We start from the raw sequence: 269219 nt of genomic DNA, 5'->3' as shown, positions 1-269219 counted from the left end.
AAAAGTAAAAGATCCCATTTAAATCACTTTTGGCACTTCAGTCATATACACTGTTCTTGATACATTGGACGGCAACTGGTTTGTTTGAAATGTTTCCTTATAACGTTTTATTTCAGGGGCTTCTGGGTGGTTCAGCCGGTTAAGCGTCCCACTCTTGATTTGGGTCAGGTCAGGATCTCATGGTCCTGAGGTCAGTCCCCACGTCAGGCCTGCAGATTGCTGAAGTTTGTCATTCTACCCCTTCCCTGCTCACTCTCTCTTAAAAACAAGAAAAAAAACCCCAAAACCAAACAAACAAAAAAAAACCCTTGCCTTAAAAAAAAAAAAACAAAAAAAAAACCCTAAAATTTTATTTCAGTTTAAGACCCTAGATATGGCACCTGGGGATTTTATTTAACTATTTTTCATTTAGCATTTTTTCCAGTACATTTGTGGGTTCTTTAATTTGTAAAGTATAGATGCTCGTTTTTCAGTGCTAAGTTTAGTCAAAACAGAATTTCTTTGGTAAAACAATGTTTTTAAATTTTTTCAAAATAGGAATGTGAAACTCTTGGCTCACATGTTGGCTCTTTATGAAGTGTTTTGTATATCAGTTGACTGTTGGTTAAAAGAGTTATATTGTCTAAATTTATCTTGTCCTTACCAAGTTTATTAGTCTGAAAAAGCTAGCTAGCAAAAATGTCCCCAGAGTTACCACATTGTCATTGACCCAAATCTTGGTGTTTCTGAAAAAAAAAATGCTAATGTGAATGGTTTTTTATACATTTATGCTATACAGACTTCTAGGCAAATGATACTAGATCTGTAGAGCACACATGTGAAGTTGTTATTCCAGTAATGGTTTATCACTAAAGGGTTCTATGGTGGCATAAGCATGAAATATATAGTAAAGAGACCCAGGTTACAGTCCCAGTTTTTTGTTACTTTAGACAGGTCAGTCTCTGAACCTCATTTCCTCAACCAGAAATGGAAATATTATATAACTTATAGGATTCAAAGTCAAATGAGACTGTATATTAAAAGCACTTTTAACATGATGAATTAATATAGATGTTAGTATTCATTATTATAATCTTTATCAGGTCTGGGGAATCTTCAACCAACAATAAACCATACATAATACAGCTGGAGAGAAAATTTAATTAAATATAAATAGTGTGAGGGGTGTCTGGGTGGCTCAGTTGGTTAAGCACCTGACTTTTGATTTCATCTCAGGTCACGATCCATGGTTCGTGAATTCTAGCCCCACATTGGGCTCCACACTGACAGTGCAGAGCCTGCTTAGGATTCTCTCTCTCTCTCTCTCTCTCTCTCTCTCTCTCTCTCTTTGCCCCTTCACCCCCACCCCTCAAAAATAAATAAATTTAAATACATATAGTGTGAGATTTTATGAAATATGCTAACCTGGATCCTATATTTAAATTTTTATTTATAATACAGTATATCTCTGGTGTAAGTAGGCTTTTGAAAACAAAGATAACATCTCCATAATAAGCTTAAGAGTTTTAGAGAGAGTGCATATATATGAAACATTATTTTTTTCATGGTATCCCAAGATTCATGATATTAAAAAAACAATATAGGGGTGCCTGGGTGGCTCAGTCGGTTAAGCATCCAACTTCAGCTCAGGTCATGATCTCACAGTTTGTGAGTTCAAGCCCCGCATCAGGCTCTGTGCTATCAGTTCAGAGCCTGCAGCTTGCTTCGGATTCTGTCTCCCTCTTTCTCTGCCTCTGCCTCTCTCTCTCTCTCTCTCTCTCTCTCTCTCTATCTCTCTCTCTTTCTCTCAAAAAGTAAATAAACGTTAAAAAATAAAATATATATTAAAAAAACAATATAGCTATTATAATAAGGTAGGCTAACGCTATAGTGGTTAAGATAACTTCTTAAAATGTGTGAATTCATAGCTGCCCAAGTTTTCAGCTAAAATTACTGGCAAAAATCTATAGCATTTGTAATTTGACGCTTAACATTGAAAAAAGCAAATAACACTCTTCATTATGTTCATTTGTCACTGTTAACACACCAATTGCTAATTCATGATAATACAAATTTAAAAAATAACATCTAGGATACACATCTTACTTAGCACTGTGCTAAGTGCTTTTACCTGTATTTAACCTAAGCACTCTTACCTGTATTATCTCATTTAATCCTCAGAGCATTTTTTATTTGATAGATACTGTTTTAATCTACATTTTTCAGATAAGGAAAGTGAAGCTTGGAGAAGATAGATTACTTTCCTGAAGTCCTGTGTAGCAGTTAAGATAGGCAAGATTATGTTGCAAGAACAAGTAACTCCCAAATCTCAAAAGGTTTATTTCTTGCTTACGTTATGGGTTCATCATGGGTCAGCAAAAGGATTGAACACATAGTAATCACTCCAGAATCCTCTGGAGCTGTTGGGAAGAAGTAATAGCAGAGTCTTGAAATATAGGCTTTTGACAGGTGGAGAGAAAGGGAAGAAGTATGTGTATTCAAAATAACAGGGTTGTAGAAGCAGAAATTGTTCTAGAACCATTGAAGAGATTGCTTTCATTGAATTAAAGTGTTTGTGTTCTACACTAGTGAGAGAGAAGTGAGACAGCCAAATACATAAGGCAGCAGAAGTTATGAAGTAAGAAGAGCAAGAGAAGCAAGAAGAGTTTAGAGCCTCAAATACTCATGTCAGAGAGCCCAACAAAATAAATGGCTTGTTAGAGTGTTGGTGTATTCTGCTTTCAAAATAGACAGGAGGCTTCTGTGAAACAGTTTCCTGTGCTTCTTTATTTTCTTTATATCTTCATAATCCTTTTTTTTTTCCTACTCAACTTCTAAAACTCCTATGTTTTTGTTCTACTCAATTTGAAAAAGCCCAACTCATTCAAGGACTTTGGTTTCAGATCTGGGTTTGGTCCCCACTTTGCCACTTAATTAACTGTAACTTGTGCAGGGTATTTAAGCTGTGTTTTGATTTTTCTCATCTATAGAATAAGAATGCACAGGGGTTTTTAAATATCAAATGACATAATGTATGCAAAGTCTTTAGCCCAGAACTGCAGTGCTCTCTCGCTGGTAAATGGTGGCAGTTGTTAAAAAATAATCATCATTAGGGGCGCCTGGTTAGCTCAGTTGGTTAAGCATCTTGATCTCAACCCAGGTCTCGATCACAGGGTCGTGTGTTCAAGCCCTGTGTTGAACCCTGCGCTGGGTGTGAAGCCTACTTAAAAAAAAAAAAAAAAATCATCATTACAACTGAAAGAATGGAATAATGGGATTGAAAAGAAAAGTGATTCCAAGAACTATTTCACAGGAAGAGCTGGGAGAGCCTGATATTTTGGTTCCTAGATAGTCAAGGAAACATTAGTCAAATACAGTTATAAGTTTAGAGTGGTCTCAACATTTTAACTAAGCTTTGAAGAACTGAGCATGTCCTCCTGATGAAGCAGAAACTGTTTACTCATTGATCCATTTACATTACAGTGCAGTGTATGAATTGGGAAAATCAAGTAGACTGTTTAATAGGGTTAGTAAAGAGGTAGACTGAGATGTGCTGCAGGAAAAGTAAGCTAGGCCCAAAAGATAACAAATCAGTGCCTGTTATGAATTATACACAACCAGAAGTTTTCAGATTCCCTGTTCCATTTAATTTTCAGATACCCATACAAAAGGATGCTTTGACAGTAAAACAGCTTTAGAGAGGTTTACTGATTTGTTCAGAAATCTCACAGATAATAAGTAACAGAGCTGGGATTTGAAAGCAGATTGTTGTTTAGTTCTGAAGCTTAGGCCATTTTCAATATGGTGACTGTCTCTAAATTAAAAAGAAGAAAAAAAAAAACCTATTCACTCTAGCACTTAAAAAATATAAAGCACTTTCATACGTATTTGGTTTTATCTTATAGACGGGAAAATCAAAATGCAGCTAAGTTATTCAAGGTCACAGAGTGAGTAAATGGCAGATTGGAAATGTAACCCAAGCTTTCTGACTGCAAGGCCTCAGGTCTTTCCAATATCCTTTTAAGGAGTCTAGAGTTTTTTCTGCAGGCAGTGGAAAGAGCCAGTGAGCATTTTGAGTAGGGGGATGACATAAATATTTTAAAAGATTGGTTAGGGATACCATGTGGGATGGACCAAAATGGAGAGAGACAGGACACTAGTTACTAGGCTATTTCAAAAATAAGCTAATAATGATGTGGACCTGAACAAGAGATTCAGTGAGAATAAGATAGAGGAAACAAAACAGAGGCATTTGGAAAAAGAATATATAGGATTGCATCTGCAGTGATGTAGGACAAGTAAATACTGCAGAGTCAGTGAGTATCTGATTTGTTCATTTCTGCATCCCCAGGGCAAACATAGTTCCCAGCACATGTTAGGCACTTAATAAATATTTGTTAACTCTAGAAGAAGATAAAGACCTTTAAGGATGGTAGAGTAAAAAAGAAGTCCAAAACCAAGAAACCTAAAGAAGAAAATGTCTCATACTCTTGATAGAAATTGAAAAAAGCATAGTGCAAAAGAAACCATGAAGTGGGGACACCCTGGGTGGCTCAATCGGTTAAGCGTCCAACTCTTGATTTCGGCTCACGTCATGAGCTTGTGGTTCATGGGTTCGGGCACCATGATGGGCTCCATGCTGACAGTGCAGAGCCTGCTTTGGAGTCTCCCTCTCTGCCCCTCTCCCACTTGCACATGTGTGCACACACACACTCTCAAAAAACAAAAACAAAAACAAAAAACATGCAGGAAGAGTTGCAAGAGTGTGAGATGCCACAGAGAGGCATTGTTGGAAGGGGATCAAAGGTAGTGGTGTCACTGAAAAAAAGGCCAATAGGGGAAAGCAGAAGTCAACATGCAAACAGTTAAAGAGAGGAATGAAAGGAAGAATTGGAGGCAGGGAACATAGAACACACTTCCTAAGTTTGTTGATAAAGGGAAATAAGGCAGTGGGATGACAGCTTGAGGGAGAAGCAGAGTCAAGGAAGAATTGCAAAGACCAGAAGACAGGTGAGGTTCAAGGGAGAAGAGCCAGTGGAGAGGGGTAGATGGGAAATACAAGCAAAATAAGGTCTTAAGGAAACGGATGAGCTTGAAAAACACAGGTGAAGTGGTCAGGATTAGATATACAGCTCTGGGTATACTTCACAGAGAAGAGACGTTGAAGACAAGATTCTAGGCGAGTGATTATAGACAGTGATTGCAAAAGGAGATGAGCAGAAGACTAAGGAAATCTTTAGAGAATGATCAAGAGGAGTGGTCAGAAAAATAGCAAGAAAGTTGTATAAATTCACTGTTCCATAAACTAATACACAACTGACTGAATTTGAGAAAAGTAAGAAGTAGCCAAAAGTGTCTATTGTTGCAGAGTTAGGAATGAGGACTGGGAATAGATGGTGTTCGTCCAGTGATATTTGTACAAGCAGTTCATGAACAAAAACCTTGGAAGTCCTTCTTTATTCAGTTAAAGCTGATAAATTTTCATGGCTCAACTTTGCAACTAACTCAAAATTTCTAGGGAGAATAACAAATCCCTTTGTCTATAAGTGATAAATTTAAAACATGATGCAAATAAATTTTTCTTTCAAATGATGTGAATTTTGAATCTAATTTAATCATGATAATTCAGTTTAAAAAGCATATGAAGCAAGGGTCACTTGGGTGGCTCAGTCAGTTAAGGGTCTGACTCTTGATTTTGGCTCAGGTCATGATCTCACCATCACTGGAGCCTGCTTTAGATTCAATAAATAAATACATAAATGCATACATACATACACACATACATACATAGTTATTAAACGCATTTGAGGGGCACCTGGGTGGCTCACTTGGTTAAGTGGCCCCCTTTAGCTCAGGTCATAATCTCATGGTTCCTGGGTTTGAGCCCCATGTCGGGCTCTGTGCTGACAGCTCAGAGCCTGGAGCCTGCTTTGGATTCTGTGTCTCCCTCTCTCTCTCTGCCCTTCCCCGCTCAAGCTCTGGTCTCTTTCTCTCTCAAAAAGAAATAAACATTGGGGCACCTGGGTGGCTCAGTTGGTTGAGCATCCGACTTCAGCTCAGGTCATGATCTTATGGTTTGTGAATTTGAGCCCTGCATCGGGCTCTGTGCTGACAGCTCGGAGCCAGCAGCCTGCTTCGGATTCTGTGTCTCCTTCTCTCTCTGCCCATCCCCTGCTTGTGCTCTGTCACTCTGTCTCTCAAAAATAAATACATAAATGTAAAGAAAAAAAAGTTTTTAATAAATATTTTTAAAAAAGGATTTGAAGCAAGTAAAACTAGGAAGCCTACTTCTGTAAATCCCATTTGTTCATTCACACATTGCTTTCATCCAACAATTGTTTATTAGGTGTCTACCATATACTTTGCTAAGTACTGGGAACCTGAAAAATAAACAAGAAAGACACCACCTGGCCTTCATACCAAAATAAATAATACCAAAAAAAGAAAAAAAGCTGCATTATGTCCCGTTGTTGATAACAACAAAAATAAATAAATAAAAGTAAACTTAAATAATAGAGAAATGATTAATTATGGTATAACCATTTGAAGAGCCATTATGTAGCCATTAAAATAATCATATATGAATGTGGTACTTTTTTCTAATATTGACACAAAATACAGCATTATTGTTATTAGAACTATGTGAAAATACATATGCATGTGGGTAAGAGCTGAATAAAAACATGTAAAAATTAACAGACGTGTGTTGGAATAGAGAAGTTATTGGTGATTTTACTCTCGATTTTCCTTCAAAGTATTTTAAAATTGTTAGTTTGTTTTTGTTTTGAGAGAGAGAGAGGGCACACGTGAGCGAGGGCGGAGAGAGAGAATCCCAAAAGCGGCAGAGAGAGAGACAGAGACAGAAGCAGGGCTCGCCCGAAGCAGGGCTCAAGCTCACCCAAAGTGGGACTCGAACTCACAAACCATGAGATCATGACCTGAGCCAAAGTCAGGTGCTTAACTGACTGAGCCACCCAAGTGCCCTTAAATTAGTTTTTAACATGTCTTATAGCAAGCAGTGAGAAATTTTATTTCTACTAATTTATAAACATATTCATTCTTCACACTCACAGTGGAACTTGTAAAAGCAGTCCTTGGAATTTAAATCTCTCGTTTAGCTAGGAAAGCTCTAAAGATGGTGATCCCAGGTGAAATTTAACTCACAGATATTGTACCAGTTACGTATTACCACAAAAATGCTGCCTAACAAGCCACCCTAAAGGTCAGTAGATTAAATAAAAGCCATTTATTATTTCTTAGGAGTCAATGTGTTGTTAGTTGGGCAGTTTTTCTGGAATTAGGTGGGTTCACTCATTTTCTGAGTCAGCTGTGGGTCGTGTAGGTGGATCTACTAATTTTGGCTGAATGCTCATGTTTGGGGCCAACTGTCTGTCCTTAGGTCTACAAAGGCCTTGGCTCTTTTCCATCATCTCTCACATTCTTCCAGTAGGTAAGCCTGAGCATGTTCTCATGATGAAGCAGAAACTGTTTAGTCATTTATCCATTTACTTACTGGGTCTCCCTTGTGTCAGGCACTATATAAAGGAACCAAAGAAATAAAGTCAAATGAGAAGTTGCACCTTCTGTCAAGGAGCTTGCCATCTTATGGGAGAGACAGGAAAGTAAACCAGCAACTACAGTGTGCTATGGTAAGTGCTATGATTGTGGCATGACAGGCCCCGTGGGCACAGTGGAGGACCTTCCAAACAGAACAGTTAAGTATGGAGTAATGATTGAAAGTGTCACAGAGGAGGTAATCCTTGAGCAGGTTTTCAGGGGAACAGGAAAAGCTCAGTGAGATAGAACATTGTGGTATTCTTGGAGGAATGAAAACTTGAAGGAATAGGATGAAAGAAAACTATTCAGGGAAGTATAGTAGTTAAGGTTCCTCTGATTGCAAATAACAAATCCAGTTTGTTAAGTTGACTTTTCCAGAAGGATATTGGGGTATCTCACAGACATTTGGGAATTGTATAACCAGGGAAATTCAGTAATAGGAATCCAGAAATTCCTCTCGGAGGGCTGTACACAACTCCCTGTCTCCTTGCACCTCAGTTCAAAATTCCAGTTTTGCAGGAAAGCAGGTCTGTTTGGTCAGTTTGGGTCAGATTTCTACCCTTCTATCACTCAGCAGCGACTAGATTGCAAGTTATGTGTGTGGATGTTTGTGTTTGCTCCACCCCTGTGCTGGGGAAGGAGGTGTCACTGTGAGCTGTTGTGGCTGGCCTAAGGGACAGCTGTTGTGTTCCATTATTTATTTGCCTTTCCCCACATGTGCAATGACAAAATGCCTCCAGCCTATATGAGCTAGCCATTCTAGGAGTGCCTGGGTGGTTCCATCAGTTGAGTGTCCAACTCTTGATTTTGGCTCAGATCATGATCCCAGAGTCGTGGGATCGAGCCCCATGTTGGGCTCCTCACTGAGTGTGGAGCCTGCTTGAGATTCTCTCTCTCTCTTTCTCTCTCTTTCCCTCTGCCCCTCTCCCCTGCTCACACATGCTCTCTCACTCTGTCTCTAAAATAAAAATAAATAAATAAAATATGATCTAGCCATTCTAGTACAAAAGCATCTGCACTTGTTTTCTTTCCAAGCCCAGAGATACCTCCAACTGGTGAAAGGAATGTCTTGGGGTTATTGCTTTCCTTGTCCTGATCTCTGGGTGTAAAATGCCCATTCTTTCAGTTTTGGCACAGTCTCATCTAGGTGTGGTTCTTCATGGTCTTGCAATACAAGGACTAAATAAATGGTTAGTATAATTATACCACTACACCCTGTAAATAATTGTTTGGGGACAGGGATGGAAATGGTTGCTACAGAAAGAAAAGGAGGAGAAGAAAACAATGGTAGTTCTTCATTTAAAAGGGGAAAAATTGAGTAATTTTTAAATTTTAGGCATTGCAGCAGTACATATGCAGACTACTCATTCCTGCTACTGTTAATGAGAGTATAACTGGCCCATTGCAAGTTTCCTTGTTTGCAACTAATATCTCAGCTGACTAAGACTTTCACCCACTAGGGTGGTTTAAACCTTCATTTCTAGAGGTCTAAGCCCTTGATGATCATCAGCATCAATTGTGTCAAAGTAAACAAAGACAATGCAGCAGATTGAAGACAACTCTGAGGTGGAATGACAGGAAACCAAGGAATATTTGTTCAATAAATAGTCTCCATTTTACAGATGATGAAACTGAATTTAGATGAACTCTCAAGTGACAAAGCCGTGCTGTCTGGCCCTAAAACAACCCTTCTACATAGTTACATTATACTGCCTCCACGCTCAGTGTGGGGATGGAGTCTGGGCTCTGAACCTTTTTTTTTTTTATAAAAAAATTTTTTTAATGTTTATTTCTGAGGGAGACAAAGAGAGAGACAGAGAGTGAGTGGTGGAGGGGCAGAGAGAGAGGGAGACAGAACCTGAAGCAGGCTCCAAGCTCTCAGCTGTCAGCACGGAGCACGCCGCTGGGCTCAAACTCGTAAACTTACAGATACGAGTGGAAGTCAGGTGCCCAGCCAACTGAGCCACCCGGGCTCCCTGATGGGCTCCAAGCCTTTTATACCAAGGATTAAGGCAGGTCGTGGCTCTTCAACTTTAGCTAGCCTTGTGACCAAGAACAAGTTGCTTAATTTTTCCAAGTTTTAGCCTTTTCATCTATAAAATGGAGATAGCTTTGTGCATGGCACAATACCTATCATTTGCTAAGTAATTTATAAAATGGTGGCCATTATTATTAATTCAATAAAAATGTGTTAAGCACACCATGGTAGGTAGGCACTGCATGTACAGTGGTGCACAAAGTGGGCATAATTCCTGTGTTCCTGGATCTTTCAATACAAAGCATTTAACTAAGCCATTAAATGGAAATAGCAATCTGTGGACCACACATCTGGCTCTCTCGCCTTGGATTATGAACACCAGGAGTGACATAGGGAAACATAATGAAGATTGTGAACTGAAGAGGACAAGTCAGGAAAGATTGTTCCATGCTTGGAACAATCAAAAATAAAGGGAGAAAGACAAGAAACAAGAGTGAAATCAGGAAATTCCCAAGGGAAAGAATCATCACCTACTTTTCTTAAGCCTAACAGATATGTCTGGATTTTACAAGAAAAGTGGAGGGAGTTGATCAAGAGATTCTTGTCACGGAACAGAAAGTTAGAGTAGGTAAAACAGAAGTGATCTGTGAGAGGTGGTAGATATTCTTAATATTCCATAGAGAGCATGATTAAAGGGAAGGAAGTGAGAAATATTCATTAAAACAAAATTATCCTCAAGTCCTGATTTGGAGAACAGCCACAATTTGTAATATGAGCCAAGAGATAAAATCTAATTTGTCTCTCAGGGGGCCAAAATAAGCCTTTTTCAGGCTAAATTCCCCTGGTACCTAGCTTGTTTTCTTCACTGTAAATGAACTACTGGGAAAAGAATAGGCTTTAGAGATTCTGCCCAAGCAATTCACAGGCATTTTCTTGGTAATCGCTATGTAGCTCTTTTTTCAGTCAGGTTCACACACAGGATTTAATCTTGGTGTTTGATAGCAAGTATTATTTTTAACATTTATCAAACGTCCCAAAATATCTCTAAAAGTGCCTTAGAATGTAGGTAAGGGAAGAAAAAGTATATGTATACTTTTCAGGTATATATATATATATATATATATATATATATGTGTGTGTGTGTACATATATATATACATTTGAAGTGACCTAATATAAAATTCTGCAGATTTATCCTTATGACTGTTGTTATGTAATATGACCTAAATCACTGTCGCGATTAAGGCCAACATTTCCCACAATGAGTTGCTACATGGATTAATTGACTGATTATAGTATTTTCAGGAGTACCTAGTAGTAACATACTTCATTGTGGCTAAATTACAGGCAAAGTGGTTGAGAAAGTCATTGCTCCAAGTAAATCCCAGTTTACAGTGTTTGCCATCAAACCTGTCATCTTTACCAAAACTAAAAGTAGGTTTATTGTTTCAATCAGAAATATGTATTGTTGTGGTGTGTGTGTGTATGTGTGTGTTTTTTGTTTAGACCAAAGGAACATCTAAAGTGCAAAGATCAATCCAACTTTTACACAGATGCTTCTCTATGTGTTTGCAGCTTCAGTTTAAAGGATAGCAACATTGGGGCACCTAGGTGGTTCAGTCAGTTAAATGTCTGACTTGAACTCAGCTCAGGTCATGATCTCACAGTTCATGGGTTCAAGCCCCACTTCGGGCTCTGCACTGACAGTGTAAAGCCTGCTTAGAATTCTGTCTCTCCCTCTCTCTGCCCCTCCTTCTGCCTCTCAAAATAAATAAACTTTAAAAAATAAATAAAAAATAAAGGATAGCAAGTTGATTTCAATTTCTGTGGTATAATTATGTTGGTTGTATTGGAAAAACATGAACTAATACACTTAAATCTATGAACTGCTTACAGAAAGTTACCCATGTATGTGAAATTTGTTGAGCATTTGAAATTCATAAATAATATTTAGCTTCAGAATAATGATGATAAATATATACATTTATCCACATATTACACATAATACGTTAAGAATATCTTATTGACATATTGAGCAAAGTATGATAATAAAATGTCATTAATGTCATTACAGCCAGATACATAGCAATAAAAATTTAAGGTATTTAGGGGCGCCTGGGTGGCGCAGTCGGTTAAGCGTCCGACTTCAGCCAGGTCACGATCTCGCGGTCCGTGAGTTTGAGCCCCGCGTCGGGCTCTGGGCTGATGGCTCGGAGCCTGGAGCCTGTTTCCGATTCTGTGTCTCCCTCTCTCTCTGCCCCTCCCCCGTTCATGCTCTGTCTCTCTCTGTCCCAAAAAAAAAAAAAAAAAAAAGTTTAAAAAAAAAAATTTAAGGTATTTAGTAAGTTTTTAGATAAGACATTTAGTTTTTTTAAAAAGACATTTAGATTAAAATATTCAACAACACGGAGAGCCTGGGTGGCTCAGTCTGTTGAGCATCTGACTTGGGCTCAGGTCATTATCTTGCAGTTCATGGGTTCAAGCCCTGCATTGAGCTCTGTGCTGACAGCTCAGAGCCTGGATCCTACCTCATATTCTGTGTCTCCCTCTCTCTCTCTCTCTCTCTCTCTCTCTCTCTGACCCTCCCCCGTTTGCACTCTGTCTCTGTCTCTGTCTCTCTCTCAAAAATAATAAACATTAAAAAAAATTCAACAACACAAGTCTATTTTAGCAATGATATAATTATAAAATATTTATGATGTTCTCTGATTAAAAAAAAAAAAAAGCTAGAGATTCATCCAGTATCTTTCTGTCATTCAAACGGACATCTCTTCATCTTCCACACAATTGCTGATTGAGAAAGAAAATGGTTAGCTCTGTCAAGAAGCTATATATTTTCACATTAAAATTCAAAGTTATTCAGACCCAAGCAGATAGATAATAAAAGTGTCATTCCTAATCAACAAGGAAAGTATAAATTATGCAGTAAGTTAGGGAGCTAGTGACCAATTGCTTAGAGGGGAAAAAAATACACTTTGTACCAAAATAAATTCCTGTTGGATTAAAGATATTAATATAAAAATAAAATAATATTACTAAAAGAAAATATAGAAAAACACATATAATCTTGGGAGTGGGAATTATATTGCATATCTTTTTAAAAGATATGAAAAACTAAATATTATTTCAGAAATGACCAACAAATAGGGGCACCTGGGTGGCTCAGTTTATTTAGCATCTGACTCTTGATTTTGGCTCAGGTCATGATCCCATACTCAGCATGATTCTCTCTCTCTCTCTCTCTCTCAGAATAAAAAATACATTTAAAAATTAAAAATTAAAAAAAAAAAGAAATCACCAACAAATAAAAGAAAAAATCCTAAACTGGAAGAGGGAAACAATTAAAGGACAAATGCCAAACTAAAAGGGGAAAAAAGGTGGGGTGTCTGGTGGTCTCAGTTGGTAGAGACCACAACTCTTGATCTTGGGGTCATGAGTTCGAGCCCCACATTGTGGGGTGAGATTACATTTACAAAGGTGGGGGGTGGGATGACAAAGGGCTAAGAAGTCTTACAAATCAATGAGAATGAGATAAATAGAAAAATGGGTAAAGGACTTCTACAGGTAAGACAGAAAAGAATGAAAAGGGTCGCTAAAGGTGAGTAGTTTTCCTTCTCATCAGTAATAAAAAATGCATATTAAAATACCATCTTTGCCTATCTAATTGATAAGGATTATTTTAAATTTTTTTTTCAACGTTTATTTATTTTTGGGACAGAGAGACACAGAGCATGAAAGGGGGAGGGGGAGGGGCAGAGAGAGAGGGAGACACAGAATCTGAAAGAGGCTCCAGGCTCTGAGCCATCAGCCCAGAGCCTGACACGGGGCTCGAACTCACGGACCGCGAGATCGTGACCTGGCTGAAGTCGGACGCTTAACCGACTGCGCCACCCAGGCGCCCCGATAAGGATTATTTTAAAAGATAATATCCAGTGTTACAAACTGTACAAATCTGTTCTCAATTGTTCTTTGACAAAATGTCTGCAAAGTGCATACCTTAAAACCTGCAATTCCAATTCAAAATAATGCTAAGAAAATATATGCTCAGGAAGTAATTAATGATGTGTGCCACAAGGTGTTTATTGCAGTTTCCTTCCTTGCCTCCCCTCTCCCTCCATCCTCTCCTGTCTCTCTCTTTCTATCTCCTTTTTCTTTTGGGCTTATGTTTGATATTGGTGAGAAAGTAAAAAATTAAAATGTCCAACAAAAGGTGTACTGGTTAAATAAAATATGGTAAATTCATTTAACAAAGCATCTATGCTGGTCAACGAATAAAAACGACACTGTAGTCAATGCAGTTGACCCTTGAACAATGGGGAAATTAGGGGTGCCAACCTCCATGCAGTCAAAATGTATAATGTATAACTTGTTATAATGTATAACTTTTGATTCCCCCCCAAACTTAACAACTAATAGCCTACTGTTGACCAAAAGCCTTACCGATAACATAGTCAATCAAATAACACATATTTTGTATTATATACTATATTCTTACAATAAAGTAAGCCAGAGAAAGGGAAATGTTATTAAAATTGCAAGGAAGAGAAAATACATTTACAGTACTGTAGTGTATTTATTGAAGAAAATCCACATGTAAGTGGACTCTCACTGTTCAAACCTGTCTTGCTCAAAGGCCAATTTATATTTGAAAAATGTTCATACTATATTGGGTTTTTTTTTGCTTTTATAATTTTTAAATTTTAATTCCAGTTTAGTTAACATACAGTGTTATATTAGTTTCAGATGTACAATGTAATGATTCCACAGTTCCATACCACAATTTGTTGTTAAATTGAAAACATTGGGATACAGGGCAAAATGTATTGGCTTAAGGGTGGATGGTGTGTCTTTCTATGTCTCTTTCTCTGTCCTTCTCTCTCTACCACCACCACACCCACAGATACATTTAATGGAAAAGTATTGGAAAGACATAATAAGCTATGCGGAAGGGAGATTATTAGATTAGTGAATGTTCTTCTTTTTGCCTGCGATTATTTTCTAATTTAACTACAAAGAGCAGGAATTATTTTTTATAAGAAAACATATTTCAAATTAAACATATAATGGTACTTAGCAGTTACCTTTTCAAACTATGTAAGAATCATCAGTTAGCCAGTTAGTTAAGTATAGTTTAATTCCAACATCTTGGTAATTGTGATGCAAAATTGAGAAAAAAAAATGAATCTTAAAATACTGTTGAATTGGCAGGGTATTTTTCATTTTATAATGTATCATTTATAATCACTATTTTTATTGTTGCTAGGCAAATGTTTTATACACAACAATGCTGAGGTAAGGAATTTGTGTTCTGAAAAGCATCAGAACATCACCATCTAAAGTAAATAATGATTTCCTCCTTCAAATATAACAAAGATGTGGGAAGAAGTAGTAGGCAAGAAGGCTCTGTGTTACCATGGGCATGATTAAGATATCTGTAGTGCAAACCACCCCCACTGTTGCTTCAGGGTCAGTGACTCACTAGTGCAGAGAAAAGTCAACAAATACATAAAGGCATACCTGCTGTCTGCACAAAGGGATTTTCATTACCCGGAGAAATGCTGTAAAATATTATTCTGAGAAATTAAGGAAAACCAATCTAAATTAGTGTTTTTAAAATTCGAATTGGGAGGTATTTAAGATGGATGAGAAGACAAATTCTTAACCCAGGTCACTCTAAAACAGATTAAAAATTGATGTGCACACTTATTAAAATCATTAAAGCAAAATCACAAAACGCTTCTATTTGTACTTCAATTATTTTTTTAACATTTGTTTATTTTTGAGAGAGAGAAAGAGAGAGAGAGACAGAGTGCGAGGCGGGGAGGGACAGAGAGAGAGGGAGACACAGAATCTGAAGCGGGCTCCAGGCTCCGAGCTGTCAGCACAGAGCCCAATGTGAAGCTGAGCTCACCAGGCATGAGATCATGACCTGAGCCAAAGTCAGACGCTTAACTGACTGAGCCACCGAGGGGCCCCTTTAATTTTTTTTAATGTTTATTTATTTTTGAGAGAGAGAGCATGTGTGAGGTAGAGGAGGGGCAGAGAGAGGGAGACAGTGGATCTCAAGCAGACTCTGCACTCTGCACTGACAGCAGAGAGCTGGATGCAGGGCTTGATTTCATGAACTTTGAGATCATGACCCAAGCCAGAATCAAACACTTAACGGACTGAGCCACCCAGGTGCCCTCAATTATTTTTTTAAAAAACAGCATTTATTAAGGGGCACCTGAATGGTTCAGTTGGTTAAGCATCGGACTTTTGATTTTGGCTTAGGTCATGATCTCAGGGTTCAAGAGATTGAACCCCATATCAGGCTCCATGCTGAGTGTGGAGCCTGCTTTGGATTCTCTTCTCTCTCTCTCTCTCTCTCTCTCTCTGCCCCTCCCCCACTTGTGCTTGTGTGCACACACACTCTCTCTCTCTCTCAAAATAAATAAATAAACATTAAAAAAAAAAATAGTATTCAGGGGCACCTGGGTGGCTCAGTTGGTTGAGTCCGTCTTCTGCTCAGGTCATGATATCAAAGTTTGTGAGTTTGAGCCCCACCTCCAGCTCTGTGCTGATAGCTCAGAGTCTGGAGCCTGCTTCAGAATCTGTGTCTCCCTGTCTCTCTGCCCCTCCCCAGCTCATACTCTGTCTCTCAAAAGTAAATAAACATTAAAAATTTTTTAAAAGAAACATTATTTATTAAAACATTCCCCAGGCTAGCCTTTGTGATTTATCAATTTCTAGGATTTATGTTAAACTCTGGGGCCAATCAAGAGAGTCAACAGTCTGTCTGGGGACCCAAGATAGCCATTCATCAATTCATTTGTTCAGTAAAATTTATTGAGAACCTACTATGTGCCAAGCAATGTGCGGGCCATTAAGCATTAAAAAATACCTAAAACTTGCCTCCTACCCTCAAAAGGTCACCTTTAGAGGAGAGAGACTTATAAATAAATCACCACTACAGGCCAATGCCAGTGACTGTCATATTGACTGCTCCTTTGTGCAGAACTTTTGCCATGGCTCCTGATGAATAAAGTGCTGGGTGGCCATGTTCTGCACAGAGTGACCAGTCCACTTCTCTTTTTCACCAGCTTTACCTACCATTGCTAGGAAAAGGCGTTGGTCCAAAAAATTCCCCCAGAATGAGGGGGAGTAATGATCATATGATTTCTTTAAGAGTTTCAGTGTGAAATAGAGGGCAAATTAGTAGTTGGTAGGGGGAGCTGAAGTTGGAGCAGAAAAGATTCTTAGAGAGAGACCATTATAAGCCTTCAGAAGACCAAAGTTATGAGAAGCAGGGCAGAGGAGAAGAGCATTAGAGGCAGCAACAGATGAAGGAGGAGAAAGGAAAAATGGAAAGAATGGTTACCTTCATGGTGAAGGATCAGTGATCCACAACAAGGAAGGGCCAATGATATAACCTAGTTCTAGGACCATCTTGATTCCTGAATGTTTATTTAATATAAGACAATCCTCATCATATGGCACTAAGGTAGAAAAAGAAGATTCAAAATTTCACAATGGTATTTGATTTGGCTATGACAGAATAATGGATTTACCTTCTCACAGTAAATAACCATAACACTGGATAAAATAAGTGAAGCAAATGTTTTCAGACATTGGGCAGTAGCCAGCACAGACCAGTGATCCTTGAGAGAAAGGAAACAAAGAAGGGGGTAATCACAGACCAATTTAACATTTATGTAACGGGCAAAGATAATATTAAGCATCTATTTAGGAATAGTTTGTATGAATCCCCGTAATACTCACTTTATTTCTAGAATCATCCATACATAATCTAGAAGCTCTCATATGCAATCCAACAAATGTATGATGATAGAGCATCAGCGTAATATATTACAAGCTTCCACAAGCTTTCATAAGAGAGAAGTAGTTAACATCAGGCCCAGTGCAATAGTTAAGGGAGTTACTTTCATAAAAGTTAGACTGTGGTCATAACAGTCTATAGTGGAGTGTACAACTAATGTAACTCTCTAGAAATCTGACCTGTAGTCCTACGAAATATTTGTGGATGATCAACTGTGAGTTCATACTTGGAAATAAAGAACTCCACAGTATATGCTTAAATCTGTTTCGGTCAATTATATACTTGAAATTCAGTAGCTCCCTGTAAAGAAAGACACACTATGCATTAACACTGAAGAAATCTTTGTGAAAACAAAGGGTAGAGTGATTGGCACTAAAACCTGTTGCACTTTTATAATAACGGAAATTTTTCTTAAAGCAGACAGAAAGAACCATTATTTAGAAAGGAAATACTGAAACATGTAAATGGAAGCTACATCATTTGGGCTATTATGGATAATACAAACAGCCATTGTTTGTATTAAACAAACCTGCTAATTGAATAAAATTAATTAGCACTCTAACATGTCTTACTATTATTAATAAACATGTATTAATCCTACTATGCTATTAAGATACAGGCCGAGTTGTAGCAAAGAGACATTAATGTAACAGGTTGGAGGTGAACGCTTTAGGCTATTGAAGGGTGGGTTTCTGCTCCATGAACTCATTCAGGGTCCCAAGGTCCTTCAATCCTTTTTCTCCACCATTCCCTAAAGCGTAGTCCTCATTTACATGTCTAAAATGGGATTGAGTTTTAGCTTGGGGGAAGGGAGAAAGAGAAGCACTGGAGGGCAAGCAGTTTCCTTTTAAGTAAATAAAAGGGAAGTTGCAAATCTCTTGATCTGATCTGATCAGATCTTGATCTGATGCTAAGATTAGTTTCATGGCCACACTGGTGGCAAGGGGAGCTGGGAAATGTACTCAGCCTGGGCAGCCACATACTCTGCTAAAACTCAATTAGTATGGAAGAAAGGGAGATTGGATATGGGGCACAATTAGTTGTCTACTACACTGATATGTAGGCATACACTGCTGGTGGAGGTGTAACTAGGTTCAGTTTTTTTGGAAGGAATTTTGGCAATCTGCATCAAGAACCAGAACAACATACCTGTGCTTTCTCTTAAGAGCAATTTATTCTAAGAAAATAAAATATGTGCCTGAAGATTTAGTTGTGAGGATGCTCATCACAAAGTAATGTTAATATCAGAAAGAGTGAGAGGCACCTGGGTGGCTCAGTCAGTTGAGTGCCCAACTCTTGGTCTCGGCTCAGGTCATGATCCCAGGTTGTATGATTGAGCCCCGTATCTGCCAATGTGGAGACTGTTTGGGATTCTCTCTCTTTCTCTCTCTCTCTCCCTTTCTCTGCCCTTCCGTGAAGAGAGATGTTCGTTCTCTCTTTCTCTCTCTCTCTCTCAAAATAGACAAATAAAACTTAAAAAAAAGTTTTTTTTCTAACCGACACATGAAAAAATCTCAACATCACTCATCATCAGGGAAATACAAATCAAAACCACAATGAGATACCACCTCACACCTGTCAGAATGGCTAACGTGAACAACCCAGGTAACAACAGATGTTGGCGAGGATGTGGAGAAAGAGGATCTCTTTTACACTGCTGGTGGGAATGCAAACTGGTGCAGCCACTTTGGAGAACACTATGGAGGTTCCTCAAAAAACTAAAAATAGAACTACCCCACGACCCAGCAATTGCACTACTAGGTATATATCCAAGGGATACAGGTATGCTGTTTTGAAGGGACACACACACCCCAATGTTTATAGCAGCGCTATTAACAATAGCCAAAGTATGGAAAGAGCCCAATGTCCATCAATGGATGAATGGATAAAGATTTGGTATATATGGGGCACCTGGGTGGCTCAGTCGGTTGGGCGGCCGACTTCAGCTCAGGTCATGATCTCGCGGTCTGTGGGTTCGAGCCCCGCGTCAGGCTCTGTGCTGACAGCTCAGAGCCTGGAGCCTGTTTCGGATTCTGTGTCTCCCTCTCTCTGACCCTCCCCCGTTCATGCTCTGTCTCTCTCTGTCTCAAAAATAAATAAACGTTAAAAAAAATGGTACATTTCTTTAAAAAAAAAGATATATATATATATATTTTATATATATATATACATATACACACACACACACACACACACACACACACACACACAATGGAGTATTACTCAGCAGTCAAAAGAATGAAATCTTGCCATTTGCAACTATGTGGATGGAACTGGAGGGTATTATGCTAAGTGAAATTAGTCAATCAGAGAAAGACAAATATCATATGACTTCACTCATATGAGGACTTTAAGATACAAAACAGATGAACATAAGGGAAGGGAAGCAAAAATAATATAAAAACAGGGAGGGAGACAAAAGATAAGAGACTCTTAAATATGGAGGACAAACAGAGGGTGACTGGAGGGATTGTGAGAGGGGGGATGGGCTAAATGGGTAAGGGGCATTGAGGAATCTACTCCTGAAGGTGGTGGGAGGGGAAAGAAGAAGAAGAAGAAGAAGAAGAAGAAGAAGAAGAAGAAGAAGGAGGAGGAGGAATCTACTCCTGAAATCATTGTTGCACTATATGCTAACTTAGATGTAAATTAAAAAAAAAATAAAAATAAAGTGAGAAAAAAATAAAACATTAAAAAAATATTTAATCAGAAACTTGAAAGCCATCTCATTGCTTACTGTGGAGGAGCACCTTATATGTGTCCCTGGATACCAAGTGACAGTACTGCCTCAGCTCCTGGGCCAAGAAGCATAGTTTATAGGTCGCCATTCCATGTTTTATCTGTAGCCATTAGATGCTGAGTGCCTACTGTGTTCTTACCCTGTTCTAGAATTTTTACATACATTGTTTCATTTAATCAGCCCTGCAAAGCAGGTGTTAATAAACAGTTAAATGGAAGTTCAGAGGGCTTAAGGGCTTATAAAATCCAATAGCGAATAAATGATGTGGTTAGATCTGAATTCATTTCTGTCTAGTTCTTCCCACTCTGTTTCATGCATATTTTCCCATTTGACTTGCTCAATAGGATTCATAAGGAGCTAAGGAAAGAGCAGTGTGACCAGCACAGGATGCCTGGAGGAACAACTGTCTCACCAGGGGGGTTTGTGGGGACAGAACACCCAGCCCTCAGGACTCCTCAGGACTTTTTTTTTTAAAGATATTATGTTTAAGTACTCTCTACACCCAATGTGGGATTCAAACTTACAACCCCAAGATCGAGTTGCATGCTCCACAGCTGAGCCAACCAGGTGCCACATGACTCCTTCAGGATGTTTATGTTTCCAAATAGTAGAAACCAACTTGAACTATCCTAAGCAGAAAAAGGGGAAATTATAAGAAAGTAGGGGTGTCACTGAGCCAAAGAATATAAGCAGCCAGGCGTCAAGACTGGAAATGGAACGGGAAGGTCAGCAGAACTCAGAGAACTCACTGTTTCACACTTCATTGTTTTCCTCAGCATCTGGCTTTCTCAGTTATTTGAGCCATATGGCAGCTGGCAGATGGCAGCCATGGCTCCCAAATTTACTTTTATGGATCCAGCCACATGGAAAGACTCATTCTCTCTTTCCCATCCCCACTTCCAATTCCCTGGGAAGGGGGTCTGATCAGCCTGAGTCAGTGGCCTAGTCCCGGTCCAGTTAGTGTGGCCAGGGGTTGGGTAATGAACACACTCTGCTGCAGGTGAGGGACAAGTTAAAGGTTCATTATGAGTCACCAAGATGTTCCAAAATATGTCCACTACACAAGGGCACTGCTATAGATCTTATGGACCCCGGCAGAACTGATCTCCTACCTTGGGGAAAGCAAATGAGCTGAGGGGCAGCCAGGGGTGTTATACCGATGCCTTCTTGATGCATGTCTTGACCTTGAAGTTCAGACTAAAAGAGAATTGAGAGAGGTATTGGTAATTTTTTTTTTTTGTCTGTGACATTTCCTAAAAAAAAAAAAGGTTGACTTTTTCTATAGATGACAGAGATTAAGTTTATTCAAAAGAATTGATTTCACCAGCTTAACATCTTACCCAACTGATTTGGTGGTTAGCAAGTTTGAATGCTTGTAAATGGGCTGATTGAAATAATCTATTCACTGACAAACATAGAAGAAGTATATTCTGGTATTTTTAGTCCCACTTATTGAGATGTAACAATGGTTGGTTTGCTTGTTTACCCCAGAAATGGCTGGCATTCTTACACTGCACATTAGTCAGAAATAGCCCTGAAGACAGAGAAGGACAGAAGAGGCTCAGGCAGGGAAAAATCTGGGAGAGCATTTCTAATATATATATGTATATGTTCATATGTTCATATTTCTCCTCAATGAGAAGCCAGTAAAGCTAGGGACTCATCTCTAGTCTACTCTAATATGGTATCTTCTTTTCTTGCATTAATCAAATCGGATTCAATTAATCCTCTTCTGTGTAATCCCTTCTGTTTTTATCTCAAGACATCCCAAATTAAGATGTGTACTTGTTGAATCTGAATCTTTACAACCATCTACAAAAAATGCTCACTATCTACTTCATTTTCATTTACAATAACTTTTGTCTTTCATTCAACAAATCTTTGTCATCCGGACCATGATATGGCCAGACCATGTCTAGGGCCATGATATGGCCCTAGAGATGCAAAGTAAATCGATAAAAAATTGGTCTCTGCCCTTATAGAGTTTTCTCTCTTAAATAAGCAGTTACAGTGAATTGTCCTGGGTGCTTAAAAAAGAAAAGAAGAAATCCAGAGTTGTCAGGTAAAATACAGATGTTCAGTTACGTTTGAATTTCAGATAAGTAACAATGTATAAGTGTATCCCATGAAACCTGCAACTCTGTGGCAGTTCAGAAGTTTTTAACCTAGTCTAAAGGGATGAGAAAAAGCTTCCTGAAAAGGGACATTTATTTTTTTTTAAATATATGAAATTTATTGTCAAATTGGTTTCCATACAACACCCAGTGTTCATCCCAAAAGATGCCGAAAAGGGACATTTAACTGAAACCTAAGTTGTACTCTATGTACCAAATCCTTATCAGTGATATTGTGAAGTAGGGTCCAATTCTTTGCACAAAATGCCTTGCCAATTCTTTTTTTTTTTTTTTTTTAATTTTTTTTTTTTCAACGTTTATTTATTTTTGGGACAGAGAGAGACAGAGCATGAACGGGGGAGGGGCAGAGAGAGAGGGAGACACAGCATCGGAAACAGGCTCCAGGCTCCGAGCCATCAGCCCAGAGCCCGACGCGGGGCTCGAACTCACGGACCGCGAGATCGTGACCTGGCTGAAGTCGGACGCTTAACCGACTGCGCCACCCAGGCGCCCCCCTTGCCAATTCTTAAGGTATCTCCATTGTCTCTTTCTCCAAAGTATTTTTCCCATAGTGTGATGGGGGGAAGGTCCTTTAAACTCTTCTCTTTTATGTAAGAAGAATAACTTTCAAATTGGACCCTAAGTTGAAAATCCTCTGTTGTAGTTTGACAGAAAACGGCTGCTGTGTAACTTCCCATGCAATAGTATCAAGTACTCTTCTGGGTTACAGTAGCTCAAGGTTTTAAGGTTTTATCCTCATGCCCATACTCAGTCCCTAGCTTTACTGGCTTCTCATTGAGGAGAAATACGAATCCTCCACTGAATATTAATTATGGCTTATTGACGTATTCTGGAATTTTGCTGAAATTAACTGTCTAGTGAACTACTTATAGTTTTCACTTCTAGTGGGGACTCACCCTTCTTCAGCTATTTCTGGTCATTGTGGTTATAATAAAAGGCCCTCCTGATAGTGTGAAACATGAAAACAGGTGGCTCAATCAGATCCCTAAATGACTGTTGTAGTCAAGATTCACAGCTAAGTCAGAAGACCTGGGGAGACCTCCATTAAGCCTCTTTAATTCAGTGTGGTATGCCACACATTTCACTTGCAGGAGGAGAGTGCCAGGCTGTTTCTCAGCTTTCTGGGTGGACACTGGAGCCAAATGAATGGCTTGTGATTCCCAGAAGATTTTTTTAGTATATTTACAATCATGTAATTCCAAGCACTCAAACTTTGTTCATGCTATTCACTCCCCCTAAACAAAACATATCTTTCATCTGTGGTTAAACTCAACTCTGACTACTGCAAGCCAGCATCCCCCAGCTGCACATATATTGTGCTGGCTAGACCCACTTTATTTATTTATTTTTTTAAATTTTTTGATGCTCATTTATTTTTGAGAGCGAGAGGGACAGAGCACAAGTGGGGGAGGGGCACAGAGACAGGGAGACACAGAATCCAAAGTAGGCTCCGGGCTCTGAACTGTCAGCACAGAGCCTGACACGGAGCTCAAACCCACAGCACAGACGGCGAGATTGTGATCTGAGACGAAATCAGAAGCTTACCTGACTGAGCCACCCAGGCGCCCCTAGGCCCACTTTAAATGTATATCCCTTAATGCTGCCCACAGCCATATTACCTTTCCTTAATGCATTCACTCTCCCACTGCTTCCGTGCCTTCTCTCTTCTGACCTCTGACACCTCCTCCGCATCCTCATTCTCAGCTGATGATATTGCTTCCTGCTCTCTGTAAAAGGAGAAGCCATCAGAAGAAAATTGGCATGAAAAGGAAAACACATAATGTTTGGGGGACCTAATTCCTGAACCTCTTTACTCATTTCCCTTCCAACCCAGCTCTTACCAGATTCCTGGCCATTTTGGCCATAGTATGCCAGGCCAAAATTATTCTGATATAGGATTACGGAATAAGAGTAATGAAGAACTAATAATGAAGATTATAATGAATAATGTATTTGTTGTATTTATAGTTTACTTCAAAAAGCTGATGTGGTCCCTGTGTTTCTATGACATTTTGTTCTGTTTCCAGGCTATGAAGTAGTGTTTTCATTTAAAAGTATGGCAGAATTGGGGTGCCTGGGTGGCTCAGTTAAGTGTCTGACTTTGGCTCAGGTCATGATCTCATGGGTCATGAATTCGAGCCCCACACTGGGCTCTGTGCTGACAATGATAGGGGAAAATCTGTTATAAGATGGCCGACAGGACTGATAGGGAAATTCCAGTCCCAACCGAAGATTCCCCTTCCAGATTCTTCTTCCCACCCCGCTTGCGGCACACACACCAAATTACTACTAATATGGAAGGTGGAAGTACCAGACTATAAATTGTTCCCTCTGCTTATGCTCAGGACTCAGACCTCTGGAGCCATCCAGTGTAAAATAAACCTTCTGCCTTCCAAGATCTCCGAGTGCCGCGTGGTTCTTCCACCGGGTGATCCAGACCAGGTTCTGTAACAATATCTCAGAGCCAGGAGCCCACTTTGGGTTCTGTGTCTCCCTCTCTCTCTGCCCCTCTCCTGCTCATACTCTGTCTCTCTCTTTCAAAAATAAACATTAAACAATTTTTTTAAGCATGGCAGAATTATCCTTCTCATCCACCTCAATCCTGAACAGCCTCAGAGCTCTGGCTGAAAACGGCCCAGGAGGTCAACCTAAACACCATCCCAGGACTGCCAGATAACTTCCTTTCTACTGTAAGACACTGAGTGTTCATTTCAGCAGTGGCCTTCAGACCTTGCTGCTGCTGCTGCTGTTGTTGTTTATTTCCCACTTAGTAAAATACTAAAATGTATTTTAGTTCAAAACATAGTACACACACTTATACGTAGTCACGTATGTGATTGAAACCACAGTTTCTCTAGACAGGACTTATCTTTACAATATGCAATGAATGTGCTCTTGTTCTTTTCCATTTTTCAAGTGCTGGTTATGATGCAATAAATAGATTTCATTACTCAGTAATGAGTCTGAGCCCATGGTTTGGAAAAACTTTATTAAGCGCTAATTAGAGATATTAATAGACAAAATCCTTTTGAGATTGGTGAACAACTAAATGACAATTAATCTAAAACTCATTCAACTATAACAACCTCCCCCTCCAAAGGAGTGGCCACATGGTTAGATGTTTAGCTAAGAATAAATGACTCATATGACTATTTGTCTATGTGGTAAAAAGCAAAGCTGATGTCAGAACAAGTAAGGTAAAATCAATTAGGGAGAGAGAAACAGCTCCTCCCTATTGAGTTTTGTTTTTTTGTTTTTTGTTTTTTTTGTTTTTTGTTCTCAACCAGCATAAATAAACTCTGCATTAGATAGAGCTGAAAATAAAGCCCTGGATGATTAGGATAAGGGACTACATGGATGACTTCTAAGTTATTTTCTAATCCTAAAACTTCATTGCTTCAACAAGTCTTTACTAATTGCCTGGTTTTTATTTATGCCAGTCACTACACCAGGAGACAGGGACCTACCCGTGAGTAAGACAACGTTGGTGCTGTTAGAAGCCAACCTTCAGCTGAGGAAACATAACAAACATATAGAAAGTCATGAAGGACAAAAGAGTCAAGAAGGAAATAAAGGTCAATGCAGAGAATAATAGGGGCTATTCTATTCTTTTTATCTATTGTCAGTGTTAATTATGCTACTACTACTGTGACTTTAGAAGTGGTAGCAATTTGACAATAAATTTCATATAATAAAAAAAGTAAAATAAAATAAAATTCGGATTACAAATAAAAAAAAAAAAAGAAGTGGTAGCAATTTAATACTTAGCCAGTAAGGTCAGGGAATGGCTCTCTGGGAAGGTGACATTTAATCTGAAACCTAAAGAATAAGGAGCCAGCTATGGACTGAGCCAGGAAAATAGCTTTTCCAGGCAGTGGAGGAGCAAGTACAAGGTCCTAATTCAGGAAAGAGCTTGTTGGGGTCCTAGCAACTGACAGAGGACTGGTGTGATGGGAGCACAGGAGGGGGATGGTGGGGGGCGGGGGGAGCACAGGAGGTGAGTTTGGAGACATAGGCCGATCAGGGCTCTGGAAGCTAGAGTATGGAGTTTGGATTCTATTCTATGTCAAACAGGCAGCCATGAAAGAGATTTAAAAAGGAAGTGACATGATCTGATTTTAAAGGAACACCGGATATTGTGTGGAGAATGTGTGAGAGGTGGGGAAGAGCAGAAGTAGGGAAATTGTTTTCGGAGTCCAGGCGAGAGATGATGGGGGCTTATATTATGGCGGAGGAAAACGCTAAGATCCTGTTTTGTTTGCAGTTAGTAGACAATAGGAAAGTAGTTTTGAACATTGACTTGAAAGTGTTGCCTAGGGGCGCCTGGGTGGCGCAGTCGGTTGAGCGTCCGACTTCAGCCAGGTCACGATCTCGCGGTCCGTGAGTTCGAGCCCCGCGTCGGGCTCTGGGCTGATGGCTCGGAGCCTGGAGCCTGTTTCCGATTCTGTGTCTCCCTCTCTCTCTGCCCCTCCCCCGTTCATGCTCTGTCTCTCTCTGTCCCAAAAATAAATAAAAACGTTGGAAAAAAAAAAAAATTAAAAAAAAAAAAAAAGAAAGTGTTGCCTATTTCGTCTCCAAAGCAAACATGGAAACATTTTTCCATTTTTGGAATAATTTAAATCCAAGAGGTCAAAACTTGTGTGTGTGTGTGTGTGTGTGTGTGTGTGCGTTCAGTGAAGTGGTGGTAGCTCTTTTTAACATCCCAGAGCTTTGTAATCACAATATGTAGGAATTGGTTGGAAGGTGGAAGTGTTACAGCAAATACTCGGCGCCCAGGAAGAGACAAGCCCTGGGAGGATCAGAAAAGACTGTTCATTTCACACCGTTGCCGGCCCAGTGGAGTCACCTCCAAAGCTGAGCATCCGGCTGGGGTTTTGCTGGTCTTTTATACATACGTGCTTCTGGGATGGGTGGGACTAGTTCAGTCAAGCTTCTAGTTCCTGGCTACAGGCTGATCCAAGAGGCAAGCAAGATCTGAAGAAGCCAAAAGCATGCAAGAGGAGTATCTGTCCTCAGACATCTGGCTGCCCCTTTTTATCTGCTTTTTTTTTTTTTTTTTTAACCAGCTCTTCTTCTCAGAAGGACTGGAGTAAGTTGGGACTAGTGGAAAGGAGAGGCCGTTTCAGGGAACTGCTGTGCAGAATAAGGCAGAGACATACAGTGCAGCTCCCAGGGTACTCCATCACACTTGGGTAAGTGTTGGAGATGTTGCATAGACAAGGCCTACCTTGGTCAAATGTGGGAAAGAAAGATGTATAAATTATAAGTTCACTTGGGAAAGGCTAAGATATCAGAGTGAGAGAATATTGTTTGCATGAGGGTCTCAAAGCCTCAAAACCTCCTGGAGGAAATGATATAAGAATTTGGAACTGATGGCCAATCCCCAAAATATCACGATTATATTTCCGAAACCAAATAAGAAAACTTGTCTAACAGTTTTTTGGGGAAGGGATGGGGCTGCTTTGGAGGGCAGGAAATTCTTATGATTCATCAGAAAAACCAAGAGATGTAGCTGTCTGCCTGTGAATTGCTTATTACAACACGGATTAATGCTTTTCTGGCCTACTCTCTGAGAAAACTTTTTTGAAATACTTAAGGAAAAGAACAATCAGTGAAGATGAAAAAAAGGCTGCCTCTTAGGGGCTTAAATTGCTTTAGCCTGAGGGCAAGTTTACTGCTGAAAGATCTGTATTAATTACCAGAAGGAAGTGGGTAGGAGTCCCCACCCCTCCCCCATCAGTTCTGAGCAGGCCTAGGCAGGGGTAGGAAAGTCCAAGGCAGATTACTGGCTGTAGCCTTGGCAGGAGGCTGATTCTGGAGCAGCAAATAAAAAGTCCCAGGGCCCGTGAGACCACTTGAGGCCCATGAAAATAAGAGGAAGTTGGGTGTCCTTGTAAGAAAACCAGAGTGGAAATTTAGAACCATATACCACCCATCTTGTCATCGAAACACTTAAGACCTTGGGACAATGAAGGTCGCATTTGGTAGTTTGGAATAAGAATTGCCTCATTCTAAAGGAAGCCATGGAATCTTCTTTGGAGACTCACAAGAATTAATTAAACTATTATTTATTTAGTCTAGGAATAGTTTACATCCAGATCTGCTTGGAGGTAAGGAAATAGACCAGGGAAAGTCCCAGCCCCTGCTTGCTGTTCAACAAGAGGAAACAATCACAGACACACATTCAGAGTGATACTGTGTTCTTTTCTCCTGCACATATGGTTGACCAAATGTGGACAATTCCAAAAATAAGCTCCCTAATCAAGATTCCAGATCAGGCGCAGGCTAAAAGAGGTTTGAGCAATGTTTAATTTCTTAAAGCTCTCTGTGTATAGACACACACATGAGTAGAGGCTTGCTCTTAAAAGCCCTTGTCTGGGCTAGGTATGAGCACCCTACAGTTCACCCAGCTGCTGACTGCTTAGTGTTGCACGGCGGTGTCCACTCTGGTGCGTTATCCACGCTTGCAAATGACAAAAGGGCAAGTCAAAAACCCCAGTGAAGTTATTGACGTGAGATATCACCTGGAACACATTTGGCTTTCTGAAAACGTCTCAGAAATGAATCCCATGTGTTATTTTCCACTTTTGGAATAGACTAGAACTAGTTCAGCATGTCCAGCAGGTTGATCTGGTTTCCAAAAGCTGTACTGCTGTATGTAGATGTGCATTTCTCTAAGACAAATAATTCACAGCGCTTTCATCTGTCAGAAGTAGCTCTTTGTTTAATTGCTCTTCTCATCACGTTCATAAATTCACTTCTAGTTCACAGCAACATTCTAGATGAGGGGTGTATGTGAGCCAATAAAAACGAACTCCTCAAAAAGTGTCATAAGAGCCATTTTAAGAAAGCATCATTAAAAAGTTGAGTAAGAAAATAAATTTTGCATCCCTGATCTACCTTGAATGGAACTTTATGTTCAAATATGGAAAATGACACACATGTATTTAATTCTTGAAAAACAGCTAGACTTTATTGATGGGAAACAAAGATAGAAGTGTGGGTATGGGCACATGAAAGGAATCACTTAAGGCCATACTGAAAGGCAATAAGGAAAGAAAGCATTGATATTGTGCTTTTCTGAGTTTGGTCTTAAGTTGTCAGAGCCAGATGTAAAAGATCCTTTAAAGAAAGGAAGGGAAACAAAAACAAAAGCTAGTAAAACAAAAACAATGGATGAAGGGAAATCAGTTCTAGGCCAGAATTATAACAGATGTGGGATTGGTGTTTTTGACAGCCAATGCTACCTTAAAAGGTCAAAAAATCAAATTATTTTTTTCATAAAATTACTATTTAAGAAGCTTTCATTAGAATTGAAACAAACTTTCAACCACTCATTTTAAAAAACCCACAACATTTGAACAGTGAGAGAATAGTCTAAAATGATTCATTACCCTTCTGAAAACCCTCTCCCATCTGTTTCTAACAGCCAAATATTTTATGTACCATATCACAGGAGAGAGTTTTCCTCTCTCCACTTCTCTCAACCTGCTTGCAGAATAAAAATAATCAATTTAAATGAACATTTATTGTGTATCTATTTTGTGGCCTACAGTGTTCTCAGTACTGGAAAATCAGCTGTGGGAATAAAACAGACAGTAATAGCTCCCCCTATTTATGTTTCCAGTTTATGTTTTAGTGAGGGAGGATAGGCAATAAACATATAAAGAAGAAATGAGTAAGAACTTCAGGCACTGGCAAGTGTTATGAAGAAGCAACAATAGAACCCTGAGATGAAGATGACTGGGGAGATGTGGTACTAATTTGACTACAGTGGTCAGGGAATGCCTCTCTGAGAAAGTGACATTTGAGTTATTTATTACCACCTAACTGATAAACAGGAGGAACCACATGAAGATCCACAGGAGCTCTCCAAGCAAAGTGAGCAACAGGTGGGAAGGCCTGAGCCAGGAACAAGCTTTGGGTGTTCATGGAAACAAAAGAAGATCAACATGAACAAGGGAGCAGAGGAGAATGGAACAAGATTTGAGGGGCCTCTTGGATCCTGATGAGTTTATGGGTTGTCCTGATTGCATTGGGAAGTCTTTAGAGGGTTTTGAAGAGGGAAATTGTATTATGGTTGACCCTTGACCAACATGGGTTTGAATTGCATGGGTCCACTTGTATGTGAATTTTTTTCACACCAAGTACTGTAAATGTATTTTTTCTTACGATCTTCTTAATAACACTTTCTTCTCTCTGGTGTATTTATTATAAGAATACAGTATATACTACACAAAATTTACAAAATATGTATTAGTTGTGTATGTTGTAAGGTTTATGGTCAACAATAGGCTATTAACATTTAAGTTTTGGGGGAGTCAAAAATCATATGTAGATTTTCAACTGCACAGTGGGTCAGCACCCCTGACTCCTGTGTCACTCAAGGGTCAACTATGTTTGGTTTACACTTTTTAGAGATTACTCTGAGTGCTATGTGGATGGAGAAAGGACAATGGGGGATCAAAAGTACAGCAGAGAGACCAGTGAAAGGTATTGATGACATTGACTTAGACAAGAAGAGTGGAGATGAAGAGAAGTAGTTGGGTTCAGGATATATCTTGGAAGTCGAAGCCAATAGGACCTGTTTTTAGTAGATACTGATGGAATGAGTATCCTGTGTAAGGAAAAGAGAAGAGCTGAGTAGGACTCTTAAGTATGTGTCCTGAGCAACTTAGTGTATATTTGTATTATCTATTAGGATGAGGAAGACTGGGGGAAGCAGACTTGGAGTAGAAATCAATAGCTTTGTTTTGGCCATGTTAAATTTGAGGTATTTATTACACATCATAGTGGTTATGTTGAGTAAGTAGTTGGATATACACGTCTGGACTCAGGCAACAGTTCTGGGTCTAGAGGTATAAACTTGAAAGTTACCAGTATACAAAGGTCTTTGAAGCAACAAGACTACATCACCCAGGGACCCAGTATGTAGAGAGAGCTGAGGACAGAGCTCTGGATACTCCAACATTTAGAAGTCCAGTAGAGGGGTCTCTCTTCACATCCAAGGCAAGTCTTTTATGTGTTCTCTGATTTTATCCAACTCACTCCTCTCATAGCAGATTAAAAATGACTATCAATTCTTTGACACTCTTCTCACCAAAAGGTGCAGTCTAATTCCCCTCCTTTGATTCTGGGCTGAGTCTCTAAGGATAGTAACTTGTTTGACTGGTAGAATTCATCAGAAGTGACCCTAGCACTTAAGAGACTAGATCATAAGAAGTCATGAAGCTTCTGTTCAAGACATTTGGAATATTCTTTTTGGAAGCCTGAGCCATCACATAAGAAGGCCAATCATCCTGAGACTGCTCTGAGAAATGCCACTGCTCTGAAAACCAGGTGCTCTGGTTGACATTCTCAGTCGAGTCCATCCTTCTAGACACTCTTTCCAAGGCATCTGACATGTGAATGAAGCCATCTTGGATCTTTCAGACTAACCCATCCACCAGCAGATCTGGCAAATAACCTCATACAACATTATTCAGGGCAAAAGAATTGCCCAGCTGAGCTATGCCTAAATCCCTGGCCCCCAAATCACGAGATATAATAAAATAGTTGGAAGGGGCACCTGGGTGGCCCAGTCGGTTGAGCATCTGACTTTGGCTCAGGTCATGATCTTGCAGTTTGTGAGTTCAAGCCCTGCATTGGGCTTGCAGCTGTCAGCGTATCAGCACGGAGCCTGCTTTGGGTCCTCTGTCCCCCCACCTCTCTGCCCCTGCTCATGCACGCTCTCTCTCTCAAACAATAAATAAAAAGCATTAAAAAAATAATAAAATAGTTGGGATAATTTGTTTTGTAGCAATAGAAACCTGTAACACTTTCCCTCTTTCTCTGGGATCTTATTTTATAATCAATTCCCATCCCTTCTGGATCACCCTTCTCAACACACATTATTTTGCTAACTTTTTCTTCCTTACTGGTTCTTTCTCCTCCACCTACAAGATGCTTAGTCTTTCCCATCTTGATAAAACTTCTTTAAACTTCAGCTCCCATTTTTCAACCTACTGCAAAATCTGGCTTTTGCTTTCACCACACCCCTGATAGTGATCTCACTGAATTCACTAATGTCAACTCCTAATTGACAAAGCCATCATATACTTTTCTGTCCTTAAACTGGACTGTATTTAAACACTCTCATCATGAATTTTTAAGGATGAGGAGAATTGATGTGGCTGGCCTGAGAAATAAGATGGGAATCAGAATCAGTCTGCAGAGTGAAGGACTTTAAGTTTTCAAAGGCATGAGTTTCTTCAGATGGAATATGAGAAGCAACTCAAAATCAGGAAGGATCCTGAAGATGAGGTGGATCCAGTGTGAGTGAGCCAGGTAGAACAGAGTTGGATAGAGGAGAGGAAAATGCCAACCTTGAGAAATTATTTGATCTAGAATTCTGGTCCAGCATTTGAGAAACAGCATGATCAAATTCCTGAGAGTAGAGCAAGAGATTGTTAAAAAAAAAAAAAAAAAAAAGGTAAGCTTAGAACAGTGTGGAGAACAGGCAAGAGAAAGTCTTTAAGCGGATTCTTAGACTTCATTGTGTCTGTGAATCAACTGGAGAAGTGTCATTAAAGATGCTGATTCCCCTGTCTTGCCCAAGAGATTCTGGGATTGAATCAAAAATTTCCCTTTCAAATAAACACCCCACGTTATTCTGATAATACAGGTGGGCTTCAGGCCAGGCTCTGAGTAACACTCCCTAAAGCAAAAGGAAAGTCTTGGCTAGGGTATTCCAGGATGAGGCAATTTTGTTATTTCTTCTTTATCTAATTAGTTAACTCATCAATTTTCTCATTATTGCATAATCAATTCTGGGGTCAGCTGAGACAGCTGAGCTGGTTTCTTTATCTTTTGATGTATTTTCGGGGCCTCTTCCTTTCTACATGGCCTTTCTGTATCACTTCTTTCCATGTGGTCTCTGCAGCAAGGTAGCCAGACTTCTTCCATGGTGGTTCAAGACTCCCAATAGCCAAAATGGATGCTGGGGGGCCTCCTTTAAGTTGAGGCCTGGACCAGACACAGTGTCACTTTTACTACATGGTATTGGTTGAAACAAGTCACATATTTAGTCCAGATGTGAGGGAAAGGGGCTATACATGTGTGTGAGCACTGGAAGATGTGGTGCACTAAGGGCCATGATGTAACAGATTAACATGGAAAAAGGATGAAAAAATAAGATAAAGGTGGGCTGTTTGGAGCAGAGATGTGTAAGGTCAGGATATAATATGCATATCACAAGGCATGCTCACCTTCTAAGGTGAATTACAAAGTGGGCTTTTGAGTATCCCAGCAGCAGACAAGACCAGTTGGGATTTAATGAGTTAATAAAGAATTCTTGGAGCACCTGGGTGGCTCAGTCGGTTAAGCGTCCCATCTCACCTCAGGTCATGATCTCACCGCTCGTGAGTTCGAACCCCACATCGGGCTCTGTGCTCACAGCTGAGAGCCTGGATCCTGATTCCAATTCTGTGTCTCCCTCTTTCTGCCCCTCTCCCCACTCACGCTCTGTCTCTTTCTCCCAAAAATAAATAAAGTTAAAAAAAATGTTTTTAAAGAATTCTAAGCAGCACTGACATACAATAAGTTATTCTTATTAATATAATAAATCACAATTATTATTATTGTTGTTGTGATAATCTAAGTGATAATGGAAATAGAAATAATATACATGGGAATAAGATACCAAAAATGCAGAGGCAGATTTGGCTTTTAATTAGATATGGAAATAAAGAGAGAATTATCATTAATTTTATTAGGTATAGAATGGCATTGGAATTTTGTAGAAATCTGTCCTTATCTTTTTAGACATGTATACTGAAGCATGAGGGATTAGCCATCATAGTATCTACAATTTACTTGAAATGCTTTAGCATAAAATGTAGAACAAATACTGGACTTCAAGCTGTATTACAAAGCTGTAATCATCAAGACAGTATGATACCGGCACAAGAACAGACACTCAGATCAATGGAACAGAATAGAGGACCCAGAAATGGACCCACAAACGTATGGCCAACTAATCTTTGACAGAGCAGGAAAGAATATCCAATGGAATAAAGACAGCCTCTTCAGCAAGTGGTGTTGGGAAAACTGGACAGCGACATGCAGAAAAATGAACCTGGACCACTTTGTTACACCATACACAAAAATAAACTCAAAATGGATGAAAGACCTAAATGTAAGATAGGAAGCCATCAAAATCCTTGAGGAGAAAGCAGGCAAAAACTTCTTTGGCCACAGCAACTTCTTACTCAACATGTCCCCGAGGCAAGGGAAACAAAAGCAAAAAGGAACTATTGGGACCTCATCAAAATAAAAATCTTCTGCACAGTGAAGGAAACAATCAGCAAAACTAAAAGGCAGCCAATGGAATGGAAGACGATATTTGCAAACGACATACCAGATAAAGGGTTAGTATCCAAAATCTGTAAAGAACTTACCAAACTCCACACCCAAAAAACAAAAAATCCAGTGAAGAAATGGGCAAAAGACATGAATAGACACTTCTCCAAAGAAGCCATCCAAATGGCCAACCGACATCAGGAAAATACAAATCAAAACCACAATGAGATACCACCTCATACCTGTCAGAATGACTAACATGAACAACTCAGGCAACAACAGATGTTGGCAAGGATGCAGAGAAAGAGGATCTCTTTTGCATTGTTGGTGGGAATGCAAGCTGGTACAGCCACTCTGGAAAACAGTATGGAGTTTCCTCAAAAAGTTAAAAATAGAGCTACCCTATGACCCAGCAATTGCACTACTAGGTATTTATTCAAGGGATATAGGTGTGCTGTTTTGAAGGAGCACATGCACCCCAATGTTTATAGCAGCACTATCAACAATAGCCAAAGTATGGAAAGAGCCCAAATGTCCACTGATGGATGAATAGATAAAGAAGATGAGGTATATATATATATATGTATATATATATATATATATATATAATGAAGTATTACTCAGCAATCAAAAAGAATGAAATCTTGCTATTTGCAACTACGTGGATGAAACTGGAGGGTATTATTGTAAGTGAAATTAGTCAGAGAAAGACAAGTATCATATGACTTCACTCATATGAGGACTTTAAGAGACAAAACAGATGAACATAAGGGAAGGGAACCAAAAATGATAGAAAAACAGGGAGGGGGACAAAAACATAAGAGACTCTTAAATATGGAGAACAAAAAGAGGGTTGCTGGAGGGGTTGTGGGAGGGGGGATGGGCTAAATGGGTAAGGGGCATTAAGGAATCTACTCCTGAAATCATTGTTGCACTATCTGCTAACTAATTTGGATGTAAACTTTAAAAAATAAATTAAAAAAATAAGTAAAACATTAAAAAATTTTTAAAAAGATAGAACAAATAAATATAGTAAAATACCAATAATTACTAAATTCAAATGATTGATAACTGTTGGTTTATTATACCGTCTTCTCTGCTTTTCTGATGTTTGAAGTGCTTACTCATAAAAAGGGAAACAAACAAATCCAAAATTTATGATTTGTCTTCTACATTCTAGGTTATGTTTTATGGGCTTGTGAACATCATACCAAACTATCCCTGATACACTGCTATCAGGGAATTTATACTAGAGCAGAGGGAGACAGACAATAAGTAAACACAATAAATAAGAACACCATGTATGTAAGAGGTGCTAAGTGCTATGGACTAACAGAGCAGGGTTAGGAAGACTCGAAGTGCAGAGATGGAAAGCATAGTGGTCAAGGTCAGCCTCATCAAAGAGACACTTGAACAAAGACTTGAAGGATATGAGGGTTCTTTTCCATATGTATATCTGCAAAGAGCATTTGAGGCAGAGGAAACGGAAGAGCGGAGGCATGAGTTTATCTGGTGTGTTCACATTCTGTGAAAGGCAAGGAGGCCAATGTGACTGAAGCAGAGCGAACCAGGCTGGGAGCAGTGATGATACTCAGGAAAATAATAAAGGGGCCAGGTCACACAGGGCCTGCTGGGCCCCTGCAAGGAGTTTGGGTTTCACTGTGAATAAAGTGGGGAGTCACCAGGGTTTTTGATGAGAGGAATGACATGATCTGAATGATGTTTTTATTTTATTTTATTTTTTTAAAAAAATTTATGTTTATGGGGCGCCTGGGTGGCGCAGTCGGTTAAGCGTCCGACTTCAGCCAGGTCACGATCTCGCGGTCTGTGAGTTCGAGCCCCGCGTCAGGCTCTGGGCTGATGGCTCAGAGCCTGGAGCCTGTTTCCGATTCTGTGCCTCCCTCTCTCTCTCTGCCCCTCCCCCGTTCGTGCTCTGTCTCTCTCTGTCCCAAAAATAAAAAAAATAAAAAACGTTGAAAAAAAAATTATGTTTATTTATTTATTTATTCATTTATTTTTGAGAGAGAGAGAGAGAGAGAGAGGGAGCGAGCCAGGGAGGGGCAGAGAGAGAGGGAGAGAATCCCAAACAGGTTCTGGGCTATCAGCGCAGAGCCCGACATGGGGCTTGAACTCACAAACTGTGAGATCATGACCTGAGCTGAAGTCAGAGGCTTAACCAGCTGAGCCACCTAGGTGCCCCTCTAAAATACCAAATTCTTAGCATGAGAAAATCATGTTCATGAGTTCAAGAGTAAGGTGCTCAACCAACTGAGCCACCTGGTGCCCCCTGAATGATGTTTTTTCTTTAATATTTTTAGGAGTGCCTGGGTGGCTCAGTCAGTTAAGCGTCCGACTTTGGCTCAGGTCATGATCTCGCGGTCCATGAGTTTGAGCCCCGCGTCCGGCTCTGTGCTGACCGCTCAGAGCCTGGAGCCTGTTTCAGATTCTGTGTCTCCCTCTCTCTCTGACCCTCCCCTGTTCATGCTCTGTCTCTCTCTGTCTCAAAAATAAATAAATATTAAAAAAAAAATTTATATCTTATTTTATATTTGAGAGACAGAGAGTGAGCAGAGCAGGGGCAGAGAGGTGGAGACATAATCTGAAGCAGGCTCTGAGCTGTCAGCACAGAGACTGATGCAGGGCTCAAACCCATAGCAGTGAGATCATGACACGAGCTGAAGTCAGACACCTAACCGGCTGAGCCATTCAGGTGCCCCACCTACATGATGTTTTTAAAGGGTCACTATGGCTGTTGTGTTGGGAAGGGGCAGCAGGGATGCAAGGAGGGAAGCAAGGAGACAAGACACAACTGCCGTTCTCTGAGTGACTGACAGTGGCCTTCTCAGTCAGCATTGTAAAACTGAATATGAAAACTAAAACTGTAAACATTCGAAGAGAAAACATAGGGACGAAACTTCACTGCCTTAGCATAAGCAAAGCTTTCTTATGCAGGACATAAAAGTAATGACAAATAGATGAAAAATCTGACAAATTGTACTTCATCAAAATTTAAAATTTCATCTCATCAAAATATTCAAAAACTGGAAGAAACTATTCACAGTACATATATCTGATGAAGGATTCACAGAGCCTTCAAGTCAACAATAAGTCAAACAAAACTATAATTACAGGCAAAAAAACTTAAACCATTATTTCATGAAGAAGATATTCGAATGGCCAGTAAACTTACGAAAGTGTGCTTGCTCAACATCATTTGTCATCAGAAAAATTAAAATTAAAACCACAATGGGATACCAATATGTACCCACCAGAATGACTCATATTTAAAAGACTGACTCCACCATTTGCTTTTCAAGTTGTCCAGGCTTTCAGTTCAGGAGTTTACAAAGGGGACTGAAGGGAGCTGAGGGTACAAGCTGGTAGAGCAGAAGGAAGGCCTGACCTTGGTCCACTGATAAGTATTGACAAGAATGTGGAGCGATCGGAACCACCACACGATGTTGAGGGGTCAACTGCTTTGGAAAATTGGCAGTTTTTATAAAGTTAGACACACACCTACCTTAGTACCCATCCATTCCACTCCCAGATATATAGCCCAAGAGAAATGTGTATGTCCACAAAAAGGCAAATGTTAATAGTACACTTATTATCGTAGTTTTATTCATTGTAGCCCATGTCAGGAAACAACCTCCTCACCAACAGAATGAGTCAACAACTATGGTGTATTCATAGAGTGGCAATAAAAAAGAACAAACTCCTTATATATGTAATGACATGACTGAATCCAAAAACCATGCAGGTGAAAGAAACACATGACAATGAGAATACATACTGTACTATTCCCTTTGTATGAAATTCAAGAAGAGGCAAAACTAATCTTTGATGAGGGAAAGTAGGAAATTGGTTGCCTTTGGGTTGGGGTGAGTGGAAAGGGGCACAAAAGAACTTTCTGGGATGATATATCTTGATCTGAGTGTTAGTTACACTGGTATATGCACTCGTCGAAATCAGGTTTGTGCATTTTTCTATTTATAAATTATACCTTAATTAAGTACTGTAAGCATAAAAAGAAATGATTCTGTAATTCTCTTTTAAACTTGTTCAGCACTTCAATCAGGTGGATTGCTTGTACCTGTTTGACCTGGCACAGCAGCCTTAGGGAAGTTGGGGGACAGCCTACTCCATTTAGGAAAGAAAACCAAGAGGGTGTAATATCTCTGAACCCAAGTGAAGAGAACATTTCAGGGAGGTAGGAGTGAGCAACTTTGCAACGCTGCAAATATGTGAGGTAGAGAAGGACTAAGGACTATTGGTTTTAACAATGGATAGGGCGGTAACTGGTGACCTGGACAAAAACAGTGTCAGAGGGGTAGTGGAGATCAAAAGCCTAGAGTAGGTTTATAAGAGAATGGGAGGAGAGGAATTCGATAGGGTGAACACAGACAAGTCTTCTCGATTGTCTGACTGTTCAGTGCTGTGTTCTCAGTGCCTAGCATAATTCCTAGCATGTATTTAAGAGATGTTAAAAAATATTTGATCTTGAATGGTTTGCTTACCCTGAGTAACTCTGAATCCACTCTAATTAGTTTAAAATATCACTTTCACATATATAATTTACTTATTGATAGTAATAATTTCCTAATGACACACCTCATAAGTATTTTTAACATTCACTAAAATGTTTGTGTAGTCACGACTTCCATAGGTAGTGACACCATGATCCTAGCTATTAGTGCTGGACCCCAAATATTTGTCTTATTAGAACCTTGCTAAGAAAATTAAGGATTGAGTGAGATAATTAATAGGTTAAGGAAGAGAATTCCGTAGATAAGATTACATGGGTCAGTCTGGTGATCCCCTACAAAAAAAAAAAAAAAAAAAAAAGGCTTTATATTTGTTTCTCCTGCTCTTAAGAATGTTTTTGGTTTTCTGATAAGCAGGAAAGATGTGCCTTCTTGCAGTACAGACACAGAGTAACTCTTCCTTTCACCCTTGACCCAGTGTTCACAGAATGCTCAAGGAAGAAGTCTGCAAAAATTTCAGGAAAAGGTAAAGTCCCATGAATGAAGATTGAGGTAGAGAACAAAACCAGTAAAACATAAGAGACAGTCCTGGTCACAAATGAAGACAATAAGCTCTATCAGGAGAGAGACTGTTTATTTCATTTTCCAATGTATCCTTAGTAACTATCTCAAAGCCTCGTACTCAAAAGAAAACATGGTAAGTACTGAAAAAAAAAAAAAAACCCTATGAAACAAAATGGTTAGAAGTTTGGTCAGATGGAATGATAAGGCTGAGAAATCTTTTTAGAAGGATTTAAGACATAATCAATGGGAAGTTGAGATGAACCTTGGTTTAGGTGACTTATGGGCAGAGGTCAGGGCCCTGGTAAGGTAGAATCTGTCTTTAGGCCTCAGAGCACCAGAGTTAGCTCCCAGTGGGTCTTGCTGCTCAGACTCTAGCCCTTTTATTTAAAGATGCTCAGACCTGCCCCTGTGGGACTAGATGGGATCAAACAGTTTGTATTAGCCCCAATAACTCACGCTTTTAATGGAGGGTCGAATCAAGTGTAGGATGATGATTCCTTTTAGCCTCTTAAGTTTCCTTATTGAAATGGTCCTAAAATATGTGCCAGTGATCAAATTTTGACACTTCATTAGGGTATTCCCAACAAACACTGATAAAAGATGTTCTCAGATGCCAAATTCAGGAACAGGATTTAATTTTTTTTTAATGTTTATTTATTTTTGAGAGAGAGAGGGAGAGACAGAGTGTGAGCAGGGGAGGAGCAGATAGAGAGGGAAACACAGAATCGAAAGCAGGCTCCAGGCTCTGAGCTGTCAGCACAGACCCGATGCAGGGCTCGAAATTGTAAACTGCAAGATCATGACCTGAGTTGAAGCCAGATGCCTAACTGACAAAGCCACCGAGGTCCCCCTGTGAGGCAGTATGCCTCTTCATGCCTACTCCACCCATAGCTCCTGCTTATTGGTGCTAGATCATGTGACCTCTTAACTTTCATCTCTGCCATTATTGATTGGATCTAAGTCATCACCTATACTAAGCTGAGCCCATCAGGAATATGGGCTGAGCCCTCTCCCAGGAATATGGAATTGGTAGTGGGAAAATCTCTAAGTACAAGGGACAAACTGAATGCACTATATTTGGGGATAAGAAGTGTTCTTTTTTTTTTTAAGTTAATTAATTAGTTAATTTTTGAGAGAGAGAGAGAGAGAGAGAGAGAGCAAGCATGAGTTGGGGAGGAGCAGAGAAAGAGGGAGACATAGAATCTGAAGCAGGCTCCAGGCTCTGGCATGTCGGCACAGAGCCTGATGCAGTGCTTGAACCCATAAACTGTGAGATCATGACCTGAGCCAAAGTCGGATCTCAACCAACTGAGCTGCCCAGGTGTCCTGGGAAAAGACATGTTCTAAGCACTTTATAGAAGCTGGTCGATGATTTCCCATCTAAGATGAAATGTTTTTTAACATCATATATTGACATAGATCTAGGATACTTACAGGTTATGCTTCAGTTCTTTAGATAATTGTCACAACTGTGAAATCTAATAAATGCCATTTTTTGTGGTTTAGTTGAGCTATAGAAAGATGAATGAAAATATTATCTTCCTTTGGGATAAAACAGGACATTCCCAAGAGGAGGAGGATTCTTTAAGAAAGGCATTCTCAAGCCTTTTTGACCATCACTCACAGTGAGAAATATATTTTATACTGTAACACATACACACACAATTGAGACAAATGTTTCACAAAATTATATTAATCCTTCACATGTATAATACACTCTGATATTTTCAATTCTATTTTCTGTTTTAAAAATACTGGTAACAACCCATAAATTGTTTTCACATCTCACTAATGAGTTGTGTCCTAGAGTTTAAATGACACTGTTCTAGGTATATGTCTTAGTCCGTATGGGCAGCTATAACAAAATAGCACTAATTGAGTAGTTTATAAACAATAGAAATTTATTTCTCACAATTCTGGAAGCTAAGAAGCCCAAGATCAAGCTGCTGGCAGATTTAGTCTGGTAAGAGCCCACTTTCCATAGATGGCCATCTTTTCACTGTAACTTTACATGGCAGAAGGAGCAAAGGGTCTTTCTTGGAGGAGCACTAATCCCATTCATGAGGGCTAATCACCTCCCAAAGCCCCCACCTTCTAATACCATCACCTTGAGGGTTTGGATTTCGACATATAAATTTGTGGGACATAAACATTCAGTCTATTGTAATGTAATAGTCAGGATAGAATAGTTTAGTAGATCTGTCCCAACAAAACACTAAACAAAATGAAAGAACTTAACCCAGTTTCAATGAAAAAAATGTTGCAGCTCCAAAGAGGAGTAACAAAGCAATAGGTACCTGTAGAAAACATTGCAACAAGGGAAACTAAGAAACCCCCAAATCACAGACAGATAAGATTAGAGGGATCGTGTCTATTTTGAAAGAGATAAATGTCATATTGAAAGCCATCAAAGACTATGATAACAAGGCTGAGACATTCCTGTAAGTGGTGAAGGAACTAAAAATAGTAGTGAAAACTACCCAGTATTTAACAAGACTCATGGAATCCATGATGCCAGTAAAGTTAAAGTATAGTGGAGGTGAAACAAGACCTTGAATACTCCTCCACCCACCCATAGAGCAGGAGACCAGAGGCTCCACTGGACATGTCCTGGGTTAGAAGTGGGGTTTTGGCTTCTGAGAGCCACAGTTTGTGACTATGCGCAAGGGTTTTGAAGGGAGCTGGTTCCACCACCTACTAGCCCTGTGACTTTCATAAAATCTCTAAACATCTGTTTCTTCATGTGAAAAATAAGGATAATATTTACTGCATCATGACTCATTGTGGTTGTCACAATTAAATGAGATAATGCATTAAAAGGTTTAGCAAAGTTCCTAGCATTAAAAACAAACAAACAAACAAACAACTAACAACCTAGCTCTGTTATTTCTGAATCAGTCACAAAACAGACAGAGAGGGATCTGGTGCCCAAACAAAAGTGTGATGGGAAAAGAAGAGCCAAGTTAGGAAAGCAAGAGGATTCAGCACTTAGGGAGTCAATGCCTAAGAGATGGCAGCTTTCATGAGAATCAGTTTGAGGGGGAATTTTCTAGAATAGAGGCTGCTGTTCTGGAAAGACAAAACAAAAAAATGTCTGCAATACCAAAGAAGAAACAAACACAGTAATTAAATCCGTGTTACTATGATTCTAAAGCTTGTGTTCTTAATTACTATGTTATTCCATCTTAAGATTTTAATTGGGACATTACAATCAGTAAAATTGAACATACACAATAAAGTGTGTGAACAGAAATAAAAAAATGTGAAAGAATTCCTTAATTAAATACTGTATGTATTTATGTTTCAAAGAGTCTTCAGTCTCACAAAACTCAGCTTCTAGTAGGGCCTTTATAAAAACAATAAGAAAACTCATGTCCCATTCTTTCACCTGCTCTGTTAGTCTCCCTTCAAAAGAAACTGCATTATATTCACCTCAGAATCCACAGGCATAGTAGAGGCTCAATAAATGTTTATTTAGTAAACCCAAAATGCCTTCCAGAAAACCTTATTTCTGGATATAATATCTCAAAATGCACTTTGCACAGAAAGAGATAACCAAATTATAATATAATCATAGAATCAAGTACTACTTTAGCAATAAAAAGGAAAGACCAGGGGCACCTGGGTGACTCAGTCAGTTAAGCTTCCGACTCCAGCTTAGGTCACGATCTCACAGTTCATGAGTTAGAGCCCTGCGTCCGGCTGTATGCTGACAGCTCAGAGCCTGGAGCTGCTTCGGATTCTGTGTCTCCCTTTCTCTCTGCACCTCCCCTGCTCACACTCTGTCTCTCTCTCTCAAAAATAAATAATAAACATTAAAAAAAATTTTAAAAAAAAAAAAAAAAAAAAAAAAGGAAAGACCACTCAGGCATGTGACATGAATGAGTCTCAAAAACATTACCAAAAAATCATTATGATTCCATTCTGGATAAGGCAAAATTATACTGTCAGAATAAGTGGTAGACAAGGGGTGGAAGAAGATTAATTACAAAGAGGCATGAGGAAACTTTGGGATGATAGAAATAATCTCTATATATTTTTAATTAAGTTTTAAATTTTAATTTCATTATAGTTAACACACAGTGTTATATTAGTTTCAAGTGTATAATGTAGTGATTCATCAATTCTATAAATTATTCAGTGCTCATCATGGGAAGTGTACTCTTTAATCCCCATCATCTATTTTACCCAGTCACCCTCAGCCCCTCCCCTCTGGTAACCATCAATTTGTTTCTATAGTTAAAAGTCTGTTTCTTGTTCTCTCTTTCTCTCTCTCTGGAAGTGTTCTATATCTTGATTGTGGTGGTGGTTACATGACTATATACTTTTGTCAAAATTCATAGAACTGTATATGTAAAATGTATATGTATATGTATATGTGAATTTTACTTTATATAAATTTTGCCTCAATAAACCTGATATAAAAATTTAGAAAGAAAAAACACAATAAAACAAGACACATATATATGCTACCTGCAAGAGACTCACTTGAGATGTAAGGACACACACAGACTGGAAGTGAAGAGGTGGAAAAAGCTACTTCATGTATATGGAAACCAAAAGAAAGCTGGAGCATCTATACTTAGGTCAGCCCAAATAGACTTTATTTATTTTTTATTTTTTTAATGTTTATTTATTTATTTGTGGGGGAGGGCCAGAGAGAGAGGGAGACAGAGGTAGGCTCCGCACTGTCAGCACAGAGCCCGACATGGGGCTCAAACTCACAAACCATGAGATCATGACTTGAGCTGAAACTAAGAATCAGATGCTTAACCAATTGAGCCACCCAGGCTCCCAACAGAATAGACTTTAAAACAAAGACTGTAAAAAGAGGCAAAAAGACATTACAGAGTGATAAAAGTGTCAATCCAACAAAAGGATATAACATTTGTAAATGTGTATGCACCCAGTACAGAAGCCCTAAATATATAAAGGAAATATTAACAGACCTAAATGAAGAAATAGATAGCAATACAATAATAGTAAGGTACTTAATACCCCATCATTATCAATGGATAGATCATCCAGACAGAAAATCAATAATGAAACACTGGCTCTAAATGACACATTAGACCAGATGGACTTAATAGATATATACAGAACATCCCACCCAAAAGCAGCAAAATACACATTCCTCTCAAGTGCACATGGAACATTCTCTAGAACAGATCATATGCTAGGCCACAAAACAAGTTTTAACACATTTTAGAAGATTGGAATAATATCAAGTATCTTTTCTGACCACAGTGGTATGAAACTAGAAGTCAACTACAAAAAGAAAACTGGAAAATTCACAATTATGTGGAGATTAAACAACATGCTACTGAACACCAATGGGTCAATGAAGATATCAAAAGAGAAATTTGAAAAATACTTCAAGACAAATGGAAATGGAAATACAGCACACCAAAATATACGAGATGCAACAAAAGCAGCTCTAAGAGGGAACTTCATAGAAAAATCTAAAAAAAAAACAAACCAAAAAACCAAAAACAACCTGATTTGCTACTCAAGGAAAAAGAACAAATAAATCCCAAAGTTAGTAGGAGGAAAGAAATAACAAAGATAAGAGCAGAAATAAATGAAATAGAGACTAAAAAAACAATGGAACAGATCAATGAAACAAGGAGCTGGCTCTTTGAAAAGACAAATAAAATTAACAAACTTTTAGCTAGAGTCACCAAAAAAAAAAAAAAAAAAAGGACTCAAATGAAATCAATATGAAAGAAAAAGAGAAGATGTTACAACAGGTACAAAGGATCAAAAGGATCATAAGAGGACCAAAATATCAAAGTAATGAACGATTTTACACCAACAAATTAGACAACCTAGAAGAAATAGATAAATTGATAGAAATATACAACCTTCCAATATTGAATCATGAAGCAATAGAAAATCTGAACAGACTGATTATCAATAATGAGATTGAATCAATAATCAAAAACCTCCCAACAAAGAAAAGTTCAGGACCAGAAAGCTTCACTGGTGAATTCTACCAAACAATGAAAAAGAAGAACTAATATTAATTTTTCTCAAAGTTTTCCAAATAATAGAAGAGGAAGAAACACTTCCAAACTCATGTTATGAAGCCAGCATTACCCTGCCACTAAAACCAGATGAGGAGGACACCACAAGACAAGAAAATTACAGGCCATCAGGGGGCACCTGGGTGGCGTAGTCAGTTAAGCGTCTGACTTCAGCTCAGGTCATGATTTCACAGTTCCTGAGTTTGAGCCCTGCATTGAGCTCTGTGCTGACAGCTCAGCCTGTTTCAGATTCTGTGTCTCTCTCTCTCTCTCTGCCCCTTCCCTGTTTGTACTCTCTCTCTCTCTCTCTCTAAAAAATAAATAATAAACATTTGGGGCGCGTGGGTGGTTCAGGCAGTTGAGCGCCCAGCTTCCGCTCAGGTCATGATCTCGCGGTCTGTGAGTTTGAGCCCCGCATCCGGCTCTGTGCTGACAGCTCAGAACCTGGAGCCTGCTTTGGATTCCGTGTCTCCCTCTCTCTGCCCCTCCCCCACTCATGCTCTGTCTCTCTCTCTCTGTCAAAAATAAATAAAACATTAAAAAGAAAAGAAAATTACAGGCCATCAGAAAAAGATAAATACCATTTTACTCCTATGTGGAATTTAAGAAACAAAACAAACAAGCAAAAAAAAAAAAAAAGAGAGAGAGAGATAAACCAAACAACAGACTCTTAATTAGAGAACAAGCTGATGGTTACCTGGAGGGAGTGGGTGGGGAGATGAACTAAATAGATGTTGGGGATTAAGAAGTACACTTGTGTTGATAAGCACCAGGGGATGAATGGAATTGTTAGATCACTATATGTACACCTGAAATTAATATAACACTGTATGTTAGCTAACTGGAATTAAAATAAAAACTTCAAAAAAAAGAAAATTACAGGTCAATATCCCTGATGAACATAGGTGCAAAAATCGTCAACAAAATATTAGTAAGCCAAATTCAAGAATACATTAAAAGGATCATCCATTGCGGTGCCTGGGTGGCTCAGTTGGTTAAGTGTCAGACTTGGGCTCAGATCAAGATCTTGGGGTTGGTGGGTTCAAGCTCCGCATCTGGCTCTCTGCTGTCAGCACGGAGCCTGCTTTGGATCCTTTGTTTCATGTGCCACCCACCCCTGCTCTCTGCCTCTCCCCTGTTTGTACTCTCTTTTAAAAAAATAAACATTTAAAAATTAAAAAATAAAAATAAATATAAAAATTTTAAAGGATCATATATCATAATCATAATCAAGGGGGATTCATTCCAGAGATTCAAGGGTGGCTCAACATCAACAAATCTATCAGTGTGGCACACCACATTAACAAAATGAAGGATTAAAAATCATGTGATCATGGGGTGTCTGGGTGGCTCAGTCTGTTGAGAGTCCGACTTCCGCTCAGGTCACAATCTCACAGTTCATGAGTTCAAGCCCCACATCGGGCTCTGTGCTGACAGCTTGGAGCCTGGAGTCTGTTTCAGATTCTGTGTCTCCCTCTCTCTCTGCCCTTCCCCCACTTGCACTCTGTCTCTCTCTTGCTGTCAAAATGGATAAACATTAAAAAAAAAATCATGTGATCATCTCAATAGTTGAAGAAACAGCATTTGACAAAATTCAACATCCATTTATGGTAAAAAAAAAAAAATTCAACCAAGTAGATCTAGAGGGAATGTACCTCAACATAATAAAGATTATATATGACAAGCCCACAGCTAACATCATATTCAGTGGCAAAAAGTTGAAAGCTTTTTCTCCAAGATCACAAATAAGACAAGGATGCCCACTCTTGCCAGTTTTGGAAGTCCTACCCACAGCAATTAGGCAAGAAAAAGAAATAAAAGTTATTTAAACTGGAAAGGAAGAAGTACAATTGTCATTATCTGAAGATGACATATTATAGATAGAAAACCATGAAGAATTTACCAAAAACCTGTTAGAACTAGTAGATAAATTCAGTAAATTTGCAGGATGAAAAATCAGCATACAGAAACCTGTTGCATTTTCATACATGGATAATGAATTATCAGAAAGAGAAAATAAGAAAAGAGTCTCATTTACAATTGACTCCAACACATTAAAATTCCTAGGAAAAAATTTAACCAAGGAGGTAAAAGACCTGTACACTGAAAACTATAAGACATTAATGATAGAAATTGAAGACACAAATAAATGGAAAGATATTCCATGCTCAAAGATGGGAAGAATTAATACTGTTAAAATGTCCACACTACCTAAATCAATTCACACATTCAACTCAATACCCATCAATTTTCCAATGGTATTTTTCACGTAAATAGAATAATCTTAAAACTTGTATGGAACCACAAAAGACTCCAAATAGCCAAGGCAATCTTGAGAAAGAAGAACAAAGCATCATGCTCCCTGATTTCAAACTGTATTACAAAGCTATAGTAATCAAAACAGTATTGTATTGGCATAAAACCAAACAAGATCAAAAGAACAGAATAGAGAACCCAGAAATAAATCCACACATATATGATCAATTAACTTTTTTAATGTTTATTTATCTTTGAGAGAGAAAGAGGCAGAGCATGAGCAGCGAAGGGGCAGAGAGAGAGAGGGAGACACAGAATCTGAAGCAGGCTCCAGGCTCTGAGCTCCAAGCTGTCAGTCCAGATTCCAACATGGGACTTGAACTCATGAACTGTGATATCGTGACCTGAGCCGAAGTTGGATGTTTAACTGACTAAGCCACCCAGGTGTCCCTGTAAATTAATTTTTTTTAATGTTTATTTATTTTCAAGAGAGAGACAGAGCACAAGCTGGGGAGGGGCAGAGAGAGAGAGGGAGACACAGAATCCGAAACAGGCTCCGGGCTCTGAGCTGTCAAGACAGAGCCTGACGCAGGGCTTGAACCCACAAACCCTGAGATCATGACCTGAGCTGAAGTTGGACACTTAGCCAACTGAGCCACCCAGGCTCGCCTGGTCAATTAATTTGTGTGTGTGTGTGTGTGTGTGTGTGTGTGTGTTTTATTTTTTAATTTAATTTTTTATTTTTTTAAAATTTATACCCAAATTAGTTAACATATAGTGCAACAATGATTTCAGGAGTAGATTCCTTAGTGCCCCTTACCCATTTAACCCATCCCCCCTCTCACAACCCCTCCAGTAACCCTCTGTTTGTTCTCCATATTTATGAATCTCTTATGTTTTGTCCCCCTCCCTGTTTTTATATTATTTTTGCTTCCCTTCACTTCCCTTATGTTCATATGTTTTGTCTCTTAAAGTTCTCATATGATATTTGTCTTTCTCTGAATAACTTCACTTAGCATAATACCCTCCAGTTCCATCCATGTAGTTGAAAATGGCAAGATTTCATTCTTTTTGATTGCCGAGTAATACTCCAATTTATATATATACCACCTCTTCTTCATCCATTCATCCATCGATGGACATTTGGGCTCTTTCCATACTTTGGCTATTGTTGATGGTGCTTCTATAAACATGGGGGTGCATGTGTCCCTTCGAAACAGCACACCTGTATCCCCTGGATAAATACCTAGTAGTGCAATTGTTGGGTCGTAGGGTACCTCTATTTTTAGTTTTTTGAGGAAACTCTATACTGTTTTCCAGAGTGGCTGCACCAGTTTGCATTCCCAACAATTAATTTTTTTTTATTATATGAAATTTATTGTCAAATTAGTTTCCATACAACACCCAGTGCTCATCCCGAAAGATGCCCTCTTCAATGCCCATCACCTACCTTACCCTCCCTCCCACCCCCCATCAACCCTCAGTTTGTTCTCAGTTTTTAAAAGTCTCTTATGCTTTGTCTCTCTCCCACTCTAACCTAGCTCTCTCTTTTTTTTTTTTTTCCCTTCCCCTCCCCCTTGGGTTCCTGTTAAGTTTCTCAGGATCCACATAAGAGTGAAAACATATGGTATCTGTCTTTCTCTGTATGGCTTATTTCACTTAGCATCACACTTTCCAGTTCCGTCCACGTTGCTACAAAGGGCCATATTTCATTCTTTCTCATTGCCACATAGTACTCCATTGTGTATACAAACCACAATTTCTTTACCCATTCATCAGTTGATGGACATTTAGGCTCTTTCCACAATTTGGCTATCGTTGAGAGTGCTGCTATAAAGATTGGGGTACAAGTGCCCCTATGCATCAGTACTCCTGTATCCCTTGGGTAAATTCCTAGCAGTGCTACTGCTGGGTCATAGGGTAGGTCTATTTTTAATTTTCTGAGGAACCTCCACACTGTTTTCCAGAGTGGCTGCACCAGTTTGCTTTCCCACCAACAGTGCAAGAGGGTTCCCGTTTCCTCACATCCTCTCCAGCATCTATAGTCTCCTGATGTGTTCATTTTGGCCACTCTGACTAGCGTGAGGTGATTATCTGAGTGTGGTTTTGATTTGTATTTCCCTGATGAGGAGCAACGTTGAGCATCTTTTCATGTGCCTGTTGGCCATCCGGATGTCTTTTTTTTTTTTTTTTTTTTTTTTTAATTTTTTTTTCAACGTTTATTTATTTTTGGGACAGAGAGAGACAGAGCATGAATGGGCGAGGGGCAGAGAGAGAGGGAGACACAGAATCCGAAACAGGCTCCAGGCTCTGAGCCATCAGCCCAGAGCCTGACGCGGGGCTCGAACTCACAGACCGCGAGATCGTGACCTGGCTGAAGTCGGACGCTTAACCGACTGCGCCACCCAGGCGCCCCTCTCTTTTCTGATTCTTACCTTCGGTCACTCTTCAAACATTATTTCAGAGCCTACAATGTGCCAGGCACTGTGCTAGGATATAAGTATGAACGTGACATTGTCCCTGACTCTCCACATTATGTCACATCTCCTTTCTCCTTAAATCTCTAATACTTCATTTTCTCTTATTGTCAACTGGTGATCTCACTTTACACTTCGTTGAAGGAAGAGAAGCCAACAGGCACTAATTACATCGCCTCACCATCCAATCTATCAACCCACCTAACTCTGAACACATGTAGTCTCTCTTTTCACAAGGAAAACGCATACCCTCTCCTCTCCAGGGCTCTGGATTGCATGCCTGCCACGTTTTACTCGGGCCATTATCTGCTCTTTTCTGCAAAATGCCTTTGTGTTTTCAATAAGTAAACTCTAAGGTCCACACCCTCGACGGCTTCTGCCCTGACTCTGCATCCTTTCACAGTGAAACTCATCAACAATTGCCTGTGTTTGCTCTTCACTTTCTCACTTCTCCATCTCCTCCAACCCACTTCAATTATATGTTCATTGAATTTGCTGAAATAACCTTCATCAAATCTGTCACCAGTGACTTCACCTTGTCGAATACAATGCCAGTGTTCAGCGCTCTCTAATTTGACCACACTTCAGGATTTGGCAGAGATGACCATTTCCTCTTACTTAGAACACATTCCAGGGGCGCCTGGGTGGCGCAGTCGGTTAAGCGTCCGACTTCAGCCAGGTCACGATCTCGCGGACCGTGAGTTCCAGCCCCGCGTCGGGCTCTGGGCTGATGGCTCAGAGCCTGGAGCCCGTTTCCGATTCTGTGTCTCCCTCTCTCTCTGCCCCTCCCCCGTTCATGCTCTGTCTCTCTCTGTCCCAAAAATAAATAAACGTTGAAAAAAAATAAAAAAAAAAAAAAGAACACATTCCATTGTTGGCTTCTATTACCATATACTGTCAATTTTCCCTCCTACATCACTGGAATTTCTTCTGGGTCACCTCTTCCTTTACTCTGCCTGTATATATTAAGTGCCCTAGGTGTCTATTTTAGGACCTCTTTTCTTCTGCAGTTAATGTCACGTCATAGGTGATTATATCCAGTCTCATTGCTTTAAATACAATCTATATGTTGAAGAGTTATAAAATTATGTGTCCAACTCTGATATCTCCCCTGATCTACACACTTAAATATTTATCTGCCTTCTTACATCTCTACTTGCATCCCTTAGTGCATCTTAAATATAACAAGACAAAATCAGAATGTTTTCCTGAAAATGCTTTCCTTTTCCAGGAAAGACTTGAGTAAAAGGATCCCCACTCACCCAGCGATTCCTCTTGCCACCACATCCAATTCATCAATGAGTCTTCTCAGCCCTACTGCAAACTGGAACCTAATCAAACCTCTGCTCACCACCATAAGTACTATGACCTTCGTCCAAACCACCCTCACCTCTTGCCCGGATGGCAGCAATGGCAATATGAACATTATCTATGTTTATCTTCTTGCCTACCACTCAAGAAGCCAGAGAAACTTTTCAAAAGAAAATCACATGACTGCCCTACTTAAAACCCTCTGATAGCTTCCTCTTGCCATTAGAGTAAAACTGCAGCTCCTGTCCAAGTCCCCCGAGACCCGCATAGCTTTCTGACCTCATCAGCTACCACTCTCCTCCTGTTCATTGAGCACAGGGCCGGCCTTACAGCCCTCATTTAATGCCAAATGCATTTCTGCCTTAGGATTTGCTCTTACTGTTCCCTATTCTAGAAATACTCTTCCCACAGATCTCTTCCCTGGGTAGACTCCTTCCCTTCATTCACTTCCTGGAGCTGCCAGTGCAAATGCTGGCTCCTCAGATCCCCTCACCATTTTGTCCAAAGTGTCCTCCCACCCACCGCCCACCTCCAAAGTCATTCTATTCCCCATTACTCTGTTTTATTTTTTCATAAGACTTACTACTACCTGAAAGTATTTACTTGTTGACATTATTTTGTCTTCCTCCTCACTAGAATATTAAGGCAAAGGGCACGGCTCTCATGGCTCAACCCTATGTCCCCAGTGTCCGGCAGACAGATGTTCAGTAAACATTTATTAAATAAATAAATAATTGAATGAATGAATGAGTGGGAAGACATGAAAGACAGCATAATGATAACCCTCAGAGATACAAACTGTGACAGAGATAACCAACCAAGGAAATGGTCCTTGAAGAGAAGCAGTATCATAAGATAATCCAATTGCTCGATAATTCTTTTTGCTTTGAAAATGTAAGATTACATTTTTATCATTCAGATCTTAAATATTTAAAGATAGTTAAACTAAACACCTTTCATATAGGAAATCTCACTTTGCACCCCTTTCCACTTTGCAGGTCCAGATGGGTCTTCCTAATTAAGGCCCATATCTCATTTCTCACTACCTTTTCAGGCTTCTATAACATGTTCTTCACAAAAACAAGAGCAAATTAATAGACTAGAACAGCTATCTGTATTTTTGAGATGCTATAGTTACTTGAAATCTTAGACTTTGCTAAGAGCAGGACAATTGCTTTTGAGATTTCTGTGAAATACTATGATAGTCAAAATTAATAGGTGTATTTGAAATAAATTATCAAAGAGTGTCATACATTTTGATCTTTAGGTCTTTATTTTTTTGTATTTTTTTTTTTATTTTTTTTCAACGTTTATTTATTTTTGGGACAGAGAGAGACAGAGCATGAACGGGGGAGGGGCAGAGAGAGAGGGAGACACAGAATCGGAAACGGGCTCCAGGCTCTGAGCCATCAGCCCAGAGCCCGACGCGGGGCTGGAACTCACGGTCCGCGAGATCGTGACCTGGCTGAAGTCGGACGCTTAACCGACTGCGCCACCCAGGCGCCCCTGGAATGTGTTCTAAGTAAGAGGAAATGGTCATCTCTGCCAAATCCTGAAGTGTGGTCAAATTAGAGAGCGCTGAACACTGGCATTGTATTCGACAAGGTGAAGTCACTGGTGACAGATTTGATGAAGGTTATTTCAGCAAATTCAATGAACATATAATTGAAGTGGGTTGGAGGAGATGGAGAAGTGAGAAAGTGAAGAGCAAACACAGGCAATTGTTGATGAGTTTCACTGTGAAAGGATGCAGAGTCAGGGCAGAAGCCGTCGAGGGTGTGGACCTTAGAGTTTACTTATTGAAAACACAAAGGCATTTTGCAGAAAAGAGCAGATAATGGCCCGAGTAAAACGTGGCAGGCATGCAATCCAGAGCCCTGGAGAGGAGAGGGTATGCGTTTTCCTTGTGAAAAGAGAGACTACATGTGTTCAGAGTTAGGTGGGTTGATAGATTGGATGGTGAGGCGATGTAATTAGTGCCTGTTGGCTTCTCTTCCTTCAACGAAGTGTAAAGTGAGATCACCAGTTGACAATAAGAGAAAATGAAGTATTAGAGATTTAAGGAGAAAGGAGATGTGACATAATGTGGAGAGTCAGGGACAATGTCACGTTCATACTTATATCCTAGCACAGTGCCTGGCACATTGTAGGCTCTGAAATAATGTTTGAAGAGTGACCGAAGGTAAGAATCAGAAAAGAGAGGGGCGCCTGGGTGGCGCAGTCGGTTAAGCGTCCGACTTCAGCCAGGTCACGATCTCGCGGTGTGTGAGTTCGAGCCCCGCGTCAGGCTCTGGGCTGATGGCTCAGAGCCTGGAGCCTGTTTCGGATTCTGTGTCTCCCTCTCTCTCTGCCCCTCCCCCGTTCATGCTCTGTCTCTCTCTGTCCCAAAAATAAATAAACGTTGAAAAAAAATTAAAAAAAAAAAAGAATCAGAAAAGAGGAAAAGACCTCTCTGACCTCAGCCGTAGCAATTTCTTACTTGACACATCCCCAAAGGCAAGGGAATTAAAAGCAAAAATGAACTATTGGGACCTCATGAAGATAAAAAGCTTCTGCACAGCAAAGGAAACAATCAACAAAACTAAAAGGCAACCAATGGAATGGGAAAAGATATTTGCAAATGACTTATCGGACAAAGGGCTGGTATCCAAAATCTATAAAGAGCTCACCAAACTCCACACCCGAAAACCAAATAATCCAGTGAAGAAATGGGCAGAAAACATGAATAGACACTTCTCTAAAGAAGACATCCGGATGGCCAACAGGCACATGAAAAGATGCTCAACGTTGCTCCTCATCAGGGAAATACAAATCAAAACCACACTCAGATAATCACCTCACGCTAGTCAGAGTGGCCAAATGAACACATCAGGAGACTATAGATGCTGGAGAGGATGTGAGGAAACGGGAACCCTCTTGCACTGTTGGTGGGAAAGCAAACTGGTGCAGCCACTCTGGAAAACAGTGTGGAGGTTCCTCAGAAAATTAAAAATAGACCTACCCTATGACCCAGCAGTAGCACTGCTAGGAATTTACCCAAGGGATACAGGAGTACTGATGCATAGGGGCACTTGTACCCCAATCTTTATAGCAGCACTCTCAACGATAGCCAAATTGTGGAAAGAGCCTAAATGTCCATCAACTGATGAATGGGTAAAGAAATTGTGGTTTGTATACACAATGGAGTACTATGTGGCAATGAGAAAGAATGAAATATGGCCCTTTTTTTTTTTTTATATATGAAATTTATTGACAAATTGGTTTCCATTCAACACCCAGTGCTCATCCCAAAAGGTGCCCTACTCAATACCCATCACCCACCCTCCCCTCCCTCCCACCCCCCATCAACCCTCAGTTTGTTCTCAGTTTTTAACAGTCTCTTATGCTTTGGCTCTCTCCCACTCTAACGTCCTTTTTTTTTTTTTTTTCCTTCCCCTCCCCCATGAAAGGCCATGAAATATGGCCCTTTGTAGCAACGTGGACGGAACTGGAAAGTGTGATGCTAAGTGAAATAAGCCATACAGAGAAAGACAGATACCATATGTTTTCACTCTTATGTGGATCCTGAGAAACTTAACAGGAACCCAAGGGGGAGGGGAAGGGAAAAAAAAAAAAAAAGAGAGAGCTAGGTTAGAGTGGGAGAGAGCCAAAGCATAAGAGACTTTTAAAAACTGAGAACAAACTGAGGGTTGATGGGGGTGGGAGGGAGGGTAGGATAGGTGATGGGCATTGAAGAGGGCATCTTTCGGGATGAGCACTGGGTGTTGTATGGAAACCAATTTGACAATAAATTTCATATATTTAAAAAAAAGACTTTGAAAAGAAAGAACTGTGATATGCATTAAAAACTTATATCTTTTTTTTTTAAGTTTATTGAGAGAGAGAGAGAGAATGAGAGGCAGAGAGAGAAAACGAGAGACACAGAGAGAGAGAGAGAACAAGTGGGGGAAGGGTGGGGAGTGGGGGGGTGGGCAGAAGATTCAAAGCAGGGTCCATGCTGACAGCAGAGAGTCCAATGTAGGCCTCAAACTCAAAAATCATGAGATCATGACCCAAGCTGAAGTCAGATGCTTAACTGACTGAGCCATTCAGGCACCCCTAAAAACATACAACTTAATAACAACAGTGATATATTTGTAGAGTTCTTTGATTTACAAATGGTATAGAGTCAGGCACCTGGGGGGCTCAGTCTGTTGAGCAACCACATCTTGATTTTGGCTCAGGTCATGATCCCAGGGTTGTGAGATAGAGCCCCTTATAGGGCTCCATAGTGAGCTTGAGATTCTCTCTCTCTCTCTCTCTCTCTCTCTCTCTCTCTCCTTCTGCTCCTCCCCCAAGTGCACTCTGTAAAAGTAAAAATAATAATTTTAAAAATGGTGTATCATCTACTTGAATTTATTCAATAAATTCTAGAATACTAGAGGAAGGAGGCACCCTTGAGAGAGATAATTAAGACAAGGTTACTGGGGCACCTGGGTGGCTCAGTCAAGCAGCTGACTTCAGCTCAGGTCAAGATCTCACGGTTCATGGGCTCGAGCCCCATATCGGGCTGGATGGCTTTTGGCTCAGTTCGTGATCTCATGGTTTGTAGGTTTGAGCCCTGTGTGGGGCTCTGCTCTGGTAGTGCAGAACCTGGTTGGGATTCTCTCTCTCCCTCTCTCTCTGCCGCTCCCTCCTCTCCAAAATAAATAAATACACAAACATTAGGGGGGTGCCTGGGTGGTTTGGTCGGGTAAGCATCTGACTTAGGCTCAGATCATGATCTCATGGCTCATGAGTTCGAGCCCTGCCTTCAACTCTGTGCTGACAGCTCAGAGCCTGGAACCCACTTCAGATTCTGTGCCCTCCTCTCTCTATGCCCCTCCCCCACTTGCACTCTGTCTGTCTCTCAAAAATAAATAAATGTTAAAAATAATAAATAAATAAACATTAAAAAACAAGTAAATGACTATAAACATGAGGAGCTTCTAGTCTCAAGGGGATTTGCTGGCTGAAATAGAAGAGTTGCCAAAAGAATTTAAATACTACACAGACGAAAAACTGTAGTGGATTGATTATAAAGACAAACAGATGCTTTTAGGGACATTTTGAGAAAGTCACAATATATGATTATATATTCCCACAAAATTTTCTTTGTAATGTTATTTCAAGAATAAAAATTATATAAAAAATTTTTCAGTTTATTTGTATTTATTTTTTGAGAGACAGATAGCAAGCGAGGGAGGGCAGAGAGACAGGGAGACAGAATCCCAAGCAGGTTTTGTGCTGCCAGCACAGAGCCAGATATGGGGCTCGAACTCACAAACTATAAGATCATGACCTGAGCCGAAGTCAAGAGTCAGAAGCTTAACCAACTGAGCCATCCAAGTGCCCCAGAATAAAAAATGATATAAATAGATTTTTGTTCTCACCAGTACAGCCACTCTTATATTTGCTTGAGTTTACAGACTCTTTTATCTTTTCTCTATAATAATAACAACAGATTTTGTCTTGTTCAGCTAACACTATGCATTGTTGTGAACTACATTCCTAGATGCTCCAGAACCACCCGTTTTGCTGACTCTCCTCCTCTAGAAAGACTCAGAGAGATGTCTTTTCTGTCTGGCTGATGAAGCACCACATTCACCTGCACCTGTTGTGGAAGACCAGCCCCAGGGAGGGATGGACCAAAGCACACAGATCCTGGCTGCACTTGACCTCTATGCTAGGCTTTTCTTACTTAGAGTTTTGTATACAGCATGGCCTCCCCATTTCTTGTAACATCGCTTTCAGGAGTCAAATATTTGGATGAAAAAAAAGGAATAGATGAAAAAATGCTTGGGAATATATGAGGGAAGGAGATGGAAGACAACAAAACAGAAACAGAAAGGAGAGGGGAGAAGAGAAATCTGATTACTTTAAAGTCAGTTAATATAATTACAGCCATAAAGTTGAGCAATACAAGAATATGACAAACTTCAGAACTGATTTTAAAACATGGCAGGGGGGCAAGGAAAGAAAAGTTGAGAAAGAAGATCACAGGAACTGTTTTTCTGATGGGAAGAAAATATGTGTGGCCCGAGTTATCTGTGGTTTCATGTGTATATATCACAACAAATCACAAGGGAGAGAGAATATAAACTATTTACTAAGGCTTTTACTAAGAACACCTGGCCTTTCTGATTTAGAAATAGTTCATAGAAAGAAAGAAAGAAAGAAAGAAAGAAAGAAAGAAAGAAAGAAAGAAAGAAAGAAAGAAAGAAAGAAAAAAAATTCAGGAGAAGGGGAAAGATGGGGAAATGGTTACTACTCATCGTTGTGTAAGTGGTTGGCGCCCTCTAGTGGCGACATGGATTCCTTGCATGTGGATCCTAAATTGCACTTCTGAAAAAAGACCTTTGGGGAAAAAAAAATAACTGAAATTTTTTAGAGACGGGGAAAAAAAAACTACTCAAGTTTTAGTGTCCTGATATAGAGAGCTTTCTTGCCCCTTGTGTTCTCTGGCAGCAAAGCTAAATTTTTTAGCTTGGGGAAAATACAATATTTGTTTGTAACATAATTATTTAAAAATAAGCTGTCTTTGGGGGCATCTGGCTGGCTCAGTCAATAGAGCATGCGACTTTTCATCTTGGTGCTGTGAGTTCGAGCCACACGCTGGGTGTAGAGATGACTTGAAAATAAAATTAAAAAAAATAATAAGCTGTCTTTGACAAAATGGCAGTGAAAGAGACAATAACAATTATTCCATCAAGGAAAGCTTTCTCCTACCCATTTGCCAATATCTTCATCCAACTCTAGAGAATTTGCACAAGGGGATTTAACTCTGCAAATGTCTCAATATGATGCTATTAATTACTATTTACATATCACTGAGTTTACCTGTAAAAACATTACTCAACTAGCATTCTTTTCCTTATAGTTTTTATATGTAAACTCTATCCTTTTATTTATGCTAAGGTAGTTCTTTGCAGAGCTTGATATAAATTTTTTGTGTGAATTTGCAGCTTAATCCAGTGTTAAAAATGATATAAAAACCTTCATTTTTATTCTTTGTCATATTTTCAGTGAACAGCAAAGTGTGGTATGTTTGATACAGCTGTAACAATCATGAGCTAACTGTGTCATAAGTTGGTTGCAAATCTAATTTCTGGCATCATTTGACAGGCAAAAGCAAGCTGTGGTATTGACAAAATTCTTTCATACATAGATTATGCTCTTGGCACTGAAGAAGATGGACCAGATCAGGGAGAGTAAAAAGGAGACCAGTTCTTCTTTTTTTTTTCCCTGAAGTTTTTATTTAAATTCCAGTTAGTTAACATACAGTATAAATTTAGTTTCAGGTGTACAATTTAGTGATTCATCATTTACATACAACACCCAGTGCTCATCACAAGTGCCCTTCTTAATCCTCATCACCTATTTAACCCATTCCCCTATCTACCTCCCCTCTGGTAACCGTAAGTTTCTTCTCTATAGTTAAGAGTCTGTTTCTTGGTTTGCATATCTCCCCCCTCTCCATTTTCATATTTGTATTTCCATATTTTATCAGATGTATCATTTTCAAGTATATTCTCCTATTCCATAGGTTGCTTTTTAGTTTTGTTGATTGTTTCCTTTGCTGTGCAGAAGTTTTTATTTTGAAGAAGTTCCAATAGTTTATTTTTGCTTTTGTTTCCCTTACCTCAGAAGACATATCTAGTAAGAAGTTGCTGCAGCCACAGCCGATGTCAAAGAGGTTACTGCCTGTGTTGTCCTCTAGGATTTTGATGGTTTCCTGTCTCACATTTAGGTCTTTCATCCATTTTGAATTTATTTTTGTGTATGGTGTAAAAAGGTAGTCCAGGTTCATTTTTTTTTCATGTTGCTGTCCAGTTTTCCTAACACCATTTGTTGAAGAAACTCTTTTATGCATTGGATAGTCTTTCTTGTTTTGTTGAGGATTAATTGACCATATAGTTGTGGATTCATTTCTGGGCTTTCTATTCTGTTCTCTTGATCTATGTGTCTATTTTTGTGCCAATACCATACTGTCTCGATGACTACAGCTTTGTAATATAACCTGAAGCCCAGAACTCTGATGCCTCCAGCTTTGCTTTGCTTTTTCAATGTTGCTTTGGCTATTCAGGGTCTTTTGTGGTTCCACACAAATTTCAGGGTTATTTGTTTGAGTTCTGTGAAAAATGCTCTTGGTATTTTGATAGGTATTGCATTAAATGTGTAGATTACTTTGGGTAATATAGACATTTTAACAATATTTATTCTTTCAGTCCATGAGCATGGGATATTTTTCCATTTCTTTGTGTCTTCTTTCATAAGTGTTCAATAGTTTTCAGAGTACAGATCTTTTACCTCTTTGGGTAGGTTTATTCCTAGGATCTTATGAGTTTTGGTGTGATTGTAATTGGGGTTGATTCCTTGATTCCTCTTTCTGCTGCTTCATTATTGGTATATAGAAATGCAACAGATTTCTGTATGTTGATTTTGTATCCTGCAACTTTGCTGAATTATGTATTAGTTCTAGCAATTTTTTGGTGGAGTTTTTCAGATTTTCTATATAGAGTATCATGTCATCTGCAAATAGTGAAAATTTGACTTTGTTCTTGCCAATTTGGATGCCTTTTATTTCTGTGTGTTGTCCAATTGCTGAGGCTAGGACTTCCAGTACTATGTTATGTAAATAACGGTGGTGACAGTGGACATCCCTGTCTTGTAACTGACCACAGAGGAAAAGGTCTCAGTTTTTGGCCAGTGAGGATATTAGGTGTGGGTCTTTCATGTATGGACTTTATGTATGGCCTGTATGATGTTCCCTCTAAATCTACTTTGATGAGGGTTTTTATCAAGAATGGATGCTGTACTTTGTCAAATGCTTTTAAAAAAATTTTTTTTTATTATTTTGAAAGAGACAGAGACAGCACAAGTGGGGGAGGGCAGAGAGAGAGGGAGACACAGATCCCAAGCAGGCTCTATCCCACAAGCTGTGAGATAGTGACCTGAGCCAAAACCAAGAGTTGGACGCTTAACCAACTGAGCCACTCAGGCACCTCTGTCAAGTGCTTTTCTGCATCTATTGAGAGGATAATATAGTTCTTAATACTTGTTTTTTAATTAATGTGGTATATCATGTTGATTAATTTGTGAATATTGAACTACCCTTGCAGCACACGAATAAATCCCACTTGATTATGGTTAATGATTCTTTTAATGTTCTGTTGGATTCAATTTGCTAGTATTTTATTGAGAATTTTGCATTCATGTACATCAGGGATGTTGGCCAAATTCCAATGAATTTGGAAGTTTTCCTTCTATTTTTTGGAATAGTTTGAGAAGAATACGTATTAACTCTTTAAATATTTGGTAGAATTCACCTGTGAAGCCATCTGGCCCTGGACTTTTGCTTGTTGGGAGATTACTGATTCAATTTCTTTGCTGGTTATCAGTCTGTTCAATTCTCTATTTCTTCCTGTTTCAGTTTTGGTAGTTCATGTTTCTAGGAATTTAACCATTTCTTACAGGTTGTCCAAATTGTTGAAATACAGTTTTTTCATAATATTAATTTATAATTGTTTGTATTTCTGTGGTGTTAGTTGTTATTTCTCCTCTCTCATTTGTGATTTTATTTATTGGGTCCTTCTCTTTTCTTTTGATAAGTCTGTTAGGGGTTCATCAATTTTATTATTTTCAAAGAACCAGTTCCTGATTTCATTGATCTGTTCTATTGTTTTTTTAGTTTCAATATCAAAATTATTTCTGCTCTAATCTTTATTATTTCCCTTCTTCTGCTGGCTTTAGGCTTGTTTGTTGTTTCTTTTTCTAGCTCCTTTAGGTGTAAGGTTAGGTTGTTTGAGATTTTTCTTGCTTCTTGAGGTATACCTGTATTGCTATATACTTCCCTCTTAGGACCACTTTTGCTGCATCCCAAAGGTTTTGGACAATTGTGGTTTCATTTCCATTTGTTTCCATGTATTTGAAATTTTTCTTCTTTGAGTTCTTGGTTGACCCGTTAATTGTTTAGTAGCATGTTCTTTAACTCTATGTATTTGTGTGGTCTTTCCAAATTTTTTTCGTGTAATTGACTTTCAGTTTCATAGCATTGCCGGTCATAAACATGCATGATATGATCTCAGTCTTTTGTACTTGTTGAGGCCTTAGTTGTGACCTAGTATGTGATCTATTCTGGAGAATGTCTCATGTGCACTCAAAAAGAATGTGTATTCTGATGCATAGGAGGAAATGTTATGAATATATCTGTTAGGTCCATCTGGTCCAGTGTAACATTCAAAGCCACTGTTTCCTTGTTGATTTTCTGTTTTGATGATCTGTCTATTGATATAAATGGGGTGTTAAGTCTCCTTCTATTATTGTATTATTATCAATGAGTTCCTTTCGTTTTTTATTAATTGTTTTTATATATTTGGGGTCTTCCAAGTTGGAAGCATAAATATTTATAATTGTTATATCTTCTTGGATAGTCCCCTTTATTGTGATATAGCGTCCTTCTTCATCTCTTGTTACAGTCTTAGGTTTAAAATCTAGTTTGTCTGATAGAAGCATTGCTACTCTGGCTTTCTTTTGTTGTCCATTTGCATGATAAATTTTTCTCCATCCCCTCACTTTCAATCTGTAGGTGTCTTTAGGTCTAAAATGAGTCATTGTAGGCAGCATATAGATGGGTCTTGTTTTTTGTCCATTATGACACCTTATGTCTAATTGGAGGATTTAGTCCACTTACATTCAGAGTAATTATTGATAGGTATGTATTTTATTGCCATTTTATTTCTTGTTTGTTGTTTCTAGAGATTTCCCTCTGTTCCTTTCTTGTCTTTGTCACTTTTGGTCTTTCCTTTCCCCTTTAATATTGTTGCAGGTCTGGTTTAGAGGTCATGGACCCTCTTTTAGTTTTTGTTTGTCTGGGAACTCTTTATCTCTCCTTCTATCTGATTGATAGCCTTGCTGGTTACAGTATTCTGGTGCATATTTTCCATTCAACACATTGAATATATTATGCCGCTACCTCTGGCTTGCCAAGTTCTGTTGAGAGAGTTGCAGCTTAGCCTTATGGGTCTTCCCTTGTAAGTTGAGGACCTCTTTGTCTTACTGATTTTAGGATTTTTCTTTATCACTATATTTTTGCAAATTTAAATATAATATGTCTTGCTGTTGGCCTGCATTGGTTGATTTTGATGGGAGTCCTCTGGGCTGAAAGGAGGTCAATTCTGAGGCTGTTTGGGAAGTCCAAGTGAAGATGATGCAAGCCTTTTAAACTAGGGCAAAGCAGAGATGATGGAAAAGATGGGCTAGATTGAAGATTTTTTTGAAAGAGAACATGAGAGGGGTAAAGACAGAGGAATTAAGAATAATTGAGATTTCCAGCTTGGGAAAAAGGATGGATGGCAATACCATCCACTAAGAACAGGAATCTAGAAAGAGGACCAGTGTTTTGGGTATGTAGGTAGGTAATAAGCAATAATAAAAAAAAATGTTTTGTATATCCAGGTAGACGGTCCAGAATACAGATAAAAAATACAACTCTGGAATTCAAAATTAAGGTTGGCATTTAAGAATAGATTGAGAGTTAATGTCTATAAATGAAAAATAAGAATAGTTGAGGACATCAGGTAAGCGCACCAGAGAGAAAAGAAGTTCAAGAGAAATCACAACAGCTAAGGCAGTGAGAGAACCCAGGATAAGATTATCAGAGAGTTAGGAGGACCTCAGACAGTGGTATTTGAGAAGATCAGAGAGGAGAGACCATGAATCCATGGTACTGGACAGTGTTAAATGGGACAGAGAAGTCAAGTAGACTGTATTTTAAAAACCAGCCATTGGGCAATGAATTCAACCATTCAAAAACAGGCAAACAAGCATACTGATCAGTGTCATACAAAATAAGCCAAAATGAATCTGAAGAGCTTGTCAAAATTCTTTTATTGAACTAGAATTTAGATATATCAGATATTGTTTTCATGGGCTCATGACAGTAACATATACTTCTCTAGTTACAGAATTTGATCTGTATTCTCGTTGAACAGCTTTTATTTCAACAGGAGGAAATGACTTATTGAGCTCTCTATTCAAGGGAAAATGATGTAAACTAAAAGCTTTCTGTCTTCCTAACTACACAGAGTGACTGTTGTAAAATGCTGAGGCTATTAACTTCACAAATGAATCACAATATATGAAGATGTCCAAACTTAATAGGGTAAGTGGATTGTGGCTAGACTATACAAATATTATTTAGAAATACTTTTAAATCACTAAACATTTAGCTGATTTTGGTTATTAGGCTAAAGTGTAGATGTCTGGGGCCCCTTAATGCAGTCAGTGCAAATGCGGACTGACTTTGGCCATTTTAAAGTTGTTTCCTCAATAAAGACTGTCAAGCCTGTGCAGGTGGTTGGGGATAGGCCTCACCCGCCCAAGACCAGCTGATTTCATTTGTACCACGCATGTGCTACACAGGTCAGGTTAGCTTAGAGCCTGTGATAGGAAAAGTGTCAGGAGAAGCCTGGTCACAGGAGTGAGCTGCTGGGAGTACCTGGCATTTGCCTAATTCCAAGCCCGAATCTATATAATGCACATATTCCCCCTAAAGGCAGAGCTAGAGGAAACTGCCCGTGTGGGGCCAGGCCTAATAGCCTGGGTATGCTGCAGTTAGAAACACCTGAGTTCCTTGATTACTAGGCTCCACAGGCTAGCAGGCTTCCACCTGCCCAAGATGGGCTGGAGGGTACATACTGCACATGCGCGAGACGTGCAGCTCAGGGTAGCCAAGAACCTGGAACTGGGCGAGTGTGTGGAGAGGTCAGATTATGACAGTGAGCTGTTGTGGGTGTATGTAATGCATCTACCCAGCCTACACGAATGCAGATATTCCTCTTGAAGTCAAAGCTAGAGGAGACAGGACTGCTTTGTCAGGACGGAGTATCCTTCACTAAGAGACACCTGGGAGCCTTGATTACTGGTAAGCTGGGGACCCCAGGAGGCAGCCAAATAGAGACTGACACCACTGAAAGCTGCCCCCTCAGAAAGACTTTTTTGGGGGGTGTGCTCCCTCCAACCCTGGAGGCTATGCATGTGGTTGGAACCAAACTGAACTCCACCAGCCTGGAGGGCCTGGACTGCCCCTGGAGGGCTGGCTTGTGTACAGGCCAGTAGCCAGGAGCCAGGAACAGGGCAAGTGTCTGGGGAGGCCAAGTCATGGAAGTGGTTCAGAGCATAAGGCTTCTGCCTAATTCTGAGCCCTAACCTACACCAATTTGCATGTTCCCCCTGAAGGCAGAGCTGGGGAAAGAGGGCACTTCCTTGCCAGAGTTGGGCCCCAGGCAACCTGCTGGAATATCTTCCAATCAGATGCCTGGAGCCTTGATTGCTAGGGAACCCTCTTCAGGCAGCCAGTCCAAATGAGGACTGTCACCAGTTTAAAGCTGCCACCTCAGAATTTTCAGGGGTAGCATTGCTCTAAGAGTGTATCTATGGAAGTAGCTGGGGGCAGGCCAGTTCGCAGGCTTAGAAGGCCCCGGCTGCCCTAAGTGGGCTGGTGGGTTGCATACTGCATATGTGCAAGGTATGTATATAGCCAGGGCTCTGGAACAGGGCAAATGTTTGGAGAGGACTGGTCATGGGATCAGGCTGGAGGGGGTGCAAGGTATCTGCATAATTCCAAACCCTAAACTACATCAGTGTGCATATTCTCCTTGAAGGTAAGGCTTTAGGAATCTGGACCTTATTGTGGGGACAGGGCCTGGCCATCTGCTGGGTTATATTTTACTGAAAGAAACTTGGGAGCCTTGATTACTGGGAATCCCAGGACCCCATTAGGCAGACAGCCAAATGGGGACTGACTTATTGCAGTTTAAAGGTGCCTCCTTAGAAGGATTTTCAGAGGAGGGCTCTGTCCACCAAAGAGTTTGCAGGTGGTTTGGGACTGACCCCAGCTCAGCGGGCCTGGAGAGCCTTAGCTGTCCTCACTAGGCTGATGGAATTTGTTCTGCGCATTTGCAAGCAGAGTATGTCAGGGTAGCCAGGGCCCTGGAGTAGGAGCCAGTTGAGAGAGCAGGTTGTGGGGGGTACTAGGCATTCACGTATCTCTAGGTGCTAACCTACACAAATGCACTTACACCTCCCGAAGGCAGAGCTGGAGGAATCTGGACTGCCTTGCCGGGGAGGGTCTTCTCAGGATCCTCCTTGTACCCTCCATAAGAGACACCTGGGAGCCTTGATTTCTGGAAAAGCCGGGATACCATCAGGCAGCCAGTCCGAATGGGGGCTGATAGTCCCAGGTTTAAAATGGAGCCTCACGGGGCGCCTGGGTGGCTTGGTCGGTTAAGCGTCCGACTTCAGCTCCGGTCATGATCTCACGGTTCCGTGAGTTCAAGCCCCGCGTCAGGCTCTGTGCTGACAGCTCAGAGCCTGGAGCTGTTTCAGATTCTGTGTCTCCCTCTCTCTCTGCCCCTCCCCTGTTCATGCTCTGTCTCTCTCTGTCTCAAAAATAAATAAAAAACGTTAAAAAAAAATATAAAAAAAAATGGAGCCTCAGAAATATTTTCATGGTGTGGTGGGCTCCCTGCACCCCGAAGCCTTTGAGGTGGTTGAGGTCTTGCCAGAGCTCCATGGGCCTGGAGTGCCCCCTGCAGCCCTAGGCCAGCTGACAATGTGTCTGCTGCCCACACATTGGCAGCACAGGTCAGGGTAGCCAGAGTCCTAACGCTGGACAGTGTTGCAGGAGGTCAGTTGACAGGAAGAGGCCATTGAGGGTACCTGGCATCTGACTAATTTCAAGTCTTAACCCACACAAATGCACATGTTCCCCCTGAAGACACAAATGGGGAAATCCAGACTTCCTTGCCAGGGTGGGTGGCACAGGATGATGGCTGGGGTACCCACCAATACCAGACACGTGGGAATCTTGATGGCTAGAGAAGCCAGGGACTGTCACCACTTTAAAGCTGTTGCCTCAAGACTTTTGGGGACCAGGCACTCTTCACCCCAGAGGCAATGCAGGTTTTGGAGACCGGCCTGAGCTCTATAGGCCTGCAGGGCCTTAACAGTTAGAGGCCAGTTGACAGAGTGCAGACTGTGCATGTGCCAGGGGCACAGGTCAGGGGAACCAGAGACCTGAAACAGGGCAGCTGTAGGGAAAGGCCAGGTCACAGAAGCAGGCTACTGGGGGTAGCTGGCATCTGCCTAATTCCGAGTCCTAACCTAAACAAATGTGCATATTCCCCCTAAATCTACTGTGGGCAGACAAATGACTCTCAGACTGATTTTTGTCTCTGTCAACAATGTATTTAACACTAGTTCACTGCCTGAATTTCACAAGCCAATAGTATACAGGATAATGCCTTTTAATTTACCAATAGAGAAATAGCATACTCCAAACCAATCTTAAGTTAATCACACTGTTGTTCCGGTCAAGGGGAGATGAAAGGACTAAATCTCAAATTTAGTTGACGGGTAACTTTATTAGGAGCTGATACTCAGGTGAAACAGCTTAGCCACCTGCCAGCGCAAAAGTCAAAGCCCAGTGTTTCTGGAGTGTGTTGCTAGGGCAGGAGGGCCCTGGTGTTGATGGGCAAGAGCATCTTCTTCAAGGGGCCACGGCAGTAAAGAGTTTTCTTTACCCTGGCAGGAGCGAATTGCTCCAAGGTCTTTGGAGAGCTATTGTCTTTTCTTTCTTTCTTTCTTTCTTTCTTTCTTTCTTTCTTTCTTTCTTTCTTTCTTTCTCTCTTTTGTTTAAGTTTATTTCTTTATTTGAGAGAGACAGAGACAGTGCAGGTGGGGCAGGGGCAGAGGGAAAGGAGAGAGGATGTAGGGCTCAAACCCATGAAACCATGAAATCATGACCTGAGCTGAAACCAAGAGTCAGATGCTTAACTGACAGTAACAAACTGAGCCACAAAGGTGCCCCTGGAGAGCTATTTTGGATTAGCAAAGAGTAGCCTTGTCTAGACCAAACACGCTTGGGTAGTAATCACAGAATCTCTTTATTCATAGTCAAAATGTCCCCTTGTTATATGGTTGCTCCTTCATATGTGTGTATTGATAAACCCCCAGAAGGGCCCCTTAGACACTAAGCCAGTAAGTTCTCGTGGGTGTGTACAGATAAGATGATGACATCCTGATACAACTTAATTCTTATATGAGAACTTAATTCTTATATGAAAATTCTTTACTACTAAAAAAAAACAACAACTGTTTTTGTCTTGGCTATAAGCAAGTGGATTTGAAACCATATCAAACCAAAACAAAATAATCCAACCTGTGATTTCAAATCACTCACACACTAATTAATACTAAGGGCCTAATGCTCTGTACAAACCTAAGTTCACAAAAATGTCAAAGCACCCTGTGATTCTACATCACTTACAGTCTTAATCATAACTATCATATTTTACAAGTATTTTTCCTTTGCACATTCTTTTATGCCATAGTTTAATGACCAGTTTAAGCAACCATATTTCTAATATTCCCAAGGTAAACACAACAAAGAACTCTTTAACATGGTACCATAGCCAATCACCAAGTGGCCAAAAGTTAAGCTTCTTAACTGTCAGAAGATAAACCAAATGGTTTATGTTTCCAAATAAAAATCCTTTCTTTTTTTTTTAAGATTTTATTTTTTTAAGTAATTTCCATACTCAACTTGGGGCTCAAACTCACAACCCTAAGATCAAGAGTCACATGCTCCCTTGACTAAGCCAACCAGGTGCACCTCCAAGTAAAGATCTTTTCTGTAAAGCTCCATGGAGTATGGCTGGCACACCACTGTCAAGCACATGTTCAGTTGCCATACATCAGAATTCAAGGCTGTCATTATTTTAGGAAATGGATGTTTTGGTTCTCTTCTCAATTCCTGCAAATATTTTGACTTTTTTAGTCACATCTTTCAAATGTTCCTTTACTTAAGTTTTTAATGCATGATTTACATTTATTAATTTTAGGACGTTCAATGTGAAACATTTCTCTGGTTATTTTAATAGTTCTTTCATCTTCTATTAAGCTCAAATAATACCTTTTTTCTTCTACTGCCACATTCATTACCTGTTCTAGTTTTACACATCCCATCATGTTGTGTTCCTTATTTTTCCCTTGACTTAAATAGGTTAGGGTGAGTTTGGCTTTCAAGCATGCTATCATGGTCCAATTTCCTATATTAACTAGTAGAGGAGGCATCAAGGCTCTAGTCATAGGTATACATACTATAGGCATAGTCAAAAGTCTAGCAGTAATAAAGGTATTTGGGTTCAATTCCACCAACATATCCTTAGGAACATCTTTTCCTTCTATCATAAGATGCCTGTAGGCTTCACTCTAAGTTTTAATATTGGGAAACTGCAAAAGTGTGGTAAACCAACGTGATGTTTCCTCCTGGAAATGCCAATAATCTAATTTCACAGTTGCCCAAGGAATCACAGCCATTAGGATGTGTGGCACCTATTTGACTTCTGGTTGGGTTTACTGTTATCTCAGGTAGCCAGTATTGTCTCAAGAGTATTGCTGTTCCACGAGTATTCCACATACCAACCAATCTTAACTGCAACAATTGACAATCTACAGGCAGAGAAACATCTTTTATGTTCTTTTTGAAAGTATTTTGATATTTTTTAGCATTCCTTCCAACTTAATGTCAAATTTTCATTCCTTGGGTTGCCTGGGTGGCTCAATCAGTTGAGCGTCTGACTCTGGTTTCAGCTCAGGTCATAATCCCAGGGTTGTGAGGTGGAGCCCCACGTGGGGTTGAGCATGGGACCTGCTTAAGAGTGTCTCTCTCTCTCTCTCTCTCTCTCTCCCTCCCTCTCCCTCTCCCCCTCCCTCCCTCCCCCTCTTTCCATTTGTCCCTCTCCCCTTCTCACGCACATTCTCTGTTTAAAAAAACAATAATAATAATCAAATTTTCATTGCTCTATTTACTTCCTGATGAAATTAATTGATGTTTTGTAATATACTGCTAATTTTACTCATCTGAGTACCCAACCTTGACAAAGTTGCCATGGTACATATATTAAATTGTGATTGTTGGTTTCAAAAATTTTTTAATTTCATGTGATTTCATTGATTTGGAATAAGAAAATCAGCTGCCATTTTTCCTCCAATTAAGCCTCCTACCAGCCCAACAAAGAACTGTAAGCCTCTTCTTTCTTTAGCAAATCTGTTTTGGGCATAGATTATAAAGTTGGCATAAATTAAGATGGATAAAACTGAGCAAAATTTGGGGATCTATATGTGGCTTGAAAATGCTGTATATGGGGCACCTGGGTGGCTCAGTCGGTTGGGCATCCGACTTCGGCTCAGGTCATGATCTTGCGGTCCATGAGTTCGAGCCCCACGTTGGGCTCTGTGCTGACAGCTCAGAGCCTGGAGCCTGTTTCAGATTCTGTGTCTCCCTCTCTCTCTCTGACCTTCCCCCATTCATGCTGTGTCTCTCTCTGTCTCAAAAAAGAATAAACATTAAAAAAATTTAAAAAAAAAAAGAAAATGCTGTATATTAAATTTCAAGGTATAGGCTACTGTTTTAGGTTCTAATATGAGCATGAGAGGTTTTATTATCAAAAGGTCCCATATTATTGGGTAGAAATCTCTGGTGTGAGGCAAAACCCAGAGGTATATCACCAAGGATAATATGTGTTATATGCTAAGTTTTCTATGTGCCCTCTATACACCTTAGGAGGTGTCCCTCTTTCTTAATGACTGGACACAATGTCCAGAGATCTATTGTAATTTTCTAATAGATGAATATGGATTTAAACAATGTAAAGTGGAGTGTAGCAAATAATCTTTGGGTTTTTTCTTCTATTAAAGATATAATTGCCCATTGTGAATACTCAGGAGCTGCTGTTTTACAATGAAATGCTAGCACACAAAGTAAGTCAGGAATTAAAGTGTGGTTACTTTGTACAGTCTCTGCCTTGTGCGCAATGCTGCACTCAATTCAGTAAGATAAGGGAGAAGTACAGACACCAGTACTTCGTTATCATATGCTCTGGGTTGTAATACCAAGAGCCAGTTGACAGTTCAGGCCAATCTTCATCCTTCAAGTCAATGATCCTCATTGATTCTTGTGAAGATTGAAGTGGAGGTTTTCATTGCTTCATCAGCTACCCTAAGTGTTCAGTTTCTCGAAACATTGACAGGTTTCCCAGTTAGTAGATCATGCTGATAGTGAAAGATGGGGTCTGGTTCAGCTAGGTGATGCTGGTGACTCTCAGTTGTAATAATGTCACAGCCAGGGAAGTTGTATCTGGACCAAAAGTTGGTATTCCAGTTCAGAATGGTGGTACAACTGTTGCTGGAGCTATTGGAAGACTATCCATAGCTGCAACGAGAGTGCTATTCATTAGCAAGCAATAGGCAAAATTGTATGGCCAGCTGGCAGCACGCTGCACTAACCCACTTAGTAACACAGATAGGGTTAAAGATGCATACCAGATTCATTCCTGCAAATAAAGATAGTATCCTACAAATTTTTAGTTTGTTGTTGTTGTTGTTGTTGCCACACAAGGAAATCTATAGTTATTACGGCCATTATTGCAAGGATTGCCTCAAGCATAATTGCCCTGCCTCATGTTAGGCTAAATGCTAGGCATCTAGCATTGACAAAATAAAAGATGGTGTTGTTCATGCCTGAAATTTTGGTAGAGGCATCATATTATTTTTAAAATTTTGAGGTAATATGTCTTTTCCTTCAGTCACACAATAGGTTTTATTGGTGGCAGGTGCTATAATTTCCCCAGTTCTATATATATCATTATGTTTTTAAATCAACACTTTTCCAGGGCTCCTGGGTGGCTCAGTCGGTTAAGCATCTGCCTTCAGCTCAGGTCATGATCTCACGGTTCATGAGTTCAAGCCCTATGTCAGGCTCTGTGCTGACAGCTGAGAGCCTGCTGTCTGCTTCGGAATCTGTGACTCCCCCTCTCTCCGCCCCTCCCCCTCTCATGTTCTGTCTCTGTCTCTCAAAAAATAAATAAATGTTTAAAGAAAAAATTTTTTTAAATTAACACTTTTCCTTTTAATTTAGATTCTGGGGTGTTGCTAGTGCTAATTCTGATTTCTGTTGGTGCCTGCAATATTAATTCACTAGGAGTTTTTCCAACGTTTCTGTATCTATGGGTTAGAGATCTTGCCAACTCCCAGATTGTTTTAGTCCAAGCTTTCAATAAATGGTTGTTAGTAAACAACCTAGTTTTTCCTTGAGCAAGCTATTATACCTTTCAGAGGTAATTGAGTTGTAGGGTAGGTGGAAGTTCCACACTATGCCTTTTTCCTTAGCCCATTCTTGTATTAGCTTTCCTGTGAAGTGGGTTCCCTAACCTAATTGTAAGATGATTGGGATACCACTCCATGCAATCCAGATTACTAATGCTCTGATGGTGGATTTTTAATAAAATTTCCTGCAAGGAGAGGGTGATCCTATTCCTGACCATGTGTCTACAATGATGCATGCATATAGTTTATTCTCTGATGTAGGCAAGGATCCTATATAGTCAATTTGTATAATTTGGAAGGGTCTGTTGGGTTTGATCTTATCTGAAGTATTCATTAATGACCTTCAAACTTTAAACTTTCAGCAATTCTCACATATCTTAATTTGAAATGGAGCTATTTGGTATATACATATATACATATATAGACAGATATGTATATATATATATATATATATATATATATATATATACGTTTCTTTTCTATGACTATGTTCTAGTCATGTGTGCCATCATGACCTGTTTGGTGATGTGTCCATGTAATAATCCTATCAAACTGGCACGTCGTCTGTGTATTCAGATTTCATGTTCCACTGTCTTTCTTATAAAAAATTTAAAAAATGATTCATGGCTAAGGAGGAAATCAATTAAGGTTATGGTTTTAATTGATTTCCTCCTTAGCCATGAATCATTTAAAAAAAATTTTATTTTTAACATTTATTTTTAATTTATTTTGAGAGAGAGAGAGAGAGAGAGATGGAAAACATACATGAGCGGGGGAGGGGCAGATAGAGGGGTGTGAGAGAGAGAATCCAAGCGGCTTCATGCTGACAGATCTCTGTGGGTTAGAGATCTGGGCTGGGGGCTTGATCTCACGAACCATGATCTCGGTTTCAGCTGAGCCAAAATCAAGAGTTGGACACTTAACCAGCTGAGCTACCCAGACACCACCAATCTTTTTTTTTTTTTTTTTAAAGATACATTTTAGGAATCTTTGCCTCATTAGTTTTCTTGGTGAGTTTGTCTACCTGGTTATGAAATTTGATTATTTCAGAGTTGTCCTTCTGATGTTCAGAGACCCATGTGATGAATATGGATATGTCAGTCAGTAATATTTTCTGCCATATGCCTTTACCCTGTATGTTCTTATTTCCTAATTTTCCAGTCATTTTTCTGCCATGTTCTTGATAAAGAGCTACTCAATTCATTAACTATCGCCCATGAGTCTGAGAAAAGATATACCTCATTCTGATTTTTCTTAATTGATTGTTCATGGTCAATTTTATGGCTATTAGTTCAGCTTATTGTGCTTCTTCTCCTGAGCCTGATTCTGCCAGGATTAGACCATCATTACTCCTCAAAGCCACAGTCTGCCAGCATACTCCAGATGGTGCCATGGAGACTGATTCATCTGTAAGCCATGCATTGTTGAGTGTTGTGGACCAGGATGGTCCCCATTGCCCAACTGCTCAAGTTTGGCTAGGTTCAATCTTTGGAAATTCTGTAAAGTTCGCTATTGGCATTACTGAGATTTCCTCAGTTAATGCAGAGGGTTGACTCTCCATCCATATGTCCTGCTTAGAAATACACCATTTCAGGGGCATCTGGGTGGCTCAGTTGGTTAAGCGTCCGACTTTGACTCAGGTCATGATCTCACAGTTCATGAGTTCGAGCCCTGTGTCAGGCTCTGTGCTGACAGTTCAGAGCCTAGAGCCTGCTTCAGATTCTGTGTCTCCCTCTCTCTCTTCCTCTTCTCTGCTTGTGCTCTGTACCCACCCCACCCCCCAAATAAATAAGCATTAAAAAATTAGAATATACCATTTCCATGTTAGGACTTTTTGGGGCAGGAATAGTTCCTCTCTGTTTGTCAGGGGTTTGCTCTACCTACTCCAGAATAGCTATTGGAGTTAAGTATAATTAGTTTATTTTCTGTTAGTGGCTCTGTATCCTGTGGGGCCTCAGAGGGTGCCTTGATGAGCCTTTCATTTGGTTGGTTTCTGTTCTTGACCATGAGAAATTTTTAGTCCAGAATCCAGTTAGGTACAATTTGGGGTCCTGCAGTGGTTTAGTCCACAGTGACTATGTTGCAAACATAGGTACATATGGATATAGGTACTCTAAATATAACATATTTAGAGTTCTCATTAGCTGGTTCCAATATATTAAAAATTCTGATAGCATTTTTCAAATAAGTAAAAGCTACCTCCTGAGTCTCTGTTCATATAAATTCCATATTCTTTCTAGTTATTTCATAAATGTGTTTTACTATATCCCCATATGTGTGATGTCTCTTTCCAGTATCCAAACAGTCCTATCAGTTTCTGAGCTTTTCCTTTTGTGGTAGGAATTGGCATGCAATCTATTTAGTTTATGACTTGTTGTGGTATTTTTCTACCTTCAGAGGACCAAATTATGCCTAGGAATTTTACAGTAGTGTGGGGGTCCTTGGACCTTACTTGAGTTGACTGTCTACCCTCTGAGTGTAAAGAATTTAATTAACTCTATTTTTGATGCTAGTCTGTTCTTCCAAGTTATCACCAGAATAAGAGTGTCATCAATACAGGAAATACTGGTTTGCTGTAGGTTGAGTTTTCTTGAAAAGCCTAGATGTCTTGTGTTAGAATGTTGTGGGCTATTACTAGTCTGCTTAAGTATCCTTGTGGTAACCTAGTAAACTGATGCTGTCTGCCTTCCCATGTAAATGCAATCATAGGTTGTCTCCCTTCATCGGTTGGATAGCAAAGAACATGTCGGATAAGTCTGTCACCATGTAATAAGTTTTGGATCCAGTGGTGATATTGTTTATAATAGCATCTGTATCAGGGAGGTGCTCTCTCAACTTAGAGAGAATGTTTGTTTAAATTCCTATAATTGTCTTTTTTGGAGCCAGATCAGGTTATTATATGGTGAAACAGTAGGCACAATAATTATTTCCTTTAGAAGTTCCTGAAATTTTTCCCTTAATTTGAAAATGTCCTGTGACATTTATTTCAAGCATTCGACCTATAAAACATTTAGCCTTAATGCGTGGCCTATCATCAATCTAGGTACTCAAATGCCTTAGGTTAATTTTTCTCCAAATCCTTCAGTTCCCTTTTGTTGTTAGTTTTCTAAATACTAGGAAATCCTTGTATCATTGTTACTTGGGACTCTGTATCTAACAACATAGTGATATATGTAGTATTTTTATATACAAAGGGGTTTCTATTAATATGGTTAGTGTAACCTATGGGCAGTTGTCTTTGGCTTGGGCCAAGGGTTTATAACGAAGTTCTTTTTGGGTGCCTGGGTGGCTCAGTTGGTTAAGTGTCTGACTTCAGCTCAGGTCATGATCTCCTGGTTTGTGAGTTTGAGCCCCATGTCGGGCTCTCTGCTGTCAGCACAGAGCCAGCTTCGGATCCGCTGTTTCCCTCTTTCTCTGCCCCTCCCCTACTTATATTCTCCCTCTCTCTCAAAAATAAAGAAAACATTAAAAAATTGTTTCTAAGTTACTATTTATAGTAAGTGGGTTAGTGGGTCTACATATGGGTTTCTTTTCTGTAGGTCTATTTACTCTAAAAGGTTGGTTATTTTTGGGGCGCCTGGGTGGTGCAGTCGGTTAAGCGTCCGACTTCAGCCAGGTCACGATCTCGCGGTCCGTGAGTTCCAGCCCCGCGTCCGGCTCTGGGCTGATGGCTCGGAGCCTGGAGCCTGTTTCCAATTCTGTGTCTCCCTCTCTCTCTGCCCCTCCCCCGTTCATGCTCTGTCTCTCTCTGTCCCAAAATAAATAAAAAATGTTGAAAAAAAAAAAAAGTTGGTTATTTTTGTTTTTCTGCCACTATAAGTAGTTTCTGGGGTTTCTATTTTTATTTGTTTATATTAAAACAAATATGTAGTGGCCTAAATAGTTGTAGGTTTAGTCTCATGTCCATTTTGATTGGGTCTATTTTACATTAGATAAAGGCCTGTTTTATCCATATACATGAGTGTTAAAGCTATAGCTGTTATCTTACTTTCTCAGCTGTTCTTATCAAGTCAATCAGTTCTTCTGTGTTTCTAGCACCAGAAAATACCTTTAATAATGTTCTGTCCTGTGCAGTATGGCTTTAAGAATGACCTTTTAATTTAATTTTATTTTATTTAGGGGTGCCTGGGTAGCTCAGTTGGTTGAGTGTCTGACCAGCTTAGGTCATGATCTCCTGGTTCATGGGTTTGAGCCCCACATTGGACTTGCTGCTGTCAGCACGAGCCTGCTTTGGATCCTTTGGCCCCCATCTCGCTGCCCCTAGCCTGCTTGCGCACACGTGCGCACACGCATGAGCTCGCTCTCTCTCTCAAAAATAAATATACTTTTAATTTAATTTTATTTAAGTTTTAATTTAAATTCCAGTTAACATGTAGTGTAATATTAGTTTCAGGTATACAATATAGTGATTCAACAGTTGCATATATCACCTAGTGCTCATCATGACAAGTGCACTCCTCAATCCCCATCACCTATTTCATCCATGCCCTTACCTACCTCCCCTCTGGGAACCATCAGTTCTCTATTGTTAACAGTCTATTTCTTGGTTTGCCTCTTTTTCCCCTTTGCTAGGTTGTTTGTTTTTAAGTTCTACATATGAGTGAAATCATACGTCATTTATCTTTCTCTGACTGATTTATTTTGCTTAGTATAATACTCTTTAGCTCCATCCACATCATTGCAGAGGGCAGAATTACCTTTTTAATTTGTTCTGTCACTTTAGTATGGTGAAGGTTTCTGTCCCCTATCATGAGTCATAGCTAATAGTCCTAATTTCATTATTATATTAGTAGCTTCCCAGATATTTTCCGTGGAGATGTCTTAAGGGAAATGTTAGGGACATATTAGGTATAAGCCATCTTAATCTCTAGGTTGTTGTTTTTCTGTGAACAAAGATCTTTGTAAATTAGTACTATTTCTTCTCCAAATGCCCTAAGATGATTATATTTAACATCTGTGGTAATGGGTCCAAGTTGTGCAATCTTTATTCCTGTGAGGATCAAGTTAGTCCTACCTTGGACTATAAATCTAATAGGCACTGGGTTTTTGTGTCCAAATCAATCTGTTGGAATTCCATTATAATTTTGTCATTTATTGTCTGAAATAGGGTCTCCTTCCAGTGACTCTGGTTGTAGTGTTTGTCTATTTTCATGGCCCTAACTTCTAGTAAGTTAAAGTTGCCAGGACCAAAAGGGTTAAAAAATCCTCAGTGTATGGATTCGTGTCTTTAGGTAGCAAAAGGCTCTGGGTTTCCTCCTACTCTGGAGATCACTTTTTGTGCTAGTACTTTTCCTTTCTTCTTATCAGTGTCTATGTTGCTTAAATGTAACATAGTTGCATTAACAGAAGACCATAGGGGAAGGAAAGGAAAAATAAGTTGCAAATAGAGAGGGAGGCAAATCACAAAGACCTCTTAAAATACAGAGAACAAAATGAGTTTGGAAGTTTTCCTTCCATTTCTATGTTTTGGCACAGCTTCAAGAGAATAGGTATTACTCTTCTTTAAATGTTTGGTAGAATTCCTCTGGAAAGCCATCTGCCCCTGGACTCTTGTTTTTGGGAGATCATTGATTACTAATTCAATTTCTTTAGTGTTTATGGGTCTGTCCAAATTTTCTATATTCTCCTGTTTCAGTTGTGGTAGTTTATATTTTTCTAGGAATTTGTCCATTTCTTCCAGATTGCCCATTGTTATTGGTGTATACTAGCTCTTATATTCTCTTATTATTTTTTGCATTTCTGCTGTATTGGTTGTGATCTCTCCTCTTTAATTCTTGATTTTATTTATTTGGGTTTTCCCAAATAAATAAACAATAAACAATATATAAATAAACAATATTTATATATTGTTTTCCTTTTTCTTTTTGATCAAACTGACTAGGAGTTTATCAATTTGTTAATTCTTTCAAAGAACCAGTTCCTGGTTTTATTGATCTGTTTCTGTTTTTGGTTTGATAGCATTGATTTCTGCTCTAATCTTTATTATTTCCTGTTTTCCTGCTGGTTGGGGTTTATTTGCTGTCCTTTTTCCAGCTCTTTAAGGTGTAAGGTTAGGTTGTGTATCTGAGATCTTTCTTCCTTTTTTAGGAAGGCCTGGATTGCTATATACTTACTTCCCTCTTATGACTGCCTTTGCTGCGTACCAGAGGTTTTGGGCTGTGGTCTTATCATTTTCATTGGCTTTCGTGTACTTTTTAGTTTCCTCTTTAATTTCTTGGTTAGCCCATTCATTCTTTAGTAGGATGTCTTTAGTCTCCAAGTATTTATCTTTCCACAGTTTTTCTTGTGGTTGATTTCAAGTTTCATAACATTATAGTCTGAAAATATGCACGGTATGATCTCAATCTTTTGTACTTGTTGAGGGCTGATTTGCATCCCAGTATGTGATCTTTTCTGGAGAATGTCCCATTTGCACTGGAGAAAAAATGTGTATTCTGTTGCTTTAGGATGAAATGTTCTGAATATACCTGTTAAGTCTATCCGGTCCAGTGTGTCCATTCAAAGCCAATGTTACATTGTTGATTTTCTGTTTGAGATTATCTGTCCATTGGTGTAAGTGGGGTGTTGAAGTCCCCTACTATTATGATATTACTATCAATAAGTTTATGTTTGTGATCAATTGATTTATATATTTGAGTGCCTCCACATTTAGAGCATAAATGTTTACAATTTTTACATCTTCTTGGTGGATAGACCCCTTAATTATCATAGAATGCCCATCTTCATCTCTTGTTACAGTCTTTATTTTAAAATCTCAATTGTCTGATATATGTATGGCTACTCTGGCTTTCTTTTGTTGGCCACTAGCATGATAGATGGTTCTCCATCCCCTTACTTTCAATATGAAGGTGTCTTTAGGTCTAAAGTGGGTCTCTTGTAAACAGCATATAGATGGATCTTGTTTTCTTGTCTATTGTTACCCTATGTCTTTTGATTGTAGCTTTTAGTCCATTGACATTTAGAGTGAGTACTGAAAGATATGAATAAATTGCCATTATGTTGCCTATAGAGTTAGAGTTTCTGATGGTGTTCTCTGTTCCTTTCTAGTCTTTGTTGCTTTTGATCTATTTTTTTTCATCGTTTCTCCCCTCAGAGTCCCCCGAAAATTTCTTGCAGAGCTGGTTTAGTGGTCATGAACTCCTTTAATTTTTGTTTGTCTGAGAAACTTTTTACCTCTCCTTCTATTTTGAATGACAGCCTGCTGGATAGAGAATTATTGGCTGCATATTTTTCCAATTCAGAACATTGAATCCTGCCACTCTTTTCTGGCCTGCCAAGCTTCTGTGGATAGGTCTGCTGCAAACCTGATCTTTCTTCTCTTACAGGTGAAGGGCTTTTTTTCCTTTGCTGCTTTCATGATTGTTTCCTTGACTGAGTATTTTGTGAATTTGACTATGATATGCCTTGTTGATGGTCTGTTTTTGTTGAATCTAATGGGAGTCATCTGTGGATTTTGATGTTGGTATCTTTCCCCAGGTTAGGAAAGTTTTCTGCTATGATTTGTTCACATAATCCTTCTTCCCCTTTTTCTCTCTCTTCATCTTCTGGGACCCCTATGATTCTGATGTTGTTCCTTTTAATGAGTCACTGATTTCTCTAATTCTTAAACCGTGCTCTTTTGCCTTAGTGTCCCTCCTTTTTTCTGCTTCATTGTTTTCCATAAATTTTCCCTCTATATTACTGATTTGCTGCTCTGCCTCACCCATCCTTGCCGCCGTGGCATTCATTTGAGATTGCAGCTCAGTTATAGCATTTTTTATGTCATCCAGACCAGCCCTTACCTCCACAGAAAGGGATTCTAGTCTGTTTTCAACTCCAGCTAGTATTCTTATTATTGTGATTCTAAATTCTGCTTCAGACATCTTGCTTGTATATGTTAAGTCCCTGGCTGTCATTCCTTTCTGTTCTTTCTTTTGTGGTAATTCCTTCATTTTGTCATTTTGAAGGAAGAAAAGGAATTAATAAAGTAAAAAAAAAAAACAATTAAAAAATTAAAAACAACACAAAAAAGATCAAATAAAGGATGCTAGATCCTAGGTGTGTTCTGGCCTGGTTGTTGAAAGAAGCTTGATGGATTAGAGAAAAAAAGGGAAAGATTAAAAGAGGGAAAAGGAAAATGTTTGAAACTTTGAACAGGAATCATGCGATCGACTAATCCCTGGCGTCCACCCCATTGCATTTGACCCCTTTCTCCCCCCTCCCCGTCTCGCCACCTTCCTGCCCCTATTTTATAGCCCTGCACCCCACCTTCACCTACCCACTCCCCCCTTTTTCTCTTTCTGTCTTCCCGAATCGGCCCGCCAAACATTTGCATCTGTGTGCCCCCACCGCACTGACAGTACAATTGACAATACATCGGTTTCCCCTAAAGTCGAACTATGAAGCACCTTATAGTCAGTAACCTAAGCGGGGGGGACTTGTGTTGTTCCAGAAGAGCCAGGTTGGCCCAGTTGGGTGGGACTTAGTGTAAGAGCTCCGTTCTCCACTAGATGGCGCTGCTTAACTTACTGTGGTGGATTGTTGTGGTACCTGTAGGTGTGTATGTGCATGCAAGGGATGGGTGAAAATAGTGGCACCCAGCTACCCAGTCTCTAGTATCAGAACTCTGTGCTCTCCACAACTGGCAGTCAAGCACCCCTCCTTTGTCTCTCGCTTCTGTCCACTCCCCACTTTCACACTCTTTATGACCAAGCCATCAGTCTGCGAGGCAGCACCTCCCTCCTGAGTTTTATCTCAGATGGGGGTGTGTTTCCCAACCCCTCATATCTGAGGGACTGTGGCCTTGACCCGCTCAGACTTTCTCGGGGAGGGTCTCACCGAGTGATGAGTGGGTGCCATCCCAATCCCCAGGAACATCCTGGAGACCGTGCTGCTGCTGATGCCAGAGACCGGCTGGGTGCCAGCACACCTCAGAAAAAGTTTTCACAATCCTGTAGTGGCATTGTTTCAGGGATTGTGGAAAATCACAACACACATCTGGTGCCAGGCTTCCCCCTTAACATCCTTGTTCCAGCACCAGTGAATGTGGTTGTTCTCCAGGGTCCACTGGGATCTTTGCCTGTGGGAGACCACACAGTGTCTACCAAATGTCTTCCCGTCAGGGGAAACGCCTCTCCCCATGTGGTCTGAGGACCCTGAGGACCTCTCTCTCTGCTTCTGGGGATTTGCCCTTCCCACTAGAGCACTGCCAGGTATCAAGCTGTGGAGTTTCAGACTCTGCACTCCCCGTTTATAGAATCTTGATGGAATTTAAACCCTCTCTCCTTTCTCCATTTTTTGTTTAGTCCCTTGCATACTCTTTCTTTTCTCTCCAGCTTTCAGGCAGGGGGGATGCTTTCTGTACTCTCCCCGTCTCTTTCCTCTCTCCACAAGCAAAAACAGCTCCCTGTCCTCCGTGGCTTTCTCCCCCAGTTCACTTCTCTGCACCCCGTACCTGCTGAATTCTATGTTTCAGTTTGTGCAGATTGTTGTGTTAATACTCAAATCAGTTTTCTAGTTGTGCAGGATGGTTTAGTGTTGATCTGGCTGTATTTCAAGGGAGGAGAGATGCAAAAAAAACTTTCATGCTGTTCTGTCATCTTGGCTCCTCCCCCCTCTTGCATAGCTTTTTAAAAGTAAATATTTACACTGCCAGTTTTGCCTCTCTGGCTAAGACAACAACTGAAAAACGGTGGATTTATAGGATATTAAGTATTCTTTGGGAATTCTGGGATATGACTGGGAAAGAGAACTACCCAAAAAAGTGGATTTCTTGCAGGTATACACATGACAAGGAGGGGAAATCAAATGGAAACAGCTAGTTTAATGAACTCTTTCAAGAATATGGGCCATTTAAATGTATGACAAGATGGGTAGGTAGACTGGAGATATGAGATTGAGGGGAAGATTTGTCTAACGTTGATGGGGGAAATGTCTAACGTTGGATATGTCTAACGTTGATGGGGGAAAGTGGGACACAGGTAAGATTGATCACTTGGATAAAAGGAAATAACTGATAATGGGAAGTCCCTAAGGAGACAGAAAGGGATCCAAAATACAGGTAGACAGATTACCAAGAGGGAAATCTAGCTGTCACTGACTGAGATGACTGAGGTAAACTGAGTGCAGATTTAGATTAAGTTTTTATTTTCATTTATTTTTTTAGGGTGACATCACAAATTTGATTTCCTTTATTATCCCTTCCTATTATTTAATCTTTCCCCTTCCTTCCTTCCTCTTTTTCTTTCTGTTCTTTTCCTCTTTCTCTTTCTTTCTTTCTTCTTTCTTTTCTCTTTCTTTCTTTTCTTTCTTTCTTTCTTTCTGTTTGTTTCTGTTTCTTTCTTTCTCTGTCTTCTTCCCTCCCTCCCTCCCCCCCCTCCTTCCCTCCCTCTTCTTTCCTGCCTTCCTTCCCTTTCCTTTCCTTTCCTCCCTCCTTTCTTTTCTTTTCTCCCTTCCTTCCTCCCTCCCTCCCTCTCTCTTTTTAAAAATAATTATCAAGCTAGTTAACATACAGTGTATAGTGTATTCTTGACTTTGGGAGTAGATTCCCATGATTCATCACTCACGTACAGTACCCAGTGCTCATCCCAAAAAGTACCCTTCTCAATGCCCATCCCCATTTTCCCCATCCCCCCCAACCCTGCACCCTCATTAACCCTCATTTTGTTCTCTGTATTTAAGAGTCTTTTGTGATTTGCCTCCCTATTTGCAACTTATTTTTCCTTTCCTTCCCCTATGGTCTTCTGTTAAGTTTCTCAAACTCCACATATGAGTGAAAACATATGATAGCTGTCTTTTTCTGACTGACTTCTTTCACTTAGGATAATACCCTCCAGTTCTATCCATGTAGTTGCAAATGGAAAGATTTCATTATTTTTCATCACTGAGTAATATTCCATTGTATACATACCACATCTTTATCCTTTCATCAGTTGATGGACATTTGGGCTCTTTACGTACTTTGGCTATTGTTGATAGCACTGCTGTAAACATTGGGGTACATGTGCCCCTATGAATCAGCACGCCTGTATCCTTTGGATAAATTCATAGTTGTGCTATTGCTGGGTTGTAGGGTAGTTCTATTTTTCATTTTTTGAGGAACCTCCACACTGTTTTCAAGAGCTGCCACACAGGTTTGCATTCCCACCAACAGTGCAGGAGGGTTCCCCTTTCTCCATATCCTCGCCAGCTTCTGTTGTTTCCTGAGTTGTTAATTTTAGCCACTCTGACTGGTGTGAGGTGGTATCTCAATGTGTTTTTTTTTTTTAATGTTTATTTATTTTTGACACAGAGAGACAGAGCATGAGTGGGGGAAAGGCAGAGAGAGAGGGAGACACAGAATCCGAAGCAGGTTCCAGGCTCTGCGCTGCCAGCACAGAGCCCGACGCGGGGCTCGAACTCACAGACTGTGAGATCATGACCCAAGCCGAAGTTGGAAGCTCAACCTACTGAGCCACCCAGGCGCCCCAATGTGGTTTTGATTTGTATTTCCCTAGTGAGGAGTGACATTGAGCATCTTTTCATGTGTCTTTGGGCCATCTAGATGTCTTCTTTAGAAAATTGTCTATTCATGTCTTCTGCCCATTTCTTCACTGGATTATTTGTTTTTTGGATGTGGAGGTTGGTAAGTTCTTTATAGATTTTGGATACTAACCTTTTATCTGATATGTCATTTGCATATTCCGATGATTGCCTTTCCTATTCCGATGATTGCCTTTTTGTTTTGTTGATAGTTTCCTTTGCTGTGCTGAAGCTTTTTATCTTAATGAAGTTGTAATACTTCATTTTTGCTTTCACTTCCCTTGCCTTTGGAGACATGTCAAGAAGTTGTTGCAGCCAAGGTCGAAGAGGTTGTTGCCTGTTTTTTTCTCTAGGATTTTGATGGTTTCCTGTCTCACCTGTAGGTGTTTCATCCATTTTGAATTTATTTTTGTGTATGGTGTAAGAAAGTGGTCCAGTTTCATTCTTCTGCATGTTGCTGTCCAGTTCTCCCAGCACCATTTGCTAAAGAGACTCTGTTTTTTTCCATTGGATGCTCTTTCCTGCTTTGTCAAAGATTAGTTGGCCATACATTTGTGGGTCCAATTCTGGATTCTCTATTCCACTGGTCTATATGTCTGTTTTTGTGCCAATACCATACTGTCTTGATGATTACAACTTTGTAGTAGAGTAGAGGCTAACGTCTGGGATTGTGATGCCTCCCGCTTTGGTTTTCTTTTTCAATATTACTTTGGCTATTCTGGGTCTTTTGTGGTTCCATGCAAATTTTAGGATTGTTAGTTCTAGCTTTGAGAAGAATGCCAGTGCAATTTTGATTGGGATTGCATTGAATGTGTAGATGGTTCTGGGTAGTATTGACATTTTAACAGTATTTGTTCTTCTAATCCATGAGTGTGGAATGTTTTTCCATTTCTTTGTGTCTTCTTCAGTTTCTTTCATAAGTTTACAATAGTTTTCAGCATACAGATCTTTTACCTCTTGGGTTAGTTTATTCCAAGGTGTCTTATGGTTCTTGGTGCAATTGTAAATGGGAATGATTCCTTCATAACTATTTCTGCTGCTTCATCATTGGTGTGTAGAAATGCAACTGATTTCTGTACATTGCTTTTGTATCCTGTATCTTTGCTGAATTCACGTGTCCATTCTAGCTTGTTTTTTTTTTGTTTTTTGGTTTTTGGTTTTTTTTGGTGGAGCTTTTGTGTTTTTCATGTACAGCATCATGTCATCTGTGAAAAATGGAAGTTTGACTCTTTGCCAATTTGTATGCCTTTTATTTCATTTTGTTGTCTGATTCCTGAGGCTAGGACTTCCAATACTATGTTGAATAACAGTGGTGAAAGTGGACATTACTCTCATGTTCTGATCTCAGGAAAAACCTCTCAGTTTTTCCCCATTGAGGATGATTTTAGCCCTGAACTTTTCATATGTGACTTTTATGATGTTAAAGTATGTTCCTTCTATCCCGACTTTCTTGAGGGTTTTTATTAAGAAAGGATTCTGTTTTTTGTCAAATGCTTTTTCTGCATCTATTGACAGGATTGTATGGTTCTTATCCTTTCTTCTACTAATGTGATGTATCATGTTGATTGATTTACAAATATTGAATCAGCCCTGTAGCCCAGGAATGAATCCGACTTGATCATGGTGAATAATTCTTTTAATATACTGTTGAATTCAATTTGCTAGTATCTTGTTGAGAATTTTTGCATCCATGTTCATTAGGGACATTGGCCTATAATTCCCTTTTTTAGTGGGGTCTTTGTCTGGTTTGGGAATCAAGGTAATGCTGGCTTCATAGAATGACTCCAGAAGCTTTCCTTCCATTTCTATTTTTTGGAATAACTTGAGAAGAATAGGTATTAATTATGTTAATACCTATAATCAGAAGCATTATAGAAGCCATCTGGCCCAGGACTCTTATTTGTTGGGAGATTTTGGATAACCGTTCAACTTCTTCATTGGTTATGGGTTTGTTCAAATTTTCTATTTCTTCCCATTTGAGTTTTGGTAGTGTGTGGGTGTCTAGGAATTTTTCCATTTTCTTCTAGATTGTCCAGTTTATTGGCATATAATTTTTCATAGTATTCTCTAATAATTGTATTTCTGTGGTGTTGGTTGTGATGTCTTCTCTTTCATTGATGATTTTATCTATTTGGGTCCTCTCTCTTCTTTTTGAGAAGTCTGGCTAGGGGGTTATCAATTTTGTTTATTCTTTCAAAAAACCAGCACTTAGATTCATTGATCTGTTTTGTTTGTTTGCTTTGTTTTCTATGTTATTTCTGCTCTAATCTTTATTATTTCTCTTCTTCTGCTGATTTTGGGCTTTCTTTGCCACTGTCTTTCTAGTTCCTTTAGGTGTGAGGTTAGGTTCTGTATTTGGGGTCTTTCTTGCTTTATGAGATAGGCCTGGATTGCAGTGTATTTCCTCTTAGGACTGCCTTTGCTGCTTCCTATAGGGTTTTGACCGTCATGTTTTCATTTTCATTTGCTTTCATATATTTTTAAATCTCTTCTTTAATTTCCTGGTTGACCCATTCATTTTTTAGTAGGATGTTCTTTAACCTCCGGGTACTTGGAAGCTTTCTAAATTTTTTCTTGTTGTTGATTTCAAGTTTCATAGTGTTGTGATCTGAAAATATGCATGGTATGATCTCAATCCTTTTATATTTGTTGAGGGCTGTTTTGTGACCCAGTATGTGATCTAGTTTGGAGAATGTTCCACGTGCACTCAAGAAGAACGTGTATTCAGTGCTTTTGGATGAAAAGTTCTGAATATATGTTAAGTCCATCTGGTGCAGTGTCATTCAAGGCCATTGTTTCCTTATTTATTTCCTGCCTAGATCATTTGTCCATTGCTGTAAGTGAAAATATTAAAGTCACCTACAAATACGATATTATTATAAGTAAGTTTGCTTATGTTTGCGATTAATTGATTTATATTTGGGTGCTTTCATGTTGAAGGCATAAACATTTATAATTGTTAGCTCTTCCTGATGGATAGACCCCTTATTGATATAATGCCCTTCTTCATCTCTTGTTACAGCCTTTGTTTTAAAATCTAGTTTGTCTGACATAAGTATGGCTACTCCAGTTTTCTTCTGACATCCAGTAGCATTATAGATCATTCTGCATCCCCACTTTCAATCTGCAGGTGTCTTTAGGTCTAAAATTTCTCTTGTAGGCAGCATATTGATGGATCTTGGTTTTTTATCCATTCTGATACCCTGTCTTTTGACTGGGGCATTTAGTCCATTTACATTCAGAGTGATTACTGAAAGATATGGATTTAGTGTCATTGTGTTTTCTGTAGGTTTTGTGCTTGTGGTGATGTCTCTGGTCATTTGTAGTCTTTGCTGCTTTCCACTCAGAATCCTCCTTTGTATCTCCTGCATAGCTGGTTTAGTCATCATAAACTCCTTCAGTTTTCGTTTTTCTGGGAAAGCCTTTATCTCTCTTTCTATTCTGAATGACAACCTTGCTGGGTAAAGGATTCTTGGCCGTGTATTTTTCCTATTCCGCACATGGAATATTTCCTGCCACTAGATTGAGTTTTTAAATGCATGGGCAGGGAATTGTAGAAGTTCTTTTCTGTTGGCAGCCATTCTCTAAGTTTTCATTTTAATTCCAGTTAGTTAGCATACAGTGTTATATTGTTGTAGACTTTGACTCTGGAGTTCTCTCTTGTCCAGCAAGAGAGTGGATGCAGAATTGAATATGAGAGAGGCTAATGTCTGGGAGGAGACAAGAACCCCAAGCAAGTGTCTTTTCTCCATATTTATTAGGATCAGAAGGCTTACATATGTGATGGATGTGCAGAAAGAGACAATAAGACAGTGATCATTAACTCATGTGTGTGAGAGAAAAGAGGTTTCAATGCAGTGTTAGGGGTTAGGGTCAAGACAAATCAAAATCTCAGTGCCAGCAGTTGGGGTTTACTGCAGGCACCAGGCACCATGTCTGTTGATCTTAACTTTTCTAGGTGCTAAGACAGAGTATGCTACCTCAGGGTTAACAAGGCATATTTCTTGCTAATTAGCTCTGGGTGCTTTCACCCTGTAGAAGCTGTTTTGTTTTACTTAATGATTAATCTTGGGTGCTTTTGCCCTGTTGTGGCGGCTTTCTGCCTCTACCTATTCTCAGATGCTTTCATCCTGTGTAAGTGGCTTTCTACTCTATGCTTCGTCTATCCTGGGTGCTTTCACCCTATGGCGGCTTTCTGCCCTAAACCTTGTTAACCCTTGGTGCAAGCTCAGAGAATTCTTAAATTTATTCCCCACATTATATTATGTCATAGGTTCTGGGTCTGGAGTTCCCTCTTGTCCAGCAAGAGAGTGGACACAGGATTAAAATGCAAGAGAGGCTAATGTTCGGGAGGAGACAAAAGCTCTGAGTAAGGGTCCTTGCTCAGTTTTTATTAGGATCAGAAGGCTTACAAGCGTGATGGACATGCACACAGAAACAATGAAACCATGAACATTAACTCATGGGTGTGGGGGAAAGGGGGTTTTTGAAGATACACAGTGTTAGGGATTTGGGTCAGTACAAAACTAAATCCTGGTACTAGGCAGATGGTTGTTTATAGCAGGCATGAGGTACCACCTCTGTTTACCTAAACTTGTCTAGGGGACAAGAAAGACAGAGCATACTACCTCAGGGTCAACAACGTACTTTTCTTTTGCTAATTAGCTCTACTCCAGGCAACTTGGTGCGGTCTATAGCGCTGTTTACCTGTTTACCTATTTTGGTCCTTCCTGTGAAAGCAGCTTTCTGCTATTGTACTAAGTTAGGGGGCGCTTCCGCCTTGAATACCTAATCTTGTAAGTTTTCATCCTAAGATTTCCTATTCCTATACCTTTGTCCTATACTGGGGACCTTTGCCCTGTTTACCTAATCTTGGATGCATTCATCCTGTGGCTATTTCTTTATTCCTTGTTAACCCATTGGTGCAAGCTTAGGGAATTCCTAAGCTTATTCCCCACAATACTAGTTTCAGGTGTACAATATAGTGATTCAACACTTCTATGCAACATCCAGTGCTCAACACAAATGCTCTCCTTATTCCTCATCACCTGTTTAACCCATCATCCTACCCACCTCCCCTCTGCTAACCATCACTTCTCTATAATTAAGTCTGTTTATTGATTTTTTTCCCTCTATTTGTCCCTTTGCTGCTTTGTTTCTCAAATTCCACATATATCTGAAATCACGGTATTTGTCTTTCTCTGACTTATTTTGCTTACCATTGTACTCTCTAGTTCCATTCATGTCATTGCAAATGGCAAAATTTCATTCTTTTTTTTTTAACGTTTATTTATTTTTGAGACAGAGAGAGACAGAGCATGAACGGGGGGGGCAGAGAGAGAAGGAGACACAGAATCGGAAGCAGGCTCCAGGCTCTGAGCCATCAGCCCAGAGCCCGACGCGGGGCTCGAACTCACGGACTGCGAGATTGTGACCTGAGCTGAAGTCGGACGCTTAACCGACTGAGCCAACCAGGCGCCCCGAAATTTCATTCTTTTAAATGGTTGAATAATATTCCATTGTATATATGTACACATCAACTTTATCCATTCACCAATTGATGGACACTTGGCAGTCATTCTCTTTGAAGCATGAGGTGAAATCATATGCTCACTGTGTGTATCTGTGTGTGGGTGTTTTAACGGACTTATGAGAAGTAGTGAAGATTTGACCCAGGTAGAAATAAATATTAATACCAAGAAGGATTTTTATGCAATGGTGTACAATCACAAATGTGTATGTTAAGATATTTTACAAAGAGATGTTCAAAATTCTGTGGGTTAAATAGAATTTTATTTTTCTCTCATGTAATAGCCAAGGAGAATGCTCCAGATCACTTAGACACCTATGTTGCTTCTATTATTTTTGTTTTTGTTTTTGTTTTTGTTTTTGCTATTCCCAATGGTATTTTCTTCACATGCATGGTTGAAGTTGGGATGCAGGCAATTTTGGCTGTAGGGAAAGGGAAAGACCTTGGAAGAGCACATATGTAATACTTAAGTGTTCAAGACTGAAGTGGTACACATCATTTTGCTTGTATTCTTCTGGTGAGAACTTACTCATTGGAGATACTGGGAAATACAGTGACTGCCCATGGGCCCAGCTAAAACTCTGTAATTACAGGAAAAGGAAAATAATTTATTTTAGTGAAGAACCAGTAGTCCTCACCGCAACATGGTTGTATGCTTTTCTCTAACAATATATGACTTAAGTATAAGGAGAAAAAGGGCAGTTAATAAATTCAGTAGTTTTTCCATGTAACTAAAAGACCAAAAACTTCAGGATATTGGCAATGGAGTGATTTGAAGTGATACTCCATCATATCTAAGCTGAAGAAGAAAATGAATAATCACAGCAGCCAACAGTTAGCATTTACTGAGCACTTACTCTGTGCCAGGTATTATTCTAATGTACTGACTTGTTTAATACTCATAACGATTTGAGGTAGGTAACATTATTCTACTTTATAATTGAGGAAACAAATACACAGAGAGATTAAGTAATTTGCCTCAAGTGACAAAGTGAATTGGGAACAGAGCCAGGCTCTGAATGGCTGTTAAAAGCTATTTCTGCATCTTTTGAGACAAGTGTGGTTTTTTCCCTTTATTTTGCTTATCCTATGAATTACATTATTTTTAAGTAAGCCGGTCCAGACTTACTGGCGTAAGAGTCATTCGGTAATTATGTAACCTTCTTATATCTCTGGGTTTTGCTTGCTAATATTTCATTGAGAATTTCTGTGTCTATGTCAGAGGTCCACAAACTTTAAAGGCCAAATAGTAAATATTTTAGACTTTGTGGCCTATCATATAGTCTTTGTCACAACTATTTAGTTCTGCCTCTATAATGTAAAAGAAGCCATAGGCAATATATAATTAAACTGTTTTCAATCACAGGGACAGGAAAGCCACATTTGGTTTGAGGGCTTATAATTTTCTGACCTACAGTCTATATTCACAAGGGTATCTTCTTTTCATGTACTGTTCTTGTTAAATTTTGGTATCATTGTTATGGTGGCCTCACAAAGTAATCTGCAAATTTTTCTCCCCTCCATTGTCAGAGTTTCAGGGGTTCTTAAGATTCCTTAATCATATTTTAAAATGTCTGTAGGATCTATTGTCATATTCAGCCCCTCTTTCATTCATTCAAAATATTGGTTATTTCTATTCTGTCTTGATAAGCCTTCCTAGATCAATGAATTTTATTATTATTTTCAATGAATCAACTTTTAGCTGTATTTTCTCTTTTTTCCATATTACTGATTTTTGTTCATTTTTTCCCCTTCTATTTACTTTAGGTTTAATTTGCTCTTTTTTGTCCTCTAGCTTCTTGAGGTGGTAATTTAGACCACTGATTTTAAACCCTTTTTCTTTACAGATTATTTATAAATTAATTACAAAGTGTTTAAAGCTATAAATTTCCCTCTAATTAAGCTGCTTTAGCTGCATCTCACAAATTTTAACTTTTGTGTCTTTATTACCAAAGAGAATACCTAAATTCTCTTTTTATACATTCTTTGACCCAAGAATTATGGGCAAGATTAATTTCCACATAATTTTCTAGATTTTCTAGATATGTTGTTATGGAAATTTAAGAACACTGTGGTCAGAGAACATACTCTGTAGAATTTCAGTCTTCTGAAATTTATTGAGACCTAAGTTGTGGCCCAGCATATGATCTGTCAACATTTCATGTACACTTGAAAGGAATGTGTAATTTGCAGCCGCTAGGAGTGGTATTCTTTAAATTCAGTTAAGTTAGTTGATGGTTTTGTTCAAGTATGTATCATTTTTTTTTTGTCTCTTATTCTTTAAGTTATTGGAAAATGGAGGTTAAACTCCCACTGTGATTGTAGATTTTTCTGTTTCTCCCTTTAGTTTTGTTAGTTTTTACTACATGTGTTCTGAAGATTATTTGGTGTGCATTTAGGAGTATGTCTTCCTACTGAAAGGGTCCTTTTACCATTATGAAACATCATTCTTTATCTTCACCAATACTTTTTTTTTTGAAGTCTGTCAGAAATTGCCTGCTGTTTGCCTGGTGCTTTTTTTTTTTTAAATCCTTTTTACTTTCAATCAGTATCGTCTTTATATTTAAAGTGTGTCTCACTGTTTCTGGTCAGAAATCAGTCTTCTTTTGGATCTTTGCTTCTTAGACTTTTTTCTGTGTTTGCTTTTAAGATTTTCTTTGTTTCTTTAGTGTTCAGGAGTTTTCACTACTGTATACCTAAGTATGATATTCTTTGTATTTATTCTGCTTAGGGTTTGCTGAACTTAGAGGGCCCGTAGGTTGTCCATTTATTTTTCCACACCAAATTTGATATATTTTTTCATACTTTTCTAAAATTTTTTCCTGTCCTGTTTGCTCTTTACTTCTTTTTTAAAATGTATATTTATTGTAGAGAGAACATGAGCAGGGGAGAGGGGCAGAGAGGGAGAGACAGAGAATCCCAAGCAGGCTCCACACTCAGTGTGGAGAAGGATGCAGGGCTCAATCCCACAACCTTAGGATCATGACCTGAGCTGAAATCAAGAGTTAGATGCTCAAATGACTGAGCCACTCAGATGCCCATCTTTCTTTTCTTCTTAATAATGACTCACATTGTCTTGGTTGTTCTGTTCATACTTATTCAACCATGTTTCTCTGTTAGAGTTGACATTTTCTATTAATATGGTTTCAAGCTGATTTTCATTTCCAATAAACTGTTACAATTGTGGAGGACATGAGGGCAAGACCAATACCAATTATTCTATCATGGCTGGATGTATAAGATTCCTACTCAAAGTCCACATTCTCAACCACATTAGTAAATTACCTCTATGAGAGGATTCCATATTATAGAAAAAAATGTTAAATGGAAATATGTTCTTAATGTGGAAAAATATCAACAGGTATTAGAGAATGAGAGAGCTGAAAGAGATTGTTGTTAGAGAGTGGGAGGTGGAACACATGATAACAAGATCCTACAGGTATGGATGGCTGAAACAGAATAGTCTAGTAATAGTCTATATTTTGTAGAAAGGGAAAAGAATGACCTGATAGCCACCAGGTCATCTTTGATGGCAAGAACTAGGTGAATGATGATGGAAAATAAGCAAACACCTAACAAAAAAAGGAAAACAGGAAAGCAGAACAGGTAAATTTTGAGAAACTATCATGAGTTTGGTTTTGGATAAATTTAAGATTTTCTAAAAAATTTTTTTGATGTTTTATTTCTTTCTTTATTTTTTGAGAGTGAGAGACAGAGCATGAGCAGAGGAGGGACAGAAAGGGAGACACAGAATCCAAATCAGGCTACAGGCTCTGAGCTTCAGCACAGAGCCTGACACAGGGCTCAAACCCACAAGCTGTGTGTGATCATGACCTGAGCTGAAGTTGGATGCTCAACTGACTGAGCTACCCAGGCGGCCCTAAAGTTTTGTTAGAAAAAAAAAAAAAAACTCTATAGGATATCCAGGGAACTGTCTGAATAGGCAATTGAAAATACAGATCTGTTGCAAGGAAAAGATGGAGATACAGATCTGGAAGTTATTACCATAAAGATTATTATTGAAGCAATAGTACTGGATGAACTAATCTAAGAAGAATACCTGTAGAAGAGAGATCTAAGGTAGAAACTAACCTAGGGAATCCCAATATGTTATAGGTAGGCAGACAAGAATACTAAGAATGGATGTTCAAAGAAGTAAAAGGCAATATAAAGAGGCAATGTGCTTTAGCAGTTAAGGGCATGGACTCTTGAGTCAGTTCAAATCCCAGCTGTTATACTTATAAAGCTACATGACCATGAGAAAAATTATTTAACCCATCCGTGCCTGTTTTCTATAAAATACAGTGATAAATACTGGCACCTTCCTAATGAGAAATGATCACAATAGCTCTAGAGGCTCATTCTGCCTCCAATCTCCTGTCCTCTCAAACTTTTAGTAGCAGAAAAGGCAGCTGGATCAACAAATTTGAGCTAGCTTAAGAGAGGAACAGAAAGGTTCCCCCTAACAAGGCTACTCCATCTACAAATAAGTTTCCATTAGTGCACAGCTACATAAATATTCCCTATCTCAGCCCAATAATAAATATGTAGACTCTTATGGAGGCAGGGTTCCTTTCCACTGGAACTTTGAACACAGTATATGCAGACTATGCCTAAGCTGTGTAGGATCGGAGAGTTTGAGGGATTGTGTGCCCTCTACTACTGCCCTCTCTGTAAACTTTTCCTCAATAAACTATCTTACATCTATCTCATGTGGTACTACGGTATTGTGTTGCATGACCTCCTTGAAAGATATTTCCTCATAGGTTGTTGCTATCCTTGTTCCTCTTTACAAATATAATAATACTTGTAAAGTGTCTACAACATTGCCTGGCATATGCATAATAGTATGTATTATGTAAAGATCAGCTATTTGTTTCTAAAAGGAGAATCAGGAAAGACTGGCAGTGTTCTGGAGTCAAAGAGATAACAATACAAAATATCAAAATAAAGAATGAAAATAGGACACTGGGTATGGCAACAGAGTAGTAAAAGCCAGATTGTATTAGTTTAAGGATTGGGTTGGAAGTAAAGAGTAAAACAGTGAATACAAACTATTTTTTCTAAGAAATTTGGTGGCAAAAAAAAAAAAAAAAAAAAAGATAAAGTACATTGGTTAGCACTTTTTTGCTTGCAAGCGACAGGAATCCAATTTGAACTAGCTTTATAAAAGGACTTACTATAAGAATATTGTGATGTCTCAATAATGTGGCTGAGTCTCAAAATCATGTGAAACCAAGATCTTCAGTTATTCTTTTTCTTGTTCCTTTTGGTAGGTTTGTTTCATTTTTACTCCTCTTTTCTCCAGGCTAGTTGCATTGCTGCTTTGGCCCACGTGGTAGGAAAGATGGCTATAAAGAGCTCGGGAGTCTTGTATTTTATCGTTCAGGCATGCAGTGGAATTTGTTTGCAGTTTCAGCTTCAAAATTCTTTTTTTTTTTAAGTTTAATTTATTTATTTTGAGAGAGAGAGAGAGAGAGACAGACGGACAGACAGTGATCAGGGGAGGGGCAGAGAGAGAAAGGAGACAGAGACTCCCAAGCAGGCTCTGTACTGTTAGAGCAGAGCCCATTGTGGGGCTCGATCTCACAAAGTGTGAGATCATGACCTAAGACGAAATCAAGATTCAGAGGCTTAACCAAATGAGCCACCTAGGTGTTCCTCAGCTTCAAAATTCTTAAGGAAGGACCCTGACCCTGCTTAAACTAAGTAGCCAGGGATGAATGAATCAATAGTATCCAGGGATACATAAAGGAAATTGAGGGAGATTGGACCTGATGATCTCCTATGAAATAAGTGGCTAACTTATTTCTTTAGAGTATAGGAGATGTAGTAAAGGGGGTAGTTGAAAATATAAATATTAATATACCTGTCAAGAGAAGAGAAGGAAGGTAGGAGGAAAAAGGTTAAAGTTTGTCAAAAAATAAGAGTCCAGCTCAGACGGAAACTAAAAATTAATGAAGGTGCGATGTACAACGTGACTACACAGTAATGCTCACTAGTCCATGAACAAGAGTTATACGGCACATGGTAGAAACGTGGGGGAAAGGGAAATAAGGGTCTGGCTAAAAGACTGAATTAGTAATTTAACTCTTAGAGTCAAATCACTAGTAGGTAGAAGTAAAAAGGATAAACTTTATTCGATTCCTGACAAGTAAGTTACAATTCTCATTAGTGTTATTCAAGTGTACTGTCAACGTTAATGGCTTTAATGTTACCTTTAGAAAAAATTAACTCCATATTCTTTTCTAAGGACACATTCTAACATTCTAAGGATAAAATATTTGGCAATCTTGAGAGGTTTTTAAATTTGAGGGTTTAAAATATGTCATCTTAATTTTGCTCCATTATTTTTATTCTACCAAAAGCTGGCCAGGTATACAATAGGGGTCACTAACCCCAACCCATCTCACGAGACTTAGAAAATCAGTTTATTTGGAACACATTCTTGTGTCATTATGTTAAATAATTCCACTTGTAAACAGGAATAATAGTAGATACCATCATAAAATAAGATTATGTGATTTAATGATTTGACAAATAGGAAGTGCCTAGAATAGTGGACTATAAATGGCAAACACTCAACAAAAGCCAGCCTTATTAGTACAATTATGAACCTGTGGCGAGGACGTTTTATTCATATTACTTATTGAAAAATAAAGTTGATTAAGAGTCCCAACTCTTGATCTCAGGGTCATTGATCTCAGGTCTTGATCTCAGGGTCTTAGTTCAAGCCCACACTGGGCTCCACACTGGATGTGGAGCCTATTAAATAAACAAATAAATAATAAAAACAAAAATAAGTATTACTAGAACAATAAGCAAATATATGTAATCTAAATTGAAAAGATAATGATTAATGTACTTATTCAGCATTTTAGCAGTGATTTTTACATAAAAACAAAGACAAGGAAAGTACAAGTGTAAACCAAAAATGATTAATGAGTAAATTAACTAATTCCGCAAAAGAAAAAGACTTTCGGAAGAACTTTCTTTAAATATACTGAAATATAAATTTATTCAAAAGCATAAATACAGCTTCTATGAAGTATGAGCTACATGTATAACTACAGTACCAAAAATCTCATTTTTCATCATATCACATCTTCTTTTAATTACACTTTTCTCCCTGGAATATTAAAAAAAAGATTAGTTTTTGAAATATTATTATATTAATTTAGTAGTAATGTCCAATATAATAATCAGAAACATAATTTAAAAGCAAGAGGGGAAATGCTTACTCATTAAACATGAATCAGAAAAAGTAAAAATGGACCACATGAAATGTAAAAAAACAATAATTCTGGTTGGGGGTGGCATTGGAGGGAGGCAAAGTTTAATTGATTTAAAAAACAAAAACAGAGGACACATAAAAATAAAATATTTAGACACTGGTGTCACATTATGTTTGAGGGGCACAGTAAGGAAGATAGAGGAAGGACTACATGAAAAAAGGTCAGTGAAAAGAGGGAAGAGAAAAAAAAGCAAAAAGGAAAATGACAAAGAAATATTTGCATCAAAAAAGAGCACAACATACAGAGTAGAAAAATACTGGGAAAAGGCCCAGAAGATCTAAAATACAAGTCAATACTCTTGTCACACCTTGTCGTTACTTAGGCCAGGGATTTGAAAATGTTATTATGTCTCTGGTATTGCCTGTAATCGTCCTATCCATCCCTGTTTTCCCTATAGCTGACGTTTCTCAATTTTTGTTTTTCATCTATTGCATGGCAGATGGACCATATTTGCAAATGACTTTTCCTTTTTGGAAATAAGATGATTATAAACAGATACGTCTTACAACTTCATAATAAGCTGTGAAGTACCTATTAATCATAGTCACAGCACTGTATTCCCTGTTCAGATCTAAAACAGGAGTTTTAACTTGGGTATCTGTGAACTCCTTGATAATATGTTCAAAATTTTGTGTAGGTGTAATTTTTTGTGTGACTTATGAAGGTTTTGTCACCAGAAAACTGCTGTGTTAGAGGCTTTATGGTGAATGAACTGCCAACATAGGTAACTGTTAGGAAAATCAGTATTTGGGCTACAACATAAGTAAAAGAGATAACTAACACTTATTAAGTACTTCTCACATAGTCATTTCTAGTTTTTTCTGCTGTATCAATGGACTTTAAAACTGCACTCTCTGGAGCACAGCTGGATTAAGCCAACTGATGCCCTCAACACAACCCAACAATGATGGCCCCCTCTCACCTTTCCATTGCTTAAAATAAAGAGCTTAAGGATGCTTCACACAAATCAGAGCATACTTAATGCCAGCTGGTGTTACTCTCTACAAAAGTGAAACTCACACCATAAGTCAGAAACAAATGTAATTTCTTGATGACACCTTCAAACCAAATTTAAACCTAAGGCACTCACTATACCAAAGAAAAAGATAGTTAAATTTTTTTTTCAACGTTTATTTATTTTTGGGCAGAGAGAGACAGAGCATGAACGGGAGGGCAGAGAGAGAGGGAGACACAGAATCCGAACAGGCTCCAGGCTCTGAGCCATCAGCCCAGAGCCCGACGCGGGGCTCGAACTCACGGACCGCGAGATCGTGACCTGGCTGAAGTCGGACGCTTAACCGACTGCGCCACCCAGGCGCCCCAAGAAAAAAGATAGTTTAACAGTGCACACACATTAAACTGCAACATGGCAGATAAAGACAATTACAAACAATCTACTACACTCAAGTGTGGCAGTGAAAGAGTTAAGGGCATGATCCTAGGGCAAAACACTGTGGTACTCCCTTTCCCTTGGTGCCCTAATCTCAGGCTTATGTTCCTTAAAGATTATCCAGGCCTGCTCTGAACTCTTTGCACAAGCAGACATGTAAGAGGGTGAGCAAGTAACTGGGCAAAGGTCAGCCACAATCCACTTTTAATCAGATAAATTAGCTTTGTATCTGATTGACATATTTGGGTTTCTTTATAACATTCCTGTTTAAATAACAGTTTCGTTGGCTTAAAAAAGGTTAAAATTTCTGCTTTTATACCAGAGACAAATGCAGTGTTATACTTTAGTGTGGGTGAGGTGAGCTAAGGACAAGAAATGGCCTGTAGATCAAGGTTCTACAACCCAATTTAAAATATGTCAAGTTTTACAAATTTTACACTTATTAACGCAATGTACATGTAAATGATCATGAAGTTAGACAATAAAACCATAGTAAGTCAAAGTTTCTTTCAATAGTAGCAGTCCTTGCTCTGAATTTTCTCACCTTCCATTAAAAGAAAAAAAAAAAAAAGGAGTCCCTACAGAGAAAGTATTGGGAAGATGTCTTCAGGTACCTTTCCCTTAAGTTTAAGGTATAACGGCAAGTGATGGCCATCTAAGAACTGAGTAAAACCCACAGATGAGCATTTGTCAAGCATTTGTCCCAGCATAGGTCCCACAGAAGTACAGAATAGAGTTCTGAGCAACCCAAAGAACCAGCCCCTTCTTTTCAAGACAAAATTAAACCAACACAGGTAATGCAATTGAGTCTCATGAGCTATGAGACCCAGGTGAGATTATGTTAAGGCTACCGACTATGGTTAATGCATTTAAAACTCAGTAAGAGCATCACTAGCAATGAACAAAGCTACAATGTGAACAGAATTTAACTTTGGCTGATTTTCTTAAAAAACTGGCTATAGTATTTTGCATATTTTATTTTATTAGTATTTTGCATGTTTTTATTATTTTTTTATTTTTTTTATTTTTTTTCAACGTTTATTTATTTTTGGGACAGAGAGAGACAGAGCATGAACGGGGGAGGGGCAGAGAGAGAGGGAGACACAGAATCGGAAACAGGCTCCAGGCTCTGAGCCATCAGCCCAGAGCCCGACGCGGGGCTCGAACTCACGGACCGCGAGATCGTGACCTGGCTGAAGTCGGACGCTTAACCGACTGCGCCACCCAGGCGCCCCAGTATTTTGCATGTTTTAATTTGGCTCTGAGCTTCCATTAAAACAGAATAGGTAAAATGATTATTCAAATGCATCTATTATTCCAATGACCTATAGACTAGATATTCTATCAATCAGTTGTGTAGTAACTTTTAAGTCCTAACCTCTTAATCTCTAATTTACTAAGCAGTTGCAAGACCAAACTATGTAATTAAACAGTACTGAAGACAATAGAACACAACTATGAAATTAGTATATCAACAGTGGTTAAGAACAAGCCTCATCTATATAATGGGGATAATAATAGTACCCCCTAGCACCTAGCCACCAATTGGGTGGCTCAATTGATTAAGAGATTCTTGATTTTGGCTCAGCTGATGATCTCACAGTTCTGGAGTTTGAGCCCCATGTCCAGCATTGGGCTCCACACTGACAGTGTGGAGCCTGCTTGGGATTCTCTCTCTCCCTCTCTGCCCGTTCCCCCCACTCTCTCTCTCAAAATAAATAAATTTTTTTTAAAAATTAAAAAAATAGTACCCCCTACAATAGAAGAAGTATTTGGTACTATTTGGGTAATAATAGTACCAATCAATAAAGATTAAATGAGCAAATTTATGTAAAGCAAATAGTGCCTGCATATAGTACTAATGCTTGTGTATTACTATGATTACAATTTGTCACTGTACTAATCAAGTTTATTCTAAATAAATCAAGGTCTATTTGACCAGAAATAGACTGTTGCACATCTAGGACTTGAAGGGCCACTGGAGTGGAGCAGAGTTCTTAAAAAAGGAAGCAATGTTTCCCACTAGGGAACATTATGAAAACTCATGACAGTTCTTTTTGGTTGTCACTATGATGGGAAGAAAGGGACATTGTCTTGCTGGCATGTAATAAGGACAAAGATGCCAGATATACTTACTTGCAGGGCTATTTCAACCAACAAAACCATCTGCCTGGTAATCCTGCTAGACTTCCCTAGTCCGTTTATATTTCCCATTCTCCAAGATAAACTATTTCATATACCTTTCCTGTTCTTAAACCTCCAATACCTTACCCTGCCATAGCTCATAACCTCATTAGAAAACCTTCACTAAGAAAATACAGGCAATCAATCAATAAAGAAATTGCTCCCTTCTCACCAAATCTTCCATGTGTTTTCTGTACGCATATATTTTGCTTTCTTTCCCACTACAGTGGATGAACTCTTATCCAAGGCCAATTCTTCTCTGCTGAAGTCTATCTCCTTCAGCCTACCTTAAGAATTTTACTCCTTCCACTCTGTGTCTTGAATTATCAGCTTCCCTGTCTACCAGATCATTCCCACCAGTCAAATGCTGTTTATCTCGTATTCTAAAAGCAAACAAACAAAACAAAAAACTTTCTTATTTCCCTCATTTCTTTACATCAAAAGAGTTGCCTGTTTTTGGTGTTTGCATTTCTTTCCTATTCTCTGCTGATCACACTCTAATCAGGTTTTATCCCACTATTACACATGAAGCTGTTTCTCATAAATGTCATCAACAGCCTGCATTTTACCAAATATATCAACTATTATTCCTCACTTTATTTAGCAACGTTTGATATCACTCTCTTTCTGAAACATGTGATATTATGTTTTCCTTATTTTTTCTCCTGTCTCACTGTTAAATCTCAGCTTTATTGGATACTCAACTTCTTGAATGCTAAAAGTAACTTAGCTTTACTAAATTAGGCTTAATTTCGGGGCTTCTTTTTTCTACTCCCACTCATTCCCTTGACTAACAAGCATTATGGCTTTAACAACCATCTACATGCTGAGCTAAAAATTTAACTTTAGTCTCATTAGCCCAGTCATTCATTTGTCACCTTCAGTTCGACATCTAATAGAAATCTCAAATTTAATATATCTAAAGTCAAACTTTTGATCTAAGAGGCTTCCAAATCTGCTCATCAACTAGTATTCGCCAACTCAGTGAAAGCTCACTTACTCTGGCCAAAATCTTTGCAGCCTTCTGGACTCTTATTTCACTCAAAACCTACATTAAATCCTGTTGGCTCTACCTTCAGAATATATCCAGATATGGAACCATTCGCAACACTTCCACATCTATCCTCCTGCCTACCCCAAATTGTCTCTTGCCTGGATTATTACAAGATCCACCTACAGATACAAGACTATCCACCTAGATAGTCTCTGCTCTTGTTCCTTTATCATCCACTCTTCATAAAACAGCCAGAGTGACCCTTTAAAAACATACATCAGATAACTGCCATTTCCCTATGCAGAACCCTCCAATGGTTTCCCATCACACTTCAAATAAAATCCAAAGTTCTTGCAGGAGCTACAAGACTATTAGAGCACCCTCACCCCCCACCTTACAACCCAACCCCTAACTAACATCATCTATCTCCTACTACTTTGCCTTTTGTTTACACCAAACCAGCAATATCCGTCCTAGCTGGTTTTTGTACATGCCAGACACACTACCACCTCAGGACTTTAGTACCTGTTGTTCCCTTTCCTCCACTGCCCTTCCTCCACATATTGGGATTTCTTACTTCCTACTTATTATAGGACTCTGATTAAATGTCATTTAAAAAAAAAAAAAAAGCTTATTTATTTTGAGAGAGTGAGTGAGCACGCAAGCGAGGAAGGGACAGAGGAGAGAGCGAGAATCCCAAGTAGGCTCCACGCCATCAGCACAGAACCCGTAGTGGGGCTCAAATTCACGAACTGTGAGATCATGACCTGAGCCGAAATTAAGAGGTGGATGGTTAATCAACTGAGCCACCCAGGCGCCCCCAAATGTCACCTTCTTGAGAGGCCTTCCCTGACCACCTTATCTAAAACAGTACTCCCATCACATTGTATGCTATTTCCACCTAGCATTAGAGCATATATCTATTTACTTGTTTACTGAAAGTTTCCCCACAAAAATGTAAACTCTGTTTGGCCAGTTGGCCAGTTTTGCTTATTTCTATAATTCCAGTGCCTGGTATATAGTAGATGCTCAATAAATAATCAAATGGCTGAATAAAGGATATAAAGTAAACACAAATGTAGTTTTAAAAGGCTAGACGAAAACTAATTTCATCAGGCATTATACACAATTGCCTTGTTTACTATACCATCTGACTTGCTATATACTTGAGGTTTCATGTGAAAATTTTATTTTACCAATAAGAATATTATTTATATCGCTTTCTGCTTATAAGTAGTAAATTAAGCTCCTTTCAAAGTAGAGAAATGAAAAGAAGCTCTAATAGTTTTTGTCTTAGATCCATTCTAAAAATGCTTTAAAAAATTTTTAGGCCACCAATTCTATTTTGAAAGTGAAGCCAATGGGCATTTGAAAAAAGCTGGATTTCTCTGGAAGAGATTCTTTATTTCTATATGCAAGTTATGGATCAAATGCTTATAAAAATGTTGAGTGTCTGCAGGGTCTGTGTAGTAGGGATATAATTACCTATTCAGTATGATATACACAGAATAATGGAAGTAGATAAGTTATGTAAATGAGATACTCTGCCACTGTGGAAGTCTATGACTAAAACAAAGGTCCCCTTAATAATTTTTACTAGAATGTTTCCAGAAGTCTAGAAACACAACTAATTTTAGAACTCCAAAAACATTTTCTAGTATTGCTGACCCTTGAATAACATGGGCTGACCTTTGAATAACACAGGTTTGAAATGCATAGGTCCACTTATATGGCTAATTTTTTTCAATAAATATATTGAAAAATTTTTTGGAGACATGCAACAATTTGAAAAAAACTTATGGAAGAGCCTCACAGCCTAGAAATATCAAAAAATTAAGAGAAAGGTATGTCATAAATGCATAAAACATATGAAGACACTAGTCTATTTTTCATTTACTACCATAACATACACACAAATCTATTATAAAAAGTTAAGGTTTATCAAAACGTATGCACACACAGATTGTATATGGTGCCATTTGCAGTTGAAATGTAAACAAATGTAAAGATGTGGTATTAAATAACTGTATAAAATTAAATGTAGTACTGTAATAATTTCGTAGCCACCACCTGTGGCTATTGTGGTGAGTTCAAGTGTTGTATTGCTTAAAACACTGTGTGACGTTTATCATCTCCATGTGAGCAGTTCATCTCTCCACTAAATTGTTTATCACAATAAAAAAGTGACTTCTTGCAGTTCTCACATATTTTTCATGGTGTTTAGTGCAATACCATACACTTTGAATAACATCACGGAACCCATATGAGGTGCAGCGAGTGATGTTGGAAGAGCTCCCAAGAAGCAGAGAAAAGTCATGACATTACAAGATAAAATTGAACTGCTTGGTATGTACTGTAGACTGAAGTCTGCAGCTGTGGCTGCCTGCCATTTCAAGATAAATGAATCCAGTGTAAGGACCATTGTGAAAAAAGAAAAGGAAATTTGTGAAGCCATAGCTGCAGTTATGCTAGCAGGTATGAAAACCTTGTACTTTTTATCTTGTGTTTTTGAAAATGCAACTTTTATGTGACTGTAAGATTGCTCTAAGAAAGACATGCCTATAGACTCTACTATGATTTGAGAAAAAGCAAAGTCATTATATGACAACATAGGACAAAGGAAAGATAAGGATCTAAAGCTGGAGAATTTGTCAGCAAAGGATGGTCTGTTAATTTTAGAAATAGGTTTTGCTGAAAAAATGTTGAAGTACAGCCACAGCAATTTCTTACTTGACACATCTCCAAAGGCAAGGGAATTAAAAGCAAAAATGAACTATTGAAACCTCACCAAGATAAAAAGCATCTGTGCTGCAAAGGAAACAATCAACAAAACTAAAAGGCAACCGATGGAATGGGAAAAGATATTTGCAAATGACATACTGGATAAAGGCTTAGTATCCAAAACCTATAAAGAACTCACCAAACTCCACACCCAAAAAAACCCAAATAATCCAGTGAAGAAATGGGCAGAAGACACGAATAGACACTTTTCTAAAGAAGACATCCAGATGGCCCAAAGACGCATGAAAAGATGCTCAATGTCACTCCTCATCAGGGAAATACAAATCAAAGCCACACTGAGATACCACCTCATGCCGGCCAGAGTGGCCAAAATGAACACATCAGGAGACTATAGATGCTGGAGAGGATGTGGAGAAAAGGGAACCCTCTTGCACTGTTGGTGGGAATGCCAACTGGTGCAGCAGCTCTGGAAAGCAGTGTGGAGGTTCCCCAAAAAATTAAAAATAGAACTACCCTATGACCCAGAATTAGGACTGCTAGGAATTTGCCCAAGGGATACAGGAGTGCTGATGCATAGGGGCACTTGTACCCCAATGTTTATAGCAGTGCTTTCAACAATAGCCAAATTATGGAAAGAGCCCAAATGTCCATCAACTGACGAATGGATAAAGAAGATGTGTTTTATCTATACAATGGACTACTACTTAGAAATGAGAAAGAATGAAATCTGGCCATTTGCAGCAATGTGGATGGAACTGGAGGGTATTATGCTAAGTGAAATAAGTCAGGCAGAGAAAGATAGCGTATGTTTTCACTCATATGTGGATCTTGGGAAACAACAGAAGACCATGGCAGAGGAGAAGGGGGGGGAAGAAAAAGTTACAGAAAGGGAGGGAGGCAGGCAAACCATAAGAGATTCTTGGATACTGAGAACAAACTGAGGGTTGATGGGGGGGTGGGGGAGAGGGGAAAGTGGGTGATGGGCATTGAGGAGGGCACTTGTTGGGATGAGCACTGGGTGTTGTATGAAAACCAACTTGACAATTATACTAAAAAAATTTTTTTAATTTGCAATTCAAGAAAATCATAATTTAAACTCTATGGTAAACCTGTAACATCAACTATTAAAGAGTACATTGTTTAAAAAAAAAAAATGTTGGGCTAACAGAGAAGCAGCTTCTGCTGACCAAGAAACAGCAGACAGTTCCCAGACACTATTATGAAAATCACTGAGGAGAAAGGGTATCTGCCTGAATGGGTTTTTAATACAGACAAAAATGCCTCCAAAGACATTTAGTTTTATGACATGGACCTTCTAGGGTATGGACACTGAAACTAAAGCAAATGGTTGAAGAACAATTGGTATTGTCTAAAATATTTTGAAAGAAATGCAAAAGCAAAAAAAAATAAAATAAAAAAAAATCACCCAGAAATGCTGATGTATTTTCATGAAGTTACACAAAATGTGGCTGCCTCTCCTGCCTCCCCTTCCACCTCCTCCACCCCTCTGCCTCTGCCATCCTTCAGACAGCAATAATAATAATGGCTGTATAATTAATAAATCGAACTGTTGTGTATGTGTATTTTCATGTTAAATAATAATGTATGACAAGAACTGTAAGAGATGTTTCTATGTCATCATCAGCATCATCTAAGTACTGAGCATGTAGAACATCATGTGCAAGATGTATATGGAAGTAGGCAGACTATCCTTACATAGGTATAAGGTAAGTAGTATTTAATATAAACTTAATAATGTGTTAGTTTTCTGTTTTATAACTTTGCTTTCAAATAACATTACCATAGGGTGTGTCCCTCTCTCTAGTAAATGAAGAAGGTTGCAGAGCAGCCCATCATCACAGGTAAGTAGTTTTTTAAAAAAATAGAACACTGTTTCCAACAGTATATAATGAATATGGCTAGAATGAAATTTTATAATGATTCATTAGTGTAGAGGCTAGGCTACCATAAAGCATTCATATTGCTGCTGCTTCCTTATCAATGTATGAATTATTAACCTATAAATAAATATGAATTTTTTTCATATTATCTTTTCATTTTTTATATTTAGTGTTAGTTATACATATATAACACCAACAGTGTTTTGTATAAGACAATATTGATGTGGGTACTGACAGATAATTCATCTTGTAAAACATGATATAACTTACATTATCAGTAAATACAATACAGTACTATAAATGTATTTTCCCTTATGATTTTCTTAACATTTTCTCTAGCTTTATTGTATACATATAACATACAAAATATGTGTTAAACTGTTAGGTTATGAGTAAGGCTTCCAGTAAACCAGCTATTACCAGTTAAGTTTGGGGGGAGTCAAAAGTTATATATGAATTTTTAGCTGCACTGGGGTGTCAGTGCCCCTAACCCCTGCACTGTTCAAGGGTCAAGTTTATTCTAGAGTTCAAAATACTTTCCTAATATGAAATAGACTTAGTACTTTAATGAAATATAAAGATTATATTTAATCATATGTATAGGCTATTTTAATCAAAATTAATTTTCAATGCTAAATTTTCAACCCTACTTATAATGGAATTTTTTGAACTTTCAGTATTTATGTATCACTTAATGGCATGCTTCATTTAAATACATGGATTTTTTTTTTTACAAACAATAAAATGATATTCATTGGAGACAAATTATTATAACTTCTAATGAAAGACATACATACCTGAGGTATACCAGCGCCTGTTTGCATAGAAGACTTTTTTAATAGTCTCACTTCTTTGTTTATATATCTTAGCATTCCACTAAGAGTACTGAAGTCATTACTTTCAGAACTATCATCTTCCATGTCATATGTGAGAGGTTTAAATGAGACTGGCTGGGTATAAATCAGATCCTTCTGGCTTTCTTCTAATGTTGACGACTGTTCTAATTGCATTTTTTTTAAGTCTTGTAGTAATTCTTCAGAAAGATCTTCATTACTACCAGTTTTGACACTAAGGTCACTGGCACTAATTGAGCGACGTAGTTTTCTACACTTGAAAAAAGCTGCATGAGAATGTTTAGCAAATTTTGGATCTTGAATGGCAGGCATAATTTCTGTTGCAGATGTAAGCAGGGCTGGTAGAAACTTGATGTCTTCTGCCCTTTCACGTCCAGAAATTTTGGCTTGTAATCTGGTTAATTCTGATTCCTGTAGAAACATATGTACACAGTAGGTGTTCAATATATTTTCGTTAAATGAATAAATTACTTAAATGATCTCTAAGAATCTATGATTTTTTAAGTCAAGCTTCTGCCCAGAACACAAATTCCTTTCATAACAAACCATGAGAGTTTTCCAAACTCTGTTTAAACCCTTCATTTTGGGAAAATTACCTATGTTCACTTGAAATATGTTAAAACTACACTAAGAAACTCCATGAAAACTAGATTTTCCTTATACAAATGTTACAGTAACAGTATAGGGAACACACAGTAACAGATAGGGAAAACATAATGAAAAAGGAATCCAATTGTATCACTAAAGAAAGCAGCAAACTGTGAGAAGAGAGGGACAGAAAAGAACTACAATAACAAAATGGTGCTAAGTACATACTTATCAATAATTACTTTGAATGTAAATGGAATAAATGCTCCAATCAAAAGCCAGAGTGAAGACTGACACAGAATGGATAAAAAAGCAAGACCTATCTGTATAAGCTGCCTAAAAGATACTCATTTCAGACCAAACAACACATAAAGGTTGAAAGTGAAGGGAGGGAAAAGCATTTATAATGCAAATATAAAAGAAAAGAAAGCCAGGGGAGCAATACTTCTATGGGATAAAACAGACTGTAAAACAATGACTATAACAAGAGACAAAAAAAGGACACTACATAATCATAAAGGGAACAATCCAACAAGAAAATATTAACAATTGTAAGTATTTATGTACCCAATGTGATAGCACCCAAATCCATAAAGTAGTTACTAACAAGCATAAAGGTAGTAACTGATAGTAATGTAGTAATAGAAAACTGAAATTTTTTTTTTAATGTTTTATTTATTTTTGAGAGAGAGAAACAGTGCGAGTGGGGGAGGGGGCAGGGAGAGAGGGAGACAGAATCGGAAGCAGGCTTCAGGCTCTGAACTGGCAGCACAGAGCCCAAAATGGGGCTCGAACCCAAAAATGGTGAGATCATGACCTGAGCCGAAGTCAGACACTCAACCAACTGAGCCACCCAGGCACCCCAGTAGAGGACTTTAATACCCACTTACATCAATGGATAGATCATTCAAACAGAAAATCAACAAGGATGCTAGTTTTGAATGATACACTGGACCAGGTGGATCTAAGATATATTCAGAACACCCCATTCTAAAATAGGATACACATTTTTTTTAAATTTTTTAATGTTTATTTATTTTTGAGAGAGAGAGAGAGACAGAGCATGAGTGGGGAGGGGCAGAGAGAGAGGAGACACAGAATCTAAAGCAGGCTCCAGGCTCTGAGCTGTCATTACAGAGCTTGATGTGGGGCTCGAACCCATGAACCATGAGATTATGACCTGAGCCGACATAGACACTTAACTGACTGAGCCACCCAGGTGCTCCAGGATGCATTCTTTTAGGTGCACAGGGAGCATTCTCCAGAATAGATCACATTAGGCCACAAAACAAGTCTCAAAAGATTGAAAATGATTGAAGTCATACCATGCATCTTTTCTGAACACAATGCTATGAAACTAGAAATCAAACCATAAGAAAATCTGGAAAGAACACAAATACATGGAGGTTAAATAACATGCTATTAAACAATGAATGGGGGAACCAAGAAATCCAGAAGAAATTCTAAAAAAAAATGGGGAAAAATGAAAACGAAAACACAGTGGTCCAAAATCTTTGGGATACAGCAAAGCAGTTCTCAAAATGAAGTTATAGCAATAAGCGCCTACCTCAAGAAGCAAGAAAAATCTCAAATAAACAATCTGCTTACATCTAAAGGAGCTAGAAAAAAAAAGAACAAAACCCAAAGCCAACAGAAGGAAGAAAATAATAAAGATTAAAGCAGAAATAAATAGAAACAAAAAAAAATTGGAAGTGATCAATGAAACAGGAGCTGGTTCTTTGAAAAGATCAACAAAATTGATAAACCTTTCAACAGACCAATAAAAAAAAAATTGAGAGGGAGAGAGAGGATTCAAATAAACATCAGAAATGAAAGAGAAGAAAGAACAGCTGACACCATAGAAATACAAAGGATTATAAGAGAATATTATGAAAAATCATATGCCAACAAACTGGGCAACCTAGAAGAAATGGAGAACTTCCTAGAAACACATAATCTCCAAAAACTCAATCTATAAGAAATAGAAAATTTGAGCAGACTGATTCCCAGTAATCCAATAACTCCAAAAGTCCAGGACAAGATGGCTTCACAGGTGAATTCCACCAAACATTTAAAGAAGAGTTAACACCTCTTCTTTTCAAACTATTCCGAAAAATACAAAAGGAAGGAAAACTTCCAAATTCATTCTATGAAGCCAGCACTACCCTGATACCAAAACCAGACAAAGACACTACAACAAAAGAGAAATACAGGTCCATATCACTGATGAACTTAAGATGCAAAAATCCTCAACAAAATATTAAATACAAACTGAATCTAACAATACATTAAAAAAAAGCATTCACCACGATAAAGTTGGATTTATTCCAGGGATGCAAGGGTGGTTTGTTATTCACAAATAAATGTGATACATATCAACTCTAGAAAGGATAAGAACCATATGATCATTTCAAGAGACAAGGAAAAAGCATTTGACAAAGTACAACATCCATTCATGATAGAAACTCTTAACAAAGTAGGTTTAGAGGGAACATAGCTCAACATAATAAGGGCGATACACCAAAAACTCAAAGCTAACATCATACTCCATGGTGAAAAACTGACAGTGTGTCCCCTAAGACCAGGAACAAGACAAGATGTCCATTCTCAACACCTTTATTCAACACAGTATTGGAAGTCATAGTCATAGTAATGAGATGAGGAATAAAAGTCATCCAAATTAGTAAGAAAGATGTAACTTTAACTATTTGCACATAACAAGATACTATATATAGAAAACGTTAAAGACCATGAAAAACCTACTAAAATTGCTAAATGAATTCAGTAAGGTCATAGAATACAAAAGTCAATATTCAGGAATCCACTGCATTGCTATACACTAATAAAGTAGCAGAAAGAGAAATTAAGAGAACAGTTCCACTTAGAATTGTATGAAAAATAATAAAATGCCTAGGAATAAACTTATCCAAGGAGGTAAAAGACCTGGACTCTGAAAACTATAAATACTGATGAAAGAAAATGAAAATGACGCAAAGAAATGGAAATATAATCCATACTCATGGATTAAAAGAATAACTATTGCTAAAATGTCCACACAATCCAAAGATATCTACAGATTTTATGCAATACTATGAAAATATCAATAGCATTTTTCACTGAACTACAACAAATAATCCTAAAATTTGTATGGAATCAGTAAAGACCCTGAAGAGCCAAAGAAATATGGAAAAAGAACAATAAAACTGGAGGTCTCATAATCTCAGATTTCAAGACATACTACAAAGCTGTAGTATTCAAAACAAGTATGGTACTGGCACACACACACACACACACAAAAACCAAACCCATAGATCAAGTGAACAGAACAGAGAGCCCAGAAATAGATCCAAGGTGCCTGGGTAGCTCAGTTGGTTAAGTATCCGATTCTTGGTTTCAGCTCAGGTCATGATCTCGTGGTTCGTGGGCTTGAGCCCAGCTTCGGGCTCCATGCTGGGCATGGAGCCTGCTTTGGGGATTCTCACTCTCCCAATCTCTCTACTCCTCCCCTGCTCACACTGTCTCTGGAAGGAAGGAAAGCAGGAAGGCAGGCAGAAATATACCCACAATCATATGGTCAATTAATCTTCAGATGAAAGAGGCAATGGGAAAAAGACAGTCTCTTCAACACACAGTGCTGGGATAACTGGACAGCTACATGCAGAAGAATGAAACTGGACTACTTTATAATACCATACACAAATATAAACTCAAAATGGATTAAAGACCTAAATGTGAAACCATAAAAATTCTAGAGGAGAGCACAGGCAGTAATCTTATGACATCAGTTGTGGCACTATTTTTCTAGATATGTCTCCTGAGGCAAGGGAAACAAAAGCAAAAATAAACTATTGGGACCTCATCAAAATAAAAAGCTTCTGCACAGTTAAGGAAACAATCAACAAAACTAAAGGGCAACCTATGAAATGGGAGAAGATACTTACAATGATATATATATCTGACCAAGGGTTAGTATCCAAAATATATAAAGAACTTATACAACACCAAAAAAACAAATAATCCAATTTAAAAATGGGTGGAAGACATTAACAGACATTTCTCCGAAGAGGACATAGAGATGGCTAACAGACACATTGAAAGATGCTCAACATAAATAACCATCAGGGAAATGCAAATCAAAACCACAATGCAGTATCACCTCACAATTATGAGAGTGGCTAAAATCAACAGCACAGTAAACAAGTGTTGGCAAGGATGTGGAGAAAAAGGAACCCTCTTACATTGTTTTTAGGAATGCAAACCAGTGCAGCCACTGTGGAAACAATATGGAGGTTCCTCAAAAAGCCAAAAATAGAACTACACTATGATCCAGCAATTGCACTACTGGGTATTTATCCAAAAATACAAAAACATTAATTCAAAGGGATATATGAACCCCTCTGTTTATTGGAGCATTATTTAAAATAGCCAAAATAAGGAAGCAGCCCAAATGTCCATTGACAGATTAATGGATAAAGAAGATGTGGTATATATTTACAATGGAATACTATTCAGCCATAAATAAGAATGAGATCTTGCCATTTGCAGTGACATAAATGGAGCTAAAGAGTATAATGCTAAGTGAAATAAGTCAGTTAGACAAAGATAAATACCATATGATTACACTCATGTGGAATTTAAGAAACAAATAAACAAGGGGTGCCTGGGTGGCTCAGTTAGTTAAGTGTCCGACTCTTGATTTTGACTCCGGTCATGATCTCGTGCTTTGTAAGATCGAGTCCCCATCTGCTGACAGTGCAGAGCCTGCTTGGGATTCTCTCTCTCCCTCTCTCTTTGCACCTGCCCCCCACTCATGCATGTGCAAGCTCTTTCTCTCTCAAAATAAGTAAACATTTTTTAAAAAAAGAAACTAACAAACAAATAAAATGAGCAAAGGAAAAAAAACAGGAGAGAGATAAACCCAGAAAGACTCTTAACTACACAGAACAAACTGATGGTTATCAGAGGGGAGGTGGGTGGGTAGATAGGTAAAATAGGTGATGGTGATTAAACATGCTCATCACTTGTAATGAGCACAGGGTAATGAATGGAAGTGTTGAATCACTATATTGTATACCTGAAACTAATATGACACTGTATGTTAACTATACTGGAATTTAAAATAAAATTAAAAAAAACATTAAAAATAAATAATATAAAAATATATATATTCCATGTAAATGGATATCAAAATCGTGGAGTAGCTCTACTCACATCAGAAAAAAACAATATTTAAGCCAAAACTGTAACAAGAGACAAAGAATGTCATTATGTAATGATAAAAGGGTCAATCTGAAAGAATATATTACATAAATATTTATGGTCCTAAAAAACATAGAAGCACCTAAATATATAAAGCTAATATTGACAGACCTGAAGGGAGAAAAAGACAGAAATATAATAATAGTAGAAGACTTAAATACCCCATTGTCATCAATGGATAGATAGATCAAGGCAGAAAAATCAATAAGGAAAAACGACTTGAACTACACATAACACCAAATGGACTTAACAGACATTTGTAGAACATTCCATACAAGGCCTATACACATTCTTCTCAGACAAGGAACATTCTCCAAGGGAGACCATGTGGTAGGCCACAATACAAGTCTTACAAGAAAATTGACAATTTACAATTATGTCAGGATTAAAAAAATATGCTACTGAATAGCCAAGAGGCCAGAAAAATTAGAAAAAATTATGTTGAGACAAATGAAAATGGAAATACAACATACCAAAAATTATGGGATACAAAATATGGTATCCCATATGGGATACAGAAAAAATATTTTTAAGAGGTAAGTTAATAGTAATAAACATCTACATTAGGAAACAAGAAAGATCTCAAATAACCTAACTTCATACTTTAAGGAACTAGAAAAATAACAAAGCCCAAAATTAAGAAAAGGGGAAATAATAAAGATCAGAGCAGAAATAGAAACTAAAAAGACAACAGAAAAGATCAATGAAACTGAAAATAGAGGGCTTTTAAAGTGGTAAAAAATATATATACAAATCTTTAGCTAGATTTACCAAGAAAAAAAGGCCCAAATTAATAAAATTTGAAATGAAAGAGGAGACATTTCAACTGCTACCAGAGAAACACAAAGGATCATTAGAGACTGATACAAAGACTTATATACCAACAAACTGGACAACCTAGAAGAAACAAATTCTACCAAGACAATATGAAGAGAATATCTGAACAAACCAATTAATAGTAAGGAAATTGGATCAGTAATCAAAAACTTCCAAAGAAACAAAAGTCCAGGACCAGATGACTTCACTGGCAGATTCTATCAAACATTAAGGAAGAATTAATTCCAACCCTTCTTAAACTCTTCTAAAAAACAGAAGAGGGAACCCTTCCAAACTCATTTTATGAAGCCAGTGTTACCCTGATGGGAAGCCACAAGAAAAGTGGCCAGTATGCTTGATGAACATAGATACAAAATTCCTCAACAAAATAGCAGAAAAGCCAAATTCCACAATACATTATTAAAAGGATCATACACCATGATCACATGGGATTAATTCCATAGATGCAAGGATGGTTCACTATCTACAAAAAAAACAAAATAAAAATAAAAATCAGTGTGATACACCACATTAACAAAATGAAGGATAAAAATCTTTAAATCATCTCAGTAGATGCAGAGAAAGCATCTGACACAATTCAACATCCTGTAAGACCAGCAGCAAGAAAAGAATACCCACTCACCACTTTTATTCAACACAGTACTGGAAGTCCTACCCAGAGCAATTAATCAAGAAAAAGACATAAAAGTATCCAAGTTGGAAAGAAGTAAAGCTGTCTATATTTGCAGATGACATAATATATATAGAAAACACTAAAAACTATCAAAAAATTGTTAGAATGAATGAATTCACTGAAGTTGCAGGATACAAAATAAATATACTACCCAAAGCAATCTACAGATTCAATTCAATCCCCATTAAAATTCCATCAAAAAGGCATTATTCAAAGAAATATCAACAAACAATCCTAAAATCTGTATGAAAACGAAAAAGACCTCAAATATCTAAAGTAATCTTCAGAAAAAAGAAGGAAGCTGGAAGCATCACATTATCTCATTACAAACTACAGTAATAAAAACAATGTGGTACTGGTACAGAAATGGACACATAGATCAAGGAACAGACCAGATAGTCCAGGAATAAGTCCATGCATATATAGCAAATTAATTTGTGACAAAGAAGCCAAGAATATACAATAAAGGATAGTATCTGTATAAACAGTGCTGGGAAAACTGGACAGATAGAAAATGATGAAACTGTATCACTATCTTATACCATACACAAAAATCAACTCTACATGGATGAAAGACTTAAATTTATGATCTGAAACCATAAATCTTCCAGAAGAAAACAGAGGGCTAAGGTACCTGACATCAAGTTGGCAATAAATTTTTGGATATGACATAAAAGCAAGGGCACTGAAATCAAATATAAGCAACTAAAAAGCTTCTGCACAGCAGTGTAAACTATCAATAAAATGAAAAGGCAGCCTACAGAATGGGAGAAAATATTTGCAAATCATGTATGTGATAAGGGGTGAATGCCTGAGATATATAAAGAACTCATATAACTCAAACCCAAACAATCCAAATTAAAAATCGGCAGAGAAACTGAACACATATTTTTCCAAATAACACATACAGATAGGCAAAGGGTATGTGAAAAGGTGCTCAACATCACTAGTCATCAGGGAAATGCAAATCGAAACCACAATGAGATATTACATCATACTTGTCTGAATGGCTAGTATCAAAACAAAACAAAACAAACCCAAGAGATAACAAGTATTGGTGTGGGTGTGCAGATAGGGAACCCTTGTCCACTGTTGGTGGAATGTAAATTGCACAGCCACTATGGAAAACAGTATGGAGGTTCCTCAAAAATTAAAAACAGAAATACCACATGATCCTGCAACACCAGTTTGGGGTATATACTCAAAAGGAATTAATACAGGATATCAAGGGGCGCCTGGGTGGCGCAGTCGGTTAAGCGTCCGACTTCAGCCAGGTCACGATCTCGCGGTCCGCGAGTTCGAGCCCCGCGTCCGGCTCTGGGCTGATGGCTCAGAGCCTGGAGCCTGTTTCCGATTCTGTGTCTCCCTCTCTCTCTGCCCCTCCCCCGTTCATGCTCTGTCTCTCTCTGTCCCAAAAATAAATAAACGTTGAAAAAAAAAATTAAAAAAAAAAATACAGGATATCAAAAAGATACATGTATTCCCAAGTTCAGTGATGGCATTATTTCCAACAGCCAAGATAAGCAAAAAACCAAAGTGTTTATCAATAGATAAATGTATAAAGAAGATATGGTATCTATATACATACAATGAATATTATTCAGCCATGAGAAAGGACATCTTGCTATTTGTGACAACATGAAAAGACCCTGAGAGCATTATGTTAAGTGAAATAAAACAGAAAAGACAAATAGTTCATGGAATCATTTTATATGTACTGTTAAAAAAAAAAGTCAAATTCATAAAAACAGCAGGTAGAAAAGGGTTTGCTGGGCAGTGAGGGAAAGAGAGGTTAGTAAAACAGTAAAACCTTTTAGCTAAAAGACAATAAGGTTTGAAGATATAATGCATAACATGGTGACTACAGTTGGTAATACTGTATTATATGACTGAAATTTGCTAGGAGAGTAGAACATAAATGTTCTTACCAAAAAAAATAGAAATAAATTTTTAAAAATTTAAGTTTGTGTTTGAACATTTATAAATTATTTCTCCTATAGTAATCTGATAATCATCATATTCATAATCCCTACATCCAATGTCTTCTAAATAAAATGCTTTTTATTCAAACTGGTCAACATTTGGTCATATTTTCCTTTATAAACTACAAGGATGGGAAAAATAAGTCATAAATTCACTTTTTCATTTATGTGTTTTATGTACTTTTATATGTTTACTTACTTTAATAAGTAATGCTTCATTTGTAGCTTCAATTACTTCATTCCTGTCTTGGACTTGTTGATGCAAATTGCTTACAGTATCCTGAGCTTCTTCTAATTCCAGTTTTGCCTTCTCTAACTGTTCATTTAGTTGCTGAACAGAAGTCTTTTGAGAGTCAGCAGAAATCTTCCACTTTGCATGGTTCTCTTGATGTGAAATCATCTACACAGCCCCAAAATTGAAAAAGAAAAGAATTAAGTAGGGTGGAGTTGGTTTCAAAAACATTCTAATACTTTCCACTTCCACTTAAACTAAAGTAAATTCTGTTTATAGGAACAAACATCTGATTTCTCAACAAATAACCCATGAGAGGAAAAAAGGGGGAGAAGAAACCTATAGTCTTAAATTTACCTAAGAACAGTGAACCAAAGACCATGGTCTGTTTTTTGATCCTGATTTGAACCAATTAACTATATAGACATTTTTGAGACAACTGGGAAAATCCGAACAATGAGCGGGTATTTGATAATATTAACGGATGATTGTCAATTTTTAGGTGTGATAATAGTATTGTGGCTAGGTTTCTTAAAAATAGACCTTATCTTTTAGAGACACCTATTGAAATGTTTATTGATGAAATAATGATGTCTGGGATTTGCTTCAAAAGAGAATGAGATGTGGAGGAAAGGGAGTGAGGTTAAAGATACAGTGATCATATTTCCCAGTTTGCTTAGGACTGACTGAGTTTTATGCCTGGTGTCCTGGTGTAGTTGCACCCCTTTTCATTCTCAAAAGTGTTCCCTTTTAAAAAGAAATGGTCAATATACTTATAGATGAAATCGCATTAGCCACAAGTTGATAATTGCTAAAGTTGAATAATAAATATAGGAGGATTTATACCATTCTTTCAAAATTTTCCAAAATAAAAACTTAAAAAAAATCTAATTCTTATCAAAAATATCAGGGGTTTTGCAATTAAATGACTTGTGACAATTCTGAAACCTGTAATTTTTTAAATGCTGTTAAAAATTATTGATCCTTTATACTGGTACTTTAATGACATACTCCTTCATTTTTATAATCAAACAACATATATGCTTTAAAAATAAATCTCTGTCAAGTGTCAAAGAGAATAAAAACATTACAAATTCTTATTTTTATATCATACGTATAAAACATTAGTAGCAAATACTAAATAGCAATAGTAGAACCAATTTTTACAATTCATTTTTTGTATTCCCTGCTTATAATTAATTTCAGAGGGCTTACAAAACTTAAAGTAAAAAACTGGATAATAAATAAAAGTAGAACAGAGACCACATAATAAAAGTGTAAAGAGTAGTTGCTGGTAAACAGTTGAGCTGGACTAGTTATTACCGAAGGTCACTTAGTTGAGTAACTAATATTTATTAAATAATTATACTGAATCCAACAGGATTCCATTTGTCTCTAAAGACCAAGGGTTGGAATCCCTTAGCCTGGGACTAGATTCAGTTTGCAAATGTGTTTTGTTTGGCAGACACCATGTTTTTAAAGAGATCTGAATCTAAACCCTTTAAGCAAGGCGTGGCGACTTCAAGCTCCACCAATCCCTCACAAAGATGGTCCCAAACTCCTCTGAAAGGAGTTTAATATGAACGTATTTGTAATCCTTGTTATATAGAAAAATGCTTTACTAGAACTCTGTAAGTTATTTAGGTCTAAAATACACATTTTGTATATCCTCAAATGTAGTTTTTAAATAGATAAGAAATGCTATTCTAATTGATAACAGTGCTCATTTGTATAAAGGTTCAGGACATACTCGTAGATAAAAAGTATGAGGTTCTAATTTTGCCTTTCTAACTTACTATCACAACAAATGTTGGACATTGCAAAGCATTACAGATTCATATCACATGAAACTGCTTATGTTGTTTACTAAATACCTCCAGTTTGCTTTTTCCAGTTAGTTTTGGCAAGTGCTATATTATGACTGATTATGATGAAGATGATGATGAGACAGGCTCTGGTCTCAGAACTTTATATTCATTTAATCTTCAACACAGTTCTATGAGGTACATTACATTATTATACCCATTTCAGACAGAGAGGTTAATTACTCAAGGTCACGTAAGTGCTAAGTGATGAGCTAAGATTTGGAACCAGGCTGCCTGCCTAAAGAATTTAAGCTCTTAACTCCACAGTGTATGTGAAGTTATATTAAGCTACCAGAAATGAAGACCACAATGAATTATTCTATAATGAATACTCAGAAGTTAGACTTCTACTTTTGTTCAGATAGGTCAACCCACTTTAGCAGACAGTACTAGAACGAATTACATCTTCTTTACCTCCAGATGATAAGCTTCTTTGAGAGATTCTACTTCTGCTGACAATTTCTTGATTTCTGCTTGCATTCTTGCTTCTAAATGAGCTTCACGTACTTGAGAAGCCCCTAATTCTTCAGCTAAATGGTTTCCATGAGCTTCCTTAAAAATTACATATTAAGGAAAAGTTATTTCACTTGTTTATTTGGTTATTAAAACTAAACCAATAGTGTGTACCTGTGGAAGTACTTCACTCTTTTATAATACTATATAAACACTCATATACAAAGTTAACATTAAATGGTATACTTTAAAATCTAGACATTTAAGAGACTATGAATGGGACTGTATTAGTGTATTGTTTATCATAATGTAATAGAAGTTCACTAACCAATGTATTCTGTAAAGCAAATTAATAACCACAGCATGCTGAACTTTGGCAGGTAACAGTTTACTCTAAGGTCTGCCTATGCATTTTGTTCACCAGATGCACTGTTTGCTTATCAAGAGTCAGTTGTGTATTTATCCAAACCTATTTATGCTAGTTTTGCTTAGGATTCTAATTATGCAATTTTAATATATATTATGTATGAACACTGAGGAAATACACAAGCAAAAAGAAAGTTTTTATTTAAAAGAAAGTTCTATGCTTTGAGACAGGTCAGTGAATGAGTCACAAACATTTTTTACCCAATTAGAAGCAGTCAAAATAGTTGTAAAATATTATGGGAAACTCCACGTAAAATATAAGAGATGTTATACTCTAACTGATTTACAAATGTCTTTTAATTCTTCTTCTCCTTTAAATAAACCAAAATTGGAAACAATAGATGATCAAACAGGAATATAGTTAATGAAAAATGGCTAGGTGGAATTCTAAGCAAAGACCCTGCCCACACATAAAAAAAACAAGATTTTGTCCTAACTTAAAAGATCTACAATATCTAAAAGAATATATATTTAGAGTTCTGAGTTGAAGTATTTTAAACTGTCAATTTAACAAATCAAAACTACAATGAGATATCACCTCACACCTGTCAGAATGGCTAAAACTGACAACACAGGAAACAACAGATGTTCGGGAGGATACAGAGTAAAGGGAAACCCTCTTGTACTGTTGATGGGAATGCAAACTGGTACAGCCACTCTGGAAAACAGTATGGAGGTTCCTTAAAAAGTTAAAAATAGAACTACCCTATGATCCAGCAATTGCACTACTAGGTATTTATCCAAAGGATAAAAAAATATTTCAAAAAAAATTTTTTAATGTTTATATATGAGAGAGAGTGAGCGAGCACAAGAGGCAGAGTGGCAGAGAGAGGGAGACACAGAATCCAAAGCAGGTTCCAGGCTCCGAGCTGTCAGCACAGAGCCTGATGCAGGGCTCAAATCCAACAACAGTGAGATCATGACCTGAGCCAAAGTCGGATGCTCAACCGACTGAGCCACCCAGGAGCCCCTAAAAATATTAATTCAAATGGATACATGCACCCTGATGTTTATAGCAGCATTATCAACAATAGGTAAATTATGGGAAGAGCCCAAATGTCCATCAACTGATGAATTGATTAAAAAAGAAGTGGCATATCGGGTGCCTGCGTGGCTCAGTCATTTAAGCATCTGACTCTTGGTTTTGGCTCAAGTCATGATTTCACAGTTTGTGGGTTCGAGCCCCACATTAGGCTTTGCATCGGCCATGTGGAGCCTGCTTGGGATTTTCTCCCTCTCTCTTTGCCCCTCCCCTGCTCTGTCTCTGTCTCTCTCAAATTAAGTAAATAGAAACTTTTAAAAAAGTGGTGGTACACACACACAAACACACACACACACACACACACACACACACACACACACACAGTGGAATATTACTCAGCCATCAGAAAGAATGAAATCTTGCCACTTGCAGTGATGTGGATGGAGCTAGAAAGCATCATGCTAAGTAAGTCACAGAAAGACAAATACCATATGATTTCACTCAAATGTGGAATTTAAGTAATAAACAAATACGGGAGGGAAAAAAGAGAAGCAAACCAAGAAACAGACTCTTAACTATAGAGAAGAAACTGATGGCTACCAGAGGGAAGACAGGCAGGAGAATGGGTGAAAAAGGTGATGGGGATGAAGGAGGGCACTTGTGATGAGCACTGGGTGTTGTATGTAAGTGATGAGTCACTAAATTCTACACCTGAGACTAATATTACACTGTATGTTAACTAGCTGGAATTAAAAAAAAAAAACTTGAAAAATAAAATAAAAACTTGAAAAGAAACTGTCATTTTAAATAATTCCCCACTTTCATTCACTTTTTTGATTAACTGAGCTTACTTTATCACATCAAATCAATTGTACTATAGATACTACAGATAAAGACAAAGATGAGATAAAAGTAGAGAGCTCCCCTTTTCCTAGGAGTCTCCCAAATGCCCAACATATTCTAATAAAAATTCCTTATATATTCTTTATTAGTCCAAGCAGAAATGTGAATAAAAACATTAAGTTTACCAAAATTAAATGTAAAGATACTTTAATGTAATTCCTGTATTAGTAACCATAATAAAAAGCATAAAACAGGAACATTACTGAAATACCAATAAACACATTTTTCTCAAAGTCCAAGTAATTAACCCAAGCATAACAATCCAAGTATTAAAAAAAAAATTTTTTTTTAATGTTTGTTTATTTTTGAGAGAGAGACAGAGTGTGAGTGGGGGAGGGGCGAGAGAGAGGAAGACACAGAATCCGAAGCAGGCTCCAGGCTCTGAGCTGTCAGCACAGAGTCCGTTGCAGGGCTCAAACTCACCTACTGTGAGATCATGACCTGAGCTGAAGTTGGACACTTAACTGAATGAGCCACCCAGGCGCCCTCCAAGTATTTTTAAGCAAAGTTATTAACCTTCTACCAAATACAATTTATATTATAGTTCTTGTTATTAAAAGCACTTTCTCTCCATAAGGATTCTGAACTATAGGTTTCATAACAGTTATAAATTTAGATTGTCAGTTTCACTTATAAGAGTGGCTACAAATGTAAAAATTTTACTCAAAAAAGATTAGCTTTATTATTTTTTCAAATGACAGCTTAAACTCACTTGAAAATCTAAAAATACTTTGTAACTCAATTTATTGAAAACTAGTTTGGCTAAAACTCAGTTCTGAAGGACTTCCTAGTTAGTTATATTACAAAGCTATGCTAAATATAACATTTTCCTTAAAATATTAGTAAAATATACATAACATAAAATTTATCACTTTAACCAGTTTTAAGTGTCAAATTCAGTAGCATTAAGTACATTCAGTGTGTGCAACACAGTTACTATAATCTACAACTTAGAAAAAAGTAAATGTTAAAACTTTTTAAGATTTTTAGTAAGGTAAAATTATTTAGAATAGGGATTACTTTTTCTTTAGAGAGTTGCTTTACTTCCTCCAATTCACTTGAGAGCCTTTCTACTTCTCTCTGTGCTTGGACTTGTTGACGACGAGCCTCCACCAATTCTGTATGAGAATTCTGCATCTGCTCCCGAGTTAACCTCAATTCTTGCTCCAAATCTATGGCATCCTTGTACTGAGTTGCAATATACTGTTCCTGCTCTTTCATAACCTGAAATACACAAGATATTTGTAGCTTTCAAAATGAAATGATATAGATAACCTATTTCTTACTCTGATTTCTCTTTTAATAAGTGATTTCCCCATCCCAACTTGATCTCTATAAAATTTAACACACAATGAATATCAGTTTCTATGAAATTGATACTTAGAAAATGTTTTTCTTCCTTTTTATTTTTTTAAAAAATTGTTTATTTATTTATTTTTGAGAGAGACAGAGATAGCGCGAGTGGGGGAGAGGCAGATAGAGAGGGAGAGAGAGAATCCCAAGCAGACTCCACATCAGCCTGACAATGGGGGGCTTAAACCCACGAAACCATGAGATCATGACCTGAGCCGAATCTAAGAGTCAGATGCTTAACTGACTTAGCCACCCAGGTGCCTCTTCCTTTTTAATGATAAGAAAATGACAAAATACTATTAATAAATCTGGGATAAATGGTATATTTTGCATGACTAATATGTAAGCTGTATAATCCTTAATCATTATGAATATAACATGGCAGAATACACAATAATATAAAGTAAAAAAACAAACTAATATGTGATATCCATTTCACAGATGGAGAATATATTGGCATGAATAACCAAAACCCACCATTAATCTACATGGGTTAAGGTCTTTTCTGTAAAAGTATCTGTCTGCACACAGATAAACACAATGAAGATCTATATATGAAGTTTTAAAGTTGAGTATACTATTTAAAGGCAAAAAAAAGTAACACCCATGAGAGCTCTTAGAAGCAAATTCAGTTTTGGGATGCCTGGGTGGCTTAGTCAGCTGAGTGTCTGACTTTGACTCAGGTCGTGATTTCATGGTTGGTGAGTTTGAGCCCTGCACCAAACTTGCTGCTGTCAGCACAGAGTCACTTTGGATCCTCTGTCCACTCTCCACCCCTCTCCCATCCATGCGCACGCTCTTTCTCTCAAAAATAAACAAACATTTAAAAAACAAACAAATTAAAAGAAGCAAATTCACTTTTTAAAAAGGCAAGTGGGTGGAATTCCCCATTCAGCACACATGCAAACTGATAATATGAAGTCATCAAATTTCACCTGGCAACTAACTCAATGTGTTTAGTCTCAATAATGTACAGTTATTATCTGTTCATTCATTCGCTGGATGGAATTCATCAAGGATAAATGAGTGTATCTTGATATCTGTATCTCCAGCTCTACTACACAGTAGGTTCTCAATAAATATTTGTTGACCAAGTGAACACATACTGTGAATTCATTATGTGAGAGATACTATGACAATGCCTATAGGCAATATAAATAGGATGATGCCCTTGCCTATAATTGGAACATCAGAATAAATATTTAAAAAAGATCAAAGAAACTAGTATCTGACACAAATAATTAGCCCCAAAATACTTATGGCACAGCTTCTATATATTAAAACCAACCAGTTTAAAACATTAAGATTTATATCGCTCTTCAGATAATATTAGTATGTTTCTTAGGAAGAGATAATTTGCTTACACTTTCCATTTCTTTCATCTTTTGTTGTGTTCGTTCATTTTCTTTTTTCAGTTGACTTATCTCCTGTTCATTTTGTAGTGTTATAAACTCTTTTTCTCGAAGCTGTTCTTTGGCATTTTGCAATTTTTCATTCAAACTTTCTATCTGAATTTTAAAAAGAGTAATGTTAATGTAACTAAGGAAAAATAATTTTTAAATCATAATTGCAATCCAAGTAAGTCAAGCTTTAAACACATAAATCCAAAGTAGCCAATATAAAAATGTGTTTTTCTTAATGCCATTATAACTTAGACATTAACATCAGGATTCTTGTGCTTAATAAGAAGCTTCTTTGTATACCTGAAACACACAAGAGATGGAAGTCTCAATCACATTTGTGTAAGAAAGGAAAATTAGGGTACATTAAAGCAACAAGTGTTATATGGTCTTACAAATAGTTTTATAGCTAATATGTTTAAGAGGTAAAAAAACTCTAGTTAGTGAAAATAAAATCCCCTTCCCACTGTGTTCCTTCCTTAAAGGTAACCAAAGAAGAGAATTACTTGCAAATCCTTCCAGAGATATTTTATACATATTCAAACACGCACACGTGAGGATAAATACGTGGACATACTGATATGAGAAAACCTATATTTGAAATAACATTAAGAGGGTCATCGGGCAAGGGAGTGAGGAAAATGAGGAAATGTTGGTCAAAGTGTACAAGATTTCAGTCATGCAGGATGAGTAAGTTCTGTAAATCTAATGTACAGCACAGTGATTATAATTAGTAATACTGTATTTGTATACTTGAAAGTTGCCAAGAGAATAGATATTGAGCGTTCTCAACAAAAATAAATAATTATAATAACTGAGGTGATGGACATGTTAATTATTACACAGAGTATATGTATAGGAAAACATGTTGTATACCGCAAATATATGCAATTTTTGTCATATGTCAATAAAGCTGGAGAAAAAGTTAAAATGAGAAAAATGAATTAAAGTAGTATGTACAAGATAATTAAAATTATGTAGTATTTTTATTGTATGTATTCTACTTAAAAGCCACATTATGTGAACAACAGATGCTTACAGTTATGGAGTTATTTTTTAAAACAATTTAAAATATGTAATTTTAACTAATTTACCTGTTTGTTGCATTCTTTAAGTTCCAATTCTGATTTCTCAAGAGTACCCTCTAATTTAATTATTTTCTGCTCCATTTCTCCCCTGTGCTCACGAATAGTCATATCCAAATGTGTAACCTAAATACAAAAGTAGCCTGCATCAATAATTTATTTGTTTTTATTGCTAAGTAGCATTCTATGGTATTCCATGGTGGTACCATCATTTAACCATTCACTTACTGATGGGCATTTCAATTATTTTCTATTTTGGGCTGTTACTAATAAATGCACTGTGAACATTTGTGTATATAGGTTTTTTGTGAACACATGTTTTCATTTCTCTGAGACAAATGCCTAAGAATGTAACTGTTGGGTTGTAAGGTAAGAACATGTTTAGTACTGTAAAAAAACCTGCTATCTAGACTCTATCCAGAGAGGCTGTACCATTTTACATTACAACCAGCAATGAATAAGTAATCCAGTTTCTCTTCATCGTCACCAGCTTGGTGTTATCCCTACTTTTTATTTTAGCCATTTGGCAAAGAGTGTGGCAATATCACATTGTGATTTCAACAAAATGGACATCAATGTCTTTTCATGTCTTTGGCTTATTGTTTTTAAAATTTTTATGCTTATTTATTTCTTTTTTGAGAGAGGGAGGGGCAGAGAGAATCCCAAGCAGGTTCTGCACTGTCAGCGCAGAAACAGATGTAGGGCTCAGACTCATGAAACCTGAGATCATGAGCTGAGCTGAAACCAAGAGTCGGACATTCAACTGACACCACCCAGGCACCGCAGGGTTATTTTTTTTAATTGGATTGTTTACTTTTTTACCACTGAGCTTTGAGATGAGAGTATATATCCTATGTATGAGTCCTTTGTCAGATATGTGATTTACAAATATTTTTTCCTGTCTATTCCTTATCACCCTCTTAACAAGGTCTTCTGCAGAATAAATTTTTAATTTTGAAAAAAAAACCATTAAACTATTACTCAATTATTCTAATGTGAAAAATTGTGTGCTTGGAATGTGTTTTAAAATTGTTTACAGTGTGGGGGGCACGTGGGTGGTTCAGTTAATTAAGCAACCAACTTTGGCTCAGGTCACGATCTCATGGTTTGTGAGATCGTGCCACATATCAGGCTCTTTGCTGATGGCTCAAAGCCTGGAGCCTGCTTCAGATTCTGTGTCTCCCACTCTCTTTATCCCTCCCCTGCCCATGCTCTCTCTCAAAATTAAATAAACATTAAAAAAATTTTTTTAACTCTTTATAGTGGGTGTAACTGAAACATAAACTCAGCTCAAATTATTTTTAAAAATGAGAAAAACATTCATTGCTTATGAATACTGAATCTTGAGTTTCATATATATTATACAAACTTAAAAAATTCAACTATGTTCATAAATGACAAATAAAATGATTTAGACTTCATTTTATGCGAGATAAAAGCTGCTAAATACAACATAACAAAAATTGTGGAATGCAGCAAAAGAAGTACTTGGAGGAAAATGTAGAGCACTGAATGCATATATTAGAAAAGAAGAAAGATCTAAAATCAATCATTTAAGTTTCCAATTTGGGAAACTAGGAAAAGCAGAGCAAATTAAATCCAAAGTAAGCAGAAGAAAAGAAATAATAAAAATTAAAGCAGACATCAGTAAAATTAGAATTAGGAAATCAACAGAGAAAATCAACAAAACCAAAAGCTGAGTTGTGAAAAGATCAATAAAATCAATATGCCTCCAGCCAGGATAACTAAGAAAAAAAGAAAGATGACACAAATTACTAATATCACAAATGAAAGAGAACACATTACAGTAACTCTCATGGACATTAAAAGGATAATAAGGAATATTACAACAACTCTCTGACCACAAATTTAATAAAACTAGATGAAACAGACCAATTACTTGGAAGACAGAATCTGCCAAAACTCAAACAAGAAGAGATAATCTGAATAAGCCTATATCTATTAAAGAAATTAATGATAAATAACTTTCCCATACAGAAAGCAGCAGGTCCTGGTGGGTTCACTGGTGAATTCTACTGAACATCTAAGAAAGAAATTATACCAATTTTCTACAGTCCAATTCAGAAGACAGAAGCAGAGGAAATAATTCTGAACTCATTCTATGAGGCCAGTATTACCCTAATACCCAAACCAGACAAAGACATTTTAACACACATTCAACACATGGTAAAAACCCTCAGTGAACTAGAAATGAAGGAAAATTTCATTAACTTAATAAAGAATATCTACAGAAAAACAACAGCTAGAATCATACTTAATGGTGAGAAATTCAAAGCCTTCCCACTAAGATCAGATACAAGGCGAGGATATTCATTCTCACTAATGCTTTTCACTATTGTTCTAGCAGTCCTAGCTAATGCAGTAAGATAAGAAAAAGAAATAAAAGATTTATATATATTAGCAAGGAATATAAAACTGTGTTTGTTTATAGACGACATAATCATCTAGGGAGAAAATCTGAAAGATTTGACAAAAAAATTCCTAGAACCAATAAGTGATTATAGCAGGGTTGTAGGATATAAGGAATACACAAAAGTCAATCACTTTCCTATTTGCTAGCAATGAACAAGAGGAATGTGAAACTAAAAACATAATATGATTTACATTAACACCCCCAAAAATAAAATACTTAGGTATAAATCTAGCAAAATATATACAAGGTCTATTAAGAGAAAACTACAAAACTCCAATGAAAGAAATCAAAGAATTAAATAAATAGACAGTCCATGTTCATGGATAGGAAGACTCAATATTGTCAAGATTCAAGATGTCAGTTCTTCGCAACTAAATCTATATATTCAGGGCAATTCCAATAAAAATTCTACCAAGTTATTTTGAAGATACTGACAAACTGATTCTAAAGCTTACATGGAGAGTAAACAGATCCCAAATATCCAACATAATATCAAAGAAGAACAAAGCTGGAAGACTGACATTACCTGACTTCACGACACTATAAATAAACAGTCTGTGGTACTAGCAAAAAAACAAGTGAATAGATAATCATACAGAATAAAGTCCAGAAACTAACTCACATAAATATGTTAACTGATCTTTGACAAAGGAGCAAAGCCAATACAATGGAGAAAAGATAGTCTTTTCAACAAATGGTGCTGGAATAACTGGACAACCACATGGAAAAAATAAATAAATCTAGACCACACCATTCACAAAAATTAATTCAAAATGGATCACAGACCTAAATGTAATCTGCAAAACTATAAAAATTCTAAAAGATAACATAGGGGAAAACCTAGATGACCTTGGGTTTGGTGATGATTTTTAATATATGAAATCAATGGCACAATTCATGAATGAAGCAATTAATCAGCTGGACTTCACTAAAATTTAAAAGTTCTGCTGTGAAAACCAATGCAAAAGATTGTGAACAAAAGCCACAATTATCAAGGACTAATATTCAAAATATACAAAGAACTCTTAAAATTCAACAATAAGAGAACTCAATTAAAAAATGGGACAAAGACCATAACAGACACCTCACCAAAGAAGATATACAAATAGAAAATAAGCACAGGAAAATATCCTCTACATCATATGTCATCTGAGAAATCTAAATTAATAAGGAGATACCACCACACACCTATTAGAATGGCCAAAATCCAAAACACTGACACAAAATGCTAGCAACAGGAATTGACGTTCATTGCTGATAACAATGCAAAATGGTACAAGCCACTTCAGAGCACAGTTTGGAAGTGTCTTATAAAACTAAACACACTCACCATATGGTCCATCAATCACACCCCTTGGTAATTACCAAAAGGAGTTGAAAACTTATGTCCATACAAAAACCTGCACACAGATGTTTATGGCAGCTTTATTTGTAATTGTCAAAACTTGAAAGCAACCATGTCTTTCAGTAGGAAAGACATTCAGTGAATGGATAAGTAAACTATAGTACATATCTAGACAATGGAATATTATTCAGTGCTAAAAGCAATGAGCTATCAAGCAATGAAAAGCTGTGGAGGAACCTTAAATATTACTAGGTGAAAGAAGCCAATATGAAAAGACTATGTACTCTATGATTTCAACTATATGACTGGAAAAGGCAAAATGATGGAGACAATAAAAAGATCAGTGGCTGCTAGGGTCAGGGGAAGAGTAGGAAAGATGACTAGAGCACAGAGGATTTTTAGGGCAGTGAAAATATGCTGGATGATACCATAATGATGGATACATGTCATTAAACATTTGTACAAACCCATAGAATGTACAACACCAATAGTGAACTCTAATATAAATTATGGAGCTTGGGTAATTATAACGTGTATGTTCATCAACTATAACAAATGTACCATTCAGGTGGGGAATGTTGATAATGGGGAAGGCTGTGAATTTATGGAAGCAAGGGATATATGGGAAATCTCTGTGCCTTCTGCTCAATTTTCATTGTGAACCTGTAACTGTTCTAAGAAACAAAGTCTTAAAAAAAGATGTTAAATAATGCCCTTTGAATATTTTTGTTTCTCCAACAAACACTAGCTGAGCAAGTAACTCCTTTAATCACATGTTCTTCTGATATGCAGCAATGTAAGAGATCAAAAGGTTTGGATACTAAGCTAATCCTCATTCTCAAAAAACTACTTCTATAAAAAAAGCAAGATGAAGAAAGAAGGATGACATTTTCCAATTTTAAAAATATTAATGTGCATAGAAAAACATATACGCTTAAAAATGTCTATTTTACCAAAAAGTGGTAACCTCTGAAACCCTGTGTGATTGTACTGTAACAGAAAATTTCATCAAATATAATTAAGAAAACCAACTTGAGCTGCTCTTTGCTTTAGTTCCCAATTTCTCTCCTTAAGTGCCTGGTCCATTTCAAGGAGTTCTTGCTTTTTATCTTCAATCTCCATCTTGCATTCTCTGCAATTTATCAAAGGAAAAAGATCAAAGCAAATAGTAGGAATATTATAGTTTTAAAAAATTAAGTCAATTGGGTTAACATTTCCTCTAAGTGACAAGTAATAAAATATATGCAATTATTTCTGATTGAAAGGGCTCAAATTAAAGAAATAATGTATAAAGAAAATGGTTGATATCAATACAATTACTTTTATTTTATTTTATTTTTTTTTAATTTTTTTTTCAACGTTTATTTATTTTTGGGACAGAGAGAGACAGAGCATGAATGGGGGAGGGGCAGAGAGAGAGGGAGACACAGAATCGGAAACAGGCTCCAGGCTCTGAGCCATCAGCCCAAAGCCTGACGCGGGGCTCGAACTCACGGACCGCGAGATCGTGACCTGGCTGAAGTCGGACGCTCAACCGACTGCGCCACCCAGGCGCCCCTCAATACAATTACTTTTAATAGAGTATCCTCAAAAGGCAAAAGTTAACTAAAATACTACTATTGTAGACAAATGAAGCTAAATGTTAAAGTACTCCCAGGGTGCAAGACTGAATCGGTATTAAGAATTTTAAAAATATGTCCATATTTTTCATTTATAGATCAAGGGAGCATTTGAAAGTCTTTTCTATATAATAGCTGTGAGTTTATTACAATTGAATGAGGCATTTATCTTGTGGTTGGTATCTCTGATATCCACAACTCAGTTTAGAAATACTTTTAATAAATTCTACCTCTCCTAAAACCTTATTTTTAATTTTATATTATAAATACTTACTACTGATACAACTTTAAGACTGCTACCACTCAGATCAGAGAATGCGAAGAATTTCTTTTTAATTTTTTTTAACATTTATTTATTTTTGAGAGAGAGAGAGAGAGAGTGAGCAGGGGAGGGGCAGAGACAGAGGGAGACAGAGAAACCGAAGCAGGCTCTAGGCTCTGTCAGCACAGAGCCCAATGCAGGGCTTGAACTCACAAACCCTGAGATCATGACCCGAGCCAAAGTCGGAGGCCCAACTGACTGAGCCACCCAGGTGCCCCAAAGAATTTTAATCTGGAACTCTATGTTCTGATAGGACAAAAGCTAAAAATGTTGATCTTGAAAATCATCATATGGTTTTCCAGTCTTAAATATAAACAATACTGAATAAAAGTACTGATTTTAAAAGCAGATTCAAAACTTCTTTAATGAGCCATTTACTATTCTCTTAAAAGTCTCAAGAGTTATGAAATATAAGGCTACATTAAGTTATTATGAAATAAATTCTAAAGATAATGCTGTTGTGTAAGTGAATAGGTGAGCTTCCAAAAATTCAGCTATTCGTTAAAATTTAAGATTTCATGGGGCACATGGGTGGCTTAGTTGGTTAAGCGTCCAACTCTTGGTTTCAGCTCAGGTCATGATCTCATGATTTGTGGGTTCGAGTCCTGTGTTGGGCTCTGCACTGGCAGAGTGCAGCCTGCTTGGGTTTCTGTGTCTCCCTCTTTCTCTGCCTCTCTCCTGCCTGTACACATACTCACTCTCTCTCTCTCCCTCTCAAAATAAATAAATAAAACTTAAAAAAAAAAGAGAGATTTCATTTTTACTTTTTTAATTCATTTATTCATGTTACCATTTAGCAAATATTTACAGGAAGCTTCCTATGTATCAAGGCTCTATGTACGGTGAATTTAATAGTCAACAAGGTAGATGTCCTTCATCACATGGAGTATACATACTAATAGGTCAGGAAAGAAGACAGAGTATAAATAATGAACAACAAGAAAAATGTAAAGTGCTATGTCAGAGCACTAAATACAGTGATGTGATAGTGACTGGGTGGCTACTTGAGAGTAAGTGGTCAGAGAAGGGCCCTCTGAGGTAATGTGAAGGGCAAGAAGTTGGCCATTCAACCATTATTTCAGGCCAAAGAAACAGCTACAGCAAAGTCATAAGGTAGGAAATATGTACCATTTTAAGTACAACAAGAAGGCCAGGAGCAAGGGGAACAGTATGAAATGAGGCCAGAGAAATAGGCAAGAACCTTATCATGTAGGGCTTTGTATTCCATGATAAGGAGCTTGGATTTTTTTGTTTAAACTGTTGTAAAATACATATAAGATTTACCATTTTAAAATACAGCATCCCTTCTTGATAAAAACCCTCAAGAAAGCAGGGATAGAGGATCACACCTCAAGATCATAAAAGCCATATGTGAAAGACCCGCTGCTAATATCATCCTCAATGGGCAAAAGCTGAGAGTTTTCCCCCTAATGTCAGGAACAGGACAGGGATGTCCATTCTCATCACTGTTATTCAACGTAGTATCGGAAGTCTTAGCCTCAGCAATCAGACAACACAAAGATATAAAAGGCATCCAAACGGGCCAGGAGGAGGTCAAACTTTCACTCTTCGCAGATGACATGATACTCTTTATGGAAAACTGAAAAGATTCCACCAAAAAACTGCTAGAACTGATCCACGAATTCAGCAAAGTGGTAAGATATAAAATCAATGTACAGTAATTGGTTACATTCCTATATACCAATAATTAATGAAGTAACAAAAAGAGAAATCAAGGAATTGATCCCATTTATAACCGCACCAAAAAGTATAAAATACCTAGGAATAAACATAACCAAAGAGGTTAAAAATCTATTCACTGAAAACTATAGAAAGCTTATGAAAGAAATTGAAGAAGACACAAAAAAATGAAAAAATATTCCATGCTCACGGATTGGAAGAACAAACATTGTTAAAATGTCGATACTACCCAAAGCAATCTAGTTATTCAATGCAATCCCTATCAAAATAACACCAGCATTCTTCACAGAACGAGAACAAACAACCCTGAAATTTATATGGAACCAGAAAAGACCTCGAATAGCCAAAGCAATCTTGAAAAAGAAAACCAAAGCTGGAGGCATCACAATCTCGGACTTCAAGACGTATTACAAAGCTGTAATCATCAAGACAGTTTGGTACTGGCACAAAACCAGACAGTCAGATCAATGGAACAGAACAGAGAACCCAGAAATGGACCCACAAACATATGGCCAACTAATCTTTAACAAAGCAGGAAAGAATATCCAGTGGAATAAAGACAGTCTCTTCAGCAAGCGGTGCTGGGAAAACTGGATAGCGACATGCAGAAAAATGAACCTGGACCACTTTCTTACACCATACACAAAAATAAACTCAAAATGGATGAAAGACCTAAATGTAAGACAGGAAGCCATCAAAATCCTCAAGAAGAAAGCAGGCAAAAACTTCTTTGACCTTGGACGCAGCAACTTCTTACTCAATACATCTCCGGAGGCAAGGGAGACAAAAGCAAAAATGAACTATTGGGACCTCATCAAAATAAAAAGCTTCTGCATAGTGAAGGAAACAATCAGCAAAACTAAAAGGCAACCGAATGAATGGGAGAAGATATTTGCAAACAACATATCAGATAAAGGATTAGCATCCAAAATCTATAAAGAACTTATCTAACTCAACACCCAAAAAACAAATAATCCAGTAAAGAAATGGGCAAAAGACATGAATAGACACTTCTTCAAAGAAGACATCTAGGGGCGCCTGGGTGGCGCAGTCGGTTAAGCGTCCGACTTCAGCCAGGTCACGATCTCGCGGTCCGTGAGTTCGAGCCCCGCGTCGGGCTCTGGGCTGATGGCTCAGAGCCTGGAGCCTGTTTCCGATTCTGTGTCTCCCTCTCTCTCTGCCCCTCCCTCGTTCATGCTCTGTCTCTCTCTGTCCCAAAAATAAATAAATGTTGAAAAAAAAAATTAAAAAAAAAAAAAAAAAAGAAGACATCTAGATGGCTAACCGACACATGAAAAAATCCTCAATATCACTCATCATCAGGGAAATACAAATCAAAACCACGAGACAGCACCTCACACCTGTCAGAATGGCTAAAATTAACAACTCAGGCAACAACAGATATTGGCGAGGATGCTGAAAAAGAGCATCTCTTTTGCACTGCTGATGGGAATGCAAAGTGGTGCAGCCACTCTGGAAAACACTATGGAGGCTCCTCAAAATTTAAAAATAGAACTACCCTACGACCCAGCAATTGCACTACTAGGTCTCTACCCAAGGGATTCAGGTGTGCTGTTTCAAAGGGGAACATGCACCCTAATGTTTATAGTAGTACTATCGACAATAGCCAAAGCATAGAAAGAGCCCAAATGCCCATCAACAGATGAATGGATAAAGAAGATGTGGTATATGTATACAATGGAGTATTACTTGGCAATCAAAAAGAATGAAATCTTGCCATTTGCAGCTACGTGGGTGGAACTAGAGGGTATTATGCCAAGCAAAATTAGAGAAAGACAAATATCATATGACTTCACTCATATGAGGACTTTAAGATACCAAACAGATGAACATAAGGGAAGGGAAGCAAAAATAATATAAAAACATGGAGGGGGACAAAACATAAAAGACTCTTAAATATAGAGAACAGACAGAGGGTTGCTGGAAGGGTTGTGGGAGGGGGGATGGGCTAAATGGGTAAGGGGTATTAAGGAATCTACTCCTGAAATCATTGTTGCACTATATGCTAACTAACTGGGATGTAAATTAAACAATAAATAAATTAATTTAAAAAAAGATTTACTATTTTAGCCACTTTAAAGTGTATAGTTCAGTTATACTAAGTAAATTCACAATGTTGTGTAACCATCACCACTGTCTATTTCCAGTACTTGTTCATCACTCCAAATGCAAATCTAATACTCATCTGCAGTTACTTACCAGTGTCCTACCCCTAGTTCTAACAACCATTAATCTGCTTTCTATCCTTAGGGATTTTCTAATTCTGGATATTCCATATAAATGGAATTAGACAACATGTGTCTGGTTTATTTCAAGGTTCAAGATGAACCTGTTTTCAAGGTTCATCTCTGTTGTAACACACATCAGTACTTTATTCCCTTTCATGGCTGAATAATATTCCCTATATGGATATATCTATCACATTATTCATCCATTCAACTACTGAAGGATATTTGGGTTATTTCCACTTAGCAGCTATTGTGAATAGAGCTTCTATGAACATTGGTGCACAATTATTTTGAACATCTGTTTTTAATTCTTTTGGGGTATAACTAGGAGTGGGATTAATGATTTATATGGTAATTCTATGTTCAACTTATTGTGGAATTGCCAAATTGTTCTCCACAGGCACTGTACCATTTTAGTTTCCAACAGCAATGTATGAGGTTCCAATTTCTCTAAATACTTGCTAAGTAACACTTATTATGTTCGGTTTTGTTTTGTTTTTGTTTGTTTTTATCATGGTCATTAGAGTGGGTGTGAAGCAGCATCTCACTGTAGTTTTGATTTACATTTCCCAAGGAGCATGGATTTTATTCTGAATATGTTGGGAAGCCATTAGAAATATTTAAATAGGGAAAGCAATTTAGTTGAGAAGCAATATAATCTGATTTATGTTTTAAATAATAAACTTAAATCCATTTCTATTGTTTTAAATCATAAACTTAAATGGATTGGGGGAGTGTCAGGAATTTAAGTTGGGAGACCATCAGGGAAGCCACAGCAACAGACCAGGTGAGAGATGATAGTTTGTGCTAAGGTGGTAACAGAAAAGAGGCCAAGAAATCAATGGATTTCAAAATATGTTTTAGAAATAAAGTTGATATGAATTCCTAATAGACTGCATGGGGAAAAAAATAGAGGCAAAGAGAGAGGAATAATCTTACAGATTTCTTACTTGAGCAATTGCTTGATTCTTAGATGGAAGATGAACAGAGTTATGAAGAAAAAAAGAGTTCTGTTTTGGCCAAGTTTACGATGCCCCTTAAAAAAACATTTGAGTGGAGGTAACAAGTCATAGATATTTAAATCTAGAGTTTAGGGAAGAGATCAGCACTAGGGTTTGGAAGTCTGACACACAGTATTTAAAGCTGTATGAAATTTCCTAAGAGTGATTTTGTGGATAGAAAAGAAAAGGGGGCCCTGCACTGAGTAACAGGATACATCTAAGTTCCTAGGTCATCTTGCTGCTCTCTATCCTGTCATCCCACTTTTCACAATGTGATTTGTAATTCTATTTTCCTTTCCAGAATCTATTTCCCACACCTTGGTTCTGGTTTGGTTCTCCACTCCCACTCACCATAGATGTGTGCTGGAACAGTATTTTATGCTACTACTGTTAATCCAAGAACCCAGATTTTAGAGTTGGTCAGACTTGTGTTTAACACCCTTTTCTGGAACTCATTATCCAGACTGTATTTTACTTAATTCTCCCAAGCCTCAGTTTTCTCAAGTGCAAATAGGTGGTAATATGTGTATAATAAGTTTGTTGTAAAGAAATGAGTAAGGTCATAAAAGAAGTCCCTTGCATGATTCTGGCACAAAATAAGGGCTTAATACAAATAAAACATTGTTTTGTTTTTCCTTAATTTTTTTTAACGTTTATTTATTTTTGAGATAGGGAGAGAGACAGAGCGTGAGCAGGGGAGGGGCAGAGAGACAGAGATGAAGACACAGAATCTGAAGCAGGCTCCAGGCTCTGAGCTGTTAAGCACAGAGTCCAACGTGGGGCTTGAACTCACGAGCTATGAGATCATGACTTGAACTGAAGTTGGATGCTTAACCAACTGAGCCACCCAGGTGCCCCCAAAGAAAATATTGTTATTAATATTATTTTGCTACTAACCACTGCTGTACACTGGTCCAATAATTTTTTACCACTATTTAATATAGGAGAGGGTCAGAACAAAATGGTCCAAAGACCAAGGATGGAAATACTAGTCAAGAGGAATGGCTGAATTACTTAGATGGAGCATGGGACAGGCTGAATAGGATGAGCCAAAGGCAGGTGAGAACTTTAGACATTTATAATTAAACAAACTTTACTGTATGATGCAAGGAGTTAGAGTAACAAAGTGAAACACTTGTAATTGTGCTATCATTTCTTACTATTTAACTCACCGAAGTTCAGCTGTGAGATCCTTTATAGTAGTGTATTTCTCCTCTAATGATAATTGAGCCTTCTGTAGTACATCTCTCAATTCCTGAAGTTGTCTTAAAGTGCTTTTTAATTCTCCATGAGCATTTTGTAGTTCAGACTCTAATGCTTCCCGTTTCTGCAAAGCCTCTGTTAGTTCAGTTTCAGTGTGGTGCTGTAATTTTTCTAACTCCTTCACTGTTAAGAGGAAAGACAAATTTTAGAACTATATATAAGCCATTTGTTATAAAAATTTGTAAATAATTACAATTAAGAATATACAATTTTAGGGGCGCCTGGGTGGCGCAGTCGGTTAAGCGTCCGACTTCAGCCAGGTCACGATCTCGCGGTCCGTGAGTTCGAGCCCCGCGTCGGGCTCTGGGCTGATGGCTCAGAGCCTGGAGCCTGTTTCTGATTCTGTGTCTCCCTCTCTCTCTGCCCCTCCCCCGTTCATGCTCTGTCTCTCTCTGTCCCAAAAATAAATAAACGTTGAAAAAAAAAAATTAAAAAAAAAAAGAATATACAATTTTATTCATCTACAAGAGGCAGAATACTGACCACTCATTGTTCCTTCCAGTCCCACTATCCCAAATTTTCACTTTATTCCACTTCTTTAAATATAAACAAACAGGCAGCTAAGCTCAGCTAACCTGTTGCTTACCTGAATTTGTCTTCTTATCTAGTTCTGTCTTTGTCTGTTCTAAGATCATGTCTAACTGAGAGAGGTGCATTGCTTTATTTTCTCCATCTCGTTTTAGGTACATTATTTCTTTTTCCATTTTAGATAGTTCTTCTTTGTACTGATCCATCTCAAGTTTTACTTGCCTAATTAAAAACAAAAAATGAAACAAGTAATAAATGATCATTTGGAAAGCTGCATAACTGAAACCAATTGACTTGTCTCTGACTGAACAAAATCTTCAAGTTATATAAGGACAAATATCAGCAAAACATCTATCTAGTCACAATCTTAGGTCACATATTACTAAAAATGCTCCAACTAGAAATTTGTAATTCTGCCCCAGTTATGTACCACTAAATACGACTGTATTACCTGGTACTATTTAGCAAGACAAGGCTTCTTTCCAATCTAACTACAGTTAGCTTGTGTAACGCTCTGTATATGCTGAGAACCTCCATGGATAGGTGTCTCATTCATCTGGAATTTTTGTTACTGCAACACAGAAAATAAGGAAGCCAACCCATCAAAATATTCACCATAATGACCATATTAGTCATAGGAGAACCAAGTCACTCACTTTTATTCAGAGTTTTATTATTTTATGTTATCTTTTTTAGGGACTAGAGATTCTCAGACTAATACAACATTCTTGCTTTACAGATGAGGAAACTGGAAGGTTAGTGAATTGTCTGGGATAAGACAAATAGTTATTAATAGTGAGAGAATCAGGTTTACTAACTTTCCGTCAGTCCTGAGCTTATTCCAACATGGAAGCTCTTCTACCTACAGACAAATCAACACAGTGAGAAAAATTTTTAAGTCCATATTTTGCTCATTCTAAAATGATATTCACTCATTAAAAAACTGTTGATGCCGTCCTCAATGGTGGGCAGAACTGACGCTCCTTTAATCAACATTTTTTGTTGGGTGTTTAGGTCTTTGATATTTTGTAAATTGAGTTTGCAAACAAGAACATTTCTTTTGTAAATGCAACTTAGACAAATTTGGATTTGTTCAAAGGGTTTTTAGCCTGATGTCTGTGAGTAAACTTAAGGAAAACTATAAAACTCCTGAAACAATATGTAAAATTACATATACATATGTTTATCTGTATATAGAAAATAATTCATAGCTTTATCATATCCTCAAATATGTCCATGGTCCAAAAAGTTAAGGAGCTGATTAGATAAGTGCATAATTACCCGTTTTCATATCTAAAATTTCAGGTAAGTGATATTTAGCTCAACTAATTCATTTCTTATATTAGAGGAGATATAAAACATAATTAGAAAATAATAATTGAAAGAGGTTGGCATATAGTACCAAGAGTGAGAGCTTGTCAGCAAAGAAGTTGGGGGAAAATTATATTAAAAAAATACAAGAACTCGGGGCGCCTGGGTGGCTCAGTCGGTTGAGCGACCGACTGCAGCTCAGGTCATATCTCACGGTTTGTGAGTTCGAGCCCCGCGTCTGGCTCTGTGCTGACAGCTCGGAGCCCGGAACCTGCTTCGGATTCTGTGTCTCCCTCTCTCTCTGCCCCTCCCCGACTCACGCTCTGTCTCTCTCTGTCTCAGAAATAAATAAACATTAAAAAAAAAAAATACAAGAACCCAAAAAGCACAGTAGTCTATAGACATTTAGTAAGAAACAGAACTCTATATTCTTCAAGATTTTGTTGAGGTGCTACTATATTTCAGCATGGTATAATAATTGATGTATGCAACAATAACCCTGAGATACCCAGAGAAGTTAAAAATGACAAGAAAATATATATTTTGGAAAATTTCTACCAAAAAGTGTTTTTTGTTTTGTTTTAAAGTTTCAGTAGTTGGTGAAGATAAATTCCACTCCTATTTATTTATCAACACCTACTCATTCTTCCTTGATGCTAGGTGAATGAGGGATTAGTATAATATAATAAATATTTAAGGGTTAAAAAATTTTAATTATAGGGGCGCCTGAGTGGCTCAGTCAGTTAAGCATCCAACTTTGGCTCAGCTCATGATCTCACAGTCTGTGAGTTCGAGCACCACATCAGGCTGTCTGCATGCAGCTTGCTTAGGATCCTGTGTCCCCCACTCAGTCTGCCCCTCCCCTGCTTGTGCTCTCTCACTCTTTCTCTCTCAAATATAAAAACATTAAAAATTTTTAATTATAAATAATCCAATACTAAAAAGTTTTCTCTTTCAAAATTTTACAACAGGCTTTGAAATCTACCAGTTTTTCCAGAAATACTTCACCTTCTTGATTGAAAGCAATCAAGTCTGAGACTGGAAATAGACTTTGTATATTAAATTTTTTTTTTCAACGTTTATTTATTTTTGGGACAGAGAGAGACAGAGCATGAACGGGAGAGGGGCAGAGAGAGAAGGAGACACAGAATCGGAAACAGGCTCCAGGCTCTGAGCCATCAGCCCAGAGCCTGATGCGGGGCTCGAACTCCCGGACTGCGAGATCGTGACCTGGTTGAAGTCGGACGCTTAACCGACTGCGCCACCCAGGCGCCCCTAGACTTTGTATATTAAAGTTCTATAAATTGTAGCTCCAGAAGTGAAAGAAACAAGTGGTACCAGAGAAAACAAAACCCTAAACCCTTCTCTTCCATGAGAAGAAGATATCATGGAGCTAGGGTATTTCTTTCTTATAAAGTTTAATCATTTTGCTCATAAGTTTCCTATGAGTATTTAGGATTTACTTTTCTTACTAAATGTGCCTATTAGCTATAATCAAGAGGTTTTGTCTAAAAGCCAAAGGGTGAGGGTAAGAATAGGAACAAGAAATTGCTTCAATTTTCTCATTGAAAGAGAAAGCAAGATCATCAGTGAGGGCAGGGATTGGTAAGGGGTTGTTGAGAATTTTGAAAGAAAATAACTAAGTGTGTTCTACAAAGTCAGTAATGTTTTGATTGCCAGGCAGCATGTCCCTTGAAATTATGAATTTAAAGTAAGATTGGTCAGCGTGCTTATATTTTTCTCCAGTTTCTGTAAAGATGCAAGCATGGAGTAGTGTGAGTTGGAACAACTTAACGGTATATAGACAAAGGAGTGAGAGGTAAGAGTTGCAAGCAGATGCAAATCATTGATTCTAATGACCTAACTTGAATTTAAGCTGGGTAGAGAAAGGAGAGGACATCAGGGAATGAGACAGTGGTGGAACTGATGAATTAGAGATCTTGTGTAGATCAAAGAATCATTGAATTTGGGGTATTAAAGGGAATGAGGTGATAATATAGGTATAGATGCCTAATATCCCAATCATGGAAAAACTGCAGATAATGGAAATGACAAGATCTAGAGTAAATCATGTGAGCGAGTGGCTGAGGTATGATAGAGCTCAAGATCATTAGAGGAGAGGAATTTTTAAAATGAGATGCTAATGTGTCAGAAGGATCAGCTAATAGATATTGAAATCATCAAGAATAATGACACAATTGGTGTTGGAGGGAGCAACAATACATCAGGTGGCCTATAGGTGTCAGCGACAGTGAGGGATAATATCGTCTGGTGACCAGAGGTTTACAGAGTTGGTATACTATTCCATATCTCAACCCTGTGGTATAGGAACTGTAGGAACTATTGGAACTTTAGAGGGTTGCAGGACAAGAAACAAGGTCCTCAGGGAAGAGTCATATTTCTGTTAAAGCAAAGAAATGGGAAATACAGAGAATGTTTTTCAGGATGGACTGTGAGTTTCAGAGGACAAGGAGAAGTCTCTCAGAAATTGGGATAAGTTGAGAGAAGGAAACAGTATACATGGTGAAGTTTTGGGAATTAGTATGAGATGACTGTTGACCTGGAAATACACAGCTTCTTGTGGTGTGTAGCATAAGCAAGGATAAAGTTATGATGTAACTATTCAAGTAGACGCTGGTGGTGAGGCTATTTTGTGGGTAGACACCAATCAATGGAAGAAAGAAAGTCTGAAACTGTGATCTTAGTCTTAAACAAAGGGCAATTCTCTTGACCCTGCTGAGAGAGTTGACATCTAGAAAAGCAAGTTGCAGGGCGCCTGGATGGCTCAGTTGGTTGAGTGTCTGACTTAGCTCAGGTCATGATCTTGCAGTCTGTGAGTTCGAGCCCCGCGTTGGGCTCTGTGCTGACAGCTTGGAGCCTGGAGCCTGCTTCTGATTCTGTGTCTCCCTCTCTCTCTGCCCCACCCCTGCTCACTCTGTCTCCTTCTGCCTCAGAAATAAACATTTAAAAAAAAATTGAAAGAAAGAAAGAAAGAAAGAAAGAAAGAAAGAAAGAAAGAAAGAAAAGAAAGAAAGAAAAGCAAGTTGCTGCTCAATGCACAAAGGCCTGATCTTTACTTCTGTCAGTGGGGGAGAGGGAACCTGGGGACATGGCGTTTTAGTTCAAGTGGCTAAGTTAATTCTTGAGTCCTGTTGGTAGCATGGCAGGTTAATTATGAGTGTATTATTGATTATGTAAACTCTTATTGACAAAGTAGAAGAGGTCTGGGGAAGCTGGGGAATGCTTTCAGCTCATGGGTCCCTTTCTTAATCAATTAACTATTGATTCCTAGGCCTGGTTCAGCCAAATTAAATCGGAATCCTTAGAGGTGAGACGTAGGCATCAGTACTTTTTAAAGCTCCTCAGATAATTTTAAAGTTCAGTCAAGGTTCAGAACTACTGTTGTATTTACTGTGTCCCAGAAACAATTAGATCCTGTGAAAGTTTTCAGTGAGTACATCTTTGCCTACAACTTTCAATAGTATTCACAATTTAATACAACACAACAGTTGTTGAGTGCCTATGAGATGTACTGAACTATGCTAATTGCTGTAGGGATGACCCTGAAATAAACCAGAAATTATCCAGTCCTTAAGGAACTTATAATACAACAGGAGGATAAAGAATAGTAAACTGTGGTACAAAAGAAGCATAAAGAAGGATATAAAGGTACAAACAAAATGCTACAGGAACACAGGCTGTGAAGAAATTAAATCCTTAAGCAAAAGCTTCACTGAACATTATCTGATATTGAAATTCAGATAACTACCGATGTTGAAACAGGGAGAGAAAGAAAAACTAACATATTCATTTTACCTGGCAGTACCAGTAAGCTCAATGACTTTTTGCCTTTTCAAATCGGCTTCATGCGTGGCTGCTTCACATTTCTCCTCCATTTTTCTCAACTTTTCAGCTGAACTTTCCCTTTGTTTTTGAAGCTCTTGTTCCAGTTTTGATACCTTGTAAAGCAATTTTCATTAAGTATTTTAAGTTCAGTCACAGCTTAACATTCTTTGGAAGAAAAATATATATATATTTTTTTTTTTTAATTTTTTTTTTCAACGTTTATTTATTTTTGGGACAGAGAGAGACAGAGCATGAACGGGGGAGGGGCAGAGAGAGAGGGAGACACAGGCTCGGAAACAGGCTCCAGGCTCCGAGCCATCAGCCCAGAGCCCGAAGCGGGGCTCGAACTCACGGACCGCGAGATCGTGACCTGGCTGAAGTCGGATGCTTAACCGACTGCGCCACCCAGGCGCCCCAGAAAAATATATATTTATATAAATATGTGGTCTGGCCTATACTTCAGTTTCAAGATGTATTATAAAACTCAAAGTACACACCAGGAAATAATGTTCTGGAAATAAAAAAGCAAAACTAAACTTTGTATATTAAAGATATTTCATTCATATTACATATTTATAGAAGTAGTCACATCATAACACTAAAATAGGATTTATAAGAATTGAACAAAATAATGGTTAATTTTCCTCTTTTCATTATCCCTATTTGAAATGTTTCTTCTCTTGTCAAACTATGTTGCTTTCCTTCTTCACAAATTGGCTCATTTAGTGAAAGATTTCTAGATTCTCAACTGCCATCAAACGTTATCACTTGAATTTGCTTCTATTCATTATTTCTTATGTTCCCCTACAGTGAAGGAGGTATTCTTCCTCCTATATAACTCAAATTGCTTCACTGGTGTTCTGGAATCACTTTCTTAGGAAACTATCCACTTTCTCAGGAACTCATACTATTGACTATCTCTGCTCTCTCCTCTGGGCTTCTTTGTATTAGCATTTAAACACGTTCAAGACATTCCCATCACACAAAAAAAATATCCTTCAGGGGCACCTGGGTGGCTCAGTCAGTTAAGCTTTCAACTCTTGATTTTGACTCAGGTCATGATCTCACAGTTCATGAGTTCAAGCCCCACACTAGGCTCTGCACTGACAGCCCAGATTCTGTCTCCCTCTCTGTCCTTCCCCCACTTGCTCTCTATCTCTCAAAATAAATAAAAATAAACTTTTAAAAATTTAAAAAAACTATCCTTCATATCTCTACCTCCCTCCAACTACCACTGCTCTTTCTTTCTTCCTCTTCAAAGCCCAATTTCTCAGTTTTCCATGCTTACTGTATCATCTTCTCATTTCTCATTCATTCCTCAACCTGAAGAAATCATTTTTTTTTCAACCCAAAGCAATCTAGCCATTCTACAGAAACCGTGCAATGTCACTAATAACATCCATGTTGGTAATTCCAGTAGACATTTCTCAACCATTATTTTATTTGATCTTGATTTCAACGGCCCATGACACCAATTATCATTCCTTATTTCATGAAATACTTACTTTGGTTTCTATGTACCATATCTCACAGAGATCTATCTAAGTCAATCTTCTCACCCATCATTCTGTATTTTCTCCCTAATTAATTTCAGCCACTCCATGTTTTCAAAGAACATTTACAAAACTGCTCTTCAAATTAATATCTGGCTAATGATTTTAATATCCTCTCGGCTCTTCTAAAACCTCTCACCAAATAACTAAATACAAATTCTAAGTCATTAATATCCACACTTCCAACTCAAGTTCCAAGAATAAAATTAAAATAGTAGCCAGGTAAAAAGTAAAGGGAACCATTGAAAACCCACCCACTCTCTGTTTTATTAAATAGCCCACTCATAAGCAGAAAGAATCTAAAGATGAGTAATAATCTGAAAGGATCCAACATGGAATCTATGCATAGTGGAACATGAGTGAAAGGTAGAAAGAGAATACTTTATACAGTGGAAAATTTACTCCAAATACTAGAGAAATTTTTAGATTTTTTAGAAATTTAGATCACATGTCTTGATCCAAAAACAAGATTGAATAAAGAAGTCTAAATTATAACTAAGTTCTCTGGATGGCAAAAATGTGCCTATGCTATTAGAGATGCAGGTCAGAATACACAGAAATAGAACTTTATTCATCTTACAATATTAATACAGAATATTTCTTATAATATGAAATCCTTGACGTAAATAGCAACCAATAAAACAAAAAAGCTATTATCAATTTTTAAAATTTATACTTTATACAAGTAAAACCATTTTGGCCAATAATATATACCTGTTTTTCAAGTTTAGTTTGAATGTCTTCTAGCTCTCCATTTCTAATTGTCTCTTGTTGTAACATTTGCTGCTGCTGCTGAAGAGTATGCTGTAGAATAACATTCTGCTCAGCAGTCTCTTGAAGACTGTGATTTTTTATCTTTAGTTCTTTTTGTAAACAATATACCTAACAAATATATACATTTCTCATTAAAATGACATGTTTCAAATAGAAAGCAATATAATGTCAAAGCTGTGTTCCTTATTATCTTCACTTGTCATGTGGGACAATTATATTTAAGTTTGTTATATGGAAGGGCAGGTTCATTTTTCTGATGGGAGGATGTTAGAAGGGCCTGCTTATAGAGCCGGCTCTTGGCTGGTATCTGGGAATGTGGCTTTTGAAACATTCCCTAAGTGATGAGATTGTTTTGCTTGGCTGTAGCACTGAATCATGCTTTCCTCCTGGGAGTTCGTAATTTTAATACTTGTGACTGTCCTAGGTGACCAGCCCCCCATAAAAAAAACCCTGAACTTTAAGTCACAAACAGGCTTCTCTGGGCAGAAACACTGCCCACATATTACCATATTTCACTGCTACAGAAAGGAACATGTTTTATGTGATCCCTCCCAGAGAAGGCAGAGAACACAGAAAGGTATGGATTTTTCCATACTCTGTCTGATGAATCTTTTCTCCTTACTGATAATAAACTATAGCCATAAAAGACCTGCATAAATGTTAGGTGCTATTTATTTATTGTATTATCGTTGCTACTATTGCTGTTGTTTGTAAAATGGTATCTCAGCAAAGCACTCAAATATTCATGCTCCAAAAAATACACAAGGAAATGACAGTATCAATTAAGAAATTGTATTCATTTACTCCACATATTTAGGACTTGAATATGCTGGTCCCTAAAACTGCTTTAAAAGATACCTTTAAAATTATCTGGAAGTACCTATTAAGAAAGGAAAAAAAAATTGCTTTGTCCTAGTAATCCAAATCCAATAAATATGCCAAATTATTTTTAAAATCATACTAATAATACAGCATATTTTAATATGTATTTTATAATATTCCTTACCTGTTCTCAAAAGTAAGAGGTTTAATAAATGATTTATCAATCTGATTTCAAATGATGCAACCATTTAATATCATAATTTAAAAGACAGTAGCAAATACAATATTTTGCAAAATGAAATTAAGTGAAAAAAATAGAATTACGTTTCATTGACATAATTATGAAAAACATGCAAGTAACTAGAAAACTGAAAACTTAAGTATTAGAAAGTAGATTGTAGGTAAACCTTTAAAAGATTTCTTATTGTTGCTTACCCAAAACTATTTTTAACATGAAGGAAAATAAAAACCATTCCTTTAAAGCAAAAAAATCTTTCCAGTAAGTATTCCAGAAGAAACGAATTTTAAACTTCTAAGAAATAGCGGAGGAAAACAATGATTTGGTCCTTTTTTCTAATTATCCAGCAATTGAACATTCAGCAGCATGATGAAGGGCTTAGGGGCCAAATATTCTTTGTTCATGATAAGAAACTCTTAAATGTCACATTTCTTCATTATCTAATGATACTGTAAACTTGGAGAACCTTATGCAACTAACTAATTTCTTATTCTGTTATTATAGTTCTTTTTTATGATAATCTACTTAATTTTGTCTGTATGAAAATAATTTATTTAGGGCAAACATGTATCAGTATCACCTGTTTGTTTTACTTGCTAGCTCCCGAGAAAACTACAGATCACATTTAGTGCAGTAGTTTATTTTCTATAGAACTGATTTGCCTGCAAGAGAAGTTTAAATAGTATTTTTTCTAACACATCCTGTCTTAGACTTCTTTTTCTGGTCAGAGAAAAAAGTGGACAAGATGTTAAGATAAGACAAAGGTAAGATAAGACAAAACAGAAGAAAAGAAGGTAAATCTTTTTTTTTTTCAACGTTTATTTATTTTTGGGACAGAGAGAGACAGAGCATGAACGGGGGAGGGGCAGAGAGAGAGGGAGACACAGAATCGGAAACAGGCTCCAGGCTCTGAGCCATCAGCCCAGAGCCTGACGCGGGGCTCGAACTCACGGACCGGGAGATCGTGACCTGGCTGAAGTCGGACGCTTAACCGACTGCGCCACCCAGGCGCCCCGAAAAGAAGGTAAATCTTAACCAAAACGCCAAGAAAGCCATACCACATAATAACAATAAAAATTTATTTCAGTAATCTGGCCACTGGAAAAATAATTTCAATTAAAAATATTGAATATCTGTTAGTTTTATCACAAATATCAATTCACAAAAATCAACCTGCATCTACCCAACTTAAAGTGGCATTTTATTGTACTACCCTTTAATTTGCATTTGACTTTAAAATATAAGAAATAGTTTTTCATTATATTTTCTGCTACATTATGATATTCGGAGAATCAAGTATTCCTAAAGGATTCACTATTTTATAACTGGGGGCAAGAAGAAAGTAGAATTTATACTATAAAATCTACTTTACAATGAATTTTATCTAGATTAATCTATATCCAAAGGAAAAACACTCACAATTATTACTTAAAAATAAAACATAACCCAGGGGCGCCTGGGTGGCTCAGTAGGTTCAGCTTCCAACTTAGGCTCAGGTCGTAATCTCATGGTTTGTGAGTTCAGTCCCCCCATTGGGTGGTGCTCTCTGTTGTCAATGCAGACCCCACTCTAGATCCTCTTTTCCTCTCTCTCTGCCTCTTGTCCACTCACGCTCTCTCTCAAAAACAGATAATTTAAAAAAATAAATAAAACATAACCCAGAAAAGTTACTGATATGATATGATGATGCCAAATCCTCAAAATTTAAGTGCATCAATATGAGTAAAAATATCAATAAAATAACTGATTTTATTTGAAGAAATGCTATATGCAAAAATGTTTAGACTTACATCTGTTTTGTGTTTACTTTCTCCTATCATATTAACAGTGTAATTCTGCATCAACACATATTTTTACCACTTTGTAAAGCATTTTAATATGGAATTAAAATCTTTTCAAAATGATTTAGAACCCCAAATTACTATTATTTTAATCATAAATGTACTTACTTCAATATCTGGAATATAGTATATACCTGAGACAAAAATCTCAGAGGAATTTTTATTATCTTTCTGTGGTGGATAATCAACATTTAGTTTTTACAACTGGCTAACTTCTTCTCAATATGCTCTAGAGCCACTCAATTATTCAGCTAGTGTGTGATTTAAAGATTACTGATTTAATCTGATTAAAAAGATCTAAAAGATTAAAACACCTTTATAACATCACTATTATTAACAGAATGGATGTACTGTGAACCAAATCCAATTTTCTAAAACCTAGCTATATATGATGAAAATCTCACAATTCTGATAAATTACAGTTGACTCTTGAACAATATGAGTTTGAACTGCATAGGTCCACTTATGCAGCTGTTTTACAGTAAGTTCTGCAAATATATTTTCTCTTTCTTATGATTTTCTTAATCACATTTTCTTTTCTCTATCCTACTTTACTGTAAGAATACAGTATATAATACATATAACATAGAAAATCTGTGTTAATCCCATGTTTATGCTATGGTAAGGCTTCTGGTCAACAGTAGGCTATTTGTAGTTAAGTTTTTGGGAAGTCAAAGGTTATATGGGGATCTTCAACTACATGGAGGGGGGATCAGTGCCTCTAACCTCTGCGTTGTTCAAGGACAACACACTGTAATATTAACTACAATGACATTAAAATTTGCTCTAAAGACAAATAACTCAAAAGTAAATAAATGTATGGGGTGGTACTTGAAAAAAACAAAGTAAATAGTAATTGGATTTTTTCCATGTTTTTTATCAGAAGGACTGAACGATAACCTGTTAAGTAAGCCAATTCATGTGCACTGAGGTAATTAATTCAGCAGCAATAAAAGGTGAAAATCTTTCTAACTTACTTACTTATTCCCTAGTATAGTTGTACATATTTTACTACTTCTGATTTCTAATTCAGTTTGGAGCCTAGGTTTATATCGCCAGTCATTTTGAAAATAATTCTGTTCATTTTAGATAACTGTCTATTATCCACCCTACTCACTGATTCGGTTTCTGAGAACACAAAGTCTAAAGCTCAACAAATCCCCTTGTTACAAACACTGCCTGTCTCCAGATTCCATCTCTGTCAAGTCCATTTACACTGAAGTATAATGAAGGCTATCGAATAAATGTCTAAATAATGTTTTAAAGAAGTTCACAGTAAAATAAAAATAACATTTCTATTTTAAGAAGTCAAAGTATCTATAGTTTAGGCAATTCAAATTCCATATACTGCAGTGGAGAAATACATGCCTGTCTGTCAAAGATGCTATAAAAGCCTTCATGGAGGGGCATGGAAGGAAGAAGGCAGGACCATATAAAATATGAAGATTTCCTTTTTTAACCTCTAAACTTATATAATTATGTGATACACCTAAGTGTGGAGTGCTGGTCAACTATATACCTGTTTTTAGATCTGTGTCTGCTTTCCCCCTGCTCTGCTCCATGTTTTGCAGGACATTCCCCTCTGGGTAATAGAAACATTTAGCCAATGTGAGGAACCTCTAGCAGTTCTCTTCCTCTACAGTCTCAGCTTCAACTAGACAGACTCCTTCTTTGTGGCCCTAGCTCACTAGGCAGTCCTACTTCTGTACTATAGTCCACCATTTCTGCCTGATATTCCTCTATCCCTGATGATGGTAGTAGGTCCTTTCTCTTTTCTTTTTAAATTTTTTTAAATGTTTACTTATTTTAGAGAGCGAGACGGAGAGAGAAAGAGGGAGGGAGGGAGAGAGATGAGCATGAGCAGGGGAGGGGTGGATAGAGAAGGAGATACAGAATCTGAAGCAAGCCCCAGGCTCTGGGCTGTCAGTGCAGAGCCTGACACGGGGGCTCGAACTCATGAACTGTGAGATCATGACCCAAGCTGAAGTCAGACGCTTAATGCTTAACTGACTGAGCCACCAAGGCGCCCCATAGTAGGTCCTTTCTTATGATAATCTCTGAGTCACTTTACCATGCTTTGTTTGCTTCTCCCCTCTTCCATGATATATGTATCTAATTCTCTGCATAAAATTCTATTTTAATGATATACAAAGGATTCTGTTTTTCTGGCTGAAACTGGCTGAATATATTCTAGTCAACTTTGATGAGAATTTGTTGGGGACGATTATGAACATGAATTTAAGGTTTAAAGCTTATCTTTAATTTATATTTTAAAATATAACTTATTTTAAATTTGTATTATAAATTCTAACAAAGAAATAAATGAATTCTTCACTAAGATTATCCCCTTGAGCAAACATTTAGTGAGTACATATTATGTTGAAAGCAAAGTGGTAGACACTGAGGATATAGAGATGAATAAGATAACTTGAATCATCTATCCAGTATCTTAAAAACTCATCTCAATAGAGAAAGTCGAATTTCTAAACCTAATTCTTAACCCTTTAGACAACCAGAAGTAGCAAAATCAAAATGAAAGAAAATTTGAAGAATTTTATACTTCTAAATCTAAAATAATATTCTAAAGTTAATCATTTTAATCTGTGATATTAATAATAATTTAATCTTGTGATTCCCTAAAAATAGATAAAAGAATCAGCATTTTAAGGTGTCATATTTTGTGTTGCAGTGAATTGTTTGTTTCATAAAGAATATAAAATTGGGGGCGCCTGGGTAGCTCAGTCGGTTAAGCGTCCGACTTCAGCTCAGGTCACGATCTCGCGATCCATGAGTTCGAGCCCCGCGTCAGGCTCTGGGCTGATGGCTCAGAGCCTGGAGCCTGCTTCCGATTCTGTGTCTCCCTCTCTTTCTGCCCTTCCCCCGTTCATGCTCTGTCTCTCTCTGTCCCCAAAATAAATAAACATTAAAAAAAAAAATTAAAAAAAAAAAAAAGAATGTAAAATTGGGATTTACATTTTAATGGAAAGATTTTTTCATCAGCTACATAAAGACATACTTTTAAACAATCTTAAAAATATCTCAAAAAGAAATCACTTGGAAAATATGCTATTTAACAAAAATGTTAATTTACCTCTTCAGATTTCTTCTTTAGCTGTTTTTCAAACTTTTCCTTATTTCCTTCCAATTGATTCAAATGCAAGGCAAGTTCTTCCTTACACATTTCTAGTGCTGAATCTAGTTGTCTGACCTAAGCAGGAAAAAAGCAAAAAAAAAAAAAAAAAGGAAAAGGAAAGTCAACTAATATTAATATTAATGAGTGTTTATTATGTGCTCAATATTTTACAGATTTATCTCCTCATGTTACCTAACTGCTTCAAACAGTGAATACACAGTCCAGCTTGGAATACAAAATGCTATCACAGAAAAGATTTATGTAGAAAACTAATTTTTCATTACAAATTAGGAAACCAGAGACTGGAATCCTGAAGAACATACAGAACATGAACAAGTAAAGAAGGGCATTCCAGGAAGAGGGAATATTTTCAGAGACAAGACAATGAAAGGAAATGGTGCGAAGTTGGTAGTTTAGGGTATGAAGAGAATCAATTTATGGGAGATTAGATTGGAAAGACAGACTGGGGCCAATTGTCAAAAACCTGTAAGCCAAACACCCTAAAATATTTACCTAAAAAGGTAAGCAATATTTAAGCCTATTCTTTAAGCTCCTTTGATCAAGAAAAATAGTAAAATGAGCATACACTGGTGTACTGTGCTAATAATGCATTGGTGTGAATATTCTGAATATACTGAAGTCACTAAGAAATAAAAATGCTTTTGTTAGCTAGGGAAAAAAAAGAAACTTAGGAGATGGCTGCATTTGCTCTAAATCTGAAAATATTTTCAAAAAGGCAGCAATGTAACTTAGTTCAAGCGTTGACACAGCTGCAGATGCTTTACACTGCCTTCAAGAGCAAATGGGCAAAGAGCAACTGACTTTCAATAATTTTTTTTCACAAAAAATTAGTTCAAGGGCCACAATTTGCACATGTGCTCCACAGCCCATCTGTCGATAAGATTCTTCTTTTGCTCCTTTCTTGGTGTAATTTTGAGCTTCTCAGGAGTGTTTTCTTTCCCCTCTAATGCCAACAGCATTCTTGTAAGTCATCTTGAAGGTGTAAAAATAATCTTAAGAAAAAGAGAAAAATGCCTCTTCTGGCAGATACTATTTATTCTACATCATGAAATTATCCTCACAACTCTTATTTCTAAATAGAGAATCTTGAAAGACAGTTTTTGAAGATTGTCCCTATAGCCTGTGAATATAACCATTAATAGCTAAAAAGTTTATAATTTTGAAAGATTATCCTTGTAAACAAATTGTTGCCCTAGTAATAATTTTTAAATTAACATTTGTTTTATGAAAGGTATAAATACTTATCACTTTTCTTTCTCAAGCATGAGAATGAGCACTGGTACTTGTATCATCTCCCATATGCAGAGAAAAAATAAAATCTATGACTCTGCAAGAATATCATACCTGATAATTAACAGTGTAAAAACTAATTCTGGCAAGATTGATCACTAGATGTTAAAACCATTGGTTATAAGGTTGTTGAGGAACAGGACATTCATACTGCCTGAAAGAATCACCCCACATTTTGTTTATTAATTATATAGGAAAAAAATGTGTCCTTAACATGGTGAGATCTGGCAATAATTAGCTTAAAAAACATGTCAGTATTGTCAATGCCAATAATGGGGTGGTCTGACATGTGCTTCCAGATGGGAAGCAATAGAAGAGCACAATATAACTCATGTGGTATTCTAGCTGACCTACACTTTTCAGAAGATTCAGTATCAGGAAGAATAGAAGGAGTAAGTGAGTTTAAGGAAATCTAAAGTGCCAGACGTAACATGTAATTATAATTGAATCCTAGATTGGAAAAAGAAAAAGAACAAGCTGAAGTAGTGTTTCTCAAGGTTTTAATGGGCATACAAATCACCTGGGCACCCTACTCAAATACAGATTAAGATTCAGTAGAAGGGCCAGGATTAGGGTAAGACAGGACACATGTGTTCAAAATTTAAGGAGGCACTAACTCTCAGGGTCATGCCAAGCACCGGCCCTCCACTTACATAACCCTGAGAGTAAGCATCTCGTTAAGTTGTGCACCAGAAGCAACTCACTTGCTTCACCTTAGTCCCAATTCTGTTCAGGAGGTCTGGGGCACAGATGAAATTCTGTTCACAAGTTCCTAGGTGATGTTGATGCTGCTGGTCCATAGACCATGCTTTGAGTAGAAGGCTATAAAGAACAATTTTAAATAATCAGAAAAATTTCAGTACAGACTATGTGTTGAATGATGTTGCTGATTAATTTTTACTTTCTCTGGTATGTAAAAGTGCTGTACAGATGTAGGAGAAAGTTTCTGCTCAGAGGAGATGCAAGTTTAAATATTAAGGTGGAAGAGGGAGAGAGAGGATCTGAAACAGGCCCTGTGATGACAGCATACAGCCAAATGTGGGGCTCAAACCCACAAACCACCAGATCACAACCTGAGCTGAAGTCGGATGCTCAACCGACTAAGCCACCCAGGCGCCCCTCTAGTCTAACTTTCTTAAACAAAAGCAGCTAAGTTCTTTTTTTGTTGTTTATTTTTTTCCAGTTCTGACTTTCCTTGGGAAAAAAAAAAAAAAAATTCCAGAGTGGAATATAAAAGCAATCAAGAGAAAACAAATAAACAAAATCCCTAAATCTAATAAGCACCTTCTCAATTTTTTATTTAACAGCAGGTAACATAATTGCTTTAATTTATTGGTTTCTTGTTACCTATTCAGAATTTTCCCATCAATCTTCTAGTTCTCATTAATCATACTTTCATAGGTGATATAACTTTAAATTGATTCTTATAACTTTCCTACACTACAGGTAGAAAATTCATAATTCTATGATTTCATTAGTTATCTTTGTATTTCCTTTGTTAACAGTTGGATTGATTGCATTTTTCAAGAATTTACTGATTATAAGAATATAACCTTCGACTGGTTACTTTAAAAACAAAATCCAAAATTTTTTATGCAAAGAACAAATTAACGTATGTACAGGCACATGGCCAAAAGTCAAAAAAGGAAGGTAGTAATGATATAATCAGTAAGAAGAGAACTAGATTTCAAATATCCTGTTGTTGCTACAAATATCCAGTATGTCAAATTTGGTATAGTGATAGGAACATTGCTTCTATATTTTTTCCTCATTTTGACATTTGCCCGAATAACATCAAACCTATTAAAGCTATTAAGGGAATAAAACCCAATATGATAATTTATTCTCTTATTGATTTTAATATCTGGTTATTAACACATGGAAATAAATTACTAGATGATTGGCTAGATGTGTTAGGTCATTTAATTAAAAACAGAAGTGGCAATATAGATTTTATTTAATGAAATTATTTCATGCTTACAACTTTTTCATGTTAATGATCTTAGAGGTTACTTTTACATGAGGGAATAAATGGATATGGCATTATATGTTACAAGTTTTGGAGAATACTATATGAAAGTTATGGATAAACATACTATTGTGTTTACATGGGCATACTGGGTCACAAAATGGATTAAAAACAGAATACTGGTCAAAAATAACACTGGATTTTTAAAATATCCTTTATATTCAAGCCATATATGACAGAATAACATCAGCATGTTTGGACCTATTTTTAACACTAAAAATGCAAAGGAAAAATACTGAATATATAGTAATTACTTATTAAACTTTGAATAACTGAGTATACGCTAAGCATTATATGTACTTCATTTCATTTACTTTTCACATGTGACCCTCTTCCAGAATACTGTTATCCGTATTTTACAGATGAAAAAGTTAAAGTTCAAAGAGCTTTAATAACCCAGCGAGGGTTAAAGTCAACTACTAAGCATTCAAAATCAAGTCAATTTAGCTCCAAAGCCCATGCTTTTAACCGTGAAGACAGACTAGTCAAAAACAGTATTTTATCTAAAAAATCAAATTTTATCCCCTAATTAATCTTGTAGCAGAACTGGTAAAAAAGAAGCAAAACTGGACTACTTGTAGATTGATCTCCCTTCACTTTCTCTGTTAATTCTTTACTTGTAATGTTAATAAGCAGTACTGTTAAAATAAGTACTGTTAATAATAAGTACTGTTAAAAAAGTAATCTTTCTTAAGGCAAAAAAAAAGGGGGGGGTTAGAGAATCCACAAACAGATTACCAACAATCAAATAATTAAGATCAAAATTCACACTGAAGAAAATATATTTACAGAAACTAAGTTCACTGAGTCAGGTAAAATCTCTACCTGCTAATTTTTATCTGAATAATTTTTACAATTTATAGAGAAAAGTAAAAAAGCTTACAGGAATGTCTCCATTTAAGAATCAAGTTTAAAAATTTAGCATACTAGCCTTGATTGTTTCTTCAGATACTTGGTTCTGTAATGCTCTCAAAGCTTCATCTTTCCTAATGTTTTCCTTTTCCATTTCCTGAAAACACACAGATTGGTAGCAAAAATATAAGTACATGTATAAATATTTTAATTTTAGCATTACTATTGGGCTGTTAAGCAATTGATTTAATTAGATAAAGGCAGCTTACAGAAACAAAGTATTAGCTTTTAAAGAACACTTTTACAAAGATGATTTTACCCCTTTGCTTTCCGTCAAGAGTCTGTCTAGTGATTCAAGATGATGTTGTTTACATATTATATCTTGCTGCAAAATGGACATAGTCTTTTCTTGTTCTTTAAACTGTTGGTCTTTTTTCTCTAGTTGAGATTCAAGCTAAATGTAAAAACAGGATCTATTAATTTCATATAATTTTTTAAAAATTAAGAAACATTTTAAATATATAGAAAAGAATACAATATTCGTATGTTAAATTACTACTGAAATTACATAGATTTTTGCATTTTGCCAAATTTCCTTCAGTTTCTCTCCCTTGAGAGAAGAAATGAAATCACATGGCCAGGTCTTATTCCTCATCAATACAGCTGATTTCCTCCCTCATCAATACAGTTGACCTTTGACCAACATAGGTTTGAACTGCACAGGTTGACTTATATGAGGATTTTTTACAGTATAGGACTATAAATGCATTTTTCCTCTTCCTTATGATTTTCTTAATAACATTTTCTTTTCTCTGGCTTGATTGTTAAGAATACATTATACAATACCTGTAACCTACAAAATATGAGTTAGCTGACTATTTTGTTTTCAGTAAGGTTTCTGGTCAAGATTAGGCTGTTAGCAGTCAAATTTTGTGGGAGTCAAAAGTTGAATCCAAATTTTTGACTGTGCAGGGGGTTGGTGCCCCTAACCCCTATGTTATTGGAAGGTCAACTCTACTACTGAAATTGGTCTATCACTCTCTGGTATGTTTCTCACACATGTTTTTTGTGCTTTTACTACATATGTAGGTCTATGAACAATACGTAATGTGTTTCTGTTTTGAAAATTTACATAAACAATATCAATACTTCTGCAAGTTTTAGCAACTTGGTTTTTTCACTCAATAGTGTTTAGCTAATTATCCCTGGATATTTATCCATGCATGCATATGTGGATCTAGTTCATTGTTTTTGTTTTTTTTTAAAGTTTATTTACTTTGAGAAAGATAAAGTGTGTGCACACAAGGTTGGGAGAAGCAGAGAGGGAGGGAGAGAGAATCCCAAGCAGAATCCATGCTGTCAGTGCAGAGCCTGATGTAGGGCCTGATCCCATGAACCGTGAGATCCTGACCTAAGGTGAAATCAAGAGTTGAAAGCTTACCCAAGTGAGCCACCCAGGCACCCCTAGTTCATTGCTTTTTATAATGGTACAGTACTCCACTGTAACAACAAACTACAGCTTGTCTTCTACTCAAGAACAGTCTGATATTCTATTTTTCACCATCACAACAATGTTACAAAACATCCTGTGTACATGTCTCTTTATGTACATGTATTAGTTTCTTTAGAATAGACCACCTAGAAATGGACTTTCCACATTTCCAATTTCATTAGATATTTCTCTTCAAAGTGCATCTAAATTTATGTTTTGATTAGAAATACATAAGATTCTTGGGGTGCCTGGGTGGCTCACTCAGGTGAGTGTCCAACTTTGGCTGAGGTCATGATCTCATGGCTAGTGAGGTCCAGCCCCGCACTGGGCTCTGTGCTGACAGTTCACAGACTGGAGCCTGCTTCGGATTCTGTCTGTCTGTCTTTTTCTCTCTCTCTGCCCCTCCCCCACTCACACAGTGTCTCTCCCTCTATCTCAAAAATACACAAACATTTAAAAAAATTTAAAAAAAAAAGAAACATGTAAGATTCTCACTCCCATAACTTCATCAATAATTGGTGTTATCAAACTTTCAAAAGACTTTTGTGAAGACAAAATAGGAGATTACTGATATGTGTATATGAATATATGTGTATATTACACACACATGTAAAAAATTATGTATGTGATATATACATATATATATAAACACATGTACACATATATAATGAAAACATGGCAGAACAAAGCTAAATACAAAATATAAAAACCAAGGAACTGTGAAAACATTCAAATGAAAATAATCAAACAACAAATTAGAGGGAGAACAAATAAAGATGGAAGAAAAGTGAACAGAGCCTAAAGGACCAGTTGGGACACCATCAAGTGGACCTAAACACAGATCATGGGAGGAGAAGAAAGAGAAAAAGGGACATTAAGAATATTTGAAGAAATAATGACTGAAAATGTCTAAATTTAATGAAAGGTATGGATATAAACATCCAAAAATCTCAACTCCAAGAAAGAGGAACTCAAAGGGAACACCAAGACACATTATAATCAAACTCTCAAAAGACAAAAGAATCTAGAAAGCAGCAAGAGATAAGTGAATAATCACATATAAAGGATCCACAATAACCTTACAAGCAGATCTCATCAGAAACTTTGGAAGCCCAAAGACAATATGTTGATATATTGAAAAAAAAAAACAAAAAACAAAAAACAAAATGTCCACCAAGAATCCTATTATCTGGCAAAACTGTCCTTTTGAGGCAGAAATTAAGACATCCCCAGAGAAATAAATGCTGAGGGAGTTTGTGACCACTAGATACACCTCACCAGAAATGCTCAAGGGAGTTCTACAAAGTGAAATGAAAGGACACTAGACAGTAATTCAAAGCCATATGGAGAAATAAAAATCTCAATAAAGAGAACTGCATGGGCAATTATAAAAGCTAGTATTACTCCAACAATGGTTTATAATTGCATTTTTTGTTTTCTATAGAATTTAAGAGACTAATATATTTAAAGAAAAAAACCAATTAGGGATGAGCCTGGGTGGCTCAGTCATTAAGCATCTGACTCTTGATTTCAACTCAGTCATGATCTCACAGTTTGTGAGTGTGAGCCCCGTGTTAATTCTGTGCTGACAGTGCGGAGCCTCTCTCTCTCTCTCTCCCTCTGTATCTGCCCCTCCCCAGCTCATACTCTTTCTCTCTCAGAAATAAGCTTTAAAAAAATTATAAAAAAGGATTAAAAAAATTAGTATAAAAACTAGTATTAGTATAAATTTGACTTGTAATTACAACTCTTCTACATAATTTACATTTTTTTTTTAACGTTTATTTATTTTTGAGACAGAGAGAGACAGAGCATGAACGGGGGAGGGTCAGAGAGAGGGAGACACAGAATCTGAAACAGGCTCCAGGCTCTGAGCTGTTAGCACAGAGCCCGACACGGGGCTCAAACTCACGGACAGCGAGATCATGACCTGAGCCGAAGTAGGCCGCTTAACCAACTGAGCCACCCAGGCGCCCCTCTTCTACGTAATTTAAAAGACTAATGCATTTGAAAGAATCATTAGCTTATGTTTTAGGGTACACAATATGTAAAGAAGTAATTCTGTGACATCAACAATAGAAAGAGGTGAAAATGGAGCTGTAAAAGAACTGAGTTTGTGTATGTTACTTAAGTCAGGCTGGTATAAATTCAAATTAGAATAATGTAACTTTAGATTGTTAAATGTAATACTCATGACAACCACACCAAAAAAATAGCAATACAAAATTCAAAAAAGGAAATAAGAAAAGAATTTTAAAATTTCACTACAAAAAAATCAACTAAATTCAAAAAAATATAGTAATGTAGGAAAGAAAGGACAAAATAACTATAAAGCATATAGAAAACCAATAACATGATGACAAAAGTAAAACACCCCCTATCAGTATTTACTTTAAATGTAAATGGATTAAACTCTCCAATCAAAAGACAGAGACTGGCAGAATGGATAATAACACATGATCCAACTACAGCTGACCCTTGAACAATATAGGGTTAGGAGGCCTGCTCCCCTGTGCAGTAAAAAATGTGTGTATAACTTCTGGGTGACTGGGTGGCTCAGTCAGTTGAGCGTCCAACTTCTGGTCAGGTCATGATCTCACAGCTTGTGAGTTCGAGCCCTGCGTTGGGCTCCATGCTGGCAGCTCAGAGCCTGGAGCCTGCTTCGGATTCTGTGTCTCCCTCTCTCTCTGCCACTCTCCTGCTTGCACTCTTGTCTCCGTCTCAAAAATAAACGTTAAAAAAAAAAAAAAATCTGTGTATAACTTTTGACTCCATAAAAATGTAACTACTAATAGCCTACTGTTAATCAAAGCCTTACCAATAACGTAAACAGTTGATTAACACATATTTTGTGTGTTACATGTATCTTACATGTATCTTACATGTTACATGTATTCTTAAAGTAAGCCAGGGAAAAATGTTATTAAAAAAATCATAAGCGAAATACATTTACAGTACTGCTAGAAAAAAATCCACAAATAAATGGATCCATGCAGTTCAAACTCATGTTGTTCAAGTGTCAACTGTATATGCTGTCTACAAGAGACTCACTTAAGATCCAAAGATGCAAACATGTTAGAAGTGAAAGGATGGAAAAAGATACTCCATGCAAATAATAGAAGAGAGCAGGAGTACCTACACAAATATCAGACAAAATAGACTTTAAGTCAGAAAAGGTTATAAGAGACAAAGAAAGACATTACATATTACTAAAAGATTCAAAACAGTAGTGAGATATAACAACTATAAAATTTACTCATGTAATGACAGATCATTAAAATATATGAGGCAAAAATTGACAGAATTGAAGGGAAAAACAGAGTTCTAAAATAATAGTTGGACTTCAATACCCCACTCACAATAATAGAAGACCAGACAGAACATTAATCAGGAAACAAAGGATTTAACACAATAAACTAGATCTAATAGACATATACAGAACACTCTACCCCAAACCAGAATATACATTCTCCTCAAGTGTGTAGGGGACATTTTGCAGGATAGACCATGTTAGGCCACAAACTGAAGTCTCAACAAATTTAAAAGGACAGATATCATACAAAGTACATTCTCCAACCCACAACCAGATGAAATTAGAAGTGAATAATGAAAGGAAAATTTAAAAAGTCACAAAATTGTGGCATTAATTAAACAGATTTTTAAACAACGAATGAATCAAAGAATTCACAAGAGAAATTAGAAGACACTTAGGAGACAAATGAAAACAAAAACACAACTTGCCAAAACTTAAGAAACCCAGCAAAAGTGGTGCTAATGGGTAAATTTATAGCTATAAATGTTGTTTACATTAAAAATCAAAAAAGATTTCAAGTCAATAACTTCAAAACATAAGGAATCAGAAAAAGAATAAACTAAACCCAAAGCTACTTGAAGGAAGGAAATAATAAAGATTACAGTAAAGATCAACAAAATGAAGAACAGAAAAAGAATAAAGAATATCAAAACAAAAAGTTGGTTCTTGGGAAAAATAAACAAAATTGACAAATCTTTAGCTGAGTAGATTAAAAAACAGAGAGTCCAAATTACTAAAATCAGAAACGAAAGTGGGGATGTTACTGCCAATTATACAGAAAGAAAAAAGATCATAAGAGAGTATTATGAATAATTGTATGCCCACAAATAGAATAATCTAGATGAAACGGACAAATTCCTAGAAATACAAAACCTACAAAGACTACACCATGCAAAAACAGATAATCTGAATGATCTATATCTGGTAAAGAGGTTAAATCAGTAATCAAAAATCTCCCAACAAAGAAAAGCCCTGAACCTGATAGTTCCAATGAATTATTTCACCAGTGAAAATTTAAAGAATACCAATCTTTCTCAAACTCTTCCAAAAAAATTAAGGAAGAGAGAACACTCCTTAACTAATTCTGATACCAGTTTTAACCTGATACCAAAACCAGACAAAGACACTAAAGGAAAACTACAGACCAATATCCCTTATAATGCCAAAATCAACATAATACTAATAATCCAAATTCAGCAGTGTAGTAAAAGGGGTAACACACTATGATAAGTGGGATTTATTCCTGGAATGCAAGCATGGTTCAACATACACAAATCAATCAACAGGGGCACCTGGGTGGCTCAGTTGGTTGGGCATCCAACTGGATTTTGGCTCAGGTTCATAAGATCAAGCCCCATGTCAGACTCTGTGCAGAAGACAGCACGAGCACTGCTCAGGATTCTCTCTCTCTCTGCCCCTGCCCTGCTCATTGCTCTCTCTCTCTCTCTCTCTCTCTGAGAATAAATAAATAAACATTTTTAAAAATCAATCAATGTAATGTACCGTATCAAAAAAATGAAGGAAAAAAAACCACACATGATCATCTCAATTGATGCAGGAAAAAAGTTGACAAAACTCAAAACCCTTTCATGAGAAAAACATTCAACAAACTAGGAATAAAAGAAAGCTACCTTAATATAATAAAAGCGATTTATGGAAAACCCACAGCAGGGCACCTGGGTGGTTCAGTCAGTTAAGTGTCCGACTTCGGCTCAGGTCACGATATCATAGGTCGTGAGTTGGAGCCCCGCGTGGGGCTCTGTGATGACAGCTAAGAGCCTGAAGCCTGCTTTGGATTCTGTGTCTCTGTCTCTCTCTGCCCCTCCCCCATTCTTGCACCCCCCCCCCCCACTCTCTGTCTCTCTCTCTCAAAAATAAACAAACACTAAAAAAAGAAAAAGGAAAACCCACAGCTAACATCCTACTCAATTGGTGAAAGACTGAAAGCTTTTCCTCTAAGATCAGGAAAAAAACAAGGATGTCCCCTCTCACTTCGTTTTTGTTTTTATTTTTTTTTTTAACATTTATTTAATATTGAGATACAGAGCATGAGCATGGGAGCTGCAAAAGGAGAGACACAGAATCTGAAGCAGGCTCTAGGCTCTGAGTTGTCAGCACAGGGCCCGACACAGGGCTCAAACTCACAAACCGTGAGGTTGTGATCTGAGCCGAAGTCTGACACTTAACCAACTGAGCCACCCAGGCACCCTGCCCCCTCTCACTTCTATTCAACACAGTACTAGAAATTCTGGCCATAGCAATCAGCGTCCATTGACAGATAAATAGATAAGCAAAATGTGGTATATACATACAATAGAATATTATTCTTATAAAGGAAACAAATTCTGCAGTACGCCACAACATGGATGAACCTCTAGGATATTATGCTAAGTGAATTAAGCCAGTCACAAAAAGACAAACACTGTATGATTTCACTTATATGAGATACTTAGGGTAGTCAAAATCATAGGGACAGAAGAAAATAGAATGACAGTAGCTAGTGGGTGAAAGGAGGGGAAAATGGGAGTTACTGTTTTAATGGGTATAGAGTTCCAGTTCTGACATTATTGCACAGGTCCCTTAGGCTCTGATCTTTTTTCCTGTTTCTCAGACTGAGTAATGTCTGTTGCTCTTTGTTTCAAGCTCATATTTTTTTTCTCTTATTAGTTCCATTCTACTATTAAGTCCATCAAATAATGTATTTTTTACTTAGTCTTATGTTTTTGGTCTCACAGCTTCTTCTTTAACTTGTTCTTACTCTAATTTCAACTCAATGGTAAGAGCACTTCTACTCTCAACCAGTCTTCAAGCTATTTTTATGTCTAGTGTACCAGAGTCTACAAAATCACTCTTAATTTAATCATGCCAAAAAATAATTATTAAAACTGAAATGGCAAGAGTACTATACAAGAAAGCATTGTAAAATGATCTAGAAGTAATGGGATGCTAATTCTACTACTTGCCACTTACTTTTCTAGGTCTTTGTTTCCTCATCTATCAAAAAAAAAAAAAGTTGAGCTAGTAATGTGAAGGTTCTTTTCAGCATTCATATTCTAAACATACATTATGTCTACATGGAAAACATAATATCTTACTCTTTCAATCTGCTTTTCCATTTCTTTATGCTGTTCAAGATGAATTTTCTTGGCCTTTTCAAAAGCTAAACAAATTTTCTCATGCTCTGTGTTGATATTGGTTTCTAGACTTCTTATCTTTTCATTCTTTTCCTAGAAATATGAAAACACTTTAAAAGACTATAACTGACATTGAGGAGAGCACCTGTTGGGATGAGCACTGGGTGTTGTATGGAAACCAATGTGACAATAAATTTCATATTAAAAAATAAAGACTAGGAAAGACAAAAAAAAATGAATATAACTGAGAACAAGTTTTACATAAAAACACTTAAGTAAAGCATTAAATCTGTAAGAATCACAATAGTGAATATGTCAAACATCAAAAATATCTAAACATATACATAAGACAAAATGGTTGTTTTAAAAAATTGTGTCAAAATGAAAACCTTCAACTATTTTAAAATATTGAAAAGCATATCAAAGAAGTTCATTATTTCCTTCACTTCTACTAGAATAAAAATAAGAAATTACAGATAACAACTTGCTATATATAAGCCTATTGACTTAAAAATATAGAAACAAAAAACAAATAATCAGAAGAATTTACTAGAATTTATGCTTTCCTATTTGGTATAATGTATAACAATGAAAATAAAACAAACATGCTGTCACAAATCAAGTGCATTAAAGTCACAGTGAATTTGTAACCACACAGTAATATTTACCATAAGCTCCTGTTCCAGTTCTGCATTTTTTGCAGCAATAGAGGAATAAGCAACTATTTTTTCTTCCAGCTGTTTCTCTAGAGTTAAAAGTTGAGAACATTTCTTTGTCATCTGAAAACACATTGAAATAAACAAATTATTTTTAAAAATTACTTTTGAATATAAGTGGCAATTTAGAAGAAAAATGGTGAAGGAAAGACCAGGGACTGTTCCATCTATGTAATACATAAGTAATTTAATTCTGAGTCCTATGTCCAAATAGGATTACATCCTAACCCATTTCTTAAAAGTAGCATTTAAGATTGAAATTAGTATAAAAAAATGTTAATAGTAGCTATTTCTGGTGGTAGAATTATTAATGGCATTTTCTTCTTTGTCCTTTCTGTACTTTCAACAAGACTGTGCTAATTTTGTAATTTAAAAAGTTATTAATCTCAGTACTAGGATATTTTATTTCATTTTATTTTTTTAATTTACATCCTAGTTAGCATATAGTGCAACAATGATTTCAGGAGTAGATTCCTCAATACCTCTTACCCATTGAGACCATCATCCCTCCCACAACCCCTCCAGTAACCCTCTGTTTGTTCTCCATATTTAAGAATCTCTTATGTTTTTGTCCCCTTCCCTGTTTTTATATTATTTTTGTTTCCCTTCTCTTATGTTCACCTGTTTTGCATCTTAAAGTCCTCATGTGAGTGAAGTCATATGATATTTTTCTTCCTATGACTAATTTTGCTTAACATAATACCCTCTAGTTCCATCCATGTAGTTGCAAATGGCAAGATTTCATTCTTTTTGATTGCCGAGTAATACTCCATTGTATACATATACATACCACATTTTCTTTATCCATTCATCCGTCAATGGATACTTGAGCTCTTTCCATACTTTGGCTATTGTTGATAGTGCTGCTATAAACATTGGGGTGCATGTGTCCCTTCGAAACAGCATACCTGTATCCCTTAGGTAAATTCCTAGCAGTGCAGTTGCTGGGTCGTAGGGTAGTTCTATTTTTAATTTTTTGAGGAGCCTCCATAGTGTTTTCCAGAGTGGCTGCACCAGTTTGCATTCCCACCAGCAGTGCAAAAGAGATCCTCTTTCTCTACATTCTCATCAACATCTGTTGTTGACTGACTTGTTAATGTTAACCATTCTGACAGGTGTGAGGTGGTATCTCATTGTGGTTTTGCTTTGTATCTCCCTGATGATGAGTAATGTTGAGCATTTTTTCATGTTTGGTTGGCCACCTGGATGTCTTCTTTGGAGAAGTGTCTATTCATGTCGTTTGCCCATTTCTTCACTGGATTCTTTATTTTTTGGTGTTGAGTTTGATAAGTTCTTTATAGATTTTGGATACTAACCCTTTATCCAACCTTTATGTCGTTTGCAAATATCTCCTCCCATTCTGTCGGTTGCCTTTTAGTTTTGCTGATTGTTTCCTTCACTGTGCAGAAGCTTTTTATTTTGATGAGATCCCAATAGTTCATTTTTGCTTTTGTTTCCCTTGCCTCTGGAGACATGTTAAGAAGTTGCTGCGGTCAAGATCAAAGAGGTTTTTGCCTGCTTTCTCCTCGAGGATTTTGATGGCTTCCTGTCTTACATTTAGGTCTTTCATCCATTTTGAGTTTATTTTTGTGTATGGTTGTAAGAAAGTGGTCCACGTTCATTTTTCTGCATGTCGCTGTCCAGTTTCCCAGCACCACTAGCTGAAGAGACTGTCTTTATTCTATTGGATATTCTTTCCTGCTTTGTCAAAGATTAGTTGACCATACGTTTGTGGGTCCATTTCTGGGTTCTCTATTCTGTTCCATTGATCTGAGTGTCTGTTCTTGTGCCAGTACCATACTGTCTTGATGACCACAGCTTTGTAATACAGCTTGAAGTCCAGGAGTGTGATGCCTCCAGCTCTGGTTTTCTTTTTCAAGATTTCTTTGGCTATTCGGGGTCTTTTCTGGTTCCATACAAATTTTAGGATTGTTTGTTCTAGCTCTGTGAAGAACGCCAGTGTTATTTTGATAGGTATTGCATTCACTATGTAGATTACTTTGGGTAGTACTGACATTTTAACAATATTTGTTCTTCCTATCTAGAAGTATAGAATATTTTTCCATTTTTTTGTGTGTCTTCTTCAATTTCTTTCATAAGTTTTCTATAGTTTTCAGTTTATAGATTTTTCACCTGTTTGGTTATTTTTATTCCTAGGTATTTTTTGGTATTTGGTGCAATTGTAAATGGGATCAATTCCTTGATTTCTCTTTTTGTTGCTTCATTGTTGATGTACAGGAATGCAACCGATTTCTGTGCATTGATTTTATATCTTGCCACTTTGCTGAATTCATGGATCAGTTCTAGCAGTTGTTTGGTGGAATCTTTTGGGTTTTCCATACAGAGTACCACATCACCTGTGAAGAGTTAAAGTATGACCTCCTCCTGGCCGATTTGGATGCCTTTTATTTCTTTGTGTTGTCTAACTGCTGAAGCTAAGACTTCCAATACTATGTTGAATAACAGCAGTGAGAATGGACATTCCTCTCTTGTTCTTGACCTTAGGGGGAAAGCTCTGTTTTTCCCCATTGACGATGATATTAGCACTGGGTACTAGGATATTTTCTAAGTAAGCTAATGGCTACAATTTAGGTTTACATGGACTAAATCTACTGAATCAGAATCACTGGAACGGTACCCAGAAATCTACATGTTTAACCAGCTTCCTAGGTGATTCTGCTGTTTGCTAACAATCAAAATCCCTATTATCACTCCTTTTCTTCCAATTATATAATCCAAGTTCTTTACTTGTAAATGTGTATTAGCCATATTAACCTAAATGTTCATTTTTTTTTTTTTTTTTGAGAGAGAGAGAGAGAACAAGCACAGCAGGGGAGGGGCGGGCAGACAGACAGACAGAATCCAAAGCAGGCTCCAGGCTCTGAGCTGTCAGCACAGAGCCTGATGTGGGGCTCAAATTCACGAGCCACAATATCATGACCTAAGCTGAAGTTGGACGCTTAACCTGAGTCACCCAGGTGCCCCTGGCCATATTAACTTATACTTGGAAGAAATAACAGACTGCAATACAATACAAGTTCCACCATATTTGAGACCTGTTAGCCACTAAAGAGTAATTTCTTACTTTTAACAGAAGGTTTCCCAATATAATTTTAAAAGAATTTATAACTGATGTGGTACCATTAATTCCTTTTGATGTATAAATCTGGACTTACACATACAACTTTTACAAAACTCTACCTTTTTTTTGTCTCCAAAGTTAGTACATATAAACAGCTAATTCAAGCTTACTTCACTTTCAAGTTTGCTAGAGTTTGAAGCTTTCTCCAGCAGCTCCTCTTGTATCAGCTGAAACTGACTAGTTCTGTGGGCCATGTTAACCTTCAAATCAGAATTCTCAGCTTCTATTTGCATCAACTTAGTACGTAGTTCTTCTATTCCAGAAGCAAGTCTTTGTCTTTCTCTTTCATATTGCTTGTTCACAGTATGTTGATTTTGGTCTTTTATTCTTTCTGCTGACAAACATAAAAGGAAAATTCCTCTGTATAAAACTTACAGAAAAAAAACCCTATTTCAATTTTGAAAGATTTAATCATAAATAAAGTTTAATTTCTTATCTAAAGAATACTAAAGGGAACAGAGAATGAGATGTACTTTAAGGAAAAGGTAATGAAGGAACATGGCAAGTAACATACTTTCTATTATTAAGTACATAACAAAGTAGGAATAACTTCTGAGTCACTCACTTTTCCAGACTATTCCTTAATACCAAAAAGAGTCCTTCTCCACCTATAAAAATCCCCGTATTTCGGATAGAAAACATTGCAAAAAAAAAATAAAAAATCATTGTTTAAAAAAATCATTGTTAAAAAATCATTATTTCCTTAAACTGAAGTTAATCATAAAATTTGCCTAGAGCATATTTTTATTTATTGTATATAGATGCAAGTTCAAAAGCTGAAAACTGGGAATCCTTCCTACTCTAAACTAGCTCATGAGAATTCAGTGATGCTTTTTTAAAACTACTGAGGGTTATCAAAGGTAGTTGTTTGAATATATACTTTCTCCACTATAAATATATAAACCTATTCCCACCTAAAAGTAACTGAGCTTTCAGGAGTGCTTTAAAGAGGGATAATATATATGACTGCATGAGAACACACAGAGGTATGGAAGTAAGTGGAGATGCACTATGCCTTCTTTGAGGGCAGCACAAGTAGCCATTTCCTATCAATTCTCCATATCCCTAATATTTCACTTTCTAGGCTATCATTAGTTCTATACTCTTTGATGTAAGAGAACTTATGACATATTTATCAACATCTCTAATAATTAGCATTGACTCTGCTAATAACACCATCACTCTCTTCCCTATTCTCTCTAATCACTTTGATAGCTAATTCTCTCTGCTGTCATTCCTCCTGCCAGAAGCCAATCATATTTGAAGACAGACAATGATAAATTAAAGATACATATATTAACCAGTAGGGCAACCACTAAGAAAGTAAAGAGGTATAGTTAACTAATCAATAGTGAAGATTTAAAAAAAATAGAATACTAAAATATAATTGATCTAAAAGAAGGCAGGAAAGAGGAATAAAGGCCATTAGAATAAATAATGAACAAATACCAAGATGATAAACTTAAACCCAAAAAAGACCAATAGTTGCATTAAATGTGTCTAAACATTCCACTGAATGAGCAAAAAATGTTAGAATATAAAAGCAAGAACCAATTATATGCTCTCTATCAGAAACTCACTTTATCTATAAAAAATACAGACTAAAAGGATGAAAAAAGTCAGACTAGGAAAACTCTAATCAAACACAGCTGGAGTGATGATCAGAAAGAAAATTAAGAAAACAATCCCATTTATAATTGACCCAAAAAGAATAAAATATCTAAGAATAAATTTGAGGAGGGGAAAGATTTGTACACTAAACACTATAAGACACTGATGAAAGAAACTGAAAACACAAATTAATAGATAGTTCATGTTCATGGACTGGAAAAATTAATACTGTGAAAATCTCCATACTACCTAAATCTAAAGATTTAATTCAACCCCTATCAAAATCCCAATGGCATTTTTTTTATAGAACAAAAGACCAATCCTAAAATTTGTATGGAACTACAAAAGACGCCAAATAGCTAAAGTAATCTTGAGAAAGTAAAACAAAGCTGAAGGCGTCACACTTCCTAATTTCAAACTGTATTATAAAACTATAGTAATCAAAACAGTATGGTACTGGTATTAAAAACAGACATATGGTGTGCTTGGGTAGCTCAGTCAGTTGTCCAGCTCTTGATTTCAGCTCAGGTCATGACCTCACGGTTCGTGGGATCAAGCCCTGAATTGGGCTCTGCACTGACAGCATGCAGCCTGCTTGGGATTCTCTCTTTCCCTCTTTCTCTGCCCTTCCCCTCCTCATTCTCTCCCTGCCTCCCTCCCTCCCTCTCTCTCAAAATAAAGGTAAATTAATTTACAACAAAGGAGTCAAGAACATACAATAGGGAAAGGACAGTCTTTTTAATAAACAGTGTTGGGTTAACTGAACAGCCATATGCAAAAGAATGAAACTAGACCACTATCTTAAGTAGACAAAAATCAACTTAAAATGGTTTAAAGACTTGAATATTAAACCTAAAACATAAAACTTCTGGAAGAAAACATAAGTAAAAAGCTCTTAGATCTATCAGTCCTGGTGATGGTAATTTTTGGATTCAACACCAAAAGCAAAAGCAAAAAAGTAAAAATAAACAAGTGGGACTATATCAAAGTAAAAAGTTTCTGTACCACAAAAGAAACCATCAACAAAATGAAAAGACAACACACAGAATGGGAGAAAATATTTGTAAATCTATATCTGATAAGGGATTAATATCCAAAATACATAAAAACTCATATAACCCAATAGGAAAAAAAAAAAAAAACAATTAAAAATGGGCAGAAGATCTAAATAAGACATTTTTCCAAAGAAGATATACAAATGGCCAATAGACACATGAAAAGATGTTCAACACCACTAATCATCAAAGAAATGCAAATCATAATCACAATGAGGTATCACTTCACACCTACAAAAATGGCTATCATCAAAAAGATGAGAAATAAGCATTGGTGAAGATGTGGAGAAAAGGGAACCCTTGTGCCTTGTTGGTGAACATGTAAACTGGTAGAGCCACTATGGAAAACAATATGGAATTGCCTTTAAAAATTAAAAATAGAGCTATCACATATGCAGTAATTCCACTTCTGAATATTTACCTGAAGGAAATGAAATCACGATCTGCACTCATATGTACATTGCAGCATTATTTACAATAGCCAAGTCATGGAAGTAATCTAAGCATCCACTGACAGATGCATGGATAAATACAAGGTAGCATACACACACACACACACACACATACACACACACACACACACAGAAATACTATTTAGCCATAAAAAGGACTTTTTTTTTTTTTAATGTTTATTTATTTTTGAGACGATGCAAGAGACAGAGTGCAAGCAGTGGAGGGGCAGACAGAGGGAGACACAGAATCCGAAGCAGGGTCCAGACTCTGAGCTGTCAGCCCAGAGCCCGACGCAGGGCTCGAACCCACGAACCGTGAGATCATGACCTGAGCCGAAGTCAGACACTTAACTGACTGAGCCACCCAGGCGCCCCAAAAACGACTTTTTTTTTAATGTTTATTTACTTTTGAGAGATAGGCAGAGCATGAGCAGGGGAGGGGCAGAGAGAGACAGAGACACAGAATCTGAAGCAGGCTCCAGGCTCTGAGCTGTCAGCACAGGGCCCAACATGGGGCTCAAACTCACAGACTATGAGATCATGACCTGAGCCGAAGTCAGACGCTCAACCAACTGAGCCACCCAGGCGCCCCAAAAAGACATCTTTTTACTTGTGACAATATGGATGAACCTTGAGGACATTAGGTTAAATGAAAAGCCAGGCAGAGAAAGACAAATACTGTATGATCTCACTTACATGTGAAATATAAAAACAAACAAACAAATGAAACAAACTCATAGAACGGAGTGTTATTTGCCAGAGGCAGGGGTTAGTAGTGGGGAAAATGGGTAAATGTGGTCAAAAGGTACAAACTTTCAGTTATAAGATAAACAACTCCTGGGTATAGATATAATATACAGCATGGTAACTATACTCAATAATATTATATATTTGAAACTTGTTGAGAGTAGATCGTAAAAAATTTTTTTTTTACGTTTATTCATTTTTGAAAGACAGAGAGCACAAGCAGGGGTGGGGCGGAGAGGGTGGGGATACGCAGAATCTGAAGCAGGTTCCAGGCTCTGAGCTGTCAGCACAGAGCCTGACGTGGGGTTCGAACTCACGAACCACGAAACCATGACCTGAGCCGAAGTCGGATGCTCAACTGACTGAGCCACCCAGGGACCCTGAGAGTAGATTTTAAAAGCTCTCATCCCTCCCCAAAATTTGTTACTTATCTGTGATAACCGATGTTACATAGACTTATTATTGTGGTTATCATTTCAAAATATACACATATATCACATCATTATGACATACACCTAAAACTAATATATTATATGTCAATTATATACCAATAAAAAATTAGCTCAAGTAACTATATTAACACATTTTTTTAGATGTCTGTTTATATTTGAGAGAGACAGAGAGAGACAGTGTGTGAACAGGGGTAAAGGAGGGGCAGAGAGAGGGAGACACAGAACTCGAAGCAGGCTCTAGGCTCTGGGCTATCCGCACAGAGCCCAACCCGGGGCTCAAACTCAATGGATCGTGAGATTATGACCTGCAGAAGTCGGGCACTTAACCGACTGAGCCACCCAGGTGACCCAGATAGAGTAACTATATTAATTTTAGGTAAAACAGAGTTCAGACTCACAGAACTAAAAGGATAAATTAACAAACTCACATACATATCTGAAGATTTCAAGACTTTTTTCTCAGTAATTGAACAAGTACACAGAAAATCACTAGGGGGAAAGAAGACTCAAGCTTCTATAAATAAGTTTAATATGATTGAAGTTCACTCTACCCAATAGTCCCCAGAATACACAATTTCTTCAAGTGCATTTAAAACAATCATCAAGATAGTCCATATGCTGGCCAATAAACTAAATCTCAAAACATTTTTAAGAACTGAAATCAGGTTCATTCATGAATTAGGTTATTAGAAACAACTTAATGTCCACTACTAATAACAAAAGGACACCTGGAAAATTCTAAATATTTGGAAATAAATACACACAAGAGATATTATAAGATATTTTGAAGTGAATAAAATGAAAATGCAATATATAAAAATTAGTGGGATGCAGGTATAGCATTGCCTAAAGAGAAGTATTTTATACCCTTAAATACTTACCTAAGGTTTAAAATCAATAATCTAAGCTTTCATTTTAAGAAAAGTTAAAGACAGAATTGAACCCAAAGAAAATTAAGGAATATAAGGGATCCTTAGGAAAATGGCTTTTTTTGTTTTTGGTTTTCAGTATAATTAACATAGCGTGTTATGTTAGCTTCAGGTGTACAATATGGTAATACAACATTTCTACACATTACTCAGGGCTCATCATGATAAGTGCACTCTTAATACCCTTTTATCTATTTTACTCTTTCTTCCACCCACTTCCAGTCTAGCAGCCACCAGTTTGTTCTCCATATTTAAGAGAGATTTTTTGGTCTGTTTTTCATTGTTCATTTGGTTTGTTTCTTAAATTCCACATATGAATAAAATCATATGGTATTTGTCTTTCTCTGTCTGATATACTTTATTTAGCATTGTCCTCTAGGTCCATTCATGCTGTTGCAAAAGGCAAAATTTCATTTCTTTTTATGGCTGAGTAATATTCCAGTGTGTGTAATATTCCACACACACATATACACACATCTTCTTTACCCATTCTTCTATCAGTGGAAACTTAGGTTGCTTCCGTATCTTGGCTATTGTAAGTAATGCCACAATAAACATAGGAGTGCATGTATCTTTTGAATTAATAGTTTTGTTTTCTTTGCGTAAATACCCAGTAGTGGAATTATTGGATCATATGGTGATTTTTAATTTTTTTTTAAATACAATTTATTGCCAAGTTAGCTAACATACAGTGTATATACAGTGTGCTTTTGGTTTTGTTTTTAAGGAAACTCCATACTTTTCCACAGTGGCTACACCAGTTTGCACTCCCACCAACAGTGCACGAGCGTTGCTTTTTCTCTACATCTTTAACAACACTTGTTATTCCTTGTGTTTTAGGTTTTAGCCATTCTGATAGGTGTGAGGTGATGTCTTATGGAGGTTTTGATTTGCATTTCCCTGATGATCAGTGATGTTGAACATTTTTTTAATGTGTCTGTTGGTCATTTGTAAGTCTTCTGATGAAAATGTTAGATATTTTAATTGTGGTGATAGTTACAAGGGTATAAACATGAAAAAATATACATTTGACAAAACATTTCAAACTTTGTTATTTTAAATGGGTGTATCCTACTAGTAAATTTTACTTCAGTAAACTACATTTTTTGATGTTTTTTTAAATTTGTTTTTGAGAGAGAGGGAGGAGTAGAGAGGGAGACAGAGAATCTCAAGCAGGCTCTGTACTGTTAGCAGAGAACCCAACATGGGGCTCAAACTCACAAATCCTAAGATCATGGCCTGAGCCGAAATCAAGAGTTGGATGCTTACCTGACTGAGCCACCCAGGGGTAGCTTTATCATTTTTAAAGAATAATGCAAAGTTCAACAATTTTGAAATTCTTGCTATCTTCCCAACCCATAACTAGTAATAACAGATTATTGATAATACAAACTAAACATCTGATAATCCATTTCTCTAAAAAACTATCATAAACAACTTAGAATTAAAGAATTCGATTTAGGGGCGCCTGGGCGGCTCAGTCGATTGAGTGTCCGACTTTGGCTCAGGTCATAATCTCACGGTTCATGAGTTCGAGCCCCACGACGGGCTCTGTGCTGAAAGCATTAGAGCCTGCAGCCTGCTTCGGATTCTGTGTCTCCCTTTCTCTCTGCTCCTCCCCCGCTCATGCTCCATCTCTCTCCTTCAAAAATCAATTTAAAAAAAAATTTAAAAAAATTAAAAAAAGAATTTAATACACTCACCTAATTGATTACCTCCTAGTTTTACCGGTTCTGTCTCTACACTATTTAATTTGCCACTTTCTTGTTTGTCATTACAAGCAATAAGATTCTGAGATAACTGATTCGCGGCCAGGTTTGCCTGAAGCTTTTGAATTTCTGCCTCCTTTATTGCAAGTTTAATCCTGGAACAAAACAAAATACACCAAAAACTATTAGAAAGATCTATATAAATATCTCCCACCATTTTTACCTTTCAAGTTGGCAAAAATTTTAAAACTCTGATATTAGTTAACTCTTGGGCAGGATGTAGAAATTCTTATATACCACTGATGGGAATGTAAACTGGTGCAACTACTTTAAAAACTTGATAGTACCTAGTAAAAGTAAAAATGTACACATGCTATAACCCAGCACTTTCACTTTTAGGAATATACACTAGAGACACTCTGGCATATTGTATAAGGCAACACATAAAGGTATGTACTTTGCAGCACTGTTTGTAACAGAAGAAAACTACAGTTCTAGGTGACACAGTTCTAGGACAGACTCCTATACAGCTATTAAAACTACCTACACTAATCCACCCATTGATTGGTAACTCTAACTACCCACCTCAACATGTATGAATTTAAAAAATGATGCTGAGTAAAAAAGCAAAATTACAAACAATATAAGCATATATATTTTGCATGTATGTGTGAATGTAAACATACACAAAATGGATGGAAGAATACGTACCCAGTTCATGATGGTGTATTCTTAAGAGGACAATGAGACTAGTGGGAAAGATCAATGGGTATTATCCACCCTGTAATGTTTTATGTTTTACTTAAACACATTTGAAAAAAATATCACAGAATGTTAAGAAGAATCAAGTCTTAGTTGTGGAAACACAGCTGTTTGTTTTAATACTCGATGAACTTTTCTATATATTTTTCATCTTCTCAATTAAGGATTTTAATTTAACTGCCAATTTAAAAAAAAACACTGTATTTGCTACAACTTCAGCATCTGAAAGCCATACCTCAATTCTGAAATCAACATTTTATTTGCCTCACAGCAGCCAATGTAATTGTCTTCCTTGTTTGACAAACTACTCATCTGGTGCTTAGAAAGAGATGATTTAAAACCAAACACTTCTCTTTTTAACTGCAAATTTAAAAACAGACATACATAAACTTACAATATCTATGATGTAATTGTTTTATTCAGAACTCCAATTTTGAAAAATTGTGAATTTAATAGAAACAACCTAATGTCTGTCAATAGAATAAATGTAAAAATACATTATGAAATACTGAGATAACAGAAAAATCACAATAGTTAAAATAAACCTGCATTATATAAATCATTATGGAGGTATCACATAACATTATGTGAAAAACAACAGAGGCACATGTAGTATTTTCCAAAACACTTTAGCTATATTTTTAATTTTTTTTAATGTTTATTTATTTTTGAGAGTGAGGGAGAGTGAGGGAGAGTGAGGGGGAGGGAGGGAGAGAGAGAGAGAGAGAGAGAGAGAGAGAGAGCGAGAGCGCACAAGTGAGGGAGGGGCAAAGAGACAGAAAGAGACAGAGACAGAATCTGAAGCAGGCTCTGCACTGTCAGCACAAAGCCCGATGTAAGGCTCAAACCCACAAGCCCTGAGATTATGACCTGAGCTGAAGTCAGACGCTCAACCAACTGAGCCACCCAGGTGCCCTTGCTGTATTTTTAAAAATAAAATAAAATAGGTAAGAGTCAAAGAAATAAAATTGGTAAGTCTACCACCCATCCAAATATATTTGAAACCGGGGCATTTGGGTGGCACAGTTGGTTAGGCATCCAACTCTTGATCTCGGCTGGGATCTCACCACTTGTGAGTTCAAGCCCTGCGTCAGGCTCTGTGTTGATGGTGTGGAGCCTGCTTGGGATTCCGTCTCTCCTTCTCTCTGACCCTCCCTCATTTGTGTTCTCTCTCTCTCAAAATAAATAAACTTAAAATTAAAAAATATATACATATATACATATTTGAAATCAGCCATGACACATTTATATAGTTTTCTCCTGATCTCACCTTTATTTTACAATTATCAGTAACAGATTTCTGACATAGTTATACTTACCTTCTTTCTAATCTCACTTATATATATAGTTATATATGTAACTGAAAGAGAAATGATGGCCATCTGCTATCATAAAAACATTTTAATAAGTACACGAAAAGTTGCTCAACATTATTAGTCATTAGAATAATGTAAATTAAAACCACAATGTGATACCACATCACACCCACTAAGATGGCTATAAATCTAAAAGACAGACAATAACAAATGTTGGCTAGGTTGTAGAAAAACAGGAGCTCTCAGACATTCCTGGTGAGAATGTAAAATGGTATAGCCACTTTGGAAAACAGTTCAGTACAACTTTACCATATGACCCAGCAATTCCATTCCTAGGTATGTACTCAAGAGAAATGAAACTATGTCCACACACAGACTTGTATGCAAATGTTCATAGCAGTATTGTTCATAATAGTCCAAACATGGAAGCAACCCAAATATCTATCTACTTATTGGTGAACAGTTAAATAAAATGTTTTACAATTTGTAAATGTAAAATTTTTACAAATACAAATACAAATACAAATGTAAAATGTTTTACAATTGAATAATATTCAACAATAAAGTGATATGGAGTACTGATATATATCAGAATGAATGATCCTCAAAAGTTTTTAGAAAGCTAAAGACCGTATATTGTACAATTTCATTTATATGAAAAATCCAAAAAAGACAAATCTCTAGAGGCAGAAAATACATTAGTGGTTTCCTAGGGGTGAGTGTGGTAAAGGAATCTTCTGAATGGTAAACTGAAAACTGGACTGCAGTGATTGCTCCAAAACTTGTAAGTTTACTAAAAAATCACTGAATGGTACAATTAAAATGGGTGAATTCTGTGGTATACAAATATTACTTGAATAAAGCTGTTTTTTAAAAATCCTGTGCCATTCTTACATAGGGTGTGTGAGAGACTAAGAAAGGGTAGAAGCAGAAAAAGAAAAGGGATTAGGTAGAAAAGAAATTCATTACTGAAAGTATAGATATGTAAAAAAAACATAAAGTAAAAGCTAATAAAGCAACCACAAAATGATGATCTCTTATAAAGCACTTGAGTAAAAGTTTCCTTTTCATCCATACTTACTGGCAACTGGGACATAACTTTTTCCAGACTTCTCAGTTCCACCCTTGAACTCTCTATTTCTTGCTGACGCAAATCCAGTCGCTCGTTCTGTGCTGCAACACGGACCTTTAATTCTCGGTTTTCATTCATTAGAGAAAATTTTTCTCTCAGTACTTCCTCTTTGTCTTCTAACTCACTCTCTAGCTTCAGAATACTTTGTTTAGATTCAGTTAATTGTGCCATAACTTCTGAATTTTTCACTGCCATGATCCTTAATTTTTCTTTTCCATTGTTATTTTCTTCTTTTAACTGCCTATGAAGAAAAAAACATAAAAATGGAAACAAAATATATATTTATTTTCAGTAAATCCTAGTTAATCTCACTTTTAAAATATTGTAAAGCAGGGGGTGGGGAGGGGAAAAATGGGTGACAGGCATTGAGGAGGGCACTTGTTGGGATGAGAACTGGGTGTTGTATATAAGCGATGAATCACAGGACTCTATCCCCAAAACCAAGAGCACACTGTATACACTATATGTTAGCCAACTTGACAATAAATTATATTAAAAAATAAATAAAAACATTTAAAATTTTTCAAAAAATAAAATATTTTAAAGCTTTAATTCTGAAATAATAATACCTGCTCACATTTACCGAGTACCTACTTTCTGCATGCCAGGCACTCACAACTTTATGTGGGTAGCACGATTATCACTCTCTGTTTATAGATAAGGAAACTAAGGTATATAAAGGTTAGAAAACTTTCCCAGTGTCTCATAGTAAGGAGGAAGGCAGGATAACTCCATTATCTTTGAAGCACTTGTGCTCCCTTTATAAAAGTATAAGACAGGAGATCTAACTCCCACATCCTAATTCAACATATTGCAACTTCAAGAAAGTTTTAGGTTATATAAGGAAAAATCATGAACTATTAGCCACAACTCTAAAAGATATCAACCATTAACAGATTACTAGGCAGTAATATTTTCATATATGTTTGTGTTCATCTTCTCTAAATATATGCAAAGCAAATATGCTGATCATATCACTCTATATTTGCAAGTATATTAATATCAACACATTTTATTCATTAAAAATCCTAACATTATACCCAGAAAACAATTGCAGTCATGAAACCTAGCTTTCTATGTAATTTAAGGCCACAATTACAATATACAAAATATTCTATTTTAAAACGTTTCAGTTCTTTCTCCATTTCCACACAAAACTCCTTTTTCCATAACAAGATACTGTACCTTAATTTTTCTTTCAGAATTTCAAGGTCACTTTTATATACACCACACTTTTCCTGCAGCCTTTTATTTTCTTTTTCACAGCTAATTAGATTTTTCTCTAATATTTCTTCTTCAACTTGAACCTAAAACAATAATTTGTTTTAAGTAGACATACTACTGTAGTCATAAATTTTAGGTGTTTCAAACTAAAAAGTAGTGACTTCAGAAATAAGCAGGAGAGTAGAGTAAGTATTTCACACATTTAAGTCCCCAGCCTTGTAGTGAAAGGAGCAAAGTGATAGGCAGTAACAAAGGACGAGGAGGGGGATACCACCACCTGTCCAGAAATGGTTGAGAGCCTATGACAGAGGGGCAATGGCACTATCACCCGACAGGAAGCATTCTGGCCTCACGGGAGCAAAGCAAGCAATTTATGCAGGGATGCTGCATGAAATTAACTAAAGGCTAACTATGCTGCAAATGTTATGGAGAAATAACTTTTGAAATTTTAGCCACAAGATACTCCCACTGAAATTACAGTCCAAATCTAAACCAGATAAAAATCAAGCACTCAGGTGAGAGTGGTGGGAGTGACAGAACAGGCAGATCTGCCTCTGTTATTACATCGACCTAACTAGAGGTACCTGCTGAGTGTGTTTTGAACTGATAATCCTAAGGAGAAATGTGAAAAAAAATCACCTTAACATTTTTCTCTTTCCTCTACAAAGTCCTCCCTCTCCCTGAACATATTACCCCTGCTAGGTATTCTATCTCCCCCGACAAATTACCTTATTAAAAATCCCTCTTACAAGATTTCATTCCCACAGGGATCTTCTCCAAGGCCTTCAAAACAGTGATCTGATTAATTTACACTTAAGAACAGTATCTGACGGGATTTTAAGAATTTTTCATTGAAATATAGTTGACAATGTCACATTAGTTTCAGGTGTACAATACAGTGATTCAGCAACTCTATGCATTATGCTGTGCTCACAAGTGTAGCTATCATCTGACGCTACATATACTATTATAATACAATTGACTATATTCCCTATGCTGTACCTTGGATGTCTGTGACTTCCACATGCCATAACTGGAAGTCTGTATCTCCCACTCCCCTTCACCAATTTTGCCCAACACCTCATCAGTTCTTTGTATTTATGGGTCTGTTTCTGCTTTTTGTTTATCTTTTAGAGTCCACATATAAGTGAAATCATACGGTATTTCTTTCTTATTAAACTTTTAATAATATTTCCTCTACCCTTCTACCTTTCTTTGAACAGAATCATTAACTTTCTCTTTTTCAATTACTATCTCAAGATGGAATTCTCTCATGTTAGTATCTATCAACCAGACCTCTCTTCTGAGCTCAATGTCTGAATACTCAACATGTGGCCTTCCTCCAAACAGGTTTTATTATCCATATGACTTGAAAATATTAAGTGAATGTAATAAAGTCACTATACTACCATGTAGAATCTGTTAAAGGAATTTTCCCTTTGAGAGGAAGGAGTAAGATCCTCTCAGGGTGGTAGGTCCAGGGAGACAACTGAAGGCTATACAATCTACTCTGTCTTCATTTTCATGGAGGTGATAGGAACAAATTTTCTGCTTCTACTTCTACAGCTCCAACCTCTACTCACTCACCTCATCTTTCTCTGTATTCTTTTCTTTCTCTGTATTTTGTTCTTCCCCTTGTCTCCATTCTTTTCCCACTTTGATAAAAAAGTTTCTGCTCATTATAAGATTATGAACACCAGCCTTAGCCAATATTTACAATTCTTTATTCCAATGATTTTATTACAAGGTCATAAAAATTATTCCCCACTTTAACTATAAACAAATACATTCTATTTATGTCTATTTTTATTTTTAGAATATGGACAGTTCCAAAAATACTGAATTTGCACAACTGCTTCTTACCTTTTCCAGTTTTTCAGCCACTTTTTCTTTATAATGTTGGAAAGCTTTACTCAGCTCTTCAGCATTATATAGTGCTTCATTCCTTTGTCGTTCAGCTCTAAAATTTAAAAAGGGAAAATAAAAGTAAAGAATGCTCTGCATTTAACTAGTGAAACTCCAAAGTAACCTATATTTTATTATAAGAAATAATTAGAGACAAGCAGTACTAAAAAAGAGTATTGAGCTTAAACTGCAAAATGAATAGAGACTACAATAATTTCCTCACTGTATCAATATGAAAAATAAAATATAAAGCACCACATAAACTTTGAAATATACATACATTCTTATGTGTTAGCAATTTTTTTCTCTATCTGGAAAAGATCAGGGAAGCAGCCTAGGCTGTATAAACTCAAAAATCAGAATTTCAAAATATTACAGAATCAATCCATGGTCTAGTATATTAAAAATATTCGGTAAATCCTGCGACCTTTGCAAAGGGCAAGTAAATTTTCAAAAAGGTATTTCAAAAGACAGTAGTAACTTCCAAAAGATGTAAAAATCTGAACAAAAAAATCTACCCACTATGAAGCACTGTCTTAGTTGACCCTGACCTTTCCTCATACTTTTCACATTGAGTTGAGACAATTGGGCCAATGTAGTCAATTTCATAGCTACCTCTAAAAATTATTCTATTATTTAAATTTTTTTTTTCAACGTTTATTTATTTTTGGGACAGAGAGAGACAGAGCATGAACGGGGGAGGGGCAGAGAGAGAGGGAGACACAGAATCGGAAACAGGCTCCAGGCTCTGAGCCATCAGCCCAGAGCCCGACGCGGGGCTCGAACTCACGGACCGCGAGATCGTGACCTGGCTGAAGTCGGACGCCCAACCGACTGCGCCACCCAGGCGCCCCAAAAAATTATTCTATTATTTAAACCTCTTCTCATATTCATTCCAATGTAAGGGTAGTTAGTGACTCTACTCTTTTTTTTTTTTTTTAATTTTTTTTTCAACATTTTTTATTTATTTTTGGGACAGAGAGAGACAGAGCATGAACAGGGGAGGGGCAGAGAGAGAGGGAGACACAGAATCGGAAACAGGCTCCAGGCTCTGAGCCATCAGCCCAGAGCCCGACGCGGGGCTCGAACTCACAGACCGCGAGATCGTGACCTGGCTGAAGTCGGACGCTTAACCGACTGCGCCACCCAGGCGCCCCGAGTGACTCTACTCTTATCAAGAGTGAATTTCTCTACACTCCAGACCTCAGCTCTTCCCCTTTCAGGGACTTAACTCTATCTTCTATACTTTCAGTCTCTTCTCTACTGGTTTACAAATTCAGTGGAAGTATCTCTTACTTTCTAAATATATGTAGTACTTAAGTTTGGATAGCAACTGTGGATATCAAAGTGTCTATCTGGTTCCAAAGTTTTAGATAAATGGTAATGGTTTAAATATTTTCTTAAATGTTTATTTATTTTTGAGAGACAGAGTGCAAGTGGGGAGGGGCAGAAAGAGAAGGAGACACAGAATCCAAAGCATGCTCTGAACTGTTGGCAGAGCCCGACGCAGGGCTTGCCGATGTCGGACGCTTAACCGACTGAGCCACCCACGTGCCCTGGTAAGAGTTTAAATAATAAGGGATTTATCTAAAAATCTTAGAGAATATATTCCATTACATAGTTTGCATCAATAGAGCTCAGAGGGCAAAGGATACCTGTATTTCTCACTTAAACAAAACCTCCACTGATACGCTTTCCTCTCTCGTCCTTGCTTTTAAGACAAACTTACCCACTTTTACATTTACCTACTCTTCCTCACCACTAATTAAAAAAAAGCAAAGACGGATTTTAGCCATACAGAAAAGTATACATAAACATCCATGTACTCCCAATCAAGCTTTAATGAATCTTCTTTTTTTTGTTTCATGTAGCATTTTTTACTTTAAGCAAACATTATCGACATTACAGAGCTGAGGACCCTGTGTCCCTTCCAAATCCCATTCCCCTGACTTCTTCCAAAGGTAACCGTAGTCTTTTTTTTTTTTATTACAAAACATTTTGTATGTTCACACGTTCACCTAAACCCACAAGTAATACATCCCAGTTCACTTATTCCAAGAGGCACATTATTTTCATCATTTTAACACCTCTAAAATTGGTATGTATTTTATAATTAATGGTATATAATAGTTTCACGGTGATATTTTTCTTACTGATTACCTAAATAATGATGCACCTTAAGATCTGTGTAATCTTATATTCAATAAAACATCATAGTTTCTTCCCATGTTTTTATACTTTATATGATCACCCTATATATATTTATAGCATCACACTATATATATCCTTCTGCAGATTGCTTTTATTCAGTATCATTCAAGATCTATGTTCATCTTTGTGACTATAGTTCATTTAAAAAAAATTTTTTTAATGTTTATTTATTTTTGAGAGAGAGACAGAATGTGAGTGGGTTAAGGGCAGAGAGAGAGGGAAACACAGAATCTGAAGCAGACTCCAAACTCTGAGCTGTCAGCACAGAGCTCGATGTAGGGCTCAAACTCACAAGCCGTGAGATCATGACCTGAGCCAAAGTCGGATGCTCAACCGACCGAGCCACCCAGGCACCCTGACTATATAGTTCATTTTTTAAAATCTAGGGCATACTATTCTATTGCATGAAAATAGTATAATTTATTTTGTACATTTTTTATTTGATAGACATTGAGGTTGTTTCCAATTAATACAAACATGTTGCAGTGAACATCCCAGTGCACAGCTTCTTGGCAGTATGTGGGAGAGTTTCTTTAAAATAAACAAGAGCTCTGTGCTGACAGCTCAGGCCCTGGAGCCTGTTTCGGATTCTGTATCTCCCTCTCTCTCTGACCCTCTCCCGTTCATGCTCTGTCTCTCTGTGTCTCAAAAATAAGTAAACATTAAAAAAAAATGTGTTTATGTGCTCGCTTCGGCAGCACATATACTAAAAAAAAAAATGTGTTTAAATAAACAAGAGCTGAATTGCTAAATATTTTCCAAAAGGTATTTCCAAGTTGAAGGTACAAGGTAGGAGCACCTTTAGTTTTATGAAATCTTTTTTATTAGTTTTTTTTAAGTTTTTTTTTTTTTCAATGTTTATGTACCTTTGAGAGAGAAAGACAGAGCACAGTGGGTGAGGGGCAGAGAGAGAGGGAGACAAGACACAAAATCTGAAGGCGTCTCCAGGCTCTGAGCTGTCAGCACAGAATCCAAGGCAGGGCTAGCAACTCACAAACTGAGAGATTATGACCTGAGCCAAAGTCAGACACTTAACTGATTGAGTCACCCAGGCATCCCTAGTTTATTTATTTTTTGAGAGAGACAGCAAGCAAGTGAGCAACCGTGTGTGGGGGAGGGGCAGAGAGCAAGGGATACAGAGAATCCCAAGCAGGCTTCACACTGTCAATGCCTGCGGACATTTTGAACTCACAAAATATGAGATCATAAACTGAGCAGAAATCAAGCATCTTGGATGCTTAACCAACTGAGCCACCCAAGCACCCCTGAAACCTTTTTTTAAAAAGTGGTACAGCAGCACTATCAATTTACATTCCCAACCAAAAATGTGTGTAAGAGTTTCTGCTGTACTACTACACCTTCACCCATGCTTAGAGAAAACAGTATATGATAATAAAATAACCTACTTCAGCCTCTCAACAATCTATAATGAAGTACCAAAAATGAGGCAGTCACAGGTTAAGTAACTTGTCTAAGATCTCATAGATTACAGGGAATATAACCTGTTTCCAAAAACTCTTAAGCATTTTGCACTACTACCTCTGGCATGGCATTCAATCTAGCAGGCCGTAGCACTACAGTGTTTGGGTTTAAATTCTCACTGTACCACTTTCTGTGTGTTCTCAATCTCTCTCAAATTCAGTTTCTTCATCTGTAAAATGAGGATGTTGTCAATATTCTATGATTGTTTGAAGAGTAAACGAGTTATACACTTAAAGCACTTAGAAAAGTATTTCCATATAGTGAATGCTAAGTTATTATAATTATCACCAAATTAAAAACTTATGCCCATCTAATAGTGTTAAGTGATTGTATTTTTACAACCTCATTGTAATTTTTTTTTAATTTTTTAACATTTATTCATTTTGAGAGACAGAGAGAGACAGAGTGCAAGTGGGGGTAGGGCAGAGAGAGAGGGAGAGACAGAATCCTAAGGCTCCAGGCTCTCAGCTGTTAGCACAGCACCAATGTGGGGCCCGAACTCACCAACAGAGATCATGACCTGAGCCAAAGTCTGACACTTAACCATTCCATACAGTTTTTGAAGTTTTATTCAAGGTAACTTAATGCAGGAGAGGGGTGGTGGGGAGAGGAGATATCCACCAGCAAAAATTCACATAGCACTGCAGCTATTCTCCACAAAGTCCAGACCTTAGCCTATAGGTTTAATAAAGCAAGGGGACACATGGAGTGGAGTGGGAAGAGCACTGTAGTGAGATCAAAGGGTTTGTATGTATTTCAAAAGATTGTATGCACCTGACAGCTAACCTTTAATCAAACCTTGAGGCACTACCTGTATGTCAGAAAGGGAAAAGACTATGTTATTTCTTACAGATTCCTGGGAGGCCAAAGCAAGCCTCTCCTCATCCCTACCTTGATGGGCATTTCTAAAAGGTATGTATATTAATCTCCAAGGGTCCTGGAACACATAAGCCCCAAGAGAGGTAATCCAGTGAACATGAACAAGATGGAAGGCCAAAGATAGAGTCAGTATTGTCAGTACTCCTACAAGTTCAAAGCTGGGATCTAATTATTAAAATCAATAATTAATTCTCCCAGCCACAGTTTTTGAACTTTTTTGTTTTTTAAATTTCAAACAGGTACTCCTTAATGCAGATTCGCCAATTTTTGATATTTTGCCACAAATGCCCATGTCTCTCACTTGAGAGATTTTTTTTGTACTGAACTACATTCTAGAGTAATTAGTAACCTTCACCTTTATTTTATTTTAATATTTTTTTAATGTTTATTCACTTTTTGAGAGACAGAGAAGAGTGTGAGCAGGGCAGGAGCAGAGAGAGAGAGGGAGACACAGAATCTGAAGCAGGCTCCAGGCTCTGAGCTGTCAGCACAGAGCCGAATGCGGGGCTTGAATTCACGAACCGTGAAATCATGACCTGAGCCAAAGTCAGACACTTAGCTGACTGAGCCACCCAGGTGTCCCAGTAACCTTCACCTTTAATACTTTAGTACGTATCCTAAGAACACAGACAATGCCTCATATAACCATAACTATCAAATTCAAGAAATCTGAAACTGTTACAACACTATTATCTAATATACAATTCACATGTAAGCTTTATCAATTATTCCAATAATGTTCTTTACAGACCTTTTTTTTCCTTCTGATCTAGGATCACATACTGCTTTTAGTTATCATAAATCTTTAGTTTCTTTAATCTGTAATATCTCAGCTGTTTGTTAAGTCTTTCATGACACTGACTTTTTTTTTTACAATAATAGCTTAAATTTATTGAACATCTATTATGTGCCACAGAGAGTTTTAGCTGCTTTACATACCTAATCAAAGAGTCACAACTCATTAAACTGGACATTATCCTTATCTTATCTGTAACTAGGACCCAGAAAGATTACACAATATTTTCAAGGCATGCCCTCATAGTTACTAAGTAGTACACCTAATGTATGAATCTAAGAAGGAGGAGGACTTAACCACTGGACTACTGATACAAAATTAGATGTCAGACAAGATACATAAAAAACATGTGCGTTTAGAATCATGCTATGCATGGGGTGCCTGGGTGGCTCAGTCAGTTAAGCATCCAGCTTCTACTCAGGTCATGATCTCACAGTTCGTGGGTTCGAGCCCAGCATTGGGCTCTGTGCTGACAGCTCAGAGCCTGGAGCCTGCTTCAGATTGTGTGTCTTCCTTTCTCTCTGCCCCTCCCGTGCTCATGTTCTGTCTCTGTCTCTCAAAAATAAATAAACATTAAAAAAAAAAATCATGCTATGCAAATAATTTTTTTCTTATAGGGAAATATGGGCATTTTCTGTTTAGTAGATAGTAAAAACATACACACACACACACAGAGGTTACTCAAAGGTCTACTCTGACACTGCTATTGAAGAGTCACACGGATGAGATCTTCAACAGCCAGAAACTGATGGTCAATTCTGTTTTCTGTGAAGCCCTGGACTCAATGACTCTACCTTCTTTTACTTCCCAATGTGATCAAGTATATAACCCATGACTAATACTGGCATAAATGTGCAGCAGCCACTCAAGCTATTTGGAAGTTGCTTATCACTACAACATGATTTTCTCATCCTGCTTCCCCTCTCTTTTCTCAACTACCTACTATTTCTTAAGCCTATGTACTTCATCGTGAGAGAAACACATCAAACTAGAGTTCTCTTCTGCTCTCCAGATGATGTGTACCCAGTGAGAAATTCAGTAAATCAGTGAATAAATGCTGCTAAATATTTGCTTAACCTTGTCTGTTTCCTCATGAGGAGATTCAGGCTATTCATTCTGGGGAGCACACTCCTCCATAGATGACATAGTACCCCTCTTATTATATACCACATATAAAAACACATGATGGCAGTCTGTCCAAAACCTTGGTGGGTTTTTTGTTTTGTTTTGTTCTGTTTTGTTTTTTTGGGAGACTGAGAGAGAGAGAGAGAGCCAGAGAGAGAGAAGGAGGGAGAATCTTAAGCAGGCTCCATGCCCAGCTCAGAGCCCAACTTAGTACTGGATCCAACCACACTGGGATCATGACCTGAGCCAAAATCAAGAGTTAGACGCTTAATCGACTTAACCACCCAGGCATCCCCACCTTAACTTACTGATTCTTCCATTATTTCCTCTGATTCGTAATGCTACCTCTTACATATCAAGTTTCTACTGTGTGTATGTTTGCTAAAAAGGGTCTGTTCTATACCACTGATATTTTTTGGTTTATTCCTATACCAACATCACATTGACTTAATTCATATAACTTCAGAAGTCCTGGTGTCTATAGGCATGCTCTCCACCTTGGTCTACAGCTTCAAAATTGCCTCCTTTATTCTTGGACCTTGGCTTTTTGGTATAATATTTACAGTCCGTTCGTTAAGTTTTACCAAAAATCTGTTGGGATATTGATGGGAATTATATCAAATGTATCAATTATTTTGGGAAAAAGTGACACTTTTATATTAGGGTTCCTTTCAGAAAAATGGTATCTACTTCATTTTAGTATACATGCTGCCAAAGTGAGCAATGGGGTATACTTCATTAGGTAGATCTTCTTTTAAGACTTGCAACCAAATTTTATAATTTTCTCCACTGGATTAATCATGTCTTTTATTCTGATGTTTTGACATCTGGAACTTCACTCACCCTAGGAAGACTGGCCCTCCCTCCCAAGGTTAGCCAATTCTTAGAGACAGTAAACTACTCACCTGGAAGTGTACCTTTCATAAACAAACTAATCAATCCAGAGCCTCCTCCTCACTCCTCTATTTGGCTCTTACACTCAGGACCAATAATCCCCTATCCTACTTACCTCAGGACCAGGTACCACACAACTCAGGACAGCCTTACACTACAGCCCGCTGAGATTATTCATACTAGCCAATCCTAAACCTGCCTTCCCTGCTTTCACTGTGCCTTCCCACACAAACCACAAAAACATCTCTTTTCCTCCCAAATCCCTCAGTCTCCTGACCAACCCTGATGCTTCCCTGTGTGGCCCCCTACATGGCCTGTCATGTCTCCTGTTTCTAGGGATTTGTGACTATAAAAATTCCTTCTGCATGACAGTCATTTCCATGTCTGATGAAAGCAAATCTGAGCACATTTTTAAATCTTCATTAAGATTGTACATATTTTCTGTATATTTTTTCTTATTTAACTAATAGTTTTAATTTTAATGTTTTACTAAGTCCAGAAGTCTTAAGTGAATGAGTTTTTATATACATATACATCCACAAAATTACTATCCAGATCAAATACAGAATATTCAAGTACCCAAAAGACTCCCTCCAACATTCTTTTTTTTTTTTTTTCAACGTTTTTTATTTATTTTTGGGACAGAGAGAGACAGAGCATGAACGGGGGAGGGGCAGAGAGAGAGGGAGACACAGAATCGGAAACAGGCTCCAGGCTCCGAGCCATCAGCCCAGAGCCTGACGCGGGGCTCGAACTCACGGACTGCCAGATAGTGACCTGGCTGAAGTCGGACGCTTAACCGACTGCGCCACCCAGGCGCCCCTCCCTCCAACATTCTTTACTCAAAAAGGTAAACACTACTTGGAGTTTTTAATACCATATATTAAAGAATATATGAATCAAGAATTTTACCTATTCTTGATTTCTTATGGAAATGTACTATATTCTTTTGCACCTGGCTTCTTTTGCTTACATTATCTATGATATACATTCACTTAATGTTGTTAATAGTTTTAGTTGCTCTTTTCCATGAGTGTATATGTTCCATAATGTGAATATAACACAATTTATTTATTCTATTATTAACATTTAGCAATTATGAATGAAGCTACTTTGAACACTCTTGCACCTATCCTTTGATAGATACAGGCATTCATTTCTGATGCAGTAAATGCTAGATCACAGGGTGACGTATGTTAGCTTTAGCAGATAATGGCAAAGTTTTCCAAAGTGTTTCTACCAATTTACACTCTTAGAAATATATGAGAATTGTAGGGGCTCCACAAGTTTGCCAAAACTTGATATTGTGAGTCATTTTCATTTTAGCCACTGTGGGCCATAATGGGCCTGTTTCCTTTTGTCATCACCCTTGTTTTGTTTATTACTTTCTTGTAGGAAAATCTTTAACTATTGATTCAATATCTCTAATAGCTATATTTCCATCCAGGTTTTCAATTTATTAAGTTAGTTCTGTTAAATTATATTTTGTTGAGAAATCATTTATTGATTCCAAATTTTCATATTTATCATTCTAAAATGGTTCATAGTATTTGGTCTTATTTCTTTCTTTTTTTTTTTTTTTATGTTTATATCTTGAGAGAGAGAGAGAGAGAGAGAGAGAGAGAGAGACAGAATATGAATGGGGGAGGGGCAGAGAGAAAGGGAGACACAGAATCCAAAGCAGGCTCCAGGCTCCAAGCTGTCAGCACAGAACCCAACACTGGGCTCAAACCCACAACCACAAACCATGAGGTCATGACCTGAGCTGAAGTTGGACACCCAACCGACTGAGTCACCCAGGCACCCCTTTCTTAAATCATAGCTAAATCTATACTTTAGAAGTCCTTTTCAATCCCAATATTGTTTTTTGTGCTTTGTCTCCTTGATTAATTTTGTCTGATGCCCATTAGTTTGGCCATTTTGAAAAGAACCAGATTTAGGTTTTGGTGATTTTCTCTATGGTTTCCCTGTTTTCTATTCGATCATTTAATCCTATATTATTTCAATACTTCTATTTCCTATTTTTCTTTTGATGATTTCTTCAACTGTGCTTTTCCTGACTACATAAATTGGATGTTTTAGCTCATTCATTTTCATGCATATATTAATTTCAATATATGCATAGGAGACTAAAAATTTCCCTCTAAGAATATCTTTGGTGTCAGCCCACAAGCTGTGGTATTTTTTATATTGTTCTGTTCTAAAAGTTTTTTTTTTAATTTTTTAAAAATGTTTATTTATTTTTGAGAAAGAGAGACAAGAGTGTGAGTGGGAGAGGGACAGAGAAAGAAGGAGACACAGAATCCAAAGCAGGCTCCAGGCTCTGAGCTGTCAGCATAGAGCCCAATGCAGGGCTTGGACTCACGAACCATGAGATCATGACCTGAGCCAAAATTGGACACTTAACTGACTGAACCACTGAAGCGCGTCAAAAGTTTTCTAATTTTTGTCCTAATTTCTTCAATGGTCCGTAAGTAGCAAGAAAGCTGGCTTTAAATTTCTAAAAATACATGATTTGGGGGGGGATTACATTCTAACTTAATTGTACTACAGTCTGAGAAGGTAATATATACAACATCAATCTTTTGGTGTTTGTTGAAACTCATACTTTCTGGCATAGTGAGGTAAAGATTATAAATGTTCTAAAAGTGCTTGAAAGAATATGACTTTTCAAACTGTTGGGTATAGGGTTCCATAAATACATACATTAGATCAAGATTACTAGTTGTCATTCAACTCTTCAATTTCTTGCTTTCATGTTACTAATCTAATAATTCCTAGTAACTGTGTAAGAATGTTACCTGTATGATTAAAGGTTTGCTCATTACCATGTGAAATTTTATTTTCTTTATATATTTCTGGGCTTGACTATTAGATACATGTAAGTTTAGAATCTTTACAGGCTCCTGGTTAGATATTATTTAAACCTTATATAAGAGTCTTCTTTTTAAACTTTATTTTAGAGAGAGAGAGAGAGAGAGAGAGAGAAAGCAAGCAGGGGAGAGGGCAGAGGGAGAGAGAGAGAGAGAGAGAGAGAAAGAAAGAAAGAGAGAGAGAGAATCGTAAGCAGGCTCCACACTCAGCACAGAGCCTGATGTGGAGCTTGATATGATGACCTGGGATTATGACCTGAGCTGAAATCAGGAGTCTGACACTCAACCAACTGGGCCACCCATATAAGAGTCATTTTTATGCTCAACATCACTCATCACCAGGGAAATACAAATCAAAACCACAATGAGATACCACCTCACACTGGTCAGAATGGCTAAAATTAACAACACAGGAAAACAACAGATGTTGGTGAGGATGCAAAGAAAAAGGAACCCTTTTACATTTTTGGTGGTAATGCAAACTGGTGCAGCCACTCTGGAAAAAGTATGGAAGTTCCTCAAAAAGGAAAAAACTAGAACTATCCTACAACCCAGCAACTGCACTACTATACTTAGTATAGGTAAATACTTTTACCCAAAGTATACGAAAATACAGATTCAAAGGGGTACATGCACCCTGATGTTTAAAGCTGCATCAACAATAGCCAAACTATGGAAAGAGTCCAAATGTCCATTGACTGGATGTCCATTGACTTTATCCATGAATGGATAAAGAAGAGGTGTATATACATACAATGGAAAATTACTCAGCCATCAAAGATAATGAAATCTTGCCATTTGCACTGATATAGATGGAGCTAGAGTGTATTATGGTAAGCAAAATAAGTCAAAGAAAAATACAATATGATTTCACTCATATTGTAATTGGAATTGAAGAAACAAAACAGATGAACACAGAAAAAAAAAAGAGGTAAACCATACAACAGATACTTAAGTATAGAGAACAAACTGAGGGTTGATGGAGGGAGGTGGCGGGGGGGGTGGTGGGAAATGGGTTAAATGAGTGATGGGTATTAAGGAGGGCACCTGTGATGAGCACGAGGTATTGTATGTAAGCGATGAATCACTAAATTCTACTAAAAATGAGTATTACACTGTATGTTAACTGGAATTTAAATAAAAACTTGAGAGAAAAAAATTTTTTGAAAACAAAAATGGAGACTATGATTTTATCCTGTGTAAAAAGCTGTTATAATTATATTATTATATTGGAAAATATTATTAAACTAAAAAATTTTAAATGTTTATTAGTTTAAATGTTAATTGACATTGATAGTTAAGGGTTCCTTAGTCAAGACTACCTACAAAACTTTATATTAAGACATGCTTTATACAAAATCAGGGCACCTGGATGGCTGAGTTGGCTAAGTATCTGGCTCTTGATTTCAGCTCAGGTCATGATCTCAAGGTTTGCAGGTTCAAGCCCTGTGCCAGGCTACACATTGACAGTGCAGAGCCTGCTTGGGAGTCTCTCTCTCTCTCTGCCCCTCCCCAATTTATGTATGTGTGCACACTCTCTCTCTCAAAATAAACTTAAAGAAAAAAAAAAGACATGCTTTATACTTTCTTTTACTCACGAATATATTTACTCACGAATTTTATGTAGGAAATAATTTCAGAAAAAAGTAAATATCATTACATTGATAATCATTATCAGACTTCTAATCCCAATCCAGAATGCCAGCAACATGAAATTTTTAATGGAAAATGAAAAACTATTAACAGACAAAAAGAACATTAAATTTTTCTACTGCTAAGTTTCTGAAATATTTTCATTTTAAAAATTAGCTACAGGGGTGCCTAGGTGGCTCAGTCAGTTAAGCATCCGACTCTCAATTTCTGCTCAGGTCATGATCTCGCAGGTTGTGAGTTTCAGCCCTGCATCGGGCTCTGTGCTGACAGCGCAGAACCTGCCTGGGATTCTCTCTCTCTCTCTCTCTCTCTCTCTCCTCCTGCCCCTCTCCTGCTCACTCTCTCACTCTCAAAAATAAATAAATAATTTAAAAGCAGATAATAAAAATTAGCTACAATTTAAAAAAGGTAATATATTCTTTTTCCCCCTACAAAAACAATTATCTGCTTTAAAACACATACCTCTTTCCTTGTTTACTTTGTTCAAGTAAGTCTACCTTTAACTTTATACATTCCTCTTGGGACTTCTGCAAACTCTGCTCCTTTTCAATCACCATTTTCTGGCTCTGCTCTAATTTATCTTCTGCCTGTCTATAAAATAAAGGAAAATATTTTTTAAAGGCTATTAAAGAGATTATTCCAGTTATGCAAGATAGCTCAACATTAGGAATTCTATCAGCTTAAATTAGCAAGGTAAGAGAAACCAAGATTTAGTAAGAAATAGAGAAAAGGCATATTTATCACTTATCAACTAAGAGTTTTTACAAGGAATAAAATGATACATATACAGTCAGATACTAGAAGCATAACCATACAGTTCAAAAATTAGGTAAGAATGACTATTATTACCACTATATCCAATGATTTTTCTGATAGTTACTAAAAGAAAAATGAAAAAGTACTAAATAGAAATTTTGAAAAGGAAAGACAATATTTTCTTTTTCTGCCAATATTATTAGCTGCCTGAAAAATCCAGGAGAATCAAAATGCAAAATTATTAGGGTAAAATAATATGACAACTAGTCCAATTACAAAATAATTATATTACACAAAGAGCAACAGCCTTCCTATATACCATCAATTAACAGAACATGAACAAATTCACAACAACCAAAAATATAAAATATCTAGGAATAAAATTACAACATCATGTGATACAAGGAAAATTACAAAATTCTGATGGTCACAAAAGATGACTTTAGTGTACATCAGAATAACCTGCAGGACTTACTAAAACACATATTACTGGATCCCACCTCTCAGTTTGTGATTCAGTAAGTTTGAGACAGAACCTGAGATCTACAATTCTAACAACTTCCCAGAAGATGCTAATACTGCTGGTCCCAGAACTACACTTTGGGAATCATCAAAATGGAATGATGTGCTATTTACTATGCATATATTTCTCATTTTATTCAAAGCAAAAGGGGATAAATTATAAAGTGCCTGATTCCTTGTATTTTATTCTTAAATTCCCATTGAAGCACCAGTATATACTACTATATAGGGCAAGAAATGAATTAGTGCATATTCAATAAAAGCATGTAAATAAGCATCTCAGCTCATTTTATGTCTTTTTTTAGCCCCCGTAAAACACATGCATCTTGGAGCCAAGAGGAGTTATGATGGACCACAGAACAGATTCCACAGGTCCTAAGATAGTCTCTAAGCCACTAGAAATTTATGGGGTGGGGAACAAGATTTCACAAGATATATCAAAAAGCACAAGTAGGAAGTAAAAACTTTAAAGCCATAAAAAGTATATTTACCTCAAAACTTTATCTTGGGCTGAAACTTCTGCTTCCAAATTTATAATGTGTTCTTCCAAGATAGGCACACTGGCTGCCTGTTGTTGAACAGATTCAAGCATAGAAACCTAGAACAAAAAAGTAACTTTTAGCACATTTTCTTTCACAAAATAATCTACTTGATCCTTTGTGTCTTTTTCTGTTTGCGAGGGTGTTCAATATAAAGCCCCAATCATCGATCAAATGTGAAGCTCACCCTATCTCTTCCTTTGATCAACATTTACATGGGCGTGTCATCATCACAAGCCAGTATCAGCATGTAAGCTCCAGCCATTACCCTCAACTTAATATCCCAAGATAATTAACTATTTGGGGGGGAATAAAGAATCTCTACTGAAACCAACCAGGAAGATAAATTTCACATAAACAGAAAATTCAATATAAAAGATAAAATTATAAACAAGTAAATAAGAAAATACCTACTGAACCATTTTACAATTTAAGACCTAATTTTAGAATACATCTTACTAGAGAAAACTTAGAAGATACAAAAAGCAAAGTAATCCTACAACCTGGAAGATAAAAAGAATATAGCAGGGTGGGAATCTACAACCTAAATGGTGTCTGGAAAGAATATCAATAAGGGACCTAATTATCCCTGAAAAAAGGAAGCATGAGGTCCAGGAAAGAAAACCCAGAATACAGCTAAAAATGTGCTGGTAAGTCAACCCTCCTTTTCCCATTCCTTTCAAAACACCAACAGTCCAGTGATAGCCTACCAGGAAGAGAGAAAATTTATTATCTAAGAAACTGAACAGGAAAGGTTTAGGACTATGTAGAACGATGAGCAGGGATGAAGTAGTTATAAACAAGCTGGTTGACATAAAACAGTTTCCAACTTCCTACATCATCTCATTTAGGGCTATCCCACAGGTGGGAAATCAAAGGATTCTTTGCTGGAAAAATTCAACAGCTCCAAAGAAAAAGGCCTCACATACTGATTTTGGGCAAAAGAGGCTGGGTATCTCCCTAGAAAAGATCCACCTCCCCAGGCATCACCAACATATGAAGTGCATTGGACAATAAACTTCACCTTTGTACAGAGAGCTTCCAAAGCGCATTTAAGTGCCTTTCTCTTAAATATAAAAAGGTAAAACATGAACATCTGAAAAAAGGGCTTCTAACGTAAAAAGTCAAAGGCCATAACAAAAGAAAAAGGCAACTGGCAGCAAGCAAGGCAAGTATGCACACACACATAGAAACACACATTAAATCTTAAGAAAGCTAAGTGAAGATACTGCATCAGGATATTCTTCCAACCCCCCCTCCCAAAAAAAAAGATTAAGAGAATATGGAAAAGCTCTGGAAAATGAAAAAAAAAAATCTGACAGCTAAAGTAAGATTCAATAAAGGTGTAGATGATAGCTTTGAGGAAATTTGAAAAGTATCATAAGAAGACAAGGAGATGGAAAACATGAAAAAAAAACCTTAAAAGATTCAGAGGACCAATTGAGGTAATCCAATATTCACCTAATAGGAAAAATAAAAGAGAACAGAAGGAAGAAAAGCAGATAGGTGTAAATGGGCCTTAACATACAAAGGTAGAACATAAGGGTAGTAGCAGACCTATCTACTGAAACTTGGCAGGCCAGAAAGGAATGGTATGAAATCTTCAATGTGATGAACAGGAAAAATATGCAGCCGAGAATCCTTTATCCAGCAAGTCTGTCATTCAGAATAGGAGAGATAAAGGTTTTCCCAAACAAACAAAACTTAAGGAATTCATTACCACTAAACCAGCCCTACAAGAGATTCTAAGGGGGACTCTGTGAGTGAAATGTTGCAAGGACCACAAAGTACCAGAGACATCACTACAAACATGAAACCTACAGATAACACAATGACACTAAACCCATATCTTTCAATAATAACACTAAATGTAAATGGACTAAAAGCTCCAACCAAAAGACATAGAGTATCAGAATGGATAAAAAAACAAGACCCATCTATTTGCTGTCTACAAGAGACTGATTTTAGACCTGAGGACATCTTCAGATTGAAAGTGAGGAGATGGAGAACTATCTATCATGCTACTGGAAGTCAAAAGAAAGCTGGAGTAGCCATACTTATATCAGGCAAACTAGACTTTAAATTAAAGGCTGTAACAAGAGATGAAGGGCAATATATAATTACAGTGTCTATCCATTAGGAAGAGCTAACAATTATAAATGTCTATGCACCAAATTCAGCAGCACCCAAATATATAAAACAATTACTCACAAACATAAGCAACCTTATTGATAAGAATGTGTAATTGCAGCGGACTTTAATATTCCACTTACAACAATGGATAGATCATCTGGACAGAGAATCAGTAAAGAAACAATGGCCCTGAATGATACATTGGACCAGATTAACCTGACAGATATTTAGAACTCTGCATCCCTAAACAACAGAATATACTTTCTTCTCAAGTACATGCAGAACATTCTAAGACAGATCACATACTGGGTCACAAAACAGCCCTTAATAAGTATAAAAGAATTGAGATCATACCATGCACACTTTCAGACCACAATGCTATGAAACTTGAAATCAACCACAGGAAAAAGTCTGGAAAACCTCCAAAAGCATGGAGGTTAAAGAACACCCTACTAAAGAATAAACTGGTCAACCAGGCAATTAGAGAAGAAATTTAAAAATATATGGAAATAAATGAAAATGAAAATACAACAATCCAAACACCTTGGGATGCAGCAAAGGCAGTCCTGAGAGGAAAATACATTGCAATCCAGGCCTATCTCAAGAAACAAGAAAAATCCCAAATACAAATTCTAACAGCACACCTAAAGGAACTAGAAGCAAAACAGCAAAGACACCCCAAACCCAGCAGAAGAAGAGAAATAATAAAGATCAGAACAGAAATAAACCTAGAACCCCCCCAAAAAACAAAAACAAAACAAAACAAAAAACAGTAGAGCAGATAAATGAAACCAAGAGTTGGTTTTTTGAAAAAATAAACAAAATTGATAAACCTCTAGCCAGGCTTCTCAGAAAGAAAAGAGAGAGGACCCAAAGAGATAAAATCATGAATGAAAATGGAATTATTACAACCAATCCCTCAGAAATACAAGCAATTATCAGGGAATACTATGAAAAATTACATGCCAACAAAATGGACAACCTGGAAGAAATGGACAAATTCCTAAACTCCCACATACTTCCAAAACTCAAACGGAAAGAAATGGAAAATTTGAACAGACCCATAATCAGCTAAGAAATTGAAATCAGTTATCAAAAATCTCCCAACAAATAATCCTGGACCAGATGGCTTCCCAGGAGAATTCTACCAGACATTTAAAGCAGAGTTAATACCTATCCTTCTCAAGCTGTTCCAAAAAACAGAAATGGAAGGAAAACTTCTGGACTCATTCTATGAAGCCAGCATGACGTCGATTCCTAAACTAGACAGAGACCCCACAAAAAAGGAGAATTACAGGCCAATATCCCTGATGAACATGGATGCAAAAATTCTCAACAAGATACTAGCAAGTCGAATTCAACAGCATACGAAAACAATCATTAAGCATGATCAAGTGGGATTCATTTCTGGGCTGCAGGGCTGGTTCAATATTTGCAAATCAATCAGTGTGATATATCACATTAATAAAAGAAAGGATAAGAACCATACAATCCTGTCAATAGATGCAGAAAAAGCAGTTGACAAAATACAGCATCCTTTCTTAATAAAAACCCTCAAGGAACTCAGGATAGAAGGAACAAATCTAAACATCATAAAAGCCATATATGACAACAGCTAAATCATCCTCAATGGGGAAAAACCGAGAGCTTTCGCCCTGAGACCAGGAACACGACAGGGATTTCCACCCTCACTGCTGTTGTTTAACATAGTGTTGGAAGTCCTAGCATCAGCAGTCAGACAACAAAATGAAATCAAAGGCATCAAAAGTGGCAAAGATGAAGTCAAACTTTCACTATTTGCAGACGACATGATATTCTACATGGAAAATCCAACAGACTCCACCAAAAGTCTGCTAGAACTGATACATGAATTCAGCAAAGTTGCAGGGCACAAAATCAATGTACAGAAATCAGTTGCATTTTTATACACCAATAATGAAGCAAAAGAAAGAGAAATCAAGAAACGGATCCCATTCACAATTGCATCAAGAACCATAAAATGCGTAGGAATAAACCTAGCCAAAGATTTAAAATATATGTATGCTGAAAACTATAGAAAGCTTATGAAGGAAATTGAAGAAGACACAAAGAAATGGAAACACATTCCATGCTCATGGATTGGAAGAATATTGTTAAAATGTCTATACTACCCAAAGTAATCTACACATTCAATGCAATCCCAATCAAAATTGCACCAGCACTCCTCTCAAAGCTAGAACAAGCAATCCTAAGATTTGTATGGAACCACAAAAGACCCCGAATAGCCAAAGTAATACTGAACAAGAAAACCAAAACAGGAGGCATCACAATCCCAGATTTTAGTTTCTGCTACAAAGCTGTAATCATCAAGACAGCACAGTATTGTCACAAAAACGGACACATAGACCAATGGAATGGAATAGAGACCACAGAATTGGACCAACAAATGTATGGCCAACTAATCTTTGACAAAGCTGGAAAGAGTATCCAATGGAAAAAAGATAGTCTCTTTAACAAATGGTGCTGGGAGAACTGGACAGCAACATGCAGAAAAATGAAACTAGACTACTTTCTTACACTATTCACAAAAATAAACTCAAAATGGATAAAGGATCTGAATGTGAGACAGGAAACCATCAAAACCCTAAAGGAGAAAGCAGGAAAAAACTTCTCTGACCTCAGCCGCAGGAATTTCTTACTTGACTCATCTCCAAAGGCAAGGGAATTAAAAACAAAAATGAACTACTGGGACCTCATCAAGATAAAAACTTCTGCACTGCAAAGGAAACAGTCAACAAAGCTAAAAGGCAACCGACAGAATGGGAAAAGATATTTGCAAATGACATATCGGATAAAGGCCTAGTATCCAAAATCTGTAAAGAACTCACCAAACTCCACACCCGAAAAACAAATAATCCAGTGAAGAAATGGGCAGAAAACATGAATAGACACTTTTCTAAAGAAGACATCCAGATGGCCCAAAGACACATGAAAAGATGCTCAATGTCACTCCTCATCAGGGAAACACAAATCAAAACCATACTAAGATACCACCTCATGCCAGTCCGAGTGGCTAAAATGAACAAATCAGGAGACTACAGATGCTGAAGAGGATGGGGAAAAACGGGAACCCTCTTGCACTGTTGGTGGGAATGCAAACTGGTGCAGCTGCTCTGGAAAACAGTGTGGAGGTTCCTCAAAAAATTAAAAATAGATCTACCCTATGACCCAGCAATAGCATTGCTAGGAATTTACCCAAGGGATAAAGGAGTGCTAATGCATAGGGGCACTTGTACCCCAATGTTTATAGCAGCGCTTTCAACAATAGCCAAATTATGGAAAGAGCCCAAATGTCCATCAACTGACGAATGGATAAAGATGTGTTTTATCTATACAATGGACTACTACTTGGAAATGAGAAAGAATGAAATCTGGCCATTTGCAGCAACGTGGATGGAACTGGAGGGTATTATGCTAAGTGAAGTAAGTCAGGCAGAAAAGACAGTTACCATATGTTTTCACTCATATGTGGATCCTGAGAAACTTAACAGAGAACCATGGGGGAGGGGAAGGGAGGAAAAAAAAGTTACAGAGAGGGAGGGAAGAAACCATAAGAGACTCTTAGATACTGAGAACAAACGGAGGCTTGATGGTTGGGGAGAGGGAAAGTGGTGATGGGCATTGAGGAGAGCACCTGTTGGGATGAGCACTGGGTGTTGTATGGAAACCAATCCAACAATAAATTATATTTAATATAAAAAATAATAAAAATAAAAATAAATAAACATTTAAAAATAAATAAAATTTTTTAAATAAAAAATACAAAGGAAGATAAATAAGTTGTATTTCCTTCATACAAGAAATAAAACTACATAAATTGATAATCTTAAGATTTTAAGAAGCTATGACTTCTGTAAATGTACACACTATACAAGCTACCCTAAATCATTTTCAGATATTAAATTCATATAAAATTGATTTCATAACATGTTGATACTATATTATCATAACAAAAGTTATTATACATAACACATTAAGGCAAAACATGGAATATTTTTCCAATTATAAATCTTAAAATGATTCCAGTTAATTTCTACTTGCATAGTCACACTTCAAGAAACATACTTTTGCTCTTGACTGTGTTAATTCAAAGTGGACAGATTCCATTTTAGTCATTAAAGAATGATTCTGTGAGACCAAACAAGCATTTTGTTGCCTAAGTTTGTTAAGTTTTTCTCGAAGACTTCTGATCTCCTGATCCATGGAAGTAGATGAAAAAGACATCTGAAAAATGAAAAAGAGCAAGCTGTGTTGCATTATTTCATTATATGTAATTAATGGAAAACTGTAAACAATTATCAGTAAAATGTCTACATAGCTCAGAAAATGAGTTAAGATGTTTAGTAAGTGTGGTCGAGGACGTGTGGGACAGTAAGCGCTCTCCTCCACTGTGGTGAACACGTACATAAATAAGTATAGTTTAGAAAACAATGGTACACTTTGGGAAAGTTCTTAGTATTACCAGTAAGGTTCAACATACTAAAACTCAACAATATTACCCCTGGGTATAAATTTAAAACTTTTGCAGCGGGGGGCGCCTGGGTGGCTCAGTAGGTTAAGTGGCCGACTTCGGCTCAGGTCATGATCTCACTGCTCTTGAGTTCCAGCCCTGCGTCAGGCTTTGTGCTGACACCTCAGAGCCTGGAGCCTGCTTTGGATTCTGTGTCTCCCTCTGTCTCTGCTCCTCCCCTACTCACAGTCTGTCTCTCTCAAAAATAAATAAACATTAAAAAAATTGTTTTTACACCTGAAAATATAAAAATATTCATACTAAATTTCCCCATAAGAGACAATAAATGGAAAAAAACCAAATGACTGTCAACAATAAAATGGATAATGGATAAATTCTTTAAACCAACTCTTCATTTCGGCTAGGGTCATGATCCCAGGGTCATGGGATTGAGCCCTGTTTTGGGCGCTAGACCGAGCATGGAGCCTGCTTAAAATTCTCTCTCTCCCTCTGCCCTTCTCCCACCTTGTGCTCTCTCCCTCTGAAATAAAAAATAAATTAAAAAAATAAAAATAAAAAAGTAAACTATACACAAATTTTTATTATACTTTTAAATATATATTTTATAATAAATTAATTTTCTAGAAGGTTGAGGTTTTCAAGACATAATTTTTTTTGAAAAAGTAATATACTTATGCAATTCAAAAGTCAAAACTATACAAAACATACAGAAGCCTCATTCCCATTTTTAGTAGATAGGTAACCATTTTTATAAGTTTCTTATTTATAAAACACCAATCACACAGCAAAAAAAAAAAAAAAAATAGGGAACTGCTTATACAGTTATTAACTACAGAGTTATTAAGTTATGGTCTTAACTAAGCCCAGTCTTCTAGTGTTTCCACATTCATTTGCAAGCAATACAAATTACCCACTCCCACACTGACTTAGGCAAAATCTAGCATTCTAATTATGTCATTCTGTACCTTGCATTTTTTAAACTATATATCCTGCCAATCTCTCCACAATCAATATAGTTGGAAAGTCCTATTCTTTTATTCTCTCCCCCAACTCAGCTGCAGTTTCCATTGCATGTTTATTCAACTAATCTCCTATTACTGGACACTTGAGGTATTTCTAATCTTCTGTTATAACAAACAATGTTTCATTTTGTATTTATGCATGCATACCTGTCAGGTATTTTTCTAGAAATGGGATTTCCACATCAAGAGTAAATGTATTTGTGATTTTGGGAAACATTACCGAATGCCCCTCCACAGGGGCTATATCATTTTGCATTCCTACCAGCAATGTATGAGAACACCTATCTCCTTCTAATTTCACCACAAAATACGGTATCAAACATCTGGATGTTTTAACAATCTGATAGGTTAAGAACTGGTACCTAAGTATAGTTTCACTGTGAATTCCTTTTATTATGAATGAGAATGAATACCTTTTTATTTGTTTGAAGATCATTTTAATTTCCTTTTTCACACATATCTATTGCCCATTTTTCTATTGGGTTGTTTATCTTTTCTTCTTTCTAGAAGCTCTTCCCATATTAAAGAGATTACCCCTTTGTCTTTAACAGGCATTACCAATATTTTCCCCCTCCAATTTATCATCTGTCTTTTGATTTTGCTTAAGGTAAAACACAATGATTTCAAATAAAGCATATATGTAACAAAACTGATCAGCAATTTGAGTTAGGATAGAGGTCAATTTTCCAGAATGTAAAAAAAAAAATTTTTTTGCCCCCAGAATTACATAATCTTTGTAGACATGGAATTTGAATTTATTTTCTAAATTGCTGGCTCACACTGCTTCATTAAGTAGCTCCCTTACAAAAAGAAGACCTCTTGGGGCACACTGGGTAGCTCAGTCAGTTAAACATCTGACTTTTGATTTCAGCTCAGGTCATGATCTCACGGTTCATGAGTTTGAGCCCCACATGGGGCTCCACGCTGACAGTGTGGAGCCTGCTTAGGATTCTTTCTCTTTCCCTCTCTCTCTGCCTCTCCCCCACTTGTGCGTGTGCATGTTCTCTCTCTCTCAAAATATCTAAATAAACTTAAAAAAAAAAGAAAAAACATCTCAATTGTTAGCTTTCTGAAGTGGGAAGACAAATTTTTATTCGAAAAGATGATGAAGTGCATATGCAACTGTATCTATATATGCATGCTGGCAGTGAGGCAATAGAGCATAGGAAGAGAGTGGAAAGGGAGATTAAAGGGTTGAGTAAGGAAGAAAGGTAAACACAGTGAGATGGACAATATGATTGAATACGAAATATGGAGAGAGAGAGAGAGTTCCAGACTAGTAAAGATGTCGAAGAGCATCCACAAAATTCAGGGATAATGAAAAGAACAATGCCATGTTATCATATAGCACCTGATTCAGGCTAAATATGGTAAATATACCTTAACCACTGAATAAATAACTGATTACCTATTCCGTACATGGGATAGTGCCAAAAATCACAGGAGTTACAATTTACTTAGGAAAGCAAGCCATTTAATTGCAAAAAGGTAATAAATATAGAAGTTTAAAAACAGAGCAACACACCAAAGCAACTATTTTCTTGTTAGGACACAAAAAGAACCATAACATTTAAATTCAATGAGTCTTAAGCATGATGATAAAAGACTATGGAAAACATAAGACATTTAAAGAAAAAACTCAAAGTATTTTAAGTAGACAGATCTAAAACCAAAACTACTTTTATGTAGACAGGTCTAAAAACAATAACCTTATCTCTTGTTTTTTTTTGAAAATCAGTACGGCCACTGGGCATTTTACAAACTGTTTTATAAGGTGTGTGATTCAAAAGTCCAAGCTGGTTAGGCAGAGAAAGATCTTCCAGGATGAGTTTTTCAGACCTTGAGAGATTAGAGGTATAATCAGAATTTTCACTTGGACTAACACTAGAGAAAAAAGAAAAATACATTTTAATTCCTAGATGATTTAAGTAGTCACTCCAATTTCTATACATCAAATAAGAAAACAGAAAAGCACCTGAAGTGCTGCTGGAAATCACATTTAGTTCTGAACTTAAGGCAATGTCACAACTAAATTTCTTAATAAAGTGTAATTAGTTTTAAACTAACAATCTGTGTAGTCTAGAGACTATACGCTAGAATTACTTAAGATTCAAAAAAAGAGTCAAAATAATAAAAGATTAACCCCGAAACATATATTTTATACTGAGTCCTAATACAGTAAAAGTGTCAACTTAATGTACAAACACTTCCCTAATATTTCTACTTTTTCCTTAAACCAAGGGTTACATTAAAAATTACAGAAAATTGGGGTGCCTGGGTGGCTCAGTCGGTTAAGCGTCCGACTTCGGCTCAGGTCATGCTCTCGCAATCTGTGAGTTCCAGACCTGTGTCAGGCTCTGTGCTGACAACTCAGAGCCTGGAGCCTGCTTCAGATTCTGTGTCTCCCTCTCTCTCTGCCCCTCCCCTGCTCTTGCTCTGTCTCTCTCTCTCTCTCTCAAAAATAAATATTTTTTAAAAATTACAGAAAAACTATTTCCTATTCTAAATATGTATTAGAAACAAAATATATAATAATGAAATTCATACATTTTACATTCATAAAGTCATATTCTAAAGTCTACATATGATTTTACTTACTTACCTGGATAACTCTTCCCCTAAACTCTGTAAACTCCATTCTGTTATCTTCAGTTCATGTCTTAAAGAAGCAACATTTGCAAGCAAACTTTCTTCTTCATGGTCTTTATTACAGTAGTCTGATGAACTAGATTCCATTTCTTAAAAAATGAAATGAATTTCTTGTACCTTGATGGAAAGAATCTGTGGTGTCAGTCAAAATACTCTCACAATAATAGAATTTAACTCATTATTTTTCTATTTTCTCAAATGATGTGCAATCTTTCATAGTAATTTAAAACAAAACAAAACCCCAGTAACAAGGAATTTCTCTGCACTGTAAAGCCATGCAAATGGAAAGTTCAATAGAATTTCAGTGAGTCAATTTTTTATTATATACAGAGTCTAGTTATTCTAGTCCCCCTTCTCCAAGCACATTTAATCTTTCTAACAATTGTGTGCATTAAGTACTTTTATTCTACGTTAAAGATGAACTAAGAATATGACAAATTAAATAATTTACTCAAGGTCATACAAACTGTCAATGGTAGAAACAAGATTTGAACCGAAGTCATCAGTATCCAAAGACCTTTTAACTATGTTGCACTGCAATTTCTAACTTATTATAAATCAATTTCAATATGAGCTGTTTGAACTTACATGCTCAAGTTACAAGGTCCAGAAACCTGATAAAAATGGTATCATTATAATCATTCATATTTTCTTAAAAGCAATTTATTACCAAGTAAAGTTTAACTCCTTCTCCTATTTAAAATGGTTATAAGGTTTAAAAAACACACACAGTCACATCACAACCATAAGGATCAAAATGGCATTTAGCAAGTTAACTCATAGAAATACATGAAGAAAAGCTTTTCTTTCTTCAACTGATGACGATCTCTGGAGTTGTGAAATTCTCTACTAAATAACCTTTGCAAATAAAAAATCATAACTAAAGGCCACATTTTGTTATTAATAATTAATACATAAAATCATTGCTTCAAAGTATATATTAGTAACTAATATAATAAAAACTAAGGCTTTAAAATCTTTACTACTCCTGTAGATCTTTCTGCATCTTAAAATTACATTCTTCTTTCAAATCCCATTTACCTTTGTCATTGTAGCATCTCTCTCTCATTACCCTTCTAGAATTCTGACCACATCCCAAGCTCCAAAAGGTTAGGAGTCCTGTGTATTATGTTCAGGACTGTAAGGCACTTGCAGAAGTTCAGTATGTTCGGTGAATAAATGATGACTCCCTAATTGCCCTTCTTTCCTTTCATTGAGCCAAAATAGTTTGGTAAATTTACTTCCCACTCAAAATTTCTCAGATGTAAGGAGGAAGATTAAAAAGAAAACCCTCACCTTATTGTAAGAAACTGTGCCACGAAATTAAATGAGACGCTATGTCATCGCAGAGAAAATGTTTCTTTTTTCCCCTTTCGTTTGCACAAATTTGTTTCTGCTTAAGTGAGAAGACTCTCCCATACAAAAGTCAGTGGATCAGGTCCCCATTCTGCTCTATCTTTTCAACATCTCTAGCCTCCTACAGGATGGTGAAGGAAAAAAGGGTACAGACAATTTGGGTAAATTCTAAAATGCCATTCAATATCACGTTTCAACTAAATCAGGTTTTGGGTCCAACATCTGTGCATTTTAATGTAACAATTCCCTAACACTTCAATACCAACGAATATATTTGCTTTTTAACTTTTTTTCTTATTAGAGCATTTACTGTCAAAGATTTTTTTTCTTCCCTCCAACTTACAGTAGTTATAAAAGTCTATTCTCACACACGTGGCAAAGTATTTTTGGTCCTAATAACGTGTTTGTAGCTTTACGCACGCACACCCATCAACACCGAAGAGCAAAGTGTTCTTTATAAACCTTGCAAGTAATAGGATGGGTTGTAGTCTTAAAAGATTCCTCATTTGGCAAGATCAGAGATTTATGTTGTATTGTCCTGTTATCAACTACTCTCAATTTGACAGAATTAATCCTACATTCATCTGGAAGCAGCAGAGAAAAACATGACCTCTTCCTCCCCGATTTCTCAAGTAAAACACAACCCTGCAGAGCAGCCAGCGCAGTAAGGGTGAAAACGAAGCGCTTTCGAGGGTGCTGGGAGGGAAAGGAACGTAACTCCAGGTAGGCCTGTTTCTACCCTCCAAGGAGCAGTCACCACCCAAGCCGTAGTTGGGAGACAGACCCACCTGACAACAGCGCACACCGCGCTCTCATCCGCGTTCGGAAGCCTAAGACTCTCTACAGAGCTCGGGGCGTGGAGGCATCAAACACTTCACGCGGAGAACAAACGAACCACAGCCGCACGGAGTTCGAACCGCCGCGGGAGCCGTTGGGGACACGCCTCCCGGGCCTCAGACCCGCCCCCTGCGCAGGCTCTGCGTGAGGTGACGCCACGACGCGGGGTCGGTCGGGGATAGTGATCAGCGAGCGCATCCAAGCCCGCTCGCTCCGAACTACATTTCCCACAATTACTCCTACGACGCCCATTGGTGTGGGGGAAGCCATGGGAACCTGCCGCCCGAGTGTGAGGCGGGGCGCGCTCACTCCGGGCTTGAGGGGGCCGAGGCCGAGGCGGGTGCGGAAAAGGACTGCTGGCCCCGCCCCTCGTTCCCTACCCTTTGGAGGCCCGGTGTTTCCCGCTCTGAGGGATCCTGTGCCGCCGTCGTGGCCACCACCTGGGGTTGTTTCAGGCTTCAGGCTTCAGGTTTCCCTGCCAACCACGAGGAGTCCAGGGAGGAAAAGCGGAGCCTAGGTGCCAGTAACGCACACCTCCCGCGTCTCTTCTAGCCCAAGATCGCCCCGGCAGGGATGGGCGTCAAGATCTGGCTGCCCTTCCCGGTGCTCCTCCTGGCCATTCTGTACCCAGTGCTGCTGCCGGTGGCTGCCGCCTTCACTCCCTCCTTAGACAGCGACTTCACGTTTACCCTTCCGGCCGGCCAGAAGGAGTGTTTCTACCAGCCCATGCCCCTGAAGGCCTCGCTGGAGATTGAGTACCAAGTAAGTGCGGAGAGCGAGCCAGCCTCCTTTATCCTAGCTACACCGTCTTCGCCTCTCACCCTCTTAGAAACTTCTTGTGGACTGCCGGGGTGGTGAACAGGGGAGGGCCGCCTGGGTGGCCTGCCAGCTCGGCGCAGGCGCACGAGGCTTGGTTCTCCTGGGGCCGGGGACCGAGAAGTTAGGCGGGACCTGGAATTCACTACCCGCCTTCTCCCCTTTCCTCTGGTCGGAAAGAGGCCAATACTGGTGATCTCGGTGGTTTCCTTCTTTGTTTCATAATTCACCCATCGCCTTGCTAACCATCACATGCTCCGATACTGGGAATTTCGCAATACAGGACTGATAACACGTTCTTCTTCATCATTGGAGGAGATGATGACACTTGTTTTGTTACCCCCACGACGCTCACCCAATTCCGGTATTATAAATGTTCACTGTCATTGCTTCAGCTAAGGATTTTTGAATTGTAAACATGTGATTATCACTAAATCCGATTTTGGAATATTTTGAAAGGAGCTATTGATGTATTTAAGGGTACATTTCCTTCTCAGATATTTATTTTAAGCCAGGTAATATCTAATTGTATATTAAAACTTTATAACCTTTCGTTCAGTATTGTAAGCATTTCTCCCATTGTTTTCTTTTTAGTGTCTGCATAATAATATGTAAGGATTTGCCTTAATTGATGTAGTCATCGTGGTAGAGGATAATTTCTTAGAAGAAATCTTGTTAGTTCAACACAGCTAATTTTGATGTTTCTAGATAGCACTGCAAAAAAAGATGCATTGGTGTGGTTCGCCTTTTAATTTTTCACAAATTACTTAATTTATAATAAGATGTTAATTTTTTTAAGTTGATGTAAAGAATCTTTTCAACAACAGTTACTGTCACGTATAGAGCAAAATAAAAAGTTATATAGAATTTATATCGGAAGGAACTTTAGAATTATAGATACTTAAGGAAAGCAATAGCGCAGTATCTAAGGTTACATAGTGAGCAAAACTGAGACTAGAACGCAACATCTATTGATTACCAGTGTGGTTCAAAAGTTCATTTACCATGTGCCAGTAATTGGCGAGGGTTGGGGGTGGGGGGATGTGGGAGGAGTGTGGACGAGAAGACCCACGATGACACTGACAAAAAAAAAAAAAGTTCCTGTTTTCAGGGATCTTATTATTTAAGGGACACTGGCCAATAAATAGGTAATTTCAATAAAGTATTGTTAAGTGCTGTAGAGAAGAGCCACTTCTCTGGGGTTTCAGAAAAGAATTCTGGAGAAAATAAATTTGAATCTAAAAAGATGCTTAAGTGAGACAAGAATGCAAGGAAGGAGGGGCAATTCAGGAAAAGGAACAAAACGAATAGTATATGCATAGTATGTTTTGTTGGTGGGCAGTATGTGGACACAAGTGCTGGGTCTTTATTAGACTTTAAAACTGTAAAGTCTAGGGTGCGAGTAGAAGTAAAAGAGATTGGAGGTGTCAGAAGGCTGGATGGATCAGGATCATGAATCTTAACCCAACGTGGGCCATGAAGCCATACTGCATGGCTTTGCCCTTGTTCTGTACAAGGGCCATTGAAGATACAAGCAGCATGGTAACAGTCAAAACTGTTTTTCAGATAGGTCACTGGGTACAGTGTGGAAGATGGATTTAAGGAGGGCAAAATTAGAGGCAAGGAAACCAACGGGGGGTTAGTGAAATAATCCAGGTAAGAAAACAATTTGTCTTATTCGAAAATTCCTTAGTATTAATCCAGGTATTAGGGAGGAAATGTATATTAACTACTGACCTCTTGTGATTATCATATAAGACTTCTAGAGATAAAATGCCTGGTTTGAAATCTTGACTCTGTCACTTAGTACCTATGTGATTTTGAACAAGTTACTTAACCTCTCACTTGTAAAATAGAGATAATAGTAATTACCTCATAGAGTTGATTTGAAAAAATGAGTAAATAATTGTTCATAGGTCATTCCTGACACATAGTTAATAGGCACTGAATGTTAGTTTTTTTCTACATTTACACTTCTTGAGTTAAATAGCTAGCTTCATTTAGCTTTACACTTTCCATCTTTAGTCACTCTTAAAGGGACTGTTCCCCCACTGCATTCCCCCTAAACAATAATAGTTGTTCTTGGGTAGGGGGGGAGGAAAATCATTTAATGTCTGTAGTCCTAGACAATGTTGGAGGACTTTCTAAGGTAAGGGATAATCTTCAACTTTTTGTGTGCATTTTCCAACTCCATGATTAATTTTCCAGTAACAATAAGCTACTGCTTTTTGTTTTCATTTTTAAAATATCAGAGAACAGACATTGCAGACATTGCCTTTGGGTTACTGTGACATATTGAAAAATTTTAACCATTTCTTACTTTTCAAGGTTAAGAGGATACTTCTAAAATAATTGACCACACCCACATTATATTATTAAGTTCTTAAAAACTTTTTAATGATTTTTTAAAGCTTATTTATTTTATATAAAGTACCAGTGTGAGAGGGGGAGAGAGAGAATCCCAAGCAGGCTCTTCACTGTCAGCACGGAGCCCAACAAGGGGCTCAAACCCACAAACCGTGAGATCATGACCCCAGCCAAAGTCAGATGCTTGGGGCGCCTAGGTGGCGCAGTCGGCTAAGCGTCCGACTTCAGCCAGGTCACGATCTCGCGGTCCGTGAGTTCGAGCCCCGCGTCAGGCTCTGGGCTGATGGCTCGGAGCCTGGAACCTGTTTCCGATTCTGTGTCTCCCTCTCTCTCTGCCCCTCCCCCGTTCATGCTCTGTCTCTCTCTGTCCCAAAAATAAATAAACGTTAAAAAAAAAAAAAAAATAAAAATAAAAAAAAAACAAAACAAAGTCAGATGCTTAACTGAATAAGCCACCCAGGACACCCCAGTTCTTTAAAAAAAAAAAATTTTTTTTATGTTTATTTATTTTTGAGACAGAGAGAGACACAGAGTGTGAGCAGGGGACGGTCAGAGAAAAAGGGAGGCACAGAATCCAAAGCAGGCTCCAGGCTCTGAGCTGTCAGCACAGAACCCAACACGGGCCTCGAACTCACAAACTGTGAGATCATGGCCTGAGCCGACGTTGGCAGCTTAACCGACTGAGCCACCCAGGCGCCCCAAGGACACCCCAGTTCTTAAATTTTTAAATGTCAATACACATATCTTATGACTAAAATAGATCATTCATTTAACTTTTTAAATCATTGCTGAGTGCTTAATTTGTGTGAGCACTATGCTAAGCGCTATGGATACAATGATGAGTAAAAAAATAGTGCATGTTCTCATACTCGTACAATCTAGTGTGGAAACAGGAATCAAATTGTTACATAAGTGTAAATTGTAACTCTAATGAAGGTAAGTATATACAGCTATGAGAGTATTTAATGGGAGGACTTAATTTCATCTGGAAATTGAGAGAAGACATTCCAGTTTTTTTTTTTTTTTTTCTTTCTTTCTTTCTTTTTTCTTTTTTTTTTTTTTTGAGAGAGAGAGAGTGCGCGCGCGCAAGTTGAGGAGGGGCAGAGAGAGAATGAGACACAGAATCCAAACAGGGCTCCAGGCTCTGAGCTGTCAGCACAGAGTCCCACCCGGGGCTTCAACGCAGGGCTCCAACCCACAAACCGTGAGAGCATGACCTGAGATGAAGTCGGATGCTGAACCAACTGAGCCACCCCGGCTCCTCCAGAGAAGACATTTTAGAAGTAGAGTTCAGATCCATAGAAAAATCAGTTTTATTAGGCATAAAAGGAGTGAGCGGAACAAGGCGATTGGTAAAAAGAATACATGTGCCACGTATTGAGGAAGAAGACAGAAGAAAGCCTTACAGGAACCGAACGACTGTTAAAGCAACAGCACAGACTAGGGAAAGTGGCACTAATCTTTCAGTGAAATCATCAGGAAGTTTAGTTTCAGATTATGATTTTTTTAAATAAATATTTTACATCTTAAAATTGTATTTTATGTATTTTTAAGTATATTCTGTATTCTTAAATATCATTTTAAACAATTTCATTAAGCCTGACAGTCACTACCAATAATCTCTTTTAAACTTTGTTTTACTGAAATCTTTGTTTAGTTTTGTTAGATCTCTTATTTTCTGATTTAATGGGTATCTTTTTTTAGTTTTTTAGAGGATGATTCTTTGAATAATTCTTTGAAAATACTTTAAGTCCTTGGACATCTAAAAATGTACTTACTTTTTGCTTTCACTTTACCAAATATTTTTTTTTTAATTGGGATCATTCCAGACATGGCTTCATTATGGTTTTTTGCATCTAGTATTATAGATAAGAATTCTGATGCCAATCTCAATTTTAAAGTTTATTTATTTTTGAGAGAGAGAGTTAGCATGAGAGAACAAGTGTGAGAGGGTCAGACAGAGAGAATCCCAGGCAGCCTCTGTGTTGACGAGGGGCTCAGTCTCACAACCATGAGATCATGACCTGAGTAGAAATCAAGAGTTAGACGCTTAACGGAATGAGCCATCCAGGTGCCCCCATCCCCCAGTTCTTGTTATTTTGCAGTTCTCTACTACTTATCATTGGAAGTTTCTAGGTTGTTCTTTTTAAATCCTTTGGGAAAGTCAGTAGGATTTTTACTCTTTTTTTCATTTATCCTGCTTCACCTCTATTAGTCCCTTCCAGTCTACAAAGATTTTTATCTTTTGAAGCAAAAATTTTTGTTCTCTTATTTAATGATTTCCTCCCTTCATTTCTCTTGGTTGTCTTCTTTGAAATGCTTGTTAGATATTTGAAATCTTTAGCTCTGTCCTTCATGAATGATCTTAAAATTTCCCTCATACTTTTCATCTCTGTTTTTTCACCTTGTTCTGAGAATTCCTTGGTTCCTTCCAGTTTGCTGATTTTTAGTCTCTATCCATATTTATTCTATCATAGCATTTGTTAAATAAATTTTGGCAACATTTTTTAATCTTTTTAAGAGCTTATTTTTCATACTAGGAACCTCATTTTTTATGGGTTACACATTCCTGAATTTCTCTGAGGATGTATATTCATCTGAGGAAACATTTTAAAGTCTGTTTATATTAACTATTTTTTCAGAACTTAATCCTCTCAGAAAAACCAATAACATGAAAAATGGGGCATTGATTTCTTTTTTTTTTTTTTTAAGTTTATTTATTTTGAGAGAGAGAGATTGAGAGTGCAAGATGGGGAGGGGCAGAGAGAGGGAGAAAGAATCCCGTGCTGTCAACACAGAGCCTGATGCGGAGCTCAAATCCACCAACTGGGAGATCATGACCTAAGCTGAAATCGAGTCAGATGCTTAACTGACTGAGCCACCCAGGTCCTCCGTGGGGCACTGATTTCAACAAATGTGTCTCTAGTATGTTTCAGTGAGAATGTTGAGATTGATAGCTATTGGTTTCCAGTGTTGTTATGGAATATTTATATCATTATATATATTCTTCATTTTATTGGGATGTAAAAAAGAAAAAGAATTCTGTATATTTAGCTAGCCATTTGAAACTACTACTGTTGATCAGTAAGTAGAGCACAGGAATAGGTAATTTTTTATATCATTCCATTAAAGCCACCAGAAAAAATAATAAACAAAATAGAGTGAAATAAGAAAAAGATTAGCTATTGGAGGCGGATTGCTGAGTTCAAGTTTTGACCATGCCATTCATTTGCTGTATCACCTTGGGGAAATTATTTCTGTATGCCTCACTTTTTTGTTTGTTTGTTTTCTGTTTGTTGGGTTGATTGGTTCTTCTATTTATGTCTTGATGATAATAATAAGACCTGCTTCTTAGAATTGTTGTGAGGAAATTAAACCACATGAAGCCCTTAAAACAATGTGTGGCATACACTCTAATTGTTAGCTATCATCATCATCAGGACATTTTGGGATTGTAAAGGAACAGATTGTGTTCTTTGGCCAGTAAACAAACAACCTAGTTGGAATATTCAGTTCATATTGGGGAATAATAGGTGAATACACTGAAGTCAGTTGGGGTCAGATCATGGAAGTTTTGAGTTCTGTGCTAAGAAATAGCTAATTGTTGGGGCGCCTGGGTGGCGCAGTCGGTTAAGCGTCCGACTTCAGCCAGGTCACGATCTCGCGGTCCGTGAGTTCGAGCCCCGCGTCGGGCTCTGGGCTGATGGCTCGGAGCCTGGAGCCTGTTTCCGATTCTGTGTCTCCCTCTCTCTCTGCCCCTCCCCCGCTCATGCTCTGTCTCTCTCTGTCCCAAAAATAAATAAACGTTGAAAAAAAAAAAAAAATTTAAAAAAAAAGAAATAGCTAATTGTTATTTTATTGAAGATAAACAGAAAAGTTACATAAGTGTGCCCTAAATTACCTAGGTAAGGTCTATCATTTGAACTCCCTTCGTGTTTCTTTCCACTCTACAGGGCCTCTCAACCAAGGCACCATTTTAGGAAGATTATTTCAGTAATATTTATAAGGCCTAAATTTAGATGCTGGCAACATGAATTGGTAAGAAAGTTCCAAAAATGAATGGAATTGAATGGATGGTCTTTCTGCTCTTTCCTAGCCCTTACATGCATCTTGTTGACTTTCCTACCTCTCTAGGTTTAGAAAGAAAATCATTTCGTCACATGATCTACTTCATATATTTTTTTTCTATTTATAATGTGTTCTTCTCTTTTGTGCTTTTCTACAGGTCTTAGATGGAGCGGGATTAGATATTGATTTCCATCTTGCCTCTCCACAAGGAAGAACCTTAGTTTTTGAACAAAGAAAATCAGATGGAGTTCACACGTAAGTAGTAATCCCTTAGTTGAGTTTCTTGGGCTGAATAATACCAATGTGCTATCTGCAAGGCAGGGAAATTTAGCACATTTGATGATACTAAACATTAGTATTAAATGATTCCATATGAACATTTTAAGCAGTCTTTGAGAGTGGTCTAGTATAAACTAAAATGTCTTCCTTTAACTTTTTTCCCTTTTTTTAGGCATATTGTATTAATCCTAACTAATTTCTTTCTTTGCTTTGGTTAAATAGGATGAATGTGCCCTAGGTGTTGAATTCAGTCTGTTGTGGAATTTTAAACCTGTTTTTCTACTTAGCACAACCTTTCCATTTTAAGTTACTGTTTAGGTATATAGTTTTGGGGGTTTTTTTTTATAGTTTTTAGGCTATAGTTTTTTTTTTTTTAGCTGTTGGCTATATCATATTTGTCCACTGTTCCTTTGCTTAAAAAAACAAGTACAGGGGCGCCTGGGTGGCGCAGTCGGTTAAGCGTCCGACTTCAGCCAGGTCACGATCTCGCGGTCCGTGAGTTCGAGCCCCGCGTCGGGCTCTGGGCTGATGGCTCGGAGCCTGGAGCCTGTTTCCGATTCTGTGTCTCCCTCTCTCTCTGCCCCTCCCCCGTTCATGCTCTGTCTCTCTCTGTCCCAAAAATAAATAAACGCTGAAAAAAAAAAAAATTAAAAAAAAAAAAACAAGTACAGTGATGCCTGGGTGGCTCAGTCAGTTAAGCATCCAGCTCTTATGATCTCACAGTCATGAGAACGAGCCCCTCATCAGGCTCTGCACTGGCAGCATGGAGCCTGCTTAAGATTCTGCCCCTCCCCTGCTTGTACTCAGTCTCTTCCTCTTTCTCTCAAAAAAAAAAAAAAAAAGTATAGTATGTCTTTGTACATATGTGTTGTGTATGTATGCCTCTTACTAAGGCCTCATTCTTCTTAGATAATTAGAAGATACGATAATAAAAGATCTGACCATAGGAAGCCAGAAAGGAAGAAAATAACTTGTTACAAGTTTAGAGTTTAACAAAAGGCTATATATGCTCTCTTACATCTCACTTCTCTTTGTTCGTATCTTGTGTGTTTCCCTCTTCCATTCTATTATTCTACTGCAGCACTTTGTTTACTCATTGCATTAAAACTAAATTGTGAATTTGCAGTTAGAAGAAAAGCAAGTACAGTCTAATGTTTGCCATAAACTAGGCTTTGCATTTTATATGCTTCTAAATTAATCATTCTAACTCATTATGAGAGATTCCTTGATTCCTCAATTCTCATTTTACAGACAAGGAGGCTCAGAGAAGTTAATTAAGTCTGAAGGGATACACATTTATTAAGAGGAAGCAGGATAGGGGCCCCTGGGTTGCTCAGTATGTTGAGCATCTGACACTCGATTTCGGTTCAGGTCATGATCTCACATTTCTCGTGGAATCAAGCCCGAAGTCTAGCTCTGTGATGGCAGTGCGTATCCTGCTTGGGATTCTCTTTCTCCCTCTCTGCCCCTTCCCTGTTCAAGTGCTGTATGCCCACACACTTGCAGGGCTGTCTCTCAAAATAAGTAAAAACTTAAAAAAATATATTAAGAAGTTAATATAACTAAAGATAAACTTTTGTTTAAATCTAATTTTTAGAAGGTAGGTTTGAAATTTGGTGTAGTGATTAAGAGTGAGTTGTACAGCCTGGTTTTAAATACTGGTTTCACTGTTCACTAGCTGTGTAACTTTCATTAACTTACTCTAGTGCTCTATGCCTCAATTTCTTTTTTTTTTTTATTTTAACTTGTTTTACTTTTTACTTTTTTAAGTTTTCATCCAAATTAGCATATAGTGCAACAATATTTCAGTAGATTCTTTAGTGCCCCCTACCCATTTAGCCCATCCCCCCTCCCACAACCCCTCCCGTAACCCTCAGTTTGTTCTCCATATTTATGAGTCTCTTCTGTTTTGTCCCCCTCCCTGTTTTTATATTTTTTTTGTTTCCCTTATGTTCATCTGTTTTGTCTCTTAAAGTCCTCATGAGTGAAGTCATACAATTTTTGTCTTTCTCTAATTTCACTTAGCATAATACCCTCCAGTTCCATCCACATAGTCGTAAATGGCAATATTTCGTTCTTTTTGATTGCCGAGTAATACTCCATTGTGTGTGTGTGTGTGTGTGTGTGTGTGTGTGTGTGTGTGTGTATGTGTATATATATATATCTCACATCTTCTTTATCCATTCATCCATTGATGAACATTTGGGCTCTTTTCATACTTTGGCTATTGTTGATAGTGCTGCTATAAACATGGGGTGCACGTGTCCCTTCGAAACAGCACACCTGTATCCCTTGGATAAATGCCTAGTAGTGCAATTGCTGGGTCATAGGGTAATTCTATTTTTAGTTTTTTGAGGAACCTCCATACTGTTTTCCAGAGTGGCTGCACCAGCTTGCATTCCCATCAGTTTCTTTATTGCTAAAATGATCATGATAAATGTTAAGTTGGTAAAACGATAGAAAAAGTAATAACATGTACCTCAAAAGGACTGTGGTGAATAAAAAAAAATTAATACATATAAAGTGCTTAGAACAGTGGCCTGGCATATCTAAAGAACTCAATAAATGTGAACTTTTATAAACTCAGTCTTTTCTCCCAATGGTTTAATGAGAGGTAATTCTGTATAAGAAAGCAAGATACCTTTTCTTCCTAACGGTTCATTTTAATTTATTCCTAAAGGAAAGGAGGAAATTGGAGGAAAAAAAATGGCAGAAATTCTACATATTTTCTATATTCTCAAATTTAAAGATAAGTTACACTTTTAGTTTCTGTTCATAACTATCAAAGAAAAAGCATAGTTCTAAGTTTATCAATCTAAACTGACTTTTTAAATTACTATTTCTGTATTAATGGTTTATACAAAGATTTTTCCTGAGCTCTGCATAGGTAAAGTGCCATTTTAAAAGGCATTTTAGAGACACCTGGGTGGCTCAGTCAGTTGAGTGTCTGACTTTGGCTCAGGTCATGATCTCAGTTTGTAGGTTCAAGCCCCACGTCAGGCTCTGTGCTGACAGCTCAGATCCTGGAGCCTGCTTCAGATTCTCTGTCTTCCTCTCTCTCTGCCCCGCCTCCACTTACACTCTATGTCTCTCTCTCTTTCAAAAATAAACATTTAAAAAATTTAAAAAATAAAGCAGTTTAGGGGCGCCTGGGTGGCTCAGTCAGTTAAGCGGCCGACTTCAGCTCAGGTCATGATCTCGCGGTCCTGGAGATGGAGCCCCGCATCAGGCTCTGTGCTGACAGCTCAGAGCCTGGAGCCTGTTTCAGATTCTGTGTCTCCCTCTCTCTGACCCTCCCCCATTCATGCTCTCTCTCTGTCTCAAAAATAAATAAACGTTAAAAAAAATAAAGCAGTTTAACAATAAAATTTAAAAATGTAATAAATTAAAACTTTAAAATTTAGAAATATATATAAAAATTTAAAAATTAAATAAAAATAAAAAATAAGAAAGAGTATTGTTATTGAAAAGAGTATTATAGTTGAGATATTCTTCCCCCTCATTCATTCATACATGTATTTAGTATTCACTATCAATTACATGCCACATACGCTGGTTAACAAAGACGAATAATTGGGGGCGCCTGGGTGGCTTAGTCGGTTGAGCATCCGACTTCGGCTCAGGTCATGATCTCACAGCTCGTGAGTTCGAGCCCCGCGTCGGACTCTGTGCTAACAGCTCAGAGTCTGGAGGCTGCTTTAGACTCTGTGTCTCCCTCTCTCTCTGCCCCTAACCCACTCGCATTCTGTCTCTGTCTCTCTCAAAAATAAACATTAAAAAATTAAAAAAAAAAACGAATAATTGTAATAGCTAGTACTTGCATAGAGCTATGTGCCAGAAATATTCTAAGCATTGTATAGTAGAAAGCAAGAATTGTTTGTTTTGGGGTTTTTTTGGAACACTGCTTTTTTTCTTTTATTAGAGTTTATTCATTTGTTTTGAGAGAGAGAAAGAGAGCACAAGTGGGAAAGGGACAGAGAGGAGAGAAAATTCCAAGCAGGCTTCTTGCCATCAGCACAGGGCCCAACACGGGGCTCAAACACACCAACCATAGGATCATGATCTGAGCTGAGATCAAGAGTCAGACACTTAACTGACAGCCACCCAGATGCCCAGAAAGCAAGAATTTTGATCTATCCTGCCTCCTCTAATTTTTTTTAATGTTTACTCATTTTGAGAAAGAGAGAGCAGGGGGGAGGGGCAGAGAGACGGAGAGAGGATCCCAAGCAGGCTCCACACTGCTAGCACAGAGTCCATGAGATCATGACCTGAGCTGAAATCAAGAGTTGGACGCTCAACCAACTGAGCCACCCAGGTGCCCCTAGCTATATTAATTTTTTTAAGGCAACTAAAATAGCTGTTATGACACTGAAATAGTTTTTTTGTTAAATCCTTAAAACAAATACTGTCCTTCCAGAAGGCAGGGTTAGGAAAAATGTCTCCAGAGCTACAAACACCTTAAGTAACAGCTATTGGCTGGCACTTTTGGGAATGAGAAATTTTGTGTGTGTGTGTATTTTTCTAGACAACTGAATTAATACCACCCTAACTTACATGAGAACTTACCCATTTTGGATGACTTATGTTCTTTATTCTAATTGGAAGGAAAATTAACTGCATTTCTTATTTGCTAATATTTTGTATCATTTGTAGTAATAAAGTTCCTTTCTACTAAAAGTAATTAACACAGATTTAGAAAGAGATTAGTATAGGAATGACTATAAAGTAGTAAACATCTTTTTTTTTCATACACATGCATAAGTTCATACATGTCAGTGCTTGTCAAACGTTTTTCATTTTTACCCTTGTCCCCATGCACCCTTTCTAGACTTTTATGCCTCATCATCCCGTGAAATTTTAGAACCAATTTTTTTATCTGTGTCTTTATCTGTACACGTAAAAAGAGTAGGTACAGAAAGCTTCCCTTTTTTATCCATTTCAGGGTTAAAAGTGGCTAAATAAAGTTGAGTTAAATAAAATAAAGACTAAACAAAATTAAGAGTTACATTAAAAAGTGATTAACATTGAATTATACTTTACAAATAGTCATAACATTTTTTTCCTTTTAAAATTGTTCCCCACTGTATTTGCCAGTATATTCTTCAAGCTTCTTCCAAAGGTTAAATACATCCTCAAAGACAAAGGTTTGTCATGGCTGAGGAGATTGCAAAGAATGCAGACAGGCTCTGAACAGTATTACAGAAAAGAAAGATCAATTAACTCGAGAGTCAAAACCAAACTTCATCTATGCGTATGACAGGCTTATGTGATCATAGGCAAGTATTTTAATTTATGTGAACCTTATTTTACTTACCTTGAAAAGGTCAATTATGCCTAACTTCCAAATATGATGGTAAGGATTAAAAGATAGAATATGTGAAAGCAGTGTGCATTTTTTATTGGGGGTAGATAAGCATTTAATATTTTTTATGTATAGTATATATGTTAAAATCCAGTCAAATTACTGAGTGCTTATCTCTTATGCTTCAAGTTGGAAACAGGTGGAAGAGATGGGGACTGACTTAAAAAAAGGAGAACCACATGCTGTAGTGACAAGGCTATAGAAAATGATACACGTACCTCAGTTTAAGCAATCCATTGTATTGGAAATAAGAAAATTTCAGAATCATTTAAACCAACCTTCCATGAACCAGTCCCAACAAAAACTAAAACTCAGTTTCAGTGGTTTTTGTGGCCGGCACTAGTAAATGTCATTAGCCTATGCAGTATTTTTCTTGTTAAAGTTTAAAAAAAAAAAATAGGAAGCCACTTTGCTAAAGTAACTGTGCCCAGGCCAATTATCTTGAATGTGAAGCTAATGAGACCAAGATTAAAAGTATAAATCAGATGTGAGTGGCATTTACACAGTAAAGGGTAATGCCACTGACCGTAAAGCTCTGGTTGTTGGCTACTGACCTCATCCTAACCTTTGTAAAGTATGTTATAAAAACATTCTTAATCTGTAGGAGGCCTGGAAGAAAAGCATTTGGAACAACCCATCACTACTTTTGAAAACAAACCTCACATTAGAGTTATCTCAATTGAAGGGGAGGTTTGTGGTCTTATTTGCATACAAATTGACTCATGATAAGTTATTTTTAATAGTGTGTAAATATTAAAGATCATTTTGAGGTATCATGTATCTATGTTTTTAATCTTATCCTTTTCCAAAAATTAGGTCAAGACCTTTAACCATAATTTCCTGAGCCAATGCCAAGCACATCTAAGTTGCAAGTATTTGAACATGGATATTAACAAGTTACCTCTTTCCCAAGAAATTATAAATTATCTTTCAACACTAAGGAAATCTTTCTGTCAGCAAACTGTCCAATTACTAACGTAAACCATGTTATTTCTTTTTCTATCTATAGGAATTTTTTCTTTGATCCTAAATAGAAGTACAGATAACTGAAGACATACACTTTTTTTAATACAGGATAGAGACTGAAGACGGTGACTACATGTTCTGCTTTGATAATACATTCAGCACCATTTCTGAGAAGGTTATTTTCTTTGAATTAATCCTGGATAATATGGGAGAACAGGTGCAAGAACAAGAGGACTGGAAGAAATATATTACTGGTACAGACATGTTGGATATGAAACTGGAAGATATCCTGGTCAGTATGATCTTTTAATAAATAAAAATTATCCACAGGCCTGACAATGTGATAGGCACAGAAATAAGCATTTTCTCTGCATCATCTCAGGTAATCTTTACTTATGAACTCTGAGGACTATTTATCTCCATCTTTCCAATGAGGAAATTGTGCTTTAGGGAGCTTAAGTAATCTTTCTTTCATATAACTAGAGAGGAGGGAAATAGAATTTGAACATAAGCTCTTAACCCTAAAACTCTCTTAGAATATTCACAAAGAATATTCACAGAAGAATGTAATGATCTATAGTGTACTTGCACATAGAATAAAAGTGAGTAATTTGTAAACCCTTAAGATGTAGAGGCATTTTCCTCACAGCATGGTTTTTATAACATGAAATTTGATATTACTTGGTTAATTTGGGAACACTGTTTATATTACTCAGACCAGACCTAGCAGTCACCAGAAACTAGGACTACATTCAGGAGTAAAAACTCTTAGAATATGGCTTCTTTGTTTGAATTTCTTTATACTTTTATCATTAACATGCATAGTGAAATGTACATGTTACTATTTGTTAATAATAGTACTAGTGATAGGGGGAATAGGTCAGTACCTTCAGCCACAGATAGATGTAATCAAATCATAGAATTTACTGAGTGATATTTGTAAATAACATATATAGCTGTATGATAGAAATTCCTGCAGGAAAACTAACATGGTTTTGCAAATTGAAACTGTGTAACCTCTAATACTTTTATAACCTAACTTTTTTTTCTTCTTATAATATGGTATTTTGATCCATTGAGGTTTATTAGAAAAGCAACTATCAAATTATAGAAGAGACCTATTATATGTAGATCAGTTAGCTTAAGAAGTTGGAAAATTAAACAATCGTGTATGTGTGACTGCTTAGTAACTGAGCTCTCAGAGCCTTGGTTTTCTCACTTGCCAAATGGAGAGAATACCTCTAGAGTTGTTGTGAGGATGAAATATGATCTAGCATGTATAGAAGTGCTTTAAATGGTGTCTGGTACAAAAAAAATGTTAGTTTTCTTAGCTCTTCCACGAGTGTTACTAAGAATACAAACTGAAAGGATTAAGTTTGATTGGTATGAATTTTCACCATAACAGTTATTTATCTCACCATTTCCCATAGATATATATTTAAAATCTCAATCATATTAACTTATTCTTCCATTTTTATTTTGCCAACAAGAACAGTAGTACTTACATTATTATTAGTACTTCACTGCATTCTCAGGAGATTGAATTCATTCACATGGTTAAACAAAATGACCAGCAAGTTCAGACTTAAATATGGTTTAAGTACTTGTAAGTCCTTTTTAAAGAAAAATAAAATGTCTTTCAGCTTTACTTCCCCAAAATTTAGTTTCATAACAGCAAACTTTAATAATTTTGTGTTTGAGTATCATTTCTATAATATTGAAAAGAATTATGCATGATCTTTTTATTTGGGGATCTGAATTCTTTATTTTTCTAGACAATATTTGCATTACTAGGTTACCATTCTTTACAAATAGGCCTAAATGATAAATACTACACTTTGTATTTTTGTAGGTTTAGCAGAAGAGTCTGAAATTTTGAGTATAGTTTTTGCTTAAATGAGGACCTTAAGCAAAATGACTATCCAGGAAAGTCTGTTTCTAGTTATTTTCTTATTTTTTGCCATAAGTACAGTTGACTGTTGAACAATCTGCGATTGAACTGTGCCATCTACTTACACACAGATTTTCTTTAGTAAGTGGAATGTAGTACTGTATATGCATTTTCTCTTATGATTTTCTGAGTAACGTTTTCTTCTCTCTAGCTTACTTTATTATAAAAATACAGTATATAATACATATAACAAAAAGTGTGCTGATTGTTTAGGTTATCAGTAAGGCTTCTGGTCAACAGTTGGCTATTAGTGGTTAAGTTTTTAGGGAATCTAAAGATTTACATGGAATTTTAACTGTGCAGGGCATTGGCATCTCTAACCCCCATGTTGTTCAAGGGTCAACTATGACATCATTTCAAACCTCAATTTTATCTTATATTCATATAGCCCTTTTATACTTTTCAAATCACTTCTCACCAAGACCCTACTATAAAAATACGTTTTTCAGAAGATGTACAATTTAGAGTGCATCTTAGTAATAAGCTTTTACAAATGTGATCTTGGAACATTTTTTAAAAAACAGATTTGATTATACTTTGGGATTTATAATATACATATCAAAAACTGGAATATTTTCTAATTTCACTACATTTTCTGAGATAAAAACATTGGGTGTTTTGCTAGACACTACACTGGGCCAGACTAACATTCAAAGAAGAAAATATAAACCCACAGTGCATTATATAAAGACAAATACCTAAACACTGTTATCAGTTAGGTTTTTTAAAAACTTAGTTATTTTCTTATGGTTGTGAGGGCTGAGAAAGAGGTAATGTATGTAAAACCCCTGGTACTATACCACTCAAATAGATTTTCACATTATTTATTTTCAATTTACAGTAGCTTTGCTTCTCTGTTAAATAACTATTTATAAAAAAATAATTTAAATAAACCAGGAGAACTATTACATAAACTTACAGAGATCTTTAGGTAATCCAAGTAGCACCTGTCCCTTAATTGTTTGGATATAAAACTAATATGAATGTCAGGGGTACTGTGAATCACATGTTTAAATTGGCTTAAATTTACTGAGCATTCTTTTATAGTAAAATTATTCTATTTATCTCCAGGAATCCATCAACAGTATCAAGGCCAGACTAAGCAAAGCGGTCACATCCAGACTCTGCTTAGAGCATTTGAAGCTCGTGATCGAAATATCCAAGAAAGCAACTTTGATAGAGTCAATTTCTGGTCTATGGTTAACTTAGTGGTAATGGTGGTAGTGTCAGCCATTCAAGTTTATATGCTGAGAGTCTATTTGAAGATAAGAGGAAAAGTAGAACTTAAAACTTTAAACTAGACTACTTAACATAAAAAAGAGGGATGGAAAAATGTAATACAACTTACAGTTAAAGTCCAAGACCATTAATAGTCTTTTCAAAAAAGATTTTCAGGTATTACCACAAGCGTGAAGCAAGTATAATTTTAATGTGAAAGGAAAGTCTTCACTTTCATCTGTGCAAGTAGTCTTATTGCTTCAGTTGTACTTAAATATATAACAATATTTTGCAGAGTATAGGTATAATTGAATGAAGCCATATTAATAACAGCATTTTCCTAAGTTTGAAAAACTTTTGCAAATGTCATAGGTGACTTAAATAAATGAGCTTTGGGCCCAAATGCAACACCAAACAATGTTTTTAAAAGATTCTCTTACCTAGAAGTTTCTTTGTAAATTTGGCAAATACAATTAATACAGGTTTTCAATATATTGAAGTTTCTTTGTAAATGTGGCAATTATAAATTAACTGTGTAAGTTTCCAGTATATTAAGTTATAAATCATCTGAGAATTACCTAATCATAGATTGGAATAATCTTTAGAAAACAAAAACTCAACTTTTCTTTTACATATGTATCTCTCCTATAATGTAAATAGACACATAGCTGTGAAAAACAGATTTGTGAGACTTTTATAACCAAATATATTTCAATTTAAAATATTAACAAAAAGTATTAGTTTTATAGACTTAGCTTACATTCCCCAAAGGCCAATATTTTCATAATTCTTAAATTGCTCAGTCATTATTAAAATTTGGAAAAATTTTCTCTTTGAAATGAAATCGCTCAGTCTCCATAGGGACACATTTTGTCTAGTCCTTAACTAAGATCTAGAATTTTGAAATTAAATGTGACAAAAAATACTTTTATATTACCTATCAGCAGTGTTATGTTAATTTTAACATGATTATTGACTTGGATAATACATTATTACCAACAGTTGTGAAGGAAAATATTGCTTTAAAAATCTAGGCCTAACATAAATAAAGATCTCCTTTTCTGAGTTCTTAAAATCAACAAAAAAAAATAACAAAATCAATAAAGAAGAATTTGAGTAAGCTTGAGAACATCTGATCAAATTAAGTTCACTTAAATAAACTGTAAGTATCTAGAATCTGATTGGTTCACTAATGACCCTATCCTAAATAATAATCAGACTAAATTCCAGTTAACTGTAGAAACTATACTTGGCCATGGCTTTTATTGTTTTACAGTTGTTTTATTCTGTTTTGAATTGTCTTTTATAAGTATTCAGGTATATTTTATGAAACAAACTCTACTGTAAGATTTAGCACTGGGTAAACATATTACAACTTTTATTATAACTTTCATTAATTACTTTTCTGATCACTTTATTTATTGACATTCAAGTAAGGATTGAAAGCCTACAGAATCCCAAATTTAGAGCTGATATGTGAATAACTTTATATAAAGTCTCTGACATCCTTCTTATTGGGTCTATGGAGTCTTACTCATATACTAGTAATTTAGCTACATTAAGTAGAATTTTTAGGTTTTATCGATTTGTAATACTGGTTAAGACAAATATGAGTTAGAAACAATCAGCTTACAAGTTTGAATATAGCACCCCTCTGTACATTACTACTGCTTGAATTCTTAAGCAATGATATCAAGAGAATGGTTTATTAATTTACAGTCAGAGTGGTACAAAAAGATTTATTTCCCTCCTTCTTATGCCTTTGGGAGAACAAGGTTAGATATCCCTACTCTGAAGCTTTTAAAAATGAGGATTGATTACCTAACTGACCCAAGAAAATGCTTTTATGTGTCCAGGAGTAGCACCTGAAATACAGGCAAAACAAGGGCCAATAATTGCCTATGATATCCCATTCCCCCCTTCTGTTAAACTCAAAATGAGAAGCAAACTTACCATACTATACCTAATAAAACAGTGCAGATCTAAACTACTGCATCTTTTCTATAAAACTGTGATTAAGAATTCTACCCTCTGGCTGGCTACTGTACTGTACTGATTCCTTACCTAACAATGAATTTGTTACATCATGTATGTATGATTCATGCCACTGATTTTAAACCTGTGATTCAGTAAACTTCTTACCTTATAATGGGCCTTATTTGGAAAACAAAGAATTTAGGAATACTGAGGACAATTTTATTTTATAGGCACAAAATGAAGAGTGGGATTAAGAATGTTAACTTGTATTAACCAAAAAAGTATAATCAGTGAACAAAGAACTAAATTCTTTGGCATATAGATTATCTGCCTCGTGTGGTTTTTTTAATGTCAGTATTAAATTTTGAAATTAAAATTATGCTAAAATTAAGCTATCACATAATGGCTGATTTTTTCTTTGGTGTTTAGTTACATAAACTCTTAAATACTGTAGTATTTAAGGCCTAGAGTTTTATTCTCATTTGCATTTGGGTCATTAATGATATGCTATTCTTTCAAGGTATAGAAGGTAAAGAAGTGGTTGAAATAGGAAGGAAATAAATTACAAATTGAAATGTAATTTGTTAAGTAGGTTTATCCTTAAGCATTGTTATTATGTCTTAAATTAACAAAAATTGAGTACCTATAATTGTATGCCTCCCTAAATAAAAATTCTTTATCTGAAATTTAAAAAATGATTCAGCATGTAATAGCTTTTCATCTGAAGTGTAATACATAATCATTGTTGCTCAAATTGCTTTATAGTTGTTAACAGCCTTATTAAAAGAGCAATGAATACTATGCTGAATATACATAATAAAAATTACAGTCAAAGGGAAATTTTACTTATCTGTCATTGTCAATGATAAGCCTTAAAACCTTCATTGATCTCATACTTGGCCTTGTGTGCTCTTCCTTCCATTTGAAAACCATAGTTCTCTGCACTTCCTATTGTATGTCATTCTGCCTTGCATTGGATTTCTATTTATATGTGTTCTCTTATTCATCTGTTGCCCAAACATGCATTGTAACTATAAGGTGCTCAAAATACAGAGGGGGGAAAAAGAGCCAAAGGTCATCACTTCTGAAAGTTTGGAATGCTAAATAAGCACCCAAGGAGCTTGTACCACTCCTCTAACCCAACCCCAGAAATTGATTGCTTAGGTCTATAATAGGGCTCAAGAATCTTAATTTTAACCAACACAACTTGGGATTGTGGTATCCATTATCCCTGGACCATTGCTAACTGAGGGATCTTGAGAAATCAAACTTCCTTTGAGTCTATTTCTTTGTCTATAGAAACATTTTAGGTAGCATCTTAAATCTTGGTTAAAATCACATAAGAGTCCAATGCTTGGTGGAAATTAGTTTGTTATTGGTATTTCCTTACCATCCAGATAAGACACTCTTCCCCTCCAAGCTGATAGAATTCCTTAGGCACCTTTCTGCTTCTGCAGTGCCATCACTTTCAGGTGTCTGGGTTCCTGTAAGGTTTGTGTCATTACAAACTAGAGCTAGACTACACTTTACTGTATGTCTGGGGAAAGGGCATAGAATAAAGAATCCACACCTAAGATGATGTTACATGAAAGAGAGAACACTGAGATGGGACTCTGTATCTTGTATCTGAAAGAAAAAAGCAAGAAATGCCAAGCAGGGGAAAATTTGGAGGTCTTCAATGACCATGAGTCAACAGCAAAATGAAGAATCTGTTATCCAACACTCCCACTCCTGGAAGTTCTCAAGTGGCAATAATGATCAGATGTCAAAGGGTTTCATTTCTACACTGGATAACAAGTGGAAGGAGGGACTAATAAACCTAATGTTTCTACCCTACCTTTATTTCAACTCCAAAAGGACTAGTACTGCTATTTGTAGGGCAAAGCTGAAAGAAAAGGCAACAGCTTAAAAAGACACATTTTGGAGTTCTATTTTGCTGGATTTTGCTTGGTATTCAAAACCAAATTGGAAACAAAAAAACACAATACTGCTGACAATCACACTCCAAAGAAAATCACGTTTAGGTATAAATCTTAGCAAATCCTGTACAAGATCTGTATGCTGAAAATTATCAAAAGATGATGAAAGATCAAAGACCCAAACAAGTAGAGAGATGTACCATGCTCCATGGATTGGAAGGCTCAAAACAGTAAAATGGTCAATTCTTCCCTAAATGTAAATTTAACATTCCTATCAAAATCCAGCAAGGTTTTTTTGTAGACAGAGAGAAGCTTACTCTAAAACATATGGAAAGGCAAAAAACTAAGACCAGGATGAAAGGACTAAGACAATTTTTTAGAAAAATAAAGAAAAAATGAATCAAGAATTAAGTCTACAGTAATCAACACTGTGTGATACTGGTGGAGGGGTAGACACATAATGGAACAGAGATTCCAGAAATACACCAAACAAGTCCAACTGATTTTCAATAAAGATGCAAAAGCAATACAGAAAGACAGCCTTGTGAACAAATAGTGCTACAGCAATTGGAACAGACAGGTGAAAACATGAACTTTAATGTAGAAAGCTATAAAGCTTTTCAAAAACTGAGAAAATAATCTTCAGGACCTAGAGCTGGACAAAATTTTCACCCTTGACACCAAATGCATGACTCATATAAGGAAAAACTGATAAGCCAGACCTCATCAGAAGTAAAAACTTTTGCTACACTGAAGATCCTGTTGTGGGGTTGGAAAAGTAAAACTGCTCCCTATCTGAAAATAGACTAGATTATACAGCTGACCCTGTGCAGCCCAAAACTCATCTTGTTCAAGGGTCAAATGCATAAAAATTCTCAAAGCTCAAAAAAAAAAAAAAATTGGTTATAAAGTGGGCAAACAACCTGAAGAAATATGTGGATGGCATCATTAGCCATTAGGGAAATTCAAGTTAAAATCATGAGGTATCACTACCCAGATGGCTAAAATAAATTACCAACACCTGAAAACTAATGTAACACTTTGTGTCAACTTATGTTTTCTAAAAGTTACCAATGCCGGCAAGGATGCAAGAAAAATTAGATCGTTCATACACTGCTGGTGGGATATAAAATGGTAGTCACTAGAAAATATTTTAGCAGTTTCTTATAAAATTAAACATGCACTTACCATGCAACCCAGCATTTATACTCTTGAATACGTGAACCTCAGAAATAAAATGTTCATATAAAAACCTGTACACAAATTATATATATAGCAGCTTCATATTTAACAACCTCAAACTAGAAATAACCCACATGCCCTTCAAAGAGTGAATGGTTTAACTTTGCTACATCCATACCATGGGATAAGGAACAACTATTGATACATGTAACAATCCGGATGGACCTCAGAGAGAATTATGGTTAGTGGAGCAAAAAAACAATCTTAAAAGGTTACATACCTTATGATTGCTTTAATGTAATATTCTTAAAACAAACAAACAAAAAAGAGATGGAAAACAGATTAGTGGTTGCCAGGTGTAGGAATGGAGGGAAGAAAGGGAATGTGGCTATAAAGGCAGTCTGTGGTGAAACAATTCTGTATCTCGATTGTGGTAGTTACCAGATCTGTGTATGATAAAATAACATGCAACTATATAAACACACAAATGAATGCTTTTAAAATTGGTGAAATCTTGGGCACCTGGGTGGCTCAGTCAGTTAAGCGGCCGACTTCGGCTCAGGTCACGATCTCGCGGTCCATGAGTTTGAGCCCCGTGTCAGGCTCTGTGCTGACTGCTCAGAGCCTGGAGCCTGTTTCAGATTCTGTGTCTCCCTCTCTCTCTGACCCTCCCCGTTCATGCTCTGTCTCTCTGTCTCAAAAATAAATAAACGTTAAAAAAAATTTTTTTTAAATAAAATTGGTGAAATCTGAATAAACTCTGAATTATAACATCATTTTCTAGATTTGATACTGTATTATATCCAAGAAGTTACCATTAAGAGAAACTGAGGAGTACACAGGGAACTCTGTGCCTCTGTGTGTGTGTGTGTGTGTGTGTGTGTGTGTGTGTGTAGCAATTTGTGAATATAGATTTCAAAATAAAAATTTAAAACAAAAATGGACAGATGAATATTATACCGGAAACAGACATTATAGTGTGTTGGTATATGTACATATTTCTGAATGAAGCCGGAAATGAGTGAAATAACCTTAATTCCTTCTAAAGAAAATCAAAATATTCTCAGTTAAAAACAGATTGTCATTTTAAGTATTACTTCAATTCGTAAGAATTATTAATAGAAGGGGAAACACCATATTATCTCAGGGAGCTTAAGAACTGAACCGGATTGTTTTTACATGAAATATAAAAGAAAACTCAACCTTTTTCTTTTGGAATTCTATATTCTACAATACTGTCCACAGGTTATACTACAATAAAGTGGTGATCAGAATACCACCATGGGAAAACACCTATTTCCCAATGTTGCAGAATAAGCATTCAGTGAATCTCAACAGAGAAAGCTATCCTTGACTTTTTCAAAAGCTGACTTTTCAGTGGGCAATCAGGGCATACAGGTATAAAGGAAAATTCTGAACAAAGAATGATTGATTCCTTCACCCATAAAGGTCTTTTTGCTGTAAAGGATCTCAGAATTAAGGCATATATGGTACATATGACTGAAAAGCAACTTATTAAGTATAATACAAACTACTGTAAAATTCTTAAATGCCAAAGGGACATAAATTTAAAAACAAATGTGCTAGCAATTACTACTTCACTGTCCTTTGGACATACAGCAAAGGAGAAAAAGGATGAACAAAGACCAGTTTAGACAGGGCAACAGGGAAAGATGAGAAACATTATGCAGATGGCCCATATCAAAGGAGTATTTAACTTTGGCACCCAAGGGAAGATCAGGATGCAATACTTTTATATCCTCAAAGCACGTAATACAAGTTACAATTATCACAGTATTATAGAGCAAGGCTTAATATTTAAAATAAGAAAAATTTGAGTATTAGTATGTCCAGTACTTTGGATAACACAAAAGCAGAGTCTGCCCTTTAAGACTTAGTTGACAGTATAAATGGAGAGAAAGACTAGTATTCAGGACTCATTAACTATTCATTTTTCTAAGTCAGCTTGTCATTCTTGCTCCAGAGTTTAGCCAGATCCCTCAAGCTCAGGTTGTGTCCTTATATGCTCTCTCTACATGTCTCTTTCAAAGCACTGACCACAATGTATCATAATATACAAACCCCTGCTAGACTCATCCCTGAAGGCTGAGAATATGTCTATTCTATCACAGCACCCAGCACGATGCCTAGAACACAGTATTGTTAGTGCAAAGATGAAGCCCAGTTTGTTAAGTGAAAAGTGAAGTTACAAAATAACATGAATGATCTTTGAGTAAAAATAAGAATAAAAAGTCTAGAAGTTTAAGGCCATATTATATACCATTATCTCTGGATCTGTAGAATGGAAGGATTTTCATAAAGTCTCCTATTGTACGAATTTTTTACTAAAATATTTTTATATCAGTTAGAAAATAGTAAAACTTTTTTTTGGGGGGGAGGGGAACAACAGAGTTGATAAAAGATTCCTCCCCTGTTTTTCTCATCTCTTACATCCACCCTTCTATATCAATGCCTTTTTCTTCTAAACCACACCTTCATTCTTTTAGGACTGCTTCACTAATTCTTTTGGTTTCAACTGAGATACAACTTGGGTTAAGCAGAAAAGCAATACTTGAGAAACAAATTAGCATTATTTACTCCAAGCCAGGTTTAGATATGGAAAAGTAGTTTTCCCTCAGGTGAGAATAACTTCTATCACAGGAAAATCCACAATTGGAGACTACTGCAGGTTACTCATAAAAGAGATGAATTACTTGTTGATTGTGATATTTAATTAGTTTCAAAGTTCCCTATTACTGGGCTATAACAAATACTTGGCATTTTCTAAACCTAAATTAAACTTCTCAATACCAAAGACAAAATAGTGTAATTTTTTCAAAAAAGTCAATTTCAGTAACTTCTTGAAATATTTTAATGCTGTTTTTAGTTTTAACCAATAAAATCACCTGATACTTTATCACTGAGTATCTTAGAAATATCTTTTTTTTTTTAATTTTTTTTTTCAACGTTATTTATTTTTGGGACAGAGAGAGGCAGAGCATGAAGGGGGAGGGGCAGAGAGAGGGAGACACAGAATCGGAAACAGGCTCCAGGCTCTGAGCCATCAGCCCAGAGCCCGACGCAGGGCTCGAACCCACGGACCGCGAGATCGTGACCTGGCTGAAGTCGGACTTTTTAACCGACTGCGCCACCCAGGCGCCCCTAGAAATATCTTTATTAGCATTAAATTTTTCAACAGTCTTTGCTCATTTTTTAAAAATCAAACTATTTGCACATTAGTTTTTTTTCAATATTCTTTTCAGAAAATATTTCCTATTATGATTTTTATTACAAGCTGCTTTTTATGCAACACCACTTTGGAGCACAAAATGGACTTTTGAATCCACAAAATAGTGTCCACCTAGAAAAAGCCCCACAAAGTTGTCTCTTGGAAACACTTCTAAGTGTTTGCTTCAAAATAAAAACAATGATTCCCACTAAAATACAGGTATTACTTTCTTCAACAAAACACTTGTTCAGCTGACACCTTAAATCTCTCAAGTAATTATTTCTTGACTATGACAGCATGTCATTGAAAATTTTCTACATACCTGCCACACCACCACCATAAAGAAACTTGAGTGTTTTAGGTCTTTGCTTAAAAGAATGATGATGAACAAGTTTTTAATAATAAAGAACATAATAAGCTTCTGGGAAATGCCCAGCAGAAGTAGCAGCAATGAACACTATTCTTGCTCAATAATACAGTCCTAGTCTACTTCTTTCTTCTAACGTTACTTCCAAGCATGAACTGTTTATTCCAACCAAGCTTATCTTCCTTCTTTACCATTTTCTGAGCAGGCCTGCCCCTCTTCTGTTCCATTTAATAACATCATTAGCATCCCAGGTTCTCAAAACTTAAAAGACACCTTACTTGCTCAATCATCAACTGTCCCCTCAGCTCCCTAATCACACAGACATATTACTACCATTTCCACTGCTTCTGCTACCTCAGATTTACCTAGATGTAAATCTAGGCCTGGCACTCACACATTTTCCTCTAAATCATCCTACATACCAAAGCCAAATTAATCTCACAAGACGCTATAGCATGGCAGTCCTATCACAGCAGGCCCATCAGAATCCCTGATCTTGTCCAGCCTCAACCACACCATGTACTTCCCTTTTCTGTGCATCAGCTTCATGATGTTGCTTCCACTTTCTGCACTCTGGAATGCGCTATTATATTATGCTCCCTTCTCTACAGATTCCTAATATTCGTGTTCCAGTTTAAAGTCCTTCATTAAGTCTTCCCTAATAATAACCTTCTCTCAAATGTCCTCCACAGCCAGGCCCTAGACAAAAGTAATCTCTCCCTTCTCAAATCCTCTTGCCACTCTGATCCCTTTAAATAGCTAAACATACACATTCTTACATTCTCAGCAAAGAGAACACTAGGGGAGGATAGTAACTATCTACCTCACATTTTCCTCCCAGTAGTCTCTTGGAAAACAACAGACACTAAATATCAAGAGATATGTTCAATCTCACTCAACTCCAGGCCTATTCTTACTCTGCTCCTTCATTTTGAACTGAGCTTTTCTCTTCCTTTAGTCTGTATTTAAGCTAACCCATTCTTCAAAGTACATATATTACATATATTGCAGTCCAAATCAATTTCATTTCTATGGTGATATAGCACCTATTTGGATACCAGCAGTCACGTTTTCCACTGTTGCTTAATTCTTATGTTTATGACCTACCTCAACACTGTGCCATTCTCTAAACTATAGCTCTTGAATTCACCCCTCACCAAAGTCCATCTCTGAATTTATTTAATGCTGTTTCTTATCCTATCCTATTTTTGCCAGTCAAACCCAATCCTCCTTCAAACCAAATCCAAATGACATTCTGTTCAATAAGAAGTCTTTCTCTAATGCTGCTTCAAGTTCCTACGGAACTTGGACAAATATTCCATAGTACTTAACACATCTCAACTTAAATTTAGTTATGTCTGTGCCCTTCATAATTTAAGAATTAAGACAGGGCTCCTAATATTTCATCTCTCTTCACAACAACTACTAGGTATTCAAAGAAGAGCTGCTGCATTTGAGTAAACAGCACAAAATGGTTTGAAACACAATTTTTAGTAACTGAACCATATACCATCCCAAAAAAACCCTGTAATAGTGAAGCGGGTTGAATTGTTATATCTCCACCAACATCCAAGTCCTAACTCAAGTACCTGTCAATGGACCTTATTTAGAAACAGGGTGTTTGCAGATGTAATTAAGTTAAAGATCTTGAGATGAGATGATCCTGGATTTAAGGTGGCCCCTTAATTCAATGACTCCTGTCTTTATAAAGAGAGATTTGACAAAGGGTAAAGCTATAAAATTGAAGGCAGGAAATGGAGTAATGTGTCTACAGCCAAGGATTGCTGGCTGCTACCAGAAGGAATCAACCTTGCCACCACCCTGATTTCATGCTCTAGCCTCTAGAACTGTGAGAGATAAACTCCTGTTGCTTTATGCTACCAAGCCTGTGGTAAATTGTTTTGACAGCCCTAGGAAACTAATACAAACACCTCCATAGTACAGCATTTTAAACATCCAGAAAACTTAAGGTTTTGTGGGGTTTTTTGTTTTGTTTTTTAATTTTCAAAGATAAGAGCAGGGGTGGCTCAGTAGGTTGAGCTCAGGTCTGACTCTTGATTTGGGTTGAGGTCATGAGCTCACGCTTCATGAACTCGAGGCCCATGTCAGGGTCTGTGCAGACAGTGCAAAGCCTGCTCGGTATTCTATCTCCATTTCTCTCTGCTCTTCCTCTGCTTGCTCTCTCACTCTCTCAAAATAAATAAATGTTTTCTTTAAAAAGAGAAGAGCAATAAGGAGATTCTTAGGAAATAAACAGATTATTTTATTTAACTAAAACTATACCTAAATTTATGAAATGATTTTATTTATAAATAAGTAGTGGCTTATCTTAAACTGAGTTCAGTGCTACTTCTCATATAAATGCCCTCCTCGTGTTAAGGATATAATTTTAAAAGATGTAAAACCAAAATTATACCCACTTGCTATAATAAAAAAAATCATGCTATTTCTAAGGCAAATAATCACAGTGAGTAGATGAAATTGTTTTATCATGGTATTTTCACTGCAATATAAATCTTAATGGGGAAGGTTCGTATTTTCAGCCTAACTTAGTATTAAGTATGGATCAATATTTTGTTCATTCTCTATTAAAAAATTTAACCCAGCACTTCCTTTTTTAATTCTTATGCCATGTTTCTAAGTTTCCAACTTTTATTTTTTAACTCAGTCTGCTTAAGGAACACAGGAATAATTTCAACGAGCCTAACCAAATAGAAAGCCCTCGGATTCCAAATCTATATACATAGCTTATGTATTTTGCTAACTTTGCTTATCTAAGACACTAGCATTTTCCATTAGCAGATAAAATATAATAATAGGCCGACAAAACACACATTTTCTCTAGAAAAGGCCCCAAAATGTAAACTGTATCTTAAAGAATATGAGCCTTGGGACACCTGGGTGGCTCATTGGGTAGTTAAGTGCCTGACTTTGGCTCAGGGCACGATCTCATGGTTAGTGAGTTCGAGCCCCACCTTGGGCTCTGTGCTGACAGCTCAGAGCCTGAAGCCTGCTTTGGATTCTGTGTCTCCCTCTCTCTGCCCTCTCCCCCTCCCCCCCCCGCGTGCTCTCATGCTTGCTCGCTCTCTCTCTAAAAAACATAACATTAAAAAAAAAAGAACATGAGCCTTTATATTACATACTACTTTTTAAGTAAAAACTGAATTTTAAAATATTTTCAAAGTTTGAAAATCATTTAAAAGTAATTTTTAAAAATTCAAGAACTTAATCCTACTATAACATTTGGAATTATACCTTCCACACAAAGACAATAACAAGCACAGGTAACTTAAAATTTTACACATTTTCTTAACTTTAGCCAAGATCATAAAAGAAACCAAATTTAGCCAACATACAAACATTATTTATATGAATTTAGTAAAACAACCATTTCTTAGAAATTATGATCCCCTGCAGTCATTTTTAGCACTTAAAGTACTAAAAAGTTAAATTACTAATATCAACTCTTATACCCATTTAACTTATAAAGTCATGGAAATTAGCAGTTCATTATTGCTCTGACTGAAATACCATCCTCTCTATTCCTTTAAGCTACCTTTAGGACTAAATATGTGCATATAATGAAAACATGTCAATTTGCTATTCTTATATGACAAGTCCACACTAGACAAGACACTCTTCTCTTTTCCGTAATGCAGATATGGCATGAGCCAATGAAATCTAACACCATATTGGAGAGGAAACGCCTACTGGCTCATCTATGACTTACAGAGGCACAATTTTGGTTCCCATGTCCCTGTTTGTCACGAAATGTCTTCCAGAATGTAAGAGCAGATTTATGACCAGTCTATTGATATTTTCTGCATTGTAATTTTGCTTTCATCTTACTCCAATTACTAGATAATAGAAAACAATGGTACTACTTTTTCCAAGAAGTTTTTGCTATCAACGTAATCTGAAGATCGATTGGAGAGGCACAAAATAATCAACCTACTCTAGCCTACATTGCAGCCTTCTCTCACTCAGGTATCAGATTTCTAAAAATCCTATACACATTATAAAACTGGAAGAAAAATGAGAAAAATCTTGTGTAATGAATATTTTTTAAAAAATGTTTAATGTTTATTTTTGAGGGAGACAGAGCATGAGTGGGGTGGGGCAGAGAGAGAGGGAGACACAATCTGAAACAGGCTCCAGGCTCTGAGCTGTTGGCACACAGCACAACGCGAGGCTTGAACTTGAGAATGGCGAGATCATGACCTAGGCTGAAGTTGGACACAACCGACTGAGCCATCCAGATGCCCCTGTGTAATAAATATTTAAAAAAAAAAAAAAAAACAGCTACTTTTTCAGAGGAAATCACTCTCAAAAACTCACTCAAGAATCTAAAAAAAAAAAAAAAAAAAAAAAAAAAATCAGAACTGTAGGTAAATAAGGTTTAAATTTTTCCTGGGGTGCTTGGGTGGCTCAGTTGGTTGAGCGTTCAGCTCTTGATTTCGGCTTAGGTCATGATCTCATCATGGTCTGTGGCATAGAGCCCTGGCATCAGGCTCTGAGCTATCAACACAGATTGGGATTCCCTCTCTCTCCCTCTCTGCCTCCCTGCAGCTCACATACATGCATGCATGCTCTCTTAGAAGTTTTTTAAAAAAATAAATAAAATAAAATTTTATTTACCTGGTTATCTCTTTGTTCCAAAAAACCTTGGTTAAATTATTTCCACTCTACAGCAAATTAAAATGTTTTGAAGCTACGTGGGAGAAAAGAAAGGAGAAAAGCTGTTCAATGCACTGTAAATAAATGAGGTTTCTTAACACAGGCACTGCCACAGAAGATACGTGTAAAGCAGACAAGTATAAAAAGCACCACCTAGCCTAAGGTTTTATGAATAAGGACACATTCCCCTACCCACATCTAAACCCCTGAGAGTACCGCCATATTATAGCAACATACAATAAATGTTCACCATCTCCCAGTAATTAGAAAAAGGTTAACATACTAACGATAGTGTTTAAAAAACATTAATTACTTAATACAGCCTAGAAAAATCTTTAATAAAGTAGCATTTTAAATACTTCTGGTCTCATTTAATGGTTTAAAAGTTGCTTATAAACTACAGTTTATAAAGAGGTATCAAGAATGAATTTCTTTTTTTTTTTTTAATTTTTTTTTTCAACGTTTATTTTTTTGGGACAGAGAGAGACAGAGCATGAACGGGCGAGGGGCAGAGAGAGAGGGAGACACAGAATCAGAAACAGGCTCCAGGCTCCGAGCCATCAGCCCAGAGCCTGACGCGGGGCTCGAACTCACAGACCGCGAGATCGTGACCTAGCTGAAGTCGGACGCTTAACCGACTGCGCCACCCAGGCGCCCCAAGAATGAATTTCTAATGACATAATTCTTCACTGGAAAATTTACATCCAAAGATAAATAATAACACAGAAAGACTAAGATACTAGGTTATGCAAAATTATAAGATAAAAAATATGGACTTGTTATAGATTTGCTCTTGCATTCTGGAAAAGATTTGGTGACAAAGGAATACAGGAACCAAACTATGCCTCCACAAATCTTATATGAGCTAATAGGCTTTCCCTTCCAAAACCCTCTCCAATAAGCTTCATCTCCTTGAACTTCCATTTCTCCTCAAGGAAAAGTTTAACTTCAGAGCCATCTAAGCAAGCTTTATATATTTGCAAAAGAGACCCAAATTCTCAGAAAATCTTGTTTTTGTCTCAAATTCTATATAGGCAAAATTCTTTACATTCCACTAATTCTGCATTCTAGGAAATCCTGTATAGAAATTTCCTTACATTCCACTAATAGCATTAGTTATAAATATAAGAGGTCAATTATCAGTCAAAACAACATTAATATAATCCTTCACTAAGTATTATTCATTTATACTAGATGGTATTAACATTTAACTTAAATTTGCAACCTCACTGAGTAACTTTTAATGTAATTTACTTACATAAATTCTTATGTACCTAAAGTCACATATGCAAATTAACTTATAGAAAACATTGTAACAGTAATCAAATTTTAAAAAGACATTCAAAAAGATTTCTCTGGCAAAAGTAAAACATGTGAAAACTTGATTTCTTAAAAGAACGGTTTTTGGTGAGCTTACTGTTAACTTCTGCTTGATATGAAAAACTTACTTTTGATTAGCTGCTAGATATTCATTTAGATATCGTCAACATTTTTTTTCAGCACTTGACATAATTAATGATGGGTTGACTAAACTTGGTAGAAATCAATCAAATGTAAACTAGTCTTACTTAATTTCCCAAACCTAGACCACACACAAAAGCACTAAGGATCAAACATACACATCCACAAGGGAGGCAGTGGAAGCTAACAGGCAGGTGTACACTACCTCTCACACTGTAACTTCAAGAGTAAACAAAGCCCTCCAACACAGTCATTTGCCAGTTTTGTAGTACCAACCTAGCAGATATTTTTCATGTTACATGAACTCAGTGTCAGTGTTACTCCTGTGATACGTAAGAAAACTCAATGAAAGTAATTAAATACTTAAGGAATAAGATTTTTGTGGGTAGAGTTGAGTTCTGAAGGGCCACAAACCATGACCTAAAATTTCGTTTGCCTCCCATTAACCAATTCATGTTAGTTTTGAGACTGTATCACCTTCACTTGTGAAAGCATGGAAAGAAAAAAAAAAAAACTGAATACCTTTTGGTAAATACAAGGAACAAAAGTTAGACTAATGATTTTGAACAGGATATATTTTTGTTTTATCCAATAAATACATCTTATCATTTATGAAGATTTGGTTCATTTGTTTGCTTAAATCCAGTAGAATTTTCTTGAATGAGACATCACATTCCTTGAAGATGTTGCAAAAGTGAGGAATTATTACTAAGCATCCAATTTCAATACTCATTATCTCCAACAGAGAAAATGCCGGAGGAGTAAGCTACAAGGGATTTTGTTGGGTAGAAGTAAGGGAAGGGGAGAAAAATAAAGTGAGCTAGTTAATTTGCAATCTTATTCTAACTTTAAATATACAGATAGTATAATATTTTGATCTAGCTATTACCCCAGGACATTTTGATATAACTTAAGAATTACAAATACTGTACTTATTCCCAATCTATTTGTTATTCAGAGACCCAATCAGTTTGCTTTCATAGCTTCTCCCAGCTCTAAATTTTTTTAATTCTGACATGTGGTTTCTTAACTGCTAGTAATTAGAAAAGAATCCACGATTAGATAAAATTCTCACTTTACATTTTACTGTCAAGTTTTTATTTTCTTGAGGAAAGAAGATGACTGATCAACTACCACAGAAAAAACCAAAGGAGACTTTTGGGAGTGTATATTCACAGAAGTACTCAAATATAATTTAAACAGGAAATCTTCCCACATTAAAGGGCATTTTTAAACTATTTCCCAAAGCTGCATGGACATCTTGCTTTGCCATCACATCCTCACTCAAACAACTCTAGAACATTATGCAACAGTCTGCTATAACTATGCAAGTCAGATCATGCTCCAACCAAAACCTAATGGCCCAAAAGAATTAGTTCTACCCCCACCCAACACTGAGAACAGAAATCTTCTGAATATATACATAATAGAAACTAAACATGTACAGTTGGACATAACTTGCAAAATATAAGAGAGACCCTCAACTCACACATCAGTTAACATTCACTTGTTAAACATTTAGTAACAAAATATGACTAGCAACATCTGACTACATTAGAATTTATAGAATAACTCTGATAAGCTCATATTCTGATCTAGTTAGATCATATTAAAATCCATACTTATCATTTATTATCAGAGTATTTATAAAAATGTATTTGTTTTGAATAAAAATGTAATTAAAATGAGTAAGGCATACTGTATTTATATCTTTTATCGCTATAGCCTAGGAGCAAAGCTTTTTAGGAAAAAAAAGAATCCTTTGATGTGAACCTTAACACCTTCTACATAAGGGGGGAAAACATAGTTGAAAAGTCTGAATTTTCTTGAATTTTAAGGACAAGGCAGATAGAGGGAGATATATTGTCTTTCAAGTAGGAAGTATACGAGCTGGCTAAACAGTTTATTTTTTAAAGGATCCTTTTAGATGAACATGCAATAATTATTATTTGAGGGACAAGAGGAAAATGAAAGCCAAGTTTCATAAAGATTAATTCAAGTGAACATATTTACAGTGGAAGTGGAACAATCCTTAGCTCCCTGGCTAAATAAAAGCAGTCATCTACTGCATCAGTGTGTATTTTCAAGCAAATACAGAAGCAAAACTCATTAGCTCTTTAAAAAATACACACATTTAATGTTGGTCTGTTTTAATTCTAAGTAAAGCAATTCCAAAAATACAAACTGAACATCAGAGCCATGTGAACCACCATGATAAAATAAAACAGACATTCACAATAATTACGTCTAAAGACAGTTCAGCTTAATAAATCATCTTCCATGTATACTAAAGAAAGAGTTACTAAAAATACTGCTGGTGTTCAGTTAGAATTAAAGGACTTTGGGGAAAATGAAATAATATGATACAGGTGGAGTGAATAAGGTTACACGGGATTTACATTTTCCATTACCCCTAGATATAAACAAACATTCAAAATCAACACAAACTCTGTGTTATTCAAAATATTGCAGCTGCAGGAAAGGCAACTTTAAATTAATAGCTAGGGGAAAATCAAGTTTTGGTGGAGGTAAACAGAAGTGACAGTTTTTAATTTGCACTTTTGTAAAGCTCATTTATACCTGGCCAACCAGGAACCAAATGCAGGACAACGAAGTTCTCTGCTTCTTTTGGCTATAATGTGACAAGAAAAGGTCATTTTGAAGATGTTTAAAGAAATAAAGCAACTTTCTTTATAAACAGTCAAATAATCAATCAATGGAATAAATAAGTACTAACCCACATTTTTACCGCTCTGTAACCACTACACTTTACATTTTTCATTTTGGCGGCAAATTCCCCAATTTTTAGGCTAAAATCCACCAATCACTTTTAAGAGTAAAATGAACAGCCACCAAAATAAGAATATTCTTCTGTTTACTCTTTGGCTAAAAAGGAAAACAAACAAACAAAACAAAACAAAAAGAAACAGAAGACAACTCTAACACTGGTGATAAAAGAAACTGTTTTTTTTACATGTAAAATAAAGTTATCAATTTAAATCTTGGTACATTTTATAAAAACAAGAGGTAATGTTGTAATAAAACAGCAGTAGCCTTGTCAGGCAACATACTGTTTGTTAACCCTGTGCAATAAAATACTTTGTTCATACTACACTTATTCAACATGACTAACAGTTACTACAGACATTTCAGGAATCTTCACGGGACTCCTATAGACTTACTGTTAAAACTGAGAGACATTTACAATCATAATGTGCCATGAAAACTTGAAAATGTTACTTCTAGTAGGAGATAATGTTCATATTATTTGAATTGGTTTTAGGTACTGAACAGCTGAGTTACAAGGACTGAAAGTGAAAAGCATTCTAAAAGCCCATGAACACTGTTGTTCACACCCTTCTTCAGAACACACTAAACTTTAAACTTGTTTGACACATTTCTCTTCATACATAGCAAGCAACAGCACCCAATAAAAGCCTGAGAAGAAATGCTGCTGTGTAAATACTGCAACTATTCCTGAAAAAAGAATTATGGGATATATACTCCAAAGCTGCCCATTCCCATAATTTGTATTGCATAGGTCACATAATCACACACATATATACACACATGTGTACATATATGCACATGCAAAGAATATATTAAGACGACAATGAAGTCTAGTCACAGAGCAATTTACAGGCTCAATATATTTTTACACTTTGCGTGAAAGAAAATTTCAATATTTTACAGTCTTTTAGTAGGCATTATATACACTGCACTTTATGAAATCTGAAAGGTATTGAAATAAATTTTTTCCAACATTTTGGTAACAAAACAGACAACGTTTCCATATACTTGTGCTATCTATCTACATGATCTGTTTGATCTGATAACCACTAATCACAAAAACTGACTCAATGGAATAATTAGAAAAATTATCTAACACCATGCATGGATTTGAATCATTTTTAATATCCTATCCTAGAAACATTCTACAAATCTTAAGATTTAAAAAATTAAGTCTCTGTTCTGATTTTTAAAAGATATCTTTTTATGACAATATCCATAACATTGACAGGTACATGTTAAGGCTAGTATCATCTCCTTTTGTGAATTTTTTTGACTTTTTTTTTTTTTTTAAGAAAGATAGTAAAAGCCAGACTCCTTTAGGACTTTGAACTGTACCTACAGAGAATGAGAGTGCAGTGAACATAATGTTCAGTCCTACAGTCAGGATGCAGTTGCTCCTTCCCATTCCACAAGATACTGCACCTTTCCATCAAGTGTCACCCGACGAGCCAGTACTCGGTATTTTTCACCACATGCTATTCTACCTGCAGCACCAAAATAACTGGTAATGGAGTTTTTTAGATGATTGAGTTGCAACTCCTGATCTGCTAAGTTATTCAAAATCTCTGTGTTGAGTTCATCAAATTGGTAATCTTCTTTGCCTTCATCATCTTTTACAATTTCTGAGTTCTGAGTCTGGAGTGCTCTTCTTGGAAGACGACCCCTTCTTCTCCGTAAATGTGGTATTGCAGCAGGCCAAGATCTTCCTGTACGAGTTCTTTTTCTGGAGTCAGATAATCTACAGAACAACAACAACAAAAAAAAGGCCATAATTGTCTACTGAGTTTATAAGGCATCCTTTGCCCAAACAATGTGTTCTCAGATTTTTTTTCTATTACACTACTCTAAGTATATACCCTTGTGACATAAACATCAGCCAAACCAAAACAATACATGCTATTTTTATAAATGGATTATCACTCGCCTTCATTAGACTCCATCACCTTCTTGGGGCTGACCTTTGAAGAGCTTTTCTTCCTTAACAATGTATTATTAAGCTTAAAAGAATCAGAGGAAGTTTTTAATTACGAGGCCAATGAGACAAATTCTTACCAAGAAGAGGCCCTATTCATTAGTCAGATATTGTCAACTCTATCATTAAAAAGAAGAAAGTTCATTCACTCATTCAATGCAGCAAATACTTAATAAGTACCTCCTATATATACAACATTGTTCCATGGGCTTAAATAGATGGGAAAACTAGAATAAATGTTCTCCTATTACCAGTTCTAGGCATAGTGAACTAATGTAATGAACTGGAATAAGCACAAAGTAGAAATCAGGGTACCTTGAATCTACCTCTGTGATACTGGCCAAATTCAAATCTCTTATCCTCTGTATTCTCTTCTGTGAAGAGATTAAGTGAAGAGGTTGAACTAGATAATTTTTGAGGTCCTTTTCAGCTCAGGAATTCAATGATTTTATAATCTTTTAACAAGGGAGAATACAGCCTAAGTTAAATTCAAAGACTTTATAATCATACTGCCTGACTCAAGATCCCAGTTCTTATGCTTGTTAATGACCATGCTTGTTTCTTAAAACCTGTTAGTTTCAGTTTCTTTATCTTTAAAATGGGAATAACAGATCTACGACTCAAAGACTATTTTAAGAATTTAAAAAGGCAATGTATGTGGAAAGTTTAGCACAATGCTTGGTGAAAGGCCAAACACAGTTCAATTATTCACAGTACATTAAAAATGAGTTACATTTTAAGCTTTTTAATACTCTGAATTTTGTACAATTTACACAGCAGTTTTTGAAGTGTTAACAAAAATTAAACTAAGGGAAGTATAAAACTTGCAAGCTCATAGCTCTGACCCCAAGGAAACTAATTTTTCATTCCTGATACGTCATGCTCTGGGAAAGGCATCATTCTGAAGAATTAGGTTAAATAAAATATTAGAGAAGTCTGCTACTGATAGAAATCCTGAGTTAAAAATCTTCTTAGTAACAAAAGGATTTACATGTCTGATTCAGATATTGAGAAAAAAAGTACTCCTAAAGATAAAATTCCTAAAGATAAAAAATTTTAGATAAAAATATTATCTAAATATTAGAAGCATAAAAGGTCTCAAGGAAAAGAGCACAGCCTATTAACACCAGTATACCTCTTCTGTGCACAGAGCAAAATCTCCTAACAAATTTTTAATGTTTGAGCTCTGAAAAGCAGAAATTTCAGATGAATATTAATAACAACCTAAAGAATTTACATATAGATGCTTCTCAAACGCTGAAAGGCATATTTACATCACTTTCAATTGCTAAAAATTTATTTAATCATTACTTTACAAAGAAAAAGAATCTAGAAGAAAATTAGTTAAGAAATAAGAATATAAAATATCTACCCATAATGCCTGGAAATGCTAGACGAGGTAGTTTCTTTTGTACTGGAAGCACCCGTGAAATCCACATCGAGGTATTGGATGAATGTGCAGTTCCCTCAGTTCTCCTAAGACAAAGAATTTAAATGGTATAACGACTATATTACATAACAATAGAATATTCATTTCCCCCAAAAAGAAAATTCCTAGAATAGGAAAAATACTTTCTTTTACCCTAGAACAAGGTAAATCCAAGGTAGGATTCTCTGAAATTGATTCCTTATCCTGGAAAATAAAAAATAACATACTTAAAGCATGGCTCTAAAGTAAACTAAAAAGATACTCATTTCTCAGTTAATTTCAAGCATCCGTCCTCTTTGAGAATATATACCAACACATCCTCTTACCAAAGGTGGCTCAGCAGTTTTCTGAATCATTTTTCTTGTATATGGGCCAGGTGGACGACCTACTGATTTTTTCTTTCCTTTTTTTTCTATGCCATTGCTTACTTCCCTGAAACATAAAATCATTATGTATTTAATTCTGCATAAAGAAAAACAAAAAGACAATGGACAATATATACTGGCTTAGCTCCACTTATGTAATAATTAGGTTACACTTATTTTTATACTAATGGTAACAAAAACCAAAAAAATTAAATGTAAGTTGAATCTACCAATTTAGTCAAGTGCATACAGAGAACACATTCCAATTTAAATAAACATTTCTTGACTCAGGTATTATTTACATATGAAAAGTTTAAGGAAAAAACTTTTCTCTTTACCACAATTGTGAAAAATATATACAACCTCAAAGTTAATAAACAAAAACAAAAACAGACTACTATACTGGAAGGAAGATTTCCAAACCCCCAAGAGTTCCATTATTTAGTCCAGGTTGTTACTATGTAGGCCCTTAAGGGAATATTTTAAGAATTTATTACTAAAAGTAATTATGAATTTAGTCATTACCCACATGGAGCCAGGAAGTATCTATATTAAAATATAGTAGCTATAAATACAGGTTGCCTTTAGAAATAAATTATATATTCTTGAATGATATCAATCATAAAGAGAATGAAACCCAGGGTGGAAGAGTGTAGAAGAAGGAATCCTTTATATTAGGCAGGGAGTCATTCAAAAGGTACAATTAGAAAGATCTAGAAAACCAGTTTTTGAGACATAAAAGCAAGTATCAAGCAAGAAGGGGGAAAATAGCAAGTCAAGGACATCTCTAATTAATAGAAGGGAATAAGAAAAGGGCAAATATCAATATAGAGAACATCTACTTCATTCATTCAACAAACATTATCTACCGTATAAAAAAAGGGGGGAGGCTATAATAGAAATACAAAGATCTTCCCTGTGCTAAGGGGTCCATAATACAGTCAGAAAGTGACAAAGATACATACAAAAAGGCTGATAAAAAGAGTTAAGTGCTATAAGAAAGTTACCCAGGAAATTTTAATTTCCTGTGTTTTTACACAGACAAGGAATAACACCATAGAATAGGCTAGAAAGAGGTGAATGGAGAAAACTAGAAAAGAAACTACTCCAGACACCAAACTAAAGTTAGGCAATAAAGGTGGAAGTACAAGGAAGGAGAAAGTAGGGGAGCTAGAGGAATAAAGCATAACTAGAACTACAATCAAAAGTCTCAAGGATAAAATAGATGGAAGTATAGTTGTTTTTTTTTTTTTAAGATGATCAACATTTATACAGGACCCCTGGATTAAACAAAGTATTTTCAGATTAAAAGGACCAATTCATACATAGGACCCAGAAGGAATAGAGAATGCCTTGAAAGAAAGTTGAACCATTTCCCGGTAGCATCAAATGAACTAGCTAACACAGATGGAGTGTCTCATTAATGTGATAGGAATGAGAAAATTTGTGTAAACCTTTTTCTAATCCATAATATGGGCAACTGATAGCAAAGGATTAATGATAAAATCTGAAAGTGATAGGAATAAATATGCTTTGCTTTAGGGAAAAAAAAACAACAACCTAAAAGCATTATCTACTTTACTACACATTCAAATGCATATGAAACACTGTTAACCCTGGGTTATTACTTTTTCTTACTCTCCAGGTACTCTCATACCTTTTATTTACTCCTTAAATTTCCCTCTCTGCACAACCCTCAGCCATCTTTATACCTCAGTATTTCACTGAGAAAACAGAAGCTACCAAAACAATAACTTCAGTCATCTTCCAAACGCCAAATCTACAGCAGAACTAATCTGTACCTATTTTCACCCAATTTCAACAAAAGGGTTCTAGAAGTCCTCCTATCAAAGGCCACTCCCATGTTTAAGTTCTAAATCCCTTCCCTTTGGATTCTCAAGGACTTTACAATATTTCAGTTACCTGTCCCTCTCTCCTGTACCAATCTCTTTTCCACTGGATCATTCCTAGTAGCACATAAAAACAGGTTCCAATTAATTTTCTATTTAAAAGTCATCACTTGAGTACTTCCTTTCCTCTTCAGCTTCCATTTGTCTACCTCTCTTCAAAGTAAAACTACTTCTGAGTGTTCTCGTACAAACATTTTCCACTTTCTCCCTTCTTATTCAGAGTTCTTAATTTCCCATTTCCCCCTTTCCCTTTATTATCATTATTATTATATGAATCTGCCTATGTCCTTTATTTGTAGAAAAAGCCCAGTTTTGACATTTTAATTGAGCAGTGCTGGATTCAATCATACTTCAACCCATTTCAGTCTGACTTCTATCTTTACCTCTCAAAAAAAACCTGTTTTTGTCAAGGCCATTAATAACAGAATGTTATTTTATCCAACAATCATTTTCCTTTCACCTTAAATCCATCTCTCAACAGCATTCAATACTGTTTAATATGCTCATCTTTCTGAAACACCCCCCTTCTCTTGATTTTCAGGGCACTAAACTTTCCTGGTTTCCTCCTATCTCATTGATCATTCTTTTTTAGCCTCCTGTTTCTTTCACCTCTTCCAAATCTCTAAATGATAACAGGGCATTACTCTGGGCCTCATTCTCTCCCCCACCAACTTCTTGCTTCCTAGGTAATTTCATTCATTCTCATGGCCTTATAAATCAGCTTCCAAATTTGTATCATGTGCCCTAACCCTTCCTGAGCTCCTGACACACTCAGCTGTCTATATCTAACATCATCATCATTTAGATATTCCTTGTAAAAATCTCAAACTCAATTAGTATGACACAGAAGAATGCTTCGTTCACCTTGCCAAAATCTGTTCTTGTAGGTCTTGATACCAGACATCACCACCCACCAGCTGCTCAAGCCAGAAATCTGGGCTTTGTGTAACTTGATTTCTCCTTCTTTCATAAGTTTAAATCATTAGCTAACCTAATGAATTTTGCCTCCAATAGAAGTCTTAAATCTATTTTGTCTCCATTTGACTGAAACCACTACCCAGGCAATCTCTTACACCTAGATGACTGCAGGAGTCTTCATTTTTGTTTGCTTCTATTCTTACCTCTATACCTATCCACTCTCCAAAAGCACACAAAGAAGTATTTTTAAAGGATAATTCAATCTGCTTACATCTTTAAATAGCTCCCCATTATTCTTAAAAATTCCTCAAAGACCTACACAACTCTACATGATCACGCCCCATCCAAACTTTCCAACACCTGATGCTAATCTCTAGCCCTCATTCATACGTCACTAGTCTGTGAATTCCTAGAACATACCTCACATCCTTCATACTCGTTATTTCCACCACCTGCAGTATTCTTCCCTTTATTCTTTCACATTGGTAGGTTAGTCTCATTCTTTGAGTTTCAGCTTAAATATCATCTTAGATAGGTCTTTAAGATTCCTTCTTAAAAGTAAACCACTACACCTCTAACCATCCCAGTACAACCTAAATCCAAATGCTATGCCCTACATGGCACTAGAATGACCTGTAATTATTTGTCACCTTTCTTCACCACTATACTGTAAACCCATCAAGGCAGAAGGAAAGTCTGTTTTGTTTGTTATTGTATCCCCAGCACTTAGACAGTTAAGTTGCTTGATAAATGGAATTAATAAATGGATAAATGAATGAATGAAAAATGAACAAACGAACAAGCTAGTACTTAAGCTGTCTGCTAAACAAAACCAATAGGCTTATTCCTAGAAAGCCTAATATCTAAAATAAATAAATAAACATCTAACATTAACTCTTTGTACCTTGTCTAAGCAAGAAATTATAAACAGGAAAACAAATCAGGGTAACTGCCACTTATACTTTCATATATACTAATGAGACTAAATAACACATTTTTAGTTACAAATAAGCTAAAGAGAAAAACTAAGCCACAGATCAACTTTTACCTTGAATCAGATATAGGTTTGGATGCCTTTCTGCCTTTAATTTTAAATTCATGGGATGTTCCTTCAGGTTCTTTCTCTGCTTTGAAAGCCACATTTGGTGGCACAGGAGGAACACGAATTCGCAACCCAAACAAATGCTTCTTCTTCTTTATTTCTTTCCCAGACATAAACCTAAATTTTTAAAAAATTAACTAAAAATTTAAAAACTGAACACATATACATGTCAGACCCTAACTCACAACTTTCAGATATAAAGCCTTTATAGATGAAAGTCCACCCAACACTACAAAACTCGCTCTTTCCCTTTGCTTTCCTGGATTCTTATCTGCTCCCAGAGTCAATCCACAGTAGGATACAATGGCGAAGGAGGTCGGGGGGAAGGATAGGATCAGAAGGAAGGGAGAAGAGCACACATCCACTTTTCTTTTTAAAATGTGGCATCTATGCTTCAGATTCTGTGTCTCTTTCTCTCTGTCTTTCCCCTGCTTGTGCTCTCTCTCTCAAAAATAAACAAACATTAAAAAATTTTTTTAAATAATACAACATGGCATCTAACTTTTTAAAGGAAGAAAGTAGAGAGTGGTGTCTTTTTAGTCCCAATATGTGTTTTCCATATTTCATTGTCCTGTTTAAAAGATCTCAAAAATGGTTTAGGAAAAGAAGAATTCTATTTCAGAGTGAATCTGTGAGGGGAGAAACCCTGGTCAGAAAGTAGCAGGTGTTAGCACTGGAAAAGAGAACCCAATATGAGAGGTCCAGAAAATAAAAGGAGTGTCTAGTGTGTCATACTTAGAACTGGAAATAATCTGGAACAGAAAAATGTTATTTCGGTGTGGGTTTGGGTCTCTAAAAAATGTGCTCCTAACTCTCTTCCAAAGTCCTTAAGGCTCCTTAATCCAAAACACCCCCCTACCTTACTTCTACTATACCCTGCCTACCTTCCAGAACCACTATCAAACACTTGGAATGTTCTTCCACTTCCATACATGTTTGAGAAAGGGAAGCTCCCATTTCTATCATAATAAGAACAGATGTATTTCTGGTACCCTGAATTGGATTACAGAATTCACATCCCATAAAGTATTTTTACCAGTACTGTAACTGCTCAGGCACTTTATGGCTTTTTAAATTGACCTAAAGATTTAGCTGCTAGTAATTGTAACATTTTTAAGGAGGAAATTCTGTCAAGTTCAAAAAAGCAACTCGTTACAAAAAAATTTTATAAAATTGCTGAACAGTTGGTAAGAGCCAGCATATACACTTAAAAAATTATTTCTATTGCAATTTTTAAATATTTTTAAGAAATGTAGATATGCTTTTTATTTCTTAAAAAAAGAAAGGTCTATACAAGGATATATCCAACAATAATCAATTATCAAAAAATTAAGACTACTAATACTATTTTTCTGCAACTGATGTCATAACTGATCTTAAAACCATAGAAGATCTCAATCATTTTAAAACCAATATTCTCTGTAATATTTTCCACTATCTTTTGCATTTTCCCACCAGCTAAGATATTATTTTATTTTCAGGGGACTGTATTATAAAAACAAGTCATTACTGAATATGTTTTTCAATGGAACAAGCCAAAAGCCCCTGAGATATTGGTATGCCTGCCTCCCATCACCCATTCCCAGAGGATTGCTCTTCCCTTCTCCAACCCTTGAGAATCACTGCTTTGCTCAACTGAAATTAAAATTTAAAAGTTTAAAATGGTTTGTACTAAACATCAACCCCACAATTCTTAAACAATGCCATTATTCCTTATACTTACTACAAGTCTCCCTCATAGGGATACATAAAATAAATCAACTTACATGGTCTTGTAATCATTTAATGCCTCCAGAACATGCTCATATCTTTCAGATTTTGGTGTGTCTGCCAGCTGTGAAGTATCAAGAAACAATTTAAAGCACTATAATTTCATTAGTTAGTAATATACAGGTGCTAGATAGAGGCAATGTGATAGAAGAAAAGAGTACTGACTGATAGTCAGAAGATCTAAGTTCCAATTCCAGGTCCTCAGTGACTAGCTGCGTGATCTAAAGCTATTTAACCTCTTCTTGTTTTCTTATCTATAAAAAGAGGAGTAGGAGCGCCTGAGTGGCTCAATCAGTTAAGCGTCCAACTTCGGCTCAGGTCACGATCTCGCCGTTTGTGAGTTCGAGCCCCCACTGGGTCCTGTGATGACAGCTCAGAGCCTGAAGCCTGCTTCAGATTCTATGTCTCCCTCTCTCTCTCTGCCCCTCCCCTGCTTGCTTTCTGTTTCTCTCTCGAAAATAAACATTAAACAAACAAAAAAATTATATATATATATATATATATATATAATATATATAAACAGAGGTGTAAAAATCCTATTACAAGTAATTTTATAAATCAAATGACATGTCTGAAAAAAACTGTTAAAACACTACAAAAATGGGATTTTATTAGTTACTAAATTTATTTTAATTCCATAATCAGAGGAAATAATACATACAATGAATGACTTTAATATCAACCATATATTGGTTCTAATAGATATTCTAATAGGTATCAATTGCTTCTAATAGATATTAGTAAAGAGGATAAAAAATGAGAAATATAACATTTTATTTCCCAATACTTCTAATATTAGCAGAAACCCATAATCTCTGTAATTTTGAAAAATTCTGTGAAACTGGGGGAGGGGAGTTTTTTTCATAAAGGTTATAGACTTTGGCCATCGCTAAAACCCAAAATGTCTCAGTAATTTATCATCAGAAATCATTTTAAAATGTAAATATTCAATTCTAAAAAATACTATTTTGTTTCAAAAGAGCTCCCTTAAAAGTCATTTCTGCATCTTCTTCCAAGTTTAAAGATGGGGGCCCAATAACAAAAAAAAAACTACATTATAGAAGGACCATTCTCAATTAAAGCCACAAAAACTAAAAAAAAAAAATTCCAGAATATCATAGTTGACTTTTTACTACCAGTATGGTCTTTACCAATTTAAACTTCCAAACCTCAGAACTGCTTCAAGTAAAAAGAGAAAACAAATCTGCTAAATAGAATGTTGGGAGGCAGAAGAGACAGAGTCATCTACTCCAACTCCCTTTATTTTACAGATTAGTTAACAGATGTAAACGTTAAATGAAGTGCTCAAATTCACATGGCTGATTAGTGAGAGAGCCAGAATCTGAACCCAAGTGACAAAAGTCCACTCATTCAACATTCACTGAGAGCCCACACTGTGCTGATGCATTGGGTGCTTTTAGAAAAAAAGAAAAGAAATGGGACAGTTTGGTGTTCATGCCTCTATACCATACCACTTCCTCTTATCGTAATTTCTGTAGTGTCCAATGATAGAGAATTTCTATTAAAGAAAAATAACAGAATCAGACCTAAAAGCTGGAAAGACACTTTAGATGTCCATCTAATTCAAGGTTCCATCAATACTGCAATCCCTTTTATAGTACTGACATTCATTCAACCTTGGTTTAAATATTACCATTGATGAAAGCTGCTGAGGCACCTATGAGGGAGCCCATTCCATAGGTGGACAACACCTTCCTTCCTGGAACTCTTCTATTCCCTCTTTTACAAGACAGTTCTTCAAATATTTGGCAGCAGCTTGTCATGTCTAAGTATAAGATTATGTCTAAGTGTAAGATTATGTTAAAAGTTTTTAGCAGCCACATCACATGATTATCTCATATTAAGCTCTGGGTAACTAATTTCATCCACTTCCTCATCTCTACTTCACCACCCCAACTGTAAAATCTTATCAGATAAACTGATCAAATCAAGTGCTCCCTATCATACGCTACTTCTTCTGAACTGGATGTTTGTGTATTTAAGCCTTAAAAGCAAAACTTTGTGACTGCTGTTAATTTGATTTTGTTTTCAGGTCTGTGTTAGAGATCATCTTTCCTCTTGTTCTGTCATCCTTGAATTGGAAGGTAGACACAAAGACAGAACCCTGTGACTCTCCATTAGAATCTCCCTCAAGAATATTTCCAAGCCACTGACTGTTTTTGTTTCTATTAATCAATTAGTATCATATACATTTAATTTTTAATTTTAACCACTTCAAATTTCATTATCTAATCTGAAATTGAGTTACACAATGTCTGTAACATACCCATACCCATTTGACACACCAGTGTGGCTAACCATATCAAAAAAAGAAACATTATAGTAAAAGAGTGTTTTTCCTTATTGCTTTAAAAAATTTTTTTTGATGTTTATTTTTGAGAGAGAGAGAGAGAGAGGCAGAGCGTGAGCAGGGGAGGAGCAGAGAGAGACAGAGAGAGAAAGAGAGAGCGGGAGGGAGGGAGGGAGACACAGAATATGAAGCTGGCTCCAGACTCAGCTGTCAGCACAGAGACCGATGCAGGACTAGAATTCACAATCCATGAGATCATGACCTGAGCTGAAGTTAGATGCTTAACCAACTAAGCCACCTAGGCACCCTGCCTTACTGCTTTTTAAATCTTCACAAACCACACATCTGAAAAATGTGCTTTATATTTATGCTGACAACAACAAAACTGACTAATTTCTCAAATCTACTTCTCTTTCACTTTTTGAAAAGCACAATGAATGAACTCTCTTCTTTGTTTTGGTACTTACTCTCTATGATGTCTCAGAAATTTTATCTGTAAGTTCCTTTAGCACTCTAAAGCTATTTTGCATAGAACTATATATATTTCAACTTGCATTATGGGGTCATGGGATCCTTTTCTGGACGCCTGGGTGGCTCAGTTGATTGAGCGTCCAACTCTTGATTTCAGCTTGGGTCATGATTGTGAAATCTAGCCCCATGGCTAGGCATGGAGCCTGCTTAAGATTCTCTCTCTCCCCCTCCTCCCTCCCTCCCTCTCTCTCTCTCAAAAAAAAAAGGGGGGTGGCAGAGATCCATTTGTTTATTTTGAAGACTAATAAGTACAGATACTATAGTTTAAATCAAGTAATCTGTATTAAAAGAACATCATATTCTAGGTTTGCGATCTGTTCATGAGGTTTATAATATAAACGTAGTAACCATTTTTGTTCCTTTTATCAGAGACACTAACCTCATACTAGGCTTTAACTTTCAGGGTTGTAAATTTCTGTACAGACATAAATACTATTATGCATAGTTATAACTCTTCCCTTCGGTAAAATACATTTTCAATCACCAGTATTGAATTCCATGCTGCTTAGACTTAAGTATGTCAAACAGCTTAAGTAATTTGTTTGCCAACATAGTTTTTTAAAATTTAAGACCACAGTTAACAGAAAAGTAGGCTGCCCTTACAGAACTAGGATTTTTGATCACATTAGGAAAAGACAAATAGTAAGCAGATTCCAAAAGCTATGAATATCTCATTTTAACTCCCAAAAGCAATCCAGTACAAGTTAATTCCTCATTCTAAATAAAAAAAGCCTTAAGCAACCTTTATTTGGGATCTCAAATGTTGTATTACGTATTTACTCTCAAAGCAAACATTTCAAAACAAGTGGATTCTCAAATAGCTACATTCGGTCATATGATTGATAATCATTAAGGCACAAAGTCTCAAAGATGTGTAAAAAATCACATTAAGGAAACATGATACAGAACTATCATTATGATCCAATATGTTCTAAAAGTTTCAGCTTCTCTTTTCAATGCTGAAATAACCAACTAAGGAAAAACATGATACATAAATGTTAAATTTGCCTTTCAGTATAAAAGGATATACTCTCCCCCCAAATTAATTCTTCTCCAAAAGAAGTTTAGTATTTTTGAAACTTCTTTTTGTTATAAAAGAAGTCATAGTTCCTTTATAACAACAACAACAAAAGAAGTACAAAACACTCAACAGATATCACTGATTCAATTAAGACTGGTTCACAACTGGCAACTGAAGAAAGTATTAGGCTTCCAAAACAGCACAGAAATACTACTATGTGGCGAGAGTCATCATATGTAATATATAAAATTAAGTCCTAATTCAGCTCAGGAATGGCAAATATTAGTGCCTCCCTGTTACTAGTGTGTCCATATATATTCCTAAACAAAATGTCATACAAATCTCAATCAACTTCTCAAGTCATCACAAGTCTTTTTTCTTTTACCTAGATGGAGGAAGTAAAATTACAGCTATTTTTCTGTTTTGTTTCAATTTTGAGGAGAAACTTCTAGAGCAACTGCCAATGTAACATAATCTAGAGTATGTATAAGAACTAATGTTCGGGTGCCTGGGTGGCTCAGTCGGTTGAGCGGCCGACTTCAGCTCAGGTCATGATCTCGCAGTCTGTGAGTTCGAGTCCCAGTCAGGCTCTGTGCTGACAGCTCAGAGCCCGGAGCCTGTTTCAGATTCTGTGTCTCCCTCTCTCTGACCCTCCCCCATTCATGCTCTGTCTCTCTCTGTCTCAAAAATAAAATTAAAAAAAAAAAAGAAAAGAACTAATGTTCAAAATGACTCGAGTACTCAACCAACAATTTACTTAACATACAGTATTTTCTCATGTTTTAAAAGTAATTAATGCTACTTTATAAAAAGGTTTTTAACATAAATATAAACAAAAAGGAAGACTCAATTCGCAATTTGATTTCAGTTAACCAAAGATTTACTATTTTAATAATCCAGAATAATCCGTTATTTGTATTATTTTTGTTTCTATTATCACAAATATTTAATAAGGCAAACTACATGAAAATTATTGAGTAAATGTTCAAGCTGGCATCAATGTTATGGTCTTGGCATCAATGTTATGGTCTCTTTATTATTAAAATTTCACTCTCAAAATCAATTATAATGACAGTATAAAGATCTAAAAGATTAACACAAAATTAAAGGCTGAACTTCCATCTGTAAATACCGCAGGATGGAATGAGTAATCTAAGTCTGAATATTTTCTTTTTTTTAATGCAGAGAAAAAGCAATGAGAAATGATTAGAAAGCCACTTGTTAATAAATGTGATGGCTCCCAAAAATGTAAACACTCTTCAGAACAGTGAAACTTTTCTGTTGTCAAGTTTTATTAGAGTATACTGTTGTTCTTCTTAATTATTTTTGTAAGATTTTATTTTTAAGTAATTTCTATACCCAACATGGGGCTCAAACTTACAACTTCAAGATCAAGAGTTGCATGCTCTAATGACTGAGGCAGCCAGTCACCCCTGTTTCCTCTTAATTTTTAAATTTTGCAAAGACTAAATTTTCCATATTCACAAAGAATAAGAAATCAAAATTTCTTATTTCTAAGACATTACCCCATAAAAGATACAGAAAATGAGAACATGTATCTACTAATGAAATAATTTTTTTTTTATGTGTCAGAACTGAACCACCTGAGCTAGAACTGAGATACCTGAAATTCATAAACTGAACTCATTTCTTAAAAATAGACTAGGGACACCTGGGTGGCTCAGTCGGTTAAGCATCCAACTCATGATTTCAGCTCAGGTCATGATCTCATGGTTGTTAGATCAAGCCAAGCTACAGGCTCCATGTTGAACATGGAGCCTGCTTGGGATTCTTTCTCTCTCTCAAATTTAAAAAAAAAAAAAAAATTTAAATATGCTAATTGTGATTTTTACTCTCTATTTTCAGCCTCTTGAATAAAATCTATGTATTATTTATTCTAATAAAAGCATCTGAAATAAAGTAACTTGAGTTTTTATGTGTGCCCACTGTCTACATGAAGTAACCACTACAGAATTTAATATGATATATAAAATGCACTAAGACTATAGATGTGTCTACATAAGAAGTGCTGAAAAGAACCATGGCTAGAAAGAAAGCATTTTAAAAGAATGTATTAAAGCTTTACATATGAGATAACTATAATGAACACTACAGTTGTTAGTGCCTTATACTTGTTTTTCTTTTTACTAATCAGTTTATTAAAATTTATCAAATTTGTAAGTAGTCACTCCTTTTCTCTCAAATTTCACCCAGAAAAAAGCATGTAACAGAAAACAGAGCATTATATTCCAACTTCTAATACTCAAAACATCTTGGCTCCATTGATTTAAATGGTATCTCTGATTTTTAAAATCTAAGTATTCTGCAGGTATTTGTTTCAATATTCTATGCAGCTGACCTACCAACTTTTAAATAAATGTGCCTTATGCTCTCCTCTATGCCTCATAAAACCCCCCAAAACAACCCAAAAAACCCTGATATTCTACTTGTCATCAACCTTTTATAAACTGCCTCATGTCTAAAAGTTACAAAGCAGAAATTCTTCCTAAACTTCAAGTTACTTTACACAATTTTTACCTCAAAAAGTAATGTGTGACTAAAATTTACACATCTAATTCCACATATTATAAACAAGATTTTTATTTAAGCTAAGAGTAGTTAGTATCTATATCTATATGTGTATATAGATATAGATTTGTTTTCTCTTAATTTGGCTTCATGCCCAGCACAGAGCCCAACATAGGGCTTGAACTCACGACCCTGAGCTGAGATCAAGAGTTGGACACTTAACCAACTGAGCCACCCAGGTGCCCCAATATCCTTATTTTAATAATTCTAAATAACTGCTAAAAACAAGGTAACTATTATTTTACTTTCTTCTTCATGCTTGCCTACTGTTTCAAAATCTTCTTCAATGAACATACGTTAACTTTTACATTGTTTTTTAAAAAGACTCTGTAAATCAGTATGAGTGGTTAGGCTTTGCAAATGAAAGGCAAAATGAGATGTTAGAATGAGGAGGATAATCTCCAACTCAGCTTTACCCTCTAATTCATTATTCCTTCATTATATAAGGGAATTCACTATTCCTTCATTATATAAGGGAGTACCAACAAGAGAGGAAAGAATGTTAGTTACATCTCTAAGTTTATAGAAACTTTAAAAAACCTTAAGTTTTTCTAAGGAGGAACCATAAGATACACAATAAGGATTTCTCCCTCCCTTATATCTTTACAATGATTCTCACTTCAGAAAAGAAAGAATCAAGTAATTTACTTCCTCCGTCTACGTTTTCCCCTGAATAAACAGGCAACAGGAGGATGAGAGGGCTAGTCTTCATATCCTCAAAGTTATTTCTCCCTGAACTAAAAATAAAACCCTACTTTAGATGTGTGACTTATACATGTATCTTGGCTGCTTTTCACAAAAACAAAACAAAACAAAACAAAACAAAACAAAACAAAACAAAAAAGATATCAAGTAGCTAATGAAGTTAGCCCTAAGACCACTTACCTCTCCAGGATGCAATCTATCCCAGTTTTCATTAATATGTCATGAGCTCAAGTTCAGAATCAAAGTATTTCTTCTTGTGAATAACACTTAGGTTGTAAAGGCATAGGTGTGCTATATCTACCCTGGAATCCAAAAATAATCAAAGTATACAAAAACATGCTTTTGATTATTGTTAAAAAATCGTATTTTTACAAATAAAAACAGCAATTAAAAAATCCAAAGTGAAGTATTTAGGTAAGCAGAGGGTCAATACCATAAATCATATTCACAATGTAATAAATCATTACATATGAAAATAACAGGGAAACATTAAACATTTACTTATAGTAAGTAGTCAGTATAAAGTAAAAGATATCTGAATAATCTCTTTCATTCAAAGAGGATGTAACTTTAAGAAAACTTACAATAAAAATTTTCCATTTCACTTACATATAAGCCATAGCAAAGATCATACTTTAACAGACTTTATCTGATTCATGAGTTAAATCTTATCTTTTCCTAAAATACATAAAGCATTCAATGAAAGTTTCTAAGTACTTACTATAAGCATTTTGTCAGTAAATCTCCAAAACTCATCACACTTTTCCCACGCCCAAAAATTACACTGAAGCAGAAACTGGCATATTTGGTATAAGACCTCTCTCATCTGAAGTCCCAAAAGAATTAATAACATAAATAAGAATTTTAGGGGCGCCTGGGCGGCTCAGTTGGTTAAGCGGTTGACTTCAGCTCAGGTCATGATCTCGCCCCACGAGAGTGAGTTCGAGCCCCACGTCAGGCTCTGTGCTGACAGCTCAGAGCCTGGAGCCTGCTTCAGATTCTGTGTCTCCTCACTCTGACCCTCCCCCATTCATGCTCTGTCTCTCTCTGTCTCAAAAATAAATAAACGTTAAAAAAAATTTTTTTTAAATTTTTTTTTTTCAACGTTTATTCATTTTTGGGACAGAAAGAGACAGAGCATGAACGGGGGAGGGGCAGAGAGAGAGGGAGACACAGAATGGGAAAAAGGCTCCAGGCTCCGAGCCATCAGCCCAGAGCCCGACGCGGGGCTCGAACTCACGGACCGCGAGATCGTGACCTGGCTGAAGTCGGACGCTTAACCGACTGCGCCACCCAGGCGCCCCAAAAAAATTTTTTTTAAATAAAAAAAAAATAAATAAGAATTTTAAAAATCTAAAAGATATGTACAGGGGCGCCTGGGTGGTGCAGTCGGTTAAAAAGTCCGACTTCAGCCAGGTCACGATCTCGCGGTCCGTGAGTTCGAGCCCCGCGTCGGGCTCTGGGCTGATGGCTCAGAGCCCGGAGCCTGTTTCCGATTCTGTGTCTCCCTCTCTCTCGGCCCCTCCCCCGTTCATGCTCTGTCTCTCTCTGTCCCAAAAATAAATAAATGTTGAAAAAAAAAAATTAAAAAAAAAAAATAATAAAAGATATGTACAGTTACATTTTTGGATCAGAAAATAAATGGCCTTATCATTTCAGCAATAAGACTAGACAATCTTTAGTGAAGATGACCTCAGGTTTAAGGATAAATAAAAGAACTAAAGCTAGGCATAAAGAAAACAAATTTTTATTTAAACCAAGTTAATGTATACAGAGCATTTCACCCTATTAAGTTTAAGAATATGGCCCTTTTTTGTTCCTTAACAGAAATATCCATACTTACCACTGTAATGGTAGACGTTTGAGGTATTCTGGTCCAGAACTGCAGACAGAGCAAATAAACGTATAAAACCTAAGGAAAAAAGAAAAGTTGTATGCTAAGTAATCAAGGGTACACATATTCAACAATTAAAGCTAATATTCAGCAAGTACATATCCTACAATAGACTGATACAAAAAGCAAAACCTAATTTGAATTAAGACACTGTGATTTAAAAAATTTCTTTTCCAGTAACAACAAATAATGAAATAGTTCATATATAGGAGGCAGAAGTATTTTTTTTTTAATTACAAAGGAGACATTCACAGTTCACACACAGATTCATATACACATACAGTTTTCTAATGGCTTGTGTGTAACATGAATTGTGATGACAGCCCTCACATACAATGTTATATTCAATGCTCAAAACGATCTGGTAAAATAAAGGAGAGAAGTTGATCTTCCTAAATTCTAAAAGATAGTAAGCAACATAAGTCAACATTTAAACCCAGGTTTTTTATGCCAAATTCAGAGCTCTGTCTTTCATTTTTCTTCCTAGAGCCATTCCATATTCTGCCATTCCATATTCTCCTAACCCAGAAAGCACATTAGGTCTGCTTTTGGAAATTCTTTAGAACGCAGATGCATATTTTGTATCAAGGTTCCATGGCCTTTTCCAACTTTCTGTCACAGGATCCCTCTGAGGTTCTTTAAAGGAAGGTACCAATGGAAATAGTTTAGAGCATGTGGGACAAAAGGAACAAATATAATCACTGATCAAATACTTCAAAGTGTTCCGGAATAACATCTAAAAGCACAAGAATTATGTGTATTTTAAAATTATGCATAATTGGGCGCCTGGGTGGTTCACTCAGTTGAGAGTCCAACTCTTGATTTCAGCTCAGGTCATGATTCCAGGGTCATGAGATCGAGCCCCACATTGGGCTCTGCGCTGAGTGTGAAGCCTGCTTAAGATTTTCTCTCTCTCTCTCCCTCTGATCCCTCATGCGTGCTCCCCCTCTCCTCTCAAATAAGATAAAATTATGCATAATTTAAATATATTACTCAATATTTTCCCAGTAAGGTGACTCCTTCACAAATCACTGTTGTAATTCCTTTTAGAAATCTGAAACAGGGGCACCTGGGTGGCTCAGCTGGTTAGGCATCCGACTCTTGATTTTGGCTCTGGTCATGATTTCACAATTTGTGGGTTCGGTCCTGACATAGGGTTCTGTGCTGACCCTGCAAAGCCTACTTGGGGTCCCCCTCCCCCCATCCCTCCTCTGTTTGCACTCTGTCTCTCTCAAAATAAATATACTTTAAAAAAATTATTTTAAAAAAATCTGCAACAGCAAACATAACTACAGTATAAAAGCTAAAAAATATATCGATTGGTAAAGTTCAAGTGACCTTCTCACCTGTCTCCAAATAGCATTGGCTTTTGAAGGCATTGCACACAAGCCTCATGAAACCACTGCTTACATTTGCAGCATTGTAGCATCTTTAAATACCAGCTATAAGAAAAAAGTTAAGATTAAAATTGCTATGTTTGCAGGTAAAGTTTTAAAACCAAAACCCAAAGTGGCATTATACAAATACTGTTATGATTACACTATGGCATATCTGCTAAATTTAGTGTTAAATTTTTTCTTTCCCAAAAGGTTACTGATTTCATCCCTCCTCTCTCATTCATGAGAACTTACGAGCTCTTTAAAGATACATCTAATATTTCATCAATAAGTGCCTGGTTCCTACACTAGTAAGTATCTCTGTCAAATAAAAAACCTGAGATTTTTTTTTCACATCAACTCTCTACACCCTAAGAGAAGACAGTTTCAGAGGTTACTGATGTGTACAGCTGTTTGCCCCATAAACCAAACAGCCATAAGCAGCTTTATATATCTTCATACTGTTTCCATTATTGTCCATTATAATGAAAAGGAATGGAATATAGCAACTTAATAAATTTGGCTAACATAATTACAAATCTAATCAAAGACTCTAACAGGTGTACAGGCTTTGTAACAGGTTTTGTTCAGTTTCAGATAGCTGAAGAAGCTAAAACTGAATCACTAGCTAAGGATATCCTTCTTTCAGTTAGTACATGGTTTTGGTATGGATATCCTTACGTGCTACCCAAATAATGCCTTTCTTCCAATAATTCTTTTGCTCAACAAGTGAGCCCCATTAATTGTAAGCCATATTATACGCAAAGGCAAGAAGACTGATACTAAGTAAGGTCATTCATTCATCGAAAGACTAATAAATACTAATTCCAAGTACTTAGCTAGATCCTCTATTAAAGTTAAGAGTGGCTAGCAGTGTCAAACATAGTTCATGTAGTCATGGTACTTAAAGAACAATGAATGATCCACCTTATAAAATGTCTATGATGATTTCCACCTATTTTGAGGAATACTTCAAATTAAATGGTAGGTATAAATGAATAAAGGAAAAGATCAATCTCTATGCCTCTTCACTGTATCTCTTTTATAAGTGATTAAGGAAAACAAGACAATGTTTTTTAAATCTGCAAGCAACCAAAAGCTAAGAAATGTTATAAAAATGTCAAATCACAAATAAATAATTCCATCAAGATATGGCAGAATGAAGAACTAAAAATTCGTTAATTTACATATTCATTTATTCATGTTTCATCATTGAACAACTTATGTCCCAGTCATAAGTAAAGTAAACTTTATAGACATTTTCAGTACACACATTTGAACAGATAATATTTTAATGAATCATGTCCCAGCATTCTCCTAAACAGCACCCTTGTCTTAAGAGAAACACTGAATCTGAGAGGAAGAAAGACACCAGAAACCAATAATTACAATTTAAAGAGTGAAATATAAAATGCTTCACTAGTGGTTTTTAAATGTAGTACAAATACATGATGCACAACTTGCCTTAATACGAGCTTGTACAAAAAAGAATTAGAGGTATTAGTTGACCACCACAAAACCAAAATGATCCCAAAAACATAATGGGACAATCTGAGAGGTAGTAAATACAATCTCTCCCTGCAACAACGGGAGCATCAGTTCTGAACTCTAAGAGCCCAATTATAATCTGTGAGCCTATTCTGGAAACAATGCATTTTCTAATCATAACACCGTATTTCAAGAGTAATACTCAAAAACTGGAGAACAACAAAGACAGAGGTTAGAAATCATGTCATAAAGAATGTCCGGTAGTAACGGAGAGTTTGACCTGGAAAAAAAACACTATTGGTATGAGTCATGGTAGTAGGAAATATGATTGCTGGACTGAAATATTTTAAGAGTTACCTCCTAAGAAAAGAAGATGTATTTGTTTAGTTCCAAAGAGCAGAACTAGGAGCAGTGTTCAGAAGTTAAAGGTAAATTTGTAAACATTCTTAGTTAGAACTATGATTCACTTATTTAGGTAACAATGATAAAGATGAATATTAACTACAGCTTCTAATTTTCTCCCCTAATTTTCTCTATTGATACTTCCAAGCATTTACAATTCACTATCATTCCCACACCACAATCAATAACAAAAATAAAGTACATAATATAAACAGAAATCACTTAAAGGGCATGAAATAACTATTTACTTACTCTCCAGGGCCTCCACAGTAGCAATAACATTGTTGGACATTGGTCTTATGACCTGCATCCCATTCAAGGTCTGCCACACTGTAGGGTAATGTCTGCTTCATGACTTGCAATGCTTTGGCATTTGGTCCTTTCTTAAGCGCACCACCCCTCTATATTAGAGGGAAAAAGTTATTTAAACAAGTGCAGGATAAAATTCTAAACATAATTCTTTAACATAAAATGCTTTTGAAACTTCTGAAGAAATTTCCATTCTAAATTTCTTACCATCTCACAAACTGTTTGACTAGTAATAATCTTTATTATTTTGTTGTTTTTCAAACTATTGCCCCAATTCCAAGACCACTCACTATCAGAAAATAAGTGCAAGGATAGTAGCAAGTCACTTAAGCATCATTAGTCAAACAATAAGCATCACCTCGTTCTACCCGGCACTGATTGCTCACTGCAGTCAAATAAACTTTCAACGTACACAATCATTACGCTGAGAGTACCTTACAAATTCCATTTAGGGCTTTAGCCCAAAACACTTAAAAGATACCTTTGTTGTTGTTGCAAAAACACACTGTCGACAGAGCCATTTTTCATCTGAATCAATCACACTGGAATCAATATGAGGTGTGTGACACAACTGATGATATCCTTAATATCAAAAAAAGCATAAAGCAAATTCTATTTTATTAATAAATACTACAACACAATTTCAAGAAGGCATTTTAGTATTCTCTTCTCCATTAATATACTTATAACTGAATAAATTTATGGTAACAGCTTCAAATTACCAATGTAAAAAGTACTTTTAATCATTAATCTTCAACAGGAGCATTAAGTATGTAATAAAACTTTTCCACAAGATTATAAGAAATCAATGTTTACCTTGGCCACACTTATCACATATAACCATTTCATTGGGAGCTTCTGAATACTCTTCTTGACATATTGTACAGACCATTTCCCCACTTCCAGTGGCTCCTGAAATGTTTAAAATATGCATTAAAAGACAGTCATAATAAAGAAGTTATTTCATACAACACAACTACTTTTTATGACTCAGTAGATACCCCATATTGGCAGTGTTTACTCACTAGAACATAATGATTTCTACTCAAGGCAAAATACTCTCTACAAAAGGCTATCTCCCACCTTTCACTTAAGATGCCTAACTACCTACATTGATAATTTAACCTGCTTTTACAGCACAGGGCATAATTTAAAGAGCTCTCAGGCAAGATCCCTTATCATTCACTTCTAACATTCCCACTCCCCTGGGGAACAAGGAGATGGGATGTTTTGTGGACATCAGAACTAATCTCCAGAATACACATATACTTATATACATGTATTTGCTCACCCTACAATGTCTACCATCATGATACTGAAGAAAAAGGACAAAGAAGATATGTCAATGACCTCTTTCTCTTTGAATGCAGAACATTTCTTTTTACTTACTAATTTATGAAAGAAGCTGAATCCCAATTATTTAATCTCCAGCTTCTAAAATCTAGAAATATGGTGTCCAATAAAGTATCCTAACAAAATCCCAGTGCAACAAAAGTTAAGGAGTTCCACAGTTATTAACTATATTTTTTGCCTGAATAGGTAAATTATTTCTTCTTTAGGCATTTTTACTCTAAAAACAATTTTATTCCACAAAATTTAGAAACAATTTTAACACTCTAACATCATTATTCCCAATATTCTCTTCTTGTCAATTTCACAGTTAAACTACATGGTTTATTCACATGCCAACAATAATAAAAATTTACTATTTTCTATGGGCCAAGTACTGTTAGGCTCTTGACATATATTATGTTGTTTAATTCTACAACTTATTAGGTAAGTAAGCTATTTATAGAGAGGAATTGAGGCTCAGAAAGAGTAACTAACCCAAAGACCCTGAGAAAATATCAAGGCCAGGATTTAAATACAGATATGCCAGAGTCTATATCCTCTCCACTGTGAGAGGATTCCTTTCATCAGTATTTTGTAATATTTTTTCTATCAAAAGTATTGTTCACACTGCTGTTAATAACTTCTAATAGCTTGAGTGGAAAAAACCAAATTTACTTTATTACGCCTCTACTCTTAGGTGTATGTTAGCAAATTGTTTGTTTGCATTTTTCCAGACTTATTTTACTGTCTTGTCCTCTCTCCCCACCTCTCCCAGGTTTTGTTTACTTCCTTCTACACTTGGCAGGACATGGCCTCCATAGCTTCCGAGTTTATGGCTCCGGTCAGGAGAGCAACCGGACTGAGCCTGACACCACTCAGTCCAAATCTGCCATTCCCTAGAAAAGGACCAAAGACTCCAGATTTTGTCTTAGATATATCAAATTTTCTGTTATTAAAATAAAATAAAACTACAGTAAATATTTTCCACCTACCTTTTTACTTTTGAATCATTTCTTTTGAATAAACTGCTAGAACTGAGTCTGCAGTACTGAATAAAGAATATAAAGCATTCTTATGCATTCAATGCAACAGTTAAAGTAATACCCAAAATAAAAATTTACACTGCCATCAGTAGTTTTATTTTCACAGAAACAATAGTGTTAGGTGTTAAAATTAAAAATCCTTTTAAAGTTACTTACTTTAACCTATCTCCCTTTTGTAATGCACATTTGAGTACTAACATGACTGACTATACATTTTCCTTATTTACATAAACTTTTTAAAAGAATCTTATTAGATGGGTGAAATTACTCCAATTTATTAAGTTATTTTGGGAGGCCTGGGTGACTCAGTCAGTTAAGTGTCTGACTCTGGATTTTGGCTATTACGATTTCACAGTTCATGAGTTTGAGCCGTGCGTTGGACTCTGCACTGACAGCACCAAGCTTGCTTGGGATTCTCTCTCTCCTTCTCTCCCTGCCCCTGCTTTCTCCCTCAAAATAAACACATTTTTATTTAAATTATTAAGTTAGTTTGGTATATATCTATTATTAGCAAGTTTTTTGTAGGCAGAAAATTACTAAAGCTACTCTCCACATTGATTCTGCCATAATGCAGTTTTCAGATTCATTTGTTCATTCTACACTTGCTCCAATTACATTTGTGCTACTTTCTGGTTGCTATAAAGAGTTAAATAGCCAAGGAGCAATCCTTTTCTCATTTTAATTCTAAGGATAATAAAAAGAAACCAGTGAGCAAAACAATCACAGACCATTAAACTGATATACAGATGTTGGACATGCACCTCCATCACTTTCACAACTTTTTATATGTACTACTGGCTTTCTTCTTCCTGTCTGGAAGGAAGGAATGGATAGGGAGAGGGAGGGAGGAGGGAAGGATGGAAGAAAGAGACAGACAGAAAGACAAACAGCTCTATATTTAACCTGAAAGAACACTGAAAAATTGAAAGGGACACAGAAATAAGAGACAAGCATAAAACATGTTTCACTTTAGTGCACCTGGGTGGCTCGAGAGTCTAACTTTGGCACAGGTCACGATCTTACGGTTTGTGAGTTCAAGTCCCACACCTATGCTGACAGCTAAGAGCCTGAAGCCTTCTTCGGATTCTGTCTCCCTCTCTCTCTGCCCCTCCCCCCTCGTGCTCTCTTTCTCTGAAACTAAATAAACATTAAAAGCAACAACAAAAAACCCCATTTCAGGGGTGCCTGGGTGATTCAGTTGGTTAAGTGCCTGACTCTCAGTTTCAGCTCAGGTCATGATCTTGTGGTTTCATGAGTTTGAGCCCCGCTTCAGGCTCTGCACTGACAGTGCTGAGCCTGCTTGAGATTCTCTCTCTCCCTCTCTCTGCCCCTCCCCCACTCACACTGTCTCTGTGTCTCTCAAAATAAATACATACATACATACATACCAACTTCAGTTCTACCATAAAGACCCATGTTTACAAACTAAGAAAGTAAAGATAATTAGGTATGTAGGGTAACAAGATCTGCTCAATATTACTACTGTTGGAGACTCCCTATTTTTCTCCTACCCCTTTTCTCACTGACTCCTCAATTGTAGATGCAAAACATAATTTCAGTACTTTAATCAGTCCCAAGAACTGTAAAAAGTTCCTCTTGAAAAGACATCTTACAAGACTAAGAACTATTGAGTTCCCCACCTAAGCCCTGAGTACTAATTATGTAGATGGTAATTAGAACATTTCTAATTCCTTTACCAAAACTTTATTCTTTAAAAAAAATTAAGAATGAAATCAAGAAACAGAACACAGTAGCGGCACATGGGTGACTCAGTCAGTTAAGCATCCAAGTCTTAATTTCAGCTCAGGTCATGATCTCACGGTTCATGAGTTTGAGCCCCACATCAGCTCCACTTCAGCCCTTGTCCTCACTGACAGTGCAAAGCCTGCTTGGGATTCTCTCTCTGCCCCTCCCCACGCCCAAAATAAATAACTTAAAACACACACACACACACACACACCACACACACCACACACAGTAGTAACCTACCATAGAGTTGCACTTGAGATTCAAATTCAAAACCCAATCACTAAATATTTTAGAAAGGTATCCATCCTTTAGGGAAAGTAAATTTAGATCTCCTTTCTATGAGATATGAAACACAGGTCTTAGTGCAGGCCTATTAACTCAAAAAAAAAAAAAAAAGTGGGGCTTTAGTGTGCAGCTAAAATACTCAGATTTTAATATTCATATTTTTGTAAATCACTTTTCATGAGAGATACCTAAAAAATATCTTTAACAGATTCAAAGAGCGCACAGCAATTATAGGAATTATTACAATAATAAAATGGAAAACACTACAAGAAACCTACCTATAACCAAACCAAGGCATACCTGTATTCATTTTAATTTGCACCCAAATATAGCCTCATTTTCCTATCTAAACATAAAAACCATAAATGGTCATTTCAAGTCATTCTTATTAATGAGCATTTCTAATACTTTAAACCTGTTTAATATATGCTAATTTCCCCAAAGATATGGCAAATAGTATGTTCTCAATAAAATTAGCTCTCTACATTACTTTTTTTTTTTTAATGTTTATTTGTTTTTGAGAGAGAGAGCGTGAGCAGGGAAGGGGCAGAGAGAGAGAAAGGGAGAGATACAGAATGCAAAGCAGGCTCCAGGCTCCAGGCTGTCAGCACACAGCCCGATGTGGGCTCAAACTTCCAAACTGTGAGATCATGAGCTGAGCTGAAGTTTGACACTTAAACCGATTGAGCCACCCAGGCAGCGCTCTCTACATTACTTTTACTAATAAAATCAAGTGGCAGTTAAGTTGAAGCCCAAAATGTTACTCATATTAGTGGCTAAAAAATTTTTCTTCAAAGCTATTAGACAGACCCTAACAGTTTACAGATGTGCAATCACTGATGCATCTGTTCTTTAGCCTACCTCTACCTAACAAGAATAATTCCTTTTCTTCCCGAGTCTGCGACATAGAGTATAACATCTTGAGAAGTATAAAGAATACATCTCCTCAAAAGTGATTGCCTTATCTTAATAGACTGTACTCAACAGAAAACACTTAGAAAATAATAGGCGAAGAAAGAAAGAAAGAAAGAAAGAAAGAAAGAAAAGAAGAAAGAAAGAAAGAAAGAAAGAAAGAAAATTACAGGCTAAAGAAAATCAATTTTTCAGTGTAAATCACGTTCAAGAGAAATAGTAGCACCTGCCTGTTTGAATGTCCTTCCAGAGAACCAGGATTTAGAACTGTCCTTCAAATATTGATGAAGCAGCTCTGTTTCAATATGTTTATCTGAAATGCAGAGGAATATTTATGGTGATTTGTTTTTAAGTGAAAAACATGAAGTTAAATTTAAATTCAAAATTATTAAAAGTTTACTGTAAAAAAACAGTAAAAGATATATAAAGGTAATTGCCTTTTTGATAGTTCCAAGATAAAACAAGCCATCTGACCATCTAGCTAGGACATCCTGACCCTCTTCAAATTTACATGCTGGCTTTTTGACTTTATGTCCATCCTGTAAAGACAGCTTGGTCAAGGATGTTGGGGTCTTTTGGTTTCGACGTAAAGGAGACCGCTTGTGGACCAGTGAATTACCTGCCCCTGTAGAGTCTCTGTTTAGGAAATAAAAGACCATATACAAGATCAACTTACTTATAGAGCTTATTTACAGACCAATGATATGTTTTATATATTAATCAAACACTTTTATTAAAAACCTTGAGGGAAATTATAACAAGTACCTCAATCACAAATCTCTCCAGGAACCAAGAAGTTTAAAAGGAATGATAGCTGTGTTCAATATTCATTCAGTGCCTATCCTTAGTGAGGCAAGGATTCAGCAATCACTCCAAGACCACACATATTCAAGGTAGCTATTATCAAAATAATGGTTCTAAGTGAAGTGGGTAGACCATGGTCATGAGCAAAGGATGCCTTAAATCTCAACACTGGTTAAAATAAACTAAAAGAAGTTACACGGCACAATTTCATAAGCACTTGAAAAAGAATAAAAATGACTATGCCACGCGTAGTTAAAACACACTAACCAGTGACTTTGGGGCAGCTGGGTATATTAAACTCACTGGCGGAGTAGTCATGACCTCCTTACAGGGAACCACTACTGAATTATGTCTTGTTTACTGATGCAAATGTGTCACAGTCCCTCAAATATACAGACTATGAGTTTAAAAAAAAATGAGAACCACCAATTTCACAAAATCATACTCAAATGAGAGGTAACATCATTTACATTTTTTAAACAAAAGACCCCAAAATTATGTATTCCAAAATTACATTATAATTTATATATTAGCTATTTCATAAACAGCATATCCACAGTATAACCACTATCAACTTTTCTCAAAGGTAACAAA

General features: G+C 36.8%; 3 protein-coding genes and 2 long non-coding RNA genes across 6 annotated transcripts in view; 2 read left to right on the top strand and 3 right to left on the bottom strand.

Annotated features, from left to right (window-relative positions):
- Positions 1-13320: 13320 nt before the first annotated feature.
- On the bottom strand, positions 13321-23776 carry LOC115522428. Its single transcript, XR_003971378.1, has 3 exons — positions 23751-23776; positions 15444-15466; positions 13321-13370 (listed from the first exon to the last, which is right to left on the bottom strand). It is a non-coding gene; the product is annotated as an uncharacterized LOC115522428 (long non-coding RNA).
- A 65470-nt stretch (positions 23777-89246) lies between these two features.
- CCDC18 (coiled-coil domain containing 18) lies at positions 89247-205044 on the bottom strand. 2 transcript variants are annotated; one of them, XM_030326761.1, is made up of 29 exons: positions 204880-205044; positions 203537-203700; positions 202644-202818; positions 199507-199665; positions 193222-193328; positions 191915-192043; positions 179498-179594; positions 177596-177717; positions 176360-176651; positions 174198-174322; positions 173195-173355; positions 166356-166579; positions 163056-163166; positions 162349-162480; positions 154768-154902; positions 154528-154605; positions 150215-150331; positions 144163-144330; positions 141866-142008; positions 136797-136960; positions 136120-136333; positions 129088-129187; positions 124286-124402; positions 123156-123299; positions 121459-121662; positions 118089-118226; positions 115777-115977; positions 106182-106649; positions 89247-89459 (listed from the first exon to the last, which is right to left on the bottom strand). In XM_030326761.1, the coding sequence occupies exons 2-29, from the start codon at positions 203668-203670 to the stop codon at positions 89262-89264; spliced, it is 4557 nt and encodes a 1518-aa protein (XP_030182621.1). In that variant the 5' UTR covers positions 203671-203700; positions 204880-205044; the 3' UTR covers positions 89247-89261. The 2 variants fall into 2 exon arrangements, with proteins under 2 accessions (XP_030182621.1, XP_030182622.1); XM_030326762.2 differs by lacking the exon at positions 89247-89459 and adding an exon at positions 95933-96007 and having other exon boundaries at positions 204880-205042.
- A 983-nt stretch (positions 205045-206027) lies between these two features.
- Positions 206028-225616, top strand: TMED5 (transmembrane p24 trafficking protein 5). The gene is given in 5 exon segments (XM_030326763.1): positions 206028-206538; positions 213185-213282; positions 219743-219926; positions 222657-222696; positions 222699-225616. Coding segments are annotated over 5 exon segments (699 nt in total). The 5' UTR covers positions 206028-206349; the 3' UTR covers positions 222887-225616.
- A 13075-nt stretch (positions 225617-238691) lies between these two features.
- Positions 238692-263412, bottom strand: MTF2 (metal response element binding transcription factor 2). The gene is given in 14 exon segments (XM_030326764.1): positions 238692-242146; positions 243753-243822; positions 243825-243857; positions 243962-244013; positions 244136-244241; positions 248051-248221; positions 249871-249938; positions 257212-257245; positions 257247-257333; positions 258875-258943; positions 260272-260367; positions 262444-262592; positions 262982-263082; positions 263317-263412. Coding segments are annotated over 14 exon segments (1470 nt in total). The 5' UTR covers positions 263393-263412; the 3' UTR covers positions 238692-241788.
- Positions 263413-268146: 4734 nt separating this feature from the next.
- Positions 268147-269219, top strand: part of LOC115521491 — a 12485-nt gene continuing 11412 nt past the window's right edge. The window contains exon 1 of the long non-coding RNA XR_003971080.1: positions 268147-268459. This is a non-coding gene — a long non-coding RNA (uncharacterized LOC115521491). The remainder of the gene's footprint in view (positions 268460-269219) is intronic.

Source organism: Lynx canadensis, chromosome C1, assembly GCF_007474595.2.
Source record: "Lynx canadensis isolate LIC74 chromosome C1, mLynCan4.pri.v2, whole genome shotgun sequence".
NCBI lineage: Eukaryota > Metazoa > Chordata > Mammalia > Carnivora > Felidae > Lynx > Lynx canadensis.
The sequence above is the reverse complement of the archived record's forward strand: the minus strand, read 5'-3'. Positions and strand labels throughout refer to the sequence as shown.

Bases quoted from the DNA above. Each gene is read 5' to 3' on its own strand.
- CCDC18 (XM_030326761.1), bottom strand. From the start codon at position 203,670: ATGGAATCTAGTTCATCAGACTACTGTAATAAAGACCATGAAGAAGAA. The intron at 202,819-203,536 runs GTAAGTAAGTAA...TTTTTTCTCTAG, and splicing joins TTAGGGGAAGAGTTATCCAG to TGTTAGTCCAAGTGAAAATT. The intron at 150,332-154,527 runs GCTAGTATGCTA...TTTCCTGCTTAG, and splicing joins TATCTGAAGAAACAATCAAG to GTCAGACAACTAGATTCAGC.